Here is a 288,358-nt window from a genome sequence, read left to right as displayed (position 1 = left end):
AAATATTGGCCCATCTTGGCAGAAAACATCCAGTATAAAGCCCTGCCGCTCACCCGAGAGACTGCCCTCTTGGCTGACAATGAATCAGTATGATACCTTGTTTGAGCTCCATAGTTTTATTCTAATATTAATCAGGTAAAAGTGTCCAGAAGACAAAGTGACAGGTCTCTGGACAAAGAAGGGTATGACAGCCAAGGATTCACTTTGCTGTTTGGTCCTTTGTTTTTGCCAGTATCTCAGAACTCGTTAGGAAACTGGCGGAATCAAGATTTGAATCAGCATGACTCCAGAGCCTATGCAATGAGCCCCAGGTACACATTAGTGGTGACTGCACTCATTATCACGATGGATTCAGACACTAACAAGCAGGTGGATCGCAGGCGAATCTGGGTACCAATCACATTTCACCTTCCTGTGCTTCAGTCTGTGCCGAGAGAGGAATATGATCACAGCTCTAGCAATAGTGATAGCTTCAAATATGTGGGCGAACCCAACAGATCAGAATTAACTTTTAAGATTGGGGCAGGAAAAAAAAAAAAGGCTTAGCTGATGATGCTTATAATGGACAGTATGACAAATGCTGATCTTTCTATCTTAAGATGATATTTTAAAAAGGCTTCTGTCATCAAAATTCATCAGCATGGTATTCATTGCAGAGACAATCTTTGGAATACTGATGTATGCTAGCTAACCAGCGTATATTGTACACCTCCTGGGAGCTAGGTCTGGGGGAGGCGGAAAGAATAGAGAGATGAGAAAGTTGTAGTTAAGTGCCCTGCAAAAGGTCAGTTGTTCAATTGATGGACCATTGGGTGAGGTAGGTTTGGAGAAATGGATACAATACAGGGTGGGTGTGGTCAAACCTTGAATAATTGGAGTAAACAAAGGGCTCTGAAAACAGAGAAGGAAGCCAACAGTTTGTATGATTTGTAGTGCAGTGTAAAGAACATCAAATTTGGGGCAAAATAGACTATGTTAGGAATCCTGCATATACCACCCACCAATGTCTTCACCTTGGACAAATCAGCCTAACCTCTCCAAGTCTCAGTTTGCCCATCCCTGAAACGGAGGATAATACTTATCTCCAGAGTCTTAGTGAGAAATAGATGAGATAAAATATATACAGTGTCTAATGAGCTAGCACATAATTGATGCTCAACAAACGATAGAAAATGTTAATATAGATTCTTAGGGAGAGTATTGCTCTACTATAATTTCTTTTCTCTTTCTGATAAAAAGTCACCATATTCTGGGGTACCCTAGATTCTCCAGGGAAAAAGAGGTTCTGATGTGAGTATCTGTGCCTGAATATTCTAGATGGACAACTGTAAACCCATGCGATGGGATGGGTGATGGCTCAAGAGCTGAGATACTGGGCCCGGGAAAGAATCATTAGATTCCAAATAAGCAGTGGGTAGAAGGAAAGCAGGTGGGGTCTCTGGGCAGCAGAATTAGGGCAGAGGCTTATATGCAGGGGCTGCAGGGGACCACAGGGACCGTCTCATTCCACCTCCTCACCGTGCCAGAGAGGATCCTGAAACTTAAAGAGATAGTAATGATTCTGAGACTCTTAGAGGCAGAGCTGGAACTGCAACCCGGGTCCATGGATTCTGTTGTTTCCCCCTTTCCTGTTCCTTGTTTCCTGAAGGCTCTGAAGGCAGATGACAGTGGGTGATTCAGACACTGAGCTTAGAAAGTCAGAGAAGAATTTAATTTCTTAGCTCAGCTCCTCTGCTTAACTATGGGAAACCACTACTTATATTCCATTTGAGAACGATTCTGTAATCATAAGAGCGCACTTGTCCAGACACAAGGCAGAAAGAAAGAAGCAAGGGCAGCAGGACCTGATTCAATGTGCTAGCTGGAGCATCTCGAATGGATTCTAATTGGCTGGTTGGTTGATTGACTGAACTCTGTCTCAAACGTGGCCCATACAAAATGATGTTCAGATGCCAGAAATCTCTTGGTATAATTTGGAGAAAGAAATTAAAAATCATAGACTTAAAAAAATGTTGAAGTACAATTATTCCATAAAAGCTACCTAACTAAACCTATTGTCTGAGAGAACCCAAAAGAAACTCCTTTCACCAAGCCTCAGGTAATATGTTGGTGAAGAAATGACTAGTATCTTTGAAAAATGCTTGAGGTGCTATTTGTGACGACCAGGGCTGGTGATAGAAGGCACTGCAGTTGAAGGGCCTTCTTGATTTCACTGAGGATCTGGGGGGCAGTGGTCATATGGCTGCACTCAGACACCAGAGGCAATGGCTGTACACAGTCAGAGTAAGCAGCCCTGCACAGGTGCTGGCCCTAACAGTCTGCACGTGAATCCACAAGGTGTCTAACCCCATGGTGCCTCAGTTTCTTCTTTTGTAAAATGAAGCCACGTCTCTCTAGTTTGCTGAAGGATGATACGTATAACATACTTACCTAGCGCCTGGCTCATAACAACTTCTAGATAAATGGTAGCTATTATTAGCTGTAATTATGGGATTCTAGGGGCTGAACATTAAGGAGATAAGAGGGAGCCTCATTTTCACTTCCGCTTCAGGCCCTCCCATTCCCCCTCTCTACTTCTGAGAGGGGAGAACTTCTCAGGTTCTTTTAAGGACCCTTGTGATTACATTGGGCCCACCCACTCAGATTGTCTAGAATAATCTCCTGATTTTAAAGTCAGCTACTTAGGGGCTTCCCTGGTGGCGCAGTGGTTGAGAATCTGCCTGCCAATGCAGGGGACATGGGTTCGAGCCCTGGTCTGGGAAGATCCCACATGCCGCGGAGCAGCTGGGCCCGTGAGCCACAACTACTGAGCCTGTGCGTCTGGAGCCTGTGCTCCGCAACAAGAGAGGCCGCGATAGTGAGAGGCCCGCGCACCACGATGAAGAGTGGCCCCCGCTTGCTGCAACTAGAGAAAGCCCTCGCACAGAAGCGAAGACCCAACACAGCCATAAGTAAATAAATAAAGTCAGCTACTTAGAATCTTTTTTTTTTTTTTTAAATCTTTAATTCCTTCTAACAGTCTTAATTCCCCTTTGCCAGGGAACCTATGTAATCCATACTCATAGTTTCTGGGGATTAGGACATGGACATTTGAGGGGGAGGCATTATTTTTTCACACCCACCAAATAGGTGTATTACCTTAGGCAAGTTACTTAAGTCTTTAATCCTCCGTTTCCTCATTTGTGAAGTAGGAATAATTACCCACATGTTGCTGAGGTGCCGTAAGGATTAAATGAGGTAAATACGCGTCGAGTACTTAGCACCATACCGTGCGCATAATAAATGCTCAGTCTTTGTCACGTTCTCTTTCCTTTCTCAAAAGTAAAGTACACAATGTAGAACGCCAAAGCCTATATCCTGAACCATAATGTCCTTAAATGATGCTGACAGCGACGTCCCGGCCTTCCTAACGGAGGGGACAGCGGAGGCTCAGGGGCTGCCTTCCGCCCGGGTCACGTGGTCCTTCCCTGACTTCTGGGCCACCTACGCACACCACCCTCCAGGTTCCTGGCCCTTGGCATTGATTGTGCTGGGAAGGAAGTGCTCTTCTGGTGTCCCCAGGGGGACAAATGAATCACTCAGCCTGGACCTGGCAAACGGTTCATTCTTCTAAGAATGATGACAGTTATCCAAGAGGAAACAGCACTCAGAGCCCAGAGACTTGCTCTGGACACAGACGAAACTTGCAGTGATATTTACTGTTCCAGGTGCCCTCACATCCCTGATGTCACCTGAGCCTCCTAATTTGGGCAAGGGGGGATGGGAGCCACCACCACGCGGCCACTGGGGAAACTGAGGGGTGGAGGGTAAATAACTTGGCCGCGGTGACACCGTATCTCAGAGCCTGGATCCCAGCTTCTCTCCACGCCCTTTTGCCTTAGTCTCCTATCTGCCAAGAGAAGGTGGGAAGGGGAGTGGGCGGCCTCATTGAAGTCTCATCTCCTTCTCTGGTTTGCCCCCCGCCTGCTCCTACCTCCAGCAAGGGGGGTTGCCACAGAGCACTTCCTGACCACACACCTGGGTAGGGTCCATTCACCTCAGGGCTCTGATGCCTGGCAACCACTCCGATAAAGCACTTGGTGCTTTATTTCACTCAGTCTCACGCTGTTGGCTGTCCTGTGTTTGATACTGATTTCTCCTAATTCCATGGGTGTAACTGAATTAATGAAAAGAAAAAAGAGGAGTAGGGAATCCTCTATTCAATGGTTCTCACCTGGGGCAGAATCATCCCCCACCCCCGGAGAACCTGAGAGCGTCGTGCGGGGCATTTTGGGGTATTACAGTGGCCTGGCGTCCACGGGCGGGGGGGCTGATCATCCTCCAGTGTGCGGGGAGCTCACTCACCACGAGACAGCGAAGAACTGTCTCACCCACAATGCCAACCGCACACCCACGGCTCTCAGTGGACAATCAGCTCTTGTGAAATTAGAACTACCTCTATTTGATGATCCTTGTGGCTTATCTTGTAACTCTTCCTTGGGTGAAAAAAGTTGTTAAAGGTAAAGAAGAGCTATTTTTTTCATGAAATGATCAATTCCACAGGTCGTTCGTAGGTAGCAGGGTGTGGTAGATAGAGCAAGGGCTGGGGATTCAGGGGTGGACACAGCCATCAGTAACACAGATTCTGAAGCCGTGCTGCCCTGGTCGATAGTGTGGCTCTACCATTACCAAATCTGTGATCTTGGCAGGTTAGTCAATCTCTCTGTGCCTCAGCTTTTACTGTTTGTAAAGTAGGAACAACTGTAGCTACCCGGTTTTGTTGTGCCTGGCACATCGTAAGAGTCTACTAAATGTTTGATATTGCTATTAAAATCGCTACCATCTGTGGAACCTTGGGCAGGGCACTTCTTGGCTCTGTGCCTCTGTTACTTTACAGGCAAGTGGGGATAATAATACCGACTTCAAAGTGTTTTTGTAACATCAAATGGGAGAACATATGTAAAGGGCCAAGTATGACACATGTGGTCCTCATGACAACCTCATGAAGATATTACCCCCATTCTACAGGTGAGGAAATTGAGAGACAAAGAAGCTACATAACTTGGCCAAAGATACAGCACTCATAAGTAGGAGAGCTGAGATTGGAGCCAAGGCTGTCTGGCTCTAGAGACAGCATGTCCAACCGTCGCAACCATTAGCTGCTTTCGTCGCAGCCATTAGCTGCTTTTCATTAGGAAGCAGCTGGAACAATACTTGGCAGCCTGTGAGCATTCCTCGCTGGCAGAGAGACAGTTCTGACTTTTAGCTGTGCCCTCCACCAGGCAGTGGCAGGATTCCCAGGCTCTTGTCCCAGAGAGACAGTGCTGTATGAGCGGTAGCTGGGAATCAGGAAACCTGGAATCTGGTTCTTGCTCTGCTGTTGCCCTGGCAACCACCGGAGGTCATGCAATATCGCAGGGCCTCGGTTTCCCTCGGGGAAGGAGGTAAGAGTCCAGAGATGCTACAATGACAATGGGAAACTGGTGAAGGGACATGCCTTTGTGTCCCACTGTCTCTGTTAGCGTGAGCACCCACCTGGGATGGTGTCATAATGGGACTTGCAACACAGCCTTTGGGGTTTGGGGCAAAACCTCTGGTCTTCCCTTGGACTATGCACAAATAGGAGTGAGTTTCTACAATAGCAAAGAGAGTCAGTGTAATACAGGGGCACCCTCTCGAGGACCAGGCAGCAGAGGATGAGCGTATGAAAAGCCTCGGGAGAGCACTACCATCCATTAAGCACCTACTATGTGCCACAAAGTTCGAGTTCCTGGTCTTAGTCATCGACCACGATGAAGACCGTGGTGATCCACCATGTTGGCAAGTAGTGAGGGACAATGGTTATCGGGTTAAGTCAATTTATGACCAAGACTTAGAGTCAGATAGACATGGAGCCAGGTCCCAACTCTGACACTTATAGAGAGCTGAATACCCTCCAACACAGTGTGTAATCTCACTCAGCATCTTCTTTTGTCAGATAAAGCCGTATTCCCTCAACATTTGCTGAGAGATGCTACATGTAAAGTGCTCACCACTTTAATGTCATTATGGGATTCTAGAAGCAGAACATTAAGGAGACGAAGAGGAGGCTTATTTTTCCTTTCCCTTCGGTCCTTGCCATTCCCTCCTCCCAAGTACCAGTTTTATTTATCACTTTAAGCCCAGGACTGTGCCCCAGGCTGCAATGGACTGTCCTCACAATACTGGGGATGACAAAGTCCTAAAGCCAGACCCTTTCGCTCCTGCAGCAGGGGCTTTGGACCAGATGGGAGGTTTCCATAACAAAGTGGAGTTGGGCGGAGGGTAGGGGAGGAGGAATTCCCTCTGCTCCCGAACGATGCAGACATGGTTCTCAAACTTCAGCAGCTGTCAGAACCACCTGAAAGCCTGGTTAGGCCACGTGGCTGGGCCCTGCTCCAGCGTTTCCCATTCAGGAGATCTGGGCTGGGGCCAGAGAACTTGCATTTCTAACAAGTTCCAGAGCTTTTGCTCTTCTCACTAAGCTATGTTGACTCTTACCAATTTGAAAGGCTATTAAATGCACCTTATTGAAGTGGTGTGATGGCCGAAAGATATTGATACTACGGGTTTGAGGACCACAGTTGGAGAATCACTGAGTTAGAGAAATGGGGTGGACAGACCTGGATGCTTCCGATGACTTTCTCTTTCTTGGAGAGAGTGTTTTTGTTTGTTTGTCTTCTCTGAGTCACCTAATGAATCATCGTTGGCTCTGCTACTAAATATCACTGCTGAGCAGGCTGCCTTGAGAGTGGGGTATGAGACAGCCTCTGAAACAAAGCCCCGCCTGGAGTGAAGCAGGGCAGGGGGCCTGGGGCCCCTCAGGAAGTAGGCTCCTTGTTCACTCAGCTTCAGGGCTGTCCCTGCCTGCCTGCCTGCCTCACCAGAGCATGTCACCCTCCCGGGGCCAGGCAGGGCTTTCTTCTGAGTTGGGCTGACTCACTTCCTAGAGCAGAGCCAGGGCCACGGGCAATCACTGACAATCTGGGGTAACTGGACACTGGACTCAAATAGACCCCTTGAAGAATGGACCGCATCTTTTCCCACAGTGGCTGTTGGCAGGACGGGATGACGTGTGCCTGCTGCGTGAAAGGACACTGATGAAGTTTGGACGGAAGCAGCCTGGTGATTTTGCCAGGTGCTCAGTTCCCTTGGATCTGCCTACACACACACCCCCCCCCCCCCCCGTGAATAGCATTTGATGGCACTTGTCAGCTCAATGTCATTTGTCAACGCTGTTCTGATTTTCCATTCCTCTGTCCCCTCCTGTCCCAGGCTCCACCGCCTGACATAGCTTGGCTCTCCTGGGTCTCTTCCACACGGGTAACTCTGACTCAGTGTCCCCCACGACGCCCCCCACCCCATCACTCTGGCCTGTATGTCGATCAGCACGTGAGGATTGTGGTATTTTTCCATATACCTCTTTGGCTGCCTTATTGTTGATATTAAGCCATGTCAGCAATACAGATTCCTCTCCTGAGAGAACTTTGTGGCACTCCAGTAAATGCCAGGCACGAGGAAAGACTTCCATCATGTGGAGCAGAGTTGTGCCCCCCCTCACATTTGTGGCAGACCCCCCTGGAGTCCTGGGCACAGAGAACAGTAGGGCTCTGCATCTGGCAGGCATCTGTTCCGCAGGATTACAGATAAGCTGTTCCCATTTTTCTTCCGATGCTGCAGAGAAATGACAAAATCCAGGACCAGAGTTTGCACAAACCAGAGTTGGAAGAGATCTGAGAGCTCATCAGGCCAAAGGGTGGCAAATAAATTTTATTTCGTGCCAGTTGCAACTGACTGAGGGTGGCTGCATGGCCCTGTATTAGAAGCCCAGTTTGAGCCTGGGGGAAATGCTATCCTGATCTATAGTCATGTCTGTCTTGGGCAGAGGATGGGAGGGTGGCCATTTGTGGATCATATATGGCCATCGCTGACCCAGCTCAGTTCTCTTCATTTATGGAACAGGAGACTAAGTCCCAATGAAATGGAAGGACCTTCCCCAGTTCACATAACTTGTTAGTGGTGGATTTAAGAAGAGGACCCAGGTTTTTAACAGTAATTCTATACTTTTCTATTTGCACAGGAAGAGAGGCTTTGGAAATATCAGTAGATAAGCCTGAGTTCAAATCCCTAACCCATCATTTACCAGCTGTGACTTTGGGCGTGTCACTTAACATCTCTGTGCTTTGCTTTCCTCCTTTGCAAATGGAATAAAGGCACCCATGTTATTACTGGGAGAATTAAATGTGACAATGGTATGTGTAGCTCAGGGCATCATGCATAAATGTTTGATTTCTCTCCTATTCCCAACAGAAAATGATATCCATTATTAAGATGACCTCCTTGGGAGCAATTTGCATACCACGGCAATGATTTCATTGTATACTTGTAGATCTGGTTTGTTCCCTTGTGAACTCAGAGTTTGGGACAAGATTACCATCAAGATTCTTCCAGATTTAAAATTGCTATGACTATAAATAAATAACTTTAAAGGATTTTTCTTTAGTTGTTTCTATGAGCTGGTACTTGGTAAATGAGCCCTGGAGGATTTCCTTGAGTCAAACCGAGGTCTTTCCAGGTGCAAAAGCCATTTATAGCATTCTAATCTCTTCCATGTTGTGCAACTCATGGCCTGAGACCTTGGTACGTCACACTCCCTTGTAGTAATGGGTTTTCTTCTCTGCTGCCTGCTGTGGACGTGTGTCTTGCAAGGGCAGGAATTAGGCTGAATCATCACAGTGTCCCAGCATCCCACACAGGGCCTGGGTGCTCAGCCCATGGTGGCGGGCTACATCTCTAGGGGTTGAGGACAGGTGCCCCAGGCTTCGCCATGGCTAGGGCTTAGGACTTGCAAAGCCCAGAAATGAGTTCATCTGGAACTCTGGGACTCTGGCCCATTCACTTCCTCTCACAGCCTCTTGACTTTTCCACGCATGAAATGGGGAAGCTGCTCAGTGACCCTTCTGTCCTTGAGGCAGGGGCTAAACGGGCAATCAGGAAAGGCTGCTGCCTCTTGACGGGGAGCTGGATGGAGCCACACACATTTGTATGAACAGCTGTACCTCCTCTGAAAACCATTTCAGGTTAACCAAAGCATTCTGTCCCTAGGAGGAAGGGAGGGAGGGAGGAGAAATTGGGCCCAAAGAACTGGGTTCAAGTGAGATTTATAAATAGGAACATGGAAACTCACGGAAGAAGCCAAGCAAGGCAAAGGAGAGCGGGCAAGTCTCAGCAAGACCATTCTAAGATGTAAATAACTAATGAGAGAGGAGCCAGATTTCTTGAAGACGCCTTGAGGGCCATTATGTAACTGTTCCCCCAGACTAGGATCACAGAAGCAGTTTGCAGCTGAGAAACATGGCCAGGGATGAAAGAAAGCTTTGGCGCTTATACCGCTCATTCATTTATTCAGGCAACAAACAATTCTTCATTGCCTCATGTACACCTGACTGTGCTAGGTACAGGGGAAACAATCATAATTAAGGTATCATCTCTGTTTCCGGGATGCCAGAATTTAACCAGGGAGAAAGACACATAAATAGCTTAGAGAGGCAGTTGCAATGATCACTGTGTCGTGACATACACTGCTTTGTATTCTATAGTGTTTCTCATGGTGGACATCCATTGTTCTGTCTGCCTGGAACTCTTCCGCTCCTCCTTGGCAATGTGTCCCCCTCCTTTGGGGGGTATTGTCCCCTAGCCTGTTCTAGTCTGAATAAGAGTGTACGTCTCCATCTCTCTAAACGCTGGTGATAGTCCAGGGAACACGCACAGGACTCAAGTCAGGACAATCAGATTCCTTCCCTGGCATTTCTCTAACTGGAACTCAGAGAAAGAAGCACCTTTTCTCTCTGGAAGTAGAGCTGTGATGGGGGTTCTTGTGCTGCAGAGACAAGTTTCCTGCTTCCAAAAGGCTGGCAGTTGAGAGAATAAAAGTGATAGACAGGGAGAAGCAGAGATAAGGTACACACACACACACACACAGAGGGAGAGAATGAGAGAGAGAGAGAGAGAGAGAGGTGGGCAGCTGAGGGCAGTTGAGTCCCTGGTTTCAGCTTTCGCCCTATTTCTCCAGTGGTTTAGAAACACCAGCTAATCACTCCCCTTTTGTGTTTCAGCTCAAATTCAGTTTCTGTCACCTACAACCAAGGGTCCTGACTAACACACCCTGCCCCCGCCAGGGAGAAAGGCAAGGGAACTGGCATTAAATACCAATAATGGACCAAACATTATGCTAGACACTTTGCAAATGATCTCGCTGAATTCTCAAAATAACCTGAAAAGTAGGGCTCAGTAACCCCATTTTATCGTTAAAAAGAGAGGCAAAATAAGTTGCTCAAAGTCATAGAGTGAATAAGTGAAACCAAAGCAGGGAATGGTGCTAAGCCCTGGGCTATGGAGGCAATCAAGGCAAATGCTCTTCCTGATTCAAGCAGTTACAGGATTAAACACACAATCACAAATAAATACTTATACATTATGGTAGGATTTTTGAAAATAAAGGGGAAGGAGGTAGAGAGAAGTATTGGCTTAAGTACTGAAGCCTAAACGATGGGAAGGGAGGAGGGAAGTCGGCAGCAGGTGGAAAGACCAGAGAGTCAGAGGTGCGTTGGCTGGGAGCAGGGAGACCAGTTAGGAGAAGGATGCAGCAGTAGCTGAGGTCAGGATGGCAGAGGCCGGCACTGACCTCGGCTGCGAACAGTAGGAGGATTCGAGGGGATGTCGGAGTTGGATGCAGCAGGACTTGCTCAAGGATTAGACGTGGTGGGGAAGAGAAAGCAAGGCTGGCTTCCCAGTTCAGAGAAGCAAAGAGAGACCCCTCCATGCCTCGGCTGACATGGTGGGACGAAGAAGGGGACCCATGCCAGGGGTGCTGCAACCATTTTGCCATAGGGGAGGGTGAAATGAAAGAAGTAAAGAAAATACGATATTATACTTGACATTCTGATTGCCGTTTGGGGGGGTGGCCAAGTTAGTATAGCAGGGAAGACAAAAGTAAATGCAGTAAAATCTGTCAGGAAAGTGGAATTCCTTAGCAGGTTGGATGACCCTGCCCAAGAGCGATGGCTGTGACAAGAGTTCCCATGAGGCCTGTCTCAGAGGACAATTCTTTGCACACATCTCTGGTACTTGGTGCCTTTTTTAAGGAGGAAGGAAGTGAGGGAGAGAGAAATATTCTGATTCTCTAAACTATACCTCAGTCAGTCGTCCAGCATCCTACCCGGAAAACTCCACAGTTAGTAGGAGAGTACACCGCTAGTTCTCCTTTCTCAGGACCTTCTGAAAGTTACGTTAGTTTAATCCATTAGCTGTGAGATTATTTCACTGCCTTCAACAAATAACAGGAAATACTTCACTTGTCTGTTCAATCCAGTTTCTTATCATGGCCTCAGCCAAATTGTAAAAGGGCTTCCCACTTAGTGGTAATGATGTGAAGTGAGTGCTGTACAGCCAAGCAGGTGTGCCTTGCACAAATCCAGGGGGTGTCATTCACAGAGGTGACAACGTGCCCGGTGTGCCCTGGAGCTGAGTGTGCAGAACCCACACAATTAAACTCTGGTCTTATAAAAGAGGATCTCAATTCAAGTTCCAGCTTGATTTCTTAATGGTTATGAGAATCTCGGAATGAACCCCTTCATCTCCCTGGGACTTAGTTCCATTGGCTGAAAAACGGGAAAGGAAGAATGGACCAGATCAATTTTTCCAAAAGTGTGTTTACTGGGACACTCGATTCTGTACGCTATTACTAGGTCTTATATGGAAAAAAGATTCCAAGATAAACCAACAAACAAAAATTAGATTTGAAAAGTTAAGATGGGATTTTTTTAAATGGACCTATCCTAACCTATAAGATAATAATGTACAAAATGAAACAATAAAAGTGGAATTAAAATTTTAGAGTTTCACCAGAGTTTGACATTTTTGGACCAGGAATATATTTTTATTTTTCAAGGCATGACTGGTCCTATACTTGCTAGTACATCACTTTATGGCTGGAGTGACAGTTAAAAAAAATTTTTTTTAATACAAATTATTTTGTAAAGTTATGATACTAAAATTAGAAAATACAGATCAGTGAAAGGGAAAATTGAAACCAGTCAAGGAATAGAAATATTTATAAAATACTTCATTTCAATGTAAAAACTAAAATCACCTGCCATTCACAGAAATCCACACAAGTAACATTTTGTGTATTGCCTTCTGGAGACTTTCTCTCACTATATATTGGTATTGCCAGATGGGAGGATGATATTTGGCAAACATCCATGATCCCAGATTCCTGAGTCGTGACCACAAGAAAATATATGCATAAAGGATGAGGCCAGACAGCACAAGCTTTCATTACACTGAGACTTTTGCTCCAAGTCCTATGATGCCCTGGCCTGGGCGCATGGAGGCTGCCTTTTATCCAGGTTACATGTATTCCAAGTGGTGGACACAAGAGACGGTAGGCTGAGGAGACACCACGGTCCTTCCCCTGTGTCAAAACCACACCTAAGCCCTCGGTGTCTTACTACTTCAATGGTGAGGAAAATGTGTTCAGAGACAGCAAGAAAGCACGTCCAGAAGACGCAGACCACAGTTGTCAGAATCTCATCACCCCAGACCTCTCTAGAGAAGGAAACGCACCTCACTCTTATTGCAACAGCAGTCTGGAGGAATGCAGAGAACCCCAACAGACTGAATCCAAGATGGGGAACATGTATGTGCACAAAAGTGGGGTCATGCCGTTCGATAGTAATCATCTTTTTCTTGGGTCATTTAACCTGAGGATGGTGGAATAACTGCTGTTGTCTTGTGGCCTCTTAGACCACAAAGTTGGCAACAATCGATGATAGAGTTGTTGGAAAGATCTCTCACATTCTGAGCAAAGGGTGGAGGTGGGAAGTTGGCAAGGGGAGACGGACAAGGTTGGGGGGGTTGGTCTCTGAGGGCCCTCCAGCACTTGTGCCCAATCCCTTTGAAGAGTAGAAGGACTTCCAGCCCTTAAATTAGTGTTTCCAAGGTATAGGGTGTGCACTTCTGGTTCTACTCATGAAGATTTAAGGTCATCTACAGGCAAGGCATGAAACAGCATCGACTCAGAGTGAGGGAACAATTCCCTTTTCAATTTTCTTTCAGCCTTTCCAGTTATATCTAGAGAAAGCAGGCTTCAGCAGTGTCTTCAGCAAGCAACACTATCTAGTTAGAATCTGATAAAATTGCTCCGTTTTCATAATCATCATTTTGAGTGACCATCAGTTGTTGCAAGAATTACAGCAACAGGGAAAGATCTTCCCGATATTAGTTTTCCATTCATGGTAGTCATATAAAGTTTCCTTTTAAAATGAACTTAAGTTAAAAAGTGACTAGATTTAAAGAAACCTATTGAGCAAATAGTAACATGGCTGGAATACAAGTATGACAAAAACATGAAGGTGGAACACAAATGATTGAAGGTGAGGAGAGGCTGTGGAGGGAAAGAATTTGCATGAGGTGAGGATGTGCAAGCTGGGGATTCCCTAATAAGGACAGACCGTTTTTGCCCACCTCCCAGATTGGTTTTTCCAGAAAGATAATGATGTACACTAGGGCCAGGTTTCCATGTCCAGGGAATGGAAGAGACACTTCTCTGTGATTCTCAGGTACTGTGAGGCAGGATAGAAATGTTGGGTATTGGAAGTGGAATGAGAAAAGGGAGCTGGAGTGGCTGGCAGAGAAGGAGGGGAGGTATTTGTGTTGCATCCTTGGGGAGAATCAGGACAGTGAAGCAATGCATCCTGGGACTTGGGTCCTTCTGTCTGTTCTCAGGAAGGGAGACAAAACAAACTAGACAACTGGTGGTGGATTCTGCCATGTTTTGCCCTGATATTATCATAGGCAAAGTTTCAGGTCTGTAAACCCAAACATTGAGGAGGGAGTGGACCTCCATGATACCTTATTGAGTGGAGGAATAAACACCCTGAGTTTCTACTTATACTGTTCCCCACATCCTCTCTCTGGAGTCCTCGCTGCTGTCTGGAGAGGCTATCACTGGGGTAGAACCTGAGTTTTCACTTGAAGATTTGTCTACTTGAATACATCCCCTGGACAAAAACAGAGCTGCCCAGCAAGACCTGTGACATATCAGTTTGACCAGAAAAACTTCAAGTTAATGAAAAAACTCCTTCTGATTTTAAAATTATGTTCACGTACATTGTCACATTTCTGAAAAGCACTTCCAACGGTGCCTGAGGCATATTAAGCGTCATAGAGCTGTTAGCTTTGTCGCTGTTGCTGTTATTATTGTTATTTTCGCCCTCACCCTGAGAGGTAGACAAGGCAGGGGTCAATACTGGAGTCATTTTATGGACAAAGAAAGAAACTCAGAGAGATTAAGTAACTTGTCTAAATCTGTACAGTAAATGAATGGCAGAGCCAGGACTTGAAGCCAGGTTTTAAGGCTATAAATCTCAGGTTTTAAAAAATGATGAAATATCTCCACTTAGAAAGTTCTCTCAAGTGTGACTTCATGTGTCACCTAACAAGCCTCTTAGGCAGGTAGCACTGAGGCAGTGGAAGAGCCAGTCACAGACGTAAATTCAAGTTCTATCGCTCACCAGCCCTGTGACCTTGAGCTGGTTTCTTAGCCTCTCTGGGCCCCAAGATTTTCATTGGTAGATGGGCTGTGAGTGAGGATTGAGGAAGATACTTTGGTGTACGTCTAATGCTCAGCACACAACGGCAGCTGTTATAATCACAACAGGGTCCTTTTTCAGAAGAGAAAACAGACTCGGAGAACACATGTGACCTGCCCAAGTTCTTGGGTTTCCCAATTCCAAGTTCAGGTTCACTGCACCATTCTGCCTCACAGTCAAAGTGAGGCCGTTAAAGAATATTGTTAGAACTGTGAGTTGGAGGGAAAGAGAAGTGGTGTGAGCCTGTTCCAAACTGAAAGCCCTCTGCCAAGAAGTGTGAGGATGACCGGTATTGAAATGATCAGAAAGATCTGACTGCAAGAACATTTTGAATTCCCATTTTTCTAAGTATCTTCTCCTTAAACAAGATAATGCAGGTGAATCAATAATAATGAGTTCTCTTTCCTCTGAACACGTCCCAGAAGTAAATAAACGAACCAGAAAAAAGACTTTATTTCTGATGTTACAACCTTGGGGGAAATAGACCAATGAGCATCAAGCACTAATTTTGATGGACAGAAGGGATGGGCGGAAAGACAGTCTAAGACTTTGCTGCCCAAATTCTGGTCCTCAGACCAGCAGTGTGGGCATCACCAGGGAGTTTGTTAGACGTGCAGAATCTCAGACCCCGCCCCAGACCTCTTGAATCTGAATCTGCAGTAATACTGGGTCCTACCCCTGGAAGGTTTAAAGTAATTGGTGTGGAGTGTGGCCTGGACATTAGGATTTTCAAAGCTCCCCAGGTGATTCTAAGGGGACAAGCAGGGAGAAGAGGCAGAGCAGCTATAGCTGGCCTACTGTTATTCTGTTGAGATAACAACTTCAGACAACCTGGGGGCTCTGATTTTAATTGGAGACACTCAGTATACCAGCACCAGTCCTCCTGGAGCCACTGAAGTGTCTTCTGCCACTAGCCACAGCCGTCTTGCTGATGCCTGGACCACAAAGACACGTCGCCATGAGCCATAGGCAGCGATGAGGAGTGGAAACGTGAGTGCCAGGACTTCCTTCTATTTCTGCCATCGTCCGCTATACTCAGTCAATAAGTCCAGTTTCTTATTTTTAAAAGCTTCCTATTGAGGTCTCGACTTGGTTGACCCATGGGGTGTATTAGGCAGGATTTAGATGAGTCTTAGGCTCAGAGCTTATGAAACTACAAATCCTTCGGGAAGAGGTCATAGGAAAAGCTACTTTCTGTCAACCACACTCTATTGGGGGTTAGTTTTCTCTTCTCTTTCTGGAGTTGGTTTGCTTGAACAAGGAAACACTGGACCCAGGAGAAAGAGATCGACCTCAGTGAATGGAGTTAAAGGGTGAATAGGACTAAAATGTAGAGAGGGTCGGGTACCAACCAAGTATCTGCTCCTGGAGACATTGGAGAACAGCCAACCTAAATGTTAACTCAGGAGCGACCACTGTTCTAAGGGCTTTGCAAGATAAACTGAATCCTCACAATAGCCCTATAATGTAGGAACTGCTGTTTCACTTTACAGAGATTATCACTGAAGCTCAGAGGCATTCAGGTTGCTTAGCTAGTAAGGGCTCGAGCTGACCTTCCAGCCCAGGCCTCCACGGACTCCCAAGCCCATTTCCTCCCCTATACGCACTTTCCACCAAGAAGTAGCACATCAGGATTCTAAGGTGAGATCATTTTAATTCTGGAAAAATGGAGGGATAATTTGCCAAAGAGGCCAAATGGGAAGAAGAGAGTTAGATAAGGAATAATATGGAAGCACTCTTCCGTCTGAGCAGCATTTAGAAGAGAAAAAAACTTCCTCTTAATTAATTATTTATTTTCGATTGAAGGATAGTGGATCTACAATATTATACTAGTTTCAGGTGTACAACATAATGATTCAATAGTTTTATATATTATACTCCATCTAAAGTTGTTACAAAATAATGGGTGTATTTCCCTTTGCTGTAACTGCAACTTAACTTAGATGAGTCTTCTTATGGGGACAAAGAAATGTTCTTGTGGTCTTCAGTTTAGCACAATTTCATTGTAACAGAGCCGTGGAGTCCTAAGTTCCTGAGGACAAATGCTCCATTGCTTTTTGCCATTAGCAAGTTACTGCTGTTAATGTCAAGTAGATGTTCAGTGATTATAAAGTAGCAAAAAGAATGTTCAGGTGCTTGCCTGTTGCATGCATCTTTTGCAAGTTTATTCAGCCAGTGTTCACCAAGTGGATACCTTTGTCTCACCCTATATTTTGTGTGTTATGGACACTCTCTAATTCATCCCTGAGGAGCGAGCACAGTATTTTGTTTTATTTTATTTCATTTCATTTCATTTTATATTTTATTTTGCCGTGCCACGTGGCTTGTGGGATCTTAGTTCCCCGACCAGGATTGAACCCGGGCCCTCGGCAGTAAAAGCAAGGTGTCCTAACCACTAGACCGCCAGGGAATTCCCAGTGTTCCATTTTAGAGATGAGAACATTGAGGTTCAGTGAAGACCTGAATTTGGTCTCAGACTCTCTGACTGTAGAGCTTGTCCTCTTTCCTGGATACTCTCTTAACTTTACAGTCCACAGGTTCTTAAACCTCAGTGGACATTCGATGCACTTGAGGAGTTGGTTAAAAGGCAGACTCCTGGGTCCTCCTCCAAGAGATTCTGAATCTGGGAGTCTGGAGTTGGGCTCCAGAATTTGCATGTTCAATGGTATCCCCTAAGTGACTCTAATTCCAGTGGTCTGAAGACCACACTAAGTGATTACTGTATCAGTGCTTCCCCCAGACCCAGTCCCAAGAGAAGGAGAAATCCACAGCCCAACTGGAGGTGGCAGACACACAATGGATTATTACAACACAGCACAGTAATTGCTAAGTGGGGGACATGTCCTAGGAAGCTCAGACTTCAGTTGTCCAGGTAGAAAGAAACATGGGGGTTGGAAGTAGGTGGTACAAGGCATGGTTGGGGGGTGTTGCACTAAGGCCAGCAGAACGACGGACCCTTCCCAGCACTATGTTGACAGCAGATGCTCCCTTTCTGTACACAGGCTTCATGCCCTTGCTCCTAGCACTGCCCCACCCAAACACCATTCACACACACCCCCTCAGGAATTAAGTCCTGTTGGTGGGCACTTCCACAGGCCTCTGAAATCCATCCACTCTTTTCCATCCCACTGCTGTTCCGCTGTCACCTTCATGCAGTCTGCCGTCTCTCTCCTCTGCCATGCATTAGCCTAGTCTAAAACGTCCACCTTTGCTCCCCTCCATTCATTGTCTGCGCAGGATCCAGGGTGATCTTTTGAAAATGCAAATCAGATCACATCACCCCACCCCCAATGTAAGCTCCTCTACAGATTAAAGCCCCCAATCTTTATATATCCTGGTCTGCAAGCCCTTTTGCTATCCGGCCCCGATTATTTGGCAGCTGTGTTGCTCACTTCCTCTCCCCCCAGCACTTCTTGATCCCCCATCCAAAGTCCCTGGCCTTTTGCAAATATTGTTCCCTTTGTTGGGGATGCTGTCTCTTCCATCTGGGTAACTCCTAGAGCATCCTTCTCTCAGGGCTCTGCTGGGATGCCACTTCCTCACGACCCCCAGTGAGTTGGGTGCCTCCTCTGTCCCCCACAGTCCCTGCGTGTTTCTCCTCCTTGCACTCTGCACTCAGCACCCTGCATTTTAACTGCTCACATCTCTCTGCTCGCCACGGGGCCATAAACCCTGCAAGGACAACGGCCCGTGGGTCGTGACCTCCCCGTGTGCCTGAGCCTTGCGTGGCGCTGTGCTCAGTCTGCACTTGTTTCATATTGTCTGAGTGCATGAATGCACAAAGGTGGGCTTGAGTGCCACCTGCCAACTAGCCTGGTGGTTCAGTCTCAGAGTCTCTTCCAGCCTCATGCCCGAGGCCCCCTTTCTACTCACTTTCTTCCTGGGCCTGACGACCTGATGCAGTGCCCCAGAAATCTGCAGTTTTGACAAGTTCTGTCAGTCAATGCTGATGGAGGTGATTCATGGATCTCACTTTGAGAAATTCTGGTGGGCCACTTTCAGGCAGACCTGAGGGGTCTGGGCTTGTCTTCCATGTGGGAAGTGGGGCAAATGTCTGACCGTGGGCCATGGGACTGAAGGGGGAGAAGAAGAGAGGATAAAGGAGGGCATAGGCAGTCCTGCTGGCTTGTCCTGATGTTAACAACAACAATGACACGATAATAATAACAGCGAGTATCATGGAACATGTATGATGTATAAGAGCCCATGCTAAATGCTGTGTGTGGATGGTCTCCTTTAATCTTTACAACCACCCAGTGAGTTGGGGACTATCATCCCCCTTTCACAGATCATGAGGGTTAGAAAATTTAAGTAATTTGCTCAAGCTGCTAGTGAGTGGCAGATCTTAAATTCAATCATCCCATGACTTTTTCCAGAATGAAAGCATGGGGGGAGCAGTGATTCCGGGGAAGAGAATGAACTGAAGAAGTAGAAAGGAGCAGGTGGGGTGAAGGGGAGAGATGGGGTAGGGTGAGAAGAGAGGAGCCAGAGGCACATGAACCTCTTGTCCTGATGTTCTCAACTAAAGGGTCCCTTACTGTGTAATAAGCCCTGGAAAGCAAATTGGGGTGTCCCAGTCCAATCAGCCCAAGACCACCGAGACAAACTTATTGTCTGATAGCGTCAGTGTCATTGACCCATTGGGATGAGGGAGGTCACACGCCAGAGGACCCATGGGGTGTCTCACCAAACAAAGGAAGGATAGAGATATTATATGATTGGGGCAAGTGTGGAATGTAGGTAAAATTTACAGTTGACCCTTGAACAACATGGGTTTGAACTTCACGGGTCCACTGATTTGTGGGGTTTTTTCAGTAAATGCACACAACACTACAAGATCCATGGTTGGTTGAATCCATGGATGTGGAATCGTGAAAATGGAGGGCTGACTGTAAAGTTTTGCACAGAATTTTGACGGTGTGGTGTTGGCATCCTTAGCCCTGATGTTGTTCAAGGGTCAACTTTAAAAGAAACAGTTTTAATAAGCTCAAAGCAAACCAGATCTGTGGATGTAGGATCAAATCAGCTCTCGATGCAAAGTGGATGCGGACTCCTTCGCTACAAAGTGAGGGTAGGTATGGACAGTTGAGTCTAGAAAAGCCTTATTGGACACTCTGTACCTGGGCTGGAAATGGAGTTTGTTTCTCGGTATCAAAGTAACTTAGATTCTCCAGGCAAGGGTGGGGCATTTCATTCTTGCTGATATAACTTCAAACAACCAAGTTTCTGATAGTGTATGGTTTTAGAGCCCAGAGTCTCTCAGTGGAAGAAAGTAGCAGTCACAAAGAAGGGGGATGTTATGACACTTTGGGGGTTATCTCAGCAGTAGCCTGTTCTGGGCAGAAATATTGTCTCCTTGCACTCAGCAGTTGACTTCATCTGTATCTGTTACCTTATTATTTTATCTGTGTCTTATCTGTATCTATAGCCATTATCTGTCCTATCTATCTTATTTGTGTCTAGTCTGATGAAGAACCAGGCAGATTTTTACTTTCTTATTCTGGGCTAATTTTTATTTTCTCAGGGTTTGTGAGTATATTAGCTTCTTGTGACTGCTGTAACAAGTGCCATAAATTAGGTGGCTTAAAACAATAGAAAAATTTTCTCTCATAGTTCTAGAGGCTAGAAGTCCAGGATCAGGAGGTTGGCAGGGCTGGTTCCTTCTGAAGGTTCTGAAGGATACTGTTCCTTGCCTCTCTCCTAGTTTCTGGTGGTTGCTGGCAGTCCTTGGCTTGTAGGTGCATCACCCCAATCTCTTCCTCCATCTTCACATGGCCCTCTCCCTCTGTCTCTCTGTCTTCACAGGGCTGTTTTCTGTGAAGGACACCAGTCATATTAAATTACGGGCCCACCCTATTCCAGTGTGATTTCATCTCAGTTTAGCTAATTAAGGTCACATTCTGAGGTACTGGAGGTTTAAGACTTCAACATATCTTTTTTGGAGGACACAATTCACCTCATAACAAAGAACAGAACAAACTTGTTCCTGAGTCAGGACCTAGTGAGAATTCGTGCCTCGCCATGACTCAAGTGTGGCATGCAGACTAGCAGTTTCAGCATCACCTGGAGCTTGTTGGAAATGCAGAATCTGGGACGTCACTCCAGACCAATGCATCAGAAGCTATGTTTCACCACTATCCCCAGGTGACAGGTTTGCACATTAAATTGTGAGAAACAATGCACTAGCTGGCAGCACGTGAGTGGTCCCGTGGACATACAAAACCATGTTTACATGGCCAGATTCGAACCTGTGTGCAGAATCTGGGACACCACTCCAGACCAATGCATCAGAAGCCATGTTTCACCACTATCCCCAGGTGACAGGTGTGCACATTAAATTGTGAGAAACAATGCACTAGCTGGCAGCACGTGAGTGGTCCCGTGGACATACAAAACCATGTTTACATGGCCAGATTCGAACCTGTGTGCAGAATCTGGGACGCCACTCCAGACCAATGCATCAGAAGCTATGTTTCACCACTATCCCCAGGTGACAGGTGTGCACATTAAATTGTGAGAAACAATGCACTAGCTGGCAGCACGTGAGTGGTCCCGTGGACATACAAAACCATGTTTACATGGCCAGATTCGAACCTGTGTGCAGAATCTGGGACGCCACTCCAGACCAATGCATCAGAAGCTATGTTTCACCACTATCCCCAGGTGACAGGTGTGCACATTAAATTGTGAGAAACAATGCACTAGCTGGCAGCACGTGAGTGGTCCCGTGGACATACAAAACCATGTTTACATGGCCAGATTCGAACCTGTGTGCAGAATCTGGGACACCACTCCAGACCAATGCATCAGAAGCTATGTTTCACCACTATCCCCAGGTGACAGGTGTGCACATTAAATTGTGAGAAACAATGCACTAGCTGGCAGCACGTGAGTGGTCCCGTGGACATACAAAACCATGTTTACATGGCCAGATTCGAACCTGTGTGCAGAATCTGGGACACCACTCCAGACCAATGCATCAGAAGCTATGTTTCACCACTATCCCCAGGTGACAGGTGTGCACATTAAATTGTGAGAAACAATGCACTAGCTGGCAGCACGTGAGTGGTCCCGTGGACATACAAAACCATGTTTACATGGCCAGATTCGAACCTGTGTGCAGAATCGGGGACACCACTCCAGACCAATGCATCAGAAGCTATGTTTCACCACTATCCCCAGGTGACAGGTGTGCACATTAAATTGTGAGAAACAATGCACTAGCTGGCAGCACGTGAGTGGTCCCGTGGACATACAAAACCATGTTTACATGGCCAGATTCGAACCTGTGTGCAGAATCTGGGACACCACTCCAGACCAATGCATCAGAAGCTATGTTTCACCACTATCCCCAGGTGACAGGTGTGCACATTAAATTGTGAGAAACAATGCACCTGCTGGCAGCACGTGAGTGGTCCCGTGGACATACAAAACCATGTTTACATGGCCAGATTCGAACCTGTGTGCAGAATCTGGGACACCACTCCAGACCAATGCATCAGAAGCTATGTTTCACCACTATCCCCAGGTGACAGGTGTGCACATTAAATTGTGAGAAACAATGCACTAGCTGGCAGCACGTGAGTGGTCCCGTGGACATACAAAACCATGTTTACATGGCCAGATTCGAACCTGTGTGCAGAATCTGGGACACCACTCCAGACCAATGCATCAGAAGCTATGTTTCACCACTATCCCCAGGTGACAGGTGTGCACATTAAATTGTGAGAAACAATGCACTAGCTGGCAGCACGTGAGTGGTCCCGTGGACATACAAAACCATGTTTACATGGCCAGATTCGAACCTGTGTGCAGAATCTGGGACACCACTCCAGACCAATGCATCAGAAGCTATGTTTCACCACTATCCCCAGGTGACAGGTGTGCACATTAAATTGTGAGAAACAATGCACTAGCTGGCAGCACGTGAGTGGTCCCGTGGACATACAAAACCATGTTTACATGGCCAGATTCGAACCTGTGTGCAGAATCTGGGACGCCACTCCAGACCAATGCATCAGAAGCTATGTTTCACCACTATCCCCAGGTGACAGGTGTGCACATTAAATTGTGAGAAACAATGCACTAGCTGGCAGCACGTGAGTGGTCCCGTGGACATACAAAACCATGTTTACATGGCCAGATTCGAACCTGTGTGCAGAATCTGGGACGCCACTCCAGACCAATGCATCAGAAGCTATGTTTCACCACTATCCCCAGGTGACAGGTGTGCACATTAAATTGTGAGAAACAATGCACTAGCTGGCAGCACGTGAGTGGTCCCGTGGACATACAAAACCATGTTTACATGGCCAGATTCGAACCTGTGTGCAGAATCTGGGACGCCACTCCAGACCAATGCATCAGAAGCTATGTTTCACCACTATCCCCAGGTGACAGGTGTGCACATTAAATTGTGAGAAACAATGCACCTGCTGGCAGCACGTGAGTGGTCCCGTGGACATACAAAACCATGTTTACATGGCCAGATTCGAACCTGTGTGCAGAATCTGGGACACCACTCCAGACCAATGCATCAGAAGCTATGTTTCACCACTATCCCCAGGTGACAGGTGTGCACATTAAATTGTGAGAAACAATGCACTAGCTGGCAGCACGTGAGTGGTCCCGTGGACATACAAAACCATGTTTACATGGCCAGATTCGAACCTGTGTGCAGAATCTGGGACACCACTCCAGACCAATGCATCAGAAGCTATGTTTCACCACTATCCCCAGGTGACAGGTGTGCACATTAAATTGTGAGAAACAATGCACTAGCTGGCAGCACGTGAGTGGTCCCGTGGACATACAAAACCATGTTTACCTGGCCAGATTCGAACCTGTGTGCTATTAGGAATTAAGATCCCGAACAGCAGCTGTCTCCCAAAGAAACTACTCCGTACCAGCAACTCTAACAGTGGCAAGGAACCAAAGATAACGGGTGGATTTGGGTGGAAGTCTGGCTGGGGTCTTAGAGTAGGCTGATGGAGAAAGAAGAGGAGCGGGCAGTATGGGGGCTGCTAGACCTACCCCAGCTGCTTCCAAACCATGTGACCACCACTTAGTACCCTGACCTCACTGTCCACGGGGGTAAAGTGGAGTGAATACCTCTTACCTTGGTGACTGGTGTGAGAATTAAGGGTGAAAATATGCCTAAAGAGTCTAGTACAGCATCTTCAGGGAAAAATGCAAAATGAAGAGTGACTGGGTCCACCCTTGGAGAAGAGGAAGCTTGACAGGTGGGGTAGCTCATTCAGTCATTTCTTCATTCATTCAGCATTTGGTACCTACGATGTGCTAGACCCTATCCTAGGCACTGGGAATACAAATAGGAGTAAGTCCTCCAGTGGTTCCCAGTCAAAGGGAGGAGAAAATGAGGCAGATGTTGAGGCACCAACAACACAGGCTGAATCAGGAACTTCTCACGGTGTGGCTGGCGGGTACCAGGAGGGGCCTCCCAATCCCTGCCCGGCTTGCAGCAGGCACGCTAACTCTGGTCCCCACTGTGTGGTTTCACGCTTCCCCACCTCATTTCTTCTCATTAGTTTGGTTCCAAAAAATGATGGATGTGAGCCTGTAGCTGCCAGATCTTAGAGTCTAACTGATTAAAAACAACAGCAGTGACAAGCAGGCAGCTTTCATAGAATGAAAGCCAACTTAATCATTGATCAGATGTTACCGTAAGCACGATGCATGGATTATCTCATTCAACTTTTGAGGCAAAGCCTTTGAGGCTTATACCAAGCTCTGGCATCAGCAAACCTAGGTCTGAACTCTGGGTGATTTGGATGAGTTACTTAACCTCTCCAAGTCTGTTTCCTACTCTTTTTTTTTTTTTTTTAACATCTTTATTGGGGTATAATTGCTTTACAATGGTGCGTTAGTTTCTGCTTTATAACAAAGTGAATCAGTTATACATACACATATATCCCCATATCTCTTCCCTCTTGCATCTCCCTCCCTCCCACCCTCCGTATCCCACCCCTCTAGGTGGTCACAAAGCACCGAGCTGATCTCCCTGTGCTATGTGGCTGCTTCCCACTAGCTATCTATTTTACATTTGGTAGTGTATATATGCCCATGCCACTCTCTCACTTCGTCCCAGCTCACCCTTCCCCCTCCCCATATCCTCAAGTCCATTCTCTAGTAGGTCTGCGTCTTTATTCCCACCTTGCCCCTAGGTTCTTCATGACCTTATTTTTTTTTTTTATATTCCATATATGTGTGTTAGCATACGGTATTTGTTTTTCTCTTTCTGACTTACTTCACTCGGTATGACAGACTCTAGGTCCATCCACCTCACTACAAATAACTCAATTTCGTTTCTTTTTATGGCTGAGTAATATTCCATTGTATATATGTGCCACATCTTCTTTATCCATTCATCCGATGATGGACACTTAGGTTGCTTCCATGTCCTGGCTATTGTAAATAGAGCTGCAATGAACATTGTGGTACATGACTCTTTTTGAATTATGGTTTTCTCAGGGTATATGCCCAGTAGTGGGATTGCTGGTTATATGGTAGTTCTATTTTTAGTTTTTTAAGGAACCTCCATACCGTTCTCCATAGTGGCTGCATCAATTTACATTCCCACCAACAGTGCAAGAGGGTTCCCTTTTTTCCACACCCTCTCCAGCATTTATTGTTTGTAGATTTTTTGATGATGGCCATTCTGACTGGTGTGAGGTGATACCTCATTGTAGTTTTGATTTGCATTTCTCTAATGATTAATGATGTTGAGCATTCTTTCATGTGTTTGTTGGCAATCTGTATATCTTCTTTGGAGAAATGTCTATTTAGGTCTTCTGCCCATTTTTGGATTGGGTTGCTTGTTTTTTTGATATTGAGCTGCATGAGCTGCTTGTAAATTTTGGAGATTAATCCTTTGTCAGTTGCTTCATTTGCAAATATTTTCTCCCATTCTGAGGGTTGTCTTTTCGTCTTGTCTATGGTTTCCTTTGCTGTGCAGAAGCTTTTAAGTTTCATTAGGTCCCATTTGTTTATTTTTGTTTTTATTTCCATTTATCTAGGAGGTGGGTCAAAAAGGACCTGTATGCAGAAAATTATAAGACACTAATGAAATAAATTAAAGATGATACAAATAGATGGAGAGATATACCATGTTCTTGGATTGGAAGAATCAACATTATGAAAATGACTATACTACCCAAAGCAATCTACAGATTCAATGCAATCCCTATCAAACTACCACTGGCATTTTTCACAGAACTAGAACAAAAAATTTCACAATTTGTATGGAAACACAAAAGATACCGAATAGCCAATGCAATCTTGAGAAAGAAAAATGGAGCTGGAGGAATCGGGCTCCCTGACTTCAGACTATACTACAAAGCTACAGTAATCAAGACAGTATGGTACTGGCACAAAAACAGAAATATAGATCAATGGAACAGGATAGAAAGCCCAGAGATAAACCCACGCACATATGGTCACCTTATCTTTGATAAAGGAGGCAAGAATATACAGTGGAGAAAGGACAACCTCTTCAATAAGTGGTGCTGGGAAAACTGGACATCTACATGTAAAAGAATGAAATTAGAACACTCCCCAACACCATACACAAAGATAAACTCAAAATGGATTAAAGACCTAAATGTTAGGCCAGACACTACTAAACTCTTAGAGGAAAACATAGGCAGAACACTCCATGACATAAATCACAGCAAGATCCTTTTTGACCTACTCATTTTTAAATGGGATAAAATGGTACAGACGACAGTGCCTGGAACATGTTGATAACAGTATTGTGTTGAATAGGACTGAACATTGTGTGTGTCAGTGGCAAGGGAACACCCAGCCACTGTTCTCTTTGAGAGACGCTGGTGTTACCTCTCCAGTTCTCAGCTATCAGCTGGGTATTCAGGAGCCCCTGTGATGCTTCAGCATAAGTCTTACTGGATTGCAGGAGAGAGAGGAGGAATCAGACTTTCTATTTAGAGTAACAGTCAAATTGACATTTCTCAGACTTATTTCTAAGCCATTATGAAGAACTCAATGATCTGTGCTAATGAAGAGACATGAACATCACCTGGGAATGACTTTGGGCTTGAGCTTCAAACTCATTTTAAAATTTGGACTCTGGCAGTAACCCAATTACCTGATAAATTTTGCCTCCTTTTTTCTCTCTCTCCTTCACCTGCCTTTCAGTGGAGGGGCTACGAAAGTCTAGAAGGGGAGGAAGGAGGAGGCTCAAGTTGATACAAAAGCAGTTGGAAGACTTACCATCATCCTGCTCTAGTGTTGTCCTGGAACTTCTCACTTTCTGATAATTATAGGTTTTCTGCTTTCCCCCCACACTGCAATCTAAGCTCCATGGAGTAGTGACTGGCTCATTGCTGTCTCCCAGGTACCAAGCACAATGTCTGACACATAAAAGCCCAAGATCAGGGACTTCCCTGGCAGTCCAATGGTTAAGACTCTGCGCTTCCACTGCAGGGGGCGTGGGTTTGATCCCTGGTTGGGGAACTAAGATCCCACATACCGTGTGGCACGGCCAAGAAAAAAGAAAAGCCCAAGCTCAATAAATGTAAGTTGAAGGAAGGAAGGAAGGAAGGAAGGAAGGAAGGAAGGAAGGAAGGAGTGACATACTAAAGAAGTTGTTTTAACCCTGACTATAATTCAACAATACTGTGGGCTTTAAAAAAATCCAAGTTTTCAGATTCTCCATCCTGGAAATTCTGATACAGAAAGTCTGGGCATGGGGTCCAAGAAAGGGCACTTCTTAAAATCTACTCATATCTCCGGAAAGATCCAAGAGAAATTAGTGACATCATTTGCTTCCGGGGAGGAGAATTGACTGGTTGGGGGCCATGGAGGGAGATTTTTAACTGAATGTCCCTTTGCATTTTTTTGCTTGTGAGTCATACATTACCAACTCATAAAAGAAAATGAGATTTAAATTAAAGATTAAAAAACACCCTAGGTGATTCTGATGTGCAGCCGGGGTTGAAAATAACCAACTGAAGACAAGTTGTTATGTCTCACCAGGAGCTGGGATTGGGAAGACGGTTCAAATGTAGGCTCCCGTGCTGCTTGCGTAATGGGCTATCGCTGAAGCAGGCCAGGAGGGGAAGTTTCTGCACTGACGTATGAGGTCAGTTAATCAGCTGGGGAGAAGGAGTGGGGCTGTTGTCTGTCATTCCAGGTGCTCAGGGGCCTTGCAAGCCTGGGTTTGAGTAAAATAGGCAAGAAATTTCCTGTGCTCTGTGATAGCCACGCATTTAACAAGAAGCCATTGTGTCCCCCTCCCTTTTTTTTTAAATTTTTTTTATTGTGGTAGAAGTCACATAATAAAAAACATACTATTTTGACCATGTTTAACTGTACACTTCAGTGGCACTAAGCACATTCACATTGTTGTGCAACTCTCACCATCATCCATCTCCCAAATTTTTCACCTTCCTAAACTGAAACTCTGTCCCCTTTAAACACTAACTCCCCACTCCCCCCCCTCCCCCCAGCCCCCCAGCATCTACCAGTGTACTTTCTGACTCCATGATTTTGACTATTCTACGTACCTCATATAAATGGAATCAAACAGTATTTGTCTGTACCTAGTGTATATTGGAATGCATTTTTAAAGTTAACTTAATATATGTCCTGCAAACAGACTGTACCTTCTCTTTTTTTTCTCCTGTGCTATACAGTAGGCACTCATCAAGATGACTGGTGAGTGCCCCTTGTTTGGTAATCAAAAGCTCACCAAAAAATCAGATAAATTTTCTTCTTTGGCTCATCAGATTGGCAAAGATTAAGAGAATAATATCTAGCATTAGAAGGCTAGAGAAACAGAGAGTCTTATACACTGTGGGAGAAGACCGTGCTACTGGCTTACTGGAAAGCGATTTTGCAATTAAAGCCAAAACCTTAAAGGTAGTTCATGGTATGTTTTGACTCACTCATTCTGAATGATCTATCTTATGGAAGTGTTCAGCCAAGTGAACAAATTTATATACATAAACATGTTGACCATAGTATTTATAACAGTGATTATATTAATATAAAATTATATTTATAATTTTCTATTATAAATGATAGAAAAATCCACCAATATAGGATCATTTACATTATGGTACATACACACAGTGGAATGCCTTGCCACCATCAAAAATGTAAAAAGGACATCATGATATAATATTAGATATGCATACTAATAGTTCACTAATAGTTCACTATTAAAAAGGTAGAAGTGATTTTTTTTAAGCTAGGGGTATTTTGTTTCATTCTAATCTGAGTGAACCACACATGGGTGTATTTTTTCCTCTGCATTCACAGCCTCCCAGGAGAGCATAGAGCCCTGGCTCCCTTTCCATGTTGAGGGTCTATTGTTCTGTGTGAAAACCTGAACTTATAAATCAGATATTTGAAGAGCCGAGTCTTTGCTCTGTAAAATAATTCACTGTGGGTTTTCTTTATCTATTTACAAATAGCAAGGGCACCAAGTACATCTTGAATTTCATTTGATTTACACAATTTAGGAAGTAAGAAAGACTTCAGGAACCGATCAAATTCCAGAACTTCAGGGTGTCTCTAGAATCTATTTTACACAACTTCCCATTGATGACTATCTCTGGATGGATGGATGGATGGATGTCACAGGGATGATGAGTGGGGCTCAGCCATACTAACAATAATAACCACTTGTGTAGGGGAAAACCTACAGCTTTTCCTCCTGTGAATCTTTCTTTACCACTCAAACAGAACACTTCACTTCTGATGCTTCTGGTCACCAAATGTGTGAAGTTTTTTCCCCATACCAAGCAATTCTCCATGACACAAGCTGAGTGTCCTACAATTTAATTCAATTTGGACACCGTTTACCCGGAGAAAGTGTCAAATCCCACAGGTTGAGGGCTGAGTCCCACAAGACTGCTCCCACCTGACCTCAGATGCCAATCTCAAGTAGTAGGTCCCCGGGTTACCTGCGACTTCTGTTCGACTTGCATACAGATCAGAGGTTCCCACAACCCCCTCCTCAGATTCAATTAATTTGCTACGGTGGCTCACAGAACTCAGGGAAACACTTATGTTTATCAGTTTATTAAAGAAGCTGCTATCCCTTTGAGTAGAGGTCTGCCACCTTTCCGGTACGTGGATGTGTTCACCAACCTGGAAGTTCTCTGAGCTTTTGTGATTTTTTTGGAGGCTTCATCACGTGGGCATGATTGATCATTAACTCCATTTTCAGCCCTTCTTCTTTCTCGAGAGAATGGGGGCAGGGCTGAAATTCCAAGTCTCTAATCATGGCTTGGTCTTTCTGGTGACCAGCCCTCATCCAGGAGCCATCCAGGAGCCCACCCAGAGTCACCTTATTAGAACAAAAGGTGCTCTTATCACCAGAGAAATTACAAGGTTTTCAGGAACCTTGTGTCAGGAGCTGGGGTCAAAGACCAAATATGAGAACAAAAGATGCTCCTAGTACTCTTATCGCTTAGGAAATTCCAAGAGTTTCAGGAGCTCTGTGCCAGCAAAAGGGGGCAGAGACCAATATCTATTATCTCATAGTACCCTTCTTGAAAGTCACTTGTGTCAGGTACTTTACAAGTACGATTACCTGGAATCCTTACAGGAACCATGAATGGTTTCCCATTTCACAGGAACAAAACAAAACAAAACAGGAAGAAAGAGGCTGTGACTTGTCCAAGACAAGGAAATCACCCTCACTCTGTCTACCGAATCACGCTGCCTCTTGTGAGTCCTCAATGCTTTCAAGTCAAAGGTTGGCTGGCCCAGGGGAGAGGAAGATGCAGAGGGGCGATGAAGGTCAGGGGAAGGAACGTCATCTGCCTGCAAGCTGTGTGATCAAAGCACAGCCCGTCACACCCAATGTCAATATCGGCAAGCCCAGCTCTGTCCCACCCCTTTTCAGATGTGTAATTGGGTCAGCCGTTCTCCTCCCCCTCCGCACTCCAAATTGAAGTTGTTAATGTACTAGAACTGCAACCGAGCTAAAATTAGTTTAGCTTCTTTCTCCAAAGGCTATCTTTCCCCCTCCTTGAAGAGAATGGATTTACATAATTTTATTCTGAGAGGAAATAATCACTCAGCCTTTTAAAAAATGAGCCTCTTTAAATATGTGTTTTTGCCCTCTTCAGTTACCTTTTGCAAGCCGCCTGGCAGTTCTGCTTTATGATCTTTGTGCTCATTTCAACACTGGTAATAATCTCAACAAAATGGGGAGGCAGGCCGAGCAGAAAAGGGCAGGGGAGCTGGGAGTGCAGGAGCAAAAGGAAAGCAATGGGCCCTTCATGAATGGCCCTACCCCACTGCTTCCTCATCCAACTGAAATCCGAGGGGGCCCCAAATTATCTTTTAAAGTGATAAAGCTACACAGGCAGGACTCATGCAACTTAAGATACCCCAGATCTACTGTCAGATGGGGCAGGCCCCTTTGCTCCTTTCAACTGTGAAATTTCCCATCTGGAAAGCAGGGATTATAGTGATCTCACCGGGTCATTGTTTTTGTTATTGTTTGGGGGGGGGAAGATTGTTTGTTTATTGTAGGACTGCATGAGCTTGGGGATTGATTATTGTTCACATGATGGTGGTGCCAAGCACGGGCTCTCTTATTTTGGGTTGTACTCCCTGCTTGTTCGCTGGTTGACCTTCTCAGTGTGTTACTAGGTCCACATTTTGTCCTTTGTTGTACCTTAAGCCTCACGGTAACTGGGACTGGATTTCCTTGTGAGCCAGATGACAAGGCTGCGTGTACTTAGGGAGTTTGGACTCTAGTTTTTTCCCCCCAGACTCTGTATGTCCAGTTTCAGGAGCTGAATGTTTCTCAGGCACAGCAGGCACAGTAGGTGCTCTGGGGGTGATTGCCTGGGCTGAACCCCTCTCGTCCAGGCACGTGCCCAGTTCTCAGGCCCCAGTCCCTGTGTCCTGGTCAGTATTACACAACCGTTCGTGCTCCTCACCCCAACTGGCCACGGATGGTTTGATTTTTCTTGGTCAGGTGAATACCTGACCAAGCTGGGCTAATTAACTTTCTTCCCTGGCATTTGGAATTTGGAAGAAAGGGGCAGAGACTGGGATTCATGTGCCTGGAAGCAACGACAGTGAAGGCCAGTGACCTGCTGTTGAGCCCCCTCAACCATCTGACACACGCTGCTGTTGTTCCTTCCTTAACTATTTATTTTTATATATATTTTCTTTTTTTGCTGTGTTGGGTCTTCATTTCTGTTCGAGGGCTCTCTCTAGTTGTGGCAAGCGGGGGCCACTTTTCATTGCAGTGTGCGGGCCTCTCATTATCTCAGCCTCTCTTGTTGCCGAGCACAGGCTCCAGACGCGCAGGCTCAGTAGTTGTGGCTCACGGGCCCAGTTGCTCCGCGGCATGTGGGATCTTCCCAGACCAGGGCTCGAACCTGTGTCCCCTGCATTAGCAGGCAGATTCTCAACCGCTGCCCCACCAGGGAAGCCCTTTCCTTAACTATTTGATGGACTTTACCAGTGACACCATCTGGCATTGTGGGGACATTCTGCACCATGAATTCAATTTCTTTAATAGACATAGCAGTATTTGAGCCATTCATTTTTCTCTTGTTAGTTTTGGTAAATTGTGTTTTCCAAAGAACTGGTCCAGGTGCTGAAGTTATTGGCATAAAGTTGTTTATAACATTGCCTTATTATCCTCCTAGTGTCTGTAGGTTATATCCCCTCTTTAATTCCTAATATTAGCAATTTTGTTCTTTCTGCTTTTGTTTTTTTTTTTTTTAATCGAAGTATAGTTGATTTACAATGTTGTGTTAGCTTCAGGTGTACAGCACAGTGATTCAGTTATATATGTATATGTATATACATATATATACACACATATATATACATACACATATATATTCTTTTTCAGATTCTTTTCCCTTATAGGTTATTACAAAATATTGAGTATAGTTCCCTGTGCTATACATCTCTGTTTTTTTCTTTATTATTGATATTTTGGGCTTTTTTAACATTTCTCTTGTTTGTTTTCCATTGCTGTTAACTATTTCATTGATTTCTGATCTTTTCTTTGTTATTTTCCTTCCTTGCACATGCGGTTTAATTGCTTATCTTTTTCTAACTTTTAAAGATAATTTAGATCATTAAGAAAGTAGATAATCTATTTCAAACTCTTCTCCTTTTACTTACTGAGATATAATTGTCATATAACATTATGGAAGTTGAAGGTGTACAACATGTTGATTTGATACACCTTCTATACTGCAATATGATTACCACTGTAGCATTAGCTAACACTTCTATCACATCACATAATTATTATTTCTTTTTTTGGTGTGAACAATTAAGATCTAGTCTCTTAGCAACTTTGAAGTTTATAATACATTAGTGTTAACTATAACAACTATGCTGTGGATTAGATCTCCAGGACTTATTTATCCACTAGTTGCCTTAAACAGCATCTCCCCAGTTCTCACCCCTCAGCCTACTCTGTTTTTACAAGTTCAGTTTTTTAGTGTTTCACTTTTAAGTGATATCATACAGTATTTGTCTTTCTCTGTCTGACTTATCTCACTCAGCATGATGCCCTCAAGGTCCATCCATGTCGTCTCAAATGGTAGGATTTCTTTCTTTCATGTGGTTGCAAAATATCCCATTGTGTATATACATCACACTTTCTTTATCCATTCATCTGTTGACAGACACTTAGGTTGCTTCCCTATCTTGGCTATTATATATAATTGCATTAATATAATATTATATTGCATATAATAGTGCAGATATCTTTCCAATATCCTGTTTTCATTTCCTTTGGATATATACTAGAAGTGAGATTGCTGGATCATATGGTAGTTCTATTGTTAATTTTTTGAAGAAATTCCATACTGTTTTCCATAGTGGCTGAACCTATGTTCATTGCCACCAACGGTGAATTAGTGTTCCCTTTTCTCTACATTTTTGCCAACACTTGTAGTCTCTTGTCTTCCTGATAAAAGACATTCTAACAGCCATTTATCAATGAGGTGATATCAATGAGTTTTGATTTGCATCTTGCTGATGACTAGTAATGTCAAGTATCTTTTCATGTACCTGTTGGCCTTTTGGATGTCTTCTTTGGAAAATGTCTATTTAGGCCCCTTTTTTAATCAGATTTTTAAAAATTAAAATTTATTTTGAGATAGTTGTAGATTCACCTACAGGTTTTTTGTTGTCATTGAGTTGTATAATGTATGGCGTATAGTGCTGATGGTAGTTGATAATTCTATCAAATACTGAGAGTTAAAAAAACATTAAAATTGTGTTAAAATATCCAACTATGATTGTGGATTTCTCTCTTTTTTCTTTTAGTTGTGATCAGTTTTTGCTTCAAGTATTTTAAGCCTTTGTGATTAGGTACATACTCATTTGAGACTGTTATGTGTTAATGAATTGATACTTTCATTATTTAGAAGTGTCCCCTTTTATCTCTGGCAATAATTCTTTATCTTGACATCTACTTTGTTATCAGTATAACCACACCAGCTCTCTTATGCTTAGTTTTTTCATGGTATATCTTTTTCTATCCCTTTGCTTTCAAGTTATCTATGCCTCTGTATTTAAAATACATCTCTTATAGACAGCATACAGTTGGATCTTGCTTTTTTAATCCAGTTTGACAATACCTGCCTTTTAATTGGAGTGTTCAGTCCATTTTAATTTAATTATTTATATGGCTGGACTTAAGTCTGACTTCTTGCTATTTGTTTTCTCTTTGTCACATTTGGTTTTTTTTTTGTTCTTCTTTTGGAACTTTCCTAAACTAAGTTAAACTAAGGTCAGATCACCTTATCAAATCAGGGATTGAAATTATTGGAAGCCTCCGTTCTTGGAAGGGATACTCCATTTCGCATTTACTGTTATGCCTAGGTGGCCTTCCTGTTGTCCAACTAAAAGCCTTGCATATTTTTCAAGGCCCCTCCTCTGTGGAAGATGGTGAACCCATTTTATTTCCCTCTATTCCTATGAGAATCCCAAAAAGCTCTACTCTCAAGCTCAGCTTTGGTTTTGGAATCAACAGTTGAACTGAATAGTAAAGGAGCTCCATTTTCTGGTGTCACTTCCCCTGGCTGTGCCAGACCTTGGTCCTGTAAATTCTCTTTGCCTTGGTAGCTTTCTGATGCATTCAAATAGACATTATTTTGTGTAGGTTTTCTTGTGGTCTTCAGTGGGATAGTTGGTTCTAGTCATTGATGATAGCAAAACTCACCATTAATATTTATAGAGAAACCAACTCAGAAATGTCAAGGCCTTATCTGGAAATCTGGGCTGTGTAACTTACTGCTGTATAATTTGGGTAAGTCATTACCCTGCCCTGAAATCTGGGTTCCACTACTGACCAAACACTCAGAAATATCTGTCCTTCATGTGTTTTGGGGGGCCTTGCAGGGGTTCACCTTGAAAAGGAATTGTTGTTTAATATTTTTTTCCTTTCTGTGGAATGAAACTGCTTTGTCAGTCATTATGTAATTAAGTTTCTGAAGCAGTTAAAAATTTTTATTATCTGGAAGTGTCCATGTGATTTAATCACAGTGTGTTAGGAATAGCAAAACTTAATTCTGTTCTGTACCCATGTCTCTCCACAAATATTATTAGTTTTAATTTTAATTTATTTTAGCATAATAAAGACTTACCCAAACCTCTAGTGACATTTTCAGGACATAATTTTAAATGTCACCTGTTATCTCATCAGCTTGTGATATTTATGTTGTTTTCTCAGAGTTGGAAGGAGTTACGTGTCATTATTGATTAACTGATTTATAAGAATTTGGTTTAAGGAGACTTACAATGGAAATGTACAAGTAATTAAGTAATTTTTGGTTTCAATCATCCTAATCTATTTAACATGTTATGGACTGAAATTTTTGTTCCTTTTTAATTAAAAAGGGGGAGGGGGTGTATTATATAAGAAAGCAGTCAGTGAAAATGGAGCCCAGAAGCAGAATGGGAGGAGAGAGGCTGGCTGGGAGGGCGGAGGAAAAGGTTTGAAGAGACTTTGAGGATGCTAAGAGAGGAAATCTTAAAAGTTCTCATCACAAGAAAAAAATATCCTGTCCCTGTGTGTGGTGATGGGTGTTAACTAAGCTTATTGTGGTGATCATTTTGCAATACATACAGATATCAAATCATTATGTTGTATATCTGAAAGTAATATACCTCAGTTTAAAAAAAAAAAAGAAGAGAAAAATAAAGCAAAACAAAAAAGAGACAAAATTTGTCATGGAAAAAGCAATGGTTTGGAAGTAAGGAGACCTGAATTTTAGTCTCTGGGCTTCTCTGAAACATCTGTGAAGCTTTGGGCAGATCATTCCTGCCAATAGGAAGCTCAGGACGGTGAGAGTAGGGAGGAGAACAGTTCTCCACAAGACTGGTACCCAAGGGAGGTGGAGTGTCTCTTTCCCCAGCTAACTCTGAGGAGGACTCCCAAAGGAGGACTCTCTGATACACATTCCCAGTAGGTATCCCACGGCTACTGAGTGTGTGCACTCTAAAATCAATCTGCCAGTAACTTCCTATCTCTAATCTTCAGTTTTATATTTATAGAAGTAAGGACATTGAAATCAATCATCTTTAAAGCCCTTTCGAGACCCGAAAATTTCAAGATTTTGAAAGAGATTTTTTAAGGTTTAACTCAGCTTTAGAAGCTCTGGGTACCTTATAAAATTGATGCACAATTTTATGTGTTTGAGTACATTTGTACAGATGTGCATTTTTCTGGGGAGAGGGTTCTTAATGCTGTTACTCAATTCTAAGATGTTCCATGAGCGCAAAAATATCAAGAAACAAATGGATAATTAATGTAGTCATACTAATTCATTTCATTATAATAATCTAACAAGCAACTTATTGACTATCTTTTATGTGTACATATGAACATGTAGATGAATAAGACAATTTAGCCACTAAATCATCAACAACATTGTATTGTTTCTCCTAGAATGTGTTGAATTGGGTCAATGTTAGAAATTCAGGCTTCTGGTCTTACCTGTGGTGCCTGGCTGTGACTCTGACCCTCAGTTTCCTCAAATGGGAAATAGATTTAATCAAATACATCTTGCTTACTCCTTAGGGGTGCCCATTCAGTTGGTAGACAGATTATACATAGCCCTATACATTAGGCACCTTGCTAAGTACAAGGGATACAGCCATGAATGACACTGACAAACTGCTCCCATGGAACATACAGACCAGTTTTTAAGCTATGGATTTGATTTTCCTGGGGTAAATATGCTACAGTGTGGGGCTGAGAAGTGGGAGATATCAATATATACTGTTATTCACCTCAGATCAGAACCTGAACAAATGTCTTCATTTCCCCTCCTTTTCTTCTCTCTGTATTAAACTGAACCAAGGGAATAAAGAAGCATTTAGACAAACCATGGACACACCATGCTTCCTGAATAAAGAACAGTAACAGAAATGGTAACTCTGGGATTTCTCTAAAAGACAGCCAAGGGAGTTTTGCAAATTGATCTCTGGGCTTTTGGGGATGTCCTGAGATGGACTTCCTAGAGTCTGCTGGGAACTGAAAAGGGTTGAGAGCACAGGGTCATACTTCTCACTCAAGATGATAGACTGAGCATGGGGGAAATGCCCTCATTTCAAAAACACATAGAAATAATAAAAATATTTTAAAATATTCACATATAATTAATGAACATTAAAATTAAAAAGTAAAATTATATGTATAACTGAATCACTTTGCTGTATACCAGAAAATAACACAACATTGTAAATCAACTATACTTCAGTTTTTAAAATAAACAATTTCTTAAAAAAAATGTAAGAAGGTAAAATTGAAAAAAAAAGTAAAATTATGTAATAGCATATTAAAATAAGGTAAAGAAATCTCAGCCACATCAGATACCAGGAGACACTGGAGGATCAGCCTCCAAGTGTTGAGCTTATGTACCTTTGGTTTGTTTTCAATCATAAAATGATGTTATGGCTTATTTTATACAAATATGAAAACTAACAGGCTCTTCCTTACATCAGATCATTGTGCAACAAGGATAATAAATCATAGGGTGTTAAGGTACATGACTTCAGAATATTCTTGGGAAAATTTCCAAAATACATTGGCTATCTAACGTAAAACCAAGCTCTTTATTGAAGAAATCTGTTGATATACTTGATCGGCAGTTTCAAGGAATTCAGTGTATATTAAAAAATAAAAAGAAAGCAATTAGAGGATACGTACTTTTGAAGCTGAAATTCCTTATCTAGCCAACTGTAAGCGAGGGTTGAAGGAGTGCTCTATTTCCACAAGCCTTCCAGGTGATTCTCAGGCGCACTGAAGTTTGAGAACCACCAGGCTTGAGCATTCTCTTGGTAGACATCCTGGGAGGGCTTCTCCTTTCTGAACGATTCACTGTTAACTCCTTCCTTCCTGCAAATATTTGGAATTTGACTCACCTATTCTTTCCCACTTTTACCAACACCCGGAGTCGGTTATATACCAGGGACAATGTCTTAACCTAAAAGAATGAAATTTCAATGGGGCTGAGTTTCAGATACCCATAAGGCAGGTGTGTGTGGTACACGAGGGGCTGAGCTAAGATGTGGTATTTGGGGAGCTGGGTGGCTTCCAACAACTACCTCATTCGATGGGGTGTTGCCTACTTGTGAAGCAGATCTGGTCCATGGGAATGTGAGTCATCCTTATCTTCCCTCAGCCTCAGTCCTCAAGGAGTGGAGGTTCCTCTATCTGAGTGTGTCTGCCTATATGTGTTTAATTATTTCTTTGCTCCAAGACAAAGCTTGAAATGGAATTTGCCATAAACTTATATGAAGGGAATGAGACCCATCTGCTCTGTTTTTCAAAGGGTTTATTTTTAGTCTCTTCAGCAGTTGCCCCACAGAAGCTCTTTAAAGAAGATCTTTTCTTCCTGCTAATTCGAGTGTTGACTGTCTGTTTTCTCTAGGTCTGAGTCCAGTTTCCTGACTGAAGGACTTGTGTCAGTTATAAAGTGTTTATTTTTCCCTTTGGGTAACAGGAAAGAAAAATGCAAGTTTCTATCAGTCACCAGTAGAGAAGTAGCTGGAAGTTTTGGTATTCAGTCCTAGCAGACTTGTCTCATCATGGTCCCATTATGGTCCCAGAGCCCAGAACTAAGAGGGTTGGGTAGAAGGTGGTCTGGGAGCCTGCAGTATCACTGATACCTCTCAGACTCAGTCTCAGGTTAGAAACTACCTTATTCATCTTTGGGTCTCCAGCTCCGAGCACGGGGATGATGGTGCTGACCAGGAAATGCCTTTCGGATACATGAATGGATGAATGAATGAATACATTTAAATTTTTCTAGTTGGATTGGTTTCTATGTATCCTGACACCTAAGGCAAAAAGTCAGTCCTTGATCCCTAGTTGCAAATACGTAGACAGTATCCTATAGCATACAGAGCACTCCCACACTCACTGTTTGTGATCGAGGTCCCCGGGGGCACTCTGAAGCTTGGGGGAAAAGTGCCTCCCAGCTCCACTCTGGATGAAGAGCCTGAGTCTTGGGGACATTTAAGGACATATATTCAGAAAGCAGCTGAATCAAGACCAAAAATCCATCTCTGTAGAGTCTCCCGTCAGTTAGGTGGGTAATAGAGCAAATAGAGCAAATTGTATCTTCAACCATGCTTGCTCAAAAGGTAGCAAATGCTACTGAAATGGAGAGCATAACATTAAATCACACTTTCAAGTCAGCAAAGGTATTTGGGAATAGGGTAGGGAAGGAATAGGATGATATAGTCTGTGTTTTGAGAGAATCCGGATAAGTACTTAAGTTGATTACAATTGAGAAGGGGAGAGTTGTGGAACAGATACTTCTTAAAAATTGCAATACTACCATAATCCAAAGGTCATCCAGGGTAAACTTGGAACATATTTTTCATTTTCCTTACTCATCTTTCCGCATCAATTGATAAATACTTCCAGAGTATACACCCCATCTAGCGTACAGGAGAAAATGATCTCGTTTTAAAAATGGGTTTTATTATATAAATAACTGATCTTTTCTTATTCTTTTTGTTTAACTATAATTTAGTGGGTTTTTTTTTTCTGATTACCATGTTACAGATGTTTATTTTAGAAAGTTGGGGGAAAAAAATAGAAAAGCATTAAAGAACATAAAGATCACCAGTAGTCCCACCATGGAGAGCAGTATTTTTTTTTTTTTTTGTAATTCTATTTTTAGGTATTTATTTTATTTTATTTTACTGAAGTATAGTTGATTTACAATGTTGTGCCAATCTCTGCTGTACAGCAAAGTGATTCAGTTATACACATAAATGCATTCTTTTTTTAATATTCTTTTCCATTATGGTTTATCCCAGGAGACTGGATATAGTTCACTGTGCTATACAGTAGGATCTTGTTGTTTATCCATTCTAAATGTAATAGTTCTGAGAGGAGTACTTTTGAAATTGAGGGTAACCATTAGTTAGATCCATTAAACTTGTAACCTGCCATCACTGATCAAGCGCACTTTTACTATTGCTGCAAAACACTGCATGCCCTCCAAGTGTCACGTAGCCTAAACCATAAGATGTTTGCCCTAGTTGCTTTTCAGGAACTTGTAGTCAGTTGGAGCTTGAGCTGGTAAGATTGGTTAGGACCACTGACCCTCCAACTGGGCATGCATGAGTGTCCACTTGGTGACCTTTTGACCTCAGAGGACCAAAAACTCTACCCTCAGAACATGTTAATGCATCCACTTGCTGAACGCGAGTCCCATGAAAAAGCATGTAACTTAGCTGCACCTGCGCAGAATGGCGATTACCTCACCTTTTCCTTGTCTCCAATCACCGTTCCCCTTGCTCCCCATGCCTCAGATTTACCCATAAATGTCCCAAGCCCCTCACCTTCCGGGAGGTGGATCTGAGACTAGTTCTCCCATCTCCTGGCTTAGCTGCCTCATGAATAAATCCTTTTCTCCGCTGCAAACCTTAGTGTCTCAACGTTTGGCTTGCTGCACGTCTGGGCAAACAAACCTAGTTCGGTAACACTGTTAAGCTGGTGTTGTATCTACCTCCCAAATTTTATCCTCTCACCCACACCCCATCCACTAACTGCCCCAGTTCTCATCAGCCTAGGGGGAGCCCTGGAGCCACTGTAGGAAGAAACCCATCTGTCCTTCTCTCCACATTGTAGTTCCCTCTTTAGAGAGAACATATTTGCTAAGGCTTGAGGAAAGTGTAAGGTGACCAACTTGTGTTCCGATTCATCAAGGACTTTCTGGTGTTAGTCTTGAAAGCCCCACATCTCAGGAATGCTTCAGTCCAGGCAAACTGGGATGGTGGGTTTCTCTCTGTCTCCTCCTCCCACCCCATTAGCAGAAAGGAAGAGCATGGACTCATCCACTGGAGGGTTGGTGAGAGGCTGGGCGTTCAGCAGCCACACTGCTCTGCTGGGCAAGGTCAGGGTGCTCATTCATGGCAGGGCTCTTGCCTCTTGTTGGATCTGTGCCCGGGCACAGAGAGCCTCATGATCTCACCATTCTCTGGCTTCCTTAGCAGCACCTAAAGCAAAAAAGCAAGAGGTAGATTGGTTAATAAGTTCATCCTACCATACTGGCCCATCTACCTTCCATGCAGGGCAGGGCAGGGCAGGGGGATGATTTTCTGGAAAACCACGACTGTAAGCAAATTATGGGGACCTTGCTGTTATTGATAAAACTGATTCTCTGGTCCCTGTTTGGCTCCTGTGTCTATTGTCAACTGGTTACAGCCCAGAGGGAAGGGGAATTAGTAATGTGTGGTCCCAATCTCCAGCACAACAGTGCCCTGATGGACACACCCCTCGAAAGTAATGAGGACTAAGGTTTTGGGTGTGGACGCTAAGTTTGGCTTCAGAATAATTTGGCTCATCGTATTATTACCTACAGCTAGTATTTCTGAGCACGAACTGGGTGCTTTGTACAATGGGAAATATGAGAAAGATTTTTCTCTGCAGGAGAAGCCAGTCGGAAAATGAGTGTATTGAGTTAATGACGTGATTTTTACAACCAGCTGGTGAATCTTCTAAGGGCAGGCAGGGTGTGACTGGAGTTGGCAGCTCTAGTTCAGTGAAGGCTGAATCAAGTTCAAAGATGAGGTCTCTAACTACACCCCTCCTCGGCAATTGTGAAGCAGGTGTGTCAGTCTTTACTCTCTTCACCTACTTGTCCTTCTTTGGCATTGTTGGCTCTCCCATTCCCCTCTTACCCCACTCCTTAGACACCAAACACCATTTTTCAGGAGCTCTCTCATGTTTGAACAACTCTTCTCATCAAAATTGATGCATCCTTGGCAGTTTCTTACAAAACTAAACATACTCTTACTGTATGATCCAGCAGTCATGTTCCTTGGTATTTATCCCCCAAAGCTGAAAACCTATGTCCACACAAAACCCCACACACAGAAGTTTGTACCAGCTTTATTTGTAATTGCCCAAACTTGGAAGCAACCAAGATGTCCCTCAGTAGGTGAGTGGATAAATAGACTGTGGTACATCCAGATAATGGAATATTAGTCAGTGCTGAAAAGAAGTCAGCTATCAAGCCATGAAAAGACAGAGGAAACTTAACTTCATGTTACTAAGTGGAGGAAGTCAGTCTGAAAAGGCTACATACTGTATGATTCCTGCTATATGACATTCTGGAAAAAGCAAAACTCTGGAGACATTAAAAAGAACAGCGGTTCCCAGGGGTTAGGAGGGAGTAAGGGATGAATAGGAGAAGCACAGAGGATTTTTAGGGCAGTGAAACTATTCTGGATGATACTATAATGATGGGTATGTGTCCTTATATATTTGTCCAAACCCATAGAATGTTCAGCCCCAAGAATGAACCCTAATGTACACCATGGACTTTGAGTAGTAATGATGTGTCAAGGTGAGTTCATCGGTTGTAATAAATGTGGTGTGGGATGTTGAAGTGGGGAAGGCTGTACACATGTGGAGCAGGGCGTATATGGGAACTCTCTGTACTTTCCGCTCAATTGTACTGAGAGCCTAAAACTGCTCTAAAAAATAACGTCTATAAAAAACAAGCAAAACTGACCTGTCCAGTGGTCCCTTTCCTCAGGAGTGTGGGACAAAAGGCAAGGAGGGATTGAACCTGCCACATGGGTAGGTTCAGTGTCTTGACAGCTCCTTCTGCCTGTACACAAGGTTCCCACTGTCCCCAAAGAGGCTCGACTCTGACACTTTCTGAGTAGGAGTTTCTCTAGGTTCTGACTCCCACCCTACACTTTGGCCCTTCCTCTTTCTGGTCTCCCCGTATTGCATCCTCTTGTCTCCTTCCCTGTCTAGGATCCCTGCAGATTCGGGTCCAGATGGATGGTCTTCCTGACTTTGGTTTTGGTCTCTACCCAGATTTCTATGAATCATTTTTTTCTCCCACCCCACACCTCCTGGTTTCTGCCCACACAGCATGCAGCAAGTGTCCTGGACCACCAAAGCCAACAGCCCCTGGCACCAGAGGAGCCAGCAAAGCCAGTCTCTGGCAGGCTTCTCAGCCTGCCTGTCCTCAGAGCAGACAGCAAGGAAGCTGCTTAGTTCCCAAGGCAACCCTCTCTAGGTCCAGAGAAGGGAGCTGTCGAGGGGCAGAGCGGTAGGTCTGTCAGCTCTTTCCTCCCACGGGGGATGTTGTGGGTTGAGAGGTGGGTCCCAAAGGGAGGCCAGATGTGGAGCCAGCACATGAGATCAAATAACAGCTGACATTTTCTTTGCCTTCCTACAAAGCAGAAAGCAGTTTCACACCCACGTCTCCATGTTCACAACACAGCCCTGTGGGAGGGACCGTAAGGTCAGCCTTGTGGGGAAGAGGGTGATACAGATGAGAAAGCATCAGTTTTAAAGCCCAGCAGCTCAGGATTCAAATTCTGGCCAAGCTGAGTAACGTTGGCCAGTTACTAAGCCTCTTATCTGTAAACTGGGGAAAATGCCTTCCTCACAGGGTTAAGAAGATTCAATTATATACTGTATTAATACCCCCTAGCAAAGTGTGTGGCCTACTCGATATTAGCTGTTGCTGATGGCCGAATCCTCCAGAGAGAGTGGGAATGGGAGAGAGCTGCTCGGCTGAGATCTGTGTAGGGGTCAGGGACCATGCAGTCCTCTTGGGGTTGACAGTGAGCGGGGAGAGGGGCACTGTCCCCTCTGAGCCCAGCCACAGCGCAGCTCTGGTGCAGAGGAGCACTCAGCTATTGTAGGAGCTGTGGTGGCCCAGGGAAATGGCAGTGGTTTCAGCTGAAAACACAGGCTTTGTGAAAATTAATTCGCTGAAAGCTAATTTTCCAAAAGGCAATTCACCAACTGACCAAGTCACTGAATTATTGAGGTGTTTTTGTTTTTTCACATTAAAAAAAAATGCTTGTTGTTTATTTATTTATTGGCTGTGTGGCACGGCTTGTGGGATCTTAGTTCCCTGACCAGGGATCGAACCCGGGCCCTTGGCAGTGAAAGTGTGGAGTCCTAACCACTGGGCCGCCAGGGAATTTCCCTGAGTTATTGAGTTTTTACAAAGCTTTAGCTTCACCCTTGCTCCTGCGCCTGCCCTGGCCTCTGCTTGTGTGTGACTGGTGCTGATGGAGGGGAGAGGGATGTTCTTATATGTGAGTTACCATCATACATATTTGGATGTGAACTTCTGCCTCTGCTCCCAAATCTGGCCAGACCCTTCCTCTTGCTCTGCCTTTCCTCTACCAATTTTTACTCAAATGGGTGCATTTTTCCTTAAAAGCAATTTAATAGCATCTGTAATTTTGAAGACACGTGCCTTGCCATTCTGCATCATTAAGGATTGCTATTGACTGTAAGCCACAGAAAACCTAACTATCAGGTTAGGGGTTGTTTTTTTCCCATGTAATGGGAAGTCTGAAGGGCACCAATGCAGAGCTAAAGGCTCCTTCATGCTTTGTGATGCACTGTCATTGATCTTGGCTTCCATCCTCATGTGGAGAGATGGCTGCTGCAACTCCAAGCATCACTTCTACATTCCAGAAAGGAATCAGGGGATTGGATAAAAGAAAAGAACTGTGTCCCCCTCTTGTCAGGTGAACCAGAACAGTTCAAAAGCTCCAGCCAGTGGACTTCTTAATGTCTGTCATTGGCCAGCATTTGTCCCATGGCCACCCTAGTCTCTGCTTCTGTCCGTATATCTGTTCCTGCCCTGCTGGAGGTGAAATGATGATGGGTAAACTGTCCTAGGCCTGGTTTAAGGTTTTATTTAAAAGCTTCTGGGTCTGTGTAATCGAATAAGACTTTTTAGGAGGCTGAGTTTCTGTCAATCAAATTGGGTCAAGAGAGTCCTGACTTTGGGGTTATTACTGTTACTGTCATCACATTTCTACACATCAGTCAATAGGACCTGAGAAAACTCAGTATGCAGAGGTGAATAAGGCACGATGACAAGTACATATTGATTCCAGGGCCAGATAAAATGTGTCTGGATCATAGGAGAGGTCCAAACAAAGTATACCGGGGTTTGGCAGAAGGAAAGGTGGGAAGGACCAAAATGAGCAGAGCGTCATGTACTTCTGAGCGCATTGTAAACTGACACTAATGCAAACTGACTTCTACTTTGTGGCCACCGCTGCTGCCTCTGCATGCCTGGATCCTAACTAAGACTCCAGCTGAGCTTCCTGAGTCAAAGGAAGTAGAGGGCCACCTGGGCGTTTCCTAAGAGCCCCAGGTGGAATCTTAGGAGCTGTAATTGGTTCTGGTGAAGGAGCTCAGGAAAGCCATAAAAATGATTCACCACAATCTGAATCGTGTTGTTTTATTGAAAATCACTTGGCTTACAGTTAGCAAGCAGTTTCATTAAATCATCATAAACATCACAAAGACTGGTACAGGCAGAACATTAGATAATTCTTTAGGGAGAACATAGTCTATATCCAGTATATTATAATGTAATTATGCAGCCAGCAGAAATTCTCTCTACTGTGTATTAGAAGGAGTGAAAACAACATCAAAAACACCACCACATATGTTGACCTTCTAATAGCTACTCATGACATCATCCACATTGGTAATTCTAGTGCTATAGAAATCTGCCGAATTTCTAAAGCCATGGTTAAGATTTCCCAGGCAGACACCTGGTTTGGAATAAAATAGCACCAGACTCCCCAGCAAAGTCCCTGTGTTCTACATGTGTGTTGACATCTTTAATTGCAGGTTAAAAAAAAAAAATTGGGAATAAGGAGAGAAGATGGTTTAAAACCCAACAGAACTTCATTGTAGTTAGCTATGGAGTCCTAATTTTTTGGTCCGTAAATTGCAAATAATCATACCCAAATGCGGAAAGCATTACTACTATTCACCAACATCTGGTTCTCCTCTGCCTCTCAGTACAGGGTGGGGGGATTATAGTTCGCTGCTCCTTTGAATTTGGGCAAGTCCACGTGACTCATTTTGGCCAATGAGGTGTGAGTGGAAGTGTCATGTGTTACTTCTTATGGAAGGCAGTGTTGGAGACTCATTGCTCTGTTTTCCTGGCTGCATATTGTGGAGTTAGTGTTGATATGGAGGGTCCATATGACCAAAGCAGCCTAGGATCCTGGGCAACATGTGGAGAGTTGTTGAGACCCAAAGCCAAATCTGTGAGTGAGAAAAATTATTAAGATCAACCTCAGAGGGCTTCCCTGGTGGCGCAGTGGTTGAGAGTCTGCCTGCCAATGCAGGGGACACGGGTTCGAGCCCTGGTCTGGGAAGATCCCACATGCTGCAGAGCAGCTGGGCCCATGAGCCACAATTACTGAGCCTGCGCGTCTGGAGGCTGTGCTCCGCAACAAGAGAGGCCACGATAGTGAGAGGCCCGTGCACCGCGATGAAGAGTGGCCCCCGCTTGCCACAACTAGAGAAAGCCCTCGCACAGAAACGAAGACCCAACACAGCCATAAAAATTAATTAATTAAAAAAAAAAAAAAGATCAACCTCAGAGATGTGGGAGGTTGTTTGCTACTATAATATATCCTAGGCTATCCTGATCATAGACTCTTCATAGGGTCATCATATGGATTAAAGAAGATTATCTATGAAAATATCTAGCATTCCAGCTGCAATAAAAAGCTGCTACTGGGGCTTCCCTGGTGGCGCAGTGGTTGAGAATCTGCCTGCCAATGCAGGGGACACGGGTTCGGGCCCTGGTCTGGGAGGATCCCACATGCCACGGAGTGACTAGGCCCGTGAGCCACAACTACGGAGCCTATGCGTCTGGAGCCTGTGCTCCACAACAAGAGAGGCCACGATAGTGAGAGGCCTGCGCACCGCGATGAAGAGTGGCCCCCACTTGCCACAACTGGAGAAAGCCCTCGCACAGAAACGAAGACCCAACACAGCCAAAAATAAATAAATAAATAAATAAATAAATTAATTAATTAATTAAAAACATTAAAAAAAAAGGCTGCTACTGTTAGTATTATATATTAATGAAGCACAGAGAAACACTTAAAGGTGAGGTTTTCAACAAATGGTGCTGGGAAAACTGACTATCCACCTGCAAAAGAATGAAGTTGGACCTTTACCTAACACCATATACAAAAATTAACTCAGAATGTTTCAGAGTCCTAAACATAAGAATTAAAACTATAAAAGTCTTAGAAGAAAATGTAAGATAAAAGCTTCATGACATTGATAATGATTTCTTGAATATAACATCAAAGGCACAGGCAACAAAAGAAATGATAGACAAACAGGACTTCATCAAAATTTAAAAAATTTGTGTGTCAAAAGACACTATCAACAGAGTAAAAAAGCAAGCCACAGAGAGAAAATATTTGCAAATCACATCTCTGGTAAAGTATTAATGTTTACCTTCTGTTACCAAGCAGGAAAGAGAAAATAGATATTTGGTAAGTAGCTAGCAGTTTCTGGGATGGTTGAGTGCCTCTACCCTGCCTGTTTCTTCACATAATTTCCAAATCTAAGTTCTATGAGTTCTATGCCTGATTTATAAAGAGCTCAGTTAAATGTTTGCACTCCAGAAGTTGTTTTCTGCATTAGGGTGGGGGGATTTCTACTATAAGAAGTGGCAAAATGAGAAAAGAAAATTGAAAAGATCTGGGGAGAGCATGGATGAGAGATGCCAACTACATTCTCTAACCATCAAATGCAGTGGTTCAAGTAAAAAGAGAGGCTCAAACATGCATCCACACTGTTGTGTATAAGATACTTGAAAGGTTTTAGGGGACCTGGATGAACCCCTAGGACATGGATGGACCTTAAAAAATCTCTGAGGAATTTTCTGACTGGAGGCGGCCCCACCCACTTTAAATCAATCATTAGGCAGCCGCTTATAAAGGAGAGAGCAGGAGGGCGGGGGCGGGGCGTGCGGCAGGAGGGAGGAGTCTGGGCTTGGATCTTAGATCTGTTACAAATGAGCTGGGCGATCTTGGAAGTCCTTGCAGCTGTTTCCTTGTCTACAATGTGAGGCTGTTGAGAGAATCAGTGAGAAGATACATGTATTACTTTGTAATCTATAACAGCACACAGCAAACATTAGTTATTTGTTACTTAAATAATAAGCTCTCATTAATTTGGATACTATGACATAGAAGACAGTATATTAGACATTTTATAATCCTCTACCTCTATCCCCAGTAGAGGTCTACTACCCACAACCACAAATGCCCAAACACAGACAATCCTAATAAGATGGGTATTAGCTTCATTTTACAGATCAGAAAGATAGGATTCACAGTTGTTGAGTAACTTGCTCAAGGTCACACAGCTAGTGTCTACACCCAAGTTTCAGTGCTTTTATCTCAGTCTCCAAAGCCCATTTTTCTTTCCACTAGTACAACAATTCAGTGAAAAATAGAGTGCTCGTTTCTCAGATTGCCCTTTATAAACTAGGGAGAGGAGAGACACAGGTTTTCTCCTGAATTGGAAGGAACTACTGATGTGTTAAAGGAAAGCTGAATTTAAGAGGCTTATTTGAAAACTCCTGAAGCAGAAATGTGAGAGGAAGTGGCAGAGTCCTTTCATAACCAGCTCCGAACATACCTCATCCATTGTGCTTGAGAGGATTTTAATGAGTCAGGGAAGGACTGAACGATCCTTCCTTTTTTTCCTGAGACAATCGTTGCTTGAGAGGCTGAACAACAAATGGAAACATCTTGTTCCAGAGAGAAAAGCGTCTGTGGAGCCTCCTTACTTCATACACCATAATCATCCCACCGACTTTCAAAGCTCTGCTGAAGTGGCTTTCAAATTGGGCTGAATTAAAATGCTGGGGTGATATTCGATGTAGTAGAATAATGCTTCCCTCTGCTAAAAAATTCCATGTCCTAATCCCCAGAACCTGTGCATATGTTACTTTACATGGCAATAGGGTCTTTGCAGATGTGATTAAGTTAAGGACCTTGAGGTAGGGAGATTATCCTGGATTATCTGGGTGGGTCCAGTGTACTCACATGGGTCCTTAAAAGCAAGAACATTTCCGGCTATAGTCAGAGAGAGGTGTGACTACAAAAGAAAGGCACAGAGGGATGTAAACTTGCTGGCTTTGAAGATGGAGGAAGGGGCCACAAGCCAAGGAATGCAGGCAGCCTCTAGAAACTGGAAAAGGCAAAAAAACGATCCTCCCCTAGGGCTTCCAGGAGGGAAGGTAGGTCTGCTGATATCTTGATTTTAGCTCAGTGAGGTCTGTGATGAACTTCTGACCTACAGAACTGTATGATAAATTTGTGTTGTTCTAATCCACTGGGCTTGTTGTAGTCTGTTACAGAATCAATACAAAATAAATACACTTGGGAGTATTATTGGTTGAAAGTTTCTTCGTCCATGTGCCAGAACATTTCTAAAACATAGGTCTGATCATCTTTCCTCACTTCTAGATACAACTAGACTCCACATACTGCTGATTCCACCTGTAGAAATGATACTTATGACACTAGCTACTATCCTTTGAGGACTGGCTTCATGCCAGGCACAAGCTACACATTTTACATACATTTTTTACGATCTACACGACTCTTGCCAAGTAGGTAATAATTCCTTTTTTTCAGATGAAAAAGTTAAGACTCAGAGATTGTGACCTGCCCAGGTAGAAATGACACAGCAAGGATTCAAATTTCCCTGTCCTCTCTGGCAGGCATCTTGGGTGCCAGAGATGGGGGTGAAGGTTGGGGAACCTCGCCAAGGTTCCAGAATCTGCTCTTCCTCTCCATCTCCATGGCTGTGGCCCTGACACAGGTCCTCATCTCCCACCAGGGTTTTGACTACTGCTTCCTAAAATGTCCCTGGCCTCTGGATCTCATCTTCATCAATCCATCATGCACTGCAGGCAGAGCAACTTCTCCAATACCTAGACTGGTTCTTGCCACTTCTCTGTTTAAATTCTTCCAGGGGCCCCCACTTTCTGCTGCATAAAGTCCAACCTTCTTGGCTTGGCATTCAAAGCCATTCATAATCTGACTCTGAGTACAGTCCATCCCACTCCATGCTACAGACCCATCAACGCTCATTTTGCCCCAGAATATGCCATAGTCTTTTCATCACAGTATATATGAACTTCCTTATGTGATAGACAAGGAAAGTATAGATCAGAGATGTGAAGTTAGCTGCCTTAGGTCACACAGCTTGTATAAAGTAGAGTCAATACTAGACCCCCAATTCCCCATTAGACCACCCTGGAGCCTTAGAGAGATCATCTCTGATCCCTCCTCTTCCCTCCTCTGCCACAATTACTGAGTGAAAATAATCATCCTCTCTTGTGGGAAGGACTGCAGTACCTCCAGTCTGTTCTCCATGTGGAATAAAAATCTAGTCATTCTTTTCTATTGCTTAAAAATCCTTTGCTATCCACTGCCCTTAAAATGAAGACTGAAGCCCTTAAGGGTGTGGGCCCTTAGATGACTTTCCAGCCCCATCTCAGGGTCCTTTGCCTCTCACTTGGTACCCACCGTCTTTTAGACCCCTTCATGTGCCTCACTCCCTCCCTCCTCAGGGCCTTTGCACACGCTATTTTCCTCTGTCTAGAGCGCTCTTCTTCCTCTCCATCTTTCTTCCTTATCTTTTATCTCCCTTCAGTCATTACTTCCCTAGGAAGCCTTCCTGACTGCCAGACCGGCTACGGGTCCTCCTTAAGATGGTCTTTCTGCTCCCAGTACTTTGCCCCTATTCGATCCATCAGTCTGTATTTATCTGTGTGTGATTATTTGATTAATATCTTCTATCTATCAAACCCTATGCTCCTTTAGAGCAAAGATTTAGTTTATCTGATTGTGTACTTTTGAGTCCCTAGAGTTAATCACAGCAGTTGGAACAAGGATGGAACTCAATAATTAGGTGTTGAATGAATAAATTCCCCAGCTGTGAAGTCAATCCCAATTTCCATTTATGTGTATTTTTGAGGGAAAAGAGCAAGAAAGGCACCAACTGTTTCAACTACTGGAGACACAGAATTGGATATCATGTCCTGTGAGTTGCTTGGTGTTGTTGCTGGTATTAATTATGTTTTGCTTAGTTGGTTTGGGAGGAAAGATTCAAATGCTGTTAAAAAAACAAAACAAAACAAAACGACTCTGAACCAAATTTAAGCAGCAAAGAACAACTCTAATCCATCAAATGAATAGATTTAAATTAATCCCATTTAAGAACACAAGTACGGACTCATGACAACTTCTTGGGAAATGGGTTTTCTGCTTCAAAATCTTTTTAATTCTTAAGCGTAATATCTTTAGGGTCAGGGCTGCACAATTAGGCCTAGAACATTATTTTAATTTTTTTTTTTATACACAAGACAGGCCATGAGTGATAACCTATGTGTAGAACACCAGACAGAGCTGATTCCTAAATTATTCTTGCTTACCCCTTCTTCTCGCACATTTCTTATGATACCATCTGATCTGAAAGTGTTTCAAATACTTTTGCTAAAGGCTTTTCAGCATTCCAACATCTTTTGACATAAAAGTAAATTTGATGAGCTCTATTTAACTTAGAAGAATTTTCAATTTTTAGCTTATATTTATTGTGGATTTGAACATTGGGCGTTGTTTTGTTGACCTGACTTGTCGTTTTACTGTCCAGAATCCAGAAGAAAGTATAATACCTTCCTTCCAAATCTGTCCTAAAGTAATGCTGTTCTTTTCCTTTTCAACGTCACCATAAATGTATGTTGTGCTTTTTCCTAAACCTCATCCATGAAACACATTCCTTACTTAGTGATCTAGAAAATATTTTCCTAAGTCAATTTGAGGTCACCATTGATTACTATGGGGTAAAGGAGCCATTATTTCATCCTGCCCATGGACAAAACCATGACTTAAGGCTTTTAAATTGGAAAGGTAGTGGCAAGGGTTGGGGTAGGGCAGGACTATTCCTCTCCCATCTCCTCCAAGAAGAGCTGATCTGTCCTTAGACATAGGGAGTGGCTCTTGGGCCCTCTGGGTTTATCCCCTTAGCAGCCGGCACAGTGCCTGCACAGATCATACATTCTTATCCATTTACAGATGAGGAAGAAGAGAGGAGTAGTAGAAAGGGAAGGTCTGGGTCCTCCATGACCCTCTACGACGAGCCCACAACGATCCTTCGGCTGATGGCTCCCGGCAAGGTATAGATGAAGAGGACCAGGAAGATGATGAGGACGATCAGAATGAAACCGATGATGATGTACTTCTTGTAATTCCTCCAGATGAGGTGGTACAGGCACTTGAAGGGGGTCACAAACCAGGAGAAGGAGGTGTCTGGGCGGCTGAGAAGGAAGCAAGAGAAGATCAGGGAAGGGGCCATGTTGTCAACACATAGGAGTCTCAAGACCTCAGGAAGGATTTCTGACTCCCAATTTCCAGGGGCCCACAAAGAGAGGCCCGAGAATGGGAGAAGACCATGTTGCCTTGAAGCAGAAGCCAGCTAACATTTTGGGTGATAATGATTCCTCATCATTTTAAAAGTTGGTCTGGAGGAGGGCAAGAGTTTGGTTAGGACCCAGCCAGAGAACTGAGGGCCCTCTGTCTGTCCCACCCTGACCAGCTCAAGCCCTGCCTCTTCCATGAAGCCCTTCCTGACTACCCCAGTCCACAATAATTCCCCTCATTCTGAATTCCTGCCTCACTCATGGCTTGACTTACCCACTGTTTGAACCTAACATATGTCTTCCACACTCTGATGACTGTTTTATGAACCTGTGTGTTCTCTCTAAACAGACTGAAAGCTTCTGGAAGGCAGAGTTTATATCTTATATTTCTTTGGTGTTCTTCAAAGTGTTTTTTTTTAGTAGGTACACATTGTAGGAGTTGAATAAATAATTTTGAATTAATGAAGCACCAGTTATGTTCCTAACACTATGACAGAGAAGGGACCACCTACTAATCATGAGACACTTGGAGTCCAGGGAGGGGTAGGACAAATACAATTTGAAAGAGTATTTTGTGTACACATTTCATATCTATATATGTTTACTTTTTAATTGATATATAACCATGGTTTCAATTGAATAGGGTAACACTTGCTGCTAGTAATTCTACTTCTGGAAATTTATTTTAAGGTGATAATTTATAAAGGGGAAACATTTTTATCATATTATAATAATGGAAAAAAGGTAGAAGTAAATTAAACATCCAGTTATGGGGTGGCAACCAACTCAGTTATGGGTATCAAGTCTATGGACTATTCCACAGCCATTTAAAAATCCTAATTATGACAACTATGGCAACAAAGCAAAATTTCTCAGCAAAGGATAAGTGAAATATGAAGATAATTTTGTATGCATAATTAGAGAAATAGTAGGAAAAATTTCATGTGAAACATATCCCCATGAAAAAAATAGTAGAAAAAAATATATGAAATTATTCTGGAAGTGCTTATGTGGTAGTTCTATGGAAAAGTGTCCTGTCCATTTGCCAAACATTCTGTAATGTTTTTGGAATACTTTTCAATTATAGAAACAAAAAGCTACACTGATTGGATGGTACCTATTAACTCCTTCTCAATTCTCCCAGCGGGATGTTCTGGAGAAATGTTTTCATCCTCTGATATGGGGACCTCAGAGGGTCTTTCCCATTTCTGATGTCCCCACCCCGTGACTTCACTCACTTGGGCTTGGCCAGGGGCTCTGGCTCCTTTCGGGCTTTTCCAACAGGATTTTTCTCAGCTTCTTCTGCCGTAACGAGGTGGAACTCAGCTTCAACCTTGCCCTGCACAAAGACAAACAGTTTCTAGTCACAAAGAACTGCTGGGGGCAACGCCAACCTTCTAGAAGAAGTGTTATCATGTGGGAGAATGTCAGGAAGGATTTTGACTATCCTGCTGCTTTATTTTGAGGAAATATTATCTTTTCGGTCCTGGGAGAAGCCATTTTTATGACGGACAATAAAAGCCCTGGAACGACGTTACTCTTGAGTTTTGTGAGAAGAGGGGGTCCCACATGTACACATAGACACACATATGCTCAGTCACATGGACTATTTCACTTGTAATCATTTAGTATCTGCAGAAGTAATATGAATTATAGAAGGTAAGAATTCAGAAGGGGACTAATTACTTGAGTGGCAGAACCCTTTTGAATCTGCTACCGTCTTTCTTCTCTGTCAATGACTCTCAAGAGGAGATGGGTGGGTATGGACCTACATTTGCCAAAAGGCTTTTCTGTCATCCTTCCTTGTTTTTGTTGTCCCCCCTAAGTGTTTTAGAATTATCCTTTTATTCTAGCACTCTCTCTCCCCTTCTCTTTCCTCAGTAAGAAACAGCCTCTTTGGTTTGAAAATTATGAGTCATATGCTTCTTCAGAGCATTGTGCCAAAGATAGTAGCAGAGATGTAAGTCTTGGGTTATCAAAGGATGAGACAGGATGTCTGCAAAAGGTAGGAGTCATTCTTTCTTGTTCATTCATTACTTTTGGGGACCCCCTGTATGCCAGGCACTGTTCTAGGCCCTGGGGACGTAGTGATTAAGAAAAATAGGACCCTTGATCTCCTGGAGCTCCTGTTCTTGGTGGAGGGGACCCTCTCTCCTGCCTCCTTTGGTTTTGTGGATCAAGATTCAAGGTGATAGGAGGGACACAGATGTGGCTGGAGACTGCAGCATCACCAAAGTATTTTAGCCCCTATGATTGCTGTTAAAGCTTGTCTTTCTGAATCTCATGTGGATGGGGCATTACCTGCCTTCAGAGGCATGGTTGATTTCCTACCCCAGTAAAAAGATCTAAGATTCTGATGAACCAATGGTCTTGTGTTAATTTACCTATACTCTCTGAAAAAGCCAGGGCTTCTTAACAAGCAAGTTTAGTTGCTGGCAGCCATGAAAATGTAATCATGGGAGAAATTAGAGAAAAGTAGAGTATTTGGTGTGAGTTTGAAGCTGGAGAAGAGAGGCAGAGTCATGGCTGTCTGAATTAGTAAAGAAGCACAGTGGGCTTTTATTACAAGTGAAATCATGAGTTCAAATCTAGGTGGTCTCATCCATTCTTTAGACTAGTACCATGACCCAACTCAGAAGGCATTAAATTCCTCTGATCCAGAAATATTCCTTTAAAATATGTATATATGTACTCTCTCGCTCCTATTGAGAAATTTTGGCTCCATCGGCAATGACTTGCACCTAAGGCACTCAGGAAGTATTTGAAAACCAGGAAAGAAAGAATATAAAGCTTCTATCCATTCTATCATATCTATCAACAGTAGAGCAATAGTAATATAACTCTAACTGTAATTGCAATGCTTTATTGAATGCCTGTTTTGTCCCAGGTTTGTTCTTTTATCTATCATCTATCATCTATCTATCTATCATCTATCTATCTATCTATCATCTATCTATCTATCTATCTATCTATCATCTATCTATCTATCATCTATCTATCTATATCTATCATCTATCTATTACAGTGACTAGCAAAGTAGGTTTCCTTTATATTGATAGAGAAATGAAGCCATAAAAGTCAACTAACTTTCCCAAGGTCACACAGGCAATAAGTTAACCAACTGGAATTTGAACCAAGGTCTGTAAGATTCCAAAGCTCATGCTCTTCCCATTATAGCAGGCTGCCTCCCAACTGCCAGATAATTGGACTAGAAGTTTTATGAGACCTTCCCAGCTCTAACATGAGATGATTCTATGACTGTCTTCATCATTGCCACCTAAAAGCATTTGTCTTCTTGGGTCTTAGTTTCCTCATCTATCAAATGGCCAGAAGCTCTTTAAAGCAACTTGGCTCTAACTTCTAGGTTTCATAAAGGCAGAGTTAGAGCCCACGGTGCCCCTGCAAGATTTCACGGCTGGAAGAAACCCAAGAATCCAGCCCAGAACTCATGGCAGAGGGGCTTCCAATCTGCCAAAAGGGCTTATTTCCAGATGTTTCTCAGAGATGATTTGAGCTCCACTGAGCAATATATTTATACGCTGGGAGCCTCATCCAACTCCTCTATACTTGATAGAGTTTAAGAGTCACTAACCAATTGCTGGGCTCCAAAATGTTTGGAAGAGAGGACAAAAATCAACAGAGAACAAGTTAGGACGAGAGTGAAAGGATCATAGGTGTCTTCATTGCCTAACAATAAGCTCAGCCATAGTGCTGTATAACTTGCATGGTGGTATGTGAAGACCTTATTCCATTTAAACCATTTGACAGCTTGGCAAAACAAATGACATTTTTATTCCCATTTTACAGCCCAGGAAACGAAGGCTTGATGATGTTTGCTAACTTGTGTTGTAAAACTAAGATTTGTACCCAGGTCCTCTGATACCAAGTCCCATCCTCTGCTATTTTATGTGTCCAAGTGGCCCCTTTTTGTGGAAAAAAAAGAAGCAGCCTATTTATTTAACAATGAATCAATATACCTTTTCTGAAATGTTCAAGAGGAGCCTCACAGTCATTGCCATGGCTCCAGCATTAGAATGTATTTTTGATGTTTCAAATAAAATGTTGAAAAACACACTTGCTATATAGAAACATTGTTGCAGAAAAGAAGCCAAACACAAAAGAATACATGATGTGTGCTTTCATTTAGCTAAAGAAGGAAATAGACATGATCAAATGATGAGGTTGGAGGTCAGGAGAGTGGTCAGGACAGGGGCAGGAGGGGTCTGGGTCACTGGAGAGGTTCTGCTTCTTCGTCTAGGTGCCGATAGGAGCGTTCAGTGTGTGAAAATTCATGATTGGCACACTTTTCTGTAATATATGTTACTCGTTTCTGTATGTAAGTATATTATATTTTAATAAATTGGTTTTAAAAAGAAAAAAAAGAACATGTTTTTGACTTCCATCTAACGACTTGCCTTGGGTAGCTTAAGGAGTAGTATAGCATAGCGTAGCATAGGAATTGAGTGGGTACGATTTGGTGCAGACAAATTTGCATCTGAAATCGGGCTCTACCACTTACTAGCTGTGTGACCTTGGGTGAGTTACGTGCCCTCTCTGAGTCTCACTGATCTGGGATGTTAATAGCATGTACCCCATCAGATTGCTTTGAAAAATAAATGATACAACACTTATAAAGTGCTCAACCCAGTGCCTGGTGAATAGTAAACACTTAAAAAATCATTGTTACCTTCAACACTATTTTATGGACAGAAACACATAATTTAATGAGAAATATATTCTGCCTATTCAGCAAACTCCCAGAGAAGTCCCAAGGACCCATATTCCCACAGGAAAAAAAAATGCAAAGAAAAAAAGGAGGCAGAGAATATGAAATTAATTCTGCCCCAGGCATAGAAGTTGTCAGTTAATATCAGGAAGAGCCTTGTCCCCGCTTCACTGCCCTGCCTGCGTGGTCACAAAGCATTTATCTGGTATCCCAGAGGCAGCAGGGGAAGGTGTTTACCGACATGGTCTGATAAACGCTGCTCCTCATTCCATATCTCTCCACACAGAGGGTTCCATGTCCTATTTCAATCATCAGCATTCAACCAAGTACCAGGTAGAGGTCTTAAGCTAATAATATCCTCCAAATGTAATTTTAAATCAGAGCTAGAAAAAATGGACAGAGTGAGAGACTATCTATTAACCTAATGACATCTATGGATGGAAGAACATGATAAGGAAAGGTCCTAAAAAGACTAGATTTGTTGTATCGCATCCATTGTCTATGGGCTTCAAACTTCACTGGGCCTGGAGGGTGGACGCTGGGGGAGACTGAGAAGTGATTGTGTTCAGGTTGGACGTGCCTTCTTCAGCAATAATTATTGCTTATTAAACACAACTGTCACTCCTATGAGATGAGGCATTCTCATACATTAATGGTGGGAATGTGTACTGGTAAATCCTTTAGGAAGAGGAATATACACATACACATACATACATACATACATATACATATATATATATACACACACATATATGTATCTGCACACATATATATGTATGTGTGAGTGTATGTGCATTACAGTATATAGTCATACTCTGGACCTGTGAATTCCATTTCTGGGTAGCTAATTAAGGAAATAATTCAAAACTCAGATAAACCTTTAATGCACAAAGCATAGTCATTATTCTTTTGGATGTTCAAATCGTCCTATTTTTCACAATGAAATGTTGTGTAGGAGGATATCCATATTCTCAGGAGATGCGTAGGAAGTCTTTAGGGGTAAAGTGTCAGAATGTCTACAGCTTACTCTTAAATGGTTCAGCCAGTGTGTGTGTGTGTGTGTGTGTGTGTGTGTGTGTGTGTGTGTGTGTGTGTGTGTGTGTGTGTGTGTGTGTACTATATCCATTTATTCACATATACAGACAAAATAAATATATCAAAATGTCTACAAATATTAAATCTAGGCGGTGGGTATATGGTTGATCATTGTCTATTCTTTCAACTTTTCTGCATGCTTAAATTTTTTTAATGCATGTATGTTAAGGAAAAAACACATGATTAAACCGTAGCATTTCTATTTTGAGAATACAAAGAATTAATAATATTCATAATAAAATGTAGGGGAATGCTCATTGTAACACTGAGTAAAGCAAAATGAACAAGGCATTATTTTTAACATAGAATGATCACTATTATATAAAATTAACCAAAATCTATGCATGTTGGGAATAACCAAAATGTTAGCAATAGTTTTCTTTGGGTGATGTGCATAGGGGCGCTATTTCTTCCTTTCCACATTTTTGTGTCTTTCAAATTTCCTATAAATGCATATAATATACTTTGTCTTAAAAATGATCTTCACATGAAAATACCTCCCCTCGTCCGCTCCTGGAGAATCTGAATTTGCCACATCCTATTTAGATGATTTGTCTTGTCTACCAGCTGCCTCAGCTAAGCTGTGAACTTCTGGATGGCAGAAACGTGTCTTATTGATCATTGAACCTTTAGCTCCTAGTGTACATGGCCATAGTAAATGCTGACAATTGTTTTTCCACACTAAACTGGAGGTAGTTTTAGTTGTTATGCTCTTGGGACTTACGTGGGCTGCCTAACTGTAGACTTGCGAGATTAACCTGTAAAAGAAACTTCCTGATCTCCATCTTCTAAAGGAGTGATTTCTTTGAAGGTTGCTTTTAGTAGGATAATGCATATTAAATGCATAATGCAATGTGTTTCATGAAGAACATGTTCAATACATATTCGCTTTCCTTCTCCAAAGGGTACCCATTCTTTTGCGATTCCACTTGGAGCTGTTTTTCACTTACTATCCATATTCCACACTAGGAGCTGTGTGATCCAAATGTCTAAATTACACTGCTTGGGTGTACAGATAAGCAGCTTTAAAAATAAGCCTGGCAGGTGGCAGTGCCCATAAACAAATCCCTCCTGGCTGCTGGTAATTGGAATAAGAGGACAATGATCTTCTGATTGCTGGCTTCAAGGCACGGGAGGCGAGTTCATGCAGAGTGGGAATTAGAGAATGTCTTTGCTGGAAACACACCTTGGAGGCACCCCGTCCAAACTACTCATTTTACAGACATGGAAACTGTAACAATTAATAAACAGAAACCTCAATTAAAATAGAGTTGAGAGACCAGAAAGGGGAGCTCTCATGCCCTATGTTGATAGCAGAGCCTAATAGGGAGAAGAAAGACTTTCTCTTCTCACCTGGCAAGAGCTCAGCCAATGAGAGACAGTCATGGCTCAGTCAATGAAAAGCCATGGGCTCTGTTAACTATAGCACTCCCAACTTCCTTTCCTCCTCTATAAAAGAGTTCTTTCCATTTTTGCTGGGCATTTGCACATGGCTAGCCACGGTTGCAGACCTCAAACTGCAATTCTTGTTAACCCCAAATAACCCAGTTTCTGCGGGAGATATAACTAGCAGTCTATTGTTGGAGCATCTATCAGCACTTTATTCTTTTTTATGGCTGAATTCTATTCCACTGTATGGATATACCTGATGACATATCTAAAGCCATTTAAAAATCAAAATGGAGTAACTACGGTTCAGGCATCCAAAATGGAGCCAGGTGGGACCTCCCTGGTGGTCCAGCGGTTAAGACTCGGTGTTTCCAATGCAGGGGACGGGGGTTTGATCCCTGGTGACAGAACAAAGATCCCACATGTTGCGCAGTGCAGCTAAATAAATAAATAAATAACAAAATGGAGCCAGGTGACCACTGTGGATGCAGTTGCAGACATGTTCCTAAATCACTGAGAACTTGAATTTTCTGAACTGTGTCAAATTCTAGGACACTACTGGCCATCTTGAAAACAGTATATGCTAGCAGCTGCTCCCTGAAACCTTGTAGTTTTCAAAGTTTCCCCAACCCTTTTGCAACAATGTAATCATTTTGGACGCCAACCAATTCTTGTTTAATAAGCACCCTTACTTCTTGCCAGCTCCAATCCTAGTTCTTGACAAACAACTTGTGTAACCTTGCCGTGTTTTGCTTTATAAGCATCCCCCATTTTGTAGTCCAACAGAACACAATTCAAATGCTTCTTGAATCTGTGTCTCCCAGGCTATGGTCCTAACAAACCCCAAATAAGCACCTCTTTACTTCAGTAAGGTCTCTGTTTCTGAAATTTCGGTTAACATACCACATTTTGTTTATCCATTCATCAGTTGATGGACATTTGGATGGTTCCACTTTGGGGCTATTATGAATAATGTTGCTATGAACTTTCACAACACTGCTTTTTAAAAAGGTCGCCAGGAGAGGTACAAATTATTATGTATAAAATAAGCTACAAGGATATATTGTACAACACGGGGAATATAGCCAATATTTTATAATAACTGTAAATGGAATATAACCTTTAAAAACTGTGAATCACTCTATTGTACACTTGTAACTTATATAATATTGTATATCAACTGTACTTCAGTTAGAAATTAATTAATTTTAATAAATAAATAAATAAATTAATTAATTAATTAAAGGTCGCCAGTGACCTCCACGCTGTTAACCCCAATCGACACTTCTCTGCTTCTTATGCAACCACCCAGGAGCATTTGACACAAAGACCCAGCTGTCCGCAAAAGACTCTCCTCTCTGGGTTTATGTCTCAGCACATTTTCATCATGTTCTTCCTACATCTCTGCCTACTTCTCTTTCTCCACTTGTGACCCTCTCCCACCCATTGTCCCCATTGCAGTGAGGGACTGTTTCCTGTGTGAATCAGATCCCCTCACCTCCCTGCTGGAAACCATTCACTGGCTTCCTGTTGATCTGAGACCGAAATCCATAAACTCTTCAACATGGCGTCTCAGGGCTGCACGATACAGCTCTGGTTTCCTCTCCACTTCATTGGCATCACCCTCTCTTCACCCTGCTCCAGTTGTGCGAGGTTTTGCTTGTTTGTATTTTAGTTCCTCCTATGCACTGAACCCATTCTGACCTCAGGGCCTTTGCCTGTGGTACTTGCTTGGTGACAAACGCACTTCCATTTTTTTCCCTATGGCTCACTACTTGTCATTCTTTAGGCCTCAACTATAAAGGTTCACAGTCACAGAAAGACCTCTAACCACTGTATGGGGTGGGAATATCTGCGTTGGATGTGCCTTAACTCAGCACTTCCCAGCCCTTGTTTTAAGAATTTGCTAGGCTGAGCAATTCTCAGAGCTTCCTGAGGGTCTGTCTCTCACATTATAATCCTCAGTTTGGCTCAAATAAAATTCACTTTTTTCTCTTAAAAAAAAAAAGAAGAATTTGCTTTCTTGGTGTGCCTGTGGGTGACTCGCTGTGCGTTTGTGTGTTCATCCATTTACCGTTGTGTGTCTGTCTTTGACATTGGACTATATTATTCTCAGGGCCTATCCTTTAATAGATGCTCAATAAATATTTGTTGAATGAAATGAAGAAATAAGTTACATGGAAAATAAAGAGTCAATTAGGATCCAATGAAATAACAGAAGGGATCTGAACATATTTGGCAAACTCTGCAGGGTTATAAAAATATAATAGATGACTGCCATTATGTAATACATACATAATCACTGCCGTTTGTTTCATAGGAAAAGGAATTATGTCAAAAGATAAGAATTTGGATTTCAGGACTTGGCATTCCCCATTTCCTGACCTCATATTACATTCTGACAACTCTGACCAGTGGGCAGTTAGCTGTCCCCATGGGGATATTTCATGACTCCAGGCTGCACTCATGATGGTTCCTCTACTTGGAGTAGACATGCCCCTTTTCTTCATCTAGAAAAGGCCTTTCATCATTCCTTGTTCTTGAAAAATTCATGCTCTGCCCTGCTTGACCCCTCAACATCCTCAGAGGGAATTAGCTCCTCCCCTCCCCTCTTCCTTCCCTGTGTCATTTTCACTTTGACTATTTCACGCAGACTGTACTGTTGATACATCTGTCCTCACTGGGCTCAGTTGACAGTAGAGGCCATGCTTACTTCATTTCTGAACTCATCCATTCATCAATCAAGTCACTGATTGAGCGTCTATTATGTGCTAAGCCGTGAAGCCTGGAACGGAGTACAGAGGCTGCCACGTAGTAAAACCTCAACGCATACTTGAGGAGACTGGAAGGAAGAAGCCTGCTTGGATCCTTGTTCTTTTGATCCAATCTCACCAGATGGGACTGAATTGAGAATGGAGGGAAGAGAAAGCTCCTAGAAAACATACTAAAACTAGACACCATGGAGTCAGGTCAGCAGCTCCCAGTTAAGTTTGAAGAAATCCTTGTCTTGTACCCATTGAGCCCGTAGAACAAAGAGAGAGTGAGCAATCGGGCTCTATGCAGACCTGCTACCTGAAAGGTCCTGACTTGCGTTTGCTTTTGCCGCTGGGCACTAGGAACAGATGGGAGAACGCGCTCACCCCGAGAGGAGGACAGCAGTGAAAATAGGCCCCCGATGCTGGCCCGGTCCCTTTTCTCACCTTCACCGAGCACTTAAGCCCTCCACCTTCCCTTACAGGGGAGTGATGAGGGGGCTGAAAGAAAGGGCAAGAGAAGCTTTCTTTCTACTATGTGTGAAAGGTCCGAGTTCCTACAGCACGTGTCACACAGTATGGACCAAGTTGGCTAGGCAAGGACAGGGGTAAATGGCTCTTCTTTCTGCTAGCACCCTCTCGAGCAAGTTTTAAAAGGATGGATCACTTTTTAAATGGAGTTTCACGTTTTGAGGGTGAAGGGATGAAGCAGTTGTATTAAAATTGTACATTAGTCGGGACTTTATGTGTGATTTCAAGAAATGTTGAAAAAAAATTAATGCCGGGGCATATGCTCAAGGCAAGAAGATAGAAACTGAGCCTGATATAGATCACCATTAAATCAAGCATGCTGAAATATGGAAGGTGCAATGCATTTATAAATTTTTCAAAATTCTCGCTTCTCAACAGAACCTTTGCCCTAAAGGGCTCTATGTCATTTTAGGGCACTTGACTTGAAGTTTACAAAATGACCCATTGAAAGAGCATGAGGTCCCCTGCCTGCTCCACCCTCCCCCCATCTCCTACAGCTGTCACTTACCGTGAGTTCTTTGCTTTTAGCGAAAGGCCACCAGCCCCGCACACGCTTTTGCTGGAATATGGAAATCTTGCTCTCCTCACTTGCATTTTCAAACTTGGTGAGACCGCAGTCTTTGGCAGACTTAGCTGCTCGGGGAAAACTATTGAGGTTCATTTCCAGGGAGCCTGTGAAGAGATGCCCTTAACAGTTATAGAAGGGCTTGAAAATCCATCATCATCCTCATTCACCCACTCATTCATCCACCCACTCACTGGTCATTCAGTCAGGACCACATGGGATCCACAGCATGTGCCAGGTATTGAGGGCACAAATATGACCAAGACATGTTTGGTGCATTTAAAGCATTAGTAATATGGCAGCAGGTAGAAGACAAGGGCAGAGCTACCATATGTAACTTTCAAGCCTTAGTTTCCGGTGTCACCTGTTGGGCCTCTTCTCTGCTCCCTGGGTGTGATCTGGATTACGTGTCTGTCCTTTGAGCTGTTCCCTGCCTTAGCACATAAGCCTATAGGAACCTCCTCCCCCGACCATACCTCCCTCTCTGAGTCCACTAAACTGCAGGTTGGGGACTAAGTCTTACTGTCTTGGTAGCTACTCTCCAGTATCTTCGTGGGCTCTCAACAATGTTTTCTCTTGTTGAAAATTTTTTATACATTTTAAAGGTTACTTTCCATTTACAGTTATTACAAAATAGTGGCTATATTCCCTGCGTTGTACAATACATCCTTGACCCTATCTTACACCCAATAGTTTGTACCTCCCTCTCCCCACCCCTATATTGCCTCTCTCCCCGTCCTTCTCCCCACTGGTAACCACTAGTTTGTTCTCTTATCATCTGTGAGTCTGCTTCTTTTTTGTTGTATTCACTAGTTTTCAACAATGTATTTTCAATGAGTGAATATAAGCCAGAGTAAGATAATGCCACGAGAATGTTATATTTCTCTCTCCTTAATAACCTTTCCTTATTTCGAAAGTGATATATGTTAACTGTGAACATTTAGAGCATGCACCTTAGCAAAAAATAGAAATCTTTTTTTCTATTATTTTTCTACCTCCCAAAAGTTGACGACTGTCCTACTTATTAGTTCATATCCTTATATCAGTCTTTCTGTCTCTTTGGCTATCTCTATCTCTTTCTCCTATAAAAATAAACACATTTTTTACCGAAAGGGGATTTTTTCCTATACACTATTTCTTCACTTAATGCACCCTGCACAACCATCCAACTCATTAAATATTCTAATATTTTAATGGCTGCAGGGTTATCACTTATTGAATGCTTACTATGTATGAAGCACTGTACTTTGTTTTTAAATTATATTATCACATTTACAGCTCCCCTCTGAGGTTGTAATATTATTACCCCATTTTACAACTGAGGAAAACTGAGGTACAGAGGAGACCAGTAATTAGCTCAAAACTTAATAGCTTCTTAGTAGTAAAGCAAAGGTCAATTTGAATATGTATCTTCCACCATAGGGATACACTGTAACTTATTGAGTCAATCCCCTATTAAGGGCTATTTGGAGTGTTTCAATATTTTGCTATCAAAATTATTAAATAGCATTGAAATTACTATCCTTGGAGCTAACTCAGACTAAGTTCTCCAAAAGCTGGGACAAAACCCTCAACATTAATATGAGCTTGATGAAGCCTCTGGCTTACCCAGAAAATCATCTGAAGACAGCCTTTCAAAATCCCAAACCTGAAGCACCAACACAGCTGGCGTCTTACACTCCATCTTCTCTAAGGAAAAGATGTTCTCCCTCTTGGTAATGACCATTTGCTTCTCCGCTGGGAGATACTGAAATGGAAATAGAAAGCGCCAGTTGAAGTTCCCCTCTCCAGTCAGAGAGTTGTAATGCACGTCTGTTTCCTGCTTGTCATCTTCCAAACCCTTTAACCACCTGAATAAAGACAGAAAAAGAATTAAACACTCAGAGCACATTATTCAGGCATCAGTATAATCAAGAGTGATTTAACTAGTTTCATTGTGGTCACAGATCCATGGTTTTAAAATTATGATATAGTTAGATTTAGATGAAAGTTTCCATTGAATCCGAAAGAGATAAATAAGGATCAAAGGGTCGGAAACTGAAACAAGACTCTCCGTCTAAGTGAGGTTGGGGAATTGTCTTCAGTTCTTGGGTAGATCTGAAGCCACACGCAATAAAAAGGGAAAAGTCAGGAAATGTGAAATGAAAGTGTAATCTGAGTTTCCTCTCACCTTGGGCTACCTCTTTATAACGTGTACCATTTCTGCACCCACTACATTACATTGCTACATTACATAGGTAAATTATCTAACCTCTCTGTGCCTTTGTTTCATCTGGAAAATAGAAGCAATGACAATATCTAGTTCATAGAAATTCAGAGGAATTATATGAGATATTATATGTACAGTGCTTTGTGTACTCCAAATGATCTATTATGTTATTTCCTCTTAGTATTATCTGGTCTTTCTCCTTCATGCCAAGTATAAAGTAAGCTACAGTGAATACCTTTTCCCCTAGTACTTTATCCACAGCTAATTAATTCTTGAGAAAAAAGGTACTTTTAATTCAAACTAATTGATAATGCCAAACCATTTGCTTTCTGAAAGCAGACATCCCTCCCTCCACCCCAACCCACCCTGGGGCAGGGGAGGGTAAAGACCCTTCTATTCCCAGAGGGGTGGTACCACTCGGGGTATGGGCACAATTATTTAGCTAAAGATGGTGCTCGGTCAACCAATATATGTGTGGTATCTCTTATGAGGCAAGGAGTGAGCTAGGTGCTAGGGGAGTGATAGGGAGCAAACAGAGATGGTTCTTGCCTTCATGGAGCTACAGTCATGGAGGGAAGGGGATGGAGGGAGATGGGTAGGATGGCAAAAGTCACCAGTGAGGGGTGTGCAAAGGCCCTATAGAAGAAGAGGTGAGGACACATTCTAAAAAGGGAAAGAAGCTCAGTGTGACAAGAGAGCGGAAGGCAAGGGGGAGTACTGATCCAGTGAGATGAGTCTGGAGACACAGGCAAAGTCTAGTCATGGGTGATATTTTAGGACATATGAGGGATTTGGATCTTTGTCCAGAGAAAATAGGATGTCATTAAAGGGTTTTAAGTACAGGACTGATGTGCTCAGATTGTGTTTTGAAAAGATAACTCATGTTTCAACAATAGAGAACAGATTATTGGAGGCAAGGCTGAATAGGGAGAGACCAATTCAGAGAGTATTGGTATTTCAGTGACCCCAGCAGGAAATGATGGAGGAAAAGAGGATGATGGTGATGTGGTGAGATGAAGAGAATGGACAGTGCTGACAGCTGTTTTGGGAGTAAAATGAACAAGACTTAATAGTGTACTAGAAATGGGAGTGTCAATGAGGAAGGGGGTTTCTTGTTGGGGGAAGACAAAGAGATACCAAAATAAGGCTGAGATGAATTTACTGTTTCTGAGATGAGTTTTATCTGAGGGTACATGTTTAAGTCACATTGTTTCTGATTCTCTACCACTTCATCTCCCTCCCTGATTAGGGGCAAAAAGGAAACCTCCAAAGACATTTGCGTTATAGCCAAGATGTAAGAGAGAGATACAAAATATTTAGTTTCCTGAGTCCTAGGTTGGTAAAACTAGCAAACGGGAAGGTATAAAGTTTAGCTTTTGTATTAGGCTTATAATCTTCTTAACACTTCATCTTTCATCAATAGCACTACAGCTCTCTACTTCCTTCTGGTGTAAAGGTATTTTGAATGTCATTCAAAAAGTTTAGGCATCCAATATTTAACTGAAAGAGACGTTTATATAGTAAGATTTCCTCACAAAAATATTTCATGGGATAATCATTCCTAGCAAAATGACCAAATAAGGCAAATATTTGACAAAGAAAGTGACCTTATCTAACAAGGTGAGTAAGATGGACTCCTTTTGTGAGACGTGCATAGAATATCTTCCACGAGGCATAGTTTGGTTAGGGGTTAAAGAGGTGAAGAGGAGAAGGAAAGGGGGTACGGAGTTTGCTGCTGATCTTACCCTTTAACATAAATATCACTTGACTTTTGTCCTGTGAAGATATTCTCATCCTCTAAAACGACATCTTCCGTGTTCCAGATGGTTACTCTCAATTCATACCTGGGATAAGGGAAGGCAGACTTAGGTTGAAGACCTTGGAAGCTGAGTCGATTGGTGTCTATGTGATTCTGGTACTGCTTTGAGTCTATAAGCTTCCTCAACTTTACCAAGTTCAAAAATGTCAAGACTTAAGGTCTTCGTTCCATCAAGACCAAGTGTCCCAGCTGGAATCACCAAGAACATGAATTTCTCTGAGCAGATCCTCCTTCCATTAACCGACATTTTTTCAGAATGCTGAAACTCAGGGGCTCCTACCATAGAACAGGGGCCACCATTTCAATCCCCACCACTACTATTATCACCACCACTCACCCCCTGCTGTACTTGGCCAGGTGGAAAGTGAGGCATGATTATCAGGTGTCAGTTGATTAATGTGATGTATCAGACACCAGATCAAATGACATGATCTTTTAGTCTGAGACCTTGGTCTCTTTCCTTGAAGGTGGGGCTGCAGGTTACTTACCCTTTGGGTTTCCTTGGCGAAATGTCAACAGGAGGTCCAGGCTGAGGCATATCTTTGGGAAACATGTCCACCCACATCTGCAGGCGGCCCTTGTTAAGAAGACATCCTTTAGATTTTATTCTTTTTTTTGGGGGGGGGCGTTATCACATAGACACTGACCATTCATGGTTTTAACAGATCCCTTTACTAGTAATGGATATTAGGTACATATAATATAATATAATGTAATGTAATATAATAAGGATATTATCCATATTATATTCAGAATATTTGTTGACAAAAACATAACTTATATTTTTATTAAAAATTAGAACATATATCAAGAGGAGTGTACATGAAGAGAAGGGGAAGGGTAAGCAAAACCTTATTGCACACCTACTATGTGGTAGACGCAGTGCTATGCACTTCAAAAGCATTGTCTCCTTAATTCTTCCAATATTCCCACTAGGTAGGTGTTATTATTCCTACTTGGCAGATGAGAAAATGTCTTGCCCATGTTTACACGGACAACATGTAGCAGAGCCTGGATTCACCCCTTGTCTGCTGACTCTAGAGACCCTGCTCTTCTTACCAACCCCTAAGGATTACAAAGATAATACTATCTGTCAGAAGAATCATGCTTCATTGCTTCCAATGTACCTTAACGTCCATTATCCCCATCAGTGCTCACCCCCAGCTACGTTTCTGTGCTACACATAAAAAAACTAAGGTTCAGAGAAGTCAAAGAAATTATCTGAAGTCCCGTGGCTAATTAGTGGCAGAATAGGGCCTTCCATCCATTGCTTTGGACTCCATACATCAAAATGTACCCTGTTGCAAGGGATGTGAGAGCCCAGGTGGGGAGAAGGTCCAGTGGATTCCATGTTCAGCTCTGTCGTATGCATGCTAATTGCTCCGTCAGCTCAGGCAAGAAGGTGAGTGATCAACAAGGGCTGGGATGGTCAGGGGAGATTCTATATGAAGTAAGTGGGGCTTCCAACAGAGTAGGAAGGATTTGTAGGATTTGGGTGAACGAGGGGCTTTGGCTAGGAAAAAAAAAAAGAGGATTTCCAGGGGAAGGGGCAATGTAAGCAAAGAGTTAGCATTCGGGAAGAGAAGAACCAATTCAATGGAGGATTATATTCCGAGGTCTCTAAAGAGACATTAACATTCACCGTTAACCAAGAAGCTACATCTGACAGGCAAAATGAAGGATACCAGTAACCAAAAGATTTCAAACATCTGGTAGTAAATCTTAGGAAATAGTCATAGGCTTCTACACCTGATAAAAGTTTATCCTTTCAAGACACGCCCTCACGCATGCTATCACTAGGTTTATACCCCAGCATTGCTGGGATAGCAGTGTGGGAGTTCCTGCCCCATTATAGTCAAGCCCATGTGCTTTGCCCAGACTACACAGCGAGTGAGTCCAGAGCTGGGACAGAACTAGGGACTCACACTGCCTGGGTTAAATCCCACCTCTACTTATTACCAGCTGAGTAACTTTGAGCAAGTTACTTAAACTCTCTGAACCTCAATTTCTTCACCTTAAAAGTAAGGATTATAATAATTTCATCATGAGGCTGTATTAAGAAATAAGCGTGAGGTGACACACACACCCATTTGTCTAGGAAAACCATGGTGTGTGCCCCTTGTATCAGCTTAATTATTAATAGTGCCTTCTTTCACTCTCAAAATGGCCATAATTTGGATAAATAAATCTATGGCCATCCTAATTAGGTGAGATCATTTCTGTAAAGGGCCTAGAACATAAAAGCCTCTTAATAAAGTTGTCTTCTCTTCCCTTCTAACTCAGAAGCCAGATCTCTAGTCATCTTTTCCACACAGCTTGTTTTGCCAGTTCTTCAAGGAAAGCCTCCAACTATTGCTTCTTTGGGAAAACTAGTGGGCTGTGTGGTTACTGACAGATTTTTGGACAAGGTCTTGGGCACATCAGATGAGTTTTGAAGTTTCTCAAGTGTCAGGATTCTTCAGAAAGAACTTGATAACTCAAATCATAAAAGGGAAAGAGCACTAAATCCTACTCTGATTTTAGGGCAGAGTTTCTCAATCTCAACATTCGTTTGGGGCTGAATAATTCTTTGTTGTGGAGGGCTGCCCAGTACAGAATAGGACGTTTAGCAGCATCTCTGTCCCTTCCCACTAGATGCCAATATCACCCCCACCCACGTGAGACGACCAAAAATATTTGAGACATTGCTAAACGTCCAGGGCAGGAGGGGCAAAATTGTCCCTGGTTGAGAACCATTATTATACGGCACACAAGATTAACTTGTAGGGGAAATGTCATTCTCTTCGGGGATGAACACTCTTATTGGGACCAGAACTGTCTTGGCCACTACCTGCTCCATTCCTGGCTTATCCCTGTGGTACAGTGGCCGAGTTTCTATGTGCTCAGGAACCAGCCTACACCCAACCTCCGGGATATCCTCCCAAGAGCGTAAAATGCTGAGGGCCAAGTGCTCGTAGGACTCCACCGTCTCATCTGCATGGAAGAGAGAAAAATAAAGAGACTTGTCAGATGTGTTCCTGTAAGCGGATAGTCATGGGCTGTCAGATACGTTTTCAAACACTCCCTTAAAGGTTCATTTAAATATACCAAGGAACAGGGAGAGAGAAAAGACAGTGAAAGAGAAAAAGGACAACGAGAGAATGGAAAGAGGTAGGAGTAGAGTGGTGGGAAGGGGAAAGAGATTGAAAGTGAAGAGAGCCAACCTATCTAGAAAACAGAAACAGACTCACAGACCTAGAGGTCAGACTTGTGGTTGCCAAGGGGGAGGGGGGAGGGAGAGGGAGGAACTAGGAGTATAGGGCTGGTAGATGCAGACTATTACATATAGAATGGATAAACAACAAGGTCCTACTGTATAGCACAGGGAACTATAGCCAATCTCCTGGGACAAACCATAATGGAAAAGAATACTTAAAAAAAAAAGAATGTATATATGTGTATAACTGAGTCACTTTGCTGTACAGCAAAGATTTGTACATCATTGTAAATCAACGATACTTCAGTTAAAAAAAAATTAATTAAAAGAAAGTTAAGAAAGTGGGAAATGAGACGGGTTGACCAAAAGATCTAGAGCGCAGTCAAGAGTCTTGGAATACAGGACTCCCTTCACCCCTTGAATCAGACTCCTTCAGAGTCTATGAATCACAAACTCGGCTTCAAGGGCCTTGAGAGGGTATGTTTCCTGGAGACATAAAGCTGTTTGCTAACACCATAGTGGGAGAGGGCCTGGAGAACCAGTGTGGCCCTAAGCAATGTGGTGAAACAGGCACAATATGTGCTCATCGATGTCTTTTGACTTTTCCCATTATTGCTTGGGATCTCCCGCCTACCAACACTTACTCCAGAAAAGATTCTCTGATCTATCGTTTTACCAAAAAAGGTGATTCATGACAAAAACTACCAGTAGAAATAATACTCGCAAAATAAGGCAAAAATTGTTGAAAGAATAAAATCTTCTTGAACAAAGTTTAGAATGGCCAAATTCGACATAGGAAAGTTGAACCAGGTTTAACCAAAAAAAGGCTACCAAAAAAATCTCCCAACAGCAGTCATTACAATCAGTAAAAGTCAATAGGGATGAACAAGTAATCAATGAATTAAATCTTTGTCAAAAAGTTTAATCAGTCAAGAACTGATCTTAAGGAATATAATTTCAGGTTTTTGGTGGGCAAGTAAATTGTTTAATCATGAAATGTAGAATACTGACCAAGGGACTAAAGTGGCTTAATAGAGTATATTACGGAAAAGTATTTTTCTCACAGAAATTCATCAATATCATTAATACATTAAATGTCAATAACTCTGCATGCATGAACCTCTAAGAAGTTCTTGGGGCCAAAACAACAAGGTAAAAAGAAATCTTGGCATTGAAGTGGTGGGATCAACATAGTGTCAAAACACCCTGTAGCATGTACTTAATTGGGCTTTTTGCATCAGGAGCACTGCACCATATATAGGTAATTTTTAAGCATCAAATGGACAAGTGTGACAGTACAGAAATTGTTCTATATCCTTAAAGTAAAGGTGGCTTTTTTTTCTTATCCTAAATTTATGAAAGGCTCTCTGGGATCTTCCTGGTATGTCCTATGTTGCTCATATGGAAAAATCTGTTTCTTGGTGTTGAAACAGGAGATTTGTTGGTATAACACTTATGGGGGTAATTTGAGTTGTGTCCAATTATTTATTTTATGTAATATTTTAATTTTAATTTTAAGGTATTGTCTATCTTCTGACACAACAATTCTACTTATATGATATATACTGTAGACACATCAGAAATATGCAAAAATATGCGTAAGGATGTTCGTGGTAGCATTGTGTCACTACAAAAATGGACACAATGGAAATAAATGTCACAGCCATAAAATAGAATATTATCAAGGATTGTTTCAAAGAACAGAGAATTGTCGTAATCTATTGGAAATAGAAAAGGCAGAGTACAAAACAATAGATATGGTACATTTAAAATTATGTAAAAATGTGCCATATTGCACACACACTGTGCAAAATTTATATTTCTGTAAAGAAATATACCAGCACGCACCACGGTTATCTCTGAATTTGGGGATTAAGAGTGATTTTCATCGTCCTCCTTACTTTTCCATATTTTCTACTGTGAGCATGCATTAATTGTACAATAAATGAGCATTATCTTCAGTCACCAATACCACTGAAAGCAGGCTTTTCAAAAGAAGAGCCATGTCAGCGGGATACACTGGGGGAGTTACCTGTGTCCTCCTCGGTGAAGACTGTTTTTCCAGAAAAGACCTGGTTTCCTATCTGTATTTTCCCAGGGCAAAAGTAGGGGCCATCCAGCTTGTTGTCTTTGCAGAGCTTGGTGAGGATTTCGGTGGGCTTGGACGTGTCTCTCCAGGCATTGTATCCTTCTCTGAAAAGTGGAGGAGGGACAGAGGGTGAGGTCCAGCCTCCCCGGGAGCCACATCTGAGGTCCCGGTAAAAAGGACCACCTAAGTATGATCTGTGTTAATCCTTCAGATTTAACTTGACCTTCTACAAGCTTGGGGCTAGTGTTTTCATTTTGTTATCTTCTCTCTTTTCTGGTCAATACCTCTGCATATGTATGCTTGTACAAAAGGCAGAACTTCTGAGTAGCTTGTCATAAACATTCTTTCCAGGTAGTTTTGGATATTTTTTTTAAAGACATGCATCCTTTAAAAAAAATCTGAAGTGAAATTCACATAACAAAATTGACCATTATAAAGTTGACCAATTTGGTGGCATTTAGTACTTTCACAACGTTGTGCAACCACCACCTCTATCTAGTTCCAAAAAATTGTCATCACCCCGAAAGAAAACCCTCTACCCATTAAGCAATTACTCCTCATTCCCCCTACCCAACGCAGCCTCTGGCAGTCACCAATCTGCTTTCTGTCTCTGTGGATTTCTTTGCAGGTAGTTTTTGTTTAGTTTGTTCTGTCCCTAGCAGAATAGCTATTTGGCTGCTTCTTATTCTAAGAAGAAAGCCTAGCTCATCCTTCCAATTTCTCTGCTTCTTTCCTCCCTTCTCCTCCTCCGCCAAAATCATATTGTAGATTCATGTCACAGGCAGGAAGTCTTGATGTGCCATTTCTCTAATCAGTTATTTCCTAGTGGTGGGTTTCTAAATCTTTTCAACCCCTTCTTCCCTTAAAAACTAGCTGTTTGGTTAAAAATTATTAACTTGCAATGAGATGCTCCCTAAGAACCATGACCAAGATAAGCTTGAATTTCTCTGCTCCTTGGGATGCGGGATTCATCAGAATTTAATTTGTTTAAGCATTGAAATAAACCAAAACATGGCTATAAAGCAGTTTTCCTACACTGGGCCAGAGATATGAGGATCCTGAAAAGATTCCATGCCACCCCCAGAGCCATACATAGGCCTCCCCAGAAATAAGTGCTCTTGTTTATTTTTAAAACTTCAGAGAACAACTTCCCTGACTAAATTATTCTGGTCTCTGCTAGTTCCACTGTCAGGAAATTCTCCTGAACAAAAGATCCACTATGTTTGCTTATGGCTTCCTTTACCGACTTCAGAGTGAGCACAGCTAATCATTCTCTGAATGGTACCCTCTCAGGTACTTGAGAATGATGTAAATACATCAGGAGGCTTATAAATTCACTACAGTCCCAAAACTGAACCGGCCTTCTAGGCTCAGAGAAGAACAGGCCAGCAGTAGAGACTTGTCTGAAAAATCATGCCATGGAAGAAATAGATGCTCAGACTGTGTTAATGAGAGTGTAAATTGGTCCAGCCCTTCTGGAGAGCCATTTGGACATATATATTAAAAGTCTTTAAAGTGTGCATTCCTTTTAATGGAATAAATCCATATCTATGGACGAACACTGAATGAATTATCAGAAAGGTTTGCAATGGCTTTTGTATGGGAACGTGCATGGCAGCAATATTTCTAATGGAATAAGAAAGAAAAATATAAATGCCCTGAAATTCAGGAAGGGAAATTGGTTATATCATTTTATAGTAAATTTATATAATGGAACACCACTATTAAAATAATGACTTTGAAGAATATTTAATGACATCATAAAATGCTTATAAGGGTATAAGTGCAACAAGAAGCTTACAAAATTGCATGGATAGTATGAGTCCAACTTTGGGGGAAATAGCATAGAAAAAAATACTAAAAGGAAATAAATACAAACTTTTTAATGTAAATTTTATCTCTGGATAAAATAATTTGAGCATCATTTTGTACTTTCCGTATGTCCTAAATTTTCTACAAGGAATATATATTACTTTATATTCAGAAGCAATATTTCTAAAATTATACCATGGAAATCTAATGGATGTTTTTATATTTTCCTAGTTGATATTTGTAAGAGTTTTTTTCTTAAGATATTAAATATATCATACTTTAAAAAATAAAGCTGGTCTCTGTTGCTCTATGTCTCATTTTTAATTGAACATTAAGGGAATGTAGTATTTTGATCGTAACTCAACCAATATCTTTATTTAGAGGCCTGCTGCTATTTTTGTCTTTTATGAAATTTTTGTCACCAAGAAAGGCAGGATTACATTTTTTCCTTCCAGACTGAGTTGATGTAGTGTATTCTTGGTTATTAAAATGCTCATAGCTTTGGGACTTTGAAATGGTAAATATTCATGGTATGTGAAAAAGCATGATACATAGCTGTATGATCTTAATTACATAAAAATGGACGCTTGTAGATAGTCAAGCGTAGATAGTCATGTAGATACAAAAACAAGACCTAGAAGGACACATCAAACGGTAAACTGCTTGTGATTATGGATAACTTTGTTTTTTGCTTCTTGTGTTTTTTGGTTTCCTATTATGCACATGTTAGCTTTTAAGAAATAAATGTTATTTTAAAAGCCTTAATAAAAGTAAAAATAAAAAAATAAAGCTGATAATTTATATTTTTAAATTAATCAGAATTCAAAAATCTTTGTAAAGAATGAGAGTTGGACCCACTTTTCCCACATGTGTAAGATGGGGATAACACCTTAATGGGTTTTGAGAGAATTGAATGAGATATTCCATGTAAAGTGCGTGGTATATTGTAAGCACTCATGAGTGTTTGTTGTAATTAACTAGGATAGTGGCAGTTGTATTATATTAATCATTCTTCTAGCATCATTCCCCACTGGGAACTCTGTCCACCAGGCCCAGCTGATCGAATGAACAAATACAATTCAGCTCTTGACTCTTGAAGAACCTGCCCTGGGTTCTAAATCAGTTTTGCTTCCCCAGCCCCAAGTACCCTCAAGTGCAGTGAGCAGTTTCCCCAAACCAGCCCTGCTGACATGGAGCACATCTGAGATATTAAATCTGGGCCTTGGCTGGCCTTCCCAGTGCATGGGCTGCAGCCTCAGAACACCAACAGTGTTCCATGGGAGTCTCCATGGGAGGAATAACTTACATCTCATATTGATTCTGCAAGCCACAGATGGCTCGGTGTTTACTGTAGAAGCGGTTCTCCAGGTCAATCCTCGTCTCACCAATGAGGTCATCCATCCCGATCATGTCATGGTCGTAGATCAGCACAGAGAGCAAGGACTCCTTTGGGAATGTGGCCTGGATCTCAAATGACCTGCCATCCAAGCAGAGGTTTTAGGAATCAACAGCATTTGGTGATACAGAGAACTTTTCCCTGCTTCGCTTTTAGCCCACCTACAGTCCATATGAACTCACTAAACACTCAGCAATCCAGTTACTACTTAATGGATGTTTATGTGGTTTAATTTTTCATTGAGATGCAACCAATTTTCCAACTCTTTTGTCAGTTTTCCAGTAGCCAATCATCTCCTCTTTTGTGGGCCATGCCTTGCAGTCTTCAACTAGGGTGACAGCAAGAGGGAGAGGAAAGTCTTAGATTTTGGTCTCAAACAGGACTGATTTCTAATCTAGATTTTGAATCAGCCACTTCCCGGTTGTAATACATTGGGAAAGTTATTTCATCCCTCTCAGCCTCTTTATGTGTAAATGGGGATAAATATGTCTTCTTTATAATATAGCAGAGTGGTTAAATATGATAGTGTTTGTATAAACACAGATTTAACTTCCAGGCATTCAACCTGGTACCCAATAATTTACCATTCCCTTTCCCCTCCATTGTTGCTTCATCAGGGAATACCAGCTGGGTTTATTTGAAATGAAAATCCTATAGACAATGGAAAATCATTAGAACATAGACTTGCAGGACTGGAATGCTGTCTCTACAAGATTATTCTGAGCCCCTTGAGAACAGAGACCTGCCCTCTTCATCTCTGCATTACTGGAGGCTGCACTTCACCTGCAGAGAGTAGATGCAATAAATGTTTCCTTGAACTGTAAGGGATCTCAGAAATCACCATATCCAATCGCTTCATTTTACAGATAAGGAAACTGAAATCCAGAGAACACAAGGGACTTGCCCAGGATCATAAATCAGGTCAAACTGGGATAAGTACCAGTTTCCTAACTCCTGGTACCGTTCTCTTTCCACAATCTCACCCCAATACAGTGTTGAAAAGAATAGCAATGCTGTCAGATTTCCCGTGACAATGCATTATCCGTGCTACTGAGCGTTAGAGAAGATAATTAAGAATTAAATTGGGAGTGAAAGGCTGCATTTGAGGGAAATGTGTTCTTGAAAACAGAATCAAGGGTACACCAGGGTTTCTCCAGTTGTTCCTGTCTCTGTCTGCCCTGGGACAAGGTGGGGAGGCTGGTCTGGGAACAAGGGACAGAGAGGATGTGGAGAGGAGGGGAGAACAGAGGACCCATTATTTCCCTGCCTGTCCTCAGGCCTGTCTGGGCTGCTGCCGTCACGGTCAGGTCCACTTACCCTGACTCTCACTCTCCAGGTTGGTAGGGGCAGCAATCACAGCACAGCCTGGAGCCAATTAGCCCTCCCCAGAGAGAAAAAAGCAGAGATGCGGGGCTTCCCTGGTGGCACAGTGGTTGAGAGTCTGCCTGCCAATGCAGGGGACACGGGTTCGAGCCCTGGTCTGGGAAGGTCCCACATGCCGCGGAGCAACTGGGCCCGTGAGCCCCAATTACTGAGCCTGTGCGTCTGGAGCCTGTGCTCCGCAACAAGAGAGGCCGCGATAGTGAGAGGCCCGCGCACCGTGATGAAGAGTGTCCCCCACTTGCCGCAACTGGAGAAAGCCCTCGCACAGAAACGAAGACCCAACACAGCCATAAATTAATTAATTAATTAAAAAAAAAAAAAAAAAAAAAGCAGAGATGCTGGACAGCTCCAGTGCCTGTAACTGACTGATGCTGGCAGCTCTAGCAGGCCAGGGATACGGCTATGCAAAAAAGAAATTTGTTTCTTCCACCTGAAGACATAGTATTGCCTCTCTGGGGCTCTAAGATTTGGATCTGAAACTGTAACTGATATTCTAGAGGCATCTCACAAGAAAGGCCCCAGCCACCTCTGAGCTTGGCCATCACCAAGCTGTTGCCACCAAGGAAGGATTTATTAAGTGCTTAACTGTCCCTGGCAACCATGACAGAGGACAGAGGGCTCAATTGTTCTGGTCCATCTCCCAGAGTTGTGTGCTATGTGCTCACAGGTTCACCTCTCCTGAATTTTCATTAGCGCTGTCCTTCGAAAAACTACCAAAACCAGCTCACCATGATTGGACTTCCAGTCATTTGGGGATAAACTAGGCTTATACCAACGTGTGTGTGTCAGTGAGATAGGATCTCTAGAAACAGCATTGGTGTGAGAAAAGAGAATGCATCCTGAAATGGGTGAAAACTGAGCCTTGTAGAAACATTCAGTACCGAAAGCTTCAGAGCAAAGATGTCTCACTGTTTCTTTGCCCATTCATTCATCCTTCTATTGATTCACTTGTTCATTTGACATTTATGAGACATCCATTATGTGCCAGGCACTGTGGTTATTAAGAAAATGAGGAACGACCAACTCTTCAGACATGTAGCCCCTCAGGATGATGGGGTCCCATGAAATCCCATGAAAACTGACTGAAGGGTTGTTTGTCAATCTGTTTGTTCATTTGTTCATTCTACAAATATTTAAAGAGCATCTGCTCTGTGCCACACACTGTCCTAGGTGCTGGGGATGCAGCACTGAACAGACTAGACCAAGTCCCTGCCCGAATGGAGCTTACATTCTAGCGGGGAGATGGGAGACAGCCATAAACACATAAACACACCAATTCATGTCACAGGTTATGAAGAAAAGTAAAGCAGACCAGGGGCCAGGGCATCAGGGGTGGAGCCTGTGACATCCTCTTATGGGGAGGTCTCAAAGAGGAGTTCCCCAGACCCCAGGTCGGGGATGAGAGCCCTCCACTCTCCCTGCTGGAACACAGATTGAGCCAACAATGTCTGTCCCTGAGTAACAATTAAATATACATCCAACAAAGCATCCACACCTGGAGGGCTTCTGGAAGAGGCTCTGAAATGCCAGAGGCAGGAGGGACTATTCCATCATCCTCTTCTTTTGTTTACCACAGCCATAAACGGAGGTTATAAAACCAGTGTAATTCATGGCACTGTGGTGAGAGCAGCTCATAAAACGTGACTGCAAAGCACTTGACAAAATGAAGTGCTGGTTACGTAAACAGCAGGTAATGATAAAGGTCATCTCCGGATCAGGGAAGCAAGGGTAAGTTTCCCCAGCATGTCTTTTTAATCATTCTCTTTCATCTGAACAGGCAAGATTGTTTATTGCCTTATTTCCTTGGGAGCAATAAAATGTAAGAGGCTGGTGCTGATCAAATGTCAGAGGGTCCAAAGCGATCACAAATGTGTAAATGAATTTAAATGGGCTGGATAAAGATCTCATCCCATGCTCCTTGTTACTCTGGAAAAAAAGAAATTAAATACACTTAAGATGTGTGCATTGCTAAAATGATTTTCAAGGGGAGCTGAAGGAAGCTAATGAGTTTTGAGTATCTACTATGCACTATCATAGACAACGTGCTAGGTGCTTGTCATATTTAATCTTCTAAAGGCGTCTGAGAGTCAAGTATCACTGTTATTGCTTTACAGATGAGAAAAACTAGGACCAGAGAGGTTAAGCTGTCCGCATAAAGTTACTCAGCCTGTATGTGGCAGAGTGAAACCCAGGTCTGCTTGACTCCAGAGTTATTGGCAGTCAAGAGCACAGACCCAAGCAGGGAACATAAATGTGTCACATACCCTTTTAGAAGATAAATGGGGTGGTAGGGTTGCTGTGAACTGGAGAATGCCTGGTTCACCTAAACATAACACAAGTGCAATGCATTGTAAACACTTTGCAGGAAAACAAAACACAGGGTGGGTGCAGTTCCACTTTTTGACTGCAGGGGTCACCTCAAATGAACTGCAAGATGATATGATGGAAAAATCTCTTTGGTAGAAGACAAAAGACCAAACATCTGGCCCCTTCTCTTCTACTTATGAGCTGTGTGAACTTGAACAAGTTTCTAAACCTCTCTGGGCCTTGGTTATCTTTTTGGAAAAAGGAACTCTCTCCAAGGCAGGAGGCTGAATCTGATGACTGTTCAAGTGGTGTCTTAAATTTGAGATCTGGGAAAATCCTTATTGGAAAACCATGGGCATGAAGACCATGCAGAACCAAGCTGCTGAAGGGACCAAGGAAAGAATTCAGCCCTTCTCCGTGAAGAGAAGCTTGATTGGCTGTTATCCCGGGCAGGAGTCGGCATTTAATCTCCTGCACTCTTTACTCAAGACCCATACACGTATCCACACCAAACACCCTACAGAAGCACCATAGGAACAAATGCAGAGAGGACAATGCAATGAGACCCAGATGGTCACTGACCTTCCAAATACTGGGTTCAGTTGTTTAGGGATGTATTTGTCCCGGTCTTTGATTTCAGTTTTGCCAAGCTTGACCACAATGTAGGGATCCGATTTGCCATCTGGATCAGCTGGGCTAAGATTAAATGCCTGGAGAAGAGAAAAAAATCCCTTTGGTCCAGTGGTTCTCAACACTGGCTGGCACCGGGATCACCTGGGAGTTTTAAAAAATACTGATGCCTGAGGTCTATTCCCAGATATTCTGATTAAATTGGCCCTGGACTTGGGGATCTTTAGAAGCTCCCTAGATGATTCTAGTGTGCAGCTAAAGTTAAGAACCACTGTTTTAGCCTCTCTACTCTGCTGTTAAAAGAAAAGTTATCAGCTTTGCCCAAGTTCTACTTTCTCTGGAGTTGTCTCCCCAGTGGAAAGCAGCCCTTGGCACAGAGTAATGAGGAATCTGCTGGACCAGGAAGCAGAAGGCATGAATTTGAGTTCCAGTTTTAGGTAGTCATGTGATCTTGGGCAAAACATGTCATCTCTCTGAGATTAATATGTAAAATTATGGGGTAGACCTAAAGCCTCCCCCCAGAAGTAGTGGAATCTGAATCCATGACCCCGTCAGTCTTGCATTTAGCGTTGGTCAGCTGAGTGACGATCTGTTTCCGTCAGGGAGGACCAGGGTAGGGAGCTGGTGAGGAAGGACACGGAGAAGATGGAGAAACTGCAGAGATGAGAGCTGGATAAGAAACAGTCTCATTTTTAGGACTCTGTCCTACAGACAGAAGGGTATAAGCACACAAAGCTATATTTTCAAGGTTGTTCATTAGAACGTTGTTTAATAGCTAAAAATTGTGAACAACCTATATGTCAATTACTTAGGGAGAAACTCCATCCAAAATTGTCCCTCCCCTGCTGGCCCCATGGTCTAGTGGTCAAGATCCTGGTTTCCATCTAAAATTGTCCCTTCCCCATTTACCCTCGTCATCACATTGCCCAATTTTTTTTTTTTTTTTTACTGAAATATAGTTGATTACATCCCCCAATTTTAATTCTTTATTTAGCAGTTATCTCTGACATTCATCTTGCTTATTTATCTGTCTGTTGTTTATTTTCATACCCTCCTAATGCCCACACCACCCCCAATTAATTATAATCTCCATGAGAGCAAGGGTACTGTCTGTCTTGTTCATTACATTAACTCCAGGACTTAGGACAGGGTCTTCCCAATATTTGTTGAATGAATGAATAAAGGATACTACATTAATTCAAGAAAACACTAGGTGGCTACTAATAGGAATGAGAAAGACCTATACGTACTGATCTAGAAAAATGTCCAAGGTACATTACTAAGTAAAGAAAGAAAATAGAAGATCAACATGTAATACATGAAGCTGGACTCCGTTAAATAAATACCTGGATGTAGTTGTAGACAGGTGTAAATCGATAGAGATGTGTTTGCATAAGACGAGTATATATACATAAGAAGGGTAAGTTTCTGGGGATGGAATTGCAGAGGTGGGGGGATTTGATTTCTTTCTCCATGCAAAATTTAAGTAGTACTACTTTCTACTTCTTTGGTGTTTTATTAAATTAAGAGATTTTTAAATTAACTTATTATTTAGTTAATTAAATCTTAGTGTAAGAGAGCAAACCACACATAATCACCATTACTAGAAATGTCGATGAAAAACATTGTCCATAATTTATCCTACTCCCTACAACCCAGGGCTGCTACCCTCTGACTCTTCATTTGTTCAAGACCTGCCGGTCCTCAAGTTCCAGCCCCAGTTCTCCTTCCTCCACACTGTTTCCTGAGCAGGAACCTGATCTGCATTCTTGGTCTTTGTCTAGAGGGTACCTGTATATAAATATCTATATCTATACCTATATCTATATATAGATATAGGTATAGATATAGATATATACATACACATATACATATATATACATATAAAAGTGTGCTGTAGATATTTGCTAAATGAATAAATAGTCATAATCCTTCTCCAATCTTTGTAGTCCAAAAAATTTCTCCCTCTCCTTCCTACTATTCAGACTCTTATTTCTGGGTTCCCCAAAATATGTCCCGTAGAACCTGAGTTCCACAGTGTTTCCTGTAGGGAGGAAAGGTAGGTGTGGGCAGTAAGTTTTGAAAATGCTGTTAAAGATTCAACAGTTAAATAGGTTTCTTTGCTTCCGGAATTCTCAGAGCCTTGAATATGCTAATGAGCTTTGTGAATCTCAGGTGTTGGAGAAGGGAAATGAATTACTATATGCATCATTTCTAGAATTTATTTGAATACATGGTCTATTTCCAGAGGAATCCATATTAATTATCTCTCCCAAGACATGAGTGATTTCCTGAACAAAATTTTGAAAAGATTAGTCTAAACTATCCTGTGGGTGGGTATTTAATATAGACTATTGACATTGCCAATAACGTTTTACAAGTTATTGTACTGTCTGTCTTGTTCATTACATTAACTCCAGGACTTAGGACAGGGTCTTCCCAATATTTGTTGAATGAATGAATAAAGGATACTACAAGTATCCTTTATTGGATACTTGTAGTATCCTATATTGAATCCTTTATCCCTTATTGGATAACTTTACAAGTTACTTCTCATCTTTCCAACTAGACTGTGACTTCTTCGAGGGCAGGCACTGTGTTTTTTTCCGTCACGATATCCTTAGTGATTAGAACATGCCTGGCACATGGTGGTCATGGCCATGATGACCTTGCTGCTAATAACAAAGGAAACATGAGAACTGCATGATGGAAAGGGGATGTTTAGTTGTCCCCTGGCGTTAAAGAATAATTCATCTTTGTTTTATGTTTCATTTCAGTTTCTAAAAAAGATTTTAGGCAATTTAAGCAAAGAGTTAATATAAAATAAGATGACTACAATCAAGTAAGGTTATGAAAATCAACTCCAAGGTCAGGAGATGAAAACAAATACATGAACCATAAACGTCTAGCACACAGTTGCTTTGATTGAGCACCAAATTTGGCCCCAAGCTTCCTGGCAATCAGGCCAAAAGTTTCACAATTAGAGTTTAGTGCTCTCATTATCAGAAAGGAGGAAGCCTAGGGCAGATAATATTGTTCTTGGAAATACACTGGAAATGAAATTTCTGACTGCAGCAGAACAGAGGCATAGCCCCGGAGGTGGGGGAGGATTGCACAGCGGCAGCTGCCCTGCTCTGCCCTGGTTCTTCCCTCTGTCTTGCCTGTGAGCTTCCTGCTTCAGTGCTACTTGGTTTCCTGCCCAGCTAGCAGGCAACCACAGAGAGCAAATAAAGCTACACAGAGCAGTCCTCTCAGACTGGGAAATATTTTCGCTCAGTGAAAAGCCAGCAAAGGTCCATGTTACCAACCAAACTTCATACCCTCTGTTATGGACCGAATTGTGTTTTCTCAAAATTCCTATGTCAAAGCCCTAACCCCTAATGTGACTGTATTTGGAGACGGGGCCTTTAGGGAGCTAATTAAGGTTAAATGAGGTCATAAGGGTGGTGTCCTAATCCGATAGAACTGGTGGCCTTACAAGAAGAGAAAGAGACAACAGATCTCCTCTTCTCTCTCTCTCTCTCTCTCTCTCTCTCTCTCTCTCTCACACACACACACACACACACAGGAAAGGCCATTTGAGGACACAGCAAGAAGGTGGCCATCTATAAGCCAAGAAAAAAGGTCTCACCAGAAACCAACTCTGATGGTACCTTGATTATGGACTTTCAGCCTCCAGAACTGGAGAAAATGAGTATCTGTTGTTTATGTCACCCAGTCTATGGTATTTTGTTATGGCAGCTCTAGGAGATTAAAACAACCCCTCAGAGTAAACAAGGATGCCTCACCGCAACAATGTACACCCTGATCAGGACTTTGATGGGGTGGTTGGATGGAATCCCTTGCTGGATTCTCAGCTGCTTGCTGTCCTTGATGCTGGAATCCTCGGGGCTTTTGTAGATGCAGAAGGAGCCCTGGAACCACAAAGCACTACCCATTGAAACAAGATAGTCATATGCCCCGCTGAAAACCAACCATGTAGAGGAATAAATTATTGATACACGCAACAACTTGGATGGATATCAAGGAAGTTATATAAGTGAAAAGAGCCAATCTCAAAAGTCTCATACTGGAGGATTCCATTTATATAACTTTCTTGCAACTACAATATTATAAAGGTAGAGGATAAGTCAGTGATTGCCAGAGGATAGAGATGGTCACAAGCAGGGCATAATTATAAAGGGGTAGCATGATGGAGATCTTTGTGGTGATGGAATAGCTCTGTATCTTGTTTGTGGTAGTGGTTATGCAAAGCTACATATGTGATAAAAATTACATAAAACTATATACACACTCTATCAATGTGGATGTACTGGTTTTGGTATTTACATAAGATGTAAACAATGGAGGAAACTGGGTGAAGGGTCCACTAGACCTCTGTCTACCATCTTTGCAACTTTCTGTGAATCTTAACTATTCAAAATAAAGAGGGTTTTTTAAAATTAAAAAAAAACAACAAAATGTCTAGGGCATAGCGCTGGGAAAAGGAGCACAGCCTGGGACCCAACAGGACCTGGGGTGGGTGGTGCTACTCTTGTCCCCTGGATGTCCTCAGGCCATTCACATAACCGTCCTGCATAACCCTCCTGCATCTGTGCTTCTTCATGGTACATCAGTGAATCAGTGTTGGTAGAGTACCACCCTCCTCACGGGGCTGTTACATGAGAAACGAATAGGGGCATCAGATGGAATCCTGAGTGCCTTTTACATGCAGGGTTCTGAGCTAGTGTTTTCTCCCATTATCTCATTCAATCTTGGCTTCAGTATTTCTATTTTCAGATGCTGCAACCGAGGCTCAGGGAGGTCAAGTACTGCTCCAGATCACAAGCTAGTTAGGATTTAAATCCTAAATGAGGATTTAAACCCAGACTGGCAAGCTGCAATGCCCATGCGATTTCCAACACATGACCTTCATATAAAGGGCCCAGGCATGCAGTAGGTTCAGAGTAAGTGTCAGCTACTGCTTTGTGGTGCTGACACCGTAAGTTGGCCAGATGAAGGGTTTGTGCTGTTTGATTAATTTAATCATTCAGCTGATAGGCTTGTGTAAATCATATGTTTGGTAGGTCAGGGGGTGGGAAAAGCAGAGTAAAATTAAGTGATCCCTTTAGGCAATGACTCTGGCTCCTCATATTACACAGACTGAGCTCCAATCCACTTTACTGGCCACAAATCAAATACCTTGAAAGACTGGGGCTAGGTCTTGTGGGGTTCTAGAGAGGGAGGGGCCTGCATAGAGATTAAGGATTTTCCTTACAGACGTCGCACACCACAGACCAACAGAATTGAGTCATATCCGACGTTTATGGACAGGAGAGCCAGATAAAAGGGTTAACCTTGGAACCTGCCTTAAACTTTCCTATGACTCTGTCTCTGTCAAGGCCATGGTCATCTTCCGTAGACTTGCCTCTGAGCAGCTCAAAGGTTTTCACCCAGTCTTCAAAATTGTTGAATTCACTCTCCAGATCCCCATCATATATCTTTAGGAAAAAAGGAGAAGAGTGTGCTCAGAGGAAGGAAAGCCCAGGATCGATTTAATGAAAACTGCCAAGAGTCTCCAAAACCAGCCTTCGTATATGCCCCTTAGAAAAATCTAAGAGGCGCTATTTATCTTCAGCAAAATAAGGAATGTGATTGACTTGGCATTCCTAGAACTAAGTACCACTCTGAAATTTATAAAACGTTTTTGATAAACTTTGAAATTCCAAGAAGTATAGCTAAACCAACAATATTTTAAATATAATATATAAGTATAAATGTGACAAAGCTTTTTATAGCTAATTGATGTCATTGATTGTTGGATACAGACTACAATATTTTGAGGACATTCAAATTAAAAAATATTCACTGAACATTTCATTCTTTTTTTTTTTTTTTTTTTAGTATTAGTTGTTTTGTTTATTTTTTTATACTGCAGGTTCTTATTAGGCATCAATTTTATACACATCAGTGTATACATGTCAATCCCAATCGCCCAATTCAGCACACCACCATCCCCACCTCACCGCAGTTTTCCCCCCTTGGTGTCCATATGTCCATTGTCTACATCTCTGTCTCAACTTCTGCCCTGCAAACTGGCTCATCTGTACCATTTTTCTAGGTTCCACATACATGCGTTAATATACGATATTTGTTTTTCTCTTTCTGACTTACTTCACTCTGTATGACAGTCTCTAGGTCCATCCACGTCTCAACAAATGACTCAATTTCGTTCCTTTTTATGGCTGAGTAATATTCCATTGTATATATGTACCACAACTTCTTTATCCATTCGTCTGCTGATGGGCATTTAGGTTGCTTCCATGACCTGGCTATTGTAAATAGTGCTGCAATGAACATTCGGGTGCATGTGTCTTTTTGAATTACAGTTTTCTCTGGGTATATGCCCAGTAGTGGGATTGCTGGGTCATATGGTAATTCTATTTTTAGTTTTTTAAGGAACCTCCATATTGTTCTCCATAGTGGCTGTATCAATTTACACTCCCACCAACAGTGCAAGAGGGTTCCCTTTTCTCCACACCCTCTCCAGCATTTGTTGTTTGTAGATTTTCTGATGATGCCCATTCTAACAGGACTGAGGTGATACCTCATTGTAGTTTTGATTTGCATTTCTCTAATAATTAGTGATGTTGAGCATCTTTTCATGTGCTTCGTGGCCGTCTGTATGTCTTCTTTGGAGAAATGTCTATTTAGGTCTTCTGCCCATTTTTGGATTGGGGTGTTTGTTTCTTTGATATTGAGCTGAATGAGCTGTTTATATATTTTGGAGATTAATCCTTTGTCCGTTGATTCATTTGCAAATATTTTCTCCCATTCTGAGGGTTGTCTTTTCGTCTTGTTTATGGTTTCCTTTGCTGTGCAAAAGCTTTGAAGTTTCATTAGGTCCCACTTGTTTATTTTTGTTTTTATTTCCATTACTCTAGGAGGTGGATCAAAAAAGATCTTGCTGTGATTTATGTCAAAGAGTGTTCTTCCTATGTTTTCCTCTAAGAGTTTTATAGTGTCCAGTCTTATATTTAGGTCTCTAATCCATTTTGAGTTTATTTTTGTGTATGGTGTTAGGGAGTATTCTAATTTCATTCTTTTACATGTAGCTGTCCAGTTTTCCCAGCACCACTTATTGAAGAGACTGTCTTTTCTCCATTGTATATCTTTGCCTCCTTTGTCATAGATTAGTTGACCATAGGTGCGTGGGTTAATCTCTGGGCTTTCTATCTTGTTCCATTGATCTATGTTTCTGTTTTTGTGCCAGTACCATATTGTCTTGATTACTGTAGCTTTGTAGTATAGTCTGAAGTCAGGGAGTCTGATTCCTCCAGCTCCATTTTTTTGCCTCAAGACTGCTTTGGCTATTCGGGGTCTTTTGTGTCTCCATACAAATTTTAAGATGATTTGTTCTAGCTCCGTAAAAAATGCCATTGGTAATTTGATAGGGATTGCATTGAATCTGTAGATTGCTTTGGGTAGTATACTCATTTTCACAATGTTGATTCTTCCAATCCAAGAACATGGTATATCTCTCCATCTGTTGGTATCATCTTTAATTTCTTTCATCAGTGTCTTATAGTTTTCTGCATACAGGTCTTTTGTCTCCCTAGGTAGGTTTATTCCTAGGTATTTTATTCTTTTTGTTGCAATGGTAAATGGGAGTGTTTCCATAATTTCTCTTTCAGATTTTTCATCATTAGTGTATAGGAATGCAAGAGATTTCTGTGCATTAATTTTGTATCCTGCAACTTTACCATATTCATTAATTAGCTCTAGCAGTTTTCTGGTGGCAGTTTTAGGATTCTCTATGTATAGTATCATGTCATCCGCAAACAGTGACAGTTTTACTTCTTCTTTTCCAATTTGTATTCCTTTTATTTCTTTTTCTTCTCTGATTGCCGTGGCTAGAACTTCCAGAACTATGTTGAATAATAGTGGTGAGAGTGGACATCCTTGTCTCGTTCCTGATCTTAGAGGAAATGCTTTCAGTTTTTCACCATTGAGAATGATGTTTGCTGTGGGTTTGTCATATATGGCCTTTATTATGTTGAGGTAGGTTCCCTCTATGCCCACTTTCTGAAGAGTTTTTATCAGAAATGGGTGTTGAATTTTGTCAAAAGCTTTTTCTGCATCTATTGAGATGATCATATGGTTTTTATTCTTCAATTTGTTAATATGGTGTATCACATTGATTGATTTGCGTATATTGAAGAATCCTTGCATCCCTGGGATAAATCCCACTTGATCGTGGTGTATGATCCTTTTAATGTGTTGTTGGATTCTGTTTGCTAGTATTTTGTTGAGGATTTTTGCATCTATATTCATCAGTGATATTGGTCTGTAATTTTCTTTTTTTGTAGTGTCTTTGTCTGGTTTTGGTATCAGGGTGATGGTGGCCTCATAGAATGAGTTTGGGAGTGTTCCTTCCTCTGCAATTTTTTGGAAGAGTTTGAGAAGGATGGGTGTTAGCTCTTCTCTAAATGTTTGATAGAATTCACCTGTGAAGCCATCTGGTCCTGGACTTTTGTTTGTTGGAAGATTTTTAATCACAGTTTCAATTTCATTACTTGTGATTGGTCTGTTCATATTTTCTGTTTCTTCCTGATTCAGTCTTGGAAGGTTATACCTTTCTAAGAATTTGTCCATTTCTTCCAGGTTGTCCATTTTATTGGCATAAAGTTGCTTGTAGTAGTCTCTTAGGATGCTTTGTATTTCTGCGGTGTCTGTTGTAACTTCTCCTTTTTCATTTCTGATTTTATTGATTTGAGTCCTCTCCCTCTTTTTCTTGATGTGTCTGGCTAATGGCTTATCAATTTTGTTTATCTTCTCAAAGAACCAACTTTTAGTTTTATTGATCTTTGCTATTGTTTTCTTTGTTTCTATTTCATTTATTTCTGCTCTGATCTTTATGATTTCTTTCCTTCTGCTAACTTTGGGTTTTGTTTGTTCTTCTTTCTCTAGTTTCTTTAGGTGTAAGGTTAGATTGTTTACTTGAGATTTTTCTTGTTTCTTTAGGTAGGCTTGTATAGCTATAAACTTCCCTCTTAGAACCGCTTTTGCTGCATCCCATAGGTTTTGGGTCGTCGTGTTTTCATTGTCATTTGTCTCTAGGTATTTTTTGATTTCTGCTTTGATTTCTTCAGTGATCTCTTGGTTATTTAGTAACGTATTGTTTAGCCTCCATGTGTTTGTCTTTTTTACGTTTTTTTCCCTGTAATTCATTTCTAATCTCATCGCATTGTGGTCAGAAAAGATGCTTGATATGATTTCAATTTTCTTAAATTTACTGAGGCTTGATTTGTGACCCAAGATGTGATCTATCCTGGAGAATGTTCCGTGCGCACTTGAGAAGAACGTGTAATCTGCTGTTTTTGGATGGAATGTCCTATATATATCAATTAAATCTATCTGGTCTATTGTGTCATTTAAAGCTTCTGTTTCCTTATTTATTTTCATTTTGGATGATCTGTCCATTGGTGTAAGTGAAGTGTTAAAGTCCCCCACTATTATTGTGTTACTGTCGATTTCCTCTTTTATAGCTGTTAGCAGTTGCCTTATGTATTGAGGTGCTCCTATGTTGGGTGCATATATATTTATAATTGTTATATCTTCTTCTTGGATTGATCCCTGGATCATTATGTAGTGTCCTTCCTTGTCTCTTTTAACATTCTTTATTTTAAAGTCTATTTTATCTGATATGAGTATAGCTACTCCAGCTTTCTTTTGATTTCCATTTGCATGGAATATCTTTTTCCATCCCCTCACTTTCAGTCTGTATGTGTCCCTAGGTCTAAAGTGGGTCTCTTGTAGACAGCATATATATGGGTCTTGTTTTTGTATCCATTCAGCCAGTCTATGTCTTTTGGTTGGGGCATTTAAACCATTCACGTTTAAGGTAATTATCGATATGTATGTTCCTATGACCATTTTCTTAATTGTTTTGGGTTTGTTTTTGTAGGTCCTTTTCTTCTCTTGTGTTTCCCACTTAGAGAAGTTCCTTTAGCATTTGTTGTAGAGCTGGTTTGGTGGTGCTGAATTCTCTTAGCTTTTGCTTGTCTGTAAAGCTTTTGATTTCTCCATCAAATCTAAATGAGATCCTTGCCGGGTAGAGTAATCTTGGTTGTAGGTTCTTCCCTTTCATCACTTTAAGTATATCATGCCACTCCCTTCTGGCTTGCAGAGTTTCTGCTGAGAAATCAGCTGTTAACCTTATGGGAGTTCCCTTGTATGTTATTTGTCGTTTTTCCCTTGCTGCTTTCAATAATTTTTCTTTGTCTTTAATTTTTGCCACTTTGATTACTATGTGTCTCGGCGTGTTTCTCCTTGGGTTTATTCTGTATGGGACTCTCTGCGCTTCCTGGACTTGGGTGGCTATTTCCTTTCCCATGTTAGGGAAGTTTTCGACTATAATCTCTTCAAATATTTTCTCTGGACCTTTCTCTCTCTCTTCTCCTTCTGGGACCCCTATAATGCGAATGTTGTTGCGTTTAATGTTGTCCCAGAGGTCTCTTAGGCTGTCTTCATTTCTTTTCATTCTTTTTTCTTTAGTCTGTTCCGCAGCAGTGAATTCCACCATTCTGTCTTCCAGGTCACTTATCCGTTCTTCTGCCTCAGTTATTCTGCTATTGATTCCTTCTAGTGTAGTTTTCATTTCAGTTATTGTATTGGTCATCTCTGTTTGTTTGTTCTTTAATTCTTCTAGGTCTTTGTTAATCATTTCTTGCATCTTCTCAATCTTTGCCTCCATTCTTATTCTGAGGTCCTGGATCATCTTCACTATCATTATTCTGAATTCTTTTTCTGGAAGGTTGCCTATCTCCACTTCATTTAGTTGTTTTTCTGGGGTTTTTTCTTGTTCCTTCATCTGGTACATAGCCCTCTGCCTTTTCATCTTCTCTATCTTTCTGTAACTGTGGTTTTTGGTCCACAGGCTGCAGGATTGTAGTTTTTCTTGCTTCTGTTGTCTGCCCTCTGGTGGTTGAGGCTATCTAAGAGGCTTGATGGGAGACTCTGGTGGTGGGTAGAGCTGACTGTTGCTCGAACATTTCATTCTTAACACATATAAAGTGATGGAATATTTGTTTTTATTATAATGCATGTAGACATGAATTTTCCAAGCAGAAAATTACGTATATATTTTAGAAATGGAAAATTGAATTGAGTTTTTGATTGAGTAATATAATTAAATCACTTATTCAAATTTCCCATCAAAATTACTTATCTAAATTCATTATCTAGGTACATAATTTTCATAATGCCAATTTTCATATCCATCAACATGCCTCTAGCTAATTGCCTCTGGCTAATGTTAGGACTGGTCTGACGAAGCTGACTTTTGTAAGAGTTAAAACTCCTGCTATTTCGAGTCTGTACATATCTGCATGATGATGTCAAGCCCCAAGAGGTGAACCCAGGGGAACTCACACACTGTAAATTACATTGTTGCATCCAGGCTAACCAAGTTAAGTTATGCCCCTTCTCGATAGGAGGATGTAGAAAATGGAAAAATAGCAAGCTCCACCATCTTCGCTTGCATGCTTGTTAGTTTGTTACTCTGCATCAATGATTATAACAAAGACAAAGTAAGTTATTCAGACAAAGGTATTCTGGAGTTGACTGAAGCACTAAAAGAATGCCCACCTTCTGAGTTTCCCACCCTAACCGTGGCCAAGATGGCTGTGTCCACACACCTGCAAGACAGCCAGGTTGGGGATTTCCTTTTCTTTGAGTTTCTTCTTGAGTATTTTGTCTTTCTTCTTCTTCGGGCCATCTATGTTTACCACTACCTCATCTGGTTTTGCCTCTGTGGATATTTAGTGAAAATGGTTAGACTTATGCTGTCGAGATGAGAAGAAACAAAGTCAAGCTCCCTCTTTCCCTTTGCTCTGGCATGTGTCATGACCCTTCTTTTAAGAAAGAAATAGTAACATTTCACTGTAGGATTTCTGCACATAGCCCTGCAGGCTGTGCACTGAAGGAGCAGAGGAGATACCACTTACGTAGCAGTGCAATGTCAGTGGATGCCCTGGGGCTGGCAATGTGTTGGCCTTCCCCGCCATATGCAAGAATTCGTTAAACTAGGCACGGAGAGGGTAAGTAATTTGCCCAGTCACCCAGCTAGCAAAGAACAGACCCAGGATGGGGTGACACCAAAGCTTTAGATACAGTCCCTCTCAGATCTGTTTAGGAACTTGAGAATCATCTAGTTCAACAAGCTCAGGCTCAAATATGCTAAGGGTCTAACACAACGTCACAAATGTACTTAGATTATTCAGTAATTTTTTTAGGAGAAGATGCTGGAGAAAAATCACCCAAGCTCCACTATTTTCTAGCTGTATAAACCTGGGCAAGTTACTCAACCTCTTTGTACTTCTGTTTTACTATCTGCAAATCAAGATACTATTGCTTATGTCATGGGGTTGGTCTTAGAATTAAATATGCTAATAGGAGTGGCCTGAGGAACTGAGCTTGGCTCTGGTTTTCTTACTTTTTGTGCCACCTGAAACAGCACTTGGTGTTACTGTTGTTTTCAGGCCAAGACTTACCGTTGGCTTACATCAAGTTTGTGGTCATTTCAAATCCCAGGGCTCTTCATTTGAGCTTCTGCCAAACCAGATCTACCCAAACCTTGTCAACTGAGTTTTGGAAGCTAAATCCAGGTCACCTGTATTAAAGTTTATCATGCTGGTTTTGGCCTGCCATCCCAGCTTGCTCCTATTTTTACTCTGCTGTTTCTGCATTAAGACTGTCAACGTAGGGACTTGAGCCAAAGGGTCGATTTCAGCACTCAACTGAACTCAGGAGACCTGGGATCTGGTCTCCATCCAGCTCAGATCAGCTATGTGGCCTCTTTAAAGTGTTGTCATCTTCCGGGGATTATTTCCTCACTAGGGAAACGAGGGCTTTGGGCTTCAGTGTTGCTCCCATGGCTCCCATTTTATCCTTTTCTCACTCACATGGCCTTCATGCATGTTCCAGTGTCCCCAGAGCAGCCACTTACCTGTGTTGCCTTTTTGCTCCTTGGAATTGCTCTCCTTTTCCTTTGAGAAAAGAGGGAGACGAGATGATGGACACTGTCTTGTCTCATTTATTAACCCTGACTGCTAACCGTTCTAATTCAATTATCTCAGCCCTCTGCATTTTAAAAGGATATGCAAACAGTCCTCAGTAGCCCCCAGATGAAGCCTCACTGTAAAGACCTAGGACTTAAGTGCAGGGAGATACCCTGCCCTAGAGAAGAGGTGCCCACACCTCCAGAGCCAGTGCCACCAAACTGTAGACGTCCTCGTCCTCTATGCGCAGCCTCCTCTCAGCCGCTGGGAAAGCAACCCCTCTCCCCACCGTTCTTCCACATCCCTGGAGCACCACCTCAATCTGCAACTATGAGTTTTATGGGCTGGCATGTTGGGTTGTTGGGTCTGTCCTGGGACTGGGGAGGTTAGCAGAGAAAGAGGAAAGGGCTGAACACTCACCAGAAGTGGTGGTGTCCATTGTAGTAAAACGAGGGTGTTTGGAAGCAGGGATTAACATTTAGTTTGTTTATTTAACTATATGTCAATATTCATGGATAGTCCTAGATGAAGAAATTATGGTCTTTCCAAATAAAGAATCAGAAGAGTTCCTATTCAATAAAATATGATGATAACATTTGAATAACTTTCCTTTCCATTTTTACTCAAGGATGAGAAGTCTTACCAGATTCAGCCACTGAGCTTTTGCCTGAGTCTCCAGACCCACTCCCCACTGGTTCTCTGGCTTTATAACTCAATCCCTTTCTTATTCCATGTGCATGAGGCCCTGCTGATGATTCCCATTTGCTAAGGCCAAGACCTCTGCCTTTACTGTGATAATTTCCCATATGAACTTAGAAATCTGCTGGAGACCTGGAGCCCTTTGACCTGGAATCTCCAGGTGAACCTGAAGCCCCCTTCGCTGATGCCCACCTGTCCAGAGCCCCATTTCTCTTGACTAGCTAGACCTCCCTGAGGTGGGCAGATTCCTTGGATGCCATGATAGACTGCACATCCTGCCAGCATTTACAGCAGAGCCTGTGTCCTAGGGCCAGCTCCAGACAGACAGTAAGGATTTGGCAGTTCTGGACCCTTGGTCCTTTCAGGCTTTGTACCCTTCAGCAGTTAACAGAACCACACCCAAGTAGGGCCTACATATAGCGGAATTTAAAAGAGGGGACAATGCAGGATTTGGGGTTGGGGAGGGTGGTAAATGGTGCTGTGTTCTTATCGAAGCCCTTGACTGTCACAGCCAGGAGAGAATCTACCTTCTGTGCTTTCTTCAGGGAGGCATAATATTTCGACCACCAGTCAATGACGTTTTCAGCAGATTCGTCCGCTATGGTCCTCTTTCTCCTTTTAGTAGACCTCTGAGAAGGTTTCCTGGCATCCTGGCAAGGGATGAAGGATGGATTGTTAAGTGTCAAGGATCTGCATGCTGGTGGCTAAGTGGTTTACTAAGGAAGAGGACATGTAGGTACCCTCGGGGAAGTGGATGGAGGTGTCAGCAGGTCTTGTGATTGCAGCTCTCTGTCCCTCTTAAATAAATAAAAGTTTAATAATCTGTCATCCATTAATGAGTTTATCTGACACTTATCAAGCAGATATGAGACTTTGTGGTTGACGTTGGGGATGTAAGGGGTAGACATCATCCCTACTCTTGGGAAGCTTCGAATTCAGTGGAGGAGACAAGCAGGCTACATGATACAATGTGATATAGTAGAAAGGGAATTAGCTTCTAAACATAATATAAACAAAAATAGAAACTTTATGATTCTCAGTTTCCTCAACTAGGAACAAGAATACCTGCTCACTTCACTGTCATGAGGATTAAGTGACATAAGGTAGACAATCCCCCTTTAGCATCACTTCTGATTTGAACAGGTGCAAATAAATGACACCTACAACATAAGTGATGGGCGGATAGGAGAAGCAGTGTGACGCATACGTGGCAGAGGGGAAGCATTTGGGGAGAAAGCTGTGTCATGCCAAAGTCATCGTGTACTTTTCATCCATTTGCTCTCAGACATCTCTCGGGTACCTACGATGTGCCAGCCACTCTATCAAGTGCAGGGGATACAGAGATATTTTTAAAAATCATCTTTGACCTGGTGAAACCCACAGTTTTATGGTGGCAACAAACAAACTGAAATTTGCAACATAACGTGGCAGGTACAATGCTGGTGGGATGGAGAGAACCCCGTGGGCTGTCAGAGAGTCACGCTGAGCCTGGATGAGATGGGAAGAGCCTGAGAAAATAGCCATTCATCTACCTTACCATGCCTTTTATTTCAGCTTTTACAATATGCTGTGCAGGTCATCTCTTAGGACTTTCTTAAACCTGCTTTCTTCTTTAAGTCACTTGCTAGATACACCAGGATTTTGCACTTAAAACTATGACTTAAAAGATGACTCATGTCCCCATTTTATGGTCTTGTGTACTTATCCATCTCTCCTCCCAGAATCTCAGCTAACTGAGGATAAGTCTCACTTTTATTTAGACCAGAAGACGCATCTTTTTGGTCCCACGTGATGTTGTACAAAGTAGGTTCAAAATATTTGTGGAATAAGCCTCGATGAGGAAACCATTGTTTTTCCAAGCTAATGAATTAAGAGTTTCTGTTCAATTAAATACTGCTGTCACATTTGACTAGCACTTTAATTTCACATACACTGACTTATCTGGTTCTATGACAATGCTGTGAAATGGGTATCGGTGTCCCCATTTTACAGATGAAGAAACTAATGCTCAGAAATGTGAAGTTGCTTGCCATGGTCACACAGCTAGTAGGTGGGAGGATTAGTATCTAAAACCTCCTGAGCAAACTCTAATGTGCCTTGTAAATATGAAGAGGGATGACATTCCGACCTTAGCTTTTCCGTCTTTTGGTGGCTCCTGGGCTGCAGGTTTGTGTTCCGTCTCCAGCATAGGGGATGAGTCAGGGATATCAACGAGGCTGGCTGCCTGAACCTGGGCCAAGTTGGGTACCACTGTGGGAGGCGGCCCAATATCCACAAAGATTTGATCTGTTGGGAGCTCCTGAGCAGAGCTGGGGGTCTCAGAAGGCTCAGTGGAAATTAATGAATCTGAAATAGCCAAAAGGAAAGTACATTGGGTCAGGACTTCCCTGGTGGTGCAGTGGTTAAGAATCTGCCTGCCAATGCAGGGGACACAGTTTCGAGCTCTGGTCCGGGAAGATCCCACATGCTGCGGAGCAACTAAGACGGAGCGCCACAACTACTGAAGCCCGCGCACCTACAGCCCGTGCTCTGCAACAAGAGAAGCCACCGCAGTGAGAAGCCCGCTCACCGCAATGAAGAGTAGCCCCCGCTCACCGCAGCTAGAGAAAGCCCGCGCGCAGCAATGAAGACCCAACGCAATCAAAAATAAATAAATAACATTTTTTTTTTTTAAAAAAGAAAGTACCTTGGGTCAGGCAACTGGGCTACAATACAGGGTAATCATTTCAGGGACCTCATACTGGGAATCAGACAGATCTGGATTCAAATATGACAAGTTCCTAACGTCTCCGAACCTCATTTTCCATATTTATAAAATGAGAGTAAAAATACCCATGTCATTGGAAGATAAGAGAGCTCATGATGTAAGGTGTCTGGGGCATAATAGGTACTCAACAAGTGACTGTACTTATTATTGATCCCTCAGAGTAATTTTAAATAACTGTGGTCATAGGAATCGTGTTTATCAAGGTTTAGGACACAGGTCCTCTGTGTTGATTGCCTTCCCCCAGTGTGTTAACCAGGGGAAACCTTGGAGGCTGCAGAGGTCTGTGAATTCCCCAAGCATTGGCAGAACTCCGGGCACCTGAGTCCATGTGCATGATAGGGAGCAAGGCTATGTCCCTGGACTTTATGAGGTTTTTAACTGAACAGCTGGTCTGTGTCACGGGTCCTCATTTCTCCATTTGTGCTGTAGAATTCAGTACTTAGGAACACTGCCCAATCAAGAGCCTCCATTTCTGCCATGGCCTTCATGCTACTGCTGACTTTTCAATAGTAAATTCAACCCAACAAACACTTAATAGGCACCTACTCTGTCCTGGGCACAGAGATGGAGAGATCAGTGGGACAGAATAGAAAGCTTAGAAATGGACTTGGGGCGTATGCCAATTTGATTTATGAAAAAGATGACAGGACAAATCAATGGGGAAAGTTAGTAGACTCTGGGGGAAAGATAATGATGTACTCTATGGAGATAAATGTAGCTGGATCCCTACCTTAAACCCTTTAAAGATCTTTACTTCTATTAAAGATCTAAGTGTAAAATATAAAAACATAACACTGACACATGAAAATATAAGATCTTTGTGACCAAGGGGTGAGAGAAGGTTTCTTAAACAAGAGTCTGAAAGAATAAACCATAAAGTTTAAAATTCAGATGGATATGATTACATCAAAATTAAGAATTTCTGCTCAAAGATGAGGACTATAGACAAGATTAGCAGTTATCAGATTAGGGGAAGATATGACCAGTATCACTAGTCTACAGATATTAACATCTAAAATATACAAAAAAGAAAATTAAAGGAAACACATAAAACATGGGCAAAGTGTATGAGCAGGCAAATCACAGTAGGGAAAATCAAGATGGCAACAAGCATATGAAAAAATGTGCAAACTCAGTAGTACTCAGAGAAATCCAAGCTAAAATTAAAATTAGATACTACTTTATATCCATCTGAGTGGCAAATACCAAACACCAAACAAAATGAAACAAAAACTCAGAAAGTTGGATAATAGCAGGTGCTGTTGAGGAGGAGGGAAATGGGACTTTAGAGCAGTAATGGCAGGAATACAGACTGGTGTAGACTGGTATAGACTGGTATAGACTGGTGTAGACTGGTGCAGACTGGTGCAAACCAGTACAGCTCTCTGGAGCACCCAAGGGAAGTACTTAATGAAATTACATGTACACATTCCCTGTGAGCCAGTAATCTCTCTCCTGGGTGTATATTCCAAAGAAAATCCCACACAGGATTCGCCCTCAGCAAACACACACAGCATGTTCATCACAACATTTTCTGTGGAAGTGGGGAGTTGGAGGCAGCCCAGTGGTCCAATATGAGGGGAAAACAAAAGCGAAGTGGGGTAGATGCAGCAGGTCATGGTAACAAGGGAAAGTACCCACGGCAACATGCATAGATCTTAAAACATAGCTTTGAGTAGCAGAAAACCAAATGAAGATTATCGTATCATATCACATATCAATATATCAATTAAATAGATTTAAATTTTACAAGCATCAGCAGAGGCGGGGCCCACAGTGGGGAGGAGACTGGGAATAAGGCCTGGGGGGCAGTGGATATAATGAGACAGAAGCCTTGCACAGACGAGTGATGATTGTACAGCATGAAGTGAGAAGCGTAATTAACTCGACTCTGCACCTGAAATCCAAAACAGAAGAAATTACAGTAACATCAAACAAAGAAAAATGTCAGGGTATAGAGGCAGGAGGGAGCTTAAGTCACATTCAAAGAAGCCTTCTTAGAGGAGTTGACCCAGATGTCAAGCTTAACGTCAGAACGAGGCAGCTAAGAAGTAGAGGGGACCGCAGGAAATTCTTCAGAAAGATCCTGCAGGCATCACGGTTTTGTAGCCCATGGCGCTAGAATCTAGAAGGAGCTTCCTACCTTGCACAACTTGGGCTCCATCCACCTGTGAGGTGAGGGCAAGGGGCTCCCTGGATTTACACAAAAACTGTTTCAAGCAGTTGATGGTGTAGGTGCCCACGAGGGTGCTTCTCCCAAAGGCTCTCCAGTCCACCACGCAGATGCTCAGGGGTGGGTGCAGAAGCTCGTTCTCAGGCAGCTCCTGCAGGGAGAGGCCGGGGTGAAGTGGGGCACTGCCTGGGCTGACCTGCCTGGGGGTAGGACCAAAGCAAGCCAGGCACCCATCCTTCCTCTGTCCCTGCCTGTCCTTTCCCTCCAGGTCACCCCTGCAGCTTGCCAGAGTCTGGAGCAATGCCTTCTCAAGCCAGGGAGTCGTTACCCAACATAGGAGGGATGGCACTAACAATTCACCCCAGGTGTAAATTGCAAAAAACACACACTCCCAAATTCTCTATGGCAGTAGTCTTCAATCCTCTTACTTTGGCATTACTGTATTTATCCGAACTTTCATCTCAGATGAACATTAATCCAGACCCAAAATATAAAGCAGATGAGAATTGAGCCATTTAAGATGGAGCTGAGCGTGAGGGGCCAGCGCCCCATCCATTTCTTTACCCTGGTGAACCCCGAGGCTCAACAAAGTCTGATGTGGAAGGTTTGCAAACACAGTACGCATTCTTTAATTCTAGTCTTTCTTGATTCAGAAGCTGTGTCCATTGGAGCTGACTGGGTTAGACAAAGCAAACTTTGACTTCACAATTGGTTCCAAATCAGAGCACAAAAAAGTGTTGAAGTAAACAAAAGCACAGGTGTCAAACATTGCTTTTGGCACGCTATGTACAAATAATTTTTTAAAACTCTAACCATTGTAGTAAGTTCCGTGACAGTATCTTCCAGGCCAGTGGTTCCCAAACTCCAGTGTGTATCAGAGTCACCTGCAGGGCTTGTTAAACCAGAGGTGTCTGGGCCCTACCCCCTAGTCCCAACAGTCTCTGGTTCAGTAGTTCTGGGGCAGGGCCTGAGAATCTGCATTTCTAATAAGTTCGCAGGTGATGCTGATAAACTGGGGGCCACACTTTTGGAACCACTGTCAACCTTCTTTGATTTACTATATGATCTACACCCAGAACCTTTAAAAACAAAACAACAAGAAAAGTCTGTTTTATCCCATTCTGAAATTCTGGCTTTTTACTGAATTAAACTGTTCTTTCTTGTGAATAGTGGGGCACCTGAAACTCTGAAACATCTCCCCAAGTCAGGTTCAGGAAGGAGTGGGTCGCATCTATGGAGATGAAGGGAATGAGCGGGTGGGGGAGGGGAGGGGAGAGACCCGCACCACTTCGAAAGCATCTGCCTGGACGCTGAAGTTTGGGTTGTTCTGGTAGCTCTGGATCACACAGGACTTGACTCCATGCCCCCCACACTCGATGAGGACCTGGGGACGATCCACCGAGAGGAGCTGCACCTTCTTCATTTCTCGGACTCCCCAGAAGAGAACCTGAGGAGAGGATGGCAGGGCTGTCACACAAAGGCCCAGGCAGGAGCCAGCAGGTGTGGCTCAGGTGTGGGAAGGTCAGCCGTGCCAGCCTGAGAACCACAGGGTGTTCTTCCAGGAAAGGATGGGGCGGCTCCTTGTGGCTCCGCCCCATCAGCTACGTCTCCTTCCCACCCCTCAAGTCCCCTGGCACAGTGCAGGCATGATTGCAATGCACCAGTGCCCTTTAGTCCCAAAGAACAACCCAGTCCTTCCGGGCCCCATACCTCCACTTGGTATTTACTCAGCACTGGCCGGATGCTGGCAGGAACAGGGTAGATCTGGGTGACATCGGGTGGGTCGAGGGGAGGGAGCCCTTGCAGCCCAGACGCAGGGACCTACCACGCAGATCAAGCACTGGTTAGACATTGGGAGAGGTAAGGAAAATGAACGCTGCCACACAATGACCTCATTGGCAAGACTGTCACTGTTTTAACCAAAGGAATGTTTCCAGCTTAAAATGTAAATCAAGATGATGCATTTTATCACAGTGAATAATTTCTTAATTTACAAATGCATTCGTTCACAAGGGTAATCAACATTTAGTGAGCACTCACAATGTGTCACAAATTAATAGTTCCATAAGCTTTCAGCGAGCTCACAGTATAGAGGAGAGGAAAAAAAGACAGATAGATCCTCATAACCTCATTGTATTTCATTCTTTTCATTTTTTCTTGAAAATTAATTACATAAACACTTATCTGAAGTTTAAAAAGAACAATAAATTAATTTTAAAGCTTCATATTAAAATTTTGGAAAAGCAAGTTTTCAATTCATAATATTTTCTAATATCCTTCATACTTATTCTTTACCCTTTGGGTAATTTAGAAGTAGTCTCCTTAATTGCTGAATTTATGGTGTTGTTGTAGAAGTATTGCGTGATTTACAGAGTGGTCAGAAAAATGTACTCTGTAGGATTTTAAACCTTTGAAGTGTTTTGAATGTTATCTGACAATATTGGAAGCAAAAAATTCTAGTAACACCTTTGCAGATGATTTATTCATTAAAGAATATAAGCAGTATATGTATAGGAATAAACATTTAAAAAAATCTCTGGTATCTAAATGTTTGCAGATATTATAGAAATAGGAAATAAGTAAACCTATAGACATTAAATAATAACTGAAAAATTATGAGTGGTAAAGTAATGGTTGAATGTTCTGAGTATGTAGGATAAATGCAAGTATTTTACAAATGGCTGAAATCTAATTTTTTTCTGTCATTAAAGTATACATATTCAGTCAAAAAAAAAAAAATGACGGGAATTGCAGCCGTAGAATAGAGAAGGGGCTCTGATCAGATTCCAAATCTCTGAGACTTAACTATCCCCCCACTGTGCACTACAAGAGATTGATTTAATCACATAGAGACTAGTCATAATCAGTGAGACAGAAAATGGAGTCTTTTGAAGGCAGACCTCCAGGAAAAGGTGTTATTTCCTGTGCATTTGGAGTTAACAAAACCACAAGAGGACAATTGCTATGCTTTATTGAAATCTCACACAAAGGACTTAGAAAGTCTCCTAAGGAGAGGGCCTTTCTCATTTGTGGGCCACCCCACATTACCTTCAAGACCTGGCTCAACACGTACGTCTTTCAAGAAGCCACCCTGCTTTGGTCCCAGCCACTGTGGCCATTCTCCTAATCTTCAGTCCTTGGAACACAGTGTGTCCTCTCTGGAGGTTTAGTGCAGAAATTAGTGGACTGAGCCCGGAAACCAGGCTCTGCTGTGTGACCCTGCATGAGTGCCTTTCCCTCTCTGGGCTTCAGATATTGGGCCAGCTGACCCTTCAAGTCCCTCAGGAGCCAGATGCTCTATTAAACATTGCTTGGGAGCAGGAGGTTTTCCTCGCTGGGGGAGTTTGCCTGACTTGGCCAAGAGGAAGCCTTTGTTTACTTCATTATTCTCAGACTCTCAAGTAATGCTCCAAAACCAGTGAGTTCTTGATAAATGTTTATTGGCTGACACACATTAGCTCTGTATGCTCGAAAAAGCCTAATTGCTCATCAAAACCTGCAAAGCACAAACATATCACCATTTCTTTTTCACAGACATATTCTAGCTGGCAACGGCAGATGTGGTTCAGTTAATTATAAGAAAGCCCAGAAAAAGAAGACAGCAGTCACTGCGAATGCCAAGTAGGCTCAAGATAATGAAGCTGCAGAACGAACCAAACCAGATAAAGGAGCTGGGAAAAGGTGAGGTGAACCCTGCGGGGCGGTGAGGAGGTGAGCGATCCAGGCTGCAAAACATCGCCTCCCTGAGAAAGCCAATTGCTCCTGTGGCTCCAAACGTAAAGCCACAAAAACAGCTGTGATAGTGGCACAGGATGGGATGGTGCCTCTGGATGTGCTTTTAAAAGTACCATACGTTTTGCTCGTCTTGGGGCCTTTGCCTTCAAAAAATTTACAGATTAAGGGAGACAAGCTATAAACAATTGCCTTTATCAAAGCCTAGGTTTGGGACTTCCCTGGTGGTCCAGTGGCAAAGAATCTGCCTTACAATGCAGGGGACGTTGGTTCGATCCCTGGTCAGGGAAGAAAGATCCCACGCGCCGCGGGGCAACTAAACCTGCACGCCACAACTACTGAGCTCGTGCACCTCAACTAGAGAAGCGAAAACCCGCACGCCACAACTAGAGAGAAGCCCAGGCACCGCAACGAAGACCCCGCGTGCTGCAACTATGGCCCAATGCAGCCAAAAATTAAAATAAATAAATAAATCCTTAAAAAAAAAAAAAAAGCCTGGATTAAATGGAAAAAGAGGCAAAGTGACGTAGGATGGAAGAGGAGAAAACATTTGACTGAGGTGGGGGAGGGGAAGCTGCCTGGAGGAGGCAACTCTTGTCCTGAACTGTGAGGATGATCAGTCTCCTAAACAGGTAAATAGAGTGCAGGGGGTGGGTGGAGTCGGCAGAGCAGGGACACATTTCGAAATAGGGTGACAGCATGGCTAAAAGCAGAGGAGCACATTTGTGCGGTGAGGTCTGAGAATTCAGAATAGTCTGCTGTAAAGAGGCCACAGTATGTGCAGAGTAATTGTGCTGCAATGTGAGCCTGAAAAGGCAGCTTGAAGACAAATTAATTTGGGGAGAGCTTAAATGCTAAGCTATGGAAATCTGACATTCTCCTATGGGCTAGATTTTCTTTTCATGAAATATTAAGAGTTACCATGCAAAAAGAAAATATTTGTACTCACAAACATTTGGGAAATGTTGAATTTCAAAAAAGAAAGAAATTTCAAAAGTTTCTTTATAGCTGACTTCTCAGAGTCTTTACTATGGTAATGGGCATTTCAAAGTCCCAAGAGGGACATAATATGAAGAATTTCCCAAACTTTCTTTTTACTGTATTTAGAGGGACTCGTGTTCCAAAGATACAGATTTCGGGAAATGCTCCTGGAGATAAGAAACAGACAGCCATTGGTGATGTCTAAAGAGGAGAGTGGTATGGTGGACTTGTGTTCTGGAAGGAATGCGAAGGATGAAACAAACAAGAAAGAGGAGGAAGCTGGGAGACCAGGAAAGAGGCCAGTGGAACAATGCTGATGCGAACGAGGGTCTATGGGAACAAGGGACAGTCACCTGGCTGGAATGATTGGCTTGCTCGTGGATACAAACCCAGAGTGAAGAATTACAGCTGAGTCTGAATTCTCAAGGCAGAGAGTCTAGGAGAACAGGGGGGCAGTGGGCCAGGACTGGGAAAACAGGGTCAGCCAGCTGGGTAGAAGAGGAAAATGGAGGTAAGGAATTCAGTCTGGGGCACTGAAGAACCCAGGTACTACACACTTATTCTGAGACAGGGAAGCCTTTCAGTAATGGAGACAGACGGGCTGAAGGTAAACCACCCACAGATGGAAAGTGAGAGCCGCCGGCGACAAATGAAGGTGTTTTCCAGCTCCCGCCTTCCCGGAGTGTAGGAGATCCACATGCTGAGACAGCGGCATTGATGATCAAATTAATTTTTGCACACGTAATCAACTGAGAGGAAGTCCTAATGAAACCCTAATGAATTGTGTCTCTTAGGGTGCTTGCCTCTGACACCCCGCTGTCAGGAAGCAGCAGTATCTCGAACTAGTCTGCCCAGCTCATTGTGGAGGGAGGGAGGGAGGATCAGAGGTGGGACCGTGGAACTGGGAGAAAGCCAGGCCCTCAGAAGGCCTGTTCGGATCAGCTGGTCCAGCCCCTCATTGATGGATTAGAGGACTCCCTTCAGGAAGCTTCATGCAACGAAAAGAGCAGTTGACTGAATCCCATCCCGTTAACTTGGAGCCTCATCTTTCTGACATGTAAAATGAAAGCATTGTACTGAAGCTGGTTTTCCCAAATCAGTCATTCTTCTACCACTTTTACCATCTGTGTTGTTATCTAGTAAACATTTTCAGTAGATATAATTTCATTTTTAGAAAGGGAACTTCAAGTTGCTACGTAAAACAAGTACCACTGGCCATCAATGGAAAGTAACTTTAAAAAGAAAACCAACGAAAACAAAATAATGTTATTGGAATATGTCATGTGTAGCACTTCTTAAAATTTCTTTTCACTACGTTTGGAGGGGCCAGTGTTCCAAGAAGCAGACTTTGAGAAATGTTCCTGTAGATAACATTGATGTTTCTTTAGAGGCATTGAAGCTGAAGCCTATGCTTTCTTAAAAAGAAAGGTTGCAGGTTAAGAAACGTATTATTCACAGATGGGCATGAAACTTTCTTCTGAAAGTAGTTAGAAGGATCCAAAAAGGCAAAATTCCATTTACAACAATATGGATGGGCCTTGAGGGCATGATGCTGAGTGAGATAAGTCAAAGAGAAAGACAATACTGTATGCTCTCAGTTATATGTGGAACCTAAAAAAAAGAAAACAAACACAGAAACAGAGCGTAGATTGGTGGCTGCCAGGGGTAGGGAGGTGAGGAAAGTGGGTGAAGGTGGTCAAAGGGTACAAACTTCCAGTTAGAAGATGAATAAATTCTGGGGATCTAATGCATAGCATGGTGACTACAGGTACAATACTGTATTGTACACTTAGAAGTTGCTATGAAAGTAGATCTTAAAAGTTCTCACACCACACACACACACACACACACACACACACAAAAGGTTAACTATGTGAGGTGATGGCTGGATGTGTTCATTAACCTTATTGTGGTAATCATTTTGCAATATATACATATATCAAATTATCATGTTGCCCACCTTAAACTTACACAACGTTATATGTCAATTATATCTCAATAAACCTGAGGAAAAAAAGGCGACACTCCCTCGACATTAATTCACTGTTATTTAATGCTCTACCTGGTTTCAACCTAAGATTTTGACAACCTAAGATTTTTCAACCTAAGATTTTGACTCGTTGACAGCCTAAAATCACCCGGACTCTCAATAAAGGCAAGACTGGACCAGCTGATTTTGAAGATCCTTTTCAGGGCTGACAGTCCATGTTTCTGTGCAACACACATCTATCTGGTGAGAGCTGGTTCTATTAGACTCTCACTTGGTTGATCATCCTGGAATCTTAGAAGCTAAGACTTGTAAGACAAAGATTTCCCTAGTCCTTCTCTCCTCCCCTGCTAGACTACAACCATCACAGAGCTGGAGCTGATGCCTGTGATTCTGCTACTGTCCCTTTAAGAGCTCATCCAGCTTCAGTTCCCCTGAGAGAGGTTGCTCTTTCTTCAAGGCAGCCACTCCAGCCTTAAAAAGTTCTTCCTTAAGTGGAGCAAAAACCAGACGACAGTCAAAGGCTGATTGGGTGCACTTCAGAATTCATCTCTGTAGTCGTATGCAACTCCCAGGCTGCACACCTGGGCAGTTTGGATTTGAGTACAAGTGCGTCTAACCCCGGAGCTAGCTGTTCCCATCCTCTAATGCTCTTCAGCTCCCGGGGGAATCTGTGTACCTGGATTCTAGGCTCCGACCTGCCATATCCAGTAAGCCATTACCGTTCTATCCAGCTCAATTTCTTCACCTGAATAAATAGATGGGACTAGATATTTTGCTTTAATATTCCATGGTATAATAATATTAATAATAATAAAATAGGTAGCATTTGTTGAGTGTTGATTCCACGCCAGGCACTTTAGGCAGGTTAATTATCATCTCCATTTTGCAGGTCAAACAGAGAGAGATAAAGTAGCTTACCCACGGTTGCACGCCAGTAAATGGTGGGAATGAGATCCATATTCATGGGATCCAACTCCAGCACCTTCCCTCTTACTCATTTGGTACGTCTTGGGAATGTTTGTCTTCTAGTTCCTCTACTAGAGATCTTTTAAAATTGGGATTTCTGGAAAATGTGCTTTCCTAGAGAGGGATTGATCTGACCCAAAGGGTAAGTGCCACCTGCCCTCAGTGACTGGGATGGTCAGGGAGAGAAATCTCTCTGGTACAGGCCCACCTGGTCATTTCTTTCCAGGTCATCACTCTGTCCCATTTGGTCCTTGACTGGACAGCCAGACTTGAGAGGCTCAGCTTCCCTCCCTAAGTATCCTGCCTTTGCTTTCTGAAAAAGTCCTCCTAGACATATGTTCATAAATTCCCGATGACTTAGTGGGACAGACTAAGAACTCGATGTCTTTGGGAAACTTTGTGATACAGTGTAAGGAGCAGAAGACTTTAAAGGTCTAAGTTCAGCTCTCAGCTCAACCACCGACTAGCGGCAGGACAAGGTAAATCAGTCAATTACATTAATCCTCAGTTTACTATCTGCAAAATGGGAATCATAATCCCTCCCTCAATAGGATTGAGGGAGGTTTCAGTGTGATGAGAGGTATGTGAGGCAGCAAACACAACACGGGGCACATGGGAGTGTCCACAAACGTTTGCTCTCTTCCCCTTTTATATCCTCCTGTGGTCTGTATGGAGCTCAGGGTCTGACGCGTAGGGCTGCTCAAGCATTGCTGGCCAAATCTATACGGACCTTTCATCCTGGGACGCTGACTTGCAGCATAGAGGCTCTGGGAACAACCCGTCACCTGAGTTCTTAAATGGCATCTCCCAGATCCCCAGAAGGAGCCGTCTCCAGACACAGGACAGCGGGGAGGGACCAGGCATAACGTGATGGACATACACTTCCCATGAGGCTGCTTCTCTGGCCAGGTAGACTAGATAGACGGCTAGTGCAGACATCACTTCTGGTTCACTTACCTGCAGCAGTTCAAATACAGCAAGGAGGTCCCCTCCAGAAAGTTTCCCGCAAAAGATGGGGTGGTAACACAGCCTGGGGGGCTCATAGCCCTGGTCGGCTAGCCTCACAACAGGAGCAGCCACGGTGGCACCCAAATATTCTGGCTTCCCCTAGGGCAGAAAAGAAGTGAATTTTTGCCCCTGGTGGTCATCTACCTGTTTCTGATCTGCGTCAGTGTGATTTTGTAATTAATCTTCACAAAACTGTCAGCCTCAGTGTCTCCCTCCTGCTACTATCTCACTCTCTTCTTCTGCTAAGCCCCTCTCACCTCTTCCCACAGCCTTGGGAAGCAGCAGAATCCATCTGGGCTCTCAGGGAAAACTCTAAGAGGGTCATCTTAGGGGCTTCCTGGCTCAAGGCTATCTTAGGGGTTATCCCTTTCCTCAGTGTATTGAGTTCAGTGGAATAAAGTAAAAATAATCACCCAGGGTAGACTTGAAGGGGAAAAGGAGAAATAAGGTGGCACCAAATATTCCAAAAGATCTCCAGAGCAGGGAACCATTGTGGCTGGGAACACAAGTTCGGAGTCCAGGCAAGTGTGAGTTGGAGTTCCCAAATCTACTGCTTTGGAGAGCTATGGTCTTGGGCCAGTTACTCAACCTTTTTTGAAACTCATGCTTAAAAAGAGCATAGGGTCTTGTTCATAGGACCATGATGATTAATGTAATGATGTATGTGCTTTCCACAATGACTGGTATACCATAAGTGCTCAATCCATAGTACTGTGATGAAGATGGTGGTGATGATGGTGATGACGGTGATGGTGACTAAGGTCAGCATGTTTAGGTAATAGAGCAATTCTGCCCTATTGTTCTCGGTAGTAAAAGAGGGTATTAGAATAGCTTTGTATGTATGTATAGGAGGTAAGTTTCTCTAAGAACTATTTGATGAGGTCACCTCCTTCCTCTTCCTCATCCCTGCTCCCAGGAGCCTAAGTCCACATTCCCCCACGAGCAGCGCGGGGCTGGAGCGTGGGGTTGCTTTGCTATTTATCTCAGGAACTGCTGTAATGTAAGCTCCATGCAGTCAGGATTGCCTGTTTATTCACTGCTGTATCCCCTGGCACAGGGCAGGCACTCATTACATATTTATTGAGTGAAAACTCTTGGATAAATGACCTCCAAGTCCAAGGGCAGTGCCCACATTTTCTTTGGCTGAGGCTGGGTTTTAGTACCTGCACTACTTCATTGCCTTTGGAATCACGAACAAGCATTTGCATTCCCGGCTGTAGAAGGAAGCTTGGTTGAGGTGGAAATGGGTTTAGCTCAGTCACACTTAAAAACTAACAAAGCGGGGCTTCCCTGGTGGCGCAGTGGTTAAGAACCCGCCTGCCAATGCAGGGGACACGGGTTCGAGCCCTGGTCCGGGAAGATCCCACATGCCAGGGAGCAACTAAGCCCGTGCGCCACAACTACTGAGCCTGCGCTCTAGAGCCCGCGAGCCGTAACTACTGAAGCCCACGCACCTAGAGCCCGTGCTCCGCAACAAGAGAAGCCACTGCAATGAGAAGCCCGCGCACCACAACAACGAAGAGTAGCCCCCGCTCACCACAACTAGAGAAAGCCCGCACGCAGCAACGAAGACCCAACACAGCCAAAAATAAATAAATAAATAAATAAATTTAATTTAAAGAAAAACCCTCCAGTAAGCTTTTGAATCTGCTGTTTCAGGACACAGACATCTTTGGAGAGAAAAAGGTCTGGCTAACATCATAACAGAAATGAGATAGAGCTGAATGCATTGTTTCAGGGCTCAGAAGCAACAACCAAAGAAAAAAAAAAAAGGCCCAGTTACAAATGCTGAATCAGTGACAATATATCCATTCCTTCCAACCAGGCGAAATCAGTAAAGACATTCTATTTTTAAAAGGCATGGACATTTTTATTAAGCAACAATAGGGTATAGAACTAGCTGGGGGCTGGGTATAATAATTATATTCCTGAAGAAGTATATGTGGACTGAACTTTTGTGAACCAGATTCTATTTTAATTGCAATCCAAAGGGAAATCTAAGCAAAAAACCCTTTAGTAAAGCAAATGATCATCATCAATTTCCCAGATTCTGTAAATCAGTGTTTTCCTAGGTGAGGACTGCCTCTGGGCATAGTCACAGGCTGATTAAATAAAGGAAGTTAGTTGAACAGGGAGTTTTCAGCAAGGCACAGTTTGCGCAGCCCTGGGACACTCACCACTGTGTCACTGTCATACAGCTCCACCACCACTAACGGCGGGGATTCTGCCAGCTCCTTCTGGTCTCCGTGCAGCACCAGGTCATTGAACAAAAGCATTTGGTTCCAGGTCGGGGAGAGGGTCTGGGGAATGACCTGGAAGTTGGGGCCAAAAGAAAAGCAAAACCATCACTCGACTGGGTTGGAGGGGGCTCCATGAAGGGTAAAGAGGACACATCCTCATCATCATTGCTCACTTATTCAACATTCAAGCAACAACGGAAACTGATGTACTACTGAGTATCAGATGCTAGGGATGCAGATTCCCTACGCTGGAGGAGCTTATATAAGCTTCATGGGTAGAACTCCCACCTGATTACCACCCTATCTGCAAGCATAATTCCAACTCAATCCTCCCAGCGATGCTGTGATGATAACACCAGCTACCCTTTATTGAGCATGTACTGTGTACTGGCTGTGGTACTTCACATACACTGTCTTGCTGAAACTTCCCAACGATTCTGGGAGGTAGAAATGTAAACCAAGGCTCACTTGCCCAGAGCCGGCACGTGGCAGAACTGGGATTCAACCCAGATCATCTGGCACCAAAGCCCAGGCTGCTAACTTCAACCATCCTCACCAAGTAGATGCTCATATTATCTCCATTTTATGAAAGGGCACACCGAGGATGGGGAAGATCTAGTGATTCTTCACTGTGAACAAATAAAATTTTGTCATCAAATACTCGAAAGTGGATTTTCAATCTAATATTCCTTACATGGAATTGTACTGTTTTGTGGACATTTATTTGACTGCATTGAACTGACCAGGGTCTTCAAAATAACCTTCACCATTTTGCATGACATCATTCTTTCTTCCATAGCAAATTGTGACATTGGAAGTTGGCTGCACCCATTATGCAGATGGAGAAACCAAAGGACAAAGAAGGACAACAGCCCACATAACTGGCTCAGAACCATGAGTGTCTCACCCAGAAGTGACTCAGACCCCCCTGCCAGGCCATTCAGGTGGTACCTTCAGAAGGTAGGGTGTAATGAGCTTGCATCCTCTATTTAATTGGATGTTTGGAAACATGCCACTTTCATAGAGCTAAAGGCTAAGGTTGCTTGCAGTATGGGTGCCTGTACCTAGGCAGAAACTGCCGCATTCATATGTGAGGCCAGTTCTGGAAAGAGGCCACAGTCACAGTCTCCTGTGCAGGCAAATGAGTGATTTCTCAGGTTAGCACAGACTGCACAGCACCTGCTGTGTCCTGAGGAAATTTCCACACCACCTCTGCACTCCACTCTTACCTCTCACCATTCTCTCCAGGAGGGACTGGAGAGAGATCTGGCCTGAACTAACTACTGCTTAGATTCCAAAGCCCAAATAAAACTGTCATCTCAGAGTTTTACATCAAGAGCCATTTCTAGTCATGGCATTAAATCATTTGCACTGTGGTTGCGAAAGAATATTTGTATTGCTCTTTTTTATGAGTCATAAAAATATGCATTCCACAACTTCCTTCCTTCTTTGCTTTTTGCCTTTAGAGTATTTTATGCCTCAGACACAGTGAGGTTTGGAACATAACGTTTCAGAGAAAAATCTTAATTTTTTGGACAGGAAGAGAATGGCTTCAACCAACCTATGAACAGCAGTTAAGGCATTGCAATGCAAAGTTCCCCTGTGTCGGTGACTGACGTCACAAAGAACTATGTGTTTTTATGTTGCTTTTGAAAATAGAAATGTGATCTTTTTTGCAACCTGCACCCAACAGTGTGACACCAAAGCAATTTATGATTCTCACAGCATCTTTCCTATAGAAATATTCTGATGGCTTCCTTGGCACTTTGGGCTATAATTGCCACTTGATAAGATTCCAGGGGCCAGCATTCATTCTTTCATTCATCATATATTTATCCCTTCAAAGTGCTAGGCTCAGTATTAGGCACTAACACAGCATCCTGTGCTTAGCAGGTATTCAATAGCTACTTGCATGAATAAATGAGTCGATTTTGGCCTGTCCCATGATTAAAAGGACGATGTGGCCACCTTCGAGAGGTACTGAAAGGTTCACCCAAACAAAATACATTCTCCCACTTCTCTGCCAAGGTGAGCACAGCTCACCTCACTTCCTCGGGGCTTCCTTAAGGAGTTGTGCTTTATAAACTTGTTCGGTGACATTGCTGGAGAGATTATGGTAACACTTAAATTTAACACTTTGAAGAAGGAGTGAGATACCATGGATGGAGCGTGGCTTTAGAATCAGAGACCCCCTGTAATGGAACCCTAGTTTCACCACCTGCCTATGTCCAACTTGGGCAGGTGATTTAACCTCTCTGATTCTTAGTCTTACTCATTTCAATGGGGTTAGCACCCACCTTGTAAAGTTGTTATGACCACTGTCTAAGATAAAGCGTATTAAGTGCCTGGCATACAGTAGGTGCTCAGTAAGTGCTTGCTGTCCCCCTGACCCCACCCCAGCCACACTCATTTATAAATGAGTAAACATTTACTGAATACTTACCATGTGCCAGCGTTGGTCACCAGGGTAACTCGTATCTAACAAGAGACCACCGGTGTCCTCAGGACTCAGCGTCAGTCTGACTGTTTGAAATCTCAGCTTCCGTGCCCCCCACCCTCTAAGATCCCCTGTCCTTCTCTCCTAAGCTTCCCTCTCAGCCACATAGTCCTTCTCCCTTTCTATCCCCAAAACCTTTCTCTTTGGGAGCTGTCTCCCTTTCTCTTTATCCTATCATCACAAGATTTCCAAGTTCTACATCCTCAGTGGCATAGCCGGATTCCCCTCCTGAAAGATTTCGTACCATTAAGTCACTTATAAAGGATTGGCTGCAGGACCCTCCCTTCAGAGATAGTTCTCCTTGAGCAACATGTGGTCCATTCAGAGAAGTGCTACCAGGTGTACGGTGGACCAGCTCAGCTATGACTGCAGGGCCCCCAGGCTCAGCCTTCCCCACCTTGAAGAATGCACGAGTGGGGCATGTCACACACAGATCAGTCCCACCGAGGCAGCACACACTGAAACAGGAGAGAGAAACCAGAACCCTTTCTTACCAAAACGGAAGCAGAGTGGTTAAGCAAAATGACTTGGGAATTGGACCAACCTGGGTATCCATCTTGGCTCTACCATCTTCTAAGTAAAGAGTCTCCAAGCCGTACCTTCCTCATCTGCAGAATGAGGACACTAATAATACCCGCCTTTGGGCTGCAGTTAGACGTAACCAAAATGCATATAAAATGCTTAACATCATGCCTGTCACAGAGGGAGTTTTTAATAAATGACAGCTATTATTATTAGCAAAAACTAGGTACTTGGTTCAAAAGTATGGAAGCAAAGTCCAGGGTTCAACAGAACTTGTTTTCCCTTTCAAATGATTATTTGATAAACAAATGTCATCTGTTCCTTTGAGATATGCATCTAAATCAAATGAACATACTGTATGGAGATGCAAAATAGAAGGAGAATTACATAGCAGCCAAGGGAGCTCACTCAAACCTCCTACCCCACCCAGAGCCCTGAGATCACCTCTGAGGGCTTGGAACTCCCCAGCTGTGCAGGTAGAGGAGGCCTCCAGGGATTCCGCACCCCCCCCCCTCTTTTTTTAACCACACTGTGTGGCATGCAGGACCTTCGTTCCGCGACCAGGGGTCAAACCTGTGCCCCCTGAACTGGAAGCTCGAGATCTTAACCGCTGGACTGCCAGGGAAGTCCCAGGGATCCCCCTTTGAGAATCCCCTTTGTTTTTGGTGGGAAGCCTCAATGGCAATAATAACGCAGTCACACAGGAGCTGTTATAAACAAGGCACTGTACTGGGTGTTTCACCCTCTGGGAGGTATATACAATATCACCATCCTTATTTTACAGATGAAGAAATTGAGGACAAAGAGGATTTTGCTGTCACACAGCCAATAAATGGAAGGGCTCAGACCTGAACCCAGGCACTATGGCTCTAGAGTCTATACTCCTAACCACTGGGCTATGTACTACCTCTCAAAACACAGGGAGGAGAAAGGAGTCTGAAGTCTTCTCGTTTTCATGCTCAGTCACCTTCCCTCTGAGGTCTCTCCCGACTTCCCTCCCAGGCAGAGCTAACCCCTCTCTCCTTGTGGCTCTTGGAGGTTCAGTACTATGGGGTTTATCACAGTGTGGCTGACTCGTCTGCACAGAGCACTGCCTAGGTCCACTGGATCATACACTGTGCACGAGCAGAGTCTGGAAGATGGCGGTGCGGGAAGACGCGGAGTTAGCGTCTCCACACAACTAGGGCGACTGCCGGCTGCTGGTGGGAAACTCTGATCCCCAAGGAGACAGGAGGGACCCCAGAGTGAACCGGTAGGACGGAGGGGGACCGAGGGGGGAGGAGAAGTGGAGGCCAGACAAGATCGGCGCCCCGGAGGCCGGGGCGATCAGGAGAGGCAGGAGAGGAGTGGGAGAGGAGCGGAGGGCCTGGGGAGCCTGCTGAGCTCCCAAGCTGGTTCCCCCTGCTCCAAGGCCCCTCCAGGCTGCGTGGGTCCTTGGGGACACTACATAATGATCAAAGGATCAATCCAAGAAGAAGATAGAACAATTATAAATGTTTATGCACCCAACATAGGAGCACCTCAATACATAAGGCAAATGCTAACAACCATGAAAGGAGAAATTGACAGTAACACAATAATAGTAGGGGATTTTAACACCCCACTTACACCAACGGACAGATCATCCAAACAGAAAATTAATAAGGAATCACAAGCTTTAAATGGCACAATAGACCAGATAGATCTAATTGATATTTATAGAACATTCCACCCAAAAGTGGCAGAATACACTTTCTTCTCAAGTGCACACGGAACATTCTCCAGGATAGATCACATCTTGGGTAACAATCAAGCCTTGGAAAATTTAAGAAAATTGAAATCGTATCAAACATCTTTTCTGACCACAACGCTACGAGATTGGAAATCAACTACAGGAAAAAAATTGTAAAAAACACAAATACATGGAGGCTAAACAGTGCACTACTAAATAACCAAGAGACCACTGAAGAAATCAAAGAAGAGATAAAAAAATACATGAAACAAATGAAAATGAAAACACGACAACCCAAATCCTATGGGACGCAGCAAAAGCAGTTCTAAGAGGGAAGTTTATAGCAATACAATCTCACCTCAAGAAACAAGAAAAATCTCAAATAAACAATCTAAACCTACACTTAAAACAACTAGAGAAAGAAGAACAAAGAAAACCCAGTCAGTAGAAGGAAAGAAAGCATAAAGATCAGAGCAGAAATAAATGAAATAGAAACGAAGAAAATAATAGCAAAGATCAATAAAATTAAAAGGTGGTTCTTTGAGAAGATAAACAAAATTGATAAACCCTTAGTCAGACTCATCAAGAAAAAAAGGGAGAGGATGCAAATCAATAAAATTAGAAATGAAAAAGGAGAAATCACAACTGACACTGCAGAAATACAAAGGATTATAAGAGACTGCTACAAACAACAATATGCCAATAAAATGGACAACCACAAAGAAATGGACAAATTCTTGGAAATGTACAATTTTGCAAGACTGAACCAGGAAGAGTTAGAAAATATAAACAGACTTATCCAAGTAATGAAATTGAAACCGTAATTAACAATCTTCCAACAAGCAAAAGTCCAGGACCAGATGGCTTCACAGGTGAATTCTATCAAACATTTAGAGAAGAGTTAACACCCATCCTTCTCAAACTCTTCCAAAAAATTGCAGAGGGAGAAACATTCCCAAATTCATTCTATGAAGCCACCATCATCCTGATGCCAAAACCAGAAAAAGATATTACAAAAAAAGAAAATTATAGACCAATATCACTGATGAACATAGAAGCAAAAATCCTGAACAAAATACTAGCAAACAGAATCCAACAGCACATTAAAAGATCATACACCATGATCAAATGAGATTTATCCCAGGGATGCAAGGATTCTCCAATATACACAAAGCAATCAATGTGATACACCACATTAACAAATTAAGGAATAAAAACCATATGATCATCTCAATAGATGCAGAAAAAGCTTTTGACAAAAATTCAACACCCATTTATGATAAAAACTCTCCAGAAAATGGGCAAAGAGGGAACCTACCTCAACATAATAAAGGCCACATATGACAAACCCACAGCAAGCATCATACTCAATGGTGAAAAACTGAAATCATTTCCACTAGGATCAGGAACAAGACAAGGATGTCCACTCTCTCCACTCTTATTCAACATAGTTTTGGAAGTCCTAGCCACAGCAATCAGAGAAGAAAAAGGAATAAAAGGAATTCAAATTGGAAAAGAAGAAGTAAAATTGTCACTGTTTGCAGATGACATGATACTCTACATAGGAAATCCTAAAGATGCCACCAGAAAACTACTAAAGCTAATCAATGAATTTGGTAAAGTTGCAGGATACAAAATTAATGCACAGAAATCTCTTGCATTCTTACACACTAATGATGAAAAATCAGAAAGAGAAATTAAGGAAACAGTCCCATTTACCACTGCAACAAAAAGAATAAAATATCTAGGAATAACCTGCCTAAGGAGGCACAAGACTTGTACTCAGAAAACTATAAAACACTGATGAAAGAATCAAAGATGACATAAACAGATGGAGAAATATACCATGTTCTTGGATTGGAAGAATCAATATTGTGAAAATGACTATACTACCCAAAGCAATCTACAGATTCAGTGCAATCCCTATCAAACTACCAATGGCATTCTTCTCAGAATTAGAACAAAAAAACCTTACAATTCATATGGAAGCACAAAAGACCCCGAATAGCCAAAGCAATCTTGAGAAAGAAAAATGGAGTTGGAGGAATCAGGCTCCCCAACTTCAAACTATACCTCAAAGCTACAGTAATCAAGACAGTATGGTACTGGCACAAAAATAAGAATATAGATCAATGGTACAGGATAGAATGCCCAGAGATAAACCCACGCACATATGGGCACCTAATTTATGACAAAGGAGGCAAGAACGTATGATGCAGAAAAGACAGCCTCTTCAATAAGTGTTGCTGGAAAAACTGGACAGCTACATGTAAAAGAATGAAATTAGAACACTCCCTAACACCATACACAAAAATAAACTCCAAATGGATTAAAGACTTAAATGTAAGACCAGACACTATAAAACTTTTAGAGGAAAACATAGGAAAAACACTCTTTGACATAAACCACAGCAAGATCTTTTTTGACCCACCTCCTAGAGTAACAGAAATAAAAACAAAAATAAACAAATGGGACTTAATTAAACTTAAAAGCTTTTGCACAGCAAAGGAAACCATAAACAAGACAAAAAGACAACCCTCAGAATGGGAGAAAATATTTGCAAATGAAACAACAGACAAAGGATTAATCTCCAAAATATACAAACAGCTCATGGAGCTCAATATCAAAAAACCAAACAATCCAGTTAAAAAATGGGCAGAAGACCTAAATAGACATTTCACCAAGGAAGACACACAGATGGCCAAGAGGCACATGAAAAGCTGCTCAACATCACTAATTATTAGAGAAATGCAAATCAAAACTACAGTGAGATATCACCTCACACCAGTCAGAATGGCCATTATCAAAAAAGCTAGAAACAATAAATGCTGGAAAGGATGTGGTGAAAAGGGAACCCTCTTGCACTGTTGGTGGGAATGTAAATTGATACAGCCACTATGGAGAACAGTATGGAGGTTCCTTAAAAAACTGAAAATAGAACTACCATACGACCCAGCAATCCCAATACTGGGCATATATCCTGAGAAAACCATAAAGGGACACGCACCACAATGTTCACTACAGCACTATTTACAATAACCAGGACATGGAACCAACCTAAATGTCCACTGACAGATGAATGGATAAAGAAGATGTGGCACATTTATACAATGGAGTATTACTCAGCCATAAAAAGAAACGAAATTGAGTTATTTGTAGTGAAGTAGATGGACCTAGAGTCTGTCATACAGAGTGAAGTAAGTCAGAAAGAGAAAAACAAATACCGTATGCTAACACATATATATGGAATCTAAAAAAAAAAAAAAAAAAAAAAAAAAGGTACCCATGAACCTAATTGCAGGGCAGGAATAAAGAGGAAAACATAGAGAATGGACTTGATGACATGGGGTGGGAGGGCGAAGCTGGGGCGAAGTGAGAGTAACATCGACATATGTACACTACCGAATGTAAAATAGTTGGCTGGTGGGAAGCAGCAGCATAGCACAGGGAGATCAGCTCGGTGCTTTGCGATGACCTAGAGGGGTGGGATAGGGAGGATGGGAGGAAGGCTCAGGAGGGAGGGGATATGGGGACATGTGTATGCATATGGCTGATTCACTTTGTTGTACAACAGAAGCTAACATGGTATTGTGAGGCAATTATACTCCAATAAAGTTCTATTAAAAAAAAAAAGAGCAGAGTCTGGTCCCCCGGCTCCCCCGAGCCCAGCATGGGACCTGGCACAGAGCAAGCGCTCCACATGTCCTGGTGAAATTGACAAGATGCTAGCTCATGTTATGCTCTCAACCTGAGTGTCATCAATCAAAACGCCATCTCCCAGGTCATGGCCTCACTTTGGGGGGAAATGTCAGCCCTCTTAACATCAGCCAATGTAATGGCCACTACTCATCAATCGCTTTGTACACTTAACTTTTTGCTTCTTCTCAACAGCCCTATTTTGAGAAGACGACCTGAGGTTTAGTGAGTAAAGGCAGCTAGAGAGTAGATGAGGTAGAACGTGAGCTCAGGTCTCTTTGTGTCTTAACTCTAACTCCCAGAGGTGGGCAAATCCTTTACGGAGCTTCCCTCCCTCAGAACAGTGAATCCTCAGAGAACAGAGTAAATCCTTAGAGAATACGATCTAATGAGAAAAGCAGCCTACTGGATGTGCGCTGATTAGGGCCCCTTTTCACATGTCCACACTCAGTGTACAGGAAAGGGAGAAAGCCAAGGAAACAGGTATAGATCCATCTCCTTTAATCCTCACAGCGTCTGTCTGGAAGCAGTATTTTCCAGAGAGAGACACTGAATCACACAGGTGTTAAAAGTGTGCAAAGTCCCCCAGCTAGAAGTACAAAGTCTAGGGCTTCCGGACTGCAGAGCAGGAAAGCTTTCCTCCCCACCAAGACCCCTCAGCAAAGACTGCACCAGAAGCCTCATGCAAGTTGTCTGAGTTGTTTGTTCATCCCACTGAACTTGGCATTGTGCCCATCACTCCGGCAGGTGCTCTGGGTGCCAGATCCCTTTCTTCCTCATCCCGCTTTTCCTCCCTCCCTTCCTTCAACTCTGTTACTTGCTCTCTTGGCTTCACGACAACAGATCACATTGGATCAGTAGACCTTCCCAATGTCTGGCCTGCCTTGTGCCCATGCTTTTGAGTCTGAAACGCTGAAACACCTACACACCCAGGGACACAAGTATTTGCAACGTGCCCCTGTTTTTTTCTTTCCTGGGGTTCTGCTGTGGCTCGGCTGTGGGCTGCGGGGAGAAAGCAAGTGGGCTCCCCTGGTTACCTTCGTGGTCTGGCAGTGGGTAAGGAATGTGACCTTGGCAAAAGGGTCTGAAAGTCCGTTGCTGTCGGCTGCGATGAGGCCCCGGGCTTGGTACATGTGAGCTCTCAGCTGGAAGACATGCCGGTCTGTGGACAAATAACGGGAAGGGGTGGCATTAGCGGGCTTCTGAGGAACAGTGAGTGCGAGCGGGTGTCTGTGTGTGATGCCCACTTGTGGGTGTTTCCGGAGACAAAGGAGACCACGGGCACTGAAGGCCTCTTAGACCAAAATGGACACAGGGAAGATGGGGGAAGGGGTCATGTTCATGGGTACTTTGGAGCCAGGCATTCTCCTTGGTGCATTCACCACATTGTGGGATTTAATCTCCATAACAAAACAACCCCGTGAAATATATATCATTATCTTCATTTTATAGATGAGGGAAATGGTTCATAAAAAGGCTAAAATACATTTCCAAATTTGCAGAGCTAACTAATTCCAGAGCCTGGATTTCATTTCTGTCAGATTCCAAAATCCAAATCTCTTCCTAAAATACCACATTTTTAAAATCTATATGCGAAGCAGCAACAGACTCACAGACATAGAAAACAAACTTGTGGTTACCAAAGAGGAGAGGGATGGGGGAGGGATAAATTAGAGGTATGTGATGAACGGTACAGACTACTATGTATGAAATAGATAAGCAACAGGATATATTGTACAGCACAAGGAATTATAGCCATTATTTTGTATTAACTTATAATGGAGTATAATCTGCAAAAGTACTGAATCACTGTGCTGTACACCTGAAAATATCATATTGTAAGTCAATGATACTTCAATAAAAGAATTTAAAAATACCACATTTCACCTCTTAGTAAAACCTCCTGTTTCCAATGGTGTGTGTTTATAAGAAAGGGGGACATTTCTTCATTTTTGCTTCCATAAACTCAGTAAAGTCTTGTGTCATCCATCCATCCATTCTGCCATTCAGCCAGCCAAGGTCATTTTGAGCACCTACAGTATACCATGCACAGTTCTGGCCTCTGAGGATTCTGAAGCAGCTAAGACAGCCCCTGACCTTGGGGAGCTCCAGGGACGGGGCAGAAGATAAGCAAGTGCCCCAATCCCAGTGACAGGAGCCAGAGCTAAGTGTCCTGCAGGAGATACAGGCAGAGGGCATGGGAGGTTAAAGGCAGGAGTGAGCACACCTGGTTGACAGGATGGGAGGCAGAGAGAGGGCTGCAGGTGGGGCAGACTAGGGTTCAGTGGGGGAACCCCAAGGAAGAGTTGAGTTAATCATATTCCTTGTTTCATGGGCTTTATGATCCTTGGCCTTTGCCTGGCCCCTCTTGCTTTTTATATTCATTTGTTCCTTTTTACCCTCTTTTTAAAAAAATTATTTCGTTCATGGATCATGCCTTTGGTGTTGTATCTAAAAAATCATTGCCATACTTAAAATCATCTTGGTTTTCTCCTATATTATCTTTTAGGAGTATTATAGTTTTGCATTTTGTATTTAGGTTTATGATCCATTTTGAGTTAATTTTTGCAAATGTCGTTAAGTTCGATGTCTAGATTTATATTTTTGCGTGTGGATGTCCAGTTGTTCCAGCACCGTTTGTTGAAAAGACTATGCTCACTCCATTGTATTGCCTTTGCTTGTTTGTCAAAGATCAACTGAATATATTTATGTAGGTTTACTTCTGGGCTCTCTATTGTGTTCCACTGACCTATTTGTCTATTCTTTTGCTAATACTGCACTGTCTTGATGACTGTAGCTTTATAGTAAGTCCTGATGTCGGGTAGCGTCAGTCTTCCAACTTTGTTCTTCTTAATATTGTGTTGACTCTTCTGGGTTTCTGCCTCTCCACATGAACTTTAGAATCAGTTTGTTGATACCACAAAACAACTTGCTGGGATTTTCATTGAGATTGCATTGAATCAAGAAAAACACTAAGCAACAGAACTATGTATTTAAAATTGGAACAAGGAGATAAAAGCTTGGATAAGTTACAGAGGTAAATCCTCGTCTTTCACAATGAGTAGTTATGTGTTAAATGTAAAATCAAGAAATGGTGATATAAACATATCATGTAGAATAAAGGGAGATAAATACCTTAACAAAAACTGTTAAAAGTGTTTTTCCCTTTTACCCTCTTACCCAAGAGAGCTAGGGTATGTCAAGAGAGAGCCCACGCTCTCTAAGCATTCCTTAACACACTACATAAGTGGGCAAATTTCTCAGCTGGGAGTGAACTTGAGAATATCTCATTCCCTGAGACCATCCACCAGCTGTCCCCGAAGTGAGTCGCCCCAGAATTTTAGCAGAGCTCCCAATACAACCACATAGGCAGGACACTGCACAACTCCAGGGGTCGCCATTGACTTAGTCTAGGTTTTTGTTTTTCTGAAACCTTGAGTCTTACCAGCTCTGTTCCTTAGACTAGTAAAGTCAGCTTCCTCTTTGCTCTCATCCTTTGGCCCATCTCTGTGCTACGGCTCACTTTCCACATGTGGTTATTAGAGACACGTCTGATTGCCCCCATTGGAGGGCCAGGATCACCTCTCCCTCGGCTCTTCATTCCCCACTAGTTTTCCCACCGTACCTTCCATATGCAGGTACAAACTAATTATTGGTTGAATGGATATGTTCTGAAGCATAAAATGAACGAAGAAAGGAAATTCTCCAGGAGGTGTGGAAGGCAGCCAAAGCCATTAATGTCAGGGCACAGCCGAGAAAGTTTATTAGGTCATTCCTTGAAAAGAACATGCTGCAGAGGATCAGAAAGCTTTGGAAAAAGCCTTTCCTCTCCTCTGAATCGTTAGTAGCTGGGATAGCAGATATGTCCAGGTACCTTGGGTCTCTAGAGATAGTGTCTATAGAAATAAAAAGGTAACTTGATGTGGGTGTTTTCACCCAAAGATGAAAACTCTTAAGATAGGATGGAAAGCAGTGGAAATAAAGAGTTTGGAGACAGTTTGTTCCATCATTTACTAGCTGTGTGATCTTGGGCAATTTCTAAACATTTCCAATACATCCTTTCTCCACCTATAGAATGAAGAAACCACCCAAGGTTGGTGTGAGAAATAAATCAAATCCTATGTGTAAAGTGTAGGGCACAATGCTTGGCATATGGTAGGGGTTGTGCATTTTTCAAAAAGACAGAGCTGAGCTTTCCTTGCTCTTATGCATTGATATTGGGCATGGAAACCACGAGCTGAACCATTGGATAAATATCTCTAGAACTCTGTCTTCTCTAACTATTGAGCCATTAAGGTTCCACTGGCAGTCAAGTTCAGTCAGCATCAGAGGAGCCTTGTGCAACACGGGAAACCTGGATTTGTAGACAGTCCTCCAGTGTTTCAGACACTGGCTCAATTCAAAACTCAGTGAGAGAATGGCATGGACATATATACACTACCAAACGTAAAATAGATAGCTAGTGGGAAGCAGCCGCATAGCACAGGGAGATCAGCTCGGTGGTTTGTGACCACCTAGAGGGTTGGGATAGGGAGGGTGGGAGGGAGGGAGACGCAAGAGGGAAGAGATATGGGAACATATGTATATGTATAACTGATTCACTTTGTTATAAAGCAGAAACTAACACACCATTGTAAAGCAATTATACTCCAATAAAGATGTTAAAAAAAAAAACAAACTCAACTTCATTTGAAGTGAAGGTAAAACTGTGTTCTACTCTATCTGAATTCAGCAGCAAGGATCCTGCAAATTGAAGCAATTTGGAAACAGAAAGCAAAATGCAACTGTAAGGCATTAATGCTTAGAATAAAGTTCAAAATTATATGGAAATGTAAATATGATGGCACTCATAGAAAATACCTACATAGAAGAGAGGATTACATAAACCATGCTGAATTGCTAAAAGTAGCCAACTCAAGAACCAAGCTAGAGAAACATGAGTGACCCCAATGATACCAGTTTCTATCGGGTCATTACTGGGAAATGTAAATGGCTGCTGTTTATGGGTCAAAACTCCAATGCCATGTAAAAGGAAATCTGCTTTAATTCCACAGGTCCTATGAGCACAAGAACTTACTGATGCCTCTTTAAAAGACATCTTTTGCTTTATTATTTTTTAAATTTTATTTATTTTTGGCTGCATTGGGTCTTCGTTGCTGTGCACAGGCTTCCTCTAGTTGTGGCGAGCAGGGGCTACTCTTTATTGCAGTGCGTGGGCTTCTCATCATGGTGGCTTCTCTTGTTGCAGAGCACAGGCTCTAGGCACACGGGCTTCAGTAATTGTGGCACGTGGGCTCAGTAGTTGTGGTTCGTGGGCTCTAGAGCGCAGGCTCAGTAGTTGTGGCTCACAGGCTTAGTTGCTCTGCGGCATGTAGGATCTTCCCGGACCAAGGATTGAACCCGTGTCCCCTGCATTGGCAGGTGGATTCTTAACCACTGCACCACCGGGGAAGGCCCGAAAAAGACATCTTTTGCTTTAAACGCAAACTCAATCTATATAGTCTGCCAACAAAGAAACTCATATTGCATTCTCTCCATTAACAGAAAAATATAAATATTTATTCCAGATATGTTTAATAACTTCACTTTATTCTTTAGATGGGACATTGGAAGGTCAGAAAGAAAATTTAGAAACTGTATTAAAAGAGGCAAATAAGTTGATCCTAAAATAATATGCAAACAGCTCATGAATGTCACCCCTCAGAAGCCCACCAGAGACATCTTATGACCCTCTTTGCCCAGTGGGCATCATACCTTGGTAGAGCAGGTTAGCTGGGGGTTTACTGGTGCCAGGCCCTTTGGAGGACATTTCTGCTTCATAGCCTGCTGGTAAGTTGTTCAAAATGGCACTAGAGTGTCTGGTGGAGCCCAGCCACATGTACAGGTCAATTTTCGCTTGCACCGACCAACCAGCCGGATGTTTTCCAGGAAGCTGGGGAAAGGTTACAAGGAAGACCACCTCATTAGTAGGAGCCATTGTGGGCCTCACTCTTTGAGAAAAGAGGTCCTTCCCTGGGGCTCATATTAAAATGAGACCAATGACCCCAATTGCCACGATGCACAGTTTTAGAGGAGGATCCAGGTTTAATGGGGCCTGAAGCTTCAACAGGCCCTGTGCGATCATTTAAACCTAACAGGTAGGTATGGTTATTACCCCTGTTTTATAGATGAGAAAACTCAGGCTCAGAGAGGCTAAATAAGTTCCTAAGATCACTCAGCTTTTAAGTGACGGAGCCAGGACTCGAACCAGGGGAGATGATACCAGATCTGGGCTCTGGACTCTGAACACCCACAGCCTGCTTCTCCCCACACTGAGTTGAAATCCCCCTTCCCAGAACTTCCAGTTGCCTTGAGTTCCAACCACAGCCTCTGCCTCTTTGCTTTGTTCGGAAGAACTCGAATTCTTCTTCCACAGGTCAGGCCCTCATGGGCTTGAAGGCATCTACCTGCCCTACCACGTTGTTTCTTCCTGCTAGACACCTCTCATCCCTTCACCCCTTCCTCACGCAATGTGGTTTCAAATTCCCTTACTACCCTGCTTTCCCTCCTTTGAATGTACTCGGATTTGTATTTATATTTATGTTTGTTTGAATTTGTGTTTATGTGTGTAGTAGTGTGTGTGTGGTGTGTGGGTGCGTGCGTTCTCAACATGTGAAGGACACAACTCAATGCAGAGCGGCTCCTTTATTTCTCCGTCACCAGGATTAGGGGACTCCTCACCCCCATCTAATGAACCTCAGGCCCCAGACTTGGCTGGGTGCAGGATTTCTGGCAAGGCTTTGGCTCTGAAAGTGGCCACCACTCGAGATTTTGTTGACTCTTCTAAGTGCCTCTTCTTAGTGTTTCTTAGGATTTCCCGTCAATGCACAATTCCCCTTTCTTCTGCACCACTTCTTTTCCATGGTGAATCACAAAATCCCACTAGGAGAGGCTACCACTTGCTCTGACAATTTCCCAGGCACCCGTGGAAAGCCCCAGAACCCCAAATTGTGCCTGGTTGTTTGCCTGCGTTCCTGTCTTGCTCTGTGAGTTCCCCAAGAGGACTGTGAGCAACTCAGTTCAGCAACTACTACCAAGTGCCACCAGACCTTGCTGAGGGAGTGGGGCCAGAAGGGCATCACAACGACTGCGACACAGTCCTGGGCTTCCCCTCCAAGAGCGCACATCTAGACAGGGAGGCCAACTTGCATTCACTTACTCAAATGCAAAGTCAAGTGTAAGAGAGAAGATGCCATAGGACCAGAGGAGAAGAAGCAGGTATATCCATCCTTTCTTTAATACTCACATATTCCAGTAGGCTTTAATAAGTACTTTGGAGTTGGACTCGTAGAGAAGGCATTAGAGAGAAAGAAAGATCATGGAACAGGGACCATGAAAACCTGATTGCCGTTCCAGATTACCTAGCCATGTGACTTCAGGTGAGGCAGTTTTGTTTCCTTTAGATTAATATTCCCTCAACCTGGGCCCCCTAGGCATAGCAGTTTCCTAAAATTTGTAAATAGCTATTCTAGATGAATAAGGTTGACAAGCATGAGTTGTAAAAGATGATTCCTGACTGCAGGACTTTGACTTTTCTACTGGTTGACGGGCACTGTGAAACTCCAAGAGGGGGATACAACAGCAACCTCTAAATGTGTTTGAACACGGGATGTTTATGGCGCCACTCAAAGGACAGCTGTTCCGTGGAACAAACTTTGAGGCGACTCTGGAAAAAATCTAGAGATCTGAGAGATTTACATTCTATGCTTTGTCTCACTGCACTTTCTAATTCCCAGTTAAGAAACCGGAGTGAGCAGCAGGTGGGTGAATCCTTTGTCTCCCTGGAGCAGCTCTTGCTTTTTTCAGATTTACCAACTCAGTGAAGAGAAACAGAGGCTAAAAGGAGGTGGCGGGAGGGAGTTAAAAGCAGGGGTAACAATTAAAACAGGAATGAAAATAGTTTTCATCTTATCAAGATGTTTCATCATGTCAGGACAATCGAACAACATGTTCAACATTTACAAAGCTGTCACCCAAAGCAATCCCAATGACAAAAGGAAAATCCAGGTAAAGAAGTAAGCCAAGGCCACAGGGCAAAGGTCCTGAATTCCCAGTTAGGTCTGTTCTTTGGCTTTAGTTGACAGTTGTTCTCTGTTCTAATTTTAAATAATTCTGGGATACATCAAAATATTTAGGAAGGAATAACTTTACGCTGGTTTTCTCTTATTTTTAGCACAGGGCTTTCTGAAATGATTTGCTACCTTTAAGACAGGTGTTTCTTTCGACCCCAGAATTCCTTGGAATGAGAAGGCTGAAGAAATATTTGTGGTGAATAACTAGGGTGAATTTTTCTTTTTCAGTTACAGTTTTACAGAGGTGGGTTTAAAAATCCTTTTGTGCACATGACAGAAAATATTGGGTTGGCCAAAAAGTTCATTCGGGTTTTTCCATAACATCTAACATACAGAACCACAAACACTTCCCTGGATGTGAAGGGGGCACACAATTCCAGAAATGTCCCCTAGATGTTGGATTCCCATTTGTTTGAATGCCAACATTTATTGCGTGATGACCCTGGGGGACGTACACTCTGTGTTCTTTTACGTGCAGTTATCCACTTAATCCTCAACCTCATCCCCATTTGAAGGATGAAGAACAGGAGACACAGAGATGTTAAGTAACATTCCCCAAATCATACAGCTCCTAAATATTAGCCCTGGAATTCACTAAGAGGTAAAATTGTATTCCCCTCGAATGCATGTGTTGAAGTCCCAACCTCTAGTACCTTAGAATATGACCTTATTTGGAAATAGGGTCATTACAGACAGAGTTAACATGAGGTCAATCTGGAGTAGGATTCTTATAAAAAGGACATCATAGGAAAAGAGACATGCACACAGGGAGAACATGATATAAAGATTGGAGTTATGCTCCCACAGCCAAGGAGCTACCAGAAGCTAGAAGAGATGCCTCTCTAGCACCTTCAGAGGGACCATGGCCCTGCCAATCCCTTCGTGTCAGCTTTCCAGCCTTCATAACTGGGAGATAATAAACTTCTGTGGTTTAAGCCACACGGTAGCACTTTGTTACAACAACCCTAGTAAACTAATACAAATTCCAACCCAGATTCACCTTATTTCAAAGCTCAAGTATTAAACCAGTACCCTGTAATGCCTCTTCTGTCTGCCCCCCATAACAATCACATCAACAGTAGAATCTAGCCATTGGATGCACTTTGAGGCTGTCTAATCTAGCTGCCCACTGCCATATTCATATCAAGGGGACAAAGGACACATTGTAGACCTCCATTTAGGGAACTATTTTCCTGTAATGGCTCTCGTGGGGCCCAGCTTTAGCCTCTGGAAACATACACGTGCGCGCGCACACACACACACAATCACCCCACCATCCATGTGGAAGCCCTACGAACACAAAACCTCTATCATGCCGCCAAATCTCTCTTCTCAGTTAAACATTGTCATATCCTCACCTATTCTTCACATGGCATGGTTTTGAGCCTTCTCATCCCCCTTCTAAGGCAGTGGAAGAATAATTATGTTATAGCAAATAATCAGAACTCAGATTGGCAGGACAGCCCACTGTGAGTTGGGAAAGTTAATCAGTCACATCACACACTCTTGTTGCCAGCCATTGGTGAGTGTTAAGCTTTTGGACCAGTCTTTCTCCATGTTTGCTCAAGTTCACTCCTGGGATAGAAATGTCTTTGTAGTAGAGGTAGAATACCCAGGGTCTCCAGGAAAGGCTCAAATCTTGATTTAAAGACAGTAGGATCTATCCAGAGATTGTGCCTATGACCCTGTGTTCATGAATGGTGCAAGGACCCAAGATGAAAAGACTATCATATTTTTACAGTGTAAAGCCGCCAGGAATCCTAAACTAGCAGTTCTGTGGAATAGCAACCTCTCCTCTTGTAATTTTTTTTGAAGTCTGTTTTTAAAATATAGATGAACTCGTGTAAAATGATGCCATAGATAAATTACTCAAGAGAAAAGTAGAGAGGAAACTAATAGAAAAATGTTCATTCTTCTTAGTAATCAAAGAAGTAAAAATTAAAATAACCTTAAGGTACCTCCACTAGATTTTAAAAAAAACACCTTATATGTGTCTGGTGACATAGTTATTGGAAAACTGGAAAATATTCCGCCCCAGGATGGTCTCCTAAAACACAACTTGAATCAAGAGGGGGCAAGATGTTCTAGTTGTCCTCAGACTTTTGAAAGTCTTAGGGTCAACTCAGAGATCTGGACACACACTAGGAATGCCGTGCAACCCAGGAAAAACAGAGATCCCCATCTTTGAGTCAAAAATAGTACGGACTTACTTTGAGGAAATGAGTTTTGATCTTCCCGCAGTGTTGACCCATCTGCTTCCTGATGGGGGAATAGAGCAGGTCCCTGGCGGCGATGCGGGCATATGCCACCCTCTTGTTGTTGCTCAGCATCCAGATGAAGACGTCAGGGATGGTGTGCTGTGGCTGTGGAGGCAGAGGGGACGGATTTGATAGGTGGGTGTTTACACGGCACCTCCAGGGTTCTCCTATCCTGCAACAGCACCCCTTCTGCACAACAAGTTCTGTGACTTAAACTTTCTGGGTACTGAAACACCTATGCAACCAAGCAAGTTAAGCGTGGCTTCTTTGAGAAAGTCTTAGGTCACGGAAGCCCCATACGCCAAACTGCTTATCATGCTTTGACAATATGCAAGTCAGACCCGTGACTTGGCATCTTTGGTGGCCTATTTTTCTCCATCTGCAGAACAAACGTTTGCTCCACCTTCCCATGGATTTTTTCTTTGCAATCTTGTAATCATGATTTAGCTTCCAGCATTGGACCTCCTAAGAGCCAGGTAACATATCCAGAACATTCAAATGAAACACCGAAAACAAATATCCGTGAATGTCTTTGGATGTCTTTCCATCTGCTCTTAAGGAAGGAAAAACAATTTTACAAGGGATTTTATACCTAAAATATAATTGCTAAGTATTTTCGCTCCATTTTAGGAGTTTATTCAGAAGAAACTGTACTAAATTGCACAGAAAATTAGATTTTAAAGTTGAGCTAATCAAGATAAGAATTGCAGAATTCCCTGCCAAGAGGCCCATTATGTTGTAAGTGTTTGAAATGCACATTGCTGAGCCAATATAGCTTCCAAAACAAAAGGGAGGCATATTGTCATAAACTAGGCTTTGACATTTTCGGACTGGAAGCAGATACTTTTTCTAACCCCGTAATCCTCTAATGTAATTGGTACCCTAAGAAGGCATCCCCTCTCTCTTGACATGGAAACAGAGACATCCTTGTGGAGGTTTCCTGGCCACACGGTCAGTCAGTCACAGACCAGGTTTGAACCTTCTGGGTGCTCATTAAAATTCCTGCATTCCAAAGTGACTATCTCATGCTTGTTATGCCTCCAGGGAATGATAAATTTGCAACAAGAAAAAAACCTTTCAAGAACAACAGAAGCAGTAAATCTGTACCTCTCCCTGAAAACTTCCGCCACAAAACCTAGTATTTAACAGAAGCAAATACGAGGACTTTTTTTAGATCATTCTAGTAGTCACCAGAAGATATTGCTTACAATTAACTTTAAAATGAGAAGCTGTTTTAACTTTTACTGGACATGAGTTTCAATTTCCTTACAGTTAAAAACCTATCAAAGATCCCATGTTTATTTTGACTTTTCTTGAGCCTATTAAGGAGTGTGCTTTATTATTATTATTATTATTATTATTATTATTATTATTATTATTATTATTTAGGAACATGCTTTTTATTTCGGCTGAATACTCAGGCTCCGTGAAAAAATCGATAAAGCTGTACATGTTTGGCTTAATTAAAAAACACCCTCCTTCACCCTTCAAACGAATAGTGCCAGCTCAGCTCAGCAGGGCTTGAGAGAAAACACTGCTCATCTTTCATTCTTATCAAACGTTCAAACCCCACTGGGAAGATATTTGGTCTAATCTTCCAAATGAGCTTTGCCTTTATAGTTGATTACCTCATCCACAAGGAAGCGGATTTTTTCCACAAAGTTTTGGGCTGCCTGGATCATTTCATCAAGAGATAACTTTTTCTTCTGCTGCTGAGTGAGCCCCTTGGCCTCCTTGGCTATGGCCTCCTAAAACAAAACAAGAGTTTTATTTTGTACAAAACATACATTCTCCCACATTTTCCCAATCACTGTCCTAGGAGCCAGGGCCTAGGACAAGAGGAGGACTCAAGCTTCCTTTCCTTGAGACTTTGACAGTTGGTGAGGTGAAAGCAATATATGCAAATAACTAAAATGTGTAAAGCATCATGGGACCAGAGGGGCCAAAGCCAGGTTTTATGGATAATATGATATTTGTGCTGAGCAAAAAATGCACTGAATTCATCAGATGATAAGAAGAAAAAGTACAGTCCAGTTGGAAGGAACAATTACATATGAAGGCACATAATCATTGAGGGTTCAGAATCGTTGGCACATAGATACATGGGAAGGGAGCATCGAGAGACAAGGCTGGGACACTAGGCTGGGACAAGACGGTGAACAGCCCTGTATATCATGCACAAAGGAATTTGGCCTTTATCTTATGAACAATTGGGAGACTCCAGTGATTTTTTTTTTTGTTATAAATTTATTTATTTGTGGCTGCGTTGGGTCTTCGTTGCTGCGCGCGGGCTTTCTCTGGTTGCGGCGAGCAGGGGCTACTCTTTGTTGCGGTCCGTGGGCTTCTTACTGCAGAGCATGGGCTCTAGAGCGCAGGCTCAGTAGTTGTGGCGCACGGGCTTAGCTGCTCCTCGGCATGTGGGATCTTCCCAGACCAGGGCTCGAACCCGTGTCCCCTGCATTGGCAGGCGGATTCTTCACCACTGCACCACCAGGGAAGTCCCTCCAGTGATTTTTTTAATCAAGAGCGATCTCAGCAGATTTGTGTTTTGGAGACCATTCCGGCTGTGGTATGGAAGGCGAACTGTAGGAAATGACTGTGAGAGCCCAGGCCAGAGACGCTACAGCACTCGGGTTAGGCAGTGGCCCTGGGGGTGAAGAATGGAGTGAGTGCCAGAGTCTCTAAGGGCCGGGGTCTCAACCTGGCCTGGGGTCAAAATGACTGTTTAGGGCTTCCCTGGTGGCGCAGTGGTTGAGAATCTGCCTGCCAATAAAGGGGACACGGGTTCGAGCCCTGGTCTGGGAAGATCCCACATGCCACAGAGCAACTAGGCCCGTGAGCCACAACAACTGAGCCTGTGCGTCTGGAGCCTGTGCTCCGCAACGGGAGAGGCCGCGATAGTGAGAGGCCCGCGCATCGCGATGAAGAGTGGCCCCCGCTTGCCACAACTAGAGAAAGCCTTCGCACAGAAACGAAGACCCAACACAGCCAAAAATAAATAATAACTAAATAATAAATAAATTAAAAAAAAAAAAAAAGACCATTCATTGTGAGGTATAGCAGGGGTCCCCAACCCCCGGGCTGTGGACCGGTACCGGTCCGCGGCCTGTTAGGAACCGGGCCGCACAGCAGGAGGTGAGCAGCAGGTGAACGAGTGAAGCTCCCTCTGCTTCTCCCCATCGCTCCCCATCGCTCACATTACTGCCTGAACCGCTCCCACTGCCCCCACTCCCGCCCCAGTCCGTGGAAAAATCCTCTCCACGAAACTGATCCCTGGTGCCAAAAAGGTTGGGGACCGCTGAGGTACAGGATTCAAAGTTGATTCTCAAGCTTCTGATTGGAGCAACAGGTGAGGCTGGTGGTACCGATACAGGACAGGGAACAAGCTTCGGTGGGAAGATGATGGGCTGAGTGGGATACACTGAGTCAGAGGTGCTATGAGGCAAGCAGTGGACGTGTCCACCCAGAGGCTGGAAATGTGGAGAGAGAGCTGGGCCATGCAAAGTACTGAAATCTTGGGCTTGTTCAGGACAAAGGCTGTCGGACACAGGAAACGAGAGCGCTCTGTGGGCTATCTGTAGAGCATGGGTATTGCAGAGACAGTCAGAGGTGCTGAGAAAGACATGGAGTAGGAAGCCGATCTTACATATGGTGGGAGTCTGGCCTCCTTGGAGTAGAGGAGGACACAAAACTTCATTTATTTTCTGGAAAGAAGGATGAGTCAAGCGTTCAGAGACTCAGGCTTTAGGCTCTGCAGTGTGATTAACTAGCTGTGACCCTTAAATAAAATCATTTAATCTCTGTGGGCCTCACTCACATCTTTAAAATGTCCCTGGCCAAACACTGAGTAATTTTATTTTGCAGAATTATCATGGCCTCATACAAGACGTCCCTTGGTGCCGTTGCTGGAACTGAAGTTTCAAGGAGAGATAATCAGGGTCTGACTTGGTCTGGCGTTTCTCAGTCGTCACTCATTCAATAGGGACCGAACATCTCTAAGGCACTCAGCACTGTGCAGGGTCTCCAGGGCACAGAGAGGTACCAGCCACTGCCCTGCCCTCAGGTACGCTCATAACTTCTCACACAGTTCATAATGGGAGAACACCAAGGAGAGGTAGTTTAGTTATTTCTTTTTGTCTCTCAGCTTAGGAGGCAGAAGGTTAAGTGAAAGAGTCCACAGCCTTTGACAAAATACAAACGTCAAGAAAATGAACAAGTCCTACATCAGAATAGAATATAGGGCTGGTGGGCTTCTAGCTCATTCTTGTAAACATTCAATAAATGCTAGTTCCTCTCCAACTCACTCATCTATTTATTCCCTTCTCATTCTTCTATATCACACAGCTGTATAACTTTTAGAACTTTATCCTCATGTGGTCTATGACCTATGCTTCATCCATGAGGTTTATTTTTAAAGCACACATTTTAGTTCTTTGCAAGTATAAATAGATTTTCACATACCAGCTCCTGCCAACAGAGCGTAAGTCGTTTCTTATCTAAATTGGTTTGGTTCAACCTCTTGGGTTTCTTTTCCACTTCAGAGACAAAGGCACTATAAGAGAATAACAATTTTGAAACCTACTTAGTGAAAATTCATTTATGTAATTCCAGAGATTTGCAAGTATACTTTCTGCAATACAATGGGAAAGTTGATGAAGCCACAGAACCAAGATTTTTCATTTTGGATTAAGCAATAAGGCACTAACTTTCCTATGAGACAAAATGAGAATGGGAAATAGTGCCAGACCTCACATTAGTTTCGGGGATGTTTGTTTTTCTACTTTCTTTCAGTATATACCTGTTGTGATTCCTATCCAAGTTCCTAACAGCAAACACAAAATAATGCAGTTTTCCTTTATCTTACAAATTTAACACACACCAAAATGTTCCTGAAAATTGTATGTAGAGCAAATATTTTAGACTCAAAACTGGGCTACGTCTTCACATTTTTAAAACCATACAAAGGACTGAATAGTAACGTTTTGAGGGATGAAGTTAAAAATGTGTTCAACAGGAAAATGGTAATGGTTATGAATGCAATTGAAGAAGAAACAGAAATGACTTTAAATTTGGGGAAATAAGATATTCCCTCATCAGCAATAACTTAAATTAAAATCGATACCATTTTCACTTACTAAAAACCAGGTAATATTCAAGGTTGATAATATTCGAAGGGAAATAGTCACTCTCCTCTATTATGATAGGAGAGTGTTAATTATTACAATGTTTAAGAGGTTATTTGACAGCATCTATCAAAATTTAAATGTCCATATAATTTGATCCAAAAATTATACTAGTATTCTATCCTTCAAAAATAACTGAAAATTCTTGCAAAAATATGTTTACTTAGTAACGTTTATTGTAGCATTGTTTATAGTAGCAAAATAAGTCAGAACAACTTAAATGTAAGGGACTAGTTAAATACTACATGATACATATCACGTGATTGAACACTGGGGATGACTATTAGATACTACTGTAGAAAGATGCCAGTGATACATTGCTGAGTGAAAAAGCAATCTGCTGAACAAAGTGTGTGATACTCGTGAAGAAATAGAGTATTTTTATGAATGTGTGTGTTTGCAAATGCACAGAAAAAAAGGAAGACAAATCAAACTCTTCTCTCTGAGTGGGATTGGAGAGAGAGTTGAGAACACTTTTCCTTTATACATCCTGCATTTTGTTGTTGTTGAAGATGAGCATCTAGTATTTCTGAGATGAAAAGAATCAATTACAAAAGAACAAAAGGGGGATCTAAGATGCCATACCTCCCAGGGAAGGGTCCCACACCAGAGCTCTGCCTGCTGGTAATTGGAAACTTCAATCAGAAATTCTCTTTGGACATACTCGTCATTGCGTTTTCTCTTCATTTTTAAAAAGAATAAAAAGGAGTCTATTTTGAGGAGGGAATCTTGGTGCCACCTGTCTATCTTTCTTTCCTAGAGGTAGAAGGAATCCATTCCACTCCCAGGATGGATCAGCTCTAGGAAACATTATGGATGCTTCTAATCTCTCTCCCTTCCTCACAGGGGGAGAAATAACTTATTTCCCCACCAGAATGGGGGTAGATGACTTTGGCACATGATTCTGTTCATTCCTCCTCTTTCAGCCCCAGCCCACTGCCACCTGTGGGCAGCCTCCTCACCTGTACACAGCAGGTGGTCCGTCCCTTCTGGGGGGAAGCCCCAAAGTCCAGCTGCTCAACCTCAAACAGGTGGGGGGACCACAAAGTCTCCTTGACCTCAGGTACAAACTTTTTTCTCAAATCCAAGTTTACCAAATATAAAATGAACGTTTGATCTCTGTCTGACCCTACTGAATATTTTTTTCAGTTGGCTTTAAACTTGAAGAGAAAGGGGAATAATTATCACCTCCAAGTAAACCCCTAGTAGAGAAAAGTTATTGAGCTATTAATTTGCCCACAATTTCTAAAAATATGACCGTGAAGCTTTTAAAGATGCTTCAAGGGACTTGCAGGTGACACTTAGCTCACAGCAGGAGTAGCACTGATATATATTGCTTCTATATGAAAAACAGAAAAGAAATAAAGAGAGAAAAAGCTACATATTTATTTCTTTGCTTTCTTTTTTTTAAGTAAAAATGGCTTGGATAGTTGAGAGATTAGGAAAGACAAAACTTACAAAGCTGAACACGAGAATCTATTAATTTTTTTCTTTCCATCACATGAATAGCCACTCCTTTTCCATTGATTCTATTATAACAAATTCTCATTGTTGGTCAAGTCTTGACCTAATTCATCAGGTTGTTTCCTTATGGGGAAGGCAGCCTCTAAGATGGCCCCAATGATCCCCACCTCCTGTTCTTCTTGCCATTGTGCAATTCATCCCCTTTGAAAATGTGCACTGGTCCTAGTGACTTGCTTCTAACAGAAGACATCCAGACTGCTGGGATGTCACGTCCAAGATTAGGTTATAAAAGACCGTGACGTCCATCTTATTGGCATGTTCTCTCTGACTCTTCTTTCTTGCTCACTCTGATGCAGTCAGCTGCCATGTTGTGAGAGGTAGCTTGGAGAGGCTCACGTGGCAAGGAATTGAGAATGACCTCCAAACAACAGCTAGCAGGGAACTGAAGCCCTCAATCATCCTCAGTCCAACAGTTCATGAAGAACTGAATTCTGCAAATGTCCGTATGAGTGATCTTGGAAGTGAGTCCTTCCCAGTTGAGCCCTGAGGTAGCTGTAGCCTTAGTCAATGCCTTGATTGCAGCCTGGGAGAGGTCCCGAGCAAAGGACCCAGCTAAGCCACACCTGCATTCATGACCCAAGAAACTGTGAAATAATAAATATGTGTAAGCCACTAAATTTGAGGGTTATTGTTACTCTGTAATAGATAACTAATACACCCTATTTTTTCATCTTTTATTATATTGTCTACCTCCTGGAATAAGAGTCATTAATTGGTGCTTATTAATGTGGTGTATAAAAAATTCTATTAAATAACATTTGATATAACTTATCCATCTAATTGCCAAATAGTTGTTGAGTACCTACCAGATGCAAAGAACCATGCTGGACACTAACACTACCAGCATTTTTCTCGTTTCATAAAATGTCTCTGCAGTCTTTCTTTTCTTCTCTTTTCCTTTTTTTTTTCCCCCTATGCTTTATGTTTTAGTTAAGTGTCAGGAAGCAGTAGTGAGCCCACAGTTGCAGCTAAATTACTGAACAAAATTAAGATGGATATAACACTATTCAATGCCCATATGAATGCATGTGAAATCGACCATCTTCTAAGGTAATTAAAAGCTGATTCCATATCAGCTGAGCTGCCCAGATGACAGCTGTCTCTGCAGTACCTGCTTTGACTGATGAAGTCGCTGAGCACCATCTTCATTTTCTCTTCCGGGGCTTCCTCTGAAATCTTAATCAGTTCTTTCACTTCCTCTATACCTTCTTCCTGAAAACAAACCACAGAGGTGGCGGGATGAGAGGTGGGAATGAGACACCATAGTGGAGATACTGATTCTAACACCCACAGAAATAATATTGAGCTAATATTTTGTTTTGAAAATGAAGGAACATATCTCTTGTTTTTTCGTGTATGTCTGAACCGGGAAATGCTACTGCATTCTAACTTCGAACCTTCCTTTCTTAACTGGAATTGGTCCAGATTCAAGTCTTCTCCTGTGTTGCTCAAACTCATTGTTTCTGTCCCAGATTTATTCCTGAATTGAGTTCCACTTATTTAGAATCTACCTTGTGAGGGAAACCTAATGTCATGGGAAATACCTAACAAAGCAGAGTAAATTAGATAGAATTATCAAAAACTTCAAAAGCAATGTTCATGCCAGTTTGTTATATAGGAGTAAAACCACACTGTACAATCCCTGAAACTAACAGGCTATCAATTCTTCTGATTATGGGGTTTTTGTCAGGGGTGCGGTGTTGAGGGAAAAGAAGACAGGTTGTATATGACAATGGCTATATGCTTGTGTACTTAATCATTGTACTTTTCCTTTGGGTCCTAAATTCTAGGGTTCCATTTCATGGCTTGGAGGAAAATGGCACCCAAGGGGCAATGTACATGTCACCACTGCTTTGCTAGAATCTACAAAAACGACATCCTCCATCACATGCCTAGGGACATATATTTCTCTCTTTCCCCCTTCACTATAAGTACAGGCAACATCGTGGAGTGGTTAAAGATTTAGGCTTGGGAGCCAGACTACCTACGACATCCAAATCCAGGCTTTATCAGGTGACCTCACCCACTTCTGCCCAGTTTCCTCATCTGTAAAATCTGGTAATAATGGTACCCACCTATAGCCCCATAGGGAGATGTGAACTTCTTCACACCGTGCTTGGTGCTTAGTAAACATTCAGTCAGGTTAGCCATGATATGCCGCGCACGGCAGGGATCCTGGCTCTGGGGAAGAATTAGAAACAAGTGCTCAAGGCTACTATGGCCTCTAGGGATTAAAATATTCTGATTTGTTTGGTCAAGCCTTTTAGAAATAAACTATTTTGGCTGAAGGAGAAGCAAGACCAGCCATAAAAAGCGAGTCCACGGCCTCCCCATGGCATGACTCCAAACCCGGCCTCCATGACCGCTTTCAGACTCTGCCTCCATGATGCCTGGAATTCCCATGGTCAGAGGCAATACTGTGTTTTTTTTTGTTTTGTTTTGTTTTAATTAATTAATTAATTAATTTTATTTTTGGCTGCGTTGGGTCTTTGTTGCTGCATGCAGGCTTTCTCTAGTTGCGGCGAGCGGGGGCTACTCTTCCTTGCGGTGCGCGGCCTTTTCATTGCAGTGGCTTCTCTTGTTTGTGTAGCACGGGCTCTAGCCACACGGGCTCAGTAGTTGTGGCTCGTGGGCTTAGTTGCTCTGCGGCATGTGGGATCTTCCCGGACCAGGGCTCGAACCCGTGTCCCCTGCATTAGCAGGTGGATTCTCAACCACTGCGCCACCAGGGAAGCCCCCAATACCTTGTTTTACACAACTGAAGACAGAATTCTAAAGCAAACGGGAGAGAGAAATGTGTGCTTTCCTTAGTGTGGGTTTTCATGGAATGAGAGAGATCAGACCAGGGTCCCCTGGTGAGGCACAGTGGGACAGAGAGGAGAGGACACTGCCCATGAGATGTGTGGGCTGGAAAGAGAAATGTGAGAGTAAACGAAAAGGAATCACAAAGGGAAGGAGATACCAAAGAAGCAGTGTTCCCAGGTTTTCTTCCCCCCTCCACCTCCCAGGGGTTGGGTGGGACAGCCTAGCATTTTTTGCATATAGGTGCTGTTTTAAATACTTTCACACACTCAATTCCTCAAATAATTCTGAAGGAAAAGAACAGGACATGATGGAAGAGGGTAAGAGGGAGCAAGTAAGAAGGTTTCTCTGAGGAAGGGCTTAAATATGAGCCCTAGAGGTTGACTGGGCTTCACAGGAGAAACATGAAGGGGACAAGCAGCCCTGGCAGAGGGAACGGCATGGAGGTGGCTAGGAGGCACAAAGGAGCTTTGTTTCTTTGAGACACTTGAAAGGAGACCAGCATGCTTGGAATACAGTAAGGAGGAAGAGCATGTGAGATATAGGACTGGAGAGGTGTCAGGGCTTGAACTTGGAGGACATCGTCCACCTTGTTAAGGATTTAGGATTTCATATTAGTTGAAGCTAAGATCTATCAAGTTTGTGAGAAAGCTATCCATCCCTTCCTTGCCTTTGGAGATTGGGAAAGTGGCCTATCCCTAGGTCCTATAACAGTTAGAAGCAGAGCAGGGGTTTGAATTGGATAATTTGATTTAAAGTCAAGAGATTTTACAAAATGTATTCTCATTCCCCTGCGTCCATGTGGCAGGAGCCAGGTGTCCTCCAAATGTAGCAGCCTCAATTCACTTGTATTTAAACTGAGGTCAAGACCCTCTACTGGGTGGAAAAAAATCCCCTTTGCCTCCAGCTTCCCAATATTCAAATCCATCACCTGTCAGAGTCACCTACCAGGAGGTCTGCCATTTTCTCCATCATGTTGGACCAATGCAGCCTAAACGTCTGGTCTCCCCAAGAACTGGTGAAATAGACACAGGGCTTCTTGGCCTCGAATGGCAAATAGTTGTAATTCCTGGGAAAACACATTAGGTCTGGAAGTTAGTTGGTGATCAGTGTTTTTCAGACAATCCCAGTAACCTGTTCATGTTTGTATGTTCTGGGTGGGTTGGGGGAAGGGTTATGGCAAAATAGTCAAACTATTAATTCCATCCTTAGCCTTTACTTGGGGGGATCCACGGACAATAAGCGACGAACTGTTATATGGCTACAATGGTGAGGTAATAACAGCTACCACCCTCTGACCCAGGGCAAAGTTTAGAAATGATCACCAGAGGGAAGGCAAGCCCTCTTCAAGGAGAAATTCTCTTTCCAATTGAGAGAAGAGAGAAAGGAGAAAAACTAACATATTTTTCCTTTTAATGTCTATATGCTAGGCCCTGACTGTGTAAGGATCAATTGAGATAACAGATGTGAATGTATTTTATAAACTGAAATCGCTAGAGAAATCTAAGAGGGTAATAATATTAATGAAGATGAAGTCATGTGCTCCAAACTAAACTTCAGCATTCTATGGCTTGCCATCCATTCATCCATCCGTACAAAATTTATTGTTGCTGGGCATTGGTGCCAGTAATGCAGATGACCTGCTTGACTAAGAAGGGACGAGAGGGATGGCAAAGTAGCTGGAAGGGGAGCTGTGGAGCCAAAGAGAATGGCTGATGGTGATGGTGGGATATGCTTAAATGATGATAAGAAAAAAGTTAAGAGGATGAGACTGAAGACAGAAAAGAAGGAACTAACTGGTAGAATTCAGTTCCCAAGGAGGAAAGGGATGGATGTGAAAGCAGGGAAGATGGGAGAGGTGTAGCAAAAAGCTGAAGTTCCCTGCCTAAAGACAGCTATATTCTTAACTAGGTCTACCCCCAGCCGCCTGTAACTGTCCCACAAACACCTGGGTCTGTGTGAAGAGAAATGTGGAAGGCAGGCCAGAGCACATTTCTTGTCATGGGTGTGGCTGGACAGGTGGCCCTAATATATGTGAACAGTGTTTGGAGTCACGCGCGCTTATAGAGGCTGGGCTGGGATGGTGAGGTGAAAGAGAGAGCTTTGTTTCCATTCAAAAAGCTACCGAGAACTTCAGCCTGAAAGAATACATGTTGTTCTTTTTAGCTCTCCAACCTCCAGATTTCTTCTAGAGGCCATAAAGTTAGCAAAGGTGCCCCATGGTCTGTTCTGCAGAAAATAAACCAGCAGGCATCCATTCAGAAGAGAAGCCAAATAAATTCTTGGCAGAAACTGAGGTTATTATTACAGCAGGAGAACAAAATAAAAATTAAAAATAAAGAAGTTCCGAAACTGCTCTTTCCTTTATCTTGTGAAAAATTATGGCACTGAGAATCCTGCACCTAAATAAATTCCCACTTATTGTTGCACTTTGTTCCAAGGTTTCTTTGGTTTGGATGATTTTGTGCTAATGATGTTCAGAGCCTCTATCTTTGGTGTCCAGGGTCCTCCGGGTCTTACTGGGTCTGCGTGGTCCGGGATGCGGTGGTCTTTCAGGCAAATGACAGTGCAGATGGAGGACAGCAGATGGGAGGGCACCATGTTCCCAGTGGGAAGAGAAGCCTGCCAGTTTGAATGGCTGCCCTGACGTACGACCGGTCTTGTGACTTTGGGCAAGCGTGGGCCTGGAACCCTAAGAAGCAAATGATGAGCCGACTCTGGATGTCTTGTGCTCCAATCTCATTCTTGAGCTCCGGCCCCGTATCTGAGTTGTATGTGAATGCACGTGCTTTGTAAAGCTGGAAAGCCCAGAACAAATGCAGGGTGATGTTTTAAGTGTCCTGAACCACCCCTTATACGGTGGTATTTCAATGGAGGCAACAGACAAATTGCATGTGTATGTGCATATGTGTAGATGCTGTGTGTGCACATGCGTGCGTGTGTGTGTGTGGTGGTCTATTAGAGAATCTTCCAATTCAGCTGCTGCCACCCTGGCTTGCCACTATGTGGACAGAGCCTCGATATAGTGACAGGAATATAAAGCCCCAAAACACCAGCAGGACATTTTGGTCTCTTCGAGCCAGCCTGTCAGTACTAATGTGAGGTCCATCTGAGGGTTCCTTAGAGCTCTCATTTCCTCTCAAACCCTTCCCACACTACATCCCCTGACATCCCCGCCAACAGTCAACAACGGGCTAGTCTAACAGGGTGGGGATGTTTTCACTGCGAAAAGGATCCTGGCAAAAGGATGCAGAGTACCACTGAGTCTCATAAAAGCCTCCCAGAGCTGCAGATCCTGTTCATTGAGGTCCTCAGTTTCGAGAATGGACAGAGAAGCCATTAAAGGACTGGGAAGTTTGGGGTCCTTTTTGGTGCATGTAAAGGAGGGTGGCCAAGTATGGCTGCCAGGGACCCATAAAAAAGACCCCAAAGAAGGTGGTCCGTGGGAGGGGGAGGGTGGCCAAATATGGCTGCCAGGGACCCATAAAAAAGACCCCAAAGAAGGTGGTCCGTGGGAGGGGGAGGGTGGTCCGTGGGAGAGACAGGATTTAGAAAACATAGGCCATGCTCAAAAATGAGAGGACAAGAAGCTAGGATTATTTTCACTTACTGCTTCCTACTTTGATCGCTTTCTATCCCTTAAGCTCATTCTCGCCCTTTAGGATGTCACCTTGGTTGTGACTTTTCCCAACTCTTCACCTCCTCCACTCCCCCTCTCTACCCACATAGTACCCTGTGCCCAGCCCAGTTATAGCGTGTCCTTAACTCATTCAGAAACAGTTATGAGCGTCTACTACGTGCCTGGCGTGGAGATGAGCAGATCCAAAGGTGAACAAGACACAGTCCTTTGCCCTCAGGGTGCTCAGTCTGATAGGGAGACAGACTAGTAAAAACGTCTTAATGCAGTGCGATTAGTGTTTGATGGAGGTGAGTAGAGGAGTCCAAATAAGACTTGGGGTTCAGGGAAGGGAACTTGAACTTAGTCTCGGAAAGTAACGGAAGTTAGCAGTTCTGAGGAGGGCGCTGGTTGCCTGGCAGAAAGAAGAGGTGTTCACAGGCCCAGACGCAGCAAACAACGGGATCCACTTGGGGGATGGCGCCGCAGGCATGGTGGAGTTTGGGGAATACCCAGAGATTACCGTAGAGAAGTGGGTAGGGACCAAATCAACAAAATATGTCCTCTGAAATTAATTCTGAAAACCACAGACAGATGTCAATGGCAATGTCATTGTATGATGTCAATCAGGGGACTGGGGAGTTCAGATAGATAGTTTGGTGAATTTCTTGAATCAGATCCAAGCCAGGTAAGAGGTGTTTAAAATAATTTAGGCCAAAGGTGCTGACAGGCCAGATTAAAGAAATGGCAATAGAGAACACACTTGAGAACTCGAAATGACCAGACTTCATCACTAATTGGATACGGGTAGGAAGGGAAAAGAGAACAATTGCCAACTTTCTGATCTGTGGCTTGAAGGATGCAGACAATGGTATGACCAGTCTCTGAGATGGGAGAGATAGGAAAAGGGGCAAAGTTGTCTGTGAAGACAATGAGTCTGGTGAATAATCTGGGGACACCCAAATGGAGGTGTTTGGACCTGCTGCTCAGGAAGGAAGCCCGTCTGGGGAAATAGATGTGAGAGCCATTATTCTAACGGTGGTCAGTAAGCCATGGGTTCATGCCCAGAGAGAGAAGAGCAAAGATTGAAGAGAACTAGCAATCTGGTTCCAATCCCCTCACATGTGAATGGGGACAGCAGTGCTCTCTTATGACAATCCAGTGAGATCATATTTTTTTACTCATAGCATAAAGCTCAGAACACAGAAGAATCTCTCTACGTGTGGCTTTCCCTTCTCATAAACCATTTGGTTGACATCACTTTCTTAAGACAGTTCTATAATTTCACTTCTCTTTGCATGTTGAAATGTTACTTGGATTAAAGATCGATGAGGGTACATGTAGGTGCCCCAGCAGTTTTCTGAAACGGTCTTTTCTGGTGGCTGACACTCATTTTTGAGTTCTTCAGTTTGATTGTGGGCAAAAATAAGATAATAAATCGTGTATCTAATAATTCCACCAACTTGAGTTTACATTATATTCAGATGACTATAACAACTGTTAATAGGATTTTGGATTGCAATTTTAACATCCGACCTTCCTACCTTGTTATGCTTCAAAGTTATAGAATGAATGGAGCTTCAGATATGATAATAATAATAACCATCATCATTGCTCTGCCCTTAAATGAATTCCCTGGATGTGTCGTTTGGAGAGTTGTCAACATGTTACTAAGAATTCAGGAGAGTGGCATTTACCATGTTGCCCTTGTTTGCACCTTGTTCTTATAACTAAAATAAAGAGTGTTTCCAGTTTTAGGGAAGAACTGAATCAAACAGTCCCAGAAATTGGTCAAGCTTCTACTGTCAGAAACCCCGGCTACTCTCACCTGCTGTGTCTCCTACCTGTTCCCTTCTGTCACGAGTGGCTTCTCGGGGTGAGTGGTGGAGACCATGGGCATGGCTGCGTCCCCTTCTCCTTCATGCAGCAGTGGAAGGGCATCTTCTTCAGCTTGGTCAACTGACTTCCTCCTATTCCCATGATGCGATCCCCCATCAATCAAGTTCCCAAAGTTACCTGAAGAGCCAGTAGCAAGGGGAGAAGGGCCAGGTGTCAATAAGCAGAATCAGGCTGCTTGGCAGAAGGGATCCAAGTTTATGTCTTCCCAGGGCAGGGAAATAAGCTCTCAGTATGAAGGTAGAGTGATGGTCAGACCAAAGAAATAAGATTAACAATGATACTAAGCCATCATCAACATACATCTTAGGTTCTTTTTTGTAAAAATTACTTAAGTTACAAATTAACTGGATTCCATCTCCATTTCATTTTGCTCCACTGATGGAGAACTTCCCAAATATAAATCAAGACCTTCTCTGACAGAATGGTCTTTCTTGGAGTGGTTTTCCCAGATGTACATCAGTCCAGGAAGATTGCTGGGAGTTATAATAACAGCACCTATTATATGTGTGGCATGTTGCATGCATTAACTCATTAAACCCTTGCAACAGCTCCATGAGGAATTATCATTATCCCCATTTTATAGATGAAGAAACTGAGACCCAGAGAAATTAAGTGAGCCTAGGGTAAGGGAACCAGAATTAGTAGTCCAAGTCTGTCTGAATGCAAATTATACTCTTAATCCTTTTTTTTTAAGTATGAAAATAAATCTATCCCTTACATATTGACACCAGAGTGGACAAGGATTTATTCATTTCTTCCTGAGGTGCAAACCTCCAGCAGAGTGCTACCATCTTCACGTAACACACTAATTCATTTATTTAAGAGGTAGGTATAAAGTTCATGCCATGTGCCAGGCACCGTGCTTGTCTGCACTTACCAATAGAAACTTCAAAGCTAATGGGTTTATCTCCAATCCTCCGGTCAATCATGGTAGCTTCAAAAAATGCTCCAAAGAGTAAAAATTCCTCTTGTTTTTCGGGTACAATCTATAGAAAGAAAAAAATACATTAGACAGGGCTGGCTCTTTTTTTAGCAGGAGGAAGCTAAATTAGCGATGCCAACCTGGTCCAAGGTAATTTATAGAAACTTGAGTCTTGGTGTCAGCCTGGAATGGCACATAATTTCCCCTCTAATCAGACTGGCAGAAACCAGGACCTACAAATTGCAAATCCAAATTCAGCCATTTATCTAGAATGATGTAGTCGCCACCTTCTGAGCTTCAACCTGACAATCAAATTTCCTTTTATTTTAAAGGTAAGCTTGGTATACGTATCTTTCTAGGAGGCTGATTGTTCAAGGAGCATGTGTTGCTGGGACACCACATGACACAGCATCGCATTTCTGAGCGAAGAGGCTGAATGAGCTGGATTTATAGTCCGTGCTTTCTGGTTTTACCCTTGGACTTATTAAACTCAACAGAAAAAGCAATACGGTTCATTTAAGGAAATAAAGCAGTCGTGGCTTCATAGATTAAGAGCTCCCTTCAATCAAGAGCCCTGACCTCTGTTCCTCTCTCTTTTTTGAGACCCTTCCTTCACACACGAGCTTCCTGTGCTGTTGGCATCAGCAGGAAATGTTTCTATTGGCCAGAAAGTGTGGGACAGGGTGGGGACCCAGTGCTGGCTCTTAGTCACAGAGCACACACCACTCCCACCTGCCACCACTGTGTCCCTTGGCTGTAAGCCAGCCCCTTATCGCACCTTCCAGGGGCCAAGTTTACTATCTGGGAGGAGGTTAAAAACCACTCAGAGACCTGAAGGGAATGGAGGCCATAGAGCCTGGAAGAGGGACAGCAGGTTCCAAGGCCAGGCAATGCCCTCTTCAAATCCCAACTCTGCTACTTCCTAGCTGTTGACTTTGGGCAAGCCGTGTCCATTGTCCGGGTGTCATTTTCCTTGTCTGTGAAATAAACATCATAGTAGGACCTACATGGGGAAGAAATGAGATCACCCATGTGCAATACCTATTATAAAGCCTACTCATATCAATGCTGCAAGTGGCAGTCACCATAAGTATTTCAACTATAATTCATGTCTTAATCCCACCCACCCGTCAAGGTCCAACCCAAATGCCTCTTCTTCTGGAAGCATCCCTTGACTCCCTGAGTTAGAAAAATGATGATGGTAATGTTTACAGAACTCTTACTATGTGTCAGATGTGGTATTAAGAATTTTACCTACATTACCTCATGTAATTCTCATAACTATCCTAGGAGGGGGATCTTTCTATTATACCCATTTAAAGATGAAGACACTGCAATTCCATGAAAGATTAAGCTATCTGTCCAAAGTTACTAAACATGACTAATATTTATTGAGCACTTACTATGTGCCAGGCTCTGTTCTAATATGCACTTTGTTGTATTAATTCATTAAATCCTCACTGTGAGCCGATGAAGTAGAGGTTATTATTGGAAATAAACCTAAGGAGCTTATGTCACTTGCTCAAAGATTCAAACAGAGGGAATGTTTGTCCAGAGGCTGGGGCAGTAACCACTGCACCATACTGCCACATCTTAGACCCAGCTGTCTTACTTGGGAGCCCAACATTTTAATCATTATACTGCACTCACTCCAGGAAATAATAGCACTTTCTCTGTCCCTACTTATCACACTTATCACTTTCCACTTTCTGTATATTTATTTTGTATGTCTTATCTCCCTTTCTATAACCATAAATTTCATGCAGTCAGACTCTATTTTTATTCCTTCCAATGTTGAGGATTTAAAAATGAATACAAAGTTTGACCTAATGGAGAAAAGTTTTGATGGTGGTGATGAGGGTGAGTTTCGAAAGCCAGCAACATGGGATTTCATTTGTCCAGATATGCAATGAGAGTAAGGCTGCAGCAAAGGAGATTAGAGCTGGAGGACCCTGGAGAGCTAAAAAAGAAGAAGATGCTGCAAAAAAAGGATGTTACCATGTTGGTAAGGGCAAACTCTGAGCTGTTGAGGCTCTGAGAAAGGTAGAAGCCCAGTGTGGTGGTTTTAAAATATGTACACAAATTCTTGGAAAATCTTCCCCTTAAAAGGTGAAGGCTAATTCCCTGCCCCACCCCTTTCAGCATGGCCTGGACTTGCTGCTCATTTCTAACAATTAGAATGTGGCCTAAATGTCAGGGTGTGACTTCCATGGATTTGGTCATAAAAGACAGCAGTTTCTGCCTTGCTCTCTCTTGGATCACCCACTCTGGGGGAAGTCATCTTCCATGACGACACTCAAGCAGCCTATGGAAGGGTCCGTGTAATGAGGAACTGAGGCCTCCTGCCCACAGCCATGTGAGTGCGCCACATTGGAATTAGATCCTACAGCTTGAGTCAAGCCTTCAGATAACTGCTGCCCCTACCAACATCTAAATGGGAACCTCATGAGAGATTCTGAGCCAGACCCACCAAGCTAAGGTATTCCCAAGTTCCTCACCCACAGAGGAAATAAACATTTGTTTATTTTGTGCTGCTAAAGTTGGGGGTAATTTGTTATACAGCAATAGATAACTAATAAGCACAGCAAGGAACTGACCACAAACCAGAAGCCAAGATTAAGAGAGGAGGGAGGAGAAATAAGGGTTTGAATGAAATAAGGGTCTGAATTTTGCCCTCTCGTACCACGCAATAGCCAAGATGGCCCCCTGGCCTTGTAGAAAAATGGACGCTCTACCCCACATAAGTTCCCAGTCACCCTGGCTTTCTGCTAGACTTTACTTTTTCAGATGGCCTCAGCAAAATATCTTGAAGATATTGACAGGTTAAAGAAATCTTCAACTAGCCCCTTTCCACTTTGCAATCTCTGTTTAGAAAAGAATGGTTGGTCTCAACAGGGACAGATACAGGGTATATCAGTTTAGGTGGCCACTAAGCTACCCACAATTTTTGGCAAAGTCCAAAAAAAGTCAAGCAGGGTGGAGAGCTCTGAATAACCTTCCCCTGCTGGTGGGAGTAAACCATAGAAACACACTGGTAACTACAGCAACAGCCAAGGTATTGCCTGCTCACCATGGATGTGCTAAGAACTCTGCAGACCATTTTACAACTATTCCCTCATTCACTCCAGGAGGTGCCTATGACAGAGGGACCATTACCACCCCATTTTGTTGATGAGTAAACTGAAACACGGAGAGGTGTTAGTATCAGAGCCATGAATAGGACCAATCCCCAAGATTTCCAACCCTGAGCTACAACCTCTCCCCCACACTGTTTCTTAAGATTTATTAGCTCCCAGCAGTAAAATTAAGTGGCTCTTCCAAAGCTAAGGTGACCGACATACTAAAAATCCTTCCATCTGTCTAGTCTCTACTAGGAATGGACAGCTCTGGGAGACTGGCCATTACCTCCCTTCCCCATCTGCAATTATTGCCTGGATGACCTGAGAAACACACTCCCAGAGGCAGAATCATCCAAGCTATAAACTACCCAACAAAACATAAAATTCCTTCGTTTGCAACTACAAAGTACTATTGCTGAACTAAACAATTGAGAGGATATTCATGGTTTGTATTCCTCTTGGAGCCCCAGATCTCTCTACCATAACACAGAACTGGGCTAAAAGATTCTGCTGTGCATTATGTTGAATCACAAGCAAAGACAACCATTCCGTCCAGTTGTGATTTCCCGACAACCGTCGGGGCAGGAGAATAGGTTTCTCAATTTCTTTCATCCCACAGCTTGTCACCCACTCTTCCTCCTCTTCCTCCCTCATCCCACATTATCTCACATCAAGAGCGTACGCTAAGCTCACAAAACTAAACAAAAGTAGGCCACGGATAGACTGCAGTCCATCACCCCACCACCCACTCCCACCAGCTCCCCCAGAGCACTTTTATTTCTCTTTTACTTTGGTTGCCATGGGGATCCGTGTTTGGGGGGGACGCGGATGGAATGTATCGTGAGCAGATGGCTGTGATGTGAGCAGGAAGAGGAAGAGGACCAGCCCCGGAATACAGGGCTGAGCCAACACATGTTTTGCAGGGGCAGTGTCACCTCTGCGGGTCTTTGGAAGCCTGTGGCAGGTGCTGTCCCTGCTCTGGGCTCAAATCATAGACACGGTGGAGCAGTGCTCAGACCTACCTCCAGGGGCACATCGAAAGGCTCCACCTCGACCTCTGTTGAGTTGGTTTTGTCTGAAGCCTGCTGGGCTTTTCCATCATCAGTTTTGTCACCCTTGTCTTTACTTGAGCCTTTGGAAGATTTGGAGTCTTTGTCCTTTGAAGACAGCTTGAGCTCCTTGCGTGCCTTGGAGAATTTAAACTCCTGTGCCCCTCCCAAGAGGATCTCCACAGCAATCTCCACCAAAATTCTGCCCCTGAATGACACGCCTTCTCCGAAACCTTCATTCAATTCCTGGTAGTCATCTATCAGACCTTGGTTCCTGGGTGAGCCATACAGGTTAATCCAGGCAGGTCCGAATGTGGGTAGAAAGCCTGTAAAAGATACCAAGCTTTAGTTGCCTAGTTATGCTTTCAAGCTGGCTATTTTTTGCTTTATGAAAATTGGGCACATTCATTTAGAAATGTAAAATATAAAGAAAAGACAAGAGAAAATATTTACAGAATATCCTGTCACAGGGAGTTCCCTGGTGGCCTAGTGGTTAGGATTCTGGGCTTTCACTACCATGGCCCAGGTTCAATCCCTGGTTGGGAAACTGAGATCCTGCAAGTTTTGGGCGTGGCCCAAAAACAAAACAAAACAAAACCAAAAAGAATATCCCGGACTTCCCTGGTGGGACAGTGGTTTGATCCCTGGTCCGGGAAGATCCCACATGCCGCGGAGCAACTAAGCCCGTGTGCCACAACTACTGAGCCTGTGCTCTAGAGCCCGCAAGCCACAACTACTGAGCCCGCGTGCCACAACTACTGAAGCCCACGTGCCTCAACTACTGAAGCCCGTGCGCCTAGAGCCAGTGCTCCGCAACAAGAGAAGCCACCACAATGAGAAGCCTGTGCACCACAACAAAGAGTAGCCCTCGCTCGCCGCAACTAGAGAAAGCCCGTGCACAGCAACAGACCCAATGCAGCCCCCCCAAAATAAATAAATTAATTAATTTAAAAAAAGAATATCCCATCACCAAAAGCCACAACCACCATTTTGCTATAATCCTTTCTAGTCTTTCTTCCATGCATGTCTACACTTGTCTACAGTCACAGTAAGACTATGAATGCCAACTTGCATCCTCATTTGTTCACTCATTGATCAAATGTTTATTGACTCCTAACACGTGCCAGGCATCATGCTAGATACAAAACACAGAGCCCACTAGAGAATAGAGCAGATACAAACATAAAACAAATAAATATTCACATCACATTACAAATGCTATGAAGGAGATATATCTTGGGCAGCAAGGACAAAAAACAGGCTGGTGTGACGTGGAGAGAGGAGTTAGGCAGAGAGAGAGGAGAGAGAATTCTGGGCAGAGGGAAGAGCACATGGCAGTTGGAAAGGGGCTTGGAGATAGAAGGAACTGGAAGAGAAAGCCAATGTGGCTGGAGTCCAGAGAGTGAGCGGGTGAGAAGAGTTTGGAGAGGTGAGCAGGTCTCAGGAGGCTTGATAAGGATTTTGGACTTTATCCTAGAAATTACGGGAATATTTTAGAGGGGTTTAAGCAAAGATGAGACCTAACCGGTTGTGTGTTTTTAAGATCACCCTGTTTGCTATGTGACGGGTTCTAAGAATGGATGTGGGCTGCTGTATATAAAATGGGTAACCAACAAGGACCTACTGTATCGCACAGGGAGCGCTGCTCAATATTATGTAACAACCTAAATGGGAAAAGAATTTGAAAAAGAATAGGTACATGTATATGTATAACTGAATCACTTTGTAGTACACCTGAAACTAACCCAACATTGTTAATTAACTACACTCCGATATAAAATAAAAAGTTAAAAAACAGCTAAATAAAGTGCTAGGGCAAGTCCCGAATCAGTTATCTTCATAGGTGGAAACAGAAGTCCATGCTGGTTTGATTTCGTTTTGCTTTGTGTTTTGTTTTGCATTTGTTTAGTTTCCTGTTTTAGTACCACGTTTCTGTCAAGACTTTAGCTTTTCCCCTAAAATAGAAATAAATAAGTAAATAAATAAATGAATAAATAAACAAAAATTAAAAAAAAAAAAAGAATGGATGTGGGCACACTGGTTCAGGCACCAGTTCTTCATCAAAACTCAAGACATGGGCTTCCCTGGTGGCGCAGTGGTAAAGAATCTGCCTGCCAATGCAAGGGACACGGGTTCGAGCCCTGGTTCGGGAAGATCCCACATGCAGCAGAGCAACAAAGCCCGTGCGCCACAACTACTGAGCCTGCGCTCTAGAGCCCGCAAGCCACAACTACTGAAGCCCCTGCGCCTAGAGCCCGTGCTCGGCAACAAGAGAAGCCACCGCAACGAGAAGCCCACGCACCGCAATGAAGAGTAGCCCCTGCTTGCCGCAACTGAACAAACATCACGCACAGCAACAAAGACCCAACACAGTCATAAATAAATAAAATAAATAAATTTTTAAAAATTTATATTAAAAAAAAACTGAAGACAGGGGTGGCTTGGACCAGGGTGATGATAGTGGAGATTGAGAGAAGTAAATATTCTGAGATATGTTCTAAATGTAGAACTGAAAAGACCTGGTGATCTTAACTTACTCTTAGCATAAGTAGTTTCCCTTCTTAATACAGAGCATCTGGGAAAATATACAGTGTCTATGCAAACATCTCTTTGACAACAGAATATTCCATTTTGACAGGCAGTATATAGCATGGTGGTCCTGAGCTTGACTGCCTGGGTTCAAATCTCAACTCTCAGGTCTGCTATTTTCAAGCTGTGGAAGTTTTTTAACTTCCCAATGCCACGGTTTCCTCAACTGTAAAATGGGGGTGATAATAGTACCTATCTCACCCATCAGGATTAAAAGAGATAATACTAAGTGCTTCACACAAGTCTTTAAGAGATGTCTAGAATATTAGCCATTACTCTTAATAAGTATATATATCATAATTTGCTTAACAATCCCCCCGCTTTTTGACGAGGAAAAGTTTCCATATGCATTATTGTTATCAATAGTTTTATGCCTGAAAACTTCCATTTCCCTCCCCCGTCCCCCTCCCATGGCCCCCGATGTCTACTTTTTAAACCATTGTTATACATCTCCCTGAGCCCATCAAGATGTTTCTGAAAAGTTGTGGGTAATGTGTTTTGGTTTTTTTAAAATTTATTTATTTTTGGCTGCGTTGGGTCTTCGTTGCTGTGTGTGGGCTTTCTCTAGCTGCAGTGCGCGGGCTTCTCATTGCGGTGGCTTCTCTTGTTACGGAGCACGGGCTCTAGGTGCATGGGCTTCAGTAGTTGCAGCACGCAGGCTCAGTAGTTGTGGCTCGCAGGCTTAGTTGCTCCACAACATGTGAATCTACCCGGAACAGGGCTCGAACCCGTGTCCCCTGCATTGGCAGGTGGATACTTAACCACTGTGCCACCAGGGAAGTCTGTGGGTAACATGTTTATGTCTGGTTGAGAAATCCTGTAGGTGGACAGAGTGTGCTTTCTGCATAAAGAAATCCTGTGGCAAATCCTCCCACATCATGAATATTTAAACAGTAGATATTTATTAAGGCCTTTCTATGGTGTCACTCTGTGCAGGGCACAAAAATGTGTAAATCTCGTTCTCTGCTTAAGCCAAGCCTTCAGTATAATGTGTATGTGTGTATGTATATATATACATATATATACATACACACAAACATACACACATATACACAAATATATACATTGATCAATGCAAATTTGTAGTGCAGAGGAAGACTGCATTGGGATTTAAAAAAGGGAAGGTAGATTGAGGTATTTAGAGAATTATCAGATATGAATTTAGGTTTTATAAATAAAGAGCTTTATCTTGGGTGAAAACTCCTTTGCCTGACTCAGTGGATTAGCTGGACTCTCCATTCTGGCCCTGGCTTTCTGAGTGCAGAGTAAGCAGGACCTCCCTGAAATACTCATGCTCTTGAGTTCCCATTGTGAGTTGAGGGCACCATATTTTTTGGACCATTTAAACAAGTAAAAACCAGGACTTCCGTGGTGGCGCAGGGTTAAGAATCTGCCTGCCAATGCAGGAGACACAGGTTCGAGCCCCGGTCTGGGAACGTCCCACACGCCATGGAGCAAGTAAACCTGTGCACCCACAACTACAGAGCTTGCGCTCTAGAGCCCGCAAGCCACAACTACTTAGCCCACGTGCCACAACTACTGAAGCCCGCACGCCTAGAGCCCGTGCTCCGTAACAAGAGAAGCTACCTCAATGAGAAGCCCGTGCACCGCAACAGAGTAGCCTCTGCTCACCGCAACTAGAGAAAGACTGCGCGCAGCAACGAAGACCCAACGCAGCCAAAAGTAAAAATAAATAAATAAATAAATAAATATTTTAAAAAAATAAATAAACACGTAAAAACCTTTCTTAGCTTGTGAGCCATACAAAAATACGTGGTCGTCCAGATGTGGTCCATGGATCACAGTTTGCCAACCTCTTATCTAATCTAAACTCTTCATTTTTCAATTAAGAAACCTAAGGCCCAGAGAGAGGGAGTGACTTCCTCAAGGACACACAGCAATGTTCCTGGAAGACATGGGACAGGGAACAAGCCTCGTGGTTCCCAGAGTCTGGCTCTGTTCACCACCCTGAACCAACCCAAGCCACAGACCACACAGAGGATGGAAGGTGCCTAAGACATTGTCTGCTCCAACCCTCTCTTTTTGAAGATGAAGGCTCTAAATCAATCATTTGGAGACCCTATCGCCAAGTCAGACATGTGAGGCCTTACCTTTATCTCCATCCTGTTCATTGGAGATTTTCTTCAAGTCGATGAAATGGGTTGCCAGCACTATATCATGCATGCTGCCTTCATCCCATACCTGGATTTTTACCCTCCGACACAGGGGAGGAAACATTTCCTTGAAGACCACCTGTTCGTGCCACACAGGATCGGCACAGTTCTTCTGCACCGTGGTTCGCCCCTAAAAACAAAGCCAGGAAAATGTGAGCCATGGAAGGAAATGGAAGAGGCCCTTGACCGACTAAAGAAAACTCTTCACACCAGCTGGAAATATAAAGTGAGTTGCCAAAAATAATGAACCTGCTTCCACCGACACCCATGAAAATCAGTTACACCCCATGAACATTATTGATGTCCTATTCTGTGCCAGACACTGTGCTGGGCATCTGGGACAAAGGTGAGTTGTCACAGATCCTGCCCTCAGGAAGTTCTCATCATCCACTGGGTTGGGGTGAAATTGACACCTGTGTTATGAAGGAGTTCCATGCATCTCCAGGAATGCAGCAGATATAGTTAGAGCCTGACTTCATGTTTTATAAAAGTTGGACCTGGTGCAAATCCCTTCCCTAGTCTGGACCTCAGTTTCCTCGCCATATAATGGAGGTGGTGTCCTATATGGGGGTTATATACGTCCTATATATGCCAGTGGGATCCAAGCTAGAAATAGTCCAAGGTTCACCCTGCCAAGGGGAGGGGCCGGGTGGAGACAACATGTGTGTCAGCTGAAGCTTCCAAGTCCAGCCAACCAGGATTAAGCTCTGACCATGTGCCCAGGCCCTAGCACTTCCAATGGCTCTTGAGCAGGGAACAGCTGGGAACAGGGATGTCCAGGCTTACACAGGACAAGGACTAGCTGGGTAGATTGTAGAGCAGATTGAAAGGGCGGTGGGAATCCTCTGGGGACTGGGGACTGGGCAACAGCTCAGAGAAGCAGCCAGAGGTGAGGAAGGAGGCCTGCCTGCCTGGGTGCTGAACCGTGATCCCCCCCCTCACTTCTCTCCACGAGCTCCAACGCTGAGGGAGTGGGTGACCCTCCACTACTTTCCTGCCATGTGATGTAAAGCCTTTTTGTGACAACCTTCCTCTCTCTGGGCACTTCCTCATTTTGACTTTAACTTAATGTCATTTGACCAGCAGTGTCCTGGGTAAAGAACAGGATTCCAATCCAGGTCTGCCAGGATTGGTGATGACCCTTCCTCACCGTCTGCCCAGCAAAGGAGACCTCCACAAAGGGATCCACGAGGTCCTTACTGTCACCCACAAATGCTTTGGTGATGTTCGCCATGATGCTGGAGTTCATTTTGGGCAGCCCTTCGGCTTTGTAGAGTCTCACGTAGAATCTGGCCCAGGGTCTCTCTGATGGAAACCCTTGTGGGATCAAAAGGTTCCTTGGGGGGGGACAAAAATAAGACATAAAAATGCTTTCTCACTTGAAAGAGTAGAGAGAAAAGGTAGAGGCAATTTGGGGGCAGAAGGAAGAATTCTGATACAGGAGAAAAATCTGAAAAGATAGGATTCATCGCTAAAATGAGTTTCCTTTCTAGTGTAAATGACAGCACAGGGTATGAATAGAGTGAATGCAGTACTCCAATAAAAATTAATTTTAAAAAACTAGAGTGAATGCAAACTCGTTCAGGCCCTGGAATTAAAGAATAAACACTTAAAAGAGGCGCATAAAGTCTTCCCATTTTACAAGCTAGTGGCTGACATTATTCTTCCTTCAAAGAAAAATCAACTAAATTCAGATTAATAGGATAGGCTCAGGAATAGCTTATCTATTATGGGTTATTATAGGAAGACAGGCTGTTCTTGTCCTAGAAGCTGACCTCCCAAAGGATAGTGACGCCTTTGATAAGACACATCGTGGTGCCTCTGATAGAGCAGAATCCCCAGTGGACAGGCCTTGAACTTGGAAGTTCTGGTGAACCCGTAAGGAAAGGGAGAAGAAAGAGACACGGAAATCGGGACATGTCATTTCTCTTGCATGGTCCTCGATGGACCTGTCTCACTTTTCTATTTGCTCCTTGGCATCAGAGGTTTTGGGATTGCGCTTTAAGACATCTCCTTTCCCAGTCACGCTGATGTCACACTTCAGGTACCCCTTCGTGCCAGTCCTGATGTTGCCAGGGTCCATGAGCAGGGCCCACTTGTCAGAGAACTGATGACCTGCAAAACGTCCTGACAGCTCAGATATCCGGCACTGATGCACCCCGACGCTCCACCCATTTCTCTTCCAACCCAAAGCCTCCCCACCCTCTACTCCCCAGGAGGGGCCAGCTCATCACAGTTCTTTCCAAGTCTCGTGCTGCCTCTCTCTCCTCCTTTCCTTCCTCTCCTCTCTTCCTACCCACTTCTCCATCTTTTTCTCCAAGCTGCCACAGGGATTTGGGAAGCCTTCAACGTGGTGGAAATTGCCTGGATGGGAGTCTAGCTTTGACCGGAGAGGAGGACATTAATGCAGTGTAGAAGCCACACATGATTTCACAGGCCATAAACGCTGCTCATGGATCTTTTTGTTTGACCTACACGGTGATCCCAAACTTCAAAACTCTTACAAAATCTAGACTTCAGGCTTATCTTTTTAAAAACTGTTAGATCTGGCCACACGGAGCCCACATTTCCACACGACTGTAGGTGGTAAGGAGCTGAGTAGATGCTACTCCTTCCACAGGGGTTGTGAGCCCCGCCCCCCATTTCCCATAGCCTCCGTCACCCCTGACTGCATTAAACCCAGCCTACTGCACTCAGCAATGCTCACTGCCGGGCCCCCTTGGGGTCATGTGAGTTGGAATCACTGTTGAAGAGAAGGGGCCTTTCATGAGAAGATCTATGTGTGTTGTTGGTTCTGTTACTCATTAGCTCTTGACCTTGGACAAACTACCTAGCTCCTCTGGCAAATCAGGGATAATAATAATAATTACAGCAAACCCACGTATGGCGTGTCACAGTCATTATTCTGTGCTAGATCCTATAAAGTGCTTATGCATATATTCACTTATGTATATATTCACTTAATCCTCCAACAACCCTATAAGGAGGTGCTATTTTATCCCCATTTTTACAGAAGAGGAAACTGCAGCACAGAGAAGTCAAGTTATTAACCCAAGGTTGCACAGCTAGGAAAGAGCAGAGTGGAATTTGAAGCCAGACAATCTGGCCCCAGAGTCCATATTCTTAACTTCCACACCCTTCCAACTTTCCTTCTTGTGTCTCGCAGCAGTAAATTGGACAGAATTTGTGAAAAAAGTTTTTAAACTGCTCAGACGTGTGAACATATAAGATATTTTTATCATTAGATTGTGAACTTTGAGTAAAAGAGCCATGTCTTGCTCCACTTTTTAAAACTGGTTCTCAGTGTTATTGAATAAATGGATACATGGAAGAACGCATAAACTAACTGAGCTTCAGGTGTCACAGTAAGAGAAGACTAACAGAGAGAGATTGGGAGGCAATGCTTTCTCACCAGGTTGGTTGTACACGGTCCCCAGGTCCACTTTGAAGGAGCCGATCAGTACACCTCCTATCAGCTTGTGGTGAAAGACCTGGGGAGAGATGGAGCGGTGAGTCCGGCAACACTAGATTTCTCTCTGAGGATAAATCTGTGAAATGGGTTCATGACAAACCCATTCAAAGAGGATTCTAGGCCTTGAACCTTGTCTGGCCTTCACACTTATCTGGAACACAGTGACATTTGGTTATCAAACCTCAGCGCTGGCTGTACAGGGCGTCCAAAGTATTGCAGCTGTACCTCATCTCCTAGCAGGATTTCAGCTAATTTTCTATTGAAGGATGCCTATCGAATCTCACTGCCTAAAACGTGTTTTTTGCTTGTTTGTCTGTCTGTTTGTTTGTTTGTTTGTTTGTAGCCAAAATGAACTCTAGGGCAGCCCACTCTTCAAACCCATCTCTGCCTTTTGAAATGCTATCCATCTTTAAATGCCCAGAGCAAATGCTGCCTCCTCCAAGCAGCCCTCCCTGATCCTCCACAAATGAAAGTATTCCCTTTCTCTCCTAAAATCCCACAACACTTTGCTCACAACTTTCTCAGAGAACTCATCCTTATTGCCTTGAGACGTTTTGGACGTGTACAATAGTCAGAACAAAGGAGGCTGTCATCCTCAATATTTTGTCTGATTAGAAGTCAGTAGAGTGCCTGGCTGGTTACAGCAGCACATTTTTATGTTAATGCTATTAAGATTAGGAAGTTCTAAAGGAAGCTGGGAGAGCTGGGCCTGGGTCCAGAAGTCACATTGCATGAAAAATTGCTGAAGAATCAGGAGTAGTTTAACTTTTAACCCAGAAAAGAGAAAACTGAGAGTGTGGAAGAAGAGCAATGGTAACTCAAGTGTCTTCAACTTGAAAATACTGCCATCTAGAAGAGGGAGTAGGATCCCTGTGTGGTTCCCAAGCTACAGGAAGAGAGATTTCAGCTCACTATAAAGGCAATTTTTATAACAGAACTTCCCAGCAATGGAATGGGCAACTCTAGAAGTAGTGACCTCCCCATCTCTGGATATAATCAAGTAGTGCCCAAGAACCCCATGTCACGTGTCCTGGAGGTGGTGGAGAGGGATTCCTACGCCAGCTGGAAGTTGGACTAGATGGTCTCTGAGGCTTCCTTCTAACTGTAAAATTCTATGAGTTCCTTGATTCAAGTACAGTTTCCTACCTTCTTCTACCCACCACATGGCCTTGTTCATAATAAACACTCAGTAAACATTCAGTGAGTTAATGAGTGATTGACTAATTGAATGATGGATGAGTGAGAGACTTTTGTAGCTTCTGAACAGATCCTTTTGAAAGAGGCAGTAAGAAACAATAAATTCAATTGATTTCAAAAAATGAAGAAAATGAGAGCCCTTCCCAGCTCCCTTCCCACTCTTCCTCCCTTGTCCAAAGTCTGCAAGGGTGTTAGAGAACAAAGGGGAAGTAAGGACAGTTTGGCTTCAGTTGAGGAGCTATTTAAGTCCACAGGCACAAAACTCACCTCAAACCCCTCATGCTTAGAGTTGCTACTGCAGCTTCCCAAAGCCCTGAGCAAGAACACGAGCCGAACTCAAGCTCTCTTCTCAGATCAAAGGCATCTCGGTCCCTATGGGCATAATGAGCCAGAGCCCCAGACGGATCTTGAAATAACAGGAGGCCTCCTCAAATCACCCACCCAGTGTGAACACCAGGCAGCGCTGGTGTGGTCAGGCATCAGGTTACAAGAACAAGGGCCTCTCACACACAGACAGAAGGGGGCCCTGCATGCCTGGGGCCGCTGTCAAGGGAAGATGGTCTCTGGCACCACCAGGGTCTGCTACAGCCTGGCTGTCCCAGCAGCATTTGCTTATAGCACTGGCCCCCTTCTCCCACATGGAATTTTTTCTGGACATGCTAACTTTTGGTTCATGGACTAACAGAAAACTTATATTAAACACTCCCTTTTCAAGGGTAGTTTTCCCTTTAAAATCTTCAGTCTCTATCCCCAAGTGTCTTTTAGGGAGACCAAAGTATTCTTTTCTTCCAAGTGAGAAGAACAGAGATAGGCAATACCAGATTTGATCCTCTGCTAAAAATCCACTTGCCCCGCAGAGGGTCATGACCCTTGTCTATGATGCCATATAAAACCTAGCTATTGGACTTCCCTGGTGGCGCAGTGGTTAAGAATCCTCCTGCCACTGCAGGGGACGTGGGTTCCATCCCTGGTCCAGGGAGATCCCACATGCCATGGAGCAACTAATCCCATACTCCACAGCTACTGAGCCTGTGCTCCAGAGCCTGCGAGCCACAACTACTGAGCCCACGTGCCACAACTATTGAAGCACACGCACCTAGAGCCTGTGCTCTGCAGCAAGAGAACCCACCGCGATGAGAAGCCCGCGCACCTCAACGAAGAGTAGCCCCCACTCGCTGCAACTAGAGAAAACCCACACGCAGTAACAAAGACCAAACACAGCCAAAAATAAATAAATTAATTAATTTTTAAAAAACCCTAGCTATTAACTATTCATCTGCACTCTAGACAGTCCTCTAGGAGCCTGTTATAAAGCCGATCCCACAAACAGGTGGTTGCCTGAGTGATGTAATAAGACACCCTGGGCAATGTCCCAGGTCCTGAAATATCTTCTCACCACCTGTCATCACGCCTGAAATTCACGTGTGAAGAATGTTTGGCTCCTAGTGACTTTTCATTCCTCAAGAGTCACATTCTTCAAGTACCCCCGGGAAAGAGAATATCATGATTCCACTATTACCTAAGCCTTAATGTACGACTTATATATAATATGCATACATATAATGTAATGTAATATAATATAATATAATTTATACAATAGAGATTGAGTGGGTGATAATGGCAGGCAAGGAAGTCTTCAAGACAAGTTTTGCCATCTTCATAACTCTGATCAGGGTTGGTGTCACTGTTCAAAACATTTCCTCGTTCTCCACACGTCTTATGTTGTCACATAAAGTAGGAATTCTGTTCTCTCAGAATTTATTGGGAAGAGAGCACCTACCCTTCAACCCCCCTGCCCATCCCCACCACTTGAAGGCATACACACTCCCACTGTCCTCTTCATGGGAGAAGCAGAGATTTCTCAGACTGGTGAGATGGATGCACTGAGCCATCCGCAGCTCTCTGTTCATTTACTGAGTGGTGAGAAGTTGGCAGTGATCCCGGTTGGCCTGCCCTACCCTCATTTGGACTGATGCGGCTTCAACACGGGCACTTTCCTTCTCATTCCTGCCCTCTACATGGTGGGCCAACCTAGTAAGGCACCTGTGTGGACCAGGAAGCTCTCTCCATCTCTACTCCTCAGACTTGATCTGTGGAGACAGGAAATCACCCGGCAGGGCTGAGGAAGGCTCTTCGTAGCAGACCCAACTCCCCGTGGGCAGGTCCTGATGTTTACACTCAGAGGCAACTATTAAGACTCCAAATGGCAACCACTTGCTCCAAATCACATTTTCCGACTCAGCATTATTGATATATTGGGTTGCTTCCTGCTTCTTGTTCCTGTTTCTCTATTTATTACCAAATAGGAGGGGAATGGGAGCGTGTGACTCATTATTGTTAATGTGGCTATCACCCCAAGAGAGAAATACTAACATTTGCTTGATAAAAAGAAAGAAATCAACTCAAAATGGCAATCTATTAAGATGTCATTTATACTTCACATATATATTTCACATTCTCACATTAGTAAGCTACACAGTGGCTTGATGGTAGCTTACAACTTGCTTCCAGCAAGTATAGAACCTTTCTTGAGACTGTTTTCCTTCCCAGATGCCTCTGCACTGATTATTTCAAGTTCTATCCTGTTGGTTTCAAACTCAAAAACCCACACTCACACTCCTGAATCTATTCATCCCTAAACAGACTGAGCTGCCCTAGAGAGTTCCCAAAGCCTAGAATCTCTTCCACCTCCCCTCACCCCCACCAGCAATGATATACTTACTGAGATTTTGATGATCTTGTCAAAAAGATGTAATTGGGGCCCAATGAAGTCGAAGACAAAGTACTGGAAAACATAAAGTTCATTCTGACCATAACTTCCTGGCTTGCATGTAAGAACTCTGTTCTTGGAATAGATTTAGATCTGCATTTGTCTAACAAATTGCTGCAAGGTTCTCAATGATATAACTGTATCATCAATTGATTGGCCCTCCCCTATTGAAAGTCATTTAATTTGTTTTCAATTTTTTTCAAATAGAAAAAGAAAGACTATCACCAATTATATCTTTACACAACATATTTGTAAGTTTTCCTCTAAAATGGACATGAGAATTAGAATTGTTGGGTCATGGTTTGTGTGCCTGTAAATTTTTAGTAGCTAGCATAAATTTTTTTTCCAAAGGAGCTAAGCCACTTTACATTCCCACTGGCAGCATATGAAAATAGCCATTCCCTTGCCAACCATTGAATTTTAAATTCTTTTACACTTATCTATCTATCTATCTACCTATCTATTTATTTGTTGCCTATATATAATGATGAGTGAAAGTATATCACAGTGTGGTTTTAATTTGGAGTGAACTTGATTAAAATTTGATTTTCTCAGGATTTTTCAGCTTCAAACATCCCTGCGAAATTCCCAAGATTGACCAGGGAAAGAATGAAAAGAAATTATGGGTAAGGGAGATTTCTAATTTGAGGAAAGCAATTGAATTCTAGAGTTGAAGAAAATATATAGACTGCTCTCCATATTCTACAGTTAAAAAGACTGAAGATGAAAGAATGTAAAAGACATGCCTGGAGTCATATAGCTAGTTATCGCTGGGCTGGGGACCAAAGCTGAGTTCTCCTGAAGTTTTCATAAAAGGAATTCAAGTGCTAGATGTTTCACCACTGGAACTTTATTGAGTGCCTCCCAAATGTCAGGTGGGAGGCTCCTCATGTAGAAAACTGGTGTGGTGCTTTGCTGTGGGTTGTGTGTTTTGAGGACTGATGGGGTTGGGGGAGGCCGGTAGGAAGTTGTTTCATGGATTGTTTTGTGTTTGAGCTGCAGGATGGAGAAATGACACAAGGACATTAGAGATGAAAATGACGGCAGTAGGAAAGGGAGAAGTGACCACTAACAGCCTGCTGTTAAAGGCAACACAGAAAAACCAAAACGTGAAAGCTGAAAGATGTCATCATATACCATAATGAGACCTTCAAAGTGGCCGTCCTTCAATATCAATGAAAAGTTACGTTATGTTCAGTGTCTCCTGTTTAAGAGAACAGGAAACTATGTATAACATTTCAGGAAGTTTTTCATATATATGTTCAAACTTTTTAAGCACTTCGGTGTTCAGAATTTCTTTTATGTGCAAAACACTTGCATGAATTTCTTCATTCTCTGGTGTATGAGATGCTGGGGGTTCCTTTGGACCAATAAATTAGTTCTAATGTTTATTGCCTTCCACTGAGTTTCACATACAGTATTTCAGACTTAGCTGCCTCACATATGTTCCCTGGACCTCTGAACCCACACACATTTTTCTAGCTGGGAAATATTCCCCGGCCTCTACTAACTGGTTCCTTCAACATCTGATGACCTTTGGGCTTGAAAAATTAGAGTCCAAATCTGTAACAAAGATTTTTAATTCAACTTCTTTGTTTTTACTTGATTTCCCAATGATTACACTTAGCCTAGTTGAATGTCATTTAGATCCAGGACTTGTATGCACAAAGCAAACATTAATATAATCGTCAACAAATCTGTAGAGCTTTGCAGTTTTAAAGCATTTTCATGCACGTTATTTCATATCACATTCAGGCCGAAAGATGTTATGGAGGTGAGGCGTAGAACAGAAAGGAGAAAACTGTCACTTAAACACATCGTAAAAGTCTCAGAGGCAAGAATGATAAAGAGGAAAGGGGTTAACAGCTCAAATGTGATTTGGGAATTTTCTATATATTTTATTATGCATACTCTCTCTGCCTGCCTTTTCAATTACTACTCTCATTAAAAAATTAATTAAGAGTTTACTGCAGTTTTTGACATTCATGGTGTTGAAGTGCCTAGGGGGGAACAAGTACTCTTGCACACTGTTAGTTGGAGTACAAATTGTTACCTTTTTGGAGGGCAATGTGGTCATATCAAATTTTAAATGCATATACTCTTCACTGTAGTTATGCCATTTAAATATCATTATAAGTAGTACCCAAAGGCTGAAAAAAAATTTAATATCCATCAATGAGAGATTGGTTTAGTAAATTATAATGTATCAATGCAATGGAAAACTCTACAGCAAAGAAGGGAAAATGAGATTGAACTATATGTCTTTTTTTTATATGTATATAAATTTACTTATTTACTTTTTTGGGGGGGGGGCTGTGTTGGGTCTTTGTTGTTGCGCGTGGGCTTTCTCTAGTTGCGGTGAGCGGGGACTACTACTCTTCACTGCGGTGTATGGGCTTTTCATTGCGGTGGCTTCTCTTGCTGTGGAGCACGGGCTCTAGGCATGCGGGCTTCAGTAGTTGTGGCTCGCGGGCTCTAGAGCTCAGGCTCAGTAGTTGTGGTGCACGGGCTTAGTTGCTCTGCGGCATGTGGGATCTTCCCGGACCAGGGCTCGAACCCGTGTCCCCTGCATTGGCAGGAGGAGTCTCAACCACTGCGCCACCAGGGAAGCCCTGAACTATATGTCTCGATACAGACTAATCTCCAAGATACATTGTTTTGTGAAAAGACCGAGGTCCAGGACAGTGTGTATAGAATGCTACCATTTGGCTACAGTATCTGTTTGTATTCTTATGCAGGCCTGGAATATCTCTGCAAAGGATACACAAATGCCTGGGGAGAATGGCTGTCTCCAGGGAGGGGCACTAAGGGATTAGATAGAGATCAAAGATCAGGGGGAAACACATATATCGTATATATTTTCACATATATCATTTTAAACTCTGTATCTCTGACCATTTTTAAAAACTGTTTAATCTTTTTATTTAAAAACAAGAATTTAGTGTGTATAAATTTAGAAGCTTTGTGTCTCTCTTTGATGCTTTCCTTTACAATTTTTGCACTGCTTAGAAAAATATCACTGTTGTACTTTCCAACACAGCATGCCTATTTCAAAATTAATAATTAAATTTTCAATGTTTCTGCTATGCAAAAGAATGTATATCTTCTCACTAACCAGCACATTTATTGACTATAAACTCAGAGCTTATGACAGATGAAGACGAGTTTATAAGAAATTGGTAGAAGCACTACGGGAAACAGTATGGAGGTTCCTTAAAAAATTAAAAACAGAACTACCATAGGATCCAGCAATTCTACTTCTGAGTATTTATCTGAATAAAACAAATACACTAATTTGAAAAGGTACATACATCCCTATGTTCATTGCAGCATTATTTACAATAGCCAAGATATGGAAGCAACCTAAGTGTCCATCAGCAGATGAATGGATAAAGAAGATGGGGTATATATACACAATAGAATATTTCTCAATCATAGAAAATAATGAAATCTTGCCGTTTGCGACAGCATGGGTGGACCTGGAGGGAAGTATGCTAAGTGAAATAAGTCAGACAGAGAAAGACAAATACCATATGATTTCACTTATATGTGGAATCTAAAAAACAAAACAAAGGAACAACTTACAAAACAGAAACAGACTCACAGATACAAAGAACAAATTGGTGTTTGCCAGAGGGGAGGGGTGTTGGGGGGATGTGTGAAATAGGTGAAGGGGACTAAGAGGTATAAACTACCAGTTATAAAGTAAATAAGTCACAGGGATGCAAAGTACAGCACAGAAAATATAGTCAATAATATTGTAATAACTTTGTATGGTGACAGATGGTAATCAGACTTACTGCGGTGATCATTTCATAATGTATTAAAAAATTGCATTACTATGTTGTACACCTAAAACTAATATGATATTGTAAGTCAGTTATACTCCAGTGAATATTTTTTAAAAAAAGAAATAAGAAAATGGGTCTATTGAAAACACAGCAATGAATTTAAAATCAGGAGGAATTCCTTGCCTCTCCTTTCCATTGTCTGTTAAATTTGGTAAGGAGGCTCAGCGAGTAGCAGTCACGAGGAGCACGGCTTTTCTATTTGACTGAAGAATGCAGCAGAGTGGTGGTGAAGAGTGTGCTGGTGGAGAGGAAGTTGGTGACCTCCGTGACTTACTTCATTGTAAAATGGGCTGTTGGTTCCTTCCTTCACTGTGCTTTGCTTCTTCTCATCCCCGATTTCAATGATCACAACTGGGTCGATGTTCTCACCCACCAGCTGGCGGGCCTCAGTGATGTTTATGGCAATCTACAACACAAAGCAGCGCGTACACACTCTGGGTCTGGCTGTTCATTCACACAAGAAGAGCTGGGGGAGGCTTGGAAGGAAGAGCTCACTACTTACTTGGTAATTTTGGGATCTGACCTCCCCATCATGGATCTTAGTCAACAGTTTTGATCTATTGAAAGAAAGTTTAACATATTTGTTTCATTAAGTAAGAACCTACCTTAGATCCATAAGCCATGATAATATTTTCCCAGGTATTTCCACATGCTTTTATTTATATCACATATTCTCTCTCCAACTCTGGAGGAGATAAGTATAGATGGACACATGACTTAACCTCTCTATGACTCAGTTTTCCCATCCTAAAAAATGGCACTAATAATAGACCTTACCACAAGGAGTGATTGCTACAATTAAAAGATGTAAGGCATATAAAGGTTTAACCCAGTTCCTGGCAAGACTAAATGTCAATTCTTATTGTGAGTATGTTTATCAGTATCATCTATTTTTTATTTTACAGAATGAGAAACTGAGATGCCTCAGCAAATCAGTGGCAGAGCTGGGTCTAAATAAGGATCTCCCTAATCTGCTGTCTGATCCTATCCAGAGGACCAATTTGCCATTTCTGGTAAATATAGCAATTCTGAGTTCTGTGATTGCTTTTGAAAAAAAAAATTGGTAAAAAAGAAAATTGTGAAGAATGACCAAGATGTCATCTCAGCAATTTTTCACATTCCAGGGGATTTCATTTATCTGGACTGTCATGGGTAATTGAAAACAGATGTGCAACACCTTGGCATCTAGAGATTGGATAATAACATAAAGAGGTGAAGAATCCCTGTTGCCACAGAAGCAGCAATGGGTGGGATATAAACTGAGCTTGAGTTCCTATTGAATTCTATTCTCTTGCCTTCTAGCAACACTGCTGCATTTGACTTCATTCCATTTCTGCTGATTATAATTGAGTCCAGTAGAGAACAGAGTAAACTAGTAAAAGTCTCAAGGCTTTGGAGTCAGGCCGATCTGAATTAGAATATTTGTTTTCCCCAGTTTTGTGATATTAGCCTTAATTTCTTCATCTAAAAATAGAAATAATAATTTCTACCACATAGGGTTGCTCTGAGGATTAAAAGAAATATTGCATGTAGGAAAGGGTAGATATCAAAGGGTACCTGTTCATTAATAAAATGGCAAATCGATATTGATCATTTACCATGTGAAAGCTCTGTGCTAGTCTCAGAGGAAAAACAAATATGAACAAGCCATCATCTTGGTCCTTGCAGAGCTAGCAAGCTATACAAGGGAGAGAGGACCAAAGCAGATAAAGGGAGAACTATTAAGTGTAAAACATGTCATAGAAAAAAATGTGATAGAACTTCAGAGAAGAGAGAAATTTGTGAGAGCCAAAGTAAGCATGAAAGACATCACTATAGAGGTCAAATTTGAATTGAACATTGGTAGGTGGGTAGAATTTTAATTGATGGAGTATGCACTGGCCAGGAGAAAGAAAAAGGCTAGTACTTCTTCCTTCTCTTTCTCCTGCCTTCCTCCACTAATTCTATGCTATTATCTTAGTGAAATAAATGGCAAAGGATCCGTTAAAGGATATTAAAAAATAACTGAAGTCCTGATTCTGGGGTTTGGGGGGTGGTAGTTGTCATGGTGCCGTGTAGGGGGAAGGAGACATTGCAGTGAGTATAAGCGTACAAACTTCACATCTTCTTTTAAGGGTCAACCTCTGACCTATCACCTTTTCTGATTTCCATCTATCTCCCGCCCCCTGCCCCCCTCCCCTTACACACATACACTGTGTACCATCCTGTCACAGCCCAGTAATACCAACTCAGGATCTGCCACACAAGGAAGCACTAATTTGCTCTACTGATAATAACAACTCTGAATGGAAAAGGGAGGGATGGCATGAGGAATTATCATTAGTAAGAAATTGACATAAACAAATATGGTAGACTGAAAGCATTGATAGCTCCAATTATTGGCTTCCTTGTATCCAGGATTTTTACCCTGTAACTTGTAGTCTCCTCTTGCTGTGACATGGGCTAGACTTGTGATGTGCATTGGTCAACAGAATGCAGCAGAATGAATTTTGCCAATTCCAAGCCTGGGCTCAAGAGACCTTGTGTACTTCCACTTTCTCTCTTGGAACCCTGCCATCACCACCATTGGAATAAGCTTGGAATAGGCTGCTGAAGGATCTAATACCATATGGAGGAGAGGCCAGTGGTCCCAAGTAAAGCAATACTGGACCAGCCCACCATCAACCAACACTCAAACTAAAATTAGCAGAACTGCCAAATGACAACAGACACGTCAGTCATATACCTGTGACTATCTGGAACAGGTAATACTATCCAAACTAACCCACAGACTCATGAACAATGATAAGTGCTCATATTAAGCCACTGAGCTTAGGGGTTATTTGTTACACACATATAGCTAACTGATACAACAAATTACATGCAGAAGGCCAGTTTGTTCTGACTTTTTGTTGGGTAGTATAAGAACCACTTTCTCATTTGGGACAAACACAAAGCCAAGACATCTAGCATCTTGATGAATTAAAGAGCAGGTGAGGGACAGCACCTGATTCTGTCTCCTGTTGCTGCTGTCATTCCTGAACAATGAGGGACATGAGTACCTTGACTCAGGAAATTTAAGACTAGATGTTGGTAGAGCCAGGACCCTGGCCAGCACTGCCATAGAGAAAGTAGAGGAGACAAAACACTCAGTCTCCTGCCTCAGACCTTCACTCCTGTAGACAGTGACTAGGTGTTATTCTCTGATCCCCCAGAGCCTGCAGGAGTACCTGGCAGAGGGGAGGCACTCAGCAAATGTGTGCTGATGGCTTGTATCAATACTGTACCTTCTCTTTGGAGGAGCTGAGGGGACAGGAGTGATGGAAGCATTGTCAGATATCAAATCTCCTCCCATGCCTTCCCGGTGAGAAAGCCCCTCCTGTGGTGCTTCTGCTTCACCTTGACCATCTAGAAAAGCAAACAAAAGGGACAGATCTATTAAATATGACACACCGTGGCAATCTGAGCCTCAACTCTGTGTCCAGGCTATGCCAGTCACCGTAAGGTGTACAAGGACTGGTCAAAGACAGTCCTTGACAGCATGGACCTTAACATCTTATTGGCAGAAAAGCCAGACACATACTATGTATCTTCTGTTTCCAAAAAAAAGAGAGAGTAGATTTGTATACCTGGTATTGTGGAATTATGGATTATGAATTTAAAGATATGCTTTCAAGTCATGACCTTGTCACATTGACTTTAGACAACTGATTTATTCCCTCTAAACCTCATTAGCAAAATGTCATGTGAATCACCTGGGAATCTGTTAAAATGCAGATTATGATTCAGTAGGTCTGGGGTGGGGCCTAAGATCCTGCATTTCTAAAAGCAAGGTCCCAGGTGAGGCCATTTTGTCTGTCTGAGGGCTAGTTTTGAGTAGCAAGGTGTCATAGGTTGAATAATGTTCCCCAAAGAGATCAGATCCTAATCCCTTTTTATAAATCTAATTTTATACTGAACTTCAATATACAACACAAGTGTGTTGACACAAGTGTGTGGAATGCAGGGCTGGGGACCTCCTGCCAACCTCACCACCACCCTCTTCGGGCACCCCTAAAGCCATTTCTTAGAACCCTGGGATCCACGGGACTCAACTGGTAAACTTGTCAATTTAATAAGTTCTAAACCCCTTCCAGCTTTGATATATTTTGGTTCTCTGATATTAATCAGTGAACCAAGCTAAACAGAACCGAGTCAGAAGACAGGTGGAATAACGCAGCCCATGATGCCACGGGAGCTCGTGGACATGGGGCTCATAGGTGTTCAGTAGTCACAGAAAGGATGACTGAATGCGTGCAGCCTGCTCTGACTCTTCTCTCACTCGGGAAACAAAAGAAAAGGCCAGCTTGCAAAGAGCCCAGAAGGAATGCCAGCGCCTGACTGCGTGCCTTGAAGCATGAAGATGAACTGAAGCCTTGCCCCCAGCCTTGACCATGCTCCCAGCCTTGACCACAAGGGCCTCAAGAATGAGGAGCAACTGTCAGAGAATCAGGTTTACAGTGAACATTCTTAGGTACCTTATACATGCCAGAAACTGGGCCAGGTTAGATGTTCAGGATGGAGGAATTAACAAAACGTGGACCCCTCCCTCTAGGGGTTTACATGCTGGAGGGTGAGACAGGCCTGGAGGCAGGAAGGCCGTCAGCTAAAGCGTCATCCATAGCTAACATTCACTCATTCATTGACTGATTCGTTCATTCATTGAGACACTATGTTCTCTCCAATCTACTCACCAAGGAGCTCCACTGCAACCTTCTTAAAAAAAAAAAAAAAAATCATGTTTCTCTTTTGAAAACCCCTCCATGGCTTTCCACTGTACTTAGAATAAATCCGAAGTCCACATGCAACTCTAATTCCCTGTCCTACCTGACTGCCATCTCCTCCTCCTGGCTACCTGCCCCCCGGCCCCACCCTCAGTGCTTTCTAGTCACACAGGCTGACTTCCATCCCTTCTAACAAGCTCTCTCCTGCTTGGAGTCTTTCTTCACAGGCAGCCCTCCGCCTGAGCTGCTCTCCCTGCCCACCCCTGGGGGGCTCACCCTCAATGCTGTAACTTAAATATTACCCCCCCGCTCAGGGAGCCCCTCTCAGACCACACTAAAAGAGATCCCCCAATAGTCTCCATGTAAGCACATTGTCTATTTTCTTTACAGCACTTTTCTCCACTTGTAATGCAGTTACTGCATCAGGGTCCCCATGGATAACAGATGGCCCGTCCAGAGCAGGATGACTTGAGGACTTTTTACAAAGGCGTGGATGTAGGAAAACCACAAAGGGTCGTACAGCTATCTTTGGCTACGGCAGCCAAGCTGATACCACTTGGAGGCCCCCAAAATGAGGAGAGAGAACAGTTACCAGAACGTGCAAGGAGAGGAAGTCGGGTCTAGTCAGCTTTCCTAGGAGGAGGGACACCCATCCTCCAGCTGAGGGACACATCCAACCACTGGGTCCTGACCTCACACTCCTCCCTCCCCCAGGCCTCCTGCTGGGGCACCCCCTTGGGAAAGGGACCTGGGTTGTGCATCCATAGAGGTCAGCCTCCTGGGACAGAGAAGAGGTGAACAAGGGTGGAAAATAGATCTGGAGGGGCAAACGGAAGAATCCTCCTCAGGGCTGTCTTCCCTCTAAACTATCCAGTGTCACCACTACATACCCAGAACCGAGCACAGGACCCTACGCTCAGCAGACATTCTATTAATATTTGTTAAATAAATGAATGAATGATGATCATGGGAGGTACCCAACAACTACTCGTTGGGTAGCTAATTAATGGATGGGTCAGGGTCATTGGAATTTAATGAAATTAAGGCATAGCCATTAGGTCTCAAAATACACAGATATAAGAGCCACAGACTCTGAGAATCTCTAAACATTTCACCCAGAAAAGTCCTAACTTCCCCAGTCAGGCCAAGAAGGAAAGAACCATTCGCACTAAGTTCTGTAAACTTTGTTTTTGCCGCCTCCCACAGGGTCAGCCCCTGGCCAGCAGGATGGGTGCTATTTACTTTTAGGAGGCGCCTGACCCCTCTCCGCCCTGTTTGCTCTGTGGGCTGAAGACTCTAATTAAAACGAGCCCCGGGGAGCCAGCTCCTCTGAAACGCCTACGGTCGGCTGCCCTAAATCTCCACCAGCTTGTTCTTTCCCCGCTGCGCAGTCAGTAAGGGCCCCTAACTGGAGGCTGACCCATGGGGTAGGAAAGCCTGGGCTCCGGTGTAAGACTGACCTAGCCTCAGGAGCCAGCTTCTGCACCTATTGGTTGTGTGACTTTCAGAAAACACTTATCCTCTCTGAACCTCTTATCAAACAGGGGCAAAGGAAACTACATTTCAGAGTCATGAATGATGTATGTAAAGTAAAAAACAGCAGGGGCTTATTCAATGTGTCATAGATATTATTTTTCATAAGGTCCTTGAAGGAAGGAACTGTGTCTTATTCAACCTTGTATCTCCAGGACCTACTGCAGGGTCATAATTTCAAGGACACCAGGAAAGACCCCAGAGTCTTTTCTACCCAATCCCTGATACCTTCAACTTGAGTGAAGAGACAAGTACTTCTATTAAGCTTTAAGCCTTGTCTCCACCTAAAATGTAATGCCTCTCCTGTCCCATCCAAGAATGACTTAATCATTACTATCAACACTTTAATATGAATGAGTCTCTGTATTTTCCCATTGTAAGATTAGGTTTTACCTGAGGGTGAGGAGTGGAGTTGGGTGGAGGAGGTTAGGCTACAGGGCACCCGCAGGGTACGGCAGTGAAGGGTGAAGGACGCCCCCCTCCAAGGAGACGAGAGGGGTGAAAATAAAGCAGACTCACTGCACCATTTTGGTTTAGAAATGGTCCAGAAAGCTAGCCTTGAACCAGTTGCTGTCAGGACCACCCAACATAAGTTTCCAGACACCACCCCAGACCTGTGCGTTGGAATCAGTTGATCATATTTGATTCAATACACATGAGTGTCTCCCTGATATGGGGCCTGGCCTCCACTGGCACAGTTCACACTGTAACTTGGAGCTTTGCTCTTCTGGAGAAGGAATCGCCCATTCTAAGCACAGAAAGCCTGAGAGCCTGGATTTATCAATATATCCCAATGCCATTGCTTCCTGGCTCTGCACCTCCCATCCTCAAGGCTGGCTTCACGGGTCCGTGCAGCCCTGTAGGGTCCTGTGATCAGAAGGAACTCATTGCCCTTGGCCTAATGCTCTGCAGTCACCATCCAGATATTCTTAATAAGTTCTTAACAATGGCTTTGCATTTTTGTTTTTCACTGAGCCCTGCAATTCTGCAGCTGGTCTTTTCCACACTTTACTTACTCTCTCTGCATCTCTGTAACCTCATTTGTGAAACTGGGATAACCACACCTTCTGGTAGGATGACGGAGGGGTTAAATGAGACAGTATATGTAAAGCCTCCCCCAGAGCAGCTGCTACCCTCCCTCTGATTTTCAAAATCTCACTTGCTTCTCCCCATGACCGCGTGGTCAGCTCAGTAGCCCACGTCATGCCCACTTAACAAAGGGAGAAGCTGGGACTTGGAGCTGTTGAGTGACTTATCCTGGGCCACAGAGCAAATCAGAACAGAAATGGGAGCTTGAACCCTGTCACTGCCTCCTTGGGGGGAATCCTTCCGGGGTCCAGCAGGTGTCCACCCACCCTTGTTTGGCCAAGGGACCAGATGACCAGTGGCGCAGGGGGGGATCACTTTGGGCCCACACTTGGGGTTGGCAGGGTCTGAAGATTCAGAAGGCAGCACAGTTCCCACCTCACTCCTCGGAGAATGAATCCCATTCTCAGCCAAGGAGGGGTCAACCCTGGAGACCTGCAGGCCCCAGGGTGGTGGTCCCTCCCAACCCCTCAAATGACTCACCTTGGGCACCCTTGTTGGCTAGGATTAACCCCTTCTCTGCTTTCTTCTTCCTCTTCTTCAGCTTCAGCCCAAACATCTCCTTTCTGAAAAAAAAGAAAAACTAAAAAATACAGTGATAATAACTTTGACTCATTCAGACATGTTAAGAGAAAATACACACACACACACACACACACACACACACACACACACACACACTGAGTTCTTCTGGAAGCTGACCATCCTCCTCAACCACCCAGGATGGGCATCAAAAGACAAGTATCAGGATGACCCAACATGCTCTCCAGATTCTTACAAAAACCACAAAAACCCCTCCTGAACAGAAATCATGAGGTCCACCTAGAACCACACTTAAATTAGGCATAATACAAATACTAATAACACTAGCTGTTTTTTTCTCCATTTCTCTTTACTCAGCTGTGCCAGGCACTCAAAACAAATGATATCATTTAATCATCACAGAAACCCTCTCCTATCCATCTTACAGATGAGGGGCCAAGGCCCAGAGAGGGTAAGTAAAGTTTCCAAGGTCACACAGCTCTTAAGTGTCAGAGCTACCCCTGGAACCAGGCCTGTCTGATTTTAGAGCCCAGGCTCTAACCACTGGGTCACCTGAGCAGAATGAACGCCCTCTCCACAGCTGAGCTCCAGACCATTTCTAAGGTCAAGAGGCTCTGGGATTTACGAAGGTCACTCCACAAGTGCACAGTTCAGCTGACATGTAGTATATGCCCAGAATGTCAGCTATTATTATTATTGTTATTATTAGCCATGAGCAGGAAGCCGTTTGTGGGCCTCCTTCTCAACCCTGGAAAGGGGCCCAGTCTGTCGTTTCTAACTGACACCAGGAGCTTCCCGACCCTCTGCCAGCCTGCTGAGAGAATCCCTTTCTGGAGCTGTGCGGAAGGATGGAAGGTCAGAAAACGTCCTGGCTTTGAGTCGGGCAGGCTGATGGGGTGGCCTTTGGAGAAGGGAAGAAGAGGAACAGGGGCGGAATGGAGGAGAAGGGAGGCGAGAGCAGCAAAGGCTCGGACCCTCTCAGGGAGCATCCTGCAGTCCTGAGCCATGTGAGGACAGTGGCAGAACCACTGAAGTTTTCCATTTTGCTTACATATTTAAGACTCAAGAGTGGGTGAACTGCAGTGGCCAAGATCAGGGCCTCCACAGCCAGACGGCCTGGGAGCTAATCCCAGCACCATCTCTGCGACCTTGAACAGGTCACTTAACCTCTCAAAACTCCAGGGTCCTCATGTGTAAATGAGATAACAAATGTAACGCATTTAGCCCAGTACCTGGAACATACTAGTTGCTCAATAAATGTTAGCTATTCTTGTTATTATTTGAAGGGATAAGGTTAGAACTAATGAGAGGAAGCTACTAGGAGACATATGTCCCCTCCATTCACTTATTTATTTATTTCCTTATTTGTTTATTTATTCTTTTCATGTCCTGCCTTGATCCAGATGAGGAATTAAGGAGCCCTCCTCATTGGTGCTGCCTGAACAGTGGAATGGACTGCACTGGGTGGAAGTGAGTTCCCTGTTCCTGGAGGTGTGCAAGCAGAGACCTAAGGACCACTGGTAAAAGATGTTGTAGACAGGACAAACATCAAAAGCAGGGGGCACTGGCCTAGGAGACTCCGGGGGTCCTTTGAGATCCTGGAATAAAGTAGAATGATGGAAAGAATGGGTTCTGGAACCACCCAGACATGGTTGGATTGGGTAAGTCACAGCACTTCTCTGAGCCAGTTTCCCCCTGAGTACAATGGAGGTAAATGACACGGTACCTACTTTACAGGATTGTTGTAAGAATATAATGAGGTAAGTAAGCCAAGCACCTAGCAAAGCTGTGATAAGAACATCCTTCTAAGTCTCCCAGGAATCTCAAATACACAAGGGAAATTCCCTTTTTTTCTGAAATTTCTTAAAGGAAATTTCCAATAATAGTTTTTGCTTTCCTGTTTTCAAAGGAGAGTTACCATACAGAGAGTCCAAGGCCAGTCCTGTCCAGACCCTGAATTGCCACTGTGGTCCCCAAGGGCTCCCTGCCATGATCATTTCACAGAGGCAGAATCTGATGTTCTTGGGAAATTGGCAAGCAGGCTCGACAGAGTACCTGAGAAGACTGAGTAACTTCCATCTGGAAACAGGAAGTTGCTACCAATAAATGACAGTAGCTACCAGAGGGAGACTTAACACTCCTTTCGGAAGCTGACAGTTCATCACGGATGGCCTCAGCATTCTGGGTCCTCCCACAGGGCAGTGACTGAGGCATCGGGGCATGCCACAGGCTACTGTTGTGGGCACGGGAGGAGGGAGAGATGTGCCACCTCTCAGAGTCAGGCACCCCTGCCCCTCCAACACCAAGAGCTCCTAACCCTGCTGTCCATTAGACCCACCTAAGGAGTTTAAAATATACCAATGTCCGGAACCACCTTCAGAGATTTTTAATTGATTTGGGAGAAGAACCAGTTCTCAGGAGGTCTGCTCTAGACACAGCTCAGACCCCCTACAGAGGAAGCCAGAAACCTTCCAGTAATGCCCAAAGAACTTACAACCAGCTCTGCTCTCTGGGGTGGATTGATGTTTGTTTCACAAACATACAAAGTTGTTTGCCTGAAACCCTGAGTCAGTTATCAAGGGCACTCCCAGCATGACTCCCAGCGTGAAAAGGTTTCTTGATGAAAATTGATTTCTTCTCCTCAGCCCCGTGACATCCACAGTAGAGAGAGGGCACAGCTCGCCAGCCCTGAAAGACCTTGCCACTGGCAGATTGCACAGCCCAGGGTAAATTGGAGACACAAGACTCGGCTCAGGGCCCTGCTTGAATCCACCTGTTAGCTCCAGAATTTGGGGCTGGATGCTTAAATCAGATGAACATGTTTCATTCTCACATGACACAATATTTCTTATCAAATCCACAGGGTGATGTTAAAAAAGCAAACAATGCTTATACAATGTTAAGACATGCTATAAATTATTACAATGTTGATGACAAGAAAACATGTTACAATATTCCCCTGAGTGAGTTTTGAATTTTTTAAACATGCTTTGACACTCACCAGATACCAGGAATACCATGTTACATACGTAAGCTCCTAGGATCCCCACCACGTACCACGAGGCGGATGCCATTATTATCCACTTTTACAAACAACAGTTTGTCGGGGTTTCCAGCCAATATTTTGGGATCAACCAGTAAAGCAGGAAGACTTACCTGGTAAGTCTTCAAGGCAGTTGCCATCATACTGACCCCCCTCTCCAGTTTGCCGAGGATTCCGGCATGGGAACCTCCTGCCCCACTTCAAAAAAAGGATGGAATTCTCCAGTTTAGGGTCTACTGAATCTCCTCCCAGGGCCACCCCAAGATAAGTCAAGAGACACATGGCAACCCCCATACCACCTTGGTCTCCTCAGGGTGAAAGCTACCATGACTCCGATATCTGCATCCAAACAGCGAGAGCATTAAACAGTGTGTGTGTTTAACTTGCTTCCGCACATCTGTTCAAGGCGGCGTTGCTCCACGTTGAGCCCAGGGCTCGCATTGCCAGGGAGGCGGCCAGCCTGGCACACAGAAAGAGGAGCCCGGCAACTGGAGTTTGGGTCTCATCTGTGACACTTTTTCTAACTATGTCACTGCAGCTGGCCACAGGACTTCTCGGAGCTCCAGGCTCCTCTTCTGCAGGAAGTGGTGGTAAAGTTAACGCTGCTTTTCCCACTGGGATATTGTGTATGTCACCTCATTGAACCCTCATGCTGAACTGCTCTAAGCTCTACAAATAGCAACTTTACTGTCATGTCCGCAGCTCAGGGGAGCCGAGATCAGGAAATCGCTCACAACCACGGTCTCCTTGTGGTTTTCCACTTGTGTCACCAGATTCCCCTTCTGGAATCACCTTTTCTACCTTCATTGCAGAAGAGAAGCAGCTCAGGCCAAGAGGCCAAACACTAATTGCATCAATGGGTGTGACCAGTACCGGCCCCTGCTGCTCTCCTTCCCAGATAAGAAGACTCAGGTCACCTCTGCACCTCACCCTCCAGATCCACTCATAACATCCAGTGTGGGGAAAAAAAACCACTTTGGGGCTTCCCTGGTGGCACAGTGGTTAAGAATCCGCCTGCCAATGCAGGGGACACGGGTTCGAGCCCAGGTCCGGGAAGATCCCACATGCAGCAGAGCAACAAAGCCCGTGCGCCACAACTACTGAGCCTGCGCTCTAGAACCCATGCCACAACTACTGAAGCCTGAGCGCCTAGAGCCCGTGCTCAGCAGCAAGAGAACCCACCGCAATGAGAAGCCCACGTGCTGCAACAAAGAGTAACCCCTGGGCTTCCCTGGTGGCTCAGTGGTTGCGAATCTGCCTGCCAATGCAGGGGACACAGGTTCGAGTCCTGCTCTGGGAAGATCCCACATGCCGCGGAGCGACTAAGCCCGTGAGCCACAACTGCTGAGCCTGCGCGTCTGGAGCCTGTGCTCCGCAACAAGAGAGGCCGCGATAGTGAGAGGCCCGCGCACCGCGATGAAGAGTGGCCCCCGCTTGCCGCAACTAGAGAAAGCCCTCGCACAGAAACAAAGACCCAACACAGCAATCAATCAATCAATCAATCAATCAATCAATAAAAAGTGAATTAAAAAAAAAAAAAGAGTAGCCCCTGCTCACCACTAGAGAAAGCCAGCGCACAGCAACAAAGACCCAATGCAGCCAAAATAGATAGACAGATAAATAAAATAAATTTATATAAAAAAAAAACAACCACTTTGATTTGTGAATTTCTTTATACGGGAGCTCTTTAAAACTTTAAAAAATATGTTATATTTAATAAAATTCCTTTATCAGAAGAATGGATTTGCAGCTAATCAAGTCTATCTTAAAAAACAAAACAAAATCAAGCTTTATCACCATTTTGAGGTTATCCAGAGAGCCTTGGGTAAATTTTCCATTGCCTGCTAGGAAATACCTTCTTGGGTATATGCTATCAGTGTACTCATCTTACTTCTAGGACTAGCATATATTTATTAAAGGCAAACCAGCAAACATAGAAACAGCCACAATGTGGGCTTTGACAGAAGATTGTTAAAATATAAATCTACGTGACATCTTGCCTTGTCAAGACTCTGAAACTTTTTTCCTCTCTCCCCGTGATCTTCCCATTACTGCTCTCCTGATCATATCCTATTTATTTAGGGCAATGATGGTCAACTTTGGCTGTACATCAGATGCATGTGAGGGAGCATTCTAAAACTATCTCCCACACTATGGCCAGATCCCATCCCAGAGAGTCTGATTTCATTGGTCAGCACTGGGGCCACGCTGCAGTCATTTTTTAAGTTCCCCAGGTGATTCTAAAGTGCAGCCTGGTTGCAAACCCCTGTGGCTAAGTAATCAGTGCCAATGAGCTGTGTTCTCAAAGACAAGGTTCATAGTTTTTAAAGGAAGTTCAAAGATAATTTTGTAACCAGAGGAACAATAAAATTTAGGAAATTCAGAGTTATTGGTGAATATATTTGGGTAGGCTGGATGAATTTTATTGTCCAACTTCAACTCCTCTTCCACTCAACCCTCATCCCAGCAATTAGCCCACAGAATTGGCCTGCCTTCTCTAATTCTGCATGGGATCAGCTCAGTCTTGATGGAACTGAGTCCTTCAGTCTAAGAGAGAAGGATCAGTCCTCTATTGGGTCCAAAGCATCCCAGGCAATGACCTGAGGAGATGGAGTACTGACCCCCAATCTTGTGGGAACCACTTCATTCTTGTCTACTGTAATATGGACTCTCCCACCTCATTGAGGTAAATGGATGTTTCTCTGGTAGGTCCTCTTTTGTACATTCCAGCCCCGTCAGTCATGATAATGAGATTCAAATATCACCAACTCAAAGACTATCACTGAAAACCTTGATATTTCACCTGCAAGAGTCTAGGAAATGCACCTCCAAGGATGCTAATGAATCCCACTTCCTGTGGTTTTTCTGAAACAAGGGTGGATTCACATCGTGTAGAGCCAGCCCAGGTGAATCCAGCCTCTGACAGCCATTCAGAGATCCATCCAAAAATTCAAGGGCAACGTGGTAGGAGGGTGCTGCTGTAGGACTGTTCCAGGAAAATGGAGACTTTTGCCTCACATGCATCTCACCCATCCTGCAGCACACCAACAGTGCCCACTACTGATGCCATCTTCCAAGGGTTGGAGGAGACTCTTCAACCTGTGGCCCCTGGCCTCCATCCTCTCCTGCTTCTCCTCCTCTAGAGCTAAGATCAGCACATGACCAGGTTGGCTGGAGAGCAAGGAAAATAGAGAAACAAATATCGGCAGGTCATGTCATTGACTCAGGATAGTTAGGGCTGCTGGATCCCCCAGCCCCAAACTTTCTCTCTCCTGGGTCCCTAAGAAAATGTTCATTTTTCTTATTTCATCCTCTTTATATCCAGGCTAATCAGAGCCCTGGTCTCTGTTCTCCTAAAGATAAAAGGATCAACCTCTAAGCCAAAAATAGACTTATTTGGAACAAGCAGTGCTCTCTCCCTATGTCCCAGCATAAATGGGTCTTCAAACTTCCACTCTTTATAGGCTTTCTGTTTTTGTTTACTCTCCAAAACTTCCTTTCCCCATGTATTCCCTGATTATCTTTTGGCAGAATGAAAAGACATCCAATGGATATGGCATCCATTGGTTAACATGACTCTCGGGTAGGGTTAAGGTCCAAGACTCCTATTCCCATGTGGTCTTCCCTTCTTTGGGTCCACCTTCCCACAGAACATTTGTATTCTACTTTCTGCTCCAACTGCCAAGTGGAAGTAAATCACTGAGGCAGGGTTTCTTCTCCCTGCAGCTGTGTGAGCAAGCCCATCTGATTTACAGTGAAGTATATGAAAACCAATCCGGACTCCGATCCATACAGCTTCCTCCAATCTACCTTTGCCAGCAATAAAGGTGATATGTTGATCCCAATTTGATGCATAAGTCTGTTTCTCCATGGGTTTTGAACATAACGGGGAAAGAGAAGGATATAGTTATAACTTCAGGAACACCAATATACTGACATATAAAATTTTGTTATAAGTGAGAATCATTCAACTCCATCACGGGTAGAGAGGATCTATACGATTCCTTCTGAACCTCATTTTTTGGTGTTGTTAATAATTTTAATTATTAAATTAAAGAATTTGCTGTAGGATTCTTAGAGCCTTTAATATGCTGACATTCATTATGACTCTCCAAGAGGGAGGTGCAGTACTCAGATTTTTCTAAATGAATTTGACCACATCCTTATCACAAAACATCTAATAATAAACAGCACCATTTGGGATACCCAGAGAAAGAGAACCCTGGCACCTTTTAGTGTTCTTTCCTCTTTTGAAACTTCTATGAGATGAGCAGTTTCCAAGTAAGAACCATTGAGGAAGAAGAGAACCCGGGACATCTCTCCCCTGCATTTCCTCCTTGCATCCACACTGCTCCTACTCTACTCTAACTGGTCTTTCTGCTTCCATTCTTTCCCTTCCTGCAAACTAGTCTCCATTCTGAAGCCATCTTTACACACTAGAAGAGCAGCGAACTTCCTTAATATGATAAAGAATATCTACCTAAACCCTAGAGTTAATATCTTATCTATGGTAAATATTAAAAGACTGCCCCTAGGATTTAAAAAAAAAATGATACAGAGATGTTTGCTATCAGCCCTTCTATTCAACACTGTACTTGAGGCCCTCCCTTAACAGTTCAATAAAGTTTGATTAGTTGAATTAATAAGTGAATTTAGTAGATCATCTAGAAACAAGGTCAGTATACAAAAATCAATTGTACCGGGTTGGGGGGCAAGATGGCGGAAGAGTAAGATGCGGAGATCACCTTCCTTCCCACAGATACAGTAGAAATACATCTACACGTGGAACTGCTCCTACAGAACACCCACTGAACGCTGGCAGAAGACGTCAGACCTCCCAAAAGGCAAGAAACTCCCCACGTACTTGGGTAGGGCAAAAGAAAAAAGAAATAACAGAGACAAAAGAATAGGGACGGGACCTGCACCAGTGGGAGGGAGCCGTGAAGGAAGAAAGGTTTCCACACACTAGGAGCCCCTTCGTGGGCAGAGACTGCGGGTGGCGGAGGGGGGAGCTTCGGAGCCGCAGAGGAGAGCGCAGCCACAGGGTTGCGGAGGGCAAAGCGGAGAGATTCCCACACAGAGGATCGGCGCCGAGCAGCACTCACCAGCCCGAGAGGCTTGTCTGCTCACCCGCCGGGGCGGGCGGGGGCTGGGAGCTGAGGCTCCGGCTTCGGTGCTAGCCGGCAGGGAGTCCGGGAAAAAGTCTGCAGCTGCCGAAGAGGCAAGAGACTTTTTCCTGCCGCTTTGTTTCGCGGTGCGCAAGGAGAGGGGATTCAGAGCGCCACCTAAACGAACTCCAGACACGGGCGCGAGCCGCGGCTAACAGCGCGGACCCCAGAGACGGACAGGAGACGCTAAGGCTGCTGCTGCCGCCACCAAAAAGCTTGTGTGCAAGCACAGGTCACTCTCCACACCGCCCCTCCCGGAAGCCTGTGCAGCCCGCCACCGCCAGGCTCCCGTGATCCGGGGACAACTTCCCCGCGAGAACTCACCGCGCGCCTCAGGCTGGTGCAACGTCATGCAGGCCTCTGCCGCCGCAGGCTCGCCCCACCTCCTCCGTACCCCTCCCTCCCCCGGCCTGAGTGAGCCAGAGCCCCTGAATCAGCTGCTCCTTTAACCCCGTCCTGTCTGGGTGGGGAACAGACACCCTCAGGCGACCTACATGCAGAGGCGGGTCCAAATCCAAAGCTGAACCCCGGGAGCTGTATGAACAAAGAAGAGAAACGGAAATCTCTCCCAGCAGCCTCAGGAGCAGCGGATTAAATCTCCACAAACAACTTGATGTGCCTGCATCTGTTGAATACCTGAATAGACAACGAATCATCCCAAATTCAAGAGGTGGACTTTGGGAGCAGGATATATTAATTTTTCCCCTTTTCCTTTTTTTGTGAGTGTATGTGTGTATGCTTCTGGGTGAGATTTTGTCTGTATAGCTTTGCTTTCACCATTAGTCCTAGGGTTAGGTCTGTCCGTTTTTGTTTTGTTGTTTTTTTTTTACTTAAAAAAATTTTTTTTCCAAATAAATGTTTTCTTAATAATTTTTTCCTTATTTTCTATTTTTAGAAATTAAAAAAAATTTTAATAAGTTTTTTCATATTTTTTATTTTAAAAAATTAAAAAAATTTTTTTCTTAATAAATTTTTTTCTTAATAATTTTTTTCTTATTTTTTATTATAAAAAATTAATAAATCTATTTTTAAAAATTAAAAAAATTTTTCTGAATACATTTATTCTTAATAATTTTTTTCTTATTTTTTATTATAATAGTTTTATTTTATTTTATTTTATCCTCTTTCTTTCTTTCTTTCTATTTTTTTCTCCCTTTTATTCAGAGCCGTGTGGATGAAAGGCTCTTGGTGCTCCAGCCAGGCATCAGGGCTGTGCCTCTGAGGTGGGAGAGCCAACTTCAGGACACTGGTCCACAAGAGACCTCCCAGCTCCACGTAATACCAAACGGTGAAAATCTCTCAGAGATCTCCATCTCAACACCAAGACCCAGCTTCACTCAACGACCAGCAAGCTACAGTGCTGGACACCCTATGCCAAACAACTAGCAAGACAGGAACACAGCCCCATCCATTAGCAGAGAGGCTGCCTAAAATCATAATAAGGCCACAGACACCCCAAAACACACCACCAGACGTGGACGTGCCCACCAGAAAGACAAGATCCAACCTCATCCACCAGAACACAGGCACTAGTCCCCTCCACCAGGAAGCCTACACAACCCACTGAATCAACCTTAGCCACTGGGGACAGATACCAAAAACAACGGGAACTACGAACCTGCAGCCTGTGAAAAGGAGACCCCAAACACAGTAAGATAAGCAAAATGAGAAGACAAAAAAACACACAGCAGGTGAAGGAGCAGGGTCAAAACACACCAGACCTAACAAATGAAGAGGAAATAGGCAGTCTACCTGAAAAAGAATTCAGAATAATGATAGTAAAGATGATCCAAAATCTTGGAAATAGAATAGACAAAATGCAAGAAACATTTAACAAGGATGTAGAAGAACTAAAGAGGAAACAAGCAATGATGAAAAACACAATAAATGAAATTAAAAATACTCTAGACGGGATCAATAGCAGAATAACTGAGGCAGAAGAACGGATAAGTGACCTGGAAGATAAAATAGTGGAAATAACTACTGCAGAGCAGGATAAAGAAAAAAGAATGAAAAGAACTGAGGACAGTCTCAGAGACCTCTGGGACAACATTAAACGCACCAACATTCGAATTATAGGGGTCCCAGAAGAAGAAGAGAAAAAGAAAGGGACTGAGAAAATATTTGAAGAGATTATAGTTGAAAACTTCCGTAATATGGGAAAGGAAATAGTTAATCAAGTCCTGGAAGCACAGAGAGTCCCATACAGGATAAATCCAAGGAGAAACATGCCAAGACACATATTAATCAAACTATCAAAAAATAAATATAAAGAAAACATATTAAAAGCAGCAAGGGAAAAACAACAAATAACACACAAGGGAATCCCCATAAGGTTAAAAGCAGATCTTTCAGCAGAAACTCTGCAAGCCAGAAGGGAGTGGCAGGATATACTTAAAGTCATGAAGGAGAAAAACCTACAACCAAGGTTACTCTACCCAGCAAGGATCTCATTCAGATTTGATGGAGAAATTAAAACCTTTACAGACAAGCAAAAGCTGAGAGAGTTCAGCACCACCAAACCAGCTTTACAACAAATGCTAAAGGAACTTGTCTAGGCAAGAAACACAAGACAAGGAAAACACCTACAATAACAAACACAAAATATTTAAGAAAATGGGAATACGAACATACATATCGATAATTACCTTAAATGTAAATGGATTAAATGCTCCCACCAAAAGACACAGACTGGATGAATGGATACAACAACAAGACCCATATATATGCTGTCTACAAGAGACCCACTTCAGACCTAGAGACACATACAGACTGAAAGTGAGGGGATGGAAAAAGATATTCCATGCAAATGGAAATCAAAAGAAAGCTGGAGTAGCAATTCTCATATCAGACAAAATGGACTTTAAAATAAAGACTATTACAAGAGACAAAGAAGGACACTATATAATGATCAAGGGATTGATCCAAGAGGAAGGTATAACAATTGTAAATATTTATGCACCCAACATAGGAGCACCTCAATACATAAGGCAAATACTAACAGCCATAAAAGGGGAAATCGACAGCAACACAATCATAGTAGGGGACTTTAACACCCCACTTTCACCAATGGACAGATCATCCAAAATGAAAATAAATAAGGAAACACAAGCTTTAAATGATACATTAAACAAGATGGACTTAATTGATATTTATAGGACATTCCACCCAAAAACAACAGAATACACATTTTTCTCAAGTGCTCATGGAACATTCTCCAGGATAGATCATATCTTGGGTCACAAATCAAGCCTTGGTAAATTTAAGAAAATTGAAATCGTATCAAGTATCTTTTCCGACCACAACGCTATGAGACTAGATATCAATTACAGGAAAAGATCTGTAAAAAATACAAACACATGGAGGCTACACAATACACTACTTAATAACGAAGTGATCACCGAAGAAATCAAAGGGGAAATCAAAAAATACCTAGAAACAAATGACAATGGAGACAGGACGACCCAAAACCTATGGGATGCAGCAGAAGCAGTTCTAAGAGGGAAGTTTATAGCAATACAAGCCTACCTCAAGAAACAGGAAACATCTCGAATAAACAACCTAACCTTGCACCTAAAGCAATTAGAGAAAGAAGAGCAAAAAAACCCCAAAGCTAGCAGAAGGAAAGAAATCATAAAGATCAGATCAGAAATAAATGAAAAAGAAATGAAGGAAACAATAGCAAAAATCAATGAAACTAAAAGCTGGTTCTTTGAGAAGATAAACAGAATTGATAAACCATTAGCCAGACTCATCAAGAGAAAAAGGGAGAGGACTCAAATCAATAGAATTAGAAATGAAAAAGGAGAAGTAACCACTGACACTGCAGAAATACAAACGATCATGAGAGATTACTACAAGCAACTCTATGCCAATAAAATGGACAACCTGGAAGAAATGGACAGATTCTTAGAAATGCACAACCTACCGAGACTGAACCAGGAAGAAATAGAAAATATGAACAGACCAATCACAAGCACTGAAATTGAAACTGTGATTAGAACTCTTCCAACAAACAAAAACCCAGGACCAGATGGCTTCACAGGCGAATTCTATCAAACATTTAGAGAAGAGCTAACACCTATCCTTCTCAAACTCTTCCAAAATACTGCAGAGGGAGGAACACTCCCCAACCCATTCTACGAGGCCACCATCACCCTGATACCAAAACCAGACAAAGATGTCACAAAGAAAGAAAACTACAGGCCAATATCACTGATGAACATAGATGCAAAAATCCTCAACAAAATACTAGCAAACAGAATCCAACAGCACATTAAAAGGATTATACACCATGATCAAGTGGGGTTTATTCCAGGAATGCAAGGATTCTTCAATATACGCAAATCAATCAACGTGATACATCATATTAACAAATTGAAGGAGAAAAACCATATGATCATCTCAATAGATGCAGAGAAAGCTTTTGACAAAATTCAACACCCATTTATGATAAAAGCCCTGCAGAAAGTAGGCATAGAGGGAACTTTCCTCAACATAATAAAGGCCATATATGACAAACCCACAGCCAACATTGTCCTCAATGGTGAAAAACTGAAACCATTTCCACTAAGATCAGGAACAAGACAAGGTTGCCCACTCTCACCACTATTATTCAACATAGTTTTGGAAGTGTTAGCCACAGCAATCAGAGAAGACAAAGAAATAAAAGGAATCCAAATCGGAAAAGAAGAAGTAAAGCTGTCACTGTTTGCAGATGACATGATACTATACATAGAGAATCCTAAAACTGCCACCAGAAAACTACTAGAGCTAATCAATGAATTTGGTAAAGTAGCAGGATACAAAATTAATGCACAGAAATCTCTTGCATTCCTATATACTAATGATGAAAAATCTGAAAGTGAAATTAAGGAAACACTCCCGTTTACCATTGCAACAAAAAGAATAAAATATCTAGGAATAAACCTACCTAAGGAGACAAAAGACCTGTATGCAGAAAATTATAGGACACTGATGAAAGAAATTAAAGATGATACAAATAGATGGAGAGATATACCATGTTCTTGGATTGGAAGAATCAACATTGTGAAAATGACTCTACTACCCAAAGCAATCTACAGATTCAATGCAATCCCTATCAAACTACCATTGGCATTTTTCACAGAACTAGAACAAAAAATTTCACAATTTGTATGGAGACACAAAAGACCCCGAATAGCCAAAGCAATCTTGAGAACGAAAAATGGAGCTGGAGGAATCAGGCTCCCTGACTTCAGACTATATTACAAAGCTACAGTAATCAAGACAGTTTGGTACTGGCACAAAAACAGAAATATAGATCAACGGAACAGGATAGAAAGCCCAGAGATAAACCCACGCACATATGGTCACCTTATCTTTGATAAAGGAGGCAAGCATGTACAGTGGAGAAAAGACAGCCTCTTCAATAAGTGGTGCTGGGAAAATTGGACAGGTACATGTAAAAGTATGAAATTAGAACACTCCCTGACACCATACACAAAAATAACCTCAAAATGGATTAAAGACCTAAGTGTAAAGCCAGACACTATCAAACTCTTAGAGGAAAACATAGGCAGAACACTCTATGACATAAATCACAGCAAGATCCTTTTTGAACCAACTCCTAGAGAAATGGAAATAAAAACACAAATAAACAAATGGGACCTAATGAAACTTAAAAGCTTTTGCACAGCAAAGGAAACCATAAACAAGACCAAAAGACAACCCTCAGAATGGGAGAAAATATTTGCAAATGAATCAACGGACAAAGGATTAATCTCCAAGATTTACAAGCAGCTCATGCAGCTCAATAACAAAAAAACAAACAACCCAATCCAAAAATGGGCAGAAGACCTAAATAGACATTTCTCCAAAGAAGATATACAGATGGCCAACAGACACATGGAAGAATGCTCAACATCCTTAATCATTAGAGAAATGCAAATCAAAACTACAATGAGGTATCATCTCACACCAGTCAGAATGGCCATCATCAAAAAATCTACAAACAATAAATGCTGGAGAGGGTGTGGAGAAAAGGGAACACTCTTGCACTGTTGGTGGGAATGTAAATTGATACAGCCACTATGAAGAACAGTATGGAGGTTCCTTAAAAAACTAAAAATAGAACTACCATATGACCCAGCAATCCCACTACTGGGCATATACCCTGAGAAAACCATAATTCAAAAAGAGTCATGTACCAAAATGTTCATTGCAGCTCCATTTACAATAGCCAGGACGTGGAAGCAACCTAAGTGTCCATCATCGGATGAATGGATAAAGAAGATGTGGCACATATATACAATGGAATATTACTCAGCCATAAAAAGAAATGAAATGGAGGTATTTGTAATGAGGTGGATGGAGTTAGAGTCTGTCATACAGAGTGAAGTAAGTCAGAAAGAGAAAAACAAATACAGTATGCTAACACATATATATGGAATCCAAGGAAAAAAAAAAAAAGGTCATGAAGAACCTAGTGGCAAGATGGGAATAAAGACACAGACCTACTAAAGAATGGACTTGAGGATATGGGGAGGGGGAGGGGTGAGATGTGACAGGGTGAGAGTGTCATGGACATATATACACTACCAAATGTAAAATAGATAGCTAGTGGGAAGCAGCCGCATAGCACAGGGAGATCAGCTCGGTGCTTTGTGACCACCTAGAGGGGTGGGATAGGGAGGGTGGGAGGGAGGGAGATACAAGAGGGAAGAGATATGGGAACATATGTATATGTATAACTGATTCACTTTGTTATAAAGCAGAAACTAACACACCATTGTAAAGCAATTATACTTCAATAAAGATGTTTAAAAAAAAAATCAATTGCACCTTTCTATACCAAAAACAAAGTATTAACTAAAATTGTAAATAAAAGATATCATAATAGCATCAAAAAATTTAAAAACCTAGGAATAAATCTAAGAAATATGAACAAGACCTCTACACTAGAAATTACAAAATAAGATTAGTGAAGGGATATTCCATGCTCATGGATGGGAAAATGCAATATTGGAAAGATATAAAACCTCTCCAACGTAATAGAGATTATTATTTACTCCGCCCACCTGTGAAAAATTTCAGTCATATATTCATAATTTGTGTGTGTATTTTATGTGTATATGTCATGCTTCAACAAAACACTTCACTTTTTTTTTTTTTTTAATATAACAGAAATTTATTTTCTTATGCTTCTGGAGACTTGAAGTCCAAGATCAAGGTGATATCAGGGTTGATTTCTGGTGAGACCTCTCTTCCTGACTTGTTCTATGCCATTTTATTTTTTTATTTTGTATTTTTTTTATTGGAGTATAATTGCTTTACAATGGTGTGTTAGTTTCTGCTTTATAACAAAGTGAATCAGCTATACATATACATATATCCCCGTATCTCCTCCTTCTTGCATCCTCCTCCCACCCTCCCTATCCCACTCCTCTAGGTGGTCACAAATCACCGAGCTGATCTCCTTGTGTTATGTGGCTGCTTCCCACTACGCTTCACTTTTTAAAAGCGTAGATTTTTGGATCCAAAGCCCTGGATTTGAGTATCAGCTCAGCCACCTGCTAATTATGTAATCTTGAGCAAATCCTTAACCTTTCTGCACCTCAGTTTGTTCATTTGTAAAATGGAGGATAAGTTGTGCCTCTCTTAGAGGGCTGTCATGAAGACCAAATGAGATAAAAGATACAACATTCTGTTTGTAAACATTAAAGTGCTGTATCCTTCACATGTTAATTAAATGAAAAAATAGGATTGACATTCTATGAATGTCCCTTTGTGCTCTCCACACTATAGGCTCAGCCCACCAATCTAGCACTTGACCTCCCAAACTCTGTACTCCAGCCCAGGGGACAGCTCCTCCCAAATTCATCACACTTTTTTTTTTTTTTTTTTTTTTTTTTCATCACACTTTTGTCCATGAACCTTACCTCACTCCAGGCCCTCCACTGAAGGTGACTTCTCCCATCTCTACTTGTCAACACCCACACCTTTCTTCTAGGCAAGTTCAACTATCTCCTTTTATGTGATGGGTTCTCCAGTTTTATAAGGAGGAAACAAATCACTCATTCCTTTGGATTCCACTGGCCCTTTGTCTTTATTTCTATTATACCATTTATTACATGGAACATAACAGTTACTTGAAAACTATCATTCTCCTTTGTTAGATGCTGAGCTTTTGAAGGCAATAACCATGCCTAGTTTATGTCTGTACCTTCAGTATCTAGCACGGTGCCTGGCACATAGCAGAGATCAATGACTGTTGAACACATGGACAGATAGAACATACACAGAGAAAGGTCCCCATGAATTCACTGGAAGTTCTCTGCCTCTATTCAAAAATGTATCGTATCAGACAGAAAAGAGTTAAGGCCATCATCAGAGCAGAGCATAATCAGAGAAGAGAACAATCTCATATGTCAGTTGCTAAGCCTTATCCTAATACTCACCTTGGAGCTGGGGAGAAAGAAGAAATTATTCATGCTAGTACCTGATAAACCATTTGTACTCTGTGAAATGATGTATCACTTTTGGCTGTCACCCAGTCTTGGTCTCCATCCATTTCTGAAAATCACTCCCTTTTTGAATGCATCCTTGTTTTTCTTTCTCTTTATCATGTCTGAACATCTTTTATTGGTTGGTTCTTTCTCTACCACCAGTCCCTTAGGGGATGAGTCAACAAAATGATATGAAGCCTGTTTGTGGCCCAAGCACTGTGCTAGGCCCTGGGGTACAAAGATAAATCCAACAGGGCCCTTAGCCTTAGAGGCACTCATAGTATGGTTGGAAATGCAGATGCCTGCATTGTTGTAAGTACAGTACAAGCAGTGCTATCATGGGTAGGTACCAAGTGCTTTTGGAGAATGCAGGGAAGAATGACTTAAATGGGCCAAGAAGAGTCAAGGAAGGCGTCCGGAAGAGGTGACACTCTAGTTTGGCCTTAAAAAAAGGACTGAGATCCAGGAAGTAGAGAAGAGATGAGTAAGAAGATGAATGTGTATTGAACACCTACTAGGTGTCAGATTCCTTCACATGTGATAATTCACTGAATGACTACAACAACCTTTAGAGGAGATTAGTCTCAGTTTCAAGAGGAGAAACTGACCGGGAGTGGTTAGGCCATGCTATGGATTGAATGTCCAAATCCATATGTTGAAGCTCTTTCCCCAATGTGATAGTATTTGGAAGTGGTGTCTTTGGGAGGTAATCAGGTTTGGACAAGGTCATGAATATGGAGCCCGAGTGATGGGATTTTTGCCCTTATATGAGGATGAAGGGACCGGAGTTCTCTCTCTTTCTCTCTCCCTCTCGGCCACATGAGGACCCAGTGAGAAGGCAGCTGTCTACAAGTCAAAAAGCAAGCCCTCATGGACAACAGGTCTTCCAGTGCCTTGTTCTTGGACTTTCCAGCTTTCGAAACTGTGAGAAATAAATGTTTATTGTTTAAAACATCCAGTCTATGGTATTATTGTTCTAGCAGCCTGAACTGACTGAGACAGGCCACTTGCCCAAGGTTGTGGTAAACAGTGAATACAAGCAGGGTTCAGACTGGGCAGGCCAGGCAAGGAGAACAATATGTACAGAGATGCCTCAAGGAATCTGCACTGAGCAACTGGAGAAGGAGGAGGAGGAGGGTCAGGGAGGTCCCCTCTCTTTAGCTGGCTCATGGTCAATCTCTGTTTCAGCCCCTTTGACTGATTCTCAGCTCTGTGTCCCTCAGAGTAGCATCTCATGCCTGCATTCAATAATATCCTTTCTGTAAACCATACAAAAGCCTTCTCTTTTATTTACCATTTGCAAACCAGCACTCCAAGCCCTTCTCTCTACTTTCATAATATAAGACCTTCCTTAAGGGTCTTTCCTGGCACTAACATATCCCAACAAGCCTCCAATCAAGAGATACAAAGTCAGATCTGAGAAAATAACCCCTCTGGCTGCAGTAAATGCCCTAATCTAGTGGGTGGTTTCTTCTATATCTTTCCGGTTTCTCTGAGATTCTAAAACAGGACAAGATACACCACACCATAAAAATCCATGCACTCTGCCTAATCTTCTGGAAATTCACAGCAACTCAGAGATAGAAGGGCTCTTAAAAGTCATCCATCTCTTGATCTGATGTTTAAATTCCTTTACACCCAACCCCATTAACTTCAACCTACTATATTCCTTGAGTATCTCTGAGGATGAGGAATTCACCACCTTCCAAACCACCCAGATATTTCAGTCACAGTACTTTTCAAAGTATCTAGAGGTTCAGGGGTAACTTTGGTTGGATGTTTGACACTCAACCAACAGGAAGCTCTAATGTTTCAACATTCTACCTGAAGTTGTAGGAGGATAAACTAGAGGAAGTTTCTTCAGCAAAAGGCTGACAGTGGGATGGAGAGGGACAGCAAGCCTTGGAGCAGCAGTGAGTGACAGGCTTGAAAGGGGCTTTGTGAGCCTTGGCGTTGGCAGTGTTCCAAATGGCACTCGGCTCTGTTCGAGAAGGTCTCAGACATGTAGCCCTACGCTCAGGCAGGAGGTCCACGTGAGCCTTCAGTAATTCTGCTCTCCTGTCCACATTTAAAGCATCTCTTTCCACACTGTTGGAGTTCAAGGAGGGAGGAGGGAGCATCAAGTCTGAAGGCCTGGAGGCAAACGTGGATGCAGTGTTAAAAAGTGCCCCTCCCTGCAAGCCTGGAGCAGAGTGAAGGAAAGGAGAGGAGAGCGAGGGGGCCAGAGAGGTGGGCGGGAAGCAGATCACGCAGGAACTCAAGCCATGGGGAAGGGACTTCGATTTTGTCCTGAGAGCAATAGGAAGGCTACTTGATCTTCTCCTCTGGACAATCCTACCACTCCCACCCAATATTCACACCTTGGACCACTCCCTTGTAGTCGTGACTGGGTACTCAGCCAGGTGAATCATTACTAAACTGCCAGTTATATTTTGCCAGTTGCTTCTCCGAGTAGATGGGCTCAGCAAGGCCCCCCCAGTAGATCCCCTTTAAGGATGCATAGCTTGACCAGTGCCTCTTAGTTCTGTAGCTATAAGGTCAGAGGTCTCAGGGGACGAGGCTCTTTTCTGTGTCTTGTTTTTGGGGGTTTTAATTTTGGCCACGCCATGTGGCATGCGAAATCTTAGTTCCCCAGCCAGGGATCGAACCCGTGCCCCCTGTGGTGGAAGCGCGGAGTCCTAACCACAGGACCTCCAGGGAAGTCCCTCTTTTTTGTGTCTTGACCAACACTCTGCCTCCACATGCTCTTGTGTACTTAGATTTCAGAGGCTGCTTGGGAGGAACAGGCAAATCTGCATGGGGCCTGGGGAGTTACCTGGAGGAAAGGGAGGGAGACCCTTTTGAGGTCCAATGTTATTAGAAATATTCTGAGGGGTTATGGTTGTCTCTGACTGAGGTTCACTGGCTGGAAAGAAAACAAAGAACCCCAGTGTGGTGGGGATTGTGAGAGAGGGGTGTTCATCCTGAGGGTAAATGAATCTAGATTGTTGACCGGTGCCCGATACCAAGACTAGAGAGTCATGGGGAAGGCTGGTGCTGGTCCAGGGCATGGCTGAGGCTGGAAGCCCCTCCCAACTCAATGGCCTTGGTCTGAAATGAGCAAGCATCCAAGTAAAAACCAGGGTGTTACAGCCTCAGGAAGCCTTGGGACGTCCTTTACCAAAGAAGGACTCCTTTTCAATAGGGATACAATTCTGAGTGATGGGAGTAAAATCTGTGACTGTGAGTAGACTGATCTTACCTCTTTGTTTAATATTTAAAAGCAAAACTGCACTTTATGCTTCCAGGGAAACTTAAGAGTAGGAAGGCAAAGCTGACCACTCCTCTAACTTGCTTAAGCAATGACTTTGAATGATAAAAGACAATGTGACTTATTTGTAACCTAAGCTGGTAAAGCAGGTCATCCCCTCCTGAATCACTTGTGTGTATGTCTTTCCACCTCATTAGGCAATGTGTGGGGTGCACGTGAGTGCTATGCATGTAGCAGGTACACAAGAGGTATTTGTTTCATAAAATAAATAAAACTCTCAGCTGTCAAGCCAGCCCTTGCCTCATAGCCTCGAGTGATGAGGAGCTCCCTATCTCGCCTCTCGCCTTCTGAGATGGCCCGCACTCTGTCTGTGGAGTGTCTTTCTCTCTAAATAAGTCCACTTCTTACCTATCACTTTGTCTCTCACTAAATTCTTTCTGAGATGAGACATCAAGGACCTCAAATTCACCGGGAACTCTCCCCCATCCCTTCAATCTGAGGGGCTCCCTTTTTATCTGTTTTATATATTAAGTTGTAAAGTTTGAAAACCACTCATCAAGACTAACCTACTCGTTTGGCCAGTAGGGAAACTGAGACCCAGAAAGAAACTAGGAACCAAATCAAGATCATATACCTGTTTATTGAAACTGCTGGGACTTCTGGGTGCCCATTTATCCTGTGTTCATCCCCCAGAAATGCTAAGACCTCAGCAAGCATGAACCTCCACAGCCCTCCTTCGCCAAACCCAGGCCGGGGGAACTGTGATAACAGACACACCTCGAATCCTGTTCATTCAAAAATGGACTTTTTCCTTCCGTAGAGCTCTACTTCAGAACCCCTGTGCATTACAGAAAATGCTCCAAGGGGTTAAATATGATAATCTAGTCACTTTCCTCTGGATAGTTAAAAAAGCCAAATGAAAGAAATTTCACAACTGTTAAAAGCAAAAGCAACTTGCTCAAAGTCACCCAGCTACAAATTGGCCAAGCTTGGGACAGAGCCCGGTCTCCTCACAGCCAGCTGAATGCTTTTCCTTCTAGACCTTGCTGGGATGGATAATTTATTCTATATAGTCATCCATTTTATTATTTAGTATCATTATTCAAAGTGCTCTGGGGCAATCAATAGCTGCTGTTCATTAAGCATGTAGGATAAGCCAGGAATTGGCTTAAGGTCCTGCATACATTTTTTTCATCTAATCATCCCAATAACCATCTGATGGAAAGGTTCAATCTGTTTTACAAATGCGAAAATTAAAGCCTAGGAGGTTAAGTAACCTGCCTAAGATCCCACAGCTCTAAGCTGCAACAAAACTCTATCCAACCTCCACTCCATACCACCTCCTAAATACCAATCAGAGCCACAATTTTTCAAGCACCTAACCAGAGTCAGGTACTGGGCAATCCTCACTTCCCAGATGGTAAACACCACAGCTCAGAGAGGTTTGGAAACTTGACTACAGCCACACAGCATCCGTTGCTGAAGCCCAGCCTCTTTGCACTCTGCGACCTCACTCATCATGGCCCAGGTCTCTAAGAACAAACAGAAGAGCAACATCCCCAAGGGCTCCCAGCAGCCTAGACAGCAACAGAGTCCAGCTCAGTAATAAGAAGAAGAGCAACCAGTCTCACCTTGACCAGTGAAGGCTCCTGACCTTGTCCAGAAATACTCACGATAACTAACTTCTTGGCCTCAGGGCAGGTCAGCAGGGTAGGAGGTGCAGCGTCCAGCACTGGTCTTGGGAGGAGAAAGTCTCCCCTCTAGAATGGAGACGGTCTCGGGCACAGGGCTGTCTCCTCCAGAGGGGCAGGCGTCTCCCAGGAAATGCCCTTTCTGCTGTGTCTGCCCGGCAGCTCCCTATCTCTGTTTGAAATCCAGAGCCCAAGACTCTGATCTGCAAACACAGCAGCTCAGAGCAGATCCTGAGAGGAGGGGCCTCCAGGGTGTTTTATTCCAAGTCAGGCAGCCACAGGTAGGTCAAGGCTCAAAGAAACCCCAGCTCCAGACAATGCCAAAGCCCTGGATACTTTCTAGCCACCATCCAGCCATCAAAGTTGGATTTTTAATTATTTTCACCATCCCCTACTCATTTGCAATATTGAATATGTTTTCACTTTACTTGGGGCCAGTTCTAGATACTTTTACAAGTATTATCCTATTTAAGTCCCACAACAGCCCTCAGAGGTAGGTACTATCATTGTGCCCAATGTACAGATGGTGAAACTGAGCCACAGAGGGGCTGGTAAGTGCTGGGATTTGAACCAAGGCCACCTGCCCTCAGAGCCTGTGCTCTCAGGCCCTCCAGCCTGCTCTCTGTGGCATTTCATTGGGACTTGTAGTCCGAGGTTATTTCAAAGACGTCAAGTTTAGAAAGGAGACAAATAAAAAGAAGGCATTTTGGTGGATCAGATGCTTCAGAAGTCATTGCCTGGAGTGGGTTGAATGGTGGCTGCCCAAAATATATATTCACATTTTGGAAACTGTGAATGTGCCCTTATTTGCAAAAAAGAGTCTTTGCAAATGTAATTAAGTTAAAGATCTCAAGATGAGATCATTCTGGGTTACATGAGTGGGTGTTAAACCCAAAGACAAGTGTTCTTACAAGAAACAGAAAAGAAGACACACAGAGAAGGCCACGTGAAGACAGAGGCAGAGATCGGAATGATGTGACCACAAGCCAAGAAATGCCTGGAGCCACCAGAAGCTGAAAGAGGCAAGGAAGGATTCTCCCCCAGAGCCTTCAGAGGGAGCAGAGTCCTCTCAGCACCTTGGTTTCAGACTTCTGGCCTCCAGAGCTGGGAGAGGATACATTTCTGTTGTTCTAAGCCTCCCAGTTTGTGGTCATTTGTATGGCAGCACCAAGGAACTGATCCACTGCCCTTTGTTACTTCCTCTTGCGCTTTTTTTTTAAAAATTAATTAATTAATTAATTTTGGTTGTGTTGGGTCCTCGTTGCTGCTCACTGGCTTTCTCCAGTTGCGGCGAGCAGGGGCTACTCTTCGTTGAGGTGCGCGGGCTTCTCATTGTGGTGGTTTCTCTTGCTGCGGAGCACAGGCTCTAGGTGCGTGGGCTTCGGTAGTTGTGGCACACGGGCTCAGTAATTGTGACTTGCGGGCTTAGTTGCTCCGCGGCATGTGGGATCTTCCCGGACCAGGGATCGAACCTGTGTCCCCTGCATTGGCAGGTGGATTCTTAACCGCTGCGCCACCAGGGAAGTCCCCCTCTTGCACTTCTTAATGGCACCACAAGAAAGGAAAGAAAGTGGGTTCACTCCACTGAGCCCCTCATGGGGAAGAATGGGAAGTTGATGCCTGTGGGCCAGGCAGTGGTGTAAGAGCCTCCAAGGGGCAGGACAGCAAGGCAGGAAGGCAGCGGGGTGGGGAGAAGGTTTTGCAAGTGAGGACTGAGCAGGTTACAGAGTAGCTCACAAGGCAGCCTCGTTCAACATCCGCAACTGAGTCCTCATTGTCTCCAGGGAAATGGGCCTTGGCTCAGGGGCTCACAGATGGGGCACAGGCTTCCTGAAGCATCCCACCTCCCGTTTTTGGTCATCGTAGATTTGACCTCAATCAGAAGTAAAGATGTCAGAGATTACTGAGCCCCAACCTTACACGTTACAAAAGGGGAAAATGATGACTAAAAAGGTGATGTGGTCTGAGGTCACATAGCCAATCATGGAGCCGTCAGAGCTGGAACCTTGTCTCCTGATTCCTGAGCCGTTCAAGGGAACCAAACCTCCTCCCCTTGTCTGATCTGTTCTTCACAAAAAAAGATCCTGTGGCAACTCTTTTCTGAGCTCAACAGCCCCAGGGGGCCCCAAGTGTTCTCTAGCTAAAGCTCAAATCCCTCTTCCTAGGATTTAAGTTTATTTCTCCTTGTTTGCAGAATGACAGCCTTACCATGTGGCTGCTATGTCTGGCTCAGATACAAGTACACATCGTAACAACAGAAGTCATCTGGCTGCACAGTACACATTCAATCATAAATGTTTGCTGATTGCTCATCATAGGGAAAAACCAAATGGACAACCCCGCAGCCTTAATTCTCTGCTTCATCTCGTGCTGCTTGCTCTCTCTGCTCCGACCACACCACTTTCCTTCAGCAACTTGACTGAAACATGCCCTTCCCTCAGGGCCTTTGCACGTGCTCTTCTCTGTGCCTAGAATCCATATGCCTTCCCACACCTCTTTGCCCCATTAACTCCATCCCATCCCTTAGAAAGATGTCACTTAACATCACAAGGACACTGATGTGTATAAAATTGATGACTAATAAGAACCTGCTGTATAAAAAAATAAAATAAATAAAATAAAAAACATCACAAGGGCTTCCCTGAAGCTCCCCCTCCCCTGCCCCCTCCCGCAGGCTCAGCAGGTCCTCACATGCCCTGTGCTTTTTCTTTTCATCACTTATCATAGTTTGTTATTTTATTTTTACATGATTTTTTTCACGAGTGTCCATTAGACCAAAAGTTCCATTAGGGTAGGAACTCTCTCTAGCTGATTCACTACTGTCTTCCCTGCACCCAGCATTAATTGTGCACCCTGCACAAACATTAATTGAACAAAATGCTGAGCTGGTGCAAAGAAATGTACAAAGAAGGGATAGACAACACTGCCACCTCTCAGGAAAGTAGAACCAAATAGATGAGCGACAGTCAACGCTTTAAGAAATTACCCAGTCACACATCATCCCTGCTACTCCACTTACCCTCTTTCCTGTGCTTGCCCCTTAACCATTTTGGCCCCAACTGATACTTCTCCAAAAGGGGGAAAGGATGAGTTGGTAAAACTCAAAGGGGCCAATAAGGTAACTGATATACAGGTCTGGAAAATGAACTTCAGAGGAGTGTTGCTGTACAATTATCTAGAATGCAGATTGGGAATTGTCTTAACAATTCAGTTAGCTTCAGAATTATTTTAGAAATTCTCAAAAGAGAGACTATATTGCAAAGCAAGAAGGTTATGAAACTCTCCTCCAAACTCCCACGCTCTGGGAAGAGTAATAACCCTTTGCATGAAGCTGCTATGTCCATTCCAGATACAAGTGCAGATCAGATCAGCAGAAATCATCCTTCACCCTCCCCCATGCTTCGCCTCCTGCCATGTGGCCTCTGCCAGAGGGAATAAATTTCAGTGTCTACAATCTTTATCCCACATACCGTCTTAGTCATGGAGTGTTTCTTTGGAGAACTCATAACAGTTGTTATCATGATTCAACAAACACTTACTCATTACCTATTAGATGCCCAGCACTGCAGTGGGCCTGTGGGAAATTCAGAGCAATGAGGGAAAAGACAGTGTGATGTGGTCAAGGAGCACAATGGCTTTCTAGCAGCTAATACACTTGAAAAGGCTTCAGTCACTCCATCATAATATTCTTTCCTATTTCTAGAATGCTTCGTAGATTACAAAGAACTTTCATGTACCGCTATGTGTCACGGCAGCTATGTGACATAGAAAGGTTTCCCTGCTACTTGGTAGATTAACCATTTAGGTTCCAGAACCTGGAATGACTTACTCAAGTCTGCATGGCTAAAAAAGGGCCAAAGCTGGAAATTGTGGCAGTCATGAAGAAGTGCCATTCAGATCTCTGGCTGCACGAAGCATAGCTGACTGACGGCCCCAGCTCCTATAACTCTCGATTCACTACTGTGTCACACGAGGTCATGCTGTCCATGGGCTGCTCCCAGCAAATGACTAACCACAGCAAGTGAACTAATCCTGCAAGACATGGGACGCCTCTAATGGATAACTTAGGCCACAAGGCTCTCTCTTGACCTGGAGGAAACTGTTTTAGAAGAATCTTCCTACCCAGTTTCCCTTCCTTCCAGCTCTCCATCACAGGGGTCAAATTTGCATCGTGGTCTGAAGACTCTCTGCTTTCTCCTACTCCTTCCATCTTTGTCCTTCCCACGTGTTTCCCCAAATAAATCTTGAGCACGTCAATCCCATCTTGGAATCTGCTCTTTGGAGGTACCGCCCCAACAGAACTCTAAATCCAGACTTCATCATTCATAAATGGACCTTCCACAAATAAAGAGATTCCATTTTGAAATATATTTGGAAAATGCTGGAGTTACCCCAGTTTTACAGGGCTTCTTAGATTCAACAGTACACTTACGTGAAATAAGACTCCTCAAAAGCATGAAAGTACCACAGAATCGAGTGGCTCCCAACCTGATTTGACAGCAAAACTTTTTAATTCAGTTTCCCTGAATTGGAGACGGGCAGACTGGAATGCAGATCACAATCTGAGAAATCCTGCTAACAAGTAGGCACCCTCCAACAAGTGGACACCTATCCTTTCCTCAGCCTTGCTAAAAAGCCTCAAAAGGATGGTTTGATATTCCCTTCTCTTGCTATGCCCAAATGGATGTGCAATAATACTGCCAAAAGCAGACTGAAAAAGCAAGGGACCCAGGCAACCCTCAATGTCATCTTCCCTGGAAGGATAGGAAATTAATTATCCTTTACATTAAAGCTTTACTCCTATTTTTAGCAAATGGTTTGATTTTGATTATTTAAAATAGGTGTCATCTTTAAGAGACAGGTGAACTGAATAAGATATGAAACGTAAACAGTGGATTCTAAATCGTCTATAGGTCTTAATACTGGACCTATTATTACAGGCATTACTCTGTTGTTTTAATTGATATTAAAATGTTTCTACTCAATGTTGAAAGTCAGCGGTTGTACCTCAACTCTCCTTCATGACTCAACAATTGAATGAAAAGGGAATAAATCCACTGATACAAATTGTGGTACAGCTTTTCTGTAAACTTCCCAGAGATGCAGAAGCTAAGCACATTTGAAGCTTAGTGGGAAAAGGCAATTCTATGTACCAAGGAGGTGTTCCCCCTATAAACAGTTAGGTGAGAGTCATCTGAAAGGGCAAACTAGGGTCACTTAAGGGACAAGAGACCTAAAATGAGTCTACATGGGATTCAGTTTTCTTGAATTCCACTGGTGTTCCTTCTTATCCCTCCCTGAGATATACAGTAATGGAAAGAAGATGTTCTTGGCAAGAAGGAAAGGGGAAACCAGCTTATTGCCTTTGATCACCCACCATGGAAATGAGAAATAGGAAGAGGATTTCAAAAGCTACGAGTCAGCAGAAGTCACCAGGTGGAGAAGGACCAGAGAGAACGTAGTTCATGGTAGCAGCAATCAGTCAAAGCAGAGATGGAGTAGCTGAGTCTACATAATGATGGAGCAATAAGTAGCCAAAGGAAACCTGATGTCTAGGGGCTGATGCGAACTCTGAACAACATACCAGCTCCTGAGCAATGCTTCCGTCCCTAAGAGGGGGGCTCTGCCTAGGTTTCTGCTGGTCCTCAAGGCTGCCTGCTGGAATCAATTCCACATGTAATAATAATGATCATGGTAATAATAATAATAATAATAATGGCAATTATTAATGTGAGCATTAATGATACACCAGGAACTGTGGCAAACACTTTTATATTCTTATCTCATTTCATCCTCAAAACGACTCTGTAAAGTATCTACTATTGTTCCCTGTTTTACAGATAAGGAAACAGATACCCAGAGAGCTTAAGTTGATTCGCCCAGGATCAACCATCCTGCAGGTTAGCAGAGCCAATTCTTGTCTCTGACACCTTTGCTCTTAACTTCCACACTTCACTGCTTCACTATCCCATATTCAACGTATCCATAGGACAAGTTCCATTATTGGAGGTAACCTGCATGTTATTTTGTTCTGTGCAACAACAACAAAAAAAACCCAAATCACACTTATACTGCACAGCACAGGGGAATCATCACCAAAACCGTCTACAGGGCAAGTCTCTTTCTGGAAAGTACTATCATGTTGTAAAAGATCCAGGAGAAACAGGCCATCCTCGTTCTACTATTGTTGTACGATGAAAAGGGGATGACTTTGATTCCATGTAACTGTAAAATTCTGATAGATGGAAAGTGCATTTGAGAACGGTTACCGTCACCCTTGATTTCTTCCCAAGAGTACTGAAAGCTCTTAAAGGACAGAGACAAGATATATTCCACTTTTCTTGCCCTCAGCATCCCATCCAGTGTAGGCGTCCAATTAATGTTATACAGAAGGTTTTGAAGTTCTGATAGATTATCTATGCCTGCAATAGGCATGGCAAAAGAGAACAGTAGTGTGTGTATTAGCTGACTCAACACATGAATATCCCCGGGAAGCTAACTTTTTAAAGCTTGAATACTAAATATCTGTTTTATTAATAGTCACCCTCTTCTCTTAACAACTGGAAGACCAGAAAATGCTAGGTGGTTGGGTCCAAGTGGATGAGATGTCACGGTACCCTTATTTGGCCTTAGAAAATTTACCACTGTTTATTGAAAAGATCAGGCTGAAATCATCTTTTATCTAAAAATATCAATGCAATTTCCAAGCTCAAAGGGCAACATTGTAATTAACTCAGTAGATAATACTAAAGGGCCTTGAACATCTATGGTGAAAAAGTAGGACACCACACCGTGGGCTAGGAACAAGCTGGTCTTCATCTCTTCCCCAGGACCTGGCCTTCTCACTGAACTTGCCTCCTGAGGAGTGTGGGCTGTCTTCTGGGGTTCTGTGCTTGAAGCAACTGGGAGGATTCAGAGCAATTTTAAATCATGTGGGCGGTTCACGTGGGACATCCCTATTGGCGTGCATCCTGGTATATCAATAATATCAGGTCCCGGGGGCTTCCCAGGTGGCGCAGTGGTTGAGAATCTGCCTGCTAATGCAGGGGACACGGGTTCGAGCCCTGGTCTGGGAAGATCCCACATGCCGCGGAGCAACTAGGCCCGTGAGCCACAACTACTGAGCCTGCGCGTCTGGAGCCTGTGCTCTGCAACAAGAGAGGCCACGATAGTGAGAGGCCCGCGCACCGCGATGAAGAGTGGCCCCCGCTTGCCGCAACTGGAGAGAGCCCTCACAGAAACGAAGACCCAACACAGCCAAAAATAAATAAATTAATTAATTAAATTTTAAAAAAAAATAAATAATAATAATATCAGGTCCCTGGTGACACGGCCAATGGCCACCTCCAACCAAGAGGCTATTCTTCTTCCCATCCTAATACACAGGTCTATTTCTTTCTTTCCACACACTCAGCTGGCATCGCACAGTTGTGTTTAAGGGTCACTTACCAAGTGACACGCAAACTATCTAGAAGTCTCTGACCCAAAATGTCTCTGCCTTGGTGAAACATTTTGACATTTGACTTTTTTTTTTGCATCAGCCAGTTTGGGGGATTTTTCACCTCATCACCCCTATTTTCCTTTTACTGGCCCCCTTTCCTGAGCATCCTCATCTCTACGGATGTGAGAGCAGAAGACGTTTACATTGGTGCAAAGCAAATGGATAATTTTATCAATTGTTCTCATCATGTCATTCAGGAAACGAGTTAAAATCACTGGTTGAAATCATTTTACTTGTGGTTTTAATTACCATATGCTTCCCATCTTCCATCACCATGGATACGTGCCAGGAGTCAGGTTGACCAGGTGTTCACGAGCCTGCACTTGCCTGAGCCCACACATATGCTCATCGCCAGCAGGGTCTGCACCCACAGCCTCTCCCAGACAACAGTGACTTTCCCATGACCCGTTTCTGGAGCTTCAGTGATCAATAAGTCCAGCCCAGAACGTGGTGTTTTTTTGCCGCAGTTCTGGGATGTGTTTGCCAGTGCTGAATTTGGGAAAAGATTTTCACCTTCCTGCTTTTTCTAACACTTTAATCATAAGAGGTTAGATATAACCTGGAAAGTCTTATTCCAGAGAGTAAGGAAATGCTCAAAAACCTGTGGGGACATGTCGAAAGGACACAGGAGCCAACCTGAAGGGGCTCCCTCCGGCAAAATATGAAACAATTTGAGCATCAAAATCAATAACAAAAGGAAGGGATTATAACACATTAAATAATAATCCAAAAACCCATATTGACACTGAAAAGGGGGAAGTGTTGGGAGAAGAAGAGAGAGGGGAAACCTCTTTTTATACTCAGAGGTAATAAAGGAAAATAAGATTTTAGACCACCATTTCACCATTCCTAGAGTGATCACTAATTACCACTAAGAATCATCAGTGGAGGCTAAAACCTGTCCCTGTATCCCCTAAAATCATTGCTTATTCCCCAGCCGTATGCGCCTTGTGTCTGTAACTGGGAAACAGTTCACTACCCTCCTCTTCACAACTGCCCATACTTAGTGTGTTAAGTCCCTGGTCTGCTGGGATTATAAGAATCTCCAAGGGGAGACAGAGACAGTAATATTTGATAGCACACAATGAATTGTTGAGGATGCCATTTGAAATTTGTGGATGGAAAGAACCTTCCCAGGTTCTGTTCAATTTCACCCTTGAAAAAAAAAAAGAAGTCTCTGCAGCTCCCCAGACAGGCCTTTTCTATGGTGGCGTCTCACAGTGGGTTTGACAGTTGGCAAAAGGATTTGTAAGGGGTTCTTAACTGGAATCCTGCTCTACTAACTGCCTTTTGTCTTTGTAACCCAAGAAGATTTACTTTCTCATACAGATGTGTACACAGCAAGGGAATTCCAATGGAACCAAGAGAGGTCCAGACACACTAACTGCAAGTCATACCTGCAGTAAACACGCCTCCTCGATCACATGAAGAGGAAGTGGATGAAAAGGGAGCTGATTCTTGGGAATGATTTCCTACAAGCCTCTTTCTTAGGAAGGAGGCCAGGCTGGGATAAAACTCACTCACCGACCCTGCAAAGTTTTGGTGAGGCTTTCGGTACGCAAGACTGGTTATTCAGGAGGGCAGCCTGCCAGGAGGTTCATGAACCCCCAGATTCGGAAATGCCCATTAACAAATCACTTTCCTCATAGGATTTAAGAAAAGATGTAAAAAATGCCAGCAAGGTCTCCGGAGCCTCAGTGGGAGCGACCAGCAGGGCGAGAACAGCAGAACCACAGTGGGCTGGGGGCCAGGTGTTGGCCTTGCTCCGCCACCAGCTGAGAACCGTTTCCCACACCAGCCTCCGGGAGGAAGCCCAGTCCACGCCTCCTCACAAAGGCGGATTGAGACAGGACCTCCCGTCTCGGTCTTTGGAGGCCCTTCGCAAATTGCTAAAACCAAGACTAATAAGAATGGCACCTGTTCGTCGAGGTGAGTCTTACCATGTGCCTGGCACTCTGCTGAGTGTTAGACATGCCCCATCGTAGTTTGTCCCAAGGTGACCCCTGAAGTGGGTACAATGTCCTTCCTATTTTAAAGATGAGAAAACTGAGGGGACCTAGAGAGATGCCTGGGTAAGACCACTCACGCAGTAAGTGGTGGAAAGGGAATTCACACGGAGGCAGCCAGTCCTTGGAGTCCGTGAGATTAGTCACCGTGCCCTCCAGCCCAAGTCATGGGTGTCCCCCGCTCACTGTTAAGCTCTGCTTCTCCTCCTTCTCTAAGGCCCAGCTGTAATGAATGGCTTTGTCCTCTGCCTCCAGAGGAAATATATTCATATAAATACAAATATAAAAATAATATAATCTCTTATGTCACTGTTAGTTCATTTATTCTTTATAGATAGCAAGGATACATGAGACACAAGAGATAAAACCAGGGAGGGGGGCGAAATATGGTTATAAAAATATAAAAGGTCAGCACATGGGATCCTCGTAGTGATGGAACAGTTCTGTATCTTAACTGTGGTGTCGGATCACAAACTAGCACAGGTAATACAACTGTATAGAACCAAACACACACATCTACACACACACACAAATGAGTACAAGTAAAACGTGGGAAATCTGAGTAAGACCAGTGGATTGTTTCAATGTCAATATACTGGCTGTGATATTGTACCATAGTTTTGCAAGATGTTACCATTGGGGGAAACTGGGTAAAGGGTACACAAGACCTCTCTGTACTATTTCTTATAATTGCACGTTATCTTCACTTCTCAACAATCTACAGTTGACTGAATAAAAATTTCACTTACGAAAAGAAAGAAATTAATGCCATCTAGAAGGATAAATATAATGCATATGACTCAGTTTTGTACATGCTTATCTTTTTTTCAAAAAATATCTTTATTGGAGTATAATTGCTTTACAATGTTGTGTTCGTTTCTGCTGTATAACAAAGTGAATCAGCTATATGTATACGTATATCCCCATATCCCCTCCCTCTTGCGTCTCCCTCCCACCCTCCCTATCCCACCCCTCTAGGTGGTCACAAAGCACCGAGCTGATCTCCCTGTGCTATGCAGCTGCTTCCCACTAGCCATTGTTTTATGTTTGGTAGTGTATATATGTCAGTGCTACTCTCTCACTTCCCAGCTTCCCCTTCCCCCCCGTGTCCTCAAGTCCGTTCTCTACGTCTGCATATTTATTCCTGTCCTGCCCCTAGGTTCATTAGAACCATTTTTTCTTTTTTCTTTTTTTTTAGATTCCATATATATGTGTTAGCATACAGTATTTGTTTTTCTCTTTCTGACTTACTTCACTCTGTATGACAGACTCTAGGTCCATCCACCTCATTACAAATAACTCAATTTCGTTTCTTTTTATGGCTGGGTAATATTCCATTGTATATATGTGCTACATCTTCTTTATCCATTCTTCTGTCGATGGACATTTAGGTTGCTTCCATGTCCCGGCTATTGTAAATAGTGCTGCAATGAACGTTGTGGTACAGTACATGCTTATCTTGCCCACTAGATTGTGGTTATCAGTAAGGGTGGGGACCACGTCTTTTATAAAACCACAGCCCTAGGAGGAAATGGCTAAGTAGGTAGAGTTCCCTTTCTTGTACACCCTCTCTCTCTAGTTCTCACACTTGAATATATTCGATGGTACCTAACCCTTATCCCAAAGATGTCTGATATTTTCCCTTCCCTGAATATCATCCATCAAGGGCAACTCTCAATATCATGTTTATAATCAAGATATAAATGACAGAAGCAGCCTGGGGTAGCAAAATTGCAGAGTGGTACTAACACCACAAGCCCTAGAAAGTGAAGCCCTGCCTCTATATTTACCAATTTAACCCTTCCTAGACTCAGGCTCCCTTCCTAGAAAAGGGAAGAAAAAGTAATATTTTCAAGCCTATCTCTCACTGTTGATATGAGCTCCGACAGGTAAGAAGGGCTGGCATCCTGGAAAGAGTATAAGATACTGGAACCAGAAGAACTGAATTTGATTCTCAGTTCTACTACTTACTGGCTATATGTTTGTGGGTAAATCACATAACCTCTCCAATGTTCAGCATCTTCAGTTACACTAAAACCCATCATCCTTCCCTCATGTGTATATGGAAACACTTTGAAACCCCAGAGCACCAAATAAAGGTCTGTGTAGCTCTGCCTAGTTCACCACCGTCTCCTTCATATTTTGCATGTGCACGGTACAGAATGGGCACTTCATAAATATGGTTGTATGAATGGTTGGAAGAATTAAATCGTGGGCCTTTAGTGAAACTGTGCTCTTTATTCCAACCCGCTCCTAATACCTCACAAGCTAAGAACCTGGAACCTTTCCGGAAGAGCTCTATCCTGGACCTCTTCTTAGCTCATCTTTTAAAGCCCTTTCCTAAGGTCACTGGTGAATCCCAAACTCATAGCCATTTATTGCACCGGTATTAAAACACCCTCCATTTCCCTTAGAAACACTCTGTCTGGGCGTGCATCACTCTCTAGATTGCTGTTTTAAAACATGAATCAGTTTAAGTAAATGATGGCTGCTGTAAGAAAAACTTGGCAAAGAGTCTTTTTCTACTGATATCTTTCAGCAGCTAAAATGAGATACGTATGAAAGAATCCTATTTCCTTGTCATTATCCTCATATTCCAGTTGTATCAATTGGATTTCTTAGCTGTAAACTACAGAAACTCCCTGGCTAGATTAAATAGAAAAGGAACGTGTTAAAGGATATGAGACAATTTCCGATTTTCAAGGAGACCGGGAAAACCAAGCTTGAAGACTACAAAGCCGGGAGCAATGCCCATCTCACACCACAGATATCCCCTGGGTAGACTCCACTTCTGGGTACAGATACTTTAGCTTATCGACCACATTGGAAACCAGAGGGTACTGCCAGAACCTCTGGTACTGCTCTCTCTGAGAAAATAGGCTGTTTGCTTATGTGGGTTTTTTTGTTTTTGTTTCTGTTCTGGCCGCCCCGCACGGCATGGGGGATCTTAGTTCCCCGACCAGGGATCGAACCCATGCCCCTTGCAGTGGAAGCGCAGTCTTAACCACTGGACTGCCAGGGAAGTCCCCAAAATAGGCGATTTGCCCTTCCCCTCACCAGAATGGTTCTATGCTGCACCTGTTTATTTGTGTCACTAGCTTTCAATTAAAAAATCTCAAATGCAAGCATCTGATTGGTGCAGCCCGAGTCAAGTGCCCGCGTCCTAGCTGCAAGGGAAGCAAGTTTATGACTTTTACGTTGGGAAGAATTTACAAATGGGAAAAGAAGCTTAAAGGGTAGAGAAGTCAAAAAGAAAAGGTTTCATTCCACCAACAATAAACAACTTCAATAAATCTCTACCAGACTGCTGTGATATTAGTTAATCCAAATATCATTCTTGCTCTAAAAAATTGAACATGTTGGAATATTCATCTGTGATACCATTGTATCCTTTGTATGCAAAGTTAAGCATTTAATAAGAATTTATAGAGAAAATATGATGAGAACACTTTTTTCCAAATTCCATTAAAAGTAATTTACAAATCAATGAACCCTCAATTCAAGTACTAATAGAGAAATTAATATTCCTCTCTAACCCTTATCGTCATTTGTAATAAGTACATAAATAAAGCCCTTCGTTATTGATAATATGCACATTGCATACATTTCCAGGAAGAAAAAAAAAAACAGTGAAAAGAAATCATCAGACAACAACTTTAGAAACAGTGATATATAAAAGTGTAAGACAGCAGTCAGTAAAGCTTCATAAAGAACAAATCCTGTCAAACTAATCTAATTCAGCTCTCTAACCAAGGCAAATGTAGAACATGGAGAAGAAACAATAAATGTGATCTACTTTTATTTTGTCAGGGTTTGGGATTCTGCCTTGAATAATGCAGGCATCAGTAAAGTAAGATAATATCAGCCAGCCTACCCAGCTACCAACCAGAAGTACAACTTTTGAAAAAGCATTAAAATAAGATCGTGGGCCTCCCTGGTGGCACAGTGGCTGGGAATCCGTCTGCCAATGCGGGGGACACGGGTTTGAGCCCTGGCCCAGGAAGATCCCACATGCCGCAGAGCAACTAAGCCCGTGCGCCACAATTACTGAAGCCCACGCGCTTGGAGCCTGTGCTCCGCAACAAGAGAGGCCACCTCAATGAGAAGCCTGCACACCGCAGCGAGGGGTAGCCCCCGCTGGCCGCAACTAGAGAAAGCCCGCGCAGCAAGGAAGACCCAAAGCAGCCAAAAATAAATACATAAATAAATAAGTAAAAATAAAGTTCCCTTTAAAAAATAAATAAATAAGATCACTACTAAAATGAATGGTACTTCCACAAAAGCCAATGTGAAGATTTTCAAAATATAGTATGTTTATTACAATCAAAGCCAAAAATTCAATTTAACAAATAAAAACTGGGTTGCCCTTTGGATATTTGAATAAAGAAGTATGACTTCTACCATTGGATCCTTACCACTCAAAGTTCACTTGGTTTCCCCGAAGGATTAGTAATCCACGTACAGTGGATTAGTACAGATTCCACTGCTGCTGAACAGTTCCACTAGAGACCTAGAAAACTTTTTTCATCATCCTCTTACCTCACCCAACAACTAGATTCACTGTCTTGACTGACTTGCTCATTCATTTCAGCCAAGCCATGAGTTTGAATCTTTTTTTTCCCCCAAAATGAGATTGGTTGTTGATGTCTCGTTATTGATGTCTGACTCGCTTCCGTGATATAAAACTAGGCTCCCAAGACGCCTGCCCTTTTCACTTCTTGCCATTTACTGATTGTCTATGACCCTAGGCCAATTGCAAAACTTCTCTGGGCTTCTGCTTTCTTACCAGACATTTTCTCTCCAGCATTGGAACAAACCTCAAGGGCAAAAGACACCTGCTCAGACCTCTAGCTCAGATAACTTTTCCTCCCTCACCATTCTGCACAGCGGCTCATAGGGCAGAAACACACTAAGCAGCACCCCTCCACAGGACAGGAAAAGATGTGGCCAGACTGCAAACAGAGAGGGTGAGACAGAAAGAGGGGGCAAGAGATCTCAGCTGTTGTGTTTTTGGAAACCAGAACCAGGAAATATGATTCAGAGGAAAGGAGGAGATTTGGATGAGTCAGTCTGGGCTCAAATCCTGGCTTCATCACTTCTTAGCTACAGAATCTTCACCAACATCCCTTAATATCTTTCTCCCTGGGCTGCTGTGAGAGTCAATGGGATCAAGTAGAAGATAGTAAGGTAATCACCAATTTACAAATAGTTTTTCGGGGGGGGGGGAATTGTAGGGGGACACTAGCACAGAAATCAGACACATCAATTATAAGATACAACGCAAGTTCAACATGTAGATCCAAAGGTGACCCTTGCAATCTAGAAGCGTGGCCATTTCTCTTGGCAACGGGGAGAGGGAGGTGGGGGAAGGGCGTAGGAAGGGTTCCAGGCTGGTGGCGCTTTGTGCCCTTGACTCTGTTGCAGTTCATCTAGTGCCAGTAGAGGGTGCCACCTTCCCCATACTAGTTGTCTCCTCTGGGTCCCATGGGCGGCTAGGCCCCTGCACAAAGGCCGGGTCCCGTCACTATTCAGAGAGCCTAAGCGTGTTTCTGACCTGAAAACTGTCTCCTCAGTCAGCAATTTTCCCTTTTTTCCTGTTTCCTTCAAGCTCACCTGCGCCCCAGTGACTCAGACAGAAACCCCGCTTCTCTCTCCAGCCACAGATGTTTCTCTCTGTCATGGAGGACAAATGACCCCTACCCGCAACTGGCAGCCAGCCCTGAGAGCCAAGATCCCACAGCTTCCCACACCTGCAGGTGAGGTGACGGGAGCCACCAGCCACTGTACACAGGTGGCAACCACTGGGAGCAAAGGCTGCCGAGGTGGCGAGTGCACGGGGCACATGAGGAAGCAGGAAGGAACTGGCCGGCCGCGAAAAATCCTCCATGCAAGGGGCCTGAAGGCAGCAGTTCTGAGGGATCTAGGCTAGAAACGCCCTTGACCTTCCTTACTCAGCTGTCAAAGTACCTGAGTCACAAGTAGGTAAATAAACTGACCAGGTTGCAGCACATTCTATGCGTCCCTCATTGTGCTGCCCGGCCCAGCAGGGAGTGTCCCCAGTGGAGAAACAGAGCCTCAAACAGATGACTTGACTTGGCCAAGGTCTCGCAGCAAATCAGTGGCGTGCAACAAGGGGCGTGACCTGCACTCGTGTTTCAGGTCTCAGCCCAAGGGTCACCTCCTCACTGAAGGCTTTCCTGATAGCATCATCGCTAGTTAGCTCTGACCCCTGCCTCTGTTTACCCCACGGTGCTCTCTCCCTCCCTCTCCCAGCTTCTGATCTACTGCTTCATTTGTTGACATGCCTGGCCCACTGCGAGAGTATAATCCTCACACCTGTTAGAAGGGCTACTGTCAAAAACGAAAACGAAACCAAAAACCAGAAAATAACAAGTGTTGGTGAGGATATAAAGAAATTGGAAAACTCGTGTGTCATTGGTGGGATTGTAAAATGGTGCAACTGCTACAAGGAAACAGTACAGAGCTTCCTCAAAAAATTAAAAATAGAATTAGCATATGATCCAGAAAATCTGCTTCTGGGTATTTATCTAAAAGACTTGAAAGCAGGGTCTCAAAGAGATATTTGCACATCCATGTTCATAGCAGTACTAGTCACAATAGCCAAGAGGTGGAAGCAACCCAAATGTCCATCAATGGATGAATGAATGGATTTACAAAATGTGCTATATATACCCCCAAAATGGACTATCATTCAGCCTTATAAAAGAATGAATGAACCTTGAGGACATTATCCTGAGTGAAATAAACCAGTCACAAAAAGACAAATCCTATGTGATTCCACTCCTATGAAATATCAAAAGTAGTCAAACTCAGAATGGTGGTTATCATGGCAGGGGGAGGGGGAAATGGGGAGCTGGTGTTTTAATGGTACAGAGTTTGTTTCAAAAGACGAAAGAGTTCTGGAGATCTGTTTCACAACAATGTGCATATACTTAACACCACTGAATACTCTTAAAAATTGTTACGATGGTAAATCTTATACTATGCTTTTCTGTCACAATTTTTTAATTTTTTTAATTTTTAAGAGTACAGTCCCTTAGTGGCAGACACTTGGCCTGATCTTTTGTCTCCAATACCTAGAAGAGTACCTGGCATTTGAGTTTGTTGAATGAGTAAATGAACGAATATTACCTTCCCTAAAACTTTACTATGAAATCACGAAGTCCCAGAGTATGAAGAAACCCCAAAGGTCAATCAGTGTATCTTCCTGTACAACGCTTGAATATCCTCTACCCAACAGCAGCCCTGCTACGTGATGGCCCAGACGTGCTATGAATGAGCCGCTGTGCCACCATCTCTCCTTCCAGCTCTGGGAGCCACAGAATCAGTCTAGTCTTCGTTCTTCATGACGGCACAGCATTACTCTCAGAATCCCCAGCTTTGGTGTGGACTACACCCCCCGGGGGCTAGACAGCGTGGCCACCAATTTACAGGAAGCAGCAGAGTCACAGAAGGGTGCAAGGACTGGCCAGAGCACATCCACTCTGAGTTGCAGCTCTTGTTGGCCACCATGCGTCCCCCACGGACTGACAGCCCCTTGATGCCCTGGCCTTGTCCCATGCCTGGCACTGAAGGGGCACTCACGAAGTATTTGTTGAACTGAAAAGAATCTATTCCTCTCTCTGCCTTTAAGCAGGGCTCTCTAAGAGGTAGCCTCAGAGATGAAGGTCCAGCTATTTTTAAAGACTCCGAAGTGAGGTCACTTCACCCACTTTCTCTGAAACTGCTTCCAACACTCAGTGACCATTTCACCTAAAAGCATTCACTCTTCGGCTATCTACTAAACACTTTCTGCACTGTTCTATGATTGTGCCATGAGTTTTAAGTCCCATCACCCCAGCTAAGCCTCAAGCTTCCACAACTTCTCTTGTCCCATAATAGCCACTGATACAAATACGAATTAAATTTTAAAAACCTTTGACCTCAGCCAGATTCTCACTTCTAGAAATTTATCCTGATGATGTGATCGTACAACTTTACAAATGGGCAAAGTTGAATACCCAAGGATGTTTATTACGGAATGATTACATTAGCCAAAAATGGGCAATAACTCAAATAACTCAGCTAGGGACTAATTAAATAAATGTATTTTGTATATACTGTGGAATACCATGTAGTCGTTAACAATGGCAGTGCAATATGTATTTAATGAATTGAAAAAGAACCACCATACAAGACCTAAGCACATACTTGATTAGTTCAAGGAGAAAATGCAAGAAAGTAATTCAACTCTCACAGAATCCTGGCATGATGTGATGAAAGAAACCATAAAAATCTCAGTACTTTTTAATATTAAACACTTCTTTTCAATCACCCACCAGAGAATAGAATTTTCAGTGTATGTTGATAATATTCAGAGGAAAAGTAGGTTACAGAGCAGCATGTGTAATACAGTGTAGTCTATGTTTTTAAAAATGCATATAACCATAGAAAGATGCCTAAAGAAATTTTCATCAAAAAAAGATGAGTATTCATCTCTGGGAGTAGGATTTGGGTTAATTTTACTTTCATCTTTATACATTTTTCTGTGTTGTTTTACATTTTAATAAAGGCTGTGTATTATGTTTACAATCAGCAAAACTTGAAAAGCTCTTTTCGTTTTGAAAAAAAAAAATAGTATCTGGAACAAGGAGGCTCTTACCAAATACTAGTTAAATGGAAAGTGACTCAGTCCTTTGGGCACCAGCAGGAGTATACAAATGGCATGAATAAATAAAGAGCTGAAGGCCTTCCTCATGTTATATTGCACCAAAATGCCCTAGTCTCTTCCCTGAGTAAACACCACGGTAGTAATGTTGCTATTGGTGTGGCGAGGACCCCAACATCAGTGAAATCCTTCACAGTTTTGAAAGGCTTTTGCTTTCAATGTCTCATTTGACCTTCAAAACTAGATTTGTGACTATTCCCCAAACTAAATTCCCTAAATGTCTGTCCAGCCACTGTTAGGCAACATTTCCAGGCTGGCGATGGCACAATTGCTTGTTGGTTGGACAAATGGGTGGATGGATGGATGGATGGATGGATGGATACTAAAGGAGTGAATTCTTTTCCCTCTTTCACAGACAAGAAAACAGAGAAGCAGAGGTGAAGCAACATGCCTAGGGTGATACAGCTAGTAAATGATTAACTCAAGGGTTGGAATCATTCTTGTATATGGTTTCTTAATCAGCCCTCTTTTATCAAAATGCACCCACAAAATCTGTTTTCTTTGGGAGGAAACTTCACTATCACTGACAGACATATACTTGATAATCAGGGGTGATAGTCAAAATATCGGTGGCATGGGTATTGACCTGTCAAAATGGCACTGGTTCCTGGAGACCTCCTGCCATGCCAGCCACTAACGCATTAATTGCTGGATATAGGTGGTCCTGGGTGTCAGAAGGACGTTCAGTGGGCTCAAGACAGGAGCCCATTCAGCCACTGGTATGGAACAATTTCATTATTTTACCAATGAATGCAGCCATACAAGTGCATAACGCTTGGATATAAGCCCTGCCCCAAACCCTCCGCAACACTAAAGTGTTGGTCCCCACCTGAGAAGTTCTGCTCTCTCTCCACTCACAGCACAGACCTTACCCCAGGCACTATTTATAATGCCACTTAAAACCTTCAACCTGACACATCCAATCTGCATGCATAAATGAAATCAGATGCCATTATCCTCTTCTGAAAATTATCCTGAGCCTGACCATGACAGGGGATAAGGGCAGGCACTGGGAGGGAAAGAATGATTACAATGTGGAAGAGGATGACCTAAAATCTCAAAAAGTACAAGACAGCAGCACAGAAGACCAGTCCTCACCATGAACCCAGCACTCCCTGGACACACACATGCTGTGTAAGTGCAGCTTTGTTCTAGGCACCAGGTAAGATTCTGGAAGACAGACTGTCCCTGACCTCCATCTGTTCAGAGTCCTGGAAGGCAGCAAGAGAGACATTGGAAGTAGCTGTTGTATAAATGGAAAGTTTAGAGAGGAGAAGAGCACTGTGGGATTTCAGACGAGAGAGTTTCCTTCCACCAGAGGAAATCTAGGAAGGCTGCCTGAGGAAGGTGGCCTTAACCCAAGTCTTCTTTAGAAACAGTGGCAGTTACACTTGGGGAGGAAGGAAAATGTGCCATCAGAGATTAACACAAGCCAGTCTGGAAGCAAACATCATTGTCCAAGCATTTACCAGCAAAATACACAGAATGGACATCGTATATACTTAACTGAGCTTGTCATTCCCAAAGACATCATGCTTTCTTACCTCCCAGCCTTTACTTGTGCTGTGCCTTCTACCTAGAACATTCACTCTCACCTTCCCTCCACTTCCACATTCAAGAATGTTGTTTACCATTCACCCTCCACTTCTCAGCTTAGATGCCCTTTTTTCCAAGAAGCCTTCCTTGATCCTTCAAAATGGATGAAATTTCTCTTCCCACCCGGGCGTCTGCCCCTATCATAATCTCACAACACCCAAATCATAGTCGTCTATTTTGTTATTCATCAATATCACTTATCTGTAAGTGCTCTGAGAGGAGAATCTGGGTGATCCATTTTTGTGGACCCAGTGCCTGGTAAGGTGCTGTACTCATAACAGATATATTTAATAAATGATTGAGTTTTCAAAAATGATTCAGCAGCCCAATCATGTACTGTTACCCCAATCCCATCCCCAAGCAGAGCTGAGGGCTGCCGGTGTAATTCTACCAAGTTGCTTTGTAGATGAAAAGATACAAATGTCCTTAGATCCCTTTTAACCAGCCCCAAGCAAAATGAAGATCCAAGGCTTGTTCTGAACACACGACTATCTCCCCCAAGGCCCTTCTGTCCACAGAGGTGCAGATTGAGCCCCAGCAAAGCTCCCCTGGCAAGTCCAAAAATGAGATCATAGGACTAAAAAGACACCACCTCTTATTAACGAACTGAGAGAAGAGATTTTGAGGCAGAAGGAGAAGGCCAGAGTGAGAAAGGAAACCACAGGCTTAAGCTGGCTTTACAGGATAGTGAAATTACATAAGGAAAGGTCCTGCTTTCCGAAAATAACAGCATGTAATATTAACCCTTTGTAGTCCAGTTGAAAGAATTAAAGGAAATTTTTTAATGTTCCAAATGTTAACAATGGTTATCTCCAGTGATATTGTGAGTGATTTTTAAAATCCTCATGACTTCTATATTTTCCAGATTCTCTACAATGAAAATTATATATTTTCTCATCAGATAGGGAAAAATGTGTCTTTTAAGTGCATGATCAGGACCAAATGTCCCACCTGGCCCATGACCTTTGCCTCCTAAGCCTTAAGTCTTAGTTAACCTCTAAGGGTTTTTTGAAGAGAAACCCTCACCCCCAGCTCCCAGCCCTTTGGCTCTGGCCACCCCCGGAAGTCTTCACTTTAGGAGAAGGAAATATGTTACTTGGCTTTGGATGGCTTCTCCATTCTTCCTCTTCTTGGTGGCTCCTCTGGGCTAGGAATTGGCAAAGTCCTGGTGTCTGGCTTTATCCAGCTCCTGGGCACAGGTTTCTGAGTTTCAGAGTCATCTGGTGGGTGAGACTATTGGGGGCGTGGCTGAATCAGCACTCACTGATGCGCATGGCGGTTCCCGAGCATCCTGTTACCCAGTGTAATCAAAGGTGCAAAAGGCAACTGTCCCATCTGTCAGGCTTCTTAACCACTCCCACCCAGTGGCATGTGTCTTAATTCCCTTCAACGACAGAATCAAAAGCTAAATGCCTTCAAGCCTCAAACTCATATTCTTCTAAGAATTATGCGATAAGACCACCTCATCTCGAGGAAAACACGCTCTTAAGATCACTCAGTGGGACTTCCCTGGTGACGCAGTGGATAAGACTCCACACTCCCAATGCAGGAGGCCCAGGTTCGATCCCTGGTCAGGGAACTAGATCCCACATGCATGCCACAACTAAGAGTTCACATGTTGCAACTAAGGAGCCCGCCTGCTGAAACTAAGACCTGGTGCAACCAAATAAATGAATACATATATATATATATGTATATATATATATATATATATATATATATATATATATATATTTTTTTTTTTTTTTTTTTTTTTTTTTTTAAAGATCACTCAGGTAATTCTCCGGAGGTCCAGCAGTTAGGACTCTGTGCTCTCACTGCTGAGGGCTCAGGTTCGATCCCTGGTCAGGGAACTAAAATCCCATAAGCTGTGCAGCAAGGCCAAAAAAAGAAAAAAAAAGATCACTCAGTTCTCCTAGAAAAGGGCTATTTCTGCAATGATGAAATATTTTATTATCAACACTGACCAATATGGTAGCCACTAACCCATGTGACTATTAAGCATTTGAAGTGTGGCTAGTGCAACTGAATACATTTTTAAAAATTAATTTAGGGACTTCCCTCGTGGTGCAGTGGTTAAGAATCCACCTGCCAATTCAGGGGACACGGGTTTGAGCCCTGGTCCAGGAAGATCCCACATGTGCAGAGCAACTAAGTCCGTACACCACAACTACTGAGCCTGCGCTCTAGAGCCCGTGAACCACAACTGCTGAGCCCACGTGCAGCAACGAAGACCCAACACAGCCAAAAAACAAATAAATAAATTTTTAAAAATAAATAAAATAAAATAAGATAAACCAGGTTTATGAGCTCCTTTCCGTGACAGCAAGCAAGACACAGAAGAAAGAGCCAAGGTGTTCTTGGCTTAACAACAGCCAAGTTACAATGGCTGCCAAGTTCATGGCCGTTGAACTTGGAGGAAGCGAGTGGTCTCAAACCCGGAGCTCTGATGCCCATTCTCTTCCTATTTTGATTACAACACACTGCCTCCAAAACCATGCACTGCACTGCTCTTCCAGATCACTGAGGTTGGCAGGGAAATTCATCAAGGTCAGTTCTAAGTGTTTAGTGTAATAGGCTTTCAACTTCATAGGCTTCTCCTTTTGGAGTTCCATAGCATTTGAATGTTTTTTTAAAACTTAACCGTAGTAACTACAAGCCTGGACTGAATCAAGACCCTAATACTTATTACCTTCAGAAAGTCTGGTAATTTGCTTCACCTCTCTCAGTCTGTTTTCTCATCTGTAAAATGGGGATAAAAATTCACTGTATAGCCACGTTAAAAAAATTAAAGATGATTCCCAGAAATCTCTTCAAAGAGTGCCCAGCAGAAAAAGTCAAAGCTCTTGCTAAGATAACAAATGTTCAAATTAATTATGCTTGTACACATGTGTGTCCCATGTGAAACTATCAATTTCACGAAAGCAAAACTTTGTTTCCTAACCACCCAGCATCCCCATGGGTGCAGAGCGCTCTAAGTACAGCGCAGGTACGTGTGATGGTTACAAATGTCAGCTTTGGCATGAAGGCTACAGCCTGACTCCAGTACTCATTAAGCTTCTTTTTTTTTTTTTTTGTAACACTGACAAGTTTCTTCACGTCCCTGGGTCTCAATTTCCTCATCTGTTAAATCGGTTTAATCCACTAACTTGTAGCTTAATTGTGAGAATTAAAAGACCTTGGTATGTGATGAGAACTCCATAAAAGCTGACTGTTGTGAGCATATTGATGTGTTATCTCTGCTCCCATCCAGGTGTGGTACCATGTGACATTCATGCCGGAAGTGGCTAATACACAAGAATCGAGGGGTTGATTTTCAGTGAACTCCCTTATTTGTTTACTCTATGCCACAGCTTTCTGCTTCCAAGAGAAGCCAGAGGCAAACCACCATAAACGCAGGGTGTGGGGCAATTCCAGACATCACAGCACAGTACACATGCCAGCTGTCCCCTTGGGAAGGCTAAATTTGCCCTGTAATTTTCTGGAATGAAACCAACAGCCTATTTGCAGGACTGCATGGAAATTCAAAATAGCTGAACACCAGAGATGCAGCCTAATATAGAAGACAGGCTACTGCTTTGAGAGTCAGAGCCCTGAGTTTGAGAATTTGATCTCAACAGTAACTAGCTGTGTGCCCTTGGGCAGGCCACTTCACGGCTCTGGACCTCAGATTCCTTTTCTCTCAAAAGAAGGGCCTAGAGTGGCCAATCTGCAAGGATCATTGCAGCCCCTCTGTTTCAGCTTCCTAGGAAGAGCTAATCAGGTCAACAGGAAATGGGCACAGAATGAAGAGCCAAAAAGACCTGGGTTTGAATCCCAGGCTGTTCTACTTTGATCAAGCTTCTTAATCTTCCTGGGCCTTGGTTTTCTCATGGGTAAAGTAGGGAGAATAAACATGGCTATCGGAGGATTCAGGAGTGAATATCAAGTACTACATTGTGCCCGGGTCACTGGAGATGTTCGGTGAGTGGTGGCGGCTGTGACGATTATTAGCAACATTCTGATCGTCATCGTCATCGTTATTAATAGCATCACCTTTCTTTAAAAAAGTCAAGTCCCCAAAACATTCCACTGTCATGGGGCGTCGAATAGGAATATTAACTCTTCACTAGTGATTTGTCTGAAACTAGTCAATTCCCTTCTCCTGTGTATAATTGCTATTGCTTTTTAAATTTTTCACCTTAAACATTTTAATTTTTGACACTTTAATTTCTTTTTTTTTTTAATTTATCTTTGGCTGCGTCAGGTCTTAGTTGCGGCATGCAGGATCTTCGTTGAGGCTTGCGGGATCTTTCGCTGCGGTGTGCAGGCTCTTCGTTGCGGTGCACGGGCTTCTCTCTAGTTGTGGCGTGAGGGTTTTCTCTCTATAGTTGTGGTACGCAGGCTCCAGGGCACGTGGGCTCTGTAGCTGTGGCACGCGGGTTCCAGAGCATGTGGCCTCTGTAGTTTGCGGCACACAGGCTCTCTAGTTGAGGCGCATGAGCTCAGTTGCCCCACGGCATATTGGATTTTAGTTCCCTGACCAGGGATCGAACCCATGTCCCCTGCATTGTAAGGCGGATTCTTTACCACTAGACCACCAGGGAAGTCCCTTTAATTTCTTAATAATAGCAAACAATATAGATTAGTTTTGTTTATGAGGTATTTCACATACATTATCCCATGGACTCCTGGGCCACCACCACCATCATCATCATCGTTGTCACCACCACCATCACCATCACCATCACACCTCCATTTTTCAACACCTAGGGTCCTGCATGGCTGAGCGACTTACCTCAATGCCCACCCAACCAGGAAGTCACAGGGCCTGGACTTCGAATTAAGGCTTCTGACTCTGAAGCCCAGGATTATTCCACTCCACCGTCAACTTCATGAATTAATTCAACTTTGTCCTCACCGTCATTGACTTGACTAGTCTTAAGATAGCTTCCTTTTTTAAAAGCGATGGCCCTTCTATAAATGAGGAATTTGAAATGTAGTATTTTTCTAATGTTTAACCTAAACTCCTGAGTCTATCCAGTCCTATGCCATCTCACTTAACCATTTAAGCAAATTTTAGATGACCTCTGTTTTAAATTCAAGCACCTCAAAAAAGATTATTCTCAGTTCAGGTGAATAGGGGTAGTGTTTTTATATAGCCTTTTGGTTTCAAGAGACTTGGCTAACTCAAGTGAAGGGTGAAGATTATTTTAAGGATTCCCACTGAATGAAATTATATTGAACAAGGTAACGAAAGCTGCCGTGGCCTTGTGGAGGATGCAGCTGAAGAGTGGTTTTTGACCTAAAGCCACTCCAGCAATGCTGGATGCCAAGGTCCTGGATCTTCTCCCTAGTGTTCTACCATCCTACCATCTTACCATTTTCCTTCTACCACCATACCGTCTTCTCCCTAGTGGTCTGCCATGTTACTCATCTATCCCATTGTCCTCATGCCATAGACCGGATGCTTTACTCTTTACTTCCTCAGATTCCCTACAGAAATTACATCCCTGGCTCAACTAATTACCATTATTCCCATTTGGAAGAGTCTTTTTGACATGAGGGCACATCTTAGACCACTGATCAGCAGATTCATCTGCTGCTGCTGAGTCAGACGTGGCTTGAGGTGTCAGATGTGGCTGCCTTGGAATGAGCCCTCGGCTAGGGTAGTGGGTGGGTCCGTTTTACTTAGAAGTGGCTGTAAACCACACTGTGTGCCATGATTGTCACTGCTCATAGCAACAGAGTAAAATTTTCCTCTCCAGATGCAGCTATTGTTTCACATAAATCTAAAAAAAAAAAAAAAGTTGTCATTTTTTTAATAATAATTTTTCATGTCTCCTTATGTTTTTAAAGTCCTAACTGATGCAGAATCCCAGAGCTGGCTACAATAACACCAATAAAAATCGCTTCTATGGAAGGCTTGTCCTTTCCAACACGGCCCATACTTGCTGTCCTCGTTTCAAATAAAATTAGCGTGCTAACCACCACACCCCCAAAAAAATCACTTCCGTGGATACAGTCCTTCCTAGTGGTGGCTGCTCTTTCATGCTCTCTGCTTCTCTCGATTGCTGCAGCGTCCCGAGTTGACAGAACAGTTATCGTTGTCACCACTTGACAGAAGGAAAGCTAAAGTTTAAGAGGAATGATTGGCCTTGGGCCACAAAACTAGTTAGTGGTCTGTCTGTGACTTAGACCTCAGTTTCCTAAATCAACCTCTGAAGAAATAGAAAGCAACCTTTATTTTTAGCCAATCATGAATATTTTTTTGACCGTTCATATATCTCACTAGTCCCCTTTAGTCTAGGTTCAAACCCTCATCAGTTCTCAGCCTGGATCTCTGCAGCAACCTCCTAACTCATTCCCTGTCTTCAACTCAACAACCTTTTCCATTCCTTCCTCCATAAGCAACCAAATAAGTCTTTATAAAAACAGAGTTTTCAACACACCATCTCCATAATCACAGGCTCCCCACATCCCACAATAAGATCTGAACTCCTACAAGTATATTCAGATCTGGGGAGATACAGCTCTACCCAGCTCTTTTTCTTATTGCCCCCAACTTGCAACCACTCACATCCACATACTTTCCAGCAGTGCTTTTTCCCCAAGCATGGCTTGCATCTTTCTCCCTCTACATCTTTATATAAATCATCCTCTGCAGACTAGATTTCGATAGGTTTGGAACACATGATGTTACCGTGGTTGTTTTATCTAATTCATTGACCACATTTAAGATTTCCAACTTCTCTTGACCCCAGAGCTCAGGGAATGGCTGGGATTGGAGACATAAACTTGAAAGTCATCCGTAGATAGATGGTGTTTAAAGCCATTATTTTCTACCTAATACAGATCCTATGTTACACAGTGAGAACCATGAATATAATTTATGTCTTTAAAAAGGAAAAACAAATCAGAGCAATATTCAAAAGCAAAATGGGGAAGGGGGGAAAGACATCAAGATAAAAGAAAAAAAATAGAAATTTTAAAATGAGAGACTCATGACTGTTCAGGCAAAAAAGAAAAGTTACAAACCACTGCCAGGACACATCCTTCCAAAAATCTTTCCAGGTTCAAAGCAGAAAGGCAGATTCCTTGCAGAAGAGTCAAGTCAGCGCAGTTTCAGAGTTCTCGTGAATAACACAATATGTAACCACAATAATGAAAAAAAATTCCATGTGTTCGGCCTGATTTTACCTTTCTGCAGAGCAGAAGTAAGAAAGAAGCCAGACTTTCTCAGATGTTCAAATTAGCAGCATATACAACACCTAGGTACCTTTGCTTCAAAAAGGACTTAAAATCCTGCTTGGAAGGAATAACACACAAAGGTGAGAGAATGTCGTTAGAACTGGAATCTGGAGGCCTTTGAGCCGAGCGTGCTCCCCTTGTTTACCCACAGCCCCCCAGCTCTCCGTGGTACCCCTGGCTGGCTTCACTCATTTGCCACCACCCAGGACAATGCTCTGTGCCCACACCCCTTGCCTCCCCCCTCCCAGGACAGCACTTGCTCTTTCTAGAGCTGCTGCCTCCAGAACAAGCCCTCTTTTTTTTTTTTTTTTTTTTTTACCATCTTTATTGGAGTATAATTGCTTTACAATGGTGTGTTAGTTTCTGCTGTATAACAAAGTGAATCAGCTATACATATACGTATATCCCCATATCCCCTCCCTCTTGCGTCTCCCTCCCACCCTCTCTATCCCACCCCTCTAGGTGGTCACAAAGCACCGAGCTGATCTCCCTGTGCTATGCGGCTGCTTCCCACTAGCTATCTATTTTACATTTGGTAGAGTATATATGTCCATGCCACTCTCTCACTTCGTCCCAGCTTTTTATTTGGCCCTGGAACCCGTACTCTGTGAACTGCACCCCCAGGAGCCTGCACTGTGTGTGGTGTAATCCTGCCCTCACTTTGAACCAGGCATCGAGAAGACTAAGAATCCATCCTTATTCCCATCCTGTTTGTTCTGATCTTCTCATGTCTATTTCCCAGCACCAAACATCAATAATGTTCTTTGTAAATTTGATTCTGCATATCTTATTACATTGAGCTGAGCAATGGGCAAGGCCAGATCTAATACATCCTGTAATTTTTCCAAGACTGATTTCAGGAGTGAAATGAATGATTTTTCAAGGCTCCTCCCTCAGCCTCATCGGGCCTCTGTTCAAATCCTCACTTGCTCAGTGAGATTGTCCCTGACCACCTCATTTCAATCAAAAGCCAGCCCCCTGCATGCCCAGCTTTGGTCTTCTTCGTTAGCATAGGTCACTCTCTGATCCACGATGTACTTATCTTATTTGTTTGTTTATTGTTTGTTTGTTTATTGAGAGGCAGTACAGTGTAGTGGCAAAATCCCAGAGTCTAGAATCTGGACAATCCCAGCTCTGCTACCTACTAGCTGTGTGATCTTGGGCAAGTTACTTAACCTCTCTGAGCCTCAGCTGCCTAATCTGTAAATTAATATTTACTAACTCATGGGGTTGTTGTGAAAAGAAAATGAGTTAGTATGTGTAAGACATACAGAAAAGACAGATAGAAAGGGAATTACCATGACCTAATCCTTAGGCCATATTGAACTTTCACCAGTTGTGTCAGGGCTGTCCTTGACAGCCAAAGGACCCAGGTCAGACTCACATATGCTTCAGCAGAGTCTGATATACCCCTGGTCTCGGTGGCAACGTAGTGATGGGTAGAATGACAGCATAATAAAGAGAAGTACAGCCTGCCCCACAGTAGCCTTTAACTTCCACTGGCACCCACGGAGGAGAAGCAGCATCCAATGAGGGAGAGCATCCGGGAAACCCAAGTGACAACCAACAATATGTGCTTCCCGCAGAGCTGGGAGTCATGAAGCAATTTCCAAGTGGCCAAGGCAGGAGAGAAATGAGGTTAAACCTCCATTTTTCCAAAAACATATTTGAGAGAGACAGTGTGTGTGTGTGTGTGTGTGTGTGTGTGTGTGTGTGTGTGTGTTTCCCTGGTGGTCCTGAGATTATTTTAGGTGAGATTATATATTATTGAAACTTATAATAAAATTATTATAACTCTCTTTCTTCCTTGATCCTTGTGATTACAACAAAGGGAAAGTCTCATTTTGGTGCTACTGTATCTTCAATGACCAAGCCTTGACAAATCTCACTTTTTAACAGAGAGAAGGAGGCCTCAAGCTCAGAGCCTGACACAGGGCACAGAATATAGCTAGAATTTAACAACATTGTTTTGTTTTCCTCATTTTTATTTTTAGTTACCTTCTCTTTAAAAACACATTTTCCGTTTTCATTAGTAACATAAAGTTTCCTTTTAAAACAGATACAGTTACATGTAAAAGTTTATAGGAAAGAAATAGGAAAAAAGTATTTGGACAAAGCAAAAAAAAAAAAAATGTAATTTAACATACACATAGTTCTTGCTATGCGCCAAGCACTATTCTAAATGTTTCACAAATATTAACTTGTTTATCCCCAGAATAAGCCTGATGGATAAAGAAACTTACAGTCACATAGCTAGTGCAGGCAGGGCCTGGAATTAAGCACTCAGGGTGGGGTCCTGACACGTGGCTCCTACCCCCTGCCTCTCCCAGGATCTCTGTCCCAAGGACAGAAGTCAGGAGACATTGGGACTTCCCTGGTGGTGCAGTGGATAAGAGTCCGCGCTCCCAGTGCAAGGGGCTTGGGTTCGATTGGGGAACTAGATCCTACATGCATGCCACAACTAAGGAGCCTGCCTGCCGCAACTAAGACCTGGCGCAGCCAAATAAATAAATACATAAAAGAAGTCAGGAAACATTGCAGGGGAGGATGGTGGCTCTCTGGGAGGTGGTGGGTAGAAGCTTGGGCCATAATGATGAAATCCAGGTCTTGCTCAATTGTCCTGTATTTAACTTATTCCCATCCAAAGACTGCTCCAGGTTCTCCTTATGACTTTGACTCTAGGAACTCAGATATCCTTGGCCATTAAAGAGTTAAAAAGCACATTTGGGAGAAAAATGCTACCAGTGGGTCCCCTAAGTTCCCCTGCTCTAATTCTCAGCAGTCTTCAGCACAGCCAGCTTCTTCCTGTCTTTCATCTTTCCCCTTCTGGAACATATAATGTTACCGTATCCTCATCCCCCATTCTCCCAGCTGTTTTTAATTCTAAGACTTGCGCTCTCTCTGGGAAACTGACACAAGACGGCTCAACAATCTTAAACCTGATTTCTTTAAGGACACCCTCCACTTTATTTAAAAAAATAATAATAAAATAGGTTAAAACAATTAGAGCATTAGATTCTTTACAATACCAAAAAGATTTATGCAGAGCTCGCTCTCTTTCTCTCTTTCTTATACTTATAATGATAAATGTGCTTAAGCAAAACGACAATAATAATAATAATAGTTTGTCAGCCTCTATTATGTCTGGTTATTCTTTTTCATAATGGTAACAACTTTTTTAGGAAAGAATCAATCTTACTACAGATAATAATTTCATTTTCTTTGCAGGGACAGGTAAAGAAAACAAGGTCATAGGAGGCTTTTTCCACATGCATATGCTAGAGGATTTTTTGCATAATATGTGATGGAGTTTTCTGTCACTGGAACAATCTTATGAAAATGCTAATTCAAATCCTGAGCAATTTAGGCTTGAACAAGATGAGGCTACCGGTGAGCACACTCACAGAACAGGTCTAGAAACTGCCTGTCACAGCAGCGGCATGACAATGGCCCTTATCATGCCTGCCATTCCAAAGTGCTTTGCTATTTCTCCTCTCTTCATCTCATTTGATACCAAGCACGTCCAGCTGAACTGAACTCCCAAGAGTCCTTCTGAAACCCACCTGAGCCAGAGAACTCAGGTGTGTGAACCCAGGACCTTCACCATTTTATAGAGAAACAGCATCAGAGAAAATTATATTGCTATTTTGGGAGCACAGGGGAACTGAGATATGGAAAAATATGCTAAATAGACAGAGGTTGGATAAACTCATGGCAGTGAACAAAAAGAAGGTTAGCAATGCCAGACAAGTCCAGTAAATCAACTATAATTAAAAATTATGTGAAAGCATGACTCTTGGGTGAGTGTACGCCAAGTGTTTTCACATAAATTACAGCATTTTGTCCCTCAGTAAGCATTTCTATGTGCCAAGTGTTGTGGTAGGTACCAGGGCTATGAGGAGGAGAAGGAAGAATTGGTCCGTACTTAAGAAAGTCTTACAAATCAGTATTGGGGTGGGGTTTGGGAGGGGCTGGGACAGAAAGACAAATATGCTGTTACAAAGCCCTGAGTGTAGGGCACTTGGGAGCAGAGAGGAAGGAATGGTCAACCCATCCTAAGGTCCTAGGGGACATAGGGTTGGTTAAATATTCCCTAGAAAGTGACATGTAATCTGAGTCCTAAAGGATACAGAGAACTTTTGTCCATACAAACATTAGCAAGGACTCTTCTAGATTCTAAGGCTAAATCAGTGAACAAAAAGACAAAGTCCCTGCCCTCATGCAGCTTATATTCTGGTTGGGGAAGAAATATCAAAAACACATACTTAAGCCACTATTGCAAACAGTATGGAGGTTCCTAAAGAACTAAAAATAGAGCCACCATATGACCCTGGGTATATACAACTCCTGGGTATATATCCGAAAAAGACAAAAACTCTAATTCAAAAAGATATAAGTGCCTCGATGTTCATAGCAGTACTATTTACAATAGCCAAGAAATGGAAACAACCCAAGTGCCCATCAGCAGCAACTGGCTTAAGAAGATGTGATTATATATATATATATATATATATATATATATATATATATATATATATATGGAATATATATATATATATATATATAATATGGACTATAACTCAGGCATAAAAAAGAATAAAATACTGCCATTTGCAGCAACATGGATAGATCCAGAGAATATCATACTTAGTGAAGTAAGTCAGACAGAGAAAGACAAATATTATATGATATCACTTATATGTGGAGTCTAAAAAATAATACAAATAAATCTATATACAAAACAGAACAGACACACAGACACAGAAAACAAACTTATGGTTACCAAAGGGGAAGGTGGGGAGGGATAAATTAGGAGTATGGGATTTATTGAAGATTCCCAGGGGATGGGATGTGGTCAAGATACAGATTTGGGAGTCACCTACACAAGGTGATGGTTAAAGCCATGGGTGTGTACAGGAAACAAGGGAGATCCTATATAGGCAATTATTAAGAATTCTAAAAATGTCTAACTCTACTGACAGTAAAATAAATTCAGTCTTGTAAAAGTGAAGAAGAAACTTGTCGAAACCTTTGCTTTTCCTACTTTCAGGCCTTATCCAACAGCAACTTCCTTCATTGTTTCTTTAGGAAAAATATTCCCCCCTATTACTCTATCTTAGTCACATTGAACTCCATTAAATCCCGCCTAGAAGCAATCCCCAACTCTGTCATAAGTTGGATCTAATTGTAACTGCATCACTCAGGCTCACCTGGCAGGTTACAGCTGGCAACTCTCCCTCCCTGTATGAAGTGTTGATTAAATCACTTATGAATCTCTCTGTAGGGCTATGCTCTTTATTTCTTCCTATTATACCTCTCTTGAAATGCCTGGCAACTCTTTGGTGACTTCCTGCCTCGTGGAACCATTAGCTCAGAATTTGTTTTGCAACTCTGGTGAAAGATAGAGAAAAATGATTACCTCTATATCCTGCAATTAAGCAGACAATGACTCCTACGGGAGTATAAAAATAAAGATGAACATCAAGTCAACAGACTTTTACCTATTTATTGCACAAACATGCCAACAAGTCTGCAGGGCGGTGTGCTTGGGGAAAGAAGTAGTGGGCTGACTTGGGGCCACCTCACAAAATGTTTGCAGGCAGCAGAGATCATTTTTCTGGGAATGGAAAACATCTTGTACTTAGAATGTGTTTTCATTATATAAAGAAATGAATATCAGTTATGATAAATAAAATCACTGGGAGACAAATTCTAGAAAGGGCTCTGCTGAACAGATATCTCAGCTAGCAACTGGCCTGCTTTGATTCATTGCCCCGGAATAGATGCTAAGTACATTTTTATTTATCATTACTCTCTTTCTTTTATCCCTTCCTCAAAGCCCAAATCACTAATTGGCTCTTCTTACCACACTTGGGATTCTTCCGTGTCAGGATTTTAATAAGGCAGCAAAGTTCACCAAATTCCATTAATTAATCTTAAGCAGCATATTTTCCTTTTTAAAAATTCCTATTAAGTCACCCACCCATATATTTTCCCCCTGGGCTGGCACTTTATCCCTTTGCAATAAACAAAGAGAGAGGGACGGGGGAGGGGGAAGAGGGAGGGGCGGAACTCACACATATAACGTGGAGTGAATGAAGCCAGACACACATAAAAAGTACACGTTGTATGATTCTGTTATATAAAGTATGAAATGGGTGTAAAAGAATCTACGCTGTTAGAATCATGGTTTACTCTTTGCGGGGAGTAGTGACAAGCAGGGAGCAGAAAGGGTTGCGTGGGTACTGGCGATGTCCCGTATATTAATCAGGATGCTGGTTATGAGATCGGTCCAGTTGGCTGAAATTCATTAATCTGCACACTTATGATATGTGAGCTTTTTTTTTCTTTAATTTTTTATTTATTTATTTATTTATTTATTTATGGCTGTGTTGGGTCTTCGTTTCTGTGCGAGGCCTTTCTCTAGTTGCGGCGAGCGGGGGCCACTCTTCATCGCGGTGCGCGGGCCTACTCATTATCGCGGCCTCTCGTGTTGCGGAGCACAGGCTCCAGACGCGCAGGCTCAGTTGTTGTGGCTCACGGGCCTAGTTGCTCTGCGGCATGTGGGATCTTCCCAGACCAGGGCTCGAACCCGTGTCCCCTGCATTGGCAGGCAGATTCTCAACCACTGCGCCACCAGGAAAGCCCGAGCTTTTTAATAAATACATTATACTGCATTAAAACTAGTTTTTATAGTTTTAATACTAGCCATCTTCACAAAAACAACCACACGCAAATATTGTGAGAAATAGTAACACCCAACACTTAAGGAGCATTCCCCTTGTACCAGTGCTGTTCTGAGCACTCTGCTGGTAAATTAATTCATTTTTATCCTCAAAAAACTGCTCTACAAAGCAAATACTAAGCTTATTCTCATTTTACAGATGAAGAAACGGAAGCTTAGATGAGTAATTAGCGCAGTGTCACGCAAACAGGACACACTGGACTCTGGATTTGAACCCAGGTTATCTGACTCCAGAGCCCACGCTCTTAACTGCTGCATCTTGTGTTGGAGAAGTGAGGACCCTGGGGCCAGTGTCCTGTCCCAGGTCATCCTGTGTGGCCGCAGACAAGCATCTCTCCGCCTGGGCTTTAACTCCCCTGTAAAATGAACAGTTTGAGCTAGTTGTTCTCTCGTGGGACCGCACTGCACAATCCAGGACCTTTACCATTCCTGGCCCCTGCCCACTGCCTGCCCAGTAGTGAGCCAGTGATTGTCACAATTAAGACAGCACCACACTTTTCCATCTGTGTGGTCCCTAAGAGAACAGTACTGCCCTGATTGAAAACCATTGTGCTACATGACAATTGTAACAAAATACCGGTCTGGGGGGGGATGTGGATAATGGGGGAAGCTATGCGTGGGGTGGGAGGGAGGCAGGGGCTATATGGGGCTCCTCTGTACCAGCTACTCAATTTTGCTGTGAGCTTAAAACCACTAATCAATTCTATTTAAAAAACAAAACAAAAACCAAAACTATGACTACAAGCAAAAATGTGGATCATTTCTAACAAACATATTGATGAGCAAAAGAAGCCAAATACAAAAGAGTACAAACTGCACGATCCCATGTATGTGAAGTTCAAAGATACACAAAGGTAAAGTAATAGAGGTCAGAATACTAGTTACCTCTAGAGGGCGGCAGTAGTTCAGAAAGAGTGCAAGAGTTTCCTGGGGTTTGGCGAATGTTTCTTTTAGATCTCACACACACACACACACACACACACACACACACACTGTATTTGAGTCTTCTGATTTCATAAAGAGGGCAGAGAGAGGGAAGGGTTGAGGGGCTAGTCCATAAATACAGCCCAACTGGAGCAATGATTTAGGGGCAAGAGAGTCTAGACTGAGTGACTAGCCAGGATTCTTTTAGTCTATCTTCTGTAACATCTCATTAGAAGCACATTTTATATCGATTCTAGGAAAACAATTTGTCATTTTTCTTAAGCTTTGAAATGGATTGAGTGATCTCAACTGGGGTAAGTTAATTTAGAGGGCTACGTCAGAGGGAATATAATCACGTGCCCAGGTTTCGAGTTAACTCAAACGCCAAACATGGGCTTTTGGAGAGTCCCAGAGGTTTTCCTGTTTTTATCAAACTGGAGGTGCTGGTGAGGGGCCAGCAAGCTGCTGGAGGATCTGTCTGAGTTGTGACCGATTCGTGCCCCTGCAGGACACACGAGGTCTGGAAATCTGATTACTGCTCAATCTCTAAAGAGAAATGATGTGTGACTGAAAAGCTAAAACCCTTCTTGATGAATTTTTTTTTTTTTTTTTTTTTTTGTAAAAAGGAATAGTTTGGCAGTTGACGCTGCTGCTGCAGAGGTGATATTAACAGAATATTGAGCTGTGTAGGACTTACTGAAAGTGACGATGTTCTGTTCACTTTCTAGGCATCAGAAGCTCTCACTTTACCTTGTGTAATCCTCGCGTCAATCTGTGAGGTTAAGTCTTATTATTCCCATTTTCTTGATAAGGAAAGTGAAGCTCAGAATGATTAAGCAACCTGTCCAAGGTCACTTAGCCAGCATCCTCAAAACTGATGTCCCAGCCTCTGTTTTTAGAAAGTATGGTTCTGACAAGTGTCCTTACAAGAGACACACAGGGGAGAGACACACAGAGGTGAAGGCCACGTGAAGATGGAGGCACAGATTGGAGTGATGCAGCTACGAGCCAAGGAATTGCTTGGAGCCACCCGAAACAGTATAAAAGGCAAGGAAGGATTCTCCCCTAGAACCTCTGGAGGGAGCATGGCCCTGCCGATACCTTGATTTACAACTTCTGGCCTCCAGGATGATAAGAGAATAAATTTTTGTTGTTTAAAAAAAATGTATATATATGGTTCTGAGGACCATTACATCTAGGCTGCTGGTGGGTGCTGTTCCCCACTGTGACTGTCATCCACAGTGTGAAGACTAGAGATGAGTGATGGCTGGACTGAAAAACTGTAACACGATGGAAGGAAACACTCAGCATGTAGACATATTTGTGAGTGATCCCCATAGTCTGAAGAACTCACTGAATTGATGAGCTTCATTAAGTCCGATGAACAGTGAGACACTCAAGGGTCTAAGTAATTCCATGGAATGGGAAATTTTACTTATTTTTTATAAGTCCTTAAATTATGCCAGCCCTTTTTAAAATGAGAAGACTATTCATCTCCTCTCACAGTAAGGAGTAAAGGAATATTCCTAAGAATAAAAGCACAAACTGGGCAAGAAAGGAGGAAATTTACTAGGCATCTTCATGCAGACCTTTCTGTTTACACTATTTCTTTAAATCTTTAATGCATCACCACGGTGAGGGAAGAGGTACATCCCTACTTTACAGGTAAGGAAGTCAAAGTTCAGAGAAGTGGTAGAATTTGTCCAAAGTCAAACAATAAGGAAATGGTTGAATTGGTATAACAGAGAGAAGTCAGACAGCCCTGTGGGCAAATTTAACCCCAGTAATTCCTTGTTTGGAGACATTGGATAACTTATCTCACCTATTTGAGCTTCAGTTTTCTGGTCTAATAAATAATTTATCATTTAGGGTGCTTTGGGTTACATGTAATAGAAAACTCAAATCAAAATGCCTTAAACAATAAGGAATTTTTTTTTTTTTTTTGGTTGCACCATGCAGCTTGCAGGATCTCAGCTCCCCAACCACCAGGGATTGAACCCGGGCCACGGCAGTGAAAGTGCCGAATCCTAACCACTGGGGAACTCCCAATAAGGAAATTTTATTATCTCATCAAGTAAGAAGTTCCAAGGTCAGGTATCTTCAGGCTTAACTAATTCAGTGGATCAGTGACATCATTAGAGATCCAGTTTCTTCCCAATTCTCTGCTCTGCCGTCTTCAAAAAGTTAGCTTTGTCCCACAGTCTAGCTGCCCTCATGGTCTCAAGATGGCTGCCATGGTTGCAGGTGTCACATTTAGACAGTACAAAATCCAGAGGAATGAGAGAGGCCAGCTCTTCTTATGTGTTTTATTCAACTAGCAAAGAAGCCTTTCCCAGAATCTCTACGCCAGTAGATTTGTTCTCAAATCACATTGTCAAAAATTGAACCATATACCATGTTTAAACCAGTCTCTGTGGAGAATGGAACTACTAAGGTTCACTTAGACCAATCAGGATTGACTTCTGAAGTAAATCCACCTAAGAAAGGGTAGATTCCCAAACAAAATCAAGTCATTCACTGCCAGCAAAGAAAAAGTTTATTGGATAGGATAACATGATGTCTGAGTTTCAGATAAATGGAACGTATACTTTTACAAAAAAATTATTTGTTATCTATTTAAAATCAAACCTAACTGGACACCTTGTATTTTTATTTGCTCAATCTGGCAAACCTACTTCTAGAATTTACCAAGAAGACTAAGAGGAGAGAAATGTGTGGGGAGTAAAATTTCATCTTCTGGTAGGAATGGCCCTGGGTCCTGGTTTAAATTTGGTGAAAAGAATAACAGGGCTTTTATAAAAATACAAACAAAAATGTGAAAGCAGGACTAAGGCACAACTGGTGTCTTTTATAGATTCTTATCTCTGTTCTTTCTTCATTCTGATCAAGTTGTTTTCTGGCACAGAGCTCCTAAAATCCTTGGAATTTTCTAAGTGATGAGAGTGATAAAGATGTCTTTTGTTGTGTTAATGAGGTAATTTTTGGAAAGCCTCTAGGTCACCTAAGGATGGGGGCTGGTGGCCAGGGGAAGCATTCACATGATTAGAGAACTTTCAGTCTCCTCACAGCGCCGGCCCCCCACCTCCTGGGAGGGAAGAGGGGCTGGAGATTGCATTTAACCACCAATGACCAAGGATTTAATCAATCATGCTTGTGTAATGAAAACGCCATTAAAAAAAAAAACCCAAAAGGACACGTTTCCAGTGGGTGAACACATGGAGATTCAGGGACAGTGGTGCAAACAGAAACAAGACTTGTCTCGCCTGAACCAAAATTCCTAAACATAAATTTTACTGCCTCAGAGAGCCTGGAGTCCTTGGATCATGTGTCTTGTGAAGCAGTCCTTAGGCTTCTATATGTTTTAGATTTGAAAAAATTGTCAAAATCATCACCATCACCATGACAACCAGAGCCTGTATTGGTATTGCTGCTTTGTTTTCTTTATGAGTCTTAGAAAAACACTAAATGCCTAACTTTCTTTTTCACTGGCTGTTTTATATTCGTCCAGTCAGCCCCTTCTATGGTTGAACCACAAGCATCAGATTTTTTTATTTTCTTTCTTGTAGCTCCTATGACAGAATCCAGACAAATACAAAATCAGCATGTTTTGAGTACTGTAGATGAATGACAACTGGCAATATGTTTAAACTTAGAAACTGTCCAAAACACTTTCATATAATTTAAATTTGTTGAAAACTTCTGTAGGATGAGGCAGCAATTATAAATAACTCTCTTGAAGACCAGAGGTTTTATTAAGCACAAAAAAACAAATGACTTAACTCTAAACAGAAAAAAAAAATGTAAAAAAAGAAAATTAGTTCATTATTGTCACCTTGTTACCAAATGCCCGGTTTCATTGTTTAGATACAACTGAAGTGATTGACAATGGGTAGAATATAGTCACGATTGTTCTCTCTTACACTAGCCTTGTTTTACGAGTTTTAATATCTGAATTATTCTCCACAGACCTAGATTATCCATTAAGCGTAGAAGTTTACATTTCAGAGGGATAAGAGATGGACTCTGAAAAAAAAAAACAACAATTTGACAAGAGAATCTTCATCTCTTTATAGAAAATGTCAGGAAACATAAAGGAGAAAATGATTTTTTTTAAAAAAAGGCCATGGTTGAGTTTAATTACAAGAACTTTGTCTCAAGCTGATTAATTTATAAGGTAGGTTCTTTGTGCAGCCCCCCTGGGTCCCTTCAGTGATCTCGAAAGTCCAGAGAAAGAATATAAAACATAGAACCTCAGGAAACAAAATACTTATAGATCCAAGTGATTTACTTCGTTTTCCCTGTAATTAAATGTGATTCCCTTCTCCAAGAGACTCATACTTCTGATTTCATATATTCCCTTTTCAGAGACAGGGCTTATCATCTTTTTTGCTTTCACAACTCTCTATGGTGTTCAAATCAACTCAACACATGTATTTTGACCACCAATCATGAGTGAGACCCTCAGTGAGACTACACAATGTTAGAATGAGTAAGATCACGCTTCCCTTCCAAGAGCTCAAAGAACAATCTGCTCACACTCTACATAGAATAGATCGCTAATAAGGACCTACTGTATAGCACAGGAGCTCTACTCCGTACTCTGTAATGACCCATATGGGGAAAGACTCTAAAAAAAGAGTTGATACATGTATTCACTTTGCTGATTCACTTTGCTGTACAGCAGAAACTAACACAACACTGTAAATCAATGCTTGATGGATAATCTAGGTCTGTGGAGAATAATTCACATATTAAAAATCGTAAAACAAGGCTAGTGTAAGAGAACAATCGTGACTATACTCTACCCATTGTCAATCACTTCAGTTGTATCTAAACAATGAAACCGGGCATTTGGTAACAAGGTAACAAATAAAAATTTTTTTAAAAAAAGAAAGAAACTGCCATGGAGCACTGCTAAGTGACCCAAAACTGGCCGAAGGTGGAGAGGTTGAAATTCAGGAGAAGGGAAAGCACTGGATGAATTTTCATGGCTTTTTAATTGAAGACATGCCCCAATTAAGTTCTACAAAGCACAGCTACCATTTTAAAAACCCACATATTTACTGGAGAATCAGAGGATAGGATTCAGAACAACAACAGCTGCTGGAAAGGGAGGGAAGAATTCCCCAAAAGAAGAGAACCAGAGAGGGAATGCTCTAAAATCTGTGCATGAATGCTGCCCGAGTCGCTGGCTGACCTCTGAACAATGTACGTTCCCCCTTATTTTGAAGCTTTTCACTGGCTCTTCCTTTCCCTAACACGTTCCTCCCACCCCCGCCCCGCCTCTATCTCTCTCCGCTAGCTCATTTCTCACACTTGAGTAATTAACGTCCACATTCCCTTTCAAAAGGAAAAAGTCTTTCAGACTCTTATTGTTCATGAAAATGATTTTTTAGTATAATGTTACTTAAATATGCGGGCAGCGAATTCTTATGCCTCTAAATCTCATAGAGTTTTATAGCCAACATGTATACAAACTAAATACAACAAATCTATAAAATTCAAATCAACAGCATGACAAATGATGCTGTTGTGTAGCAAACTGACCATGTTCACCCTGTGACTATGGCCCTGCCTGCTCTGGCCCAGTCTTTGAGTTTTGCATAAGATGACTCACTTCTCACCACTCCTCTCTATTCAAACTCCTACAAGACCTTCAGCCACAGAATGGACCCTGAGACGGTCTGGCCTCTTCCTGGAGCACAGATATCATGTTGCCCAGCTTCACCTCTTACTTTCTGTATGTAGCACTCCTGAACTTAGGTGTGCCTCCTGCAAAATAGAGATAATCATGGTTCTGTTGATTCTGTATGATCATCATGAGGATGAAATGAGATAATGCCTGCAGAGCCGCCGGCACATGTCTTATACATAGTAAGTGCTCAGCTCATGTTTTCTACTCGTTGTTCGGTGCCCACCACATAGCACTTCTGCTGTCAGATTTTCGAAATGTAACTTAGCCAGAGCCATGTCCAAGAGCTGGAAATGCTCTACCAGAGGCTGATGTCTAGGTATGAAATACGTAATGGGTTGGACTATTTCCTTGAATAATGAATAATAAGTTTAATTTATATTAAATTATATTAACATAATTACAAGTATAATTTTAAATTATATATGTATATTTAAAATTATAGTAATTAAATAATGATGGACCTAAGTTAAAATAAGTTTTAATTTTTTTAATTTAAGAGTTTATGTGCTATAATTCTTTATTTCCTAATCTGTACTTTAAAAAAATACTTTCACTGCAAATAACAATCTAATTCAGAATGACTTAAATGGGGGTAATTTTTGTCACATAACACAGAATCCAGAAGTTGCTGACATTGGTTCAGCTGCTTAAGGATAATACCAGTGATCCTGGCTCTATTTTCTGCACTACCATCCTTACTTGTTGGTTTTTGTTGTATGCTTGACACTCACGGTCATAAGAAGGCTGCTGCACCTCCAGACATTACATCCAAGTTCCAGGTAGGAAGAAGGGGAGGGACAAAAATCTTCTCACTCACAAGGCTTTGTTTGTCCTTTGGGAGGGGTGCCCTCCCCAGCAGACCTTCCCTAATATTTCATCAGCCAGAATTGGATCACATGGCCACTCTTAGACCAATTAAAGGACAGAGATGACATGATCAAACCAATTTAGATCAGTCATGATCGACTCCCTTGGGTTGAAGTAGGGGCTAACTCATGCTGCGATCCCTTCCCCAAGTGCCTCCATGAACACATTGGCAAAGAAGGGGGACCACCAGAAGGGTAGACCATGGGTTGTGGACAGGGTCTGCTGCTCCAAGCATGACTTGGTTTAATCCAGGGCAGACCAAGAAGACAGCCTACTTGTAGACATAGCCCAGGACACTCCCTCATGAAGCTCCCAACCAGGGGGCCCTGTGCAAGGGCCAAGTGAAAATCACAGCACACTTTTCCCCAGACAAACCCGGTGTCACAAGAGCCGGTGATATTCCCTTGGCCGACCCTAAGGCCACCTGCAGCCTCAGCTCCTGTGAACTCTGCTGCCTTCCCACCCCAAGTACCGATGTCTCTCTCCCTAAATGTATCCTCAGCCCCAGAAGTATGTTCAGCCCACTGTCAGGGCAGGTCAAAATGTTACCTGAAAACTGGGTTCGCCTCTTGGTGGGTGTCAAGCCAAAGGACACAACCAAGCCAAAGAGCAGCAGAAGAAAGGATTTATCATTTGAAGCAAGTAAGGAAAACACCGAGAATCTTTCTTAAAGCAGTGTCTCCTAGAGTAGCAAAATTGGGAAGGTTTTAAGCTAAAGGTACGAGCATATTCATGAATGGGCTTGGGCGATGGACAGAGTCCAAGCTGTAGTTGATTGAAGTCAGGAGGGTTAGAAAAGGTCAACATCATCCCTTAGGTTCCAGTTCTGGTGGTTGAGGCTTCAGGCTAATCTTTACTATTGAAACAGAACTGAGAGTCTTCACCACTGTTATATTATCTTTGCTATTGTTACTTCTCTTGCCTGGTAAGTTTGCCCTTTTGTTCTCTTAAGATCATTATTACTGACACCTGTTCAAGGATAAGCATTGTGGCCAGGCTTAGATCACAAAATGGTTTAGGCCAAAAATGGCTTCTGAGAAATGTCAAGAAAGCCATGCCTGTTTCTCCTTCTCTGGGGACCCCCTACCGTATCTGCTTACATTTTTGCAGATGCAGTTAAGGTAAAATAAGGAGATTTGGGGCCTGACCTGAGCACAGGAACCTTTCAATCCGGTCTGGAGGTCAGACAGGGAAGTCAGAGAGTCACAGGGTGAGAAGGATTCAACACAGGGAAGATTCCCCAGGGCTTTAGAGCTAGAAGGGGACTGTGTCTGGGAAAGCAGACAGGCTTTAGGAGCTGAAAGTAGCTCCAGACGGCAGGCAGATGGTCAAGGAAACAGGGAGGGCAAGGATCTGAATCCTGCCATAACTGTGTGAGCTTACGGAGGCCCGGAGCCCCCGAGGATTCCTGCCACCCTGACTCTGCACCTGGGACTCTTGAGCAGAGAACCCAGCCACGCCATGCTAGGACTGCAGACCCCCAGAAGGGGGAATAAATAAATGGATGTTGTTTTAAGCCACTACATTTGTGGTAATTAATACATAGCAATAGAAATCGAATACATCTGAAACATTTTATTAAATGAATTTTAAAAATGATGGAATACGTGTTCATCTTTGAGGCTAACACCGCTGCCACCACCATGCTGACTGTTAGACTGTTGTCTCTAAACCCCAAATCCACCCTTCTGTTCTCACTCTGTAATGCCCGGGCTGAGTCAGACGCTCCTGCAGTGAGACACTTTCCCCTGGAAAGTTATTCATAATCAACCTGGAGGAGTAAGTCCTCCAGTTCTCAGAGTAGTTTTCCAAATGAACTCAACCCACAGTTAACAGGACTGGGGGTGATGGGTGAAGAGGTGCTTACTCTGTGCTGTCCTCATGCAAGTTAATTCCCTCAGAGAAAGGAGGATTAAAAAGTGAAATACTGCCACCCACCGGAAGAGAAAAGCCTGCAAACAAATATTAATAGAAGCTACTGAAACAACTCAGGTCCTCAGCAGTCTGGACTCAGCTTTCAACACAACTTCTGCGCTTTGCCTGAGTCCTAATGCCAACATTCCAGGGACCTGGACGGTGATTTTTGAAACATCAGCAATAAAAACACTAAGAGATGAAGTTAAAAATTTAATCCGGCAGCTGTGCCCTTTTGGCATTCTGGATTTTCAATGGTGTTCAAAAGACAGAGAGCAGGAATGGCCTAAAGGTAGGTTTTGACTTGACTGTCCTGCCTGGGATTCAGCAGATGCCTGCTTGGAAAGTGAAAGCCATTCATACTTTTTTCTCATGAGCAAAACATACAAAATCAACAAACCATTTCAAAGCAGACTGCCACCATTATCTATCCAACACAATTTACCCTAGCTCCCTTTACCCCCGTCTCATCAAATCTTGAAGTTCCTTGGACATGCCAGGCATGCTTCTACCTGTGAGCCTTTGCATAGTTTCCTCTCCCTGGAACACTCTTCCCCAGATGTCTACATGGCCCACATTCTCTTTAAATCTTTGCTTACATGCCACCGTCTCATTGAGGTCTTCTCTGGCCAGCTACTGATAAAGTGTAATTCCAATTCCTAGTGTTCCCATCCTTCTCACCATTTTTTTTCCCGTAGCAATTATCACCTTCTAACCTGCTATACAATTTCCTTATTTTGCTTACTGTCTCCACTAACTAGAATGTGAACTCCACGAAGACCAGAATTTGTCTTATTCACTGATCCGCCCCTTTACTAAAATAGTATCATGTCTACCATTTAGTAAATGTACAATTAGTACTGAATGTACAGATGAAAGAATACTATTCACCCTCTGAACAACATGAGCTTAGAGTGCTTTAACTCTATGTAATCCTCTCCTGACTCACATGACTTTTTTAGGATTTTAGCCCTATTTCTTTACTTTCCCAAATTAAATATCATATTATTTTCATTCAGAAAAGAAGTTTAAGATTAATCAACATCTTTGCTCAGCATTCCTTCTCATATAACAGACATCCCTTGCGGAAAAACTTCTTTATTTGAATTTTTTTTTTGAGGTCAGTCTAATGATAAACTCGGTTTTTTATATTTGAAAATGTCTTTTTCACATTTGTTCCTGAAAGACAAGTTTTGCCAGATTCACAATTGTTAGGTCAACAGTCATTTTCTCCAAGTACTTTGATGATGTAATTGAATTGTTTTCTGAGTTAATTACTGATGAACATTATTGATACATACTATGCATTGGATTCCTGTATCTCTGGATTCCCATCTTTCATCTGTTCTGGATCATTCTTAGCCACTTTCTCTTTGGGATTTATCTCACTTCATCTTTTTATCTTCCTATTCTAATCCAACTAAATAAAAGGACAGTAAGAGTACACTATGAAAAATAAATGCCCATAAACTCAGTAATCTAGAGGAAACAGACCAATTCCTTGAAAGATACAAACTACCAAAACTCACTCAAGAAGAAATAGCTAATAGGAATAGAGCTATTAAAGAAATTTAATTTGTAGTTCAAAACCTTTCAAAAAAGAAAAAAAAAAGAAACTTGCAAAACAGTGACCAACAAAAACCAAAGAAGTTATAAATAAATGGAGAGATATTTGTTAGAATATCAATTCTCCTCCATTTGATCTATAGATTCAATATAATTTTGATTAAAATCTTTGCAGGCTTGTGTGTAGATGTTGAAAAGCTGATTCTAAAATTTATATGGAAAGGCAAAGGAACTAAAAGAGCCAAAATCAATTCTAAAAACAACAAAGTTGGATGACTAACAGTATCCAATTTCAGCATGGTATTAAAAGGACAGACACATTGATCAACGAAACAGAACTGAGAGCCCAGAAATAGACCCACACAAAAAAATGCCAATTGATTTTTTCAAACCACTTTATTGAAGTATAATTTACATATGATAAAATTTACTTAAGTGTACAATGCAATTATTTTGGTAAACTTAGATTTGCACAACATCAATCACCGCAATCCAATTTTACATTTCCAGCACTCCAAGAAGATGCCTTATACCCATTTGCAGTCATCCCCCCATTTCCACCCCAGGCAACTACTGATCTACTTTGTCTCTATAGGACCATCAACTGATTTTTGACAAAGGTGTAATGGCAATTCAGTGAAGAAAATATAAACATGTATCTCATACCGCATATTAAAATTAGCTCAAATGCGTCAAAGACCTAAACATAAAACTATAAAACTTTCAGAAGAAAATGAAAACTCTGCACCTTGGGTTTGGTGATGAGTTTTTTTGATAACAGCATCAAAAGCACAATCCGTTAAAAAAAAAAACCCCAAACCAAGAAAGCAGACATTGTCAAAATTAAAAACTTTTCCTCTTTACTTTAAAAGACACTATTAAGAGAATGAAAAGACAAGCTAGACTGGGAAAAAATATCTGCAAAACACATATCTGATAAAAGACCTGTACTCAAATACTTACTGAACTCTTAAAACTCAGTAACACCTAGTTTTTAAAATATGAGCAACAAATCCAAACAGATACTTCACCAAAGAAGATATATGAATGGCAAATAAGCGCATGAAAAGATGCCCAACATAATTTTTCACTGGGAAAATTAGTTATTTCAACTACAATGAGATACCATTGCAGTGGGAACCCTCATTCATTGCTAGTGGGAATGCAAAATGGCAGTCACTCACTTTGAAAGACAGTTTGGCAGTTTTTATAAAGTTAAATACACACTTACCAATGACTCAGCAATCCCACTCGTCGCTATTTACCCAAGCAAAATGAATTGTTTGTATCAAAACCTGAACATGAATGTTAAATGATAAACAAACCTTGATACATCCATACAATGAAATACTCAGCAACAGAAAGAAACAGAGCTATTGATTCACACAACATCTATCAATTTAAAATGCATTTTGCTATGCAAAAGAGGCTAGACTCAAAGGCTACAAACTGTACAATTCCACCATGTGTATGACATTCTGGGAAAAGCAAAACTATAGGAATGGAACAGATAAGTGGTTGTGAGGGGTGGGGTGAGGGGTTGAGTACAAAGGGGAATTTTTAGGGTGATTGAACCGTTCTGTGTAGTACTGAGACAGTGGACACATGACTGCGTTTGTCAAAGACAACGCAGAGTAAATTTTCCCAGTGAAAAATCAGCTGGGATGTCAAGAGATCCCAGATGGAATTCAAAATGTGACAAATAAATCTGTTTTACAAATGTATGACATAACCTCAATGAAGGGAGTGGGGAATAAAATGAGCTGAACTAAATTACTTTGGAAAATGAGTGAATACTATAAGGCTAGAGACAAAAAAAAGTACTTAAACACTATACCCTAGTTGGTCAATTTGTTTCTCACAAGGGTACAATGTTAACTATTCTGAAACCACTTTATAAGTATTCTAGGGTTGAACAAATAAATTGTAGATAAAAAGAGCCAGGTTTCTCACCCTCAGAGAAAGAAGTTATGAACAAGCAAAGAGGCATAACTAGAATGAACCCTGTGGTGCTAGATGAGAATCAGTTTAATATACATACAGATAGATGGATCTAAAAATAATTATAGAGATGTGTGCCTATATTATTTGTTAGTATACATATTTATATCTCTTAGGTCATATCACTGGAAAGGTGTAGATGCAGTAGCAGCAAGCACACCTAAACCACAATCTTGGTTTCTAAGTACCATTCTGCAATGAAAGGAACCAGGGCTCCTTGGAGAAATAGGCTAATTCTAGGGCTGGCATCCAGGTAATACCTGCAGTGCTAGAAAGTAAAACTATGGTCAAAAAAAAAAAAAAAAAAAAAAAATGAGGGTACACCAAAAGGATTTAGGAGCCAACTTCAAAGAGTTCCCAATAGGCAAAGCTAAAACAATTTGCACAACAAAATAAATAACAACTGTACTGGATTTTAACCCAAAGTATAAAATAAATAGCCATGATTGCATACTAATATAAATAAATGATCAAATAAATAGGGGAAGGGAACAAATCTTTAAGAAAATTTGTAAAGAATATATATAGATATTCTCCTTCCCTTTGAGTGTGGACTAGACTTAGTAATTCACTTCAAAAAAAAAAAAGAGTATGGAAAGTGGAAAAATGGTACTTTACAGTGGAAAAACCTAGCAGACACCACCTTAACCAATGAAGGAACATCACCAATAATGCCTATTTACATTATGCACCCCATGATATAATACAGCGTGGAAGGGCACACAACCACTGTGCTATATCCTTCCTGATAAAGCAGAACCTCAAGTTTAATCATGATAAAACACCAGACAAACCCACATTGAGGGGCATCCTACCAAATTACCAACTAGTGCTCTTCACAGTGTCATGGTCATGAAAGACTGAGAAACTGTCACAGATCGGTGATGACCAAGGAAGCAGTGATGACTAAATAAACGCAACGTGGTATCCTGGAGGGGGTCCTGGAACAGGAGAACATGAGAGGAAAATGGGTGAAAACCAAATAAAGTCTGTAGTTTAGTAAATACTATTGTACCAATGTTAATTTCTGAGTTTTGACAGATGTGCCATAGTTTACATAAGTTGTAAACATTAGTGGAAGCTTGTGGAAGGATATAGGGAATATCTCCGGACCACCTTTGCAATTTTTCTGCTAATCTGAAATTATTATAGAATAAAAAGGTTATTTTTTTTAAAAAAGTATAGGAAAACGTCAGCACTGAAAGCATGCCTGTATTTAAAATTAAGGGAGGGGCTTACAGAAGATTACACATTTTCACAGCAACTTGACCAACACCACAGTTTATTTGTAAACATATTATATGTGTCAATAATCAAATTGACAACACTTTATACATTTCACTGTATCATATTAACAGCATACCAGAAAAAAATCCACTGTGCTCAGTTACAGTTTTGGTATTTTAAAATCTTTAAATACAAACCGTATTCGAAACACTGAACATAAAAGAGAAACACAAATGGCAAAGAAAACTGGAAACAACTAAAAGAAACCAATATTCCCCCCAAAAAACAAATAAAATATCTGATTACACACTTTAAAAGAAAATAAGGAATCAAGAAAATCAGACGATCATATATTTTTTTAACAACATAAAGTTACACTTCTTTAGACCTATGTGAGAGGTGAAATTGTACCATACTAAACTCTATGTCCTTTTTTATATTTCTTTTTTTCTCTTGGTTTCTGAAGTTTGCCAATCAATGGTTTAAGCTACTGTAAGGGCAGAAAAGAGGGGAGGCAGCACAAAGCCAAATGAAATTACTTTAAACATTTGCAGAAAAACTGGATAAAAATTCTTTCACAAATTTTCTTTGGCAAATAATAAATTCTGTATTTATTACCTTTTTGTTGAATAGGATCAACAGATAAGATTTAAGAGATGCATCTTTACATGAGTTAATGTATGAATGAAACAAAGCCAAATTCACAAAGTAAAGCATAAAAGTGGCTTTCACATTTTGCTAATAACAGCTTTAAAAGTGCAGATTCTCCATCCTTAAAAGTATGAGAGGTCTTCAGCTGGGAATCAGAATCTTTCCTCATTCACATGAGAAACCGGAGTTGACTACATGTTTTTTCAGTACTTTCCCTAAAATTCATGATCATTTATTAGGCTCTATTTCCTCCTCTGTTAGCTCTCAAAGGAAATATAGCAGCAAATCACTCCCATATTTTAAGTTTTAAATTCACCAACAACTGGGTTCACTACCAACAGCTACAAACATTCAATGCTTTATTAGTGTACATGTCATTACCGTAGGTTAAGCTTGTTAATAACAGAAATAAATAAAATAACTACAGTTAATCTGAACAAAGCAAATGAAAATGAGATTAAAGAGCCCTGATCAAATGAAATACTTACAACTTTCAGTTGAAAAACTGTAGAAGTTACATACATACCTAATAGCACTAGGAATGTACAATATCAATTATTGGAAAAATAAATGAGTGATTCACAGTTATAAGAAATTATTTTAATATTAGTATTTTTCCTTTTATACACAAACATCTGTAACATACACTTGGTTTCTACCTCATATTAAGACAAAGTAGAATACTAAACATTACTGCATTTACCCAAAACACAGCACTGACTGTGCCATAGGTAACCTGCTCCAAAATATTCAACAGGTAGGTGACAGTACTGAATGCATGGTTAACAGTTTGAAGAAAGACACATACTTCCAGAAGTATGTTAAATACACAAATGTCAGTTCTATAAATAACAAAAATTATCAGCAAAAATGTTTAGATTTAACCTTCCCAAATTTTCTAATGCTTTAAATATTTTAGATATATGTTGTTTGACCAGTTAGTTTGGTTACAGTTTTAAACTAGCAAACCATTATCCTATGAGAAAAGCTAAACTAAACTATATAACACTGCACAAACTTCCCGAGGAAGGTAACTTGAAAAATCTAAAAAGTGATTCCAATTATTCTAATTAACATTTGAGATACTAAAAGAATCAATGACTCAAGAAACATTTTGAAATTACTCAATTTTTCTTTATCATTTCCTCTAAAACTAGTCACATAAATTTAAGATCCGGATTGCTTATGTCCTCACAGTAGGTTTATCACTAAAGTGTTCTGATCAGAAGACATAGCCTTAATGCCTCTAATATGCAATTCTAAGCTGAAATCAAAATCCTTGGTTTGAAAACATCAAATCCAATTCCATAACATTCATGGGCAGAGCTACTAAACAAAAAATAAATCAGGGAGAAAATGTGCAGCAGCCACAGCTACAAGAGTGGAAAATAAATTCTATTTTTCCATAAAGACTCTATGAAAATATAAAGCCCAAAATGAGCGACAACTGAAGTCCACATATAAATGTTGTTTAAAAATAGAATGTTTTCCAAAGCTTCTTATGAGATGTCAATGTATAGTCATAGTGTGAGTTAAGACCTTCTAAATCAAGGTTAAGCCATACATAACTATGCTGATGTACATACCTTCAACAATGTTCAACCGATATACATAATTTACAAACACCCACAGCAATTCTTAATGCCCCATCAGATCATCTCTCAATAACGGATGTTTATCGTTTTATAGTTTTGCTACTTTAAATACCAAGAAGCCTTTTCAGAGGAAGAGTTCTACCTCTTCCCACGATCCCCTAAAGAGTAGGTAACAAAATATAAAATTAAACAAGATTTATGTTTGATAAACTAACATATAAAATTACCACTGCAATATTCATAGTGACTGCTTATAAACATAACAGTCATCATAAAGCCTATAAAGTATATCCTCAGTTTTATAAAAGAAACGCAGATTGTCTCAAGGTAAAAAATACAGTGCAGGCTGCTAAAAAGCTCTTCGTTGCATCAGGAGGTGCAGTAATGAGGAAAACTTCAGAAAACATGAACATGTTCCCCAAACTTTAACTTTAACATCAGTTAAGCATGAATTGCACTGCAGCAGCTGGATGCTTTTTAGTGGCTGGCAATATAAAGCTAATGTTAAGAAAGAAAAACGGCAGAAAGTGTGAGCAACAAATGATGTAACCAAATTACTGCAAATGGAGATTAGCAATAAGAAGCGAGGAAGGTGAACGTCCACTCCACTCTGTTAAGATGCCATCTTTAAATATTAAGTTCTTTGCAGGAAGTGGAACTCCCATGTCAGCACAGGATGACTGTGAAAGCAAACTTGGAAAACTGGCCTCATTGTGAATATCCAGTGTTGAAGCACCTTCCTAAAAGATCAAGAAACAAGAGAAAAAAAATTCTATTCAACCCTTTACCAAACCACTTAATGTAGCTAATGAGAAATAGAGACCTTGATTACCTAAGAAATGTTTATGGAATGGCAAAGCACTATAGGAGATGCAAAGTTGTACCTCACAAACCCAAAATAATCAATGACAGGTATTAACGTGCAGAAATGACTAATACACTCAGATGATGACAAGTGCTTTGAAATAAACAGAAATAACACACTATGAGAATATGGGATGAGAAGAAGTTAATTCTTAGACAAAAACCCTCACACAACATTAAGCACTAGAACAATCCATCCACTCCCAGGGCTCTCAGATTCACACATTCAGCAGACTTCTCCCCAGAACTCCAGGCCCAAACCTCCACCTATGCAACATCTGTTCTTGGATGTTTCACCATAAATTCTACACTTAGCATGTCCATAAGCAAACTCTCAAATTTTCCCCCACTGGTTCCTCCCCAGCCTTCCCTGCTAAAGCTAGTCAAGAAATATGAAAATCATTCTTTATCCTTCCCTTCCTCACCACAGCCTCAATCTTTCCTCACATTTAATCACCAAGTTCCATCAGTCTCCCTCCAACATGTATCCCAAATGAGTTTACTTGAATCACTCACCATAGCCACCACCGTAGTCTAGGCCAGTGGTCTCCAAAGTGGGGTACTCACTCCAAAGTGGGGTGCAGTACCATGAAAATTTTTAAAATCCTGTATCTACCTATTGTATCCGATAAAATTCCTGGTTTTGTGTATCTTTTACAATATACATAATTTATTATATTATTACATGTTTAACAGTATATACATGTAATAAACAAACCTTTATTATGGATACATGCAAATTTTTTTAAAACGAAAAACGGTGTTCGGCCACCAACATCTCTTACTTAGGCTATTAGAGCAGTCTCCGAACTTATCTTGTTTCTGTGCTTGTCTGTTTCTAATCTATTCTCTAAACAGTAACTAATCTTTTAAAAGAGTCAATTAAAAATAATGTCATTCTCTGTTAAAAGTCTTTAATAGTTTCTCTTTGCACTCAGCATAAAATACATATTCTTTAACATACTCCAGAAGGCTCTCCGTTCTTCTTCAACCTCACCTCTTCCCACCATCCCTCTTTCAAGAGGCTTCTGCCACGCTGGGCCTTCTCGTTTCCTTGCAGGTTGAATGCCTTCCTGACACAGGACTTTTGCACCTACTAACCTCGGCCTGGAATACTCTTTCCCATCCTTTAGGTTTCAGCTTATGCGTCATCTCTACCTATTTAAATTAGGTCTACCTTTGGATTCCATCAGATTTGAAGGAGCTTGGCTCCTTCAAAGCACTTACTGAAATCTGTAATTACTTCACATATTTCGATGTTTACTAGACTATGGTCTCATACAACACTTAAGCTCCATTAGTGTCTTAGATATCGTTTCCTCAGCACCTGGTAAAGGGTCTGGCATAGAGTCAACTCAAGCATTTATTGAAAGAATGAATGAAACCAAACTCCAAAATACTGATTTCATAATATTAGAACAGATATACCGAACAAAAATATTCCATTCTAGAAGTTTATCTACAAATCAAGTCTAGAGCATCCTTTCTTTCCTTGGGGGTAAGATAAAAGGTCTAGAGCACTGGCATTCACTACCATAACAGACAACCCCCTCTCAGTAATGGAGAATCACTGCAGTTATTAATGGAAGTGTACTGACCCAAGAACCAGCACCTAGCATGGTGCATGGCCCATGGCAGATGCTTAACACATTTCCGTTTAATGAAGCACCAGCACAGAACAAACAGTCCAAGCTTCCTAAACACCTGGCCAGTGAAATCATGTATGTCAGTTAACTTCCTGAATTTCAGCATCTTCATTTATAAATTAAAATGCATAAATAAGCATGAAATAATGCTTATTTCATGTCTTACTGCTGTGGAGACTCAGAACAAACACGGAAGTGTTTTGCATACTATAAAAGCTCTATGCAAATACCATTTGGATTTTTTTGGTTTTTGTTACCTGGAATGAGTGAACAAAGTTAAGGACTTGTAGAGACAGTTTTCTACTGGAATGTAAGAGGTTTTGAAGGCTGAAAAAAAGGGGAAAAGTTTAAAACAAATATGACAAGAATTAATATCTCACAAGAGTTTAATTTTAACAATTTAAATGCATTTATGTATGTATATACATCTTGGTTAATTACATAAAAATTAAAAAAAAAACAATTTCAATGGTTCTCGTCTATGAAATTTCTGCTTGTTTTAATAATACAGAGTAACAGTGCATAAAAAGACCATTTTGAAATAAAACATCATGTATAACCAAAATTGGAAAATTATTGTTAAAAGTTTAAACTACTACCAAATATAAATGTTAAATACAAGAAAACTTCTAAAATAAAAATTTAGGCACATATTTTTCAAATATGTAAATTGGTAACAATTATAGTGGCAATCATTAAAACTACATAGTATTTCTTTTTTTTTATTCATGTATGTTATTTTATTTTCAGGATAGCTATTAAAATTATTTGTCAAATTGCAATCATTGTTGCTTTTGTTGTGGTCATCCATGTACAATGCTTGGTGTCAGTCTATTTATCCCTTGTAAAAATAAAATACAGTGTGTGTGTGTGTGGAAAAAAAAAAAAAAAAAAAAAAAAAAAGACACAGACCTACTAGAGAATGGACTTTTGGATATGGGGAGGGGGAAGGGTAAGCTGGGAAAAGTGAGAGAGTGGCATGGACATATGTACACTACCAAATGTAAAGTGGATAGCTGGTGGGAAGCAGCCGCATAGCACAGGGAGGTCACCTCGGTGCTTTGTGACCACCTGGGGGGTTGGGATAGGGAGGGTGGGAGGGAGGGAGACGGGAGAGGGAGGAAATATGGGGACATATGTATGTGTATAACTGTTTCACTTTGTTATAAAGCAGAAACTAGCACACCATTGTAAAGCAATTATACTCCAATAAAGATGTTAAAAAAAAAAAAAAAAAAAAAAATTATTTGTCAGTTAAGTACTTTTAATTTTCTGATATAAGCTACATTGAGCCAATTAAATTAATTATTTATTATCCAACTTTGTTTTCCTAAATAAAGATGTCAAGATCTGTGGATATCATCTCTCCAAGCCACCCACCATGACAATCAGATTCAAAGATATTCTTTTCGGCTAAACTAGACAGTCTCAGAACTTTTACAACGCTGACTCTCAGCAGCCATTCCCAATGGATCAGAGTTGGCATATGAGATAAAACCTACATGTCATTTCTGATAAGTAATATGTGCTCATTTTAGAAAATGTGGAAACTGAAGAAAATTTAGAAAGTCAGCCATAATTCCACTATAGGAGATAATCACTATTAACATAACTTGAGTGTGTGTATATTAAGAAAGAGAGAATTTCTATAGATATTTACATATTAAAAAAACTAGGTTCATACCGTCATATAAGCATGCCCATTTTAACCGTACTCTCACCAAATCTGGGTAACTAAGTAAATATAATTAACCAAAACATGTGTCCAAAAGACTTGCATGTACCTAATTTCTGAGGTACTGAACTTTAATTTTAAAATATATAGCAAACTCTTAAACTAGCCATTTTTATTCAATCAACAAATAAACACAAGGCAAGTACTATGATCATGTGTGAAATAAGACAAAGTAGGATATAGCAACCAATACTGAGAGCTTAAGAAGTCTCATAGATGAAAAGATGACAACAAACACAAACCCTCACCTCTCTTTTCTGCAAAGGCCATGTGTAGCAATTTTTCTGCAAACTTTCTGGTTTAATTCAGAACTAAACAGTGGAATTCCAAAGCACAGCTCGAGAGGAACCCAATCTGCTTCTGTTGTGGCAACTACAAAAGGATATATAAAGTTATCAATCATATACATATTTATATATATTATGACCGACCAGGGTTTCTTAACTGAGCTCCAGAGATTTTCATAGATTCCTCCCACCCCCCCACTGACATCCACCAAAGGGCTTAGCAGGGGAGAAGACTCAGAGAGGGGATCAGTGAATCTCTGAAACAGGAAAGAATGTTTTTTGAGTATGTACATGCTTCTGGGAAGAAGGCACACAGCTTTCAACAGATGCTCAAAGTGGTCTTTTACCAAAAAAAAAAAAAAAAAAAAAAAAGTAGTGCAGGACAGCTACAAGATGAGAGAATCAACATAGGAAAAATAAAACATTTTTATTCTCAGGTCATAGTTTTATAATATTTTAACTAACTTTAATCATTATTCTAAACATATAAAATTCTTTCCTAGAAAATACTTATGAAAAAGTCCATTATAATAAGAGCAGAAAAACGATATCCAAACGACTTAACAAAAGAGTCAAACCTCAGAAATTAGTCCAAGATTGCAAATAATTTTTAAAGCCTTACCAGAGTTTTGCTTTGTGGCTGAATCTATAGTTGCTTCCTCAATGACCATTTCAAATGACTCTGTACTCCCATTTACATCTGAGCCAGAAGCCAAATCAGGTTCTCCTTACAATTAAAGGGCATACACAATATTAGGATTCTAGTAGTTGGCACAGGTTGTCAATAAGTCAGTCCAAACATAAAAGAAGACTTCAGGCAACAGAAATGACAACGGAAAACAATGAACAGTCTTTAGCCTAAAGCAGTAGTTCTTAAAAGGGGGAAAATTTTGTCCCCCAAGAAACATTTGGCAACGTTTGAAGACATGGTTTGGTTGCCATGAACGGGGACAGGGATGCTGCTGATGTCTATAGAGATCCTAAACATCCAACAGTGCACAGGACAGCCCCCCGCAACAAGGAATTATCCAGCTCCAAACATAAACAGTACTGAGCTTGTAAAGCCCTGACCTAAAAAAACAAGGATTAAAAAGGCAGAACACAAGTTTAGACCTTTTAGAGAATTACTAAAGTCATTTCTATCCCCATGGAAACATGCAGTCTGATTACATCATTCCTTCTCAAAATATTTTTTTTGACTCCCTGTATCTTTCAGCATGAAAGATCCTCCAAGATCTTCTAGATCTCACCTATTACTTCTCTACTCTCATCTACTACTGCCCCACAAACTCTTCTTTCGGCCAAGATGAGCTACTCTATTGCCCGATTCCCTAAAGGCTGCTACCCTCCAAGTAAACAACTATCTGTGTGTAGCGAACTCCTCGCTTTTCAAAATTTAGTTCAAACTTTACCTTCTCTAAGAGGCCTCTCTGATAGCTCAGTTGGGCTGGGATATGCCTTCTCTGTCCTACTTTATTAGCTCTTCAAGAAGCAGACCCCTATATCTCAGTCTTTTAACACTACACAGTAGGCTGATTCACTTGCTTGTCTCTCCTTCCAGGGTTTTATTACCTAGGACTTAGTAACAGAAATATCTCCAACACCTAAGGAGGTATTTTGTAAATGTTTATAGAATGAATGGAATAAAACATGACAGCTACAGTAGACATTCATTGAAATGACAGCCCTCTTCTCTTAAAAACGCTCCTGTGATACCTGGCAGTCAACTGTTGAAAGTTACCCAACTCCTCTGGCCAAAGGTAAATGGACCAGGAGTGGAGACTAATTCAATCCACTGGATGGCTAGCAATCAATCATATTTTCTCAGGATTTCAAACTAAGAGGTTCAGCGAATATAGTCAATCAACGACAGAGACTTGAATTAAAAGGTTCCCTAGAGTCGTGGACCAGAGGTGACATCATGGCAATCAAAGCCACATACAAGCCAAAATTATGCCAGAACAGAAACAATTAGTAATTATAAGAAGGTGATTTGAAAATGAATTTTTAAATTAGAAAGAAAAAGGTATCTAAGGAAAATTAGCTGTTGTCAATATGCAGGACAGGCTGGAGACAGAAAGAAGAGAATGAGGCCAGGAAGGCTAAGCAGGAAATGGTCGCAATAAAACATGTATAAAGTATCAAAACTCAGACTAGAATGGCAGTTACAGAGAATTAAAGAGAGAGGGAAAGAAACGGATATAAGAGACATTTCTAAAGACTAACTCACAGATCTTGGAAACTAACTGGGTTGAGTGGGAAAGGAGAAGGATGAGATAAAGATATGATTTTTAAGATCTGCATAACAAGACAATGGTGCCTTGATAGAAAGAGGAAAACTGAAAGGGAAAAACTTCTCATTCTAGTTTGAAAACAATTTTACAAAGAGACTAAAGTTTTGAAACCATCACCCCATAAAGGAACTTAATTTAAAGCCTATAAACATAAATACGACAGTAAAGGGCTAAAACCCAATAACCATTCTGTATTCCAACCCCAGGTCATCACTTCTTTACTTATGCTCTTAGTATTTTCTCCATTTGAACAATTGATATTTGTCCCAATGATATCACAGAATATTTTCTCATCTTTCAGTGGAATAACATTAAGTATTAAATAAGTCAACATCCCCACAAAGGTACCCATGCTTTTTAAATATTAAGCTTGTGATAAACTCAGTACCAATTATCCTAATTCAAAGAACCCAGCTATTGGCTAACCTCTCTCATCAGAAGCATCACTGAGTTTTCTGTTTGCAAGTTGGCTAGAAGCATTCAACATGGTGACATATCCACAAAAATGCTGCAAGTCCACTTTGTTCCTCAACATCTGCAATGCTTTATGAACACCCATATTGACACGTGTAAACTCTAAGAACAAAGAGTTGACATCACATTATAAGTAAATGGTTTTACAACAAAACACCAAAAACTTAAATATACTTTCCTTTTATTAAACAATTCTTAGAACTACTTTTATATTTTATCAAGATTGATTCCAACGAAGAAATATCTGTGGATGAAAAAGGATGCTGTACACATACAACATATTTACAGACTTCAGAAGGCGACTGATGTAGCAAAACAACTGACCTGCTAAGTAATCAAATAGGGTCAGTCAGTGGCAAATTCTCTAGGCTTCTCTTTGTAGTTCTATTCTGCCTCAAATACTTACTTAGTGGGTTTCTACCAGGAAATGCATTAAATACACATCATATATTTTTTTTAATTTAAGAAAAGTAAAAAGTATTCTTATTGAAACTAAAGCTAACAAAGTACTTGAAATTACATCCCTAATAAATTATTTAAATATCAGCTCATTCTCACAAATATGTGAACTTACAAAAGAGAAAGATGCTCTATAACCAAATATGAATATTCCTCTTTTTTAGAATATTCACAGTAATCTCCACAGGCAAGAGATTTCTTAATCAGTTCTTGAGATTTTGTGATTTTTAAGATCCTCCTGTCACTATCCTGTATCTTCTGGTGAACAATAAATTTTTCCATAGAATTTATAAAGTATCAGAGAATTAACTAGCAAAGTTTAGTTGCAGAGAAATACTTATTTCTGAATAGGGGCTATTTTTTGGAAGAGAAAACTCTCTTCTCCAAATTTTGTACACATTTATTCACAACAGCCAAAAGAGCACAATTTCAAATGTAAGGCTTTTGCAGCCTAGACATGTGGAAAGGAAAAAATACTTATAAAAATCTTCCTTTTCCCTGCTTTGGGCAAGGAGGTGCAATGGTGACTAACATTTTAGAAGAAAAGTTCTTATATGAATTAAGTTAAATTACTTGAACGAGTCACTGCTCTCTAAAATTCCAAGCAATATTCTAAGAACAAGAAAAACAGATTAGAGAATGAAAGTTCTGCATGGAGCAGGAAACACAAGTGCTATATAAATATACGTAAGTTTTAATCAGAGACTATTTTTCTTTTGAATATACATACTTTCTTAATATTCAACAGAGGAAAGGTATTTTTATATTAAACAAAAGGAAGAATGAATTTGCGTTTATAGAAATTCTCCAAGCATCTTTCATCAAATGTATTGTAGCTCACAATTCTAAAAAGAGATAACATTAAACAGGCTTTTCACCCTTGATTCAAACCCGCTAAATTTAGCTCAAACTTTGCTATTCACTCAAGTCCTCTCTAATAGGAAAAATAAAATGTAAAAAAATTTTTAATTAATTAATTAAAAAGCAAATGAGTGCTTTCTCATTTTCTCTACACAATGACTCTAGATTCGGGACTTCTAATACTATACCACAAACTTAAATCAAAACACATTGACCATTAATAAAAGTTTTTTTAAAAAAATTTGCTTCTGTTAAAAAAAAAAAAAATGCTGAAACAGGAAATACATGCAAGTTCTCTGTAAACTGTAAGTTAGTATACAAATGTTCATTAGTGTCCATAAAAGCCCCTGAAAAAAACCAGTATGTAACACTTGGGGGAAAAAACATCAACTTTCTAAGCATAAAATCTTCCCTATGACTTGTCTCCTCCCCCAACCTCCAAATAAATAAACAATAAAAGGAAACTAAAAGGCCAAACATACAGAAAACCTAGTCTTCCATCTACGTAGCTACCTACTTAGTCTCTTCATCTCCAAGACAGACTAGTATTCCTTCTAGGCCTGGGCTCTAAATGAGTCTTATTCTATTAGTTCTTTGTAGGAACAGGCACATGACAGAAAACTACCTTTTGCCAATACTCTTTAAAAGCAGAATAGTTTTAAGACCCTAGAACTTAAAAATTTTAAGAATTTACTTCCTGCTATGTTTCCACCAAATTGTGGACAAGATTAATCATAAAGAAGTCAAATGGATACAACTCAAAATTAAGGTACCTCCTCGTAGTTCTGTCTCATCAAATGGGAAAGGTATGTGGACAGTTTCTCCTATCCCATGCAAACCATGTCCCTAAACACGAAAAAACACAAGTTGAAAGGTATACGCGAAACCTGTATTTCCAATAGTAGATACTCAAACGATAAACAAGACCGTGCCTCGTGATGGTGTATTCCACATTAATACTCCATCAAAATGCTCTCAACAATTTTCTATTTTTCTCCAGCAAGTAAAGACAATCTTAAGTCTATATTAACCTATTAAGGCAATGTGTCTCAAATTGAGTGTATGGGCTAATGAAAAAACAGGTAAATCTGGTGTCAGCCAAGCGAAGCCTGAATGAGATCAAGTGCACTCACACAAGGGTTAGCTGTAGTGCTGAGAGAGAAAAGTGGTGGAGGATCCCCATGATCACCTGGCATGCCATGGACTAGGAACGTAATCTCAAAAACCTGCACTGAATGACACATATTGAAAATTACTTGCTGCAACATCGTAATTATACACGATTGGAAACAACCAAAATGCCTGTCAGTAGGGGACTGATTAAATAAATTAATGTACGTATTTTCAATGCAGCTGCAAAAAAGAGCAAGCTCTCTATAAAGTGAAATGGAAAGTTCCAACTGCTAAGTGGAAAAAGCATGGGGCATCTCAGTGTGTAACCGCCTGCATGTGCATAAAGAAATTCTAGAAGGGTACAGCAAAAACTAATGTGGTTGTCTGATTTGGAGGAGAGTTAGGGAGTGGGCACTGGGTAGAGTGTTAGAAGGGCAGTGATACTTTTCTCTGTGCATCTTTTAATAGTGTTTTATTTTTGAATCATGTGAATTTACTATCAAAAGTTAAATTGAAAAAAATCTATGAGTCTAACCACGCCAGTCCCACATTACAAATAGTAATTTACTTTCATCCATCACACTCAATTAATGTTGTTCATTTAAATTTTGTTAGTCTTTTGTATTTAACTCCTAAATTCATTTTGGTTTTACAGTTGTGTAAGAATGATAAGCATGAGGAATTTAATTTTATGTTTATATGTATTTCGAATCGTTATAATAGAAAATATAACACTGGGGATCTATACATTTTTTCCCTTTAAAAGAGACCCATACATTATTCAAATTCAAGATACCGTGACATAAAAGAAAAAAAATAATTTCAGGGAAAAAAATCACATTCATTTATTTGGTTCATATAACAACTTGAGTATATTTCTGACATCTTGCTTCTATTCCATTGATACATTTATGATTTCAACCCTAAACAAGATGGCTATTATAAAAGCATGGTTTTAATCAAAATCTTAATTTTGTTGTGTTTTAAGTTCCAGCAAGGTGAATTTTTCCATAAAATGTCATAAAAGAGGCATTCTTTTTTAGCAAAGGCAGAACTCCTTAACAACACTTTAAAACTCATATCACTCTACTCCCACCACCACAGCCACCACAGCAAACATTTTTTGAGATCTTCCGACGCGCTAAACAAAGGTCTAAAGCATTTTTACGTAGATCATCCATTTCAGTCATTCTTTTCAACAACCGTATAAAGATAAGAACTTTTATTATCTCCAATTTGCAGGTGAAGTCACTGAAGTTCAAGGAGGTTATTTAACTTGCCCAACGTTGCCCATAAGTAGTGGAATCAAGATGTGAATTCACGCAGACTGACCCTTCAGTCCATGTCTAACCCATTCTACTGTGTATCTCCCCCCAACCCCTACACTTCATGTCTGCCCTGGCTGGCTAATGCATCGTCTCACGGTTTCTACTACCATCCACGTGCTGATGCTGACACTCAAGTCAATCTCTCCTGTTCAACCTCTCATTCAAATTTCAGAATATTTTCAATTACCTCCTAAATATCTCCACCACCCAAACGTCCCACAGGCCCAAAACACACCACCTCATCTGCCCCCATAAACCGGCTCTGTGTGATATCATCACTCTTCCACTTTCAAAAGCCAAGTACCTCAGGAATCATTCTTCCTCTTCCCACATCCATCTCAGACATCTGATCAATTCTATTTATTTTATATTTGTAATAATTCTTCCTTTTCATTCTTATTACCACTTTCGTGACCTACGCTGTCCTCATCTCTTATCTGGTCTCCAACGCTGAATCCTAATCCTGTCTTCTCCCACCCAGCCATTCTCAACAGTCTTCAGGCTGATCTTCCAAATCAAAACTGACCATGTTAATCCCCTGCTCAGCACCCTTTACTGGCTGCCATCAATCTAAAGGGGAAAGTCTAAGCACTACAGTGGGACAGTTAAGGTCCACTGCCCTCTGGGCCTGCCTACTTCTCCAGACTCATCTCTGACCACCATCCCATCATACTTCAGCTCACCCCTCAAAATTACATAACAGCTTACAGGCCCTAGCACATGCTTCCACTTCGTATTCCTATTTATTCAACAAACACTCACTGAGCAACTTCTACGAGTCAGGCACTACTTTTGGGCACCAGGGAAATAGTTATGAAGAAAAAGAAAAAAAATCTCTACCCAGAGATTTATTCATGCTGACCACTCTGCCTGGCCTCGCTCTCCTCTAAACCAGCCTTTTCTATTTAGCCTGGGTCTCGTTTTCTCTAAGGAGCTTTCCCTAAGCCTTTGTCCTTGCCCCAAGGCTAGAAGGATACTACTTCTCTTTAATGCTTGCACTGTATATGTGTAACTCTCTTCAGCACTCAGCAAAAAAATGGAAGTGACTGCTTATGCAACTTTGCCCACCAGACTTTAAGTTTCTTGAAGACAGGGACCACATCTTATTTGTATATGCACACTAATTAGTACAGAATATGGCAAGTACAATTGTTAGTTCAATGAATTAATGAACTCTTTACAAAGAACCTATTACATACCAGAAAGTGTGCTACACACTTCATACACACCTTCTCATTTCATTCTCTCAACAATCCTAAGGCTAAAAATGCTTACCTTGGCATTAGCTGTCACTATTATTTTTTGTTGTTACACAGTAGATATTACCATGTCCATTTTGCAGATGGGAAACTAAGTATAAGAGAAGTATCTCTAAAATGTTACACACCACTTCACACCTGCTGGGGTGGCTATAATAAAAAAATCAGATAATACCAAGTGCTGGAGGGACTGTAAAAGGGTGCAGTTCCTTAAATAGTTAAACAGAGTTACCATATGACTCAGCATTTCCACTCCTAGGGATATACTCAAAAGAAATGACAACATGTCCACACAAAAACCTGTACATAAATGTTTATAACAGTGATTATTATTATTCATAATAGCCAAAAGGTAGAAGCAATCCAAATGTCCATCAACTGATGAACGGATAAACAAAATGCGTTTCATCATACAAGGGGATATATTATTTGGCCATAAAAAGGAATGCAGTACTCATGCTACATGATGAACCTTGACAACAGGAAAGAAGCCAGTCACAAAAGACTACATATTATATGATTCCATGTATCTGAAATGCCCCAAATAGGCATTCTAGGGAGGCAGCAAGTACATTAGTGTTGTTAGAGATGGGGGGGGGGGGGGCCGGGGGGGTGAAAGTGGAATAGGGGAGTGAGAACTAAAGGTCCAGGAAAATGTTGTAAAATTGATTGTGGTGCTGGCTGTAGACATCTGTGAATACACTAAAACCACTGAATCACAGAATTCAATTGGGGAATAAGGTATGTGAACTGCATCTCTATTTCAAGGCTACTATTAAAAAAAAAATAGGGCCACACAGGTAGCAAAAGATTAGGCTGAAACTCAAAGTTCGGTCTAACTTCAAAGCCTATGCTGTTTCCACCACTTCCAAGCTGCTAGACAAAGGCCAGGACTAAAACGCAGATCTCTGTTTCCTTACATTTCAGTTTTACAAATGTCAAATTACTGATGTCTGATTGCGACTCAGCAGAAAGCTAGACAAATTATGATCTTTAAAATAAAAATCCAAAACTGACTGTTTCAAATAAGGTAACTGTACCTGAATCAAAACCGCCGAATGTGTTAGGGCATCGTTCAACATCGTGAGCACATTTGATGTAGGAACAACCCCAGGATCATGACCCCAAGAAGTTATTAGTAATCGATCATAACCCTATGGGAAAGAAATGAATAAAACACAGCATGGCATTTAGAAACAAACAAACAAAAAATTTAAGAAAGTTATCTATAATACTGCTTACCAGTTTCTATCCTCCTTAAAAATGATTTTTAAAAAAACCTCAATCAACATACCTGGAATATATCTGGCAGTTTTCGAAGTCTTGTACCTTTGGACAGCAAAAGAGATGGTGGTCCTTGCCTGGTGATATGGTAAATGTACAGTTTAAACCAGACAGAACTGACTTCTGGGATAGCTGGTCCAATATGCTAAAATCATAAAACAGGTAAGATAAAGTTGTAAATACTTATCTGAAGCCAAATTTCACAAATGACCAAGTATATTCTTAAAGCTAATGCCTCATGTAAGTGTTAACTGCTATTATCCTTATGAAGATAAATTTTAAAGGATCCATTCAAACAGTTTCAAACTTACACTGGAATTGAGAAAGCAGGTCTTATCACTGTAATTAAGAGAATGGACTCTGGAGTAGATGGCCTAATTCTGAATCTTGGCTTCACCCCCTCAGCCCTATCACCTAAGGTTACTGAAGCACTCTTGTGCCTCATTTTGCTCATCTGTAACATGGCAACAAAATACTTATCTCTTAAGGACATTGTTAAAGGTTTAAAATAGTACCTGGCAGCACATAACAAGCTCTATATCAAAGTGTTAGTTATTACAATCATTAATAATTTTTCTCAAAAGGGACTATCTATCCTTCCATCCATCTTACCATTCATCCATTCATTCAGTTCATGGATTCCTGCTATGACCAGAGGCTGTGTTAAAGAACAGAAGTGTGTGTGTGTGTGTGTGTGTACGTGTGTGTGTGAGTGTGTGAGCGCGTGTGTGTGTGTTGGGGGGGCTGCAAATCTACAATCATTCCTGCTGAACAGAGGACAAAACTGGGGTAAGGGGGGAGTGGGTGCAGAGGCAGCTAGATCAGCACAGGCAACAAAATCATCCTGGTACAAGAATCCCTTCCTTTCTTCTACACCATTAAACCTAGCACATCTAGGGAACCAGGAAGGATGCAGCACTGAAGAATAGAGCACAAACCTCACTCTTTGAAAACGGTACATGTCACGATGGCCTTGCTAAGTATACAAACGCAACTGATCTATTTTTAAAAACTGAAAGACCAGAAGTCATTTTCACGATTTTAAAGATAACTAGAGTTCTAGCTTTCAAGCATAATCTTTTCTTTTCAGCTTATTTAACATCACAGCCCCACTTCCAAAATATTTCATTTTTCCTAATTAAGTTTATCTTATCCTTCAAGGTAATCCAGGTTTCCTTCTCAGACCAGCCAAAAACATTTTCTTTAAAATCCTGCATTCAGGAAGAAAATTTTAATTGAATGTGTCACTAGTCACTAGATAATACATATATAAAATGTACCAATTATACCTCACAAACTGAACATAACATCTTACAACAGCAAAAAATACAAAACTGCTTTCTGAGTTGATGATTTTAATATCTGGTTATCTACAAATTGAGAATTAATACAGTAAGACTGATAAACCTCTCCTTCAAGTCGCCATGAGGAAGGATGAAATGGCGGCAGAGCGAGCTTCCCAGTGAGTCTTTACCTGAGGGGTGCAGCTGCTGACAGGCCGGATTTCGTTGGTGAGAGGAGCCATGGAAACAAGCAGTGTGTAATTTTTGTTTAGAACTCTGCTGCAAGTTGCAGGGTCCAACCCAAGAAGGCTTTCACAGCGCAAGAGATCCAGAGGAAAACCTGAATTATGATCAACCATATACACAGAATGAAAGACTGACAATGTGAAAAAAAAGAGTCTAAGATGAAACACTAATAACTGCCTTGAGATTTAAATTTTTTTAATAAGGTAGACTATCTCTATTAAAAAGCACTTTATTTCCTAGGAGACCAATAAGACTCTCTAAGACTTAAAGCTATAAGTCTTTATTCTCTGGTCCAGAAAGATAACTGTCTACTGGTGTTTCTTCAGGCTAACCTTATACTTTAAAAATATGTTTGCTTTATCTTACTTCCTCTCCATCATGGCAGTGGCATCTTACGAAAGCCTAAGTGCCATGGGAAAGCAGTATCCTTCCCTCCCCCAATTTTCAATCTCCATAAAAACTTTGCAGCCAAGTTCTGAATTGACCAGAGGGGCAAGAATTCCTCATTTAGAAACATGCACCTAAACTAGTCCATAAAGCATGAACTCACTTAGCATGCAACTGATTTTAACTGTTCCCATTCTTAATCCCTCTGGAAAATACCAGTCCTACTGCTCTCTAAAAAGATAAAGGGAATTTGGAGGGTCTGTCTGTGTCTGGCCTCTCACAGATAAACAAGGGGAGTGCCTGTGATCTTAGCTAAGTTGTATGAGAAAGGATGGGTCCTTGCAGTAAGCCCTTTTCTGAAACACAAAAAGGGTGAGAAGCTTCAGGTAAAATTCAACATTGTCAATGCCAAGTATAGAAAATATTTAATGAATACTAGGATATGGAAGGAAGTCTAAAGGGTTGATGGTAGTTAGAACAAAGTTTTTACAACTGTGATAGCTTTTCTACAAATGAGGTTTAATTTCTAAACATTTCATAGTACTAGACTGCCAAATTACAAACAGTGGCTTTAAGGTCTCACTTGTACTGATCCTAGGGAAAAGATATCTTTTTAAAGACAAAGATACCTGGAAAAAAAAATTATGCTTATAAAAATGAAAACGAGTTAGACCACACATTGTTTCTGTTTTTTAAGCAGTGCCTCATGCTGTCTAAAACCAAAAGATTACTACGAAACTAGTCTTTTTCACACATATCAGAGGTTTGCTTCTATGACAGTATCAGAAGGCTTTTTGCTTTACAGTGAGTACCAAGTACTACATGATACACTCAAACTACAAATTACTAGTGACATAAAAAAAAAAATTCTTGCTACTCAAAAAAAGATGAGGGCTTCCCTGGTGGCACAGTGGTTGAGAGTCTGCCTGCCAATGCAGGGGACACGGGTTCGAGCCCTGGTCTGGGAAGATCCCACATGCCGCGGAGCAACTGGGCCCGTGAGCCACAATTGCTGAGCCTGCGCATCTGGAGCCTGTGCTCCGCAATGGGAGAGGCCGCGATGGTGAGAGGCCCGCGCGCCGCGATGAAGAGTGGCCCCCGCTCGCCACAACTAGAGAAAGCCCTCGCACAGAAACAAAGACCCAACACAGCCATAAGTAAATAAGTGAAATTAAAAAAAAAAAAAAGATGCTTGAACACCAATACTATAGAATTTCTTGTTTAAAAAGGAGTAAGATTAAGTTATCACTCCTGGCACCTACAGAAAGTTACCTTTCTCAACATGGAGAGTATTAAGCCCTAATGCCCTAAGAAGTTATTCTTTATCTGGAATAATGACTTTCTTTTCTATGAATCTAGAATGGTACTAGTTATATACCATTATAAGAAAAATTGAGAAATAGTCACTTAAATCATCTTCTGTGTTCTGTGGTTCTAATGAGGAGCCCCAGTTAAGAAAGTCTGGTTAAAAGAATGAAACTTCATAAACAATTGCCCATTTGGTCTCATGGGGAGGGAGGAGTTAATCACATTTTAACTTTGGAGCCACATCAATTATTCTAAGCTCCAGAAATAGTCAACTATTAAATATACCTTAAAGGTTAGAATTATACTTTACTTTCACACAGAATAGGTTTAGGTTTACCATTTAACTTAGTTGATGATACACAGACTATTCATGGTGAAAAACAAAGTTTAGCCCAACCTATTAAACAATGAATTGTTGATGAATAAATCAATAAAAACCTTAGTGTTCAAGAGAAGATGATGTAAGGAACAGAGCAAAGGAAAAAAATTCAAGAGACATGGATTCAAGCCCCAGCTTTTCCATTTACTAATTATATGGGCTTTAATGACTAAATGGGCCGGAGATTTAACCAAGATAAGCTTCAATTTCTTTACCTATAAATTGAGTTACCCCTGGCTGGTCACTAGCACTAACATTCTTGGATTCTATGATGGGCAGTAAAAGATGGCTATAACAGAATAGTTCAAATATTCTAACCCATTATCTCTATAAGTCACTAAAAAGTCCCAGAAATTCCAGGATTTGTACATCCAGAGACATATTTAAGACTGTGCCACTCACTGTTAGGTCACATGATCTAATATTTGGTAACCAAAAAATGGTTACTATCAACAAATGCTTATCAATAAGTGCTTTAGACTCTTGGTGTCTGGTGATCTGATATTCTCAGTTTCAAATGTTTATGAACAACCTCAGAAAGAGCTCCAGCATGGAAGCATCTGTAATACTGCTAAAGCACAACTCTGAACCAGACACCCCAAGGCTGAAGAAGTGAGTCACTAGGTACTAAGTGTGTCTAGCCTCACTCAGCTAAACTACCCAGCATCTTTGTCCTCTCCTCTGCAACAACTCTTGTGAAGTGACAAGTGATTCTGCCCTAAATTTTTTTTAATTGAGCCGAAAAGAAAGCCAGATGCTGATGAAAGCAGTAGAACGAAAATGGATATGACTAAGAAAATGATGGTTCTTGGCCAGAAAATAGAACTTTTAGGTAAATGAAAGAATGAGTGAAATTAAATGTGATACTGGTGCTAAGAATTCACAGTGTCCCAAAATGCAACTCCTGTGAAATGTCCAAAGACTTCACAATGTAATTACATTCACAGTGTAATGCTCTTACACTGGTGCCCAAGCTGTTGCATCTTTTTAAAAACACACATTCCTGCGTGTCATTCCACAATTTAGAAGCTAATACCATCAGTTCAACTAAAGTTCAGAAACCCCTTTCTATCACAAAACTGACAGAGCACACTAGGGCAAGAGCCACATTAGAGTTCATCAATAGATTAAAACCGCTTCCATTTCTTTCCTTAACTCTTTGAAATGAGGTTATCTGTTCCCTTTTTTATTCTTTAAAGTAAAATACTTTAGTAAATATTATAGCAGCATTTGAATAGGAAGACCCTGTTTATTATCTTTATATAACGAATCTTTCATTCTTGATATTTCATGCTTCCTAAATAAATTTTGGAATTTGTCCATCTCTCAAAACAGATGCCTATTCTATATCCCATCCAGCTACTTAAACAAATTAACACTCCAACTCTTTTTGTAGGTAACTAAACAAATTTAGATACTACAAAAGTCAGTGGCACATAAAAGAGGAGGAACAGTAAAGTAAGATAAGGAACAGCTGACGAGTAAAGAAATTCACAGAACAAGCCAACAGTTATAAATTCAATGTGCTATCTACACAAAATGTTCTAAATAAGTGATGATTAAATAAGTGAGCATGACCTGTTTAATTTCTTAGAAAGAAGTTCCACAGGATCATGTCTTCAAAATCAAGTATTTTTATCATACCATAATTGGGTTGGTCTGGCTGTGCAGTTTGCGCAACTAGATCTTTATTATGACGCAGAAACAATATTGTGTTTCTCAGAGTGAGTGCATGATCAAAGTATCTCTGTGCTTCTCCTTCACCAGTGCTCTGAACCTAAACCAAGAGAAAACAAATTTTGCAACAAAAACCACTCTCATGCCATTCATTCTAGTATATAACCATACAGTAGAGATATTAAGATATTTAAAATCAGTAAATCAAAAATTTGCCCAGGCGATTTTGAAACAAATATTAACCCCAATCGTGGTTGGGCTTCCATGTGACTATACCTTTGAAGATGACAGAAATTATCCCAGCAGGTAAAACCAACAACTTCAGCAACCAAATAATGCTAAATTGTACCATTATACGTTGTATGTTCCATATATGATTCAAATAAGGTGCTTTAAAAACTCTAAGATCTATATATTCTGTTTTATCCAGAAAAGTACTCCAATCCATGGTCACCAATTATGCCACTATCTTATCACCCTGTTCACAATTTTGCAAGGAACAATGGAGTACGTGATTCAACATAGCTGTTCAACATTGCTGAACATACAGCTTAAAATCACTCAACAAGGATTCACTGAGTCCCTATTATGTGCTATGACCTCTCTAGGATGTAAGGAGAGAGTGGTGGACAAAACTCCTGCCTTCACTGGGTTTACATGTATGCTCTTCTGACACTGAGTCAGTCACCTGTTTAATATGTAAAAACATACACATTCCAGAAACAACACAGAAAACAGAAGGAAAGGTCTACAGGGGGAAATAACTAAATTAGATTTGCATGAAATTAGTAAGATCAACTGATTAAGTTTAATCAAGATGAAGCTTAAAAAATAGCTAAGAAACTATTTTTAAAAACTAAACTTCAGACTAAAGGGCTTTCCCAAGAATGACTACGTGCTAAAAAAGAATACAGATATATAAAGTGTAAAAGGGATCTTCCAATTTGCTATACATGATAAAACACTAGTTGAGGTGAGAAAACTAAAAATCAGGAAAACATGTTAAAATGTGCTAAATATAAAAAATTTACTGGCAAAAGATGATACACAATAAGAAATAGGGTTAAACAAGATATTAAAAGTATTGAGGAAATAATAAAAATATAAAGATAAAAGTTAAAGAGACAAATTAATAACAAGGATTATCTCAGGCACTAAAAAAGTAAAAATCCTGTGGAGAAGGAGGAGTGGAAAAAAATGTTATGGTAAGTCTTTTTTTTTTCTGAGATGTAAAGGAAGTACAAAATCATAAAAAATTATCTAAACATACACGAGTTCATCACTCAAGCACAAAAGTTACCAAAATTATTAGTCAAAGAATAGATTAGGCACACAAACTGTTTGCATAACGAAGTGCAGAGGACAGAATAAAATATCCAGGGAATGAAAAACACCAAAAGGGCAATCAAGATTTAGAGCTAAGGAAAACTAGGCTGTACTCATGAGGAAAAAGATGGTTAAGAACAAATATGGCTGAAGTCTTCAAGATGCTAAAAGGGGTAGTGAGAGTGGACATAAATATGATACCCAGGGACACTGTTCCAGATTTAAGTGGAACAAAAACTTCAAATAAAATTGCTTAAGAATAGATCTTAGAGTCATATTGAAAAAAAAAGTTAAAGGCTACTTTAGAAAAGTGCAATTTAAAAAATTACACATAGACTTAAGATTTCTGTACCCCATTTCTTCATTATATCAAATTATGCTAACAGCTTAGATGAGGTAGACAAATCACTGTTTTTAAATCACAAAATTCATTCATCCGCTCAATATGTTTAAGCCTAAATGACTGCCACGGTATTAAAGCACGAATGAGGTAGGAGTGAACAAGGATATACGAAAAATCTACATAATCAATAACTGATGTTTTATCAAGCAAGAAAAGATTCCAAATGCCTTGACATCCCATAATAAGCTATCTAGATTTACCTTTTCTAGTTCTATAAGAAAGCTGTCCAGAGACTCATCTGAGAGTTTGCCAACTTCGAACATTGTGACTGCATGGCTTTTCAAGTTCTGCATTAAAGAAACAAAAACAAAACTAAATGTACCTTATTTGAGCCTATTATTAATAAGTTGTAGTTTTCCCTTTGAATGCTAAGCATCTTAGATTTATATTATGCTTTCCAATACATTTAAACTTAAGGGTGGGTGAGGAGCTTATTTTTCTAATTACAAAAGTAGCCCTCACTAAAAAGTTCCGACATTCCTCTAAGGAATATAAAACAAAGGCAGTTGCATTTTCCGGAAAAAATCTAGTACTTAAAAAAAGATATAAAAGCACTGAATTATTTTATACCTAGTCTTTATTTTAAACATTTTCATATTTAAACAAGAATCTGACTTACTGGTGAAAGGTTTCCCATCATTAAAAAGGCAGTAAGAGTTGAGTCAAACAGGAATGCAATACGCTTTGTATATCCTGTAGACAAACTCAAACTGCTTATACTGGCTGTGTCTGTTGGGGGAAAAAAAAAATCATAGTTTAAAAATCAAGTAAATGAAAACTGTTCTTTGCTTATCATTTGGAATGAGAAAGTATTTCATTTCAGCTTTATTTAATAATCAGAAAGTACATAATATAGGCAACACTGTAGTCATAAGAGGTCCCAATCCTACCTATCTCCAACATACAGATAAAAAAAGTTAAAGTCAAAAAAAAAAATTTGTTTTTAAAGGCACTCACTTTTGTAGTAAATTTTTTGAAAACCAATAATAAACCAAGACTTGATCACTGTCAGATCAATAAGACTACCTAGCCTAACCTCTACAGACAAGTCACATGGCTCAGGTAACAGAGCTACTTAGGGTAGGAGTAGAAGCCCATGTTGTGTGCCCCTCTCCCCTCCCAACACAAAACCATGTGCAGCCCCCTCATCCACTATGCTTTGCCTCCCTCTGTGCTTAGCCCAAGCACTGGCCTTCCTGCACTCGCCAGCTGGCATGCTCTTATTCATTCTCAGCCCAAAAATCATCTTCTCCATGAAGGCTCCTAAACCTCTCTAGGCAGAAAGAGGGCTCTTTCTCTTTGCTCTCCACAAGCACCATAATGCTTCTCACACTGTGGTTTTTATGGTTATACTCTCCAGACTTAGTTTTTAGAAGGAAACTACCATATTCTTGTCAGTTTTATACCCCTAAGATCTACCACAAGGCCCAACATATGGGTAAGTACTCAAAGACTACTTTTGAATGACTGAAATCCAGAACAAACTACAAAATAACTGTAAGCCCGGAGAGTTTGCTTTATGAGTGTATGTGCAGACACATGGCTTATCTACAGACAGACTCAAACTGAGTTACTGCTAACCTGGATCTTCTTGACTATTTGTATCAGTGTCAGTAGCCGATGAAGCTTCTTGTACAGGACTCCTACTTTCCCCGCCATCCCATGATAGGAGCATCTTTTGCGGATCTAAAGTACTCCTATTAATGAAGAATACATTCACTTTTTAAAAATCATATAAATGATCATATATAAAAACAGCTACTGAAGTCAGTACTTAAATTATGAACATCCACCTAAATCCACTCTTACATTCAAGCCCAAAATTGAGACACAGTCCCAAAATACTCTGCACACACAGAAAAGGTTCTTAACTAAACCCATGGATAGGCTTCAGGAAATTTGAGAACATTTAAAAATTATATGTAAAATATTGTATGAGCCTTTCTCTGGGGAAAGCATTTTAGTTTTCATCAGATTCTAAAAAAGATTACCACACACACAAGATTAACAACCACTAATATGGTTCACCTCAGTTGACAGGTTGAATAAGTAAAATTTTTGTATGTAAAACAATGTTTTTTTCAAAAAGAAACTCTCCTACTAAATAAATGAGTTACTTTAATTTGTTTACGGATGGAACACTCTTCCACGATGAATGAAGTTGATCCAAATTTATTACTTGTCCCTTCTTATGGGCAAACCCCAATCGGCAGTACATGGACACAGCATTCTGAAAGGAACATAAAGGAAATGAACATTTGAAATAAACTAGACTTCAGAATGTTTGTAGAGAAAAAATCGTTATGGACTATGCTTACAGTGAGCCTCAAACATTTTCATCCCATAACTAGAAGAAAAAATTTTCAGTAGGCCTGGTCTTCCCCTAAGGTCTTCACATATGTAGGAGAGGGAATGCTCCCAACTGTCTGGCCAGGGCCTCCCTAGATCCACCCCCAAAGAAGCGGAAGTTGTTGCTTTATCTGACTTCATTACAAGATACTGTGACTTCACTACAAGACACCGGTCAGGCTGCTTCCTGCTGGGCACAGATGTGTGAGTACAGCTTTCACTCCCTGGGATGGAATACTGGTTCAGGGTTCTTACTTTGCTCTTCTCTATCTCTGTAAGCACCCCGACTGTGCACACTTCCTCTGACAGCTAATAGGAATCTCACTGCTTCCGTTTCTCAGCATCAAGACAAAAATCTATAATCCATTCAGTATTCCTATCACAAGTGAAAAGAGTATAAAAATTACATACCTTAACCAGGGATAGGTCTATCTCAAGAACATTTGCAAGCTGGAAAATAAAATTTTAAAAATATTTTACATTCTAAGAATCATAAGCATATTACACACTTGTAATAGACAATTTAACCATAATCAGAAAAATTTAAATTATTAATAACTGAGTCTGAATAAATTTTGTAATCAGAATTTCTTTCTTTCCATATCTCTAAGACACTTAGAGGAGTACAAATCCAGGCAGTGACCACAACAACTGAATTACTTAGCCTTTAATTTTGTCTCATTCAAAATAAAAAAATTTCTAGATCAGTCAATTGTCTACAATGCTTTTATTATAAAGTCATATAAAGTTATTTAACCCATTCATAAGCTATTAACTAAAAAAAATTTAATATACATATGCAGGAAGTAACTTAAGAATAGTGAACTTAAGTATATTAATGGTCCAAGATCTAACCATGGGCAGATTTTGAAAATATTTTATCATTAAATAATTTTATCTACTGCACACAAACTTATTTTATAATCTTGAGGTTAAGTTCTTTCACAAGATGCTGTCATACTTACCTCTGCAACATTAGTGTGCTCATCTATTGAAACAAATATCTTATAGAGGAGAGTTTCAAAATAATCACCTTGCACTCGATTCATTACAAAACCTTCAAGAGGAGGAACTAAAATAAACAAAACAGACTTTTCTCAGTGACATAATTTTACAAAACAAGAAAGTTTAATGCAAATATCTAACTGAAAAGAGACCTCCAACTTAGGGACTGAATTCAGCTTTTGATTCATTTTACCAACTCCATAGCAAGTTTTCCTAAAACTCCCAAAGTAAGGTCATATGCAATGCTGTCTACACAGAGTGGACTCTTATGGCAGATCATAAATCCTACAAAGAGTAATTTCATCCCCATGGACCTCTCAGCATTACTGAGGCAGAGAAGTGCTAGAGTCATGGATTTGGTAGAAAGGCAGGGGGGCCGGCACTGCTTCAGAATGGGGAAGCCTGCCAAGGGTGTGTTTCTGATGCATCTTAGGCAGCAGGTGGCTGGTCTAAAGCAGAGAAGCAAGAACTGCAAGTTACCATGCTATCCAAACCCAGGTGGACAGAAGGTATTGACTCTCTGCAGGATTTGGGTGTCCCTGTGTCCTCTAACCCTAACACCACCTAATTGCACCCAAAACCTAAATTATTCCCAACAGAGAGTTATAAGACAAAACTCAAGTGGTCAAAATGAAGGCACTGTGAAGAACCACAATGTATACATCAGGATAGGCTATCTACTTTACAGCTCTGGCTCATGTCATTTTCTGATTTAGTGCTACCCATATTTCCAATCATCCAAGGACTGTTAAGGATCAAAGGTTTCTTTTTAGAAATACTTTAGTAATCCCATTTTTTTATGTAATTCTTTTCCTACACTATCAGCTGTGTGAATAAGAAGTGTAAACGTTTACTGAACGCTTACTAAGTGCCAGACTATACTACTAGCTACTTTATATATACAATTTCACTTAATCCTCTTAATGTTAAGAGTTGTTCAAAACTATGCCCTATCTTAGAGATGAAGAAACCAAGGCACTAAAAGGTTAGAAATACACAATTTACATCTAGGCAAAAAGAATGAGGCAACTCTACATAAAGAGATATGGAATAGTCTCAACGTATAATATATTAAGTTAAAAAACCAAAGTATGAGCTGGATACACCATCTGCGTAAGAATAAAACCACACAAAAAAGGATATATACATATAAGCCTATGTGCATAGTATGTTTTTGGAACAATATACAGGAAACTTAGTGGCGGCTGAGAGAGGAACTGAGTGGTTAGGGGCAGGCGTGGGAAGCAGACTTTTTATACTCTTCTGTAGATTTAGTATTTTATAATCATAATTACAGCCTACTCAAAAAATACATTAACAAAAATAAAAATAAAGAAAAATACCTGGAAATAGCAAAGAAAGTTATAGAAAAAAAAAAAAAAGACAAAGAAGGCCTGGCCATAAACACATGGTAACACAAATAAAAAATAAAGGTCAGGACACACTAGACTATGATAACCTGATATGAGGGAGTATTTTTGTAAAAAGCCCTAACACTCATTTGTTAACAGTAAGGTCCCTGGAATTTTTTGACACTTCATATTTGATTACACAATATTTTAGAATGGTAAAAGACATCACAAACAAGAATAATACCTAAAAGATATGATGGAAAACACACTTATAATACATAACCTTAATATAACAAGTGTTTCTACAAATTGGTAAGAAATCTAATCTAGAGGGAAAAAAAAGCCAAGGATGTGTCCAAGAATGTTAGCCACATCACCACTGAGGCAAAAAAATAAATAAATAAAATAAAAAAGAATAAAATATTTAAAAAAGGAAATGATCAAAACAACCAGCAATAGGGGAATGGTTTACTAAATTGAAATATACAAGGGTCTTAGTATTGATTTAACTTGGAGAGGTGGGTGAAGAGGAAGGGAGGAAGAGATAAAGATAAAAAAGATGGTAGTGACATGAAAATATAAGACACAGATATGTCAGGTAAAAATGAAGAACAAGGACTTCCCTGGTGGTTCAGTGGTTAAGAATCCACCTGCCAATGCAGGGGACACGGGTTCAAGCCCTGGTCTGGGAAGATCCCACATGCTGCAGAGCAACTAAGCCCATGCGCCACAACTACTGAGCCTGTGCTCTAGAGCCCACGAGCCACAACTACTGAGCCCGTGTGCTACAACTACTGAAGCCCGTGCGCCTAGAGCCCGTGCTCCACAACAAAGAGAAGCCACCACAATGAGAAGCCCACGCATCGCAACAAAGAGTAGCCCCTGCTCGCCGCAACTAGAGAAAGCCCACGCACAGCAACGAAGACCCAACGCAGCCATAAATAAATAAACAAATAAATAAATAAATAATGTAAAATGAAGAACATATAATTCTATGATATTACTGAATATATGTAGAAACTTATGCACTGAACAAGGTTTAAAAGGTGACATAAATTTATAAAAACACTGGTTTGATTTAGGATTGTGAGAAATTTATCTCAGATTTCTACTATTTTAATACAGTGCTTACACCAACAAAAGATAAAAATGAAAGGAGTTTAACTAAAACCACCTCAATGAGTTGCAACATAATGAGGAAGAAATGTTTTTCTTTGAAAAATTCTAACATCAAAGATCCCAGAATGATATGTGTCTAACTTAATAAGGTGACACACAGTGCCCAGCACCTAGCAGCCATTCAAAAAACATTGAGAAATATTAGCACATATTTACCTGCTATACAACTGTCATCAGATATTGGTACATCCAGATAAATAAATCCTTTGTTATATAAACCTACAGAAGCAAAAGTATCTTATTTTAGATGAACCAGTAAACACTGTAATTTAAAAAAATAAAATAAAATAAAAACTTTATTCCTGATTTTCTGTAAAGATTCTTACAACTTAATGGTATATGAAAAGGAAAAAAGTAAGACAGAAGAAAAAAACATTATATCAAAGCTTTCAAATCTTGGTTTCCCTCAAATGCTCAGAACTGCAAAATTTTTCTTATGATTCATCTGTACAAATTTCTAATCTATGTGACTAATTATAGCCACACTGGAAAACAATGGACTAAGGTCACATTTCAAACAATAACATGCCTTAGGAAATATTACTGTTCTTACCTAATTGATAAATAATTGCTATAAATTGTTGACGGCTTAAAATAATTTTTTACGTTGACAAAAGACCATTTCTACTAACCACTTACTATGTACTACATTGTAATCTAGTGATCCAGAGAGTTGAGGGCCTGCATCAATGATCTTATCAATAGCGCATTTCTCGGGCAAAGTGCATATCTAGGAAAAGCAAAATATTTTCAATTAGGTTCTGTCCAAATTAACTAATTGATAAGTTTCCTGAAATCTATTCATGTTTAAACCAATGATTATATGTCATTAGTTGAATGAACTACATATTTTTTTCATTTTTTACTCTAGAATTCAAACAAAAAAAAGCCACACACAACCATCAATTAAGGTGCCAAAATATGCTACCAACAGAACTCATACAACAAAGCAATTTTAAGTGCCAATACTTGCTGGCAAGTAATGTGCTCACTAATAAATACTAATATTTACTCATCTTCTTTGCATTGGAATCTGATCCATTTGCTGATTCTGGATCTCTCAAATCAGAAGTTTATTCACATGCCACAGGATTATTATCACTGACAAGAAGATCACTATCTTATGACACAGTCTGACATCTCTGCTCGGAAGTAAATGCACTGAAGCAGAATTTCTAAGCCTTGCACTCACTGGATTTACTCTGTCCTCAGAAGTAAAACAAAATGCCAACTAAAAAAAAATCCACACGCTCACTTAATTCCTTCAGCCACAGGGATATGACTGGTCTCTAGGCACCTGGTCTGCTATTCCACCTCTTTCCCCTAAATCAACATCCCTTCTAAAATGTATAAAGCTTATAGCAAATGTGGTCTGACCACTGGGAATAGTATATCCCTTGATCTTGACACTATTCCCTATCAAGCACTTACCACTTCAGTACAGCAGTTCAGCACAGTGATTAAGAGCACAGCAAACTGCCTGGGTTAAAATCCCAGACCTTTACTAGAACTGTGACTGGAGCCATTACTTCATTTCTCTGCACTCACTTTCCTCACATGTGAAAGAGGCTACAAATAATACACAGCTCTGGGGCTGTGATGAGACTCAAATGAGACAATATAAAAAGCAGCTGGAATAGTGCCTGGCACACTGAGCACACAGCAAGTGCTCAAAAACCGTTGGCAATACTATTGCTGGTAGCTGTGGCATCACGTCACTTTACACGAAACATGTAAGTAAAATCCCCAGATGACTGTACATGAACCAAGTCAAGTCTCCCTGATTATTAAAGAGTATTTTCGAAAACTACCAATATTCTAGCCTACTAAGATCATTTACAATTTTGAATTTAAGTATAATTTCCTTCAGGAAAACCAGCTAGTGTTACTTTTTTTAAAAAAAGTTATGTAACTATAGTTAAAAATTATAAAATCATTTTTAAAATAAAAATCCTATGTTTAACTTTTAAAGTTATCTACCTTTATGTCATCTTCTGTGATATATGCAGCCTGCACCACCCACCATGCCTCTATGGCAATTTCCACCGGCTTTACTGGTAGAAGATCACGGGCCGTTTTCCGTCTGAAAAATTTCTGCAATGGTACAAACATCTGAGAATTTGCAATCAATCTAAAATTACTGCTTTCTTTTTTTATTGATAATAGTATAACACGACAGTTTCCAATGGACTAAACAAATATCTTTTAAAATTCTCATGTTTTAAAATCTGAAGTATTCTAGATACACTGAATGGAGAAAGTCATTCTTAAATTATTTCAAAGTAAATTACTTCAAAACACTATCATTAAATCTGGATCTAAATCCAGAAATTCAAAGGAAACCCAGGTGAAAATGCATTTGGAAAATGTGTACTGATTTCACCCATGAAGTGAACCCTGGGAGTGGAATGAGCAGAGCAAAGTTAATTTTTAAAAATAAATGAAATGTCTTACGCCTTAGATATTTTTAATCCAATAATCACTTAAGCTATAACCTAGAGATACTGATGAGTTGTTTCTGTATGAAGCATATTTTATTTAATCAAAGAAATCATAATTCATTATTCCTACTACTTAAAAATTTAATCAGATTGTGTGATAAGGAGGACAAGAAATTAGAAGGGAAGGGAAACAACTAACTTACTTTTGATGACCTACACTGATTCATCAGATCAATGTACTGGTTCCTTCCTATGCCAAGAAGCCTTAGACCTAAAAGAAAGAGCCTTTCCTTTAAAAACATTTAATACATCTTGAAATGTCAGTACACTCACAAGCCTACTAGGAAAAAACCTTTGACTTTCATTCCTCTTTTGATTACTGACAGATGATCAATATCAAATTAAAAAGAATTCTTCAAACAAAATATAAAAGACAAGCAACTGGGAGAGGTGAATTCAAGCCGACACTTTTGACAATGCTAACTGAGAAAATTTTTAAAAAGCAGAAGTCCTCCCAATTCCAGGAAGTCAAAATGTACTTCTCAGCGAAAGTTTCTTCTTAACACAGCAGAACTATGTCACATTTCAAATATACACTTCATTAAAATAAGCATAATAAAACACCAGCAAATTATGTTAGTAACAACCATATATCATGCTGCAAAAATACTGTGCACAAATTTTCTTTCCTCATTTGGTATACACCACAGCCCAAGTATCAGGAAGAACTTCATTTTCTAGAAATACAAAGACTAGTCCCATTTTTCTGATTCTACCACTCCAAAATATTCCTCTTAGACATTTAGACTAAATCTTATACTTGACTTGTATCACCTGATAAAATTCCTATCAATAATGTTGCTTGCTGTTCTCATCTTTTAAGTCTTTCAGGTTAAAAGCACAATACTGAAAGACAAGAGCACGCATGCACAAAGACACTCTAAACACTGCCTCGTTCAGCATAATTAAATACTTACAGTCAGCAGCAGTGAAATTGGGCAATGAATCATAACTTTTCTCACTGTTCATAATGTCCTTTTAAAAAGAAAAAAACGTAAATGTTAAACGCAAAATGTCCTTGTCACAGGAAGCACCGAGATCAGAGCCTGGCAACCTAGAGCATGCATGTCACAGTGTGGCATGTACCACGAGGTCCCAACCTAGCAACTGAAGGTCAGGCTTTCAGGTCTGGGTTCCTCAGAGCGCTCTATGAAGCCCAGATGGTCGCCCAGTAACCTCTGCCCTGTGGAAGCTATGCAAGGAATACCCTCTCAGAGTTCAGGGTTCCAGGCTCTCCACATTTCATACCTGATCCTAGACTCCTACCCTAGGATTAGAGAGAATCCCGAGAGAAGGCCCAACAACAGTGTGTCATAGCTCCATCAACAAGCATCCAAGACAAGCACTGCTGACAAAGACCTTAACCACTCAGCAGCCTTTGCTCCTCCAAATCCCAACCAGCAAGAGAGGCAAACTCAGTATCCAGCTTCTTGCAACCCTCACCTGTTTCTCCAGTAATAAACCAGCTGTTTACTGTGGGGATAAGACCCATTTTTAACCCAGGAGTTATACCCAATGGTATAAAAACAGAAACCAGAGAACAGCAAGCACATGGATGCAACTGAAAGCTGGTAAATGGGACAAAACCTCACTCTATTATCTCCCCCAAACCTGTGTACAACACCAGAAAAATAATCAGAGACACAGCAACAAAACTATTCTACGCACTGCTTAGCTGCCACCTTCATTATGCTACCCTGGTTCTAGGGAAAGGGAGTGACAGAAACCTGGGCGGCCACGCCTCAAGCTTTACTTTGTATTTCCTCCAAAACAGGGACACAGGAGACATGGGACTACAGAAGTACCTGTGAAGAAGGGGCTTAAGGAGACAGGCAAAGGGAGCTCCTGTGAAGGCAGCCACGTCCTAAAGGGAGCTAACCTCACTGCTACTGCAGGCGCCCAACTCCTTCAGTCCTAGGCTGCCCTCTGCTCTTCAAGTGGCTGGTGAGCCCAGAACAGCAGCACTCAAACAGAATTAACAGCAAATGAATACTAGATAAATACTGCCAATCTTTACATAAAGCTCTCTTAAAAACAGTATATAACTACTATTTAAAGCTATTCAACACAGGCCTAAAAACTGCCTTTGGAAAAAGGCTAACATCTAAAAGTTAGTAATCACAGAAAGATCCGCAACCAGGACTACTAATACAATTCTATTCTTCTGAAACATGCATTATATAATGTTGGGTCTATATCATCATTTATTCTTTCTACAGTTAGAAAACAGCCAAATATATTAAGCTTCTCTGAGCTTAATGTTCAATTCTGTCAGCCACATTTTCAACCTTAACCTTGTATTAAAAGCAATAAATTTTATACAAACTGTGCTAACATAAATGACTGATTAATGCTACAACAGTACAAAGGGTCAACAACATCTTCAAGAACACAGAATAAAGACAGACACTTTCCCACTGAGAAAACACTGATAAGGACAACTACCTGCACAAGTGTGGCTACAACAGTTAACTTGTAAGCAACCGTCTTTTTTACACTATAAACTCAGAAACAATGTCCACTGTGGCTGAGTGCTGGTCATCATTCACAAAGCGTCCCCGACATGAAGTCCCATCCCATCCCTGAAGATTCACGTGCACTGTAAACTCACCTCCATAATCCCAGTATAATATAAAAATGGTGTTATCCTCAGGCCCTTTACCATGATATCTGATAAGTGGTAAGGGTACAGCATGAGATGATCTCGACTGTACTTTAACAGTTCCTCATAGTACTTGCGTTCATCTTTCTTGACATGTTTAACTGGGAAAGAAAGGGAAATTCTCCAGTTGTTTTTCAGATCTTACACTTACATATAATTATAAATGCAAGGAGAAACACTTTACAAACTAATATTAATTAAAAAGTATGTAAATTGGAAGAGAACAAATAAAACAATCTAAGTTGGAACAAAGAAACAATTACACCACAAGAAACAGACTTCAGAGTACATAAGTAAAATGTATAATGGGACAGAAAAATAGAGAAATAATTCTTAACAAATCAAAAAGCAAAGAAAGTGAGCGTGGAATGTCTCCCCCAAAAACCATAAGCTATAATCCATCCAATCCCTATGATACTTTACAAGACAGCCAATCTGAATGGCAGTTTTCTATGAAATCAAGTCTATTTTTAAAAATTATTTGCTGTTTTCTGTGTTTTAAATGTAAAAAAACCTCTGACTTCCATGGAATGTGTTTTCATAGAAAACCTACCTCTGAAATACTATGCTTAAAATAAGAGTAACAAATGGGAGGGAAGACTAGCAGGGCAACAGAATAATCAAAGTAATCTGACAAATAAAAAGCAAACATTTAAAAAAAAGCTTTTTTAAAAAAATGGAGCCAGTTGTATTTAAAATTTGTTCCAATTATTATAAAAAGAGTCTTCATTAAAGTTATATTATTTGGAAAATTTATAGAGACCAAAACAAAACTCAAAGTCAAAAATCATTAAGAAGGAATGTACTTCTTTTCTGGCATATTTTCTCAGTAAACTAAAAAGAGGACAACTGAATCAAAATTAATATTCTATAGGTAAAATGAATCTATAAACAGTACTCTAAAAAATAATTTTCATTGGAATTAGAAAGAAAAATCTACTTGCTAATGCAAATTACTGTTAGGTGTGAAGGGTCATTACAGAATTATTAAAGGCTGTACATGGAAAAATTTCAGTACCATGAAATATATAATGAAAAGATAGGAGAGATTTATGAAAATGTAATTCAGCAATAGTCATTTCTACCTCAATGTAAAAATGTCTCTACTTACCTAGGTTATTTCTGTATCGTAACTGATTGCGGATACTGTACAGGACAACCTGCTTCTCATATTCTCTCTGTGAATTTCCAAGACTCTAAAAAGAGTTTCAAATAGATTTAAAATAGTTTCTAAACTAAACAACAGTACTTTTACCCCATAAAATTTCAATACCATGCCCCCTAATTTTATCCTGGAATCTCTAATTTCCAGAACTGAGTAAAGATTTTCTTAAATTTTATCATACAAACTTTCCTGCTATGGTATTAGAGCAAAAATTCAATGTGTTTATCTTCAGTCTCCCTTTCTAAAAGGACTTACTGAAATTATCTAAAGTATTTAATATCAAATAAAAGAGCAGTCTGAGAGCATAACTTCACTTAAGTTAACAAAAAACTAAGTTCTACTAATAAAGATTTCCTTCTTTTTTTTTTTTAAACATCTTTATTGGAGTATAATTGCTTTACAATGGTGTGTTAGTTTCTGCTTTGTAACAAAGTGAATCAGTTATACATATACATATGTCCCCATATCTCATCCCTCTTGCGTCTCCCTCCCCATCCCACCCCTCTAGGTGGTCACAAAGCACCGAGCTGATCTCCCTGTGCTATGCGGCTGCTTCCCACTAGCTAGCTATTTTACATTTGGTAGTGTATATATGCCCATGCCACTCTCTCACTTTGTCCCAGCTTACCCTTCCCCCTCCCTGTATCCTCAAGTCCATTCTCTAGTAGGTCTGTGTCTTTATTCCCGTCTTGCCCCTAGGTTCTTCATGACCATTTTTTTTTTCAGATTCCATATATATGTGTTAGCATACGGTATTTGTTTTTCTCTTTCTGACTTACTTCACTCTGTATGACAGACTCTAGGTCCATCCACCTCACTACAAATAACTCAATTTCGTTTCTTTTTATGGCTGAGTAATATTCCATTGCATATATGTGCCACAGCTTCTTTATCCATTCATCTGTTGATGGACGCTTAGGTTGCTTCCGTGTCCTGGTTATTGTAAATAGAGCTGCAATGAACATTGTGGTACATGACTCTTTTTTAATTATGGTTTTCTCAGGGTATATGCCCAGTAGTGGGATTGCTGGGTCATATGGTAGTTCTATTTTTAGTTTTTTAAGGAACCTCCATACTGTTCTCCATAGTGGCTGTATCAATTTACATTCCCACCAACAGTGCAAGAGGGTTCCCTTTTCTCCACATCCTCTCCAGCATTTATTGTTTGTAGATTTTTTGATGCAATCGCTATCAAACTACCACTGGAATTTTTCACAGAACTAGAACAAAACATTTCACAATTTGTATGGAAACACAAAAGACCCTGAATAGCCAAAGCGATCTTGAGAAAGAAAAACGGAGCTGGAAGATCAGGCTCCCTGACTTCAGACTATACTACAAAGCTACAGTAATCAAGACAGTATGGTACTGCCACAAAAACAGAAATATAGATCAATGGAACAGGATAGAATGCCCAGAGATAAACCCACGCACATATGGTCACCTTATCTTTGATAAAGGAGGCAAGAATATACAGTGGAGAAAAGACAGCCTCTTCAATTAGTGGTGCTGGGAAAACTGGACAGCTACATGTAAAAGAATGAAATTAGAACACTCCCTAACACCATACACAAAAATAAACTCAAAATGGATTAAAGACCTAAATGTAAGGCCAGACACTATCAAACTCTTAGAGGAAAACATAGGCAGAACACTCTATGACATAAATCACAGCAAGATCCTTTTTGACCCACCTCCTAGAGAAATGGAAATAAACACAAAAATAAACAAATGGGACCTAATGAAACTTAAAAGCTTTTGCACAGCAAAGGAAACCATAAACAAGACCAAAAGACAACTCTCAGAATGGGAGAAAACATTTGCAAATGAAGCAACTGACAAAGGATTAACCTCTAAAATTTACAAGCAGCTCATGCAGCTCAATATCAAAAAAACAAACAACCCAATCTAAAAATGGGCAGAAGACCTAAGTAGACATTTCTCCAAAGAAGATATACAGATTGCCAACAAACACATGAAAGAATGCTCAACATCATTAATCATTAGAGAAATGCAAATCAAAACTACAATGAGATATCATCTCACACCAGTCAGAATAGCCATCATCAAAAGATTTCCTTCTAAAAAAAAAAAAAAAGATTTCCTTCTTGACCATCTCCAATTTGTGTGGATGGATGGATTCTTGAACCTACATTTATTTAAATTTAAGAATGGCCACTAAGGACAGATCCCCGTCTCATGACTACTTATAGTTGAGGGCTATGATTATTAAAAATTAAGATTCCTGGAGAATGTACACTTAAAATGTACCTCTAAATACTATTATTTCTTTAAAAAGTCATCTTATGGCCTCATTAGAAAACACTTAGACAATTTTAGAATTTCTGATATATTTTTTAGTGAGCAAAATGCTTTCTAGCTGTGAATTTAGTGTTTTAAGTTCAAAATTGGGTTCTCGTGAAAGTAAAGAATAAGTTTGTCTGATTATAGTTAACATGATATTCAATGTGAGACCATAAACTTAATTTAATATGTGACTGCTATCCCCCTTCTAATTACTAGCTATGATCTTTCCAACACACTATAAAATAAGACATCTTAAGAGATTAATGACAGAAGGAACAGAGGACTCAGTTATTACACTTCTCACTCATAGGTTTCTGAAAGCCAAGGTAAATGTCCATGCACATACTTTCACTTAAGGCCATCTTCACAAAACAGATGAAACTCACATCTAAATAAACTGGCACACAACTGGAACTACTGGTGGGTAGCATTTTAAGAAAAAAGGGACATAACGTGAGAAAACAAAATCTTTCTTCCTGCCTCTAGATTAATTGATTTATCACAGGTTGAACCATAACCCACACTACTGCTGAAATGTTATGTGCTGACATTATTTTCATCCATTTTAACATTACAAGAAGTTAGGAGTAAAGTTCATTGTAGAGAGACTGCTCTCCTATCTTTTATGTAGCACCAAAACCAGGGCCAGTATTGAAGCTATTTAGGGGATTCAAAATATTAGGCTTTCTGTAAAACTTTTAAAGGATTTCCTCTAGCTCTACTGCCAAATAAAAGTCTCTTTCTCAAGGAACAGAGAACACAAACACTCACTCACACAGCAGACAATTTGCTAAAATCTTAGCAACTTCCAAACTTGAGGATTTACTCTTCTGTTTCAAAGTAAGTCCCTTAATTTATTCTAACTTACAACCGTTTTCTCCCTTTAAAACTCTTCCCGGTAACTCCAGGATAAAAAGTGTAAATCAAGCCACTTACACAAAATATAAGGTCCCTGTTATTTATAAGCTAATTAGAGAATACAGTATCTACTAAACATCTAAGTCTTTGCGCTAGTCATTAAGTAATGACTGGTCCTGATCAATACATGTGCATACACACAAATAACTAAAAACTGCATTAACAGCTGATTTTATTCTTCACTACCCTCGTACATAAAATATAATTGCTTTGTTCACAAAGATTCTTTGGCTTCTCTTCCACGCCCACCCCAATTTCCCACCATCCACATTTTAAAACACTGCTGCCACTACAGGAGGCAACGAAAGAAAGGTCATTTTACTGGGAGACAGTGCAGACCCTGCAGAAATTCCCACCAGGTCTGACAAATGAAGCTGGGCTGCAGATAAAAGGAACTAAAACAGACAGAGTGACATAGAAACTGGCTGTAAAACACCCACTGTGCATCAGATGATGCTAAAAGCATAAAGAATTCTTTCTAAAGCTTTTGCTCCTACAAACCCCAATGTGCACCACCTCCCCCAAAATACACAATAGTTTTTTTTAATTGACCCTCCTTGGAACCTCATCATAAAATTTCCCTTCAAATAAAACAACTATGAATTGTTTTGAACAATGAATACTGGTAAACTATAGAAAGATCCTGAAATAATGGCCCGATCCATAACTTTTTAATGTATTTCTGAAAGTCTAGTATAGCTCACACCATGTAAAAAATTTTCATCTCATTTATATAAAAACCATTTTTTCAAACACATTTAAAAAAAAAATCTGAATCACCTTCCACCAGCTTTCAAAACTGGGAAATATGAGTCACTTTCAAATTAAACTCATCAAAACTCACCAGAAACACTTATCAAAGTACTTAGTATCTGTAACACCAAAAACCAAATTCTTTCCACACAAGGGCTACTCCCCACTTTTAAACTGACTAAGCTTTAGCTCCTGGAAAAAAATCTCAGACTGATACTATCACTCATTCACTGCAAAAGTATTTACTAAAAGCCAACTACGAGATAGGTGCTCAAAATACAAAAGCAAAAACAAGTAATGTAACCAGAAAATATACCATAGTGGGGTAAGTGCTATGGGTGAGAAATACAGTGCTGGGCAGCACACCTGAGGGTCAACTACTCCAGAGATAGGTCAGGAAAACCTTTCTAGAGGAGTTAACACCTCAATTCAAAAAGAAGCAACATGTACTCTATGGAGACAAATAGAAATAGGACTGGGTTTGCAATTTAGAAACCTCACCACAGAACAGTATGAAGAATGGATAGGAGGGTACTTTTCTGAGTGCTAGACACCAGACAGAAAGCTGATGTACTAATCCAAGGTAGACCTAGGGAAAAAGAGCAAGGCTAGAGAAAATCCATGAAGTAACTTGTACAGATGGGTTTTGCAACACCTTCTACAAGCGGAAGCTTATCCTAAGCTAAAACACCAATTCTTGAAAGTGATCTCACCAAAAAAAGTTTTAATTTAATGTCATGCTTGTACTTAAGTATAACACTGTTCTGAGATTATTTTTAATAGTCATGACTAAGGTTTGGAAAGGCTTTTGCCATATGTACAAAATAGATAACTAATAAGAACCTGCTGTATAAAAAAATAAATAAAATAAAATTCAAAAATTCAAAAAAAAGGGCTTTTCCCAATACTAATTAAGATCAATTATTTCTGTTGGACATAATTGAATCATCCATCTTTCTTCTATTATGTTACATTTATTTTTGTGAAAGGAAGAGTAGAGAAAACATGGCAACAAAGAATTGTTGGTTCTTCCAGCTGTCTTGCCATATGCCACAAAACCCTAAAAACAAAAAGTGTCCATCAAAGCCCCCATTCCAGCTTAACAAGAGAAACTCAGTCTCTCAGGTTTAGAGCTTTCTTCTTCCCATTCAAGATTAACGTCACATGGGCAGCCACTGGCACCCAAGAATTCTGAGTTCCTTAAATTTACCTTTCCACTTTCTTGTGTTTTTGGTATCTCGAAGGGAAAGTGTTTTCTCTGCCACACGACGCACCGCCAGAACCTTAAATTATTCATTTCCTGGAACTAAGACCCCAAGCTGGGAGAGCAGGCAAAGTAACAATCCTTATACCATCACCACCACCAACCCAAACTTTCCAAATATGCCAGTGTCCAGCACCAATGGAAAACAGAATTTCACTCTCAACCAAGCAACATGGCAGGAACTTGAAGGTTAATCTATGACCAGAGAGAAACAGTGCCTTCTATACAGCACATATCACTCCTTCATAATCTTTACCACCGCCCGCCATATTATGTATTTATTCATTTATTTGTTAACTGTCTTTCTTTACTAAAACGTAAGCTCCATGAAGACAGGGCTTTCCCGTGTTGACTGTTGCAAATGACCCGCACCTAAAACAAGGCATAGCACATGGTAGGTGTTCAATAAATATCTGTAAAACAACTGAGTAAAAATAACACTCAAGCATTTGAGAACTACCTCTCGGACAAAAACCTCCAAAAACCTCGCTCTCCTGTTGCAACATCTCTAATAAACCCATCTTGTTGACAGACTAAAGTCCAAGAAAACAAAGTCCGAAAGCCCTTCAAAATCCGGCCCTGACCGCTACCACTCCCCACGCACTCACCAAGCCGCACAGCCAAACACACCAATACATTTACACCTCCGGATTCCGGTGATGGAGGAGGTCCCTCACTACTCTCAAAGCACGCTTTCACTCGTCCAAGCTTCTTAAAATGACTTTCCCTCTCGCTGGAAAATCTTGAATCCCTCTTAACTATCTATCTCTTATTCGTCCTTTAAGGCCCAATTTAAATGCCTCCCCTACACAACGTCCTGACACTCCCTGGACGGTTTCTGACGCCCTCCTCTGCGCGCTCGCATATACTATCATGCAGGTTCGTGTGAGCTGCTATCAGCCTGTAACCGATTCATTTGTTTCCCGTCCCTTTCCCACCACCCCGCAGTTCTGGAGGTCAAGAACCATGTTTTAAATTTGTTTCGAAGGTGCCTAGCCCAGTGCCCGGCTGAAGGGAGGTCTGCGTGAGAAGGCGCCAAGCGAGCCCACTGGACACCATTCCATCCCATTTCGAAACGGCCCCGTCCTGCCCCTGTGGCCCCAGGACCGTCCCCTCCTCATCCGCGGGCTGCGGATAGGTTATCTCAAGACCCTGGGCGGGGGAAGGCCGGGAGTCAGCCCAGAGGCGCCAGCCCCGGCCCCGCGGGCTCGGCGAGCAGGTGACGGCGGGGCGGGACCCCGGCCTCAGGTTCCATACCTGCCTCACGTTGGCCGGCAGCTTGCTCCAGGGGTAGTTGTGCCGGATGTGGAACTCCACGTCTATGTTCATGATGCCGGGAGCCCGGGAGGGCGGCGGCGGCCGGGACCGCAGCTGGAACAACGCCTCCCGCCTGCCCGCCCTTGGCCCGTCCGAGGAGCCCGCGGGAGGCCCCACGCCTCACAGTGCGGACGGCCCGGGCTGCCCCATGGCCTGGGCTCCCGACAGCTCGGTGCGGCCCGGGCCACGGGGCACGGGTGCACCGGAGACAGGGGGCCGGACACCTCGGCGGCTCCAAGTTTCTTCCTAGTTTCGGCCCGCCGGAAACGGCTTCGGGCGTGCGTCACTTCCGCTCGCCGGCGCGAGGCCGGGGGGCGGAGCCCGGGACCGGCCTTCCTGCCCGCCCCCTGCAAGCTGTGGGGCGGGGCAGCGAGGTAGAGGCGGGAGGGACCCGGGTAGTGGCGCCTTGCTCGTGCGCTCCGTGTCCTTCTGTCAGTCTTTGGATGAATTAATTGGGTTTGTATTGCCATTGCTGGATGACCCACTTTCCCCCAAATGAGAGCCCGGGTGGCCCTGGAGCAGGCGGTTACAGGCACTGGGGTGCGGCCGGCCAAGAAGCAGCGACTTGGGAAGGGGGCCATAGTTGACTTAAAAAAGGGCAAGAACGGTGAGGTCCCGGGGTCTCTTAAGAGCCAATCCCGAACCGAGGCCAGGTGGAAGGGGTCCAGGCTGATGAAGGAAATGTGTAAGTCAGAGCTTTCCCCCCAGTGGAGTGGTAGAGCAAAGGTCTAGTGATCCTTCATCCCCTCCTGGTAGTTGCTACACCTTGTGGAAGAGAAACAGTTGGGCTCTCCTTCAGAGCTCCAAATTCTTGTTTTGTTGCGACCCGGCTGGCGGGATCTTAGTTCCCCCACCAGGGATTGAACCCCCCGGCCCTCCGCAGTGCAAGCGCAGAGTCCTAACCATTGGACGGCCAGGGAATTCCCACAAAGGTCCAAATTCTTAAAATGTAGGGATTCAGGGAGTTGAAATGGTAAACAGCCGGTGCTGACGTCGGGGAGGTCCAGAAGGAATCTAGGAGATAAGATTCTTGCGTGCAGCCTGTTGCCGCTCTGCTCCTTACAGATGGCTCCAGAGTCGCTTTTTAAAGGCAGAAATTCAGACGCTCTTAATTTCAGTTCTGGTGAGAAGGTCTTTGGGGACACTTTCTTCCAGAATTTGTTACACTGGCTTAGCAAACCCATGACCCTTGTTACTGGCAAGCAACCATAGTATTTGTTTCAGTTTTAAACCATGGTTTTAGGGGCCTTCCCTGGTGGTCCAGCGGTAAAGAATCCGCCTTCCAATGCAGGGGACAATCCCTGGTCCCGGGGAACTAAGATCCCGCATAACGCGGGGCAACGAAGCCCCAGCACCACAACTGCTGAGCTCGCACTCCTCAGCGAAAGAGCCCATGCGCCCTGGAGCCCTCGCGCCACAAGTAGAAAGATAAATCCGCCCTCCACAACTAGAGAAAAGCCCGAGCGCCGCGACAAAAGATCCCGCACACCTCAACGAAGATCCCGTGTACCGCAAATAAGACCCGACGCAGCCAAGAAAACAAGGAAAATAAATAAATTTTAAAAAAGAAAACAACGGTTTTAAATATTTTATTCCACACCTGACAGATGTATACTTAGAACTTTTTATGACACCTAGGGCACAGCTCAGCAGCAGCCTGACGCATGGCAGAGACCTTTTTATCTCTGATGAGTTGAAACAAATAGGACCCACGCTGCCCTTGCATAGATATAGTGGTCTCGTGTTATCCAACTATAAGAGCCCATAACTAAGTACTTTGAATCCTATGTCTATAGACCCTCGACATCATAGCTAAAATTAAAAGAACTCTGACCATGAGATGTTTATTCAACAAGTATTGATTGCCTGCCTGCCATGTATTAAGCCCTTGACTTACAACAGGTTGTTTCTCACAACCTTATGAAAGAATCCCACTCTTAAAATCCCAATTTAACAGAGGAGGAAACCGAGGCTTGGCAGGGCTGCCTGACTTACTCATAAGATCACACAGGTGGTAGAGACAGCGCCAGACTGGAGCCTAAGACTCTCTCCTGCCAGAGCCATCCTTTCAGTTCCTTGATTCAGGCTCTCACTGAACTGTTCTGCCTGCTGTTCCAATTCAGATAATGTTCATTTAAAGTCAACAACATAAATCCCCCTCAGAAATATTTTTTGAATAATTAAGTGTAGAAGAACTCATATTCTTCCAAAGTCTAACTTTGATTTAATGCAATGTAACAATGAAAATTAAAGTCAATATAATTTTTAAATCTTTGTAAACCATTGTTTAGGGAATTATAGCAAACATGAGCACCTGCTAAATTCATCTTTTTTGTTTATCAACAAATATTGACTATGGTGTAGACATATCAGAAACTACAGAAGTAGACAGGGGATGGTGGAAGTGAACTTACACCTGCTAAATCAATAAGACACGAACCTTTGACCATCAAAAGAAAAGAATCTAACTCAGTAAGTAGAATAGGAATGATTAGTATAGAAAAGATCCTAATGCAGCAAGTAGCTGAGAAAGAAATTTGAAGGAGGAAATGGTAATGGGTCAAAGCTACGTATGGGAAAAATCCAAACAGCAAGCCCTTCTAAGTAGGAACTGATGACAGTTTGGCTTATGAAACACAGGTGCTAATTAAAATACTGATCTGCCTCATTTCCCCCAAGGTGCCAGTCTTTGAGAGACGGGAAACAAAGCAGTTCAGAGAGACCATAGGTTAATCCATAGGGCTCAAAGACCCCTCTGCTGGGAAGTTCAGGAACAGGACTGCTCCCTCAAACAGCAGGAAGCAAAAACAACTCATTGGGCTCCACATGTAGCACTCATTACATCATGGAGCCTTTCTGGTAAACGGTAATGTCCATTCTTTTAGGTCCTTGACTCAGACCCCCTACTATTTCTGCTTCAGTAGACCTTTGCTATTCAAATTCCAGAGAGGTCAGAAACTGCAGAGTGTTAGAAACCCCATTCCAGAAGCTACCATTCAAATTAACCTTATGGGTAAACAATGTGTTCAGAAATACAAGTGCAATGAGATTCCATCTTATCTGGCTTTACCAACTTGGACTAAGGAAAATTACTCAGTTGTCTTGAGCAGCTGCCCTTCAGAAAGACTACAGAACCATTTCATTCCCACAGTTCCCACAAAAATAAGGAGCAGAAACAACCCGGAAGTAGGGCGCTATCTGGTGGACTAATTTCACAGACTCCAGAATATCACTCCCTGTGGTAGATAGAATAATGGCCCCCAAAGATGTCCCCATCTCATTCCCTGGAACCTGAGAATATGTTGCCTGATATGGCAGAAGGGGCTTTGCTGGTGTGAGTAAGTGAAGGATCTTGAGATGGGGGTATAGCCTGGATTATCCGAGTGGGCTCAATGTCATCACAGGGTTCTTAGGAGAGGGAGGCAGGAAAGTCAGTCAGAGACGGAGATGGGACAATTGAAGCAGAGGTTGAAGTGACACAGGGCCCCAGGGTAAAGAACATGGGCAGCTTCTTGGATCCGGAAAAGGAAAACAGATTCTCCCCCAAAGCTTCCAAAAAGATCATAGCCCTGCCAATTCATTTTGGACTTCTGATCTCCAGAACTCTAAGATAATAAATTTGTGTGTTTTAGGCCACTAAATTTGCAGTAATCTGTTACCGCATCCATAGGAAATTAATATACTCCCACAACAATCAAATACTCCAACACCCAAACAGCTGATCAAGTTCATAATTTCATAATTAAATCAAATTTCATAATTAAACCATTATAGTTGAAGTATAAATACCCTTAGGAGGAATAATAGCTTTTTAGCCTTATCATTTTTTTAGTATGTACAAGCTGTCACATCTTTTTCTGAGAGGAAGTTTGAAAGAGAAAGAGCTTGGGGATTAAATGAGGCCAAGGAAGGATCTGTAGAGGAGGAAGGGGTGTCTAGAGAGAAGAAAGAGGAAGTCACTGTGAACATTTTCTGTTTCACAGTTTTGCCTGGGCCTGACCTTGGCCATGGTTTTCCCTCCTGAATGTGCTTTGTTCTGTTCCATGAACCAAGGCATCACCCCTGATGCTCAGCACCATGACCTAGCTTGTTATCACCTCACGGCTTTTGCCCTTGCTGATCCCTTGGCTTTGAATGCCTTTCCCCAGACCTTTGCAAAGCAGGCTCCCTTCATTCCACTCATTGTCACTTAGAGCGGCCTTCGCCAAATTCTCTGTCCCACCTAGCCACTTCTCCCCCACCTCTCTGCAACACATTATCTTGGTTTATTTCTTTTGTTGCAAAGAATCACTAATGGACATTAACCTGCT

At 41.9% G+C, this 288,358-nt stretch overlaps 2 protein-coding genes across 2 annotated transcripts; both read right to left on the bottom strand.

Moving 5' to 3' along the window:
* Positions 1-52,128: 52,128 nt before the first annotated feature.
* Positions 52,129-172,795, bottom strand: FER1L6 (fer-1 like family member 6). Its single transcript, XM_068525619.1, has 40 exons — positions 172,720-172,795; positions 168,142-168,262; positions 165,378-165,432; positions 165,150-165,281; positions 160,977-161,039; positions 156,998-157,076; positions 155,544-155,700; positions 154,736-154,922; positions 153,523-153,715; positions 148,796-149,148; positions 144,610-144,718; positions 143,678-143,849; positions 139,166-139,286; positions 136,527-136,627; positions 133,170-133,260; positions 130,337-130,456; positions 128,661-128,813; positions 124,094-124,271; positions 119,377-119,501; positions 109,851-109,985; positions 107,623-107,772; positions 100,707-100,817; positions 100,282-100,443; positions 98,967-99,147; positions 96,185-96,402; positions 94,584-94,706; positions 93,306-93,345; positions 91,996-92,108; positions 85,666-85,797; positions 84,106-84,231; positions 80,270-80,397; positions 75,908-76,078; positions 72,733-72,893; positions 70,335-70,477; positions 67,993-68,081; positions 67,431-67,529; positions 65,085-65,326; positions 63,420-63,583; positions 53,656-53,756; positions 52,129-52,315 (listed from the first exon to the last, which is right to left on the bottom strand). The coding sequence occupies exons 1-40, from the start codon at positions 172,793-172,795 to the stop codon at positions 52,129-52,131; spliced, it is 5,562 nt and encodes a 1,853-aa protein (XP_068381720.1).
* A 68,943-nt stretch (positions 172,796-241,738) lies between these two features.
* On the bottom strand, positions 241,739-284,304 carry FAM91A1 (family with sequence similarity 91 member A1). Its single transcript, XM_068525636.1, has 24 exons — positions 283,989-284,304; positions 277,436-277,520; positions 276,274-276,425; positions 274,580-274,637; positions 273,806-273,873; positions 273,142-273,255; positions 271,801-271,891; positions 271,318-271,380; positions 268,591-268,697; positions 268,037-268,075; positions 267,394-267,506; positions 266,858-266,973; positions 265,896-266,005; positions 265,477-265,563; positions 263,515-263,647; positions 259,742-259,890; positions 258,278-258,412; positions 258,024-258,137; positions 254,057-254,129; positions 251,916-252,065; positions 249,818-249,922; positions 249,157-249,280; positions 247,431-247,500; positions 241,739-245,403 (listed from the first exon to the last, which is right to left on the bottom strand). Exons 1-24 carry the CDS (start codon positions 284,058-284,060, stop codon positions 245,218-245,220), a joined length of 2,514 nt encoding a protein of 837 aa, XP_068381737.1. The 5' UTR covers positions 284,061-284,304; the 3' UTR covers positions 241,739-245,217.
* Between the last annotated feature and the right edge of the window lie 4,054 nt (positions 284,305-288,358).

Source organism: Eschrichtius robustus, chromosome 17, assembly GCF_028021215.1.
Source record: "Eschrichtius robustus isolate mEscRob2 chromosome 17, mEscRob2.pri, whole genome shotgun sequence".
Lineage (NCBI taxonomy): Eukaryota > Metazoa > Chordata > Mammalia > Artiodactyla > Eschrichtiidae > Eschrichtius > Eschrichtius robustus.
The sequence above is the reverse complement of the archived record's forward strand: the minus strand, read 5'-3'. Positions and strand labels throughout refer to the sequence as shown.

Coding starts and splice junctions, on each gene's coding strand:
- FER1L6 (XM_068525619.1), bottom strand. CDS start 172,795: ATGTTTGGGCTGAAGCTGAAGAAGAGGAAGAAGAAAGCAGAGAAGGGG. Junction 168,263..172,719: donor AGCCAACAAGGGTGCCCAAG/GTGAGTCATTTG, acceptor TTGCTTTTCTAG/ATGGTCAAGGTGAAGCAGAA. Junction 84,232..85,665: donor GAGTCATAGGAAAGTTTAAG/GCAGGTTCCAAG, acceptor TTGTGGTTCCAG/GGCTCCTTCTGCATCTACAA.
- FAM91A1 (XM_068525636.1), bottom strand. CDS start 284,060: ATGAACATAGACGTGGAGTTCCACATCCGGCACAACTACCCCTGGAGC. Junction 271,381..271,800: donor AGATTACAATGTAGTACATA/GTAAGTGGTTAG, acceptor TTGCTTCTGTAG/GTTTATATAACAAAGGATTT. Junction 266,974..267,393: donor CCATCCGTAAACAAATTAAA/GTAACTCATTTA, acceptor CTTCATTAATAG/GAGTACTTTAGATCCGCAAA.